This window comes from Cyprinodon tularosa, unplaced genomic scaffold (assembly GCF_016077235.1).
Source record: "Cyprinodon tularosa strain WSP-4 unplaced genomic scaffold, ASM1607723v1 ctg531, whole genome shotgun sequence".
Classification (NCBI taxonomy): domain Eukaryota; kingdom Metazoa; phylum Chordata; class Actinopteri; order Cyprinodontiformes; family Cyprinodontidae; genus Cyprinodon; species Cyprinodon tularosa.
This window is the reverse complement of record NW_024039265.1, coordinates 454,896-696,487: the sequence shown is the minus strand read 5'-3', so window position 1 is coordinate 696,487 and position 241,592 is coordinate 454,896. Positions and strand designations below refer to the sequence as shown.

At 38.3% G+C, this 241,592-nt stretch overlaps 4 protein-coding genes and 2 long non-coding RNA genes across 10 annotated transcripts; 5 read left to right on the top strand and 1 right to left on the bottom strand.

The window, feature by feature from the left end:
- Positions 1–2,788: 2,788 nt before the first annotated feature.
- On the top strand, positions 2,789–3,676 carry LOC119796033. The gene is made up of 4 exons (XR_005282408.1): positions 2,789–2,942; positions 3,147–3,200; positions 3,411–3,437; positions 3,544–3,676. It is a non-coding gene; the product is annotated as an uncharacterized LOC119796033 (long non-coding RNA).
- Positions 3,677–19,611: 15,935 nt separating this feature from the next.
- Positions 19,612–23,106, top strand: LOC119796031 (calsequestrin-2-like). Its single transcript, XM_038304355.1, has 2 exons — positions 19,612–19,720; positions 22,520–23,106. Exons 1-2 carry the CDS (start codon positions 19,672–19,674, stop codon positions 22,981–22,983), a joined length of 513 nt encoding a protein of 170 aa, XP_038160283.1. The 5' UTR covers positions 19,612–19,671; the 3' UTR covers positions 22,984–23,106.
- Positions 23,107–29,167: 6,061 nt separating this feature from the next.
- On the top strand, positions 29,168–37,096 carry adprm (ADP-ribose/CDP-alcohol diphosphatase, manganese-dependent). Its single transcript, XM_038304320.1, has 3 exons — positions 29,168–29,896; positions 35,079–35,198; positions 36,382–37,096. Exons 1-3 carry the CDS (start codon positions 29,329–29,331, stop codon positions 36,672–36,674), a joined length of 981 nt encoding a protein of 326 aa, XP_038160248.1. The 5' UTR covers positions 29,168–29,328; the 3' UTR covers positions 36,675–37,096.
- Positions 37,097–39,733: 2,637 nt separating this feature from the next.
- Positions 39,734–66,387, top strand: map2k4b (mitogen-activated protein kinase kinase 4b). Of its 3 annotated transcripts, XM_038304359.1 has the most exons (13): positions 39,734–39,923; positions 46,400–46,435; positions 51,897–51,929; positions 53,076–53,178; positions 59,365–59,539; positions 59,633–59,752; positions 59,838–59,957; positions 60,046–60,097; positions 60,176–60,303; positions 63,417–63,494; positions 63,590–63,738; positions 63,907–63,952; positions 65,132–66,387. In XM_038304359.1, the coding sequence occupies exons 1-13, from the start codon at positions 39,821–39,823 to the stop codon at positions 65,243–65,245; spliced, it is 1,257 nt and encodes a 418-aa protein (XP_038160287.1). In that variant the 5' UTR covers positions 39,734–39,820; the 3' UTR covers positions 65,246–66,387. The 3 variants fall into 3 exon arrangements, with proteins under 3 accessions (XP_038160287.1, XP_038160285.1, XP_038160286.1); XM_038304357.1 differs by lacking the exon at positions 46,400–46,435; XM_038304358.1 differs by lacking the exons at positions 46,400–46,435; positions 51,897–51,929.
- Positions 66,388–75,057: 8,670 nt separating this feature from the next.
- On the bottom strand, positions 75,058–240,781 carry myocd (myocardin). Of its 3 annotated transcripts, XM_038304361.1 has the most exons (14): positions 240,614–240,781; positions 211,119–211,176; positions 162,188–162,395; positions 101,752–101,817; positions 84,693–84,877; positions 82,506–82,610; positions 82,106–82,425; positions 81,521–81,677; positions 80,897–81,439; positions 80,277–80,768; positions 78,518–78,661; positions 78,062–78,190; positions 76,492–76,549; positions 75,058–76,293 (listed from the first exon to the last, which is right to left on the bottom strand). In XM_038304361.1, exons 3-14 carry the CDS (start codon positions 162,345–162,347, stop codon positions 75,677–75,679), a joined length of 2,976 nt encoding a protein of 991 aa, XP_038160289.1. In that variant the 5' UTR covers positions 162,348–162,395; positions 211,119–211,176; positions 240,614–240,781; the 3' UTR covers positions 75,058–75,676. The 3 variants fall into 3 exon arrangements, with proteins under 3 accessions (XP_038160289.1, XP_038160290.1, XP_038160291.1); XM_038304362.1 differs by lacking the exons at positions 162,188–162,395; positions 211,119–211,176; positions 240,614–240,781 and adding an exon at positions 109,104–109,493; XM_038304363.1 differs by lacking the exons at positions 101,752–101,817; positions 162,188–162,395; positions 211,119–211,176; positions 240,614–240,781 and adding an exon at positions 109,104–109,493.
- LOC119796037 lies at positions 160,838–197,282 on the top strand. The gene is made up of 5 exons (XR_005282410.1): positions 160,838–160,953; positions 167,986–168,063; positions 169,265–169,335; positions 196,107–196,158; positions 196,580–197,282. It is a non-coding gene; the product is annotated as an uncharacterized LOC119796037 (long non-coding RNA).
- Positions 240,782–241,592: the final 811 nt, after the last annotated feature.

Here is a 241,592-nt window from a genome sequence, read left to right as displayed (position 1 = left end):
CCCTCGAAGAATGGAGGCACTGGCTAGAGGGAGCAGTCCACCTTCTTTTGGTATGTACGGACCACAAAAACCTGTCCTACATTCAGTCTGCTAAGAGACTAAACCCACATCAATCCCGTTGGTCCCTCCTTTTCTCCTGGTTTAACCTCTCTATTTCCTACCGTCCTGGGTCTCGAAATGTAAAGCCGGATGCTTTTTCCAGACAGTAAGTCCCTGATATTTCTAAGGAGTCTACTGCACCTATTCTCCCTCCTAGCTGCTCTGTTGCCGTTGTCACTTGGGAGATTGAGGACCTAGTTTAACAGGCTCAGCAGTCTGAGCCTGACCCTGGGACTGGTCCTCCCAACAGGATTTTTGTCCCCTCTATGATTTGTGTACGAGTCATTAACTAGCTACATACCTCTAAGTTCTCTGCTCATCCAGGTATCAGTCGGTTCTCATCAATCGACGTTTTTGGTGGCCCTCCTTACAAAGGGATGTAAAGGAGTTCGTCTTAGCCTGCCCGACCTGCGCTTGGAACAAGTCCTCTCACCAGCCTCCAGCCAGATTACTACAACCCTTGACGGTCGCCCTGCCTACACTGTCCCAAGGACAGTCGATGCCCGTCGCCGTGGACGAGGATGGCAATACCTCGTCGATTGGGAGGGTTATGGTCCCAAGGACCGTTTCTGGTTCCCGGGATCTTTTTTCTCTTTGTCTCTGATCAGAGACTTTTGCTCTTCCCAGCCCTCCGGCTCTTCTGGACCGCCAGGTGGCGGTCGTTGAGGGGGGTACTGTTAGGAATCCAGTTTGTGTGGTCTGTTTGTGTGTTTCCTTCTCTACACCAGCAGGAGGTGCCCTGTCTTCGTTGGGCCCCCCTGCACACCTGCGGCTCATTGAATCATTATCTGGAGGAGTATTTGAGCAGTGGGGTGTCACTACCTCGATGCCAGAGTGTTTGCCAGTTTTGGGTACTCTTGCCAAGCTGAGATTAGCTGAGTCTAACCTGAGCTCTGTTTGAACATTGTATGAACGTTTCAGATATCTGAAATGTAATTGTTACTAGGACAAATGATGTCACTTTTCCCCATTCATCTGTATTGGGCCGTTACTTTGAGATATCCGAAATGACATTACTCCTATCTGAAAAAAAAAAACATTCTAGATGTCTAAAAATAAAATTCCAGATCTCCGTAATCCGATTGTTACTGGTCATAATTTTTATTTCAGATATAAAGAATCAGTCACTAAAAATAGCATATCTGACGTAGTTTGAGGTTTTTGGTCCTAAATTTAATACATTCAGTTTTATGAGTCTAGCTTCCTCTCTGTGGATTTGAAAGCAGTAATGGTGCCGGTGATAGTTTAATTGACAAAATGGAAGAAAATGAAATTAGCTCGTCCTCAGCAGGGGATTGGTGGAGACAGAGAGAATCTTGCAAGAGAAACTTCAACAGAAAGTCTGTCAAAAACAGAAGTTCTGTTCATGTTTGCCCCCATTTTACTCCACAGGGAAAAATATTCTGACTGTGTTATGAAGTGTGACCCAGGAAGTGAATAACGACTTCCTGGGTGTGGTGTTAAAAAATGTCAGATTCATACGTTGCATCAATAATCAGTTATGTAAAAGCAGGCATTTCTAATTTTTATAGGAAGAATGGGAATTATGGGTATCCACAACTAAATTCTTCCTAGTACGAACGAGTTGTAGCTAACTGTAAAGACAACTGCACTAGTAAAAATACATAATTAATGAAGTTAGAAATGCTCTAAAGACATTTGTAGGTGGCTTTTAAACAAGCCATTTTAAGTTAGCCCTAGAAAGACTGAAAAATCATTAATTATTATTTGTAATGAATGCAGATCAGTAAAGGGCAAAAGAAATAGTCTTGTTGGGTGCCAAGTCTGCTCCCACTGCAAACCTATCAGCAGAGAGGCTGAGATGCTGCAGGTCCTTGCGACTTACTGTAAAGCACTTTTCCACCAGCAGTGTAGCAAGACACCACATACGCTGTCATAAAAACTCAGCTTTACATGCATATGTCTGGAAAAAGTCAGCCTTTAGCCTGCATGGAGTCTGCACAGACTTTCACGGACACATGTCTGTGCAAGTATGTTGGAGCCTCCTTGATCTGTCCCCAAAGTGGGATAGTTTCAGATCCCAGACGGAAGCCAGCGGGAAATGGGCCCTGATCCATCAGTAGCTCCAATCTGGGAGCATATCTGTAGGATTTGGAGAACAGGGATGCTGGTGCTTTTTTCCGGCTTTCTGAAATAACTAATGCACCATGACTTACTCTGTAAAATCCAGGTTCAACATGCTAAAGGTGAGACTGAAAACCAGCAGATTCCATGTCGAGATCTGCAAAATATTTTCTTACACAGCTTTCATGTTGAGTGTGAATACTCCATAAAGGGTTTTGACCTGCTCTTTGTCTGGCCCGTTACTCAGAGCTGGTTTGCCTTGGGACACCCGCCCAGGAGTATTTAAATCCCTGACAATAACTTTTCTGGGATCCTTCGAGCACTGAAACCCCTCCACCATGTTAAGGTGGTGGTTCACGGAGAAGGACCTCGCTGCAGCAGGGGACGGACCTTTCCGTCAGTCCCATACCTTATTTGGAAATGAGACTATTGCATTCCGGAAATGAAGGGGGCGCTATTTTCATAATCACTAGTATAAATGCCTTAAAGACGCGGGGTTAAGAGGAAAGGAAGAAGAAAGAAAGAAGTTTGAAAAGTTTTTGCACTGGTGTTCGGCACACGATCCATAATGCAAAACCCACAAAATCCACAAAAGGTAATTTTACCTTCTTAAAATTTTTTTTCACATAGTAAATTAATACGCTTTTCTAGATTCAGTTTTTTAAGAAAACCTTCAATTTGTCCTTTTTAAAAGGTCCAGAGAAGAACTACAAAAGGAGAGAAAGCGGAAAAAAGTTGATGAGAGGGCAAAATGTGAGGTAAGCTGTAGCTAAAATTCATCACTTTGTTGTTTTAAGTCATAGAATTTGTATTATGTCCGTTCACAGTGTACTTTTGTTCTATGCTTATTTTTTTAAGTCTGAAAGAAAATCAGGATAGAAGAATTAAAAGGGTTGAAACAGTTTTGATGTTATTTGGACTTGCATTCATCTTTCACTTAGAACATATCTGTATTTTTACAGACTCTGTGTGCTGATGACCACACCTATGCCAAAGGAGCCGAGGCACAAATTGAGGTTCATTTTTTAAATTTACACATAATTAGTAATTTTGATTTGTGTATCTTTATGTGCAAATGAGACTAAAACCCTAAATGATTTTTTTTATATTTTTTTTTATTAAAATTCATTATTTGGACAACTTTTTTTTATATCATTAGAGATGAAAGGATGAGATACTGAGAGATATAAAGTATTAATTATTGTTTAATCCTCTTCACCATGCAGGTAGAAAGGATACCGCCAATCTTACAGGTAAGATTCATTCATAATCATATGTATCATCCATTCTTCCTGTATGACAGTCTTGCAATGCACCTGTTTTTTATTTTGTTTGTTTTTTTTATTTTTTTATTTTCAGATGCGGAGGAGAGGAGAGTACCCTCGTTACTACTGTGATGGCATACCTGGACTTTGCCCTGAGTGCCAACATTGAATTCAAAGAAAATATAAGTTGCTTTTCACAATCTGTCACATATTGTTAGTTTTTTTTTGTGACATGCCATTTCAAATCGTTTCTGATAAAGAATATTTACCTTTTGACTTGTGCAGTCCTCCTTTTTCATAATGTGTTCTTTCAATATTATTTACATTTTTGAAAGTTCCTTTTGTTGTAGCTCAGTTGATTTACATCATTTAGTTTTCATAGAAATGGTGTCGTTTCCACAAAGTTACATTGTGGCTGTAATTTGTTGGAGAGACAGTAGAACCAATAAAGTAGTTGTAAATATATTGTAACAGCGTTGTTTAACAATTGGAAAATTTTAAATGCAAGCAAAGCTAATAACTTGCAATATACAATGTTTCCTATACATTTTTGAACAATGATTGGAATCAATACAAATTTTCTTTACAAACCTGACATACAGACAAGTTGTTTATGTTTTGACAGTTAGAATCAACTTGTTTTATGTAATAAAAAATAAGTTGCAGAAACATATTGTTCAGATACAAACATAAGATTAAACGAGCAAAGCGAAGGTGTAATCAGGGTGGAGGTGATGGAAGCTCAGGTGAGGAGCAGTTGCACACATCAAGCTGGACTTTATGAAGGGTGAAGGACTTGAGACCGGCGCCGTTTGGCTGGGAGGGAGGCACCTGAGCAGGTGATTTGCTGAGCAGGTGAGATGAAGACAGACTTTATTCAAAAAGGTTTTCATGTAGAAAAAAGATCATTCTCTCTGGTGGTTACCAGTACAGTGTCTACTGCCGGGATCAGAAAGTTGAAGATTATTGTCAAATGAACTTTCTAAAACCTACTTTCTGTGCGAGTCTTTCCAGGTTGAAGCTACATTTAAGGTTTTAATTAATCACTTTGGGTTTTGCTACAATTGGATATTCATGTTTTTGGAGTGCAGTTTATGAATTTATTGCAATTGATAAAATTAATATGGTATTTCTAAATGGAATAGTGGGACACCAGTCAGTTTACTAATTGAGCTGGAGTCCTTATAGGAGACATTATGGTCAATAATGATAATAATTGAGCCAGGTCACCTGCAACCAAGTATATTCTAGTTACCGAATGGCACTTGTTAAAAGTTCAAAAGTCCTTTGGTTTGTTTGTAAATTATATTCACAATGAGAATAATAAGAAAAAATATTTGGCAAATAAACAACAAAAGTGCACCGTGAATTGACGTACTAAGTTGGCCAAAATTGTCGACTAAATGTTTTACAGACCAAACCTCTTTTCCATCTAGTTCTTATTAAATAAGCCAAAGGCTATTATATTTTAGATTTTAACTTATTTATTTTAAGAGTACCGTTCACAACATCAAAATATATTATTTGAACTTCAGCACCAGCATGTATTTGTTTATATCTGTTTTCTTAATCAGCGATGGACTGGGGATCTGTCCAGGGTCAGCAGCCTTCATGACCCCACTTGAGGATAATTCATAAAAATTAATGGATGGATAAATGTGCTCTTAATGTAATGTACATTTGTCTCCAAAATATTGATTTTATTTTATTTTTTATGACTTTTGTTAGAGATATATAGGGTGTAAGGATAGATAAATACATCTCCATAATGATTCCTTATTGTTGCTTATTTTAGATTGTTTGTTACTAAGATAATTTTAAATAAAGATTTCAAAATAAAAAAGGGACATACCACGTGACAGACATGCCACGTGACATATCACGTTTTGTAGCCATTTCTTTACTGTTTAATTAGTATTTTTAATGTTGAAAGTGTTCTTGGGTGTTTTGAAAGGCGTTGTCAAATAAAATACGTTATTATTATTATAATTATTATGAAACGGTCGGTACAGGAAATAGTGTCACTAGCGCCCCCGTCAGTTCCGGAATGAAATGGTCCCATTTCCATATAAGGTATGAGACTGACAGTGGTCCGTCCCCGCCCCTTTCTGTTTGCTGCAGCGAAGTGTACTTCGGTTCACGGAGTTGAAGGTGGTGGTTCAAGGAGCTGCTACCTTTTCTAATTTCTGTGTTACAGAAGGAAATGATGGTAAACTAGTTTCATAAATGGCTTTATCTAGGAGGTCTTTTATGTTGCTCCTGTGCTGCCGACCACCCGCTAAGACACAAGTGATTGTTGAGACGCCCACCTGTGTCTACTGGCTTTTTACATATAAGACTATTTACTTTGTCTAATCTTGACTTAACCCTTTATGGGGCACTTAAAGAAATACTTTGAAAATCAATATTTAAAGCCAAGAGTATTATTGGAGGAGAGGACCTTATTACTTTTGAGAATTCAAGAAAATATGTAAATTTTGATGGCAGAAATTATGGTCAATGTATTAACAAGAAACAGACAATATATTAAAGATAAAATCAAATATATTAAGAAAATAATATAAGTTTGTGTGTTTTTCTCCCTCCACCACCAGGTGGTGCCCTGCCCCCGTTGGATCATTATCTGGAGGAGTATTTGAGCAGTGGGCTGTCACTACCTCGAGGCCAGAGTGTTTGCCAGTTTTGGGTACTCTTGCCAAGCTGAGATTAGCTCAGTCTAACCTAGCTTTGTTTCTCTGAGTCTAACAAGTTTGTTGTCTTTGCTCCCCAGCAGGAAGCTTTCCTGTGTTATGTAATTCATGGACCTTCTCTCCCCTGGAAGGAAAATACCGAGTTACACTGAGCAGGGGAAATCCTCCACATGTTCCGTTCAAGTACCCATCGGAAATCCGAGTGACAGTCCACTCCATTACTCCTCCGGGTCCTACACTTGAAAAACATGTCCGCCCTCCAACGTCTGCTCTATTCTCTGGATTTGCCACACAGACTGGATTCAAGGTCGAACAAGGTCCCCCTCTAACGTGAGTCCCATTCTTGCAAATCTAAGTGCTTCCAAGATTCCCACGGTACCTGAACTGACCACTGAACCCCCTTCTCACTTCCAGTTCCGGGTTACCTGCTCACTGAGTTCCAGATCCAACTCCTGTTTAACCCACTCAATAAACCTGTTAAACTTTTTCCATGCTCTCTGAGTGGTTTCTCTGCATGTGGGTCAGATTCGTTAAACCGATCATGACAGATACAGGCATTTCCATTTTTTACTTTTTAAACTTATATTTTTAAGTTTTTTAATTTAGTTTTTAACTTTTCAATTAGCTTTTTAGCTTTTTTTTCTTAACAAGTTAACTTCATTTTCAACCTAATTTATAGTAGATAATATAAAAGGGGTATATGAAAAGAAATTTTGTTTTGTATACTCTGTGTATACAGAAAGACAAATAATGTCCAAGTCTAATGTCGTCAAAGACTCATTTAATTGGTCAAATGCCAGCATCTTAGCTGAATAGCTGTATAGAAGTCTTGTGCTTCTGCCCTATAAAAGGTAAAGGTTATTTTTATGTCCTTTGTATTTCAGGAATCCTTCTTTAGTCTGTTGTTCTTTTGAAACCCACACTGGTCGGTGTGTGTGGGTTTCCTGTAGACTTCTATCTTAAGTTGTCTGTCTTCAATGATGTTCACCGCGCAGTCCAGGAAAACATGGCTGTCATCTTTCACGTCTTCCCAGGGGAACTTGATGTTTCTGTCCACTTCGTTGATGTGGTCTGTGAGCGTGTTGATATCCTTGGTCTTTATTTTAACCCATGTGTCTCTTTGGAAGGCTTTCAGAGATTTTCTTTCCGCCTTTATCATGTTTTATTTCTATAATAGTTAGTGTTGCACCAATGGCAGTTTTTAGCCCCGATACCTGTTGCCATTGTTTGGCACCAATACCGATACCCGATACCTGGCTATTGGCCGATACCAATACCATACCAATACTATCTGTTTGAAATTGATATGTGTGTATATATGAAGAACTGCATACTACTTGGATGTAAAATAATTGCCATCATGGCTTTGTCAAGCTGCTGCCTACCTTTGGAATCAGGAAAAAGACTAAAACAAAGTGAATCCAGTAGAACTTCTTGAATAAACTTTTGGCTCTCAAAATGGTATCGGTGCCCTATTTGTTTGTACTCGCCGATACCGATACCACCATTTTAGTGCTGGATCGGGGCCTCGTCTGATACTGGTATCGGTATCATCGGTGCTACACTAATATTAGCATAGTACAATTTATTTTCCCTTCTATGTACCTTGGTTACAACTAGTGTTGCACCGATACCAATACCAGTATCGGACGGGGCGCAACACTAGTTACAACATTTCTACGTTTACACTATACTTGCTAATGTGATTTAAGTTTAGATATAATTGCTGCTTTTTTAGCTAGATCTCTCTCTTTCAGAAGATCGTTTAATTCTTGATCCAACCTCGGGTTGTAAACATTTCAAACAGGAAGATTTTTTTATTGGTGCATGATTTTCTACAGTTCTCATCAAGGTTTGATCAGAAAGCTGAAATGCCTTCTCTGGATCCTTTTGTAGAAAAACCTCTGACCGCTTTCTATGTCTTACATCATCTTCATATTGTAAAAGATTAAATCTTCTTTTCATTATTGTTTTTTGGACCCCATTTAGGAACATTTGTTTTTCTTACAATTGCAGAGATTGTGAACACTACAACCATCGGGCACTGATAAGCTATTTGAGCACACTTGTGGTATATTTATAAACATGTGTTCAAGCTGATCCAGTGCCATCCTTTTTATACATAATAAGTTTATTGATTATCTGTGATAATCCACATTTTATGTTGTGTTTACAATAAAAGTTGTCTAAGTTATTGCTGTGCTCATTATTTGGACTTTCGTAGGACAGTCAGAAGAACTCCAGTCTATGTTGAAATACACACATTGTGTCCAAATATTCACTATTTGCATTTGGAGGTCTGTAACAGCACCCTATAAGTATTGGTTTTAGATGTTTCAGACTAATTTTTTATCAAAGTACTTCAATTCCAGAATACATAAAGTCTGGCATCACTTGAACAGGTCTATGATTTTGTATATAGATAGCAACTCCTCCTCCATATGTATTCCTATCATTGCTAAAAGTGCTGTATCCAGCCATCATTTAAGTTGCATCATCAAATGTAGAGTCTGCATGGGTTTCAGACAATGCCAATATGAAAAGTATTTGGTTTTAATATGTCTGTTAATTCACTTCATTTATTTCTAAGACTGCATATATCAATATGGGCAATTGTAAGACCTTTCTTTGGTAATTTATGTAACATACTGAAGATCATGTTTTTTTTTGGATTCATACTGTTTGATTCTATTATAAAGAAAAACACCTAAATAAACCACATATATACATTTATACACAGATTGAGACAGACCTCTTTGTATTGCCAATCTAGTTGTCCAGGTTGTAATAAGTGGGCTGAACTCCTGACTTCAATGTACATCAGATAGTTCTCAGCCTTATTTATTCATAAAACTTTCCCTCCTAAAACATTCACAAATTAGGCAAAATATTAACAGTTCTTAACTATGTATCTTTTATTTTAATCTGGAGAGAAAAAAATCATTAGAAGAATTTTATTGATACAATTTGGTTTTTAACAGAGCTCAATAAACACTTTGGAAGTTGGACTTTCCTCTCTTTCCTTTACGAGCTCTGAGCCGCTGATAGCCAGAGAATCTGTTGATGCCATTTTTGTTATAGAAAATGTCAGAGGCAGAGGAATCTTGGAAGCCCCTAAACATTTCACCATTTCTTCTTGTTCTTTGTCCTCTGAACGTTTGAGGACCATGGAAATTGTTGAAGCTGCTTCTGCTGGTCCAACATTGGTCATTTGACTGGGCTACATTTCCTGTTGACTGGTTCCAGAAGGAAGCGCGTCCTCTCTGTTCCTGCTGTGGATACCATCTTTGATTCTTCCTCTGTCTTTTTCTGCGGTTGAAGTTGTTATTTTGTCGAGGGGTAAATCTTTTACCCGAATTGCTTGGGAAGGAGCCTGCAGTTTGCTGTCTGAAGTTGCATCTTGTACTTTTTGAACATATCTCAGCACTGAGCTTGTTGTTCCAAAGACATGTTCTCTCAGTCTGAGGTCTGGAAAACTTTTGTCCATTGTTGAATCTACTTTTTCTTTGATCCTGAACATTGAATGATATGATGAGAGGCTGGTTCATGTTGTTTCTTCCATGGTTGAAGCTTTTGGTGCCTCTCTGCTTTGGTGCAGCCATTGCTGACCTGTTTCTAACCATGTAATTATATTTCTTCAACCAGTGGGGCTCTTTTCTTTTCCACAAAGGGGAAGGATTCATGTCAGGGGTGGTGCCTTGATTGAAATGACACGGCAAACGTAGCAGTTTTCTGTTTCTGACTGGCATATCTTCACTGCAGTCCATGGCTTCATTTTCCTTCACTGACCTGTGAATCTTCCTGAAGTTTGCCAGTAGTTCATACCTGCGTTTTTTACACAGAGCCCACAGACCAGATGAATCCTTGCTAAGGATTGAAGCCGGGTTTCTGCGTTGACCTTTGGAGAACATTGTCCTGTTTAACTTTACTGAAGCTGGGTTAGCCACATTATTCACCTCAAATTCATCCTCGGTAATCAACTTAGTGATTCCTCTGTAACGAGCAAGGATAGCAAACCTGAGGTTTTTACGCCATGCCTTAAACTCAGATGATTTACTTGCTCTCATTTTCTGGTCTTGTCTCAGATTGTAAATATCTTTCTTGTCCATCATTTTAGCGTTCAGATTCTATCAGGGAGAAGCGATAAGTCGTCTCAGTACTCTTTCCAAACACTTAGAAGTGGTTTAGGAACGAACGAGTGATCTAGTTTTCTGAAAGCTGCTTCTGACTCTGACTTCTGACAGCACAATGAGCTAGCACTATGGAACCCCTTTATGTAGACTAGCTGTGATGTCATCAAAGCATTTAGAATGTTAGTCCTTTAAAGTCATCAGGTGGGCGGGGCATGACCATTCTTATGTTTCCTAGCAACAGAAGGTAACTGGGCCAGGGAATAACCACTGCCAACACTGAAATTATCATTATCAACATCAGTTTTATTGTAGCCTTCATTATATAAATATTTGTTTGTTAAAAAAGCTAAGAAAATGTGATGGTTTCTTAGTTAATGTTAGGTGATATAAAGATGTCATATGATATAATATTCCTGCTATGAAGTGATTTTTTCTTCATAAATGTTGGGTTATAAAACAAACCAATTGGGTTGGGTTCCGAACCCAGTGTTATTTAAGTATTAAATTCAGCTCAGTGTGCTTATATATTCAGTTCAGTTTAATCCTATAGCACCAATTCACAACACATATTAACTCAAGGCACTTGACAGTTCTCCAGGTCATTCAGTCAAATTGATTTTAAGTTTTCTGTCTAAGTAAAATCAGTTGATTGCATTGACTCATTGACTCTGCAGCAATCCCTCACACTAAGCATGCTTGTAGTGACAGTGGAGAGGAAAAACTCCTTTTTACCAGGAAGAAACCTCCAGGCTCAGTGTGAGCGGCCATCTGCCGAGGCCGACTGGGGTTCAAGGAGACTGAAGCAGAGATGCAAAAAGCAGCTGTAAAAGGAGGCCCCGTCCAGGAAACACACAGCCAGGCAGATAAGCTCAGAGCCAGCTCCCATGTCAGAGGATGAAGAGAGCACATCCAGCCAGTCGCAGTCACAGAAACAGGAGTACACTGGAAAAACAGGCCGATCTCATACATCTAGAAATAAAGGTGTTGATGGCAGCAGCACAGCTAATAATTCTCTCCAGGATGGAGTCACAGCCAAACAGGAAGAGACAAGGCAAAGCTACTATGAGAAAAAGCATCTGATATCAGATGGAGCTTGGCCATTCTAAGGCTTTATATGTGAGAAGTAGGATTTTAAATTGTGTTCTGGATTTAATAGGAAGCCAATAAAGAGCAACTAAGACAGAAGAGATATGATCTCTATTTTTAATTTTCATGAAAACTCTGGCTGCAGCAGTCCCGATCAGCTGATGGCTTTTAAGTACAGTTTGTTGACATGTTGCTAGGAATCGACTCTAGAGCAGGCACATTCAGTGGCGCCACCAGGCGGTAGCCAGGGGTGGCCACAGCCACCTGTGCAATGCCCTGGCCATCCCACTAGCCAGTGTAAATTGTAGTAGCGTCACTTTATCATTGCATCCCATTGTGCACAGCCAGCCACGTAACATTAAAAAATCACACAATAAGCTGAGATATTAGAAGGTGTGTTTCATTTTTGGAGGTGCCACTGGGCACAATTACAGTCAGACAGAGGTGAGTCTTTTCAAAGATTGTAGCAAACATGTAGTGAGTTACTCTTTCTCCTTTATTAACCCAGAGGGAGTGCTGATGGGTGGACAGTCAGGTGAGCTCTTTTAGATGGATCCAGGAGGCAGAGAGGGAAACCGACTCAAGTCAACATGACTGGAAGGAGGAAAACAAGGAAGGTAAGATTTCAACAAGAGTATCAAAAATCAGAGGAGCTGGCAGGTAGGTTACCACAGTGCGGATGTTAACCCACTGGCGTCCATCCTAGGATATCCACTCCTCTAAATACTGCCTCCTGATTGCAGCCAAGTGGCATCAGCTGGGAGCTTATTCTACCAAAACACACCCTATCTATCTATCTATCTATCTATCTATCTATCTATCTATCTATCTATCTATCTATCTATCTATCTATCTATCTATCTATCTATCTATCTATCTATCTATCTATCTATCTATCTATCTATCTATCTATCTATCTATCTATCTATCTATCTATCTATCTATCTATCTATCTATCTATCTATCTATCATCTACTCTGTGTGTGACATAAAATATGGATCTCCATCCCTGCCACAAAGGCCATCAAATAATGTTTAAAATAAAAAATACAGTGGCTTGAAAAGGCAGAGCATCCATCCATCCATCCATCCATCCATCCATCCATCCATCCATCCATCCATCCATCCATCCATCCATCCATCCATCCATCCATCCAGATTTCTCCCTTTCTCCATATAGGCTATCATTTGATCCTTCACGCTCTCCATAGTTCTCCTGTGGCGCGAGCACAGGGCGACTGTTGCGCGCCTTTAGCGAGCATGCGCGTTTCCTGTCCCTTGCGCTGTGAACCGTGCCGGCTGCGCTGTGCGGAGATGCAGGGGAAACCGTATGTGATTGGGAAACGCAGCTCGACGTAACACCGGTATTTCCATCTGGAAAACACTGTTTTGCTGATGGAGTCATCCTCACTCTCCATCTCTCTGTGTGTGCTGTACGTTAACACCCACCAGCGGAAACACCCACCTACCCAACTGACAGACGGAATCTCACTATTCATCAGCCATTCTCATCCTCCCCTCTCTCATTACAAGGCGAGTCCTATCATGAGTCCTATCATGAAAAAAGGTTCATTGTGCGACCTGAGTAACGCACAGTAACGGGGTGTCTGCAATGGTAACTGCGTTATAGTTACAGTCAAAGTAATTAGTTAGATTACTCGTTACTAAAACAAGGTAACGGTAACTGAGAGGGATTCTTATCTTGTCTGCTTTTGTTTAATCCATCTTATTGTTTATATTTTTTGTATGTTTTGTGTCTTTTTCTGCAAGTGTATTATATGGGGCGATATCATTTACTTTACACATGGTAAATTCACTGAATGTGGTAACATTTAATGTCAGAGGTTTAGGTCATCCAATCAAATGTAAGAGAGTTCTTAGATTTCTAAAAAGCAAAAAAGTAGACATCGCATTTCTACAAGAAACTCACCTTTCAAAAGAGGGACATAAAAAAGCTAGAGACTGGGTAGGACAGGTTTATTTTTCAAGCTACACAAGTAATAAAAGGTGAACAGCAGTACTTATCCATAAACACTTGCATTTTATAATCAAAGAAGAGCACTATGATCAGAATGGTAGATATATCCTAATCTGTGAACTATTATACTGTCAACAAATTCTTTTGCACAACATTTATGCACCAAATGAAGACTGCCCTAAATTAATGTCAGCTATGATAACTCTGTTTACTCAACATCATAGAGACCTGGGAATAGTTGCTGGCCATTTCAGGGGTTGACGTTAAGGATTTTTACCACTTGCCCTTTGGGCAGGTGGCTTTCACATTTTATTTGCCCAGAAACAATTTTTACTTGCCCAGTATAATGTTTGATATAGTTCCTAATATTCATTTTTGTATATATATCAATGAAACATGTTTGTTTTTTAAATGTTTTTTTGTAATTCAGTATTTTCAGTATTTTTTTAAGTTTAGTGTGTATATGCATGCGTCAGATAATGAACTGAAGCCTACATTACCGTGTTAACATGCCTTTCAATCCTTCCTGCACATTCTTTTCAAACTGAACTTTGCTTTAAACTGTTGTGAGCTTGGAAAAATATAAATTGTAATGTTAAAATTCTAAAAAAAACTTGACAGGTTAAAAACTTACACCACTACTACTCACCAATTTAACATGTCTAGCTCTATAACATTTAAATGCACTGCTCCAATGTCTTAGAGAAAAAAATTTAATGAAAATTTTTTAATGCATGACTGGCATCACTGTACACTGCCATATGATAGAAATATTTACACTGTGCGCATACAGTTATTATTATTTTCCTAATCCCTGACTGATCATTTTTAAACTAGCGTGTATTAGTATAGATTAAACTGATCATCCAGCTGCTGCTCTGCACAATTCTCTCCCCAAGAGCTGAATCACACCATCTAGTGGAAAATCACACGGCTTTTTCAAATCATGTGAGAATGTGTACAAAACAACAAACATTTTGAGATAAATACATTTTTTTCTCACTTTTCAGTTTTGCGATCATTGCACTTGCCCGACGGGCAAATGCAATCAAATTTGTACTCTCCCGACAATAAAAACTACTTGCCCTGGGCGATCGGGCGAGCCCTGCTGTAACCCTATACGGGATATAGGGTTACAGCAGGGCTCGATGTTAACCATCAGGCAGGGGTGCCCAACCAGTCGATCGCGATCTACCAGTCGATCGTGGGTGGAGTTTCAGTCGATCGCGAGAAGTTTTACAATGTAGACCTATTTATGGCTATGACAAAAAAAAAAAGTTTTAAAAAACAGTAATCAAATCATTGATGACGAGAGGCCAATGTTTATTTTCATAATAATAAATTGAAAAATAAAAAGTATGCAGGGAACCTTTTTTTATGCATGCTGATTGCTGGGCATGGTTTGCCACGGTTGCTAGGTTACCAGGGACTCTAAAGCGTGAAGAGGAATCTGCAAAGATAATGAGATAATGACATCTATCACAACTGCTGGGGCTCCATCTATGGTTGGACGCACTGCTAGATTTGTTGCTCTGTTCAAGCTGTCTGAAACTTTCCCAGATTTTTGGAGCTACCACTGCATCATTCATCAACAACAGCTGTGCGTCAATATTTTAAATATGAAGCATGTCATGGACGTTGCGATGAAGATCGCTTGCTCTGTTTGGGCCAGGAGTTTTCAGAGGCGTTTATTCCGTGCCCAGCTCAAGGAGGCAGGTGTAGACCACACTGATCTGCTGCTGCACACCGACGTCAGGTGGCTGAGTCGTGGCAGATTCTTCGAAAGATTTTTGGAACTTTTGACTGTAATTAAAGAGTTTCTGAAACAGTCAACAACCCATTCTGCTTTATGTTACATCTTCACATCTGCATAGTTTGTACTGAGTATTTTCCTATTTGTTTCTGTTTTCCAAGAATTTCCAAGAATTTTAGATCAGAAAGGAAGATTGGATATAGGTCTATAATTGACCAAGTCATCTGGGTCAAGAGACGGTTTCTTAAGCAGAGGTTTAATTCCAGCAACCTTAAAAGCCTTTGGTACATATCCCTGTAACAGAGATAGATTAATCCCATCTAAAATGGAGGAGGAGATCAAAGGGAATACCTCCTTAAATAACCTGGTTGGAACTGGATCTCTTTCATTTTAAGAATGTGGCTGCATTGTTTGACTCATAAATGTAATTAGTAATCAATCATCCTATTTGCATTTTCTTCTTAAGACTGCACATTTTATGCCATAATCAAAGAGAAAACACAGCGGACATTGCCTTTTTTTTCATGGTCTGCCAGCAAAGTACTGTCCATAACTTGAAAAGGAAAAAGCATTCTGAGCGGCGGGCGCAGCAGAGTGACGTCAGCAGCCGCTCTTCCTCAGGTCCTTGCTGACCGGGCCATCTTGTTCGGTAGGGGGCGCTGATTATAGCAGGTGGTCTGCTATAATCTGTTCCCCCCTTGTAACTTTAAGAAACAAAGGTCTGTCACCTCCAAAGTTTCAGGAGTGAGTTTTCATCATAACAGATGAGTATAAGTCAAAAATGAAAAAGCTGGGACCTTTTTTGTCTGTTTTAGACAGGGGGAAAATATTACAGCAGGTTTTATGAGTCAGATAAAGCCACATTCTTAAAATGAAAAAGCATTTCTGAAAATTTCAACTTGAATTTTGGTATGTATTTGCTGGGGTACATTTTGAAAAATAAAGCTCAAATGTCTTTTTCTTTTTCATTTTAATTAAGTGAAAGGATGAGCAGTGTTAAAGAAGAAAATTAAAATGCAAACAGGATTATTAATTACTAATTTTATTTATGATTCAAACAATGAAGCCACATTCTTAAAATGAAAAGGCATTTCTGAAAATGCTTTTTCATTTTAAATATGGTAACGATTTGCTTCCATAAGACGCTGCCTCACCTTCCAGTGATAAACCAATCATAGTCAGAGGAGTACTAATTCCCCTTTACAGGTTGATGCTTTTGTTGATTGGGTTGCTAGTTCTCTGTGTACTGCCTTTGACTGTGGCTGTGCTGCTTCCATCAACACCCTTGTTTATAGATGCTGGAGCTCAGCCTGTTTTCCAGTGTACTCCTGTTTCTCTGACCGCGACTGGCTGGATGTGCTCTCTTCATCCTCTGACATGGGAGCTGGCTCGAAGCTCGTCTGCCTGGCTGTGTGTTTCCTGGACGTGGCCGCCTTTTTCAGCTGCTTTTTGTATCTCTGCTTCTGTCTCCTTGAACCCCAGTCGGCCTCAGCAGAGGGCCGCTCACACTGAGCCTGGTTCTGCTGGAGGTTTCTACCTCTTCAAAGGGAGTTTTTCCTCTCCACTGTCGCTACAAGCGTGCTTAATGTGAGGGATTGCATTTGAGTTAATGAGTCGATGCAATCAACTGGTTTTTCTTAGATAGAAAACTTTGAATCAATCTGACTGGATGATCTGGTGAACTGTAAAGTGCCTTGAGATGACTTGTGTTGTGAATTGGCGCTATAGAAATAAACGGAATTGAATTGAAACTTGGACAACGTAGCCCCTTTGAAAATGAAAAACAAGAAGCTTTTTTATATTTCTGAAACATTATTTCAGCAGGGGTTTACTGGCGATTAATACTATGGTGAAGAGGAGGAGGAAAAGCCTCAGTTCCGTGACAATAGTGTTGATGAGCTGGACGGTGAGCCGCTGCTTTCTTTTTCAAATTTTAGTTTACTGTAGTGAATCTGCTGTGTTGTCTGTACTTTAGAAGTTCTTTTGCATTTTCAGAGCCCTGATACCCTGACACGGGAAGAAAAGCAGGGTGAATATAATGAAGAGGAGTCTCTGGACCTCACTGGGAGGGTGACGATTTCACCGTGAGTAATCACTTTTTCTTTTCCTCCCAAAGTGCTATTGCAGAAATCAGCTTTAACAATTACCTCTTTCTGCAGATGGATGCAGACTACGACCTGAACCAGCATGCTGCCTACAAGAAGAAGAAGGAGAAGGTTTCCCTACAGGCAGGTCTCCAACAATGTGAGTAACAGAGCAGAGCCTGGTTCCTACTAAAGTTTTTACGATACTAAACTTTTCAACTCGATACCGATACTAAGGAAAATATTCGATACTCAATACCATTTTCGATACCATAAGGATAAAAAAAAGACTCCAAAATTCTACAGAAATATTTTCATTAATACATAAAATACAATAAAGGTTGTATGCTGTGCACAATATTAAGCAAGCTTGATAAAAAACTTATAAATTAAAATTATTGTTCCTTCCTTGGCTATGCTTTGCACACATCACAATGACACTAGCCAAACCAGTTAAGAAACATAAATAATTCTCAGCAGCTGCACTTGTTACAAAAAAAAGTCTGAAACTGAAAATTGCACAGAATTATTCAATCACACAGTGTTCTGAAAGTGCATTGTCCTCTATTCTGCACTTTAGATGAATGACTGCTTAGGTGCCGCTGGTGGTAGCACTGTATCGATACTTTTAAAAATGAGTATTGTATCCGGATACAACATTTCAGTATCAATACTTTTTTGAGTATCGATACTTTTGACAACCCTAGTTCCTACAGTCCAGAACATGTCAGCTGGTTTAGCTGCTACCAAAGAAAGCCAAGGATTTGCCAAGGACTTTATATTAGATGTACTCTAGTATCCAAATGGAGCAAAAATATGCAGATGGTTTCATTATGATGAGATTCCATGTCCTGAATTGTTTCATTTTTTAGGAGCATCCCTGCTTCAACATAACTGAATTAACAAACATTAATGCCTCTTTCACACCGGCTCCACTCAGCTCAGCTACATTCAAAATGTTTCCATTATTCCTTTTTCAGAACTGGTACTAAAAAAGGAGCGATGGTGCATTCACACCAATGTGTCATCTTAGAAACTAGTGCACTTTGAAATGTGTGCAAGCTCATCTGACGCATTTTGTCGATCTCTACAGGCAGCGAGGGAGCAGCTTTGCTTTATTCGCTGTGATGATTGGGGGGGGGGAAATAAATTGTTTTAAGATGTATCTCAGATGCATCTGAAAACAGCAACTGTTAGGGATGGTTATCATTAAGAATTTATCAATACTCCTACTCTTATGGATACTCCTCATCATTCTGATATTTTATTGGTTCTTAATCTTTTAATCAGACAAAATGGTTGAAAATAAATAAGACTGCTTTTAAAACATTCAAAACAGCAGAACATTAAATAAAAAAGAACAGATAAAATAAAATAAGAGTGGGGTTTACCTCTGCAGATTTCTATATATTCAAAAGAAAACACAGGATAAATCCACAAATTTAGACTATATTTGGTTAAATAGGCACTGTCTTAGTTGCTGTCAGTGATGCATTAAACATTGATAAACTGCATCTAGTGTGTGCAGTGCTTATAAAATTTGTATTAATGTAGCAAGAAATGCTGCGGTTCTCTTTAAACAAAATGTGTGCTGATGCTCACATTAAGTATAAAAAAGAGCATGCATGTTTTTGCAAAGGACCATTGACATCAGAGCAATGAAACTGAAGACCAATAGTGTCCCTAACAAAGTTGAAATCAAATCTACGCCCATTAACTGCTTAATGTTATGTAAAATGGGTTCTTTCATGGTATTTTATTATATTTATTATATTTAATAAAAAAAAACCTGAAATGTTAGAACTATACATACAGTCATATGTTAATATTATATTAATATTATTATTATTTTTTACTGTTTTCAAGGCTGCACTTAAAAATTGTCTAGAAAGCTGTTCTTAAAAACATTTCTTTTTGTTTTACACTTGTGTTAACGGAATGACAAAATAAATCTGTCTAAAATGATATGCTGGTTGGTATAATGGCTTCATTTTTGTTATTTTTCAACTTTATTCTCATAATATTAGGACTTTATTCTTAAAAAAATCTCTAGCCTGGCCCTTATACTCTGTTGTTTGTATTTGGGCTATAATCATAATGGCGAACGGAAAAAAGCACTTCTCTCATTCAGAATAAAATTTATTTCCAAATTCAGATTCAGGTTTATTGTACACTATTTCAAACTATGGCAGAAAACCTTAGAAAGTGAGCAGTGAGCTTTAGAACCCGCTCTTTTGCCTCTTTAAATGCGAACTTTGACTGAACTCCCGTTTAGCTGTGGATGAAACTATAGTATTGTAAAAAAAAAACAAAAAACAAAAAAAAAACTGCTTTGTTTGGCTAATTAGCTGCTGCAATTAGCAAGCTCTCAAACACGCGCGCATGCGCAGGCCCATCGGTTGTCATGGACACGGAGCGCCTATCTCTAACCGTTCATTTCTAACTTGGACCTTGACGCTTGAACTTGCTGCAGTCTGTGGTTTGCTAACCTGCTAAAGATGAGCAACGCACCAGAGGAGAACAACTTGTCGGGACATCACCTGGAAGGTTTATGTCACTCTTTTGCTATGTTAATGAAAAAAATGTTAGGTAAAAAATGATTAATTTGATGTTTTTTTCATGGAGTTGGCTACATGCTAAGCTAGCTGCTAAGCTAGGTTAGCATGTAGCATCTTTGACATCTCAGAGATTAAATGTTTTTAGTCGACTGAATTCGTCAGGAATGTTAACAGTGATTTAATGATTTGAAAATAACTCTTATTTCTGTTTGAGAGAAACACCTTTGTTGAATTAGATGTGAAATGTTTGAAAACTAGATGGCGAAAACTATGAAAAACTATGATTTTTAAAAAATGCATTTAGCTCTATATGGATATGTTGGTAAAATTACATTCAATAAATATTCAAATATATTTGAAGGACATCTAACATAATATATTATCAAGCCAAACTGTTTCTTTTTTCCATTTAATAAAAAAGTTATCATTTTTAGTATTTTGGAAGTCGACTGAATTTAAACCTGATAAACAACTGGAAAAAAGAAGAGATGAAGATTCTCAAGTTGTTTAGTTTAGTAAATGTTTTTAGGAATTAAGTTTTTTATCAGTGTTTTAAAAAAGTTTTTAAGGGGTAATATGTATTAAATAGATGTTTTATTGGTTGGAAATAGGAGGAATGATAACAGAGATGAAATGATATAAAACAAAAACATATTTTGGTTTAAGAATATAATTTTTGATTAAGTTCATGTGGAAATGGTTAAAAAATACAAAATAAATTGTTTTAGGATAAACTAAATATTGTTACATACATTGGTACTTGAAAGGGTAGCTTTTTAAAAGATGCTGTGGTAGACATTTTGGTCTCCATGGACACATGCAAATAACAACTTTAAGGCTTTTTTAAGGTAGCATATATTTTTTAATTTAATGGAAGGCCAAAGGTGATAAAAATGTTTTTTATTTTAAAGTTTCTGGTTTCAAAGGGTCATTTTTGGTGAATTTGGTTTCCAATCCTTTAAAAACAAGGTGGCGTCTGGCCCCTTCTGTCAAAGAACAAGTATGGTCTATCGATACAACAATAAACAACTATAAGGCTTAAAATTATTGTGAAATAAAAATGAGATAATTTACATTTTTGGGCTGTAACATGTTTAGAAGTTGAGTAAGTTTATTATAAGTGCTGCCATTGCTAACTGTGTGAGGAAAAAAATAGAGAATGAATGTTTAATCAAGAGTTTAGAAAGGAGGATGATATGTTTATAGGGAGAAGGTAGAATTAAAACATCAATTTAGAACAATTTATTATTTTAACATATTTCTGAGCTATTTCTTAATTTTTAATCAATACAATTTGTTCATTGAGGACTCATTTTCTAGATCTTCAAAACATTCAACACTGGAGGGTTTCGCCTAAACCATTAAAGGTTCTGTATAGGACCCTTTCTTAGAGGTTTTAGAAAAAGAACAAAATTCTTCTGAATAGTTTGCTAATTTCCATTTCTGCTCTGGGCTTTCTATGTGTTAATAAAAGTCTTTATTTCTACTCTAGGATGCATTGAGGAAGGGGTCTGATAAGCTGAGGTTCTGATTCTGAGAAATTATAGATCTGAAATTTAAAGCCTGATGTTTTTAAGCCTTAATTTCTGTTAATTAGGACAATTTTCTGCTTATAGTTAATTAACCTCAAAGATTCATGATTATATTACCAAATCACCCAGTGAAACTTTTTTTTCCCGATAAAGAATAAAAAAAAAAATTTTTGTTTACAGTTTAAAACGTCCTTTAATCTGAACCAATCCAAATGAATAGTCTGGGTCAGCAGTAGAGACTGACACGGGAGTGGATTTTCACTCCTGTCCCGTCCCACTCCCACAGAAAAAAATGGTGTCCCGTCCCGATCCCGGGCCAGAGTAGAAATCTAAATCCTGTCCCATCCCACTCCTGGTGAAATTACTCCCATCCCGCTCCCATTCAGAATGACTCCCGCTCCTGCACCACTCCCATTCTTGTTGTTTTTGAGCGCGGGTGAAAAACTCAGAGCGGAAGTTACTATTGGTTTGCTCCTGCTCCCGTCTGCTCCCGTTAATGTTTAATCCTGTACCGTCCCAATCCCGTGATCGTTACTAATACTGACTCCCATCCCACGGGAATCCCACGGGAATCCCGTGACCCATGGGATTCCCGAAAAAATGTCAGTCTCTAGTCAGCAGTTCCCAAAGAGGGACGCGTGCCCCCTAGTGGGAGTTTAGTGTAATTGTAGAGAGCGTAATCGAAATAAAATGGACCATTTAGAGAGAATTTATTTATTGTTAACATCCTGAAATAAAAATCTAAACCCCATTAACCAGTAAATCAAAGATTTGAATTTAAAATAAATTAACAATTTAATGTTGGTCTTGTGATTTAAAGGATATTGTAGTTTCTTGTTCTTAAATTAGCCGTCAGCAAAAATAGCTGGTGAGGACGAGCAAAATGTCCTCCCTTTACAACGATCACTCCTCATTGTGACGGTGAAATCAGAAAAATGCTCCTCCCACTGATGCTGAGGATCATAAACTCAGATATATAGAAATATATAAATACTTGTGTGTATTTTTGTATGTATGTGTTTTTTTAGAACGACTTAAACTTTTCTTTTAACACTAACCAAACCACTAGCAATGATTAGATGTTTTTTTAATTAGTTTTAGCTCACAGATTGATGTTCGTATTTATTAAATCTACTTAGACCTGACTAACTCACACAGGCACAGCCAGCAACCTAAAATAAAGCATTGAGTTTTGTGATTTATTGTTCCTTAATTAATGTTCCTGGTCTAATGATTTTTTTTCCTCTTTGCTCCAGACGCCCCGCTTCCATCTGATCCTCCCCTGGAGCTCTGCATCCTGATGACGGATCAGGTTGATTTCCCTTTTCTTATCAGGATAGAACTTTCCTCCAAAGACTATGAGGAAGATTTTACCGCGGATGGTGCAGAGATTGTACCTGGGTTTTCGGTGTATGACAGGATAGGGGATTATCATGAGGTTGGTTGGCCTTTTAATGGTGAGTCTCTTGATGGGTCTAGTGAAGGCTCCATGTATGGTCTCTGCGATAGCTCTGAGACAGAAGACGATGACGACGAAGATGATGAAGACGAGGACGACGAAGACAATGACGATGAAGACGACGATGACCACCTTCCACCACAGGGCGAAGAAGACCACCAACTTCCAGGGACCGGCTCTGTCTCCAGGAGGAGGACAAGAGAGGAAGACGAAGATGAAGAGGAGCCCCCTGCGAAGATGTTTGGTCGTGGGAGGGAATAGGAATTTCATCAAGAATCTTCCTTTAACTCCTTCAGCAGCTTCTCAAAATGAAGAGAAGCTAAAGCTTAAGCAGAAGAACCAAACATTTTACCATCTTGCTTTGGATCATCTTGCAGAAGGAGTTAGATGTATATTCTTGGTGATTTGAGGTTGATTGGAGGTGGAAAGGGTGAAAGATCACATGTAGATGTTATTTATTGATTGGTTTTATATCTGGCAGGTCTATGGATATCTCAGGTAGCATCTAGCACCGTGGCTTTTCTTTACCCTGCTGCTAGATGTTAATTTAAGTTTTAGATCTTAAGAATTTTCCTTAAGCACAGACATCAGAGCAGAGACTGGAGACGTGCTACAATTTATAAAAGCTGTGAAACATGAGAGCTGGTTAAAGCAGAAATAATCTAACATGCTCTACGTCTAATGACAGAGCTGGACCATCTCCTAGGTAACAGAAGGCAAACCAAACAATCCAAGGGTTGATTTAAGAACAAGGTTTTACAAGAACTAAAACAGAATGGAGGCAAATGGAAAACATAAAGAAAAGGACAAAAACATAAATCCTGGTTGAAAACAGGCGAAGCACAAGGAGGCAAATCAAACTGAGGCAACAGCTGGACATCGCTGCTGGGGACACATCAAAACCTCTAAGGAGTGAGACATCGCTGCTGAGGACACATCAAAACCTCTAAGGAGTGAGACATCGCTGCTGGGGACACATCAAAACCTCTAAGGAGTGAGACATCGCTGCTGGGGACACATCAAAACCTCTAAGGAGTGAGACATCGCTGCTGGGGACACATCAAAACCTCTAAGGAGTGAGACATCGCTGCTGAGGACAAAAACACAGGAAGGCAAACTAAGAATCTAAAGTTCTAAAAGTGGAGATGAGGAAAACTTAATGCTGCTGGAGACCAACTGGATCTAGAATAGAACAGTGACACAGCTTGTTAAGGTCATCAGTTGAACTGTTCTCTGGGATGATGGTGAGAAGGTAAAGACGATGCTTGGAGGGACTAGTTGATTTCAGAGCAGTTTGAGGCAGAGGACAGGACTGATGTAAGGATGCGGGTTGTGAGTGACGCCGATTGTTAGAACCCGCTTTCAGCTGTGAGTTGATCTAGTTCTAGATGTTCCTCTGGTCAGTTGGTGAAAGAACCCTCTGCAGACATACTCTCCATATGATCTAGGCCAGTTCTGACCACAGTGGATCTCTTCTGTGTTTTCTGAATCCCATGTCGGACCGAGCCGCTACAAGCTTTGGGCTGTCAGAAGATGCTGATGAGATCTACGGCGACCAAACCAGAGGAGCAGTAAACAGTGAGAGCATGTTCAGTAAGGAGCAACAATGATCCATCATTTAAATATAAAGTCAACATTTCAGGTGGCCTCACTTAGTTTTTCATTTATCTTCAGACTCTGTGGACGTCCAAAAGCAGAACTCCTGTGAGGAACCGGGACCTCCAGGATGCTGAGGAGCCTCCTAGTCCCCACCTGAGGACGACACAGAGGAAAACACCTGGAGTAAGCCTTTATTAACACGACAACAGAAAACTCAACTTTAAAATTTGTGTCGAGGAAATTCTGTAGATTAATTTAGCCTCTTTTTTTTTTTTTTACAGGGAAAGCAGGTTCAATATGGAAGCAGCGTTCTAACAGTCGGATCTCCATGGAACAGACTCCATCCACATGTGTTTGAAGGTATGTTGGTTGTTAGACTAGAGAGGAATCACATGCAGACAGTTTCAGACTCTGAGGACGCTTTGCTTTCATTGATGAAGGAGCTCAAGCAGAGGATGGAGAACACAGACCACCAAGGAGGAGAAACATGGCTCCTCTGCTCGTCTCTCCAACATTCTGGAGTCCTGGAATGAAAAACGTCGACGACCCCGCAGCTAAACCATCAGTCTGCTCCACCCAGAAAGAAGGTAAAGAACCTTTATTGCTTCCAGATGTTCATCAGTATTGGTGATGACAATAAAAACAGATCCAGAACAAATAGATTCAAAAGCCAAAACCATCCCATCAAGGTGGTCTAACCTTTAATCCTTATCTTTCCATCATGAATGGATGTTCATCTAAATTTTCATCTCTTTTACCAAAACTTTACCAGAACCAGAAGTTCTGACTTTTCCATTAGACCACAGATAAACAGTTCAGAAGCAGCTTCTAATCCAATATGGGAGAATTTCCCCTGGTTGATCTCTGAAGGGTTTTTAGAACTTATTAAAGCAGAGAAACGACCCTGATGAAACCGACTGTAGACTCCAACAAATGCAGCGTTTTCAGGCATTTTCTCCAAGCATCCATTGTCTACAGTTATCACTGCTGTTAGCTTTAGCTTCTCCCTGTGTGTTTTCCTCTTCTCTTGGTTAAAGTTCCACCTCTCCCAGTGTTTCTGTGTTAAATGTCACAGACCAGCGTGTTCTCTCACTAACTCCTGTTCTTCTTTTTCAGAGATGGTCAGCTGCTCCTTGGACCGGCTCCTCTGTGTCTGTTGGACGTCTGCTGTCCTGTTAAAGACTCGCTCGGCTGCAGTAGATGGGCGCTGACATGGAGCCGGGTTCTGTTGGAGGATCCTTCCTGCTTAAAGCTAGTTTTCCTCTCTACTGTCACCACTTCATTGCTCAGGAGGAGGGACTGATGGAAGATTGGCTGAGCTTCCCTGGATTGAATATGTTTCGCCATAATACACTGAATTTGTCTTCATTATGCTGTAAATAGGATCTAACTTGATGTTTATTGTTGAATTTCATTCTGTGTTTGTGTTGAATTCTGTTACATGTTTCTGTTTTAAAGCTCTCATGTAAATTGCCTTGATATCATATTAGCTGTGACTTGTTTTTATTTTTTTTAAATTGAATTATATCAAATCCTGCCTACTGGGTCTGGTTCTGTTAAAGGATTCCTGTCATTCTATCTTCATCTGTTATTTATTATTACTATAATAAAGGTTTGATTTTTGTAAATTTTTCTTGAAATAAGTGGTTTTAAATTGGTTCTTTATAAATAAACAAACTGAAGTAAACTTGAGCAAGAGTTTTAATATTACTATAGTGCAGCTCTTTAGCATATTTGTGGTTATTATTGTTTCTCATGTAAACAGAACAATTGTTCTGGTCATCTTGCAGCATCTGAACAAATTAGGTCTATAAAGTTTGTGGTTGTTTTTCATCAGTGGCAGTTCCAGAAAATGTTGTTAGAGGCGGCCAGTTAGCTCTATAAAAAGGACAGGAAAGCATAAAACAACTCAAGTTAGTGGAGCCAAAATCAAACTCTAATTGCACTCTGTAACAAACCATACTAAACAGGTTGGGGGTCGTTGTTCATCAGTGGCCATTCCAGAAAAAATGTATAGGTTTGCACAGAGGGGAGGATGAAAATTAATAGATGTCAAAAACATTTAAAAGTAAATCTCTGCTGATCACAATAAACAAGAACATGAATTCAAACATCTTATTTTCCAAATAAATCACTAAAAACAGACCAGATTTCCATGAGGTCCTTGGGAATGAAGCTCCGCTCATATTAATACATTAGTGGAAGTTAAATAAAAAATGTTTCTAAATAATCACTTGACCTGATCTAACAACTTCTATGTCATTCAATTTTTATTTTACTTTAAATTGCATTAAAAATCCTTCCCTTGTTGGTGTATATTAGAGTTTGCAATTAGGTTTTTAAACTTCTTTGATTTTTTTAGTTGATAATGGGAATTAATTTGAATCCTTCTTTTATGTCTCTTGTAAAAGAAATGCTGTGTTAGCCTTAGTTCTAAAATTCTCTCTTGGTTTTTCCTTTGAATCCAGGAGCAGTGAAGTACCTTGAAAGCTCAGTCAGTCAAATAAAAAGTCTGAGCTTTTTGTCTTGGAGTTTATGTAGTAATGCTGAGTGGCCAGTAGATGGCAGCATTCTTTTATTTTTTTATATTGAACTAAATCCAGTCTCCTTATTTGAAACACATCCATCATAAAATACATGAAATCAGCTTAGTTCACAAAGTACTAAAAACAAACTCATTTATTTTTTTTATCTACTGACAGCAACCCCAATTTAAAGTGTGGTATAAAATATTATTGTATTCTCTATCAAATTAACAAATTGTATCCTTAAAGACAAACAGTTTATAAATTTTCATAATGTTAGACTTCTAAATATGATGAATATAAAAACAGGACATGGATTCAGTGGTTCTACTGTCATCAGATGCTGAATAAGACATTTACAGAGTGGAGCATTTATTTCTGTTTGAGGTTTTTAAGTGTTGTGGTTTTGGTGAATATTTTATCAAATGGAAATTTCTATCATAGTCAAGTTTAGAGTGATTGTAATATTTCTAAAAAAAAATATATCAAAATAAAAAAGGATCCAGTTAAGGGGATGCTTTTCCTCATTTGCTGTTTATTAAAGCTATTTAACCATTAGCAATAACCATAAGAACTCACTAGAATGAAACAGGCATAACAACTGGGCATCAACAACACCGTTATGCATTATTTGCAGCTGATGCATTGTTAGTTTTTAAAAACATAGAAAAGTCCAAAGCCAAATTATTAGAAATGATCAAGTAATTTGCATGCTGGTCCTACCATTGACTGCCTATTTACTTACCTATTCACCCAAATTAATAATAAATAACCAAAAACAAAGGAAACTGACTAAATAACCAAAAAACATAATCTCATAACAGATATCAAACAATAAAATCAAATAAACTGAGCTAGATTATGCACAAATACAAGAAACTTTGTTAATTATTAACAAAAACTAATTGGCACTTACACATAAAAATCCACAAAAACTCCACCAAGAAAGGAAAATAGGCATTCGAAATATTTTAAAAATCCATATACCTTAACCGCAGACATTTTTCACATTTAAATAATGACAAAGAATCAACAAATATTTAATTTAGTCATATCATTGGAAACAAGGAGTAATAAACCTTTTATAACAATATTCTAAATAACCAACGGTAATAAGCTCTCAAAGATATCTTCCATCCTCCTTCTAAACCATGGAGAACATTAATTCTACAAAACTGTCCGGCTCCAAGATGTGTCCATATCCTGTTTATTTTTAAAGACACGAAGGCTGTCCTGATTAGATGGCCTCCATACACACAGTGACATCCACCATGTGAAGGAAGGTCTTCTACTCTATCTATCTGGCTAACAAAGAAACAAAGCACATAAATAATAAACCTAACATATATATCTATAGTTTTCTTTTCTTAAATTACTTAAACCAGTTGCCTCTGCAGGTGTGTGTGCAGCGTTGAGTATCAATCCGACAATCCCAAAAAAAAAAAAGTTGTGCACCACTAGTTTAGTTTGCTTTACTGTATGTTAACTTGTCTGTTTTCTCTTAGAAACTGACAATTGTCCATATATTTCACAGAAAATTGCAAAGTTAAAATTGGTAAAACAGGCAAATGACAAAAAAAAAATCTCCTGCATAACCTTTCATTTTCAAGTAATACACCCAAGTTAGCTTCCAAATCTCACATTTGGTCAAAAACCCTGCATTATGTTTATCATTATTACATCCAGATAACATTGAAATGTGAAAACATCAGAAATCTTTGTTCTGTTTAGCTGTGACAACAGGGTGCAGGATAACTTAACGCCACTGGAAATCTCCCACCGGTCCACGTTTAAGGAGTGGATACAGGTTCTAAGTTCAATAGCCAGCTATGAACGGGCCCCTATAGGGTGGCTGGGGGAAAGACATATTTAATGAGGTGTGGGGCCCATTACTAGCTGGACATGTAAGGATGTTTCCTTCTACGGTACTTATATTTTATTAGATACAGGAACAGGCTTGCTATAATAGACTTTTTAGGGTGTTTTAGTGTTTTTTTGTGATTTATGTTATATGTTGTAGGTCTGGCCTGTTATTTACATTGTTGCTGGACTGCTTTTTTCTTTTTTTATATTACTGTTGTTATTATCGTCTTGTTTTGTGATTATTTGTGTAGGGAAGACACAAAAAAAGAAAAAGCTCTTCTGTATCTGTCTGACAAAAAAACAAAACAATAATAACAATAATAAAAAAAGAAATTTACATATCTACTTTCCTATTTTCTAAACAGTGCATAATAAACCAGCTTTTCTTTTCTGATTTCACCACGGTTAAATTTCCCTGCTTTTATTTTGAAGGATATGTCTACCGGAAGTAGTATTACTGTTTCCGGTTCGGTGTTACTAAAGCTGTCATAACACGCCAATGATTCGGTAACAGGACGGAATGTAAACGGTAATAAAGACGGTAGTTCCCAGGTTGGTGTTTTCTGTCCCTCGGTGGAAACGGTTCCTCCTTTCCGCTCAGTGGAAACCAAACTCAGCGATGGAGCTCAGTCCGCCGCCGCTCTTCACATTCGGGGTGATAACTGACGTTCAGTACGCGGACATTGACGATGGATTTAACTTCTCCCGCACGAGGAGGCGCTACTACCGGAGCAGCCTGCAGCTGCTGAGGAACGCTCTGAGCGGCTGGTCCTTATCGGCGGTTAAGCCTGACTTCGTCCTCCAGCTCGGTGACCTGATAGACGGCTTCAACAAACCGCGGGGCGCCTCGCAGGCGGCGCTGGACGCGGTGCTGCGGGAGTTCGCCTCCTTCCCCGCCAAGGTGCATCACGTGTGGGGAAACCATGAGTTCTATAACTTCAGCAGGAGCGAACTGATGAAGTCCCCGCTGGACAGCAGCTCCTACGCGGAGCGGAGCCCGACAGGAAGCCCGGTCCGGGAGGACATCTACGCCTACCAGTTCAGCCCCTTCCCTGGGTTCAGGTTTGTGCTCCTGGATTCCTATGATGTGAGCCTGCTGGGCAGACAGGGCTCCAGTCTGCACTATAATGCAGCCATGGACCTCATTAAGCTGCACAACAAAAACCAGGACCTCAACTGTCCTCCAGGTATTACTGCGAAAATACTCTAATGGCAATAAAAAGCCTTTTTAGATTTATTTTTTGTATAAGAAAAAAAAATAAAATTATATATATATATATATATATACAGGTGCTGGTCATAAAATTAGAATATCATGAAAAAGTAGATTGATTTCAGTAATTCCATTTAAAAAGTGAAACTTGTATATTATATTCATACATTACATACAAACTCATATATTTCAGATGTTTATTTTGTTTAATTTTGATGATTACAAATGACAACAAATGAAAATCTCAAATTCATCATATCAGAAAATTAGAATATTGTGAAAAGGTTCAAAATTGATGGCCCCTGGTGCCACACTCTAATCAGCTAATTAACTCAAACCACCTGCAAAAGCCTTTAAATGGTCTTTCAGTCTAGTTCTATAGGCTACACAATCATGGGGAAGACTGCTGACTTGACAGTTGTCCAAAAGACGACCATCGACACCTTGCACAAGGAGGGCAAGACACAAAAGGTCATCGCTAAAGAGGCTGGCTGTTCACAGAGCTCAGTGTCCAAGCACATTAATAGAGAGGCGAAGGGAAGGAAAAGATGTGGTCGAAAAAAGTGTACAAGCAAGAGAGATAACCGCACCCTGGAGAGGATTGTGAAACAAAACCCATTCAAAAATGTGGGGGAGATTCACAAAGAGTGGACTGCAGCTGGAGTGAGTGCTTCAAGAACCACCACACACAGACGTATGAAAGACATGGGTTTCTGCTGTCGCATTCCTTGTGTCAAGCCACTCTTGAACCACAGACAGCGTCAGAAGCGTCTAAAGAGAAACAGGACTGGACTGCTGGTGAGTGGTCCAAAGTCATGTTCTCTGATGAAAGTAAATTTTGCATTTCCTTTGGAAATCAAGGTCCCAGAGTCTGGAGGAAAAGAAGAGAGGCACTTCATCCACGTTGCTTGAAGTCCAGTGTAAAGTTTCCACAGTCAGTGATGGTTTGGGGTGCCATGTCATCTGCTGGTGTTGGTCCATTGTGTTTTCTGAGGTCCAGGGTCAACGCAGCCACATACCAGGAAGTTTTAGAGCACTTCATGCTTCCTGCAGCTGACCAACTTTTTGGAGATGCAGATTTCATTTTCCAACAGGACTTGGCACCTGCACACAGTGCCAAAGCTACCAGTACCTGGTTGAAGGACCATGGTATCCCTGTTCTTAATTGGCCAGCAAACTCTCCTGACCTTAACCCCATAGAAAATCTATGGGGTATTGTGAAGAAGAAGATGCAATACACCAGACCCAACAATTCAGAAGAGCTAAAAGCCACTATTAGAGCAACCTGGGCTATCATAACACCTGAGCAGTGCCACAGACTGATCGACTCCATGCCACGCCGCATTGCTGCAGTAATACAGGCCAAAGGAGGCCCAACTAAATACTGAGTGCTGTACATGCGCATACTTTTCATTTTCATACTTTTCAGTTGGCCAACATTTCTATAAATCCTTTGTTTTTATTGGTCTTCAGTAATATTCTAATTTTCTGATATGATGAATTTGAGATTTTCATTTGTTGTCATTTGTAATCATCAAAATTAAACAAAATAAACATCTGAAATATATGAGTTTGTATGTAATGTATGAATATAATATACAAGTTTCACTTTTTAAATGGAATTACTGAAATCAATCTACTTTTTCATGATATTCTAATTTTATGACCAGCACCTGTATATATATATATACTTAGACTTAGACAGATTTATTTGTCATTTGTCAAAGGAAATTTCGTTTGGAACAGCTCTCCGGATAATTTCAGCTTCTTTAAAAGTGCAGCCTTGGGAAAAAAAAAAAAAAATAAAATAAAAAAAAAAAAAAAATATATATATATATATATATATATATATATATATATATATATATATATATATATATATATATATATATATATATACACACACCGCAGAGACACAAGTGGCAGCTTGGTCTGTTAATGGAAGACAATCAATTAATGCTGATATGACTGATGTGTTATGAAGCAGTTTTTTAGCTGCTTTGGAAAAGTGTTCATGTTGTTGGTTCTCTGATGTTCTGAGGGACAGAGTTCCACTCCTGAGCTGCTGTGATTGTAAAGGCTCTTTCACTAAAAGCCGCAAACCTTTTATTAGTTATTGTTGACATTTTTGACAGAACGATTCTAGACAGGGACCAGCAGGGGCCAGCACCCCTGTAGAGCAGGTCCTGGCCCCTGTTATGGCCCCAAGAACATACACTGCAAAAAAAAATTTTTTTTTCTCGAATCAAATGTTTTGTCCCTTGGATGGAATTTAATGATTTACATTTAAAAGAAGAAGAAGAAAAATATCAACCCTGAGTACTAAGTGCCTCATAGCTAATTGTAAAATGAAAAAAAAACAAAAAACGTTTTATTTGTTTGAATTAAGAGCAAGTACGCTTATTTTAAGAACACTTTTATTTATTTCGATCTTTTTTTGCTCTGTAATACTAAAACAATACTATTGTGACAAGAGTTTCTAAAAGAGACCAGATCTATTAGTCTCTTCAACCATTATAACTTAACCTTTTGATGTATGGAATTATTCTAAAATTTCTTTTTCTATAGTTAACTACAATTGTGTGGCTATATAATTATAGTGGTCAATTATAACATGCACTGTTTGGAACCAGCTGTGATGGAAACAAGTTTTCTAGACATTGTGGAAAATAAGAAACATTTAACTTTTGTCCAAAGACATCAATAGATCCCTTGTCATTGTGTATGGCAGGCTGTTTTGACATTTATTAGTTGACTGAATCCAGATGTTTCAAATGGATTTCTCCCTAGTCATAATTAACATCTTTGATATCTGAAATAACATTCTTCCTAACTAAAATCAATATTTCATATATATTAAATGTAATTCCTACTAGTACAAATGAGGTCACGTTTCCCATTCATGTGTATTGGGCTTTTACTTACAGATATCTACAATTACATTCTTCCTATCTAAAACTGAATTCTGACGAGGATGGACTGTAATATCACCTCTCCATAATATAGTTAAGGCTAGTAATAAGGACAATTTCAGATATAAAAAATGAATAAGCATTCTACAAATCCAATTCTTCACCTCAAAAATCTATTTCTGCTTGTAGAAATGTCATTACAGATATCCACTACTTATTTTATGACTAGTTAAATAAGGATTCCAGATATCTGAATTCCAATGTCTATCCATAATGCAGTTTTAGAAACTTCTAAATAAATAATGGGGCTCCGTTTTAACATAGAGTAAGCAGGCTGACTAGTCATATTTCTATCATAGATAGCACTAAAGCATTTTACCTCGGCACAATAACAATATTCCTTATCAGTATTGTATTTAAGATATCACTAATTATATTTCTACCAGTAGAAATGCATTTGTAAGTACTCAAGAATCACATTTTTACTAGTAAGAACTAAATTTTAGATATCTACAAATATTTACTTATATTAAGTGGCCGTTTTAACATATATTTACTTGAACGGATATGTATTTCATAAATGTAATAGTATCCTTCCTATCTAAAATAAACATTTCAGATATCTAAATATAATTCTTACTAGTATAAATGACATCACTTTTCCCCATTCTTGTGTATCGGGCCATTACTTTAAGATATCTGAAATAAAAATAAATTTCAGATCTCCGTTTTGGAAGAAGAAGAATAACTTATCAGCACAAAAACACTTAGTTAGACACAACATAAATTTACCATTCACTACGATTTGACTAAAAAAATCTAAACAAGATAACAATAACAAAAAAATTTACATTAAAATTTAAAAAATTTTTGGAGATCGGAAAATGTCATTTAGGTCTTTTAAACAAAATAAAATCAAGGGCGACCCGTTTTTCCCTCCCCAAAAAGTATAATGTGTTAAAGGTTAACAATGTGTTTCCTGAGAAAATAAATGCCTTAAAATCCTTTCTGTTTTATCACTCGTCTCTGCCCGATCATCACCGGAAATGGGATCCTACGCTACTTCCGGGAGCTAACTTTTTCGGATTTGGATTTAAACATAAATATAGTGTTTTTAAGTTTTATGTTTTTCGTTTTAACCTTATGCTATATAGTGCATAATCTAAAGAAAGAAACAACAAAAATGCAGATAAACATAGTTTAACCATATTTTGCCGGACTGCTCTAATGATGATGACGTTAGAGAAGCAGTTTAATGAAGAAAATGTAAAAAAGCATAAAAATTGTCTCACAGAAGTCATAAAGCATTTGTTAAAGATGTGTATTAGTATTCTTTAGTGAGTCAAGGATAGAAATAAGTAGTTTTAGTACCATAATTACATTATGTATGGACACCCGGATGTATATCTGTTGGTGCATGCGCAGGACGGATCGTTCTTCCGGGAGTGATAACGCCGTTAAAACCTTTGTAAATAGATGGACAGTTTACCCGTAGAAAATCTGCCTTAACTATGACTTATCTCTGGCAGCGTCCAATAGGGCGCCTACATATTAATGTATATGGAGTTTATAGCCTAAATACGTTATGTTGGATCATTTCACATTAAACACTCATACAGATCCCAGCGCTGATCATTTATTTTTGCTAAGAGAGTAATATCTATCCTCTTAAAACTATTGAAACCTCAGAAATGTTCATATAGTGTCAAATTACAGTTAACGTTTTAGATTTTATTTAGTGGAAGATAAAAGATCAGTTGTTGTGCTCAACCTGCCTAAGATTACAGCTGCAAGGCTTTTTTTTTAAGGTGTGCCTCTATCAGCTTTACAAATCTAGAGCTGGAAATGCTTCTTTGCAAAATCAAGCTCTGTCAGGTCGGATGGATAGCAGCTTGTTTGTCTCAAATATGTTCTCTCTCTATTGAAGTTGGCCTTTCAGGTTTGAACAGAGCTCAGTGGCATTTTAAAAGGTTGCTTATTAGTGCATAACTTTAATCTGCTTCAAACTGCTCCACAGCTTTCTCCCTGATATGCTGTCGCTTGGTCTTAATGATGCTTCTCAAAGAAACGTCTAAATGTTCACGGAACAACTGGATTTATAACGAGGTTATTAACAAGATTCTCTGCAGAAACTTTGGGTTAAAAGTGGGTTTTTATTAACATATTAGAAGGAGCTGCACGAACGTAATTATGACAACCTTATATTAGTTCCCGTCTCTGTGAGTTTTGCTTTTCTCGTTGCAGAGTTGAAGCATCTCAGTCGCTTCACGATGTTCAACGGCGGGTTCAGTCAGGATCAGCTTGACTGGCTGGAGTCTGTTCTGTCTGTGGCCGATGAAAAGAAGGAAAGAGTCATTATTGTCAGTAAGTGAAAACCTGTTTCTAGACTGTGCACATGCCTTTTGTCCTATGGAGCACGCCTCTGACAAGCTACGCCGTTGATATCTGCACCTTTTTCAGCTCTGCCATATTGTTTGTCTGCTTTAATTCAAGTTTCAATTCAATTCAGTTTATTTCTATAGCGCCAATTCACAACACATGTCAGACTGATTCAAAGTTTTCTATCTAAGGAAAACCAGTTGATTGCTTCGACTCATTGACTCGAAGGCAATCCCTCACACTAAGCATGCTTGTAGCGACAGTGGAGAGGAAAAACTCCCTTTTAACAGGAAGAAACCTCCAGCAGAACCAGGCTCAATGTGCGGGGCCATCTGCTGAAGCCGACTGGGGTTCAAGGAGACAGGAGCAGAGATAGAAAAAGCAGCTGTAAAAGGCGGCCCCGTCCAGGAAACACACAGCCAGGCAGACGAGCTCTGAGCCAGCTCCCATGCCAGAGGACGAAGAGAGCTCATCCACTCAGTCACAGTCAGAGAGACAGGACTACACTGGAAAAACAGGCCGATCTCCAACGTCTATAAACAAAGGTGTTGATGACAGCAGCACAGCTGATATTTCTCTCCAGGATGGATTCACAGCCAAACAGGAACAGACGAAGCTACTATGAGAAAAAGCAGAGAGAGCAGAACGTTAGAGATTAAACTAACAGATTCTGCAGAGTGAGAGAATAGAGATAGAATGAAGCAGATTGATGAACAAATGCATGGACTAGTTTCTCTGCATGACCTCTGGACAGGATATTTCTAGTCCATCAGATGGATCCTGCCTTCCACGCACAGAATGGACTGAACTGTTAAACCAGGCTCAGTGACGGGTTGCGTCCCACCCCTGCAGTCGCCCCGGGATTCAGTTCTGTCTATTCGTTTTTGTTTTAAAGATGTTTTGAACTTTCTCACTGACTGTCTCACCTTGAATACTGGGTCCATCTGTCCCGAAATCAAAGTGCTATTTCTGGAGAAACCTTAGTGTGATACACAGTGGTGGCAGTGTTATCCTGGGGTTATATATTTCCACTGAGGGTTATAGCTGTAAAGGGGATCTAATCCTAGTACCAGAACTCCAACTGCTGCCACTTTTTTTTATTTAATGAGTCTGAAAAAGCTGACAGAATCAAGCTGCAGGAGCTAACAGGTTTATTTTCCGTTTAAAGGTCACCTTCCGATCCACCCCGACTCCACCGATGCCGTATGTCTGGCGTGGAACTACGATGACCTCCTGGCTGTTCTTCGCTCCCACAGCAGCGTGGTGTGTTACATGGCTGGCCACGCCCACGACGGCGGCTACTGCCTGGATAAAGACACCGGCGTTCACCACCTAACGGTGGACGGGGTGATTGAAACGCCTCCCGACAGCGACGCATACGCCATCGTCTCCGTCTACACAGACAGGATGGTGCTGACGGGGAGCGGCAGGATCGCGGATCAGGTGTTCTTGTTTTCCTGATAGCACCGTGACTCCGTGTGAAAAAAGGCAGTGGTCACATGATGAGATAAACCGTTTCGAAAGATTCTGCACGTTTTCCGCGTCACTTTATTGGGAGAAATGTATTGAAACGCACTGAAGATGACAACATGTTCATTAACAATGTGCTGCTGCTGCTCCACCGCCTAAAGGTGGTTACAGTTATTATTTTTATCATAATAATTTCAGAATTTTTAAAATTTAAATAATTATAAATTAAGTTAAAATTAAATGTGTATATTTATTTATAAAAAAAAGTTCAAAGCAATGAAAGTTTCTACGACGATTGAAACTGTTTGCTTTTATCCCAACGGTCTTATTCTGCATTTTAACTCTTTAAGATGAATAATTTAGAATAAATTGCCCTTTTTGGACTTGAATTCAAATCTCTTATAATTTACCCTTGAAAAGGCACTAATTAAAGCCTTAATATAAAGTTTGCTGTATGCACTTTTTTTAGCAAGTGTCCAGTTGAATGATGATGCATTCAGGTCATGTGGGAGATTTCCATGCACTTTAATTTATTTGTATTCACAACTCTTCTAGAGGGCTAAAACTGAATTGAACTGATTGATCATTGTTTGAAAACATCAACTAATGTAGCATTTAAATATTTGTTAACGGGAGTCAAGATTATATAACCTTTAATATACAGAATTAGTAGCTTAGAGGAGTGATTGAGCTGAAATTCTACAAAATGTGAATACTATATGTATTTAAGATTAAAAAAAAAATTAGGTCTGTAAATATATCCTAGGAAAAGCTCCTCAAAGGTTACAAACATTTCACTTCGTGACCCCAAAAATCCCAAATTAAAGGACTGTTAATCCCCTAAACACACATATAATTACGTAAATTTGTTATTAATATGAAGTATTTCTTTTTTAGGTTGAAATATATTTTTTCTTTGAAAAAGGACATTTTTTTCAGCATTTTTTTATTTTCATTGGGACATTTAACTATTTAATGGTTTATTTTACATTGTAATTGATATTTAAAGAAGCGTTTATATACCAAATAGGCATTACATCACCATAATTGTGAAAACCAGCTTGCGATCCCCCACTTGGTGTCTGGTATGGCCTCTCCTGGTTAAAAAAAAAAAAAAATAGTAAAAAGAAAAAAACTGCTGTAAGATTGAGAGTTTATTGATTGAAAAATGTGTCAACAGATTAACCGACCAGTGAACTGTACGTTAATGGTATTGAGTTGAATTGAGAGAGATTTTGTTTTGCAAGTTTCTGTCATTAACAATGCATTTAAAATTTGCAATAAATATCTGTTTTTCGTGCAAGACATTCATTGGTGTTTGTGACATTTTTTTTCTAAATTAAACTACTAATCAAAACAAATATTGCTAAATGAATGAGTTAATTAGTGGGGAGTGTGACCTAGTGGTTAGAGCAGCGAGCTTGGGCTCTGGGAAGGTTGCAAGTACCCGGTTTGACCCCCACAGCCTTCACTCTGGGTCCTGAGCAGATATATTACATCATATATAACTGGTTCTGTGTGTATGCATGGAACTACTTCCTGTTGATCGTAAAGCCGTATGTTCGGAAAAGAAGCTTGAGGTGGAGAAAAAGCTAGAGAATGGGAAAATGCAAATTTCCAAAAGTGGCTGGAAAACGAGGAATTTGGAACATAGATGCAGCCTGTCAATGGTATATATGACAAAAGATTTTGCTGTGTTTTATATACCGGTGTATATATATATATATATATATGTGGATGAGAGTCATGGGTATTTGTTGATGGCATTAAAATTAATTTCTAAGAGCAATAAAAGAGCATTAAATTAGAGTTACTAATTCCTGTATAAACCTTGAGTATGTTTCTGTATTTACCAATTTCATCCAAGGAGATGAAGATTTTTTTTGTTACATTCCAGAATAAATGGATGTGGAGACTTTCCTAAGTGATGGGGTTTAGTACTTTAATGTCTGCATCACTATGTTTTCTCGTTATTATAAATATGTAACACAGTCAGCCCATAAGTTGTGTTGTATAAAGAAGCACCATGGTGAGCGACCAGTGAGACCAACTGTCTCACTGTATAATGAAGAGGCTGCAGCGCCGCAGACTGAGAAGAGTGGTAAGAACAGCAGGGAGGATCATCGGGGCTCCTCTTCCCTCCAATAAAGACATTTCATTCCAGAGCTGCGTGTCATTATTAAACCTTTAACACCCCCAGCAATGGCCTGTTCTCCCTGCTACCCTCTGGGAAGAGGCTTTGCAGCATTCAATGCAGGACCAGCAGGTTCTGCAACAGCTTCTTCCCCACTGCCATCAGACTGCGGAACCATTGAGAAAACTCTAAATCATGTCACAAACTCTGCATCAAACTGACCACATCAATGCATTTTTTTGCCCCATGTTTTTTTCTCCCATGATGTTTACATTTGATCATTGCTGCACTTTGAGAAATGGAAATGCATACACTATCTGTATAAAAAAGGAAAACAAATGTCTAAGTTTTATCTGAACATATTTTGTAAAGCAGTAGATTTTTCTTTGGTACAAAATTTTTTATAGTTCATCCAGAACCATAAGTGGCAAAATGAATTGTTCATCAGACACTGATGTATCTGACAAAGTTTGGATTGTGAGGGAATTATGGATGTTGTTTTGTAGCTGTCTTATTACAGTTCACCGAGACTGTAAAACCTGATAAGGTCTGTCTGATAAACTATGCAAGTCTATTCTTGACTTTTAGACACCATGATTCAACTTGCACAATCTGCTGAGATGCTGATAATTCAACTTTGAGAAAAACACTGTATGAGAAATTTGTGAGAACCAAGTGTTTGTTTTTTTTAATTTTATTTTGTACAATAAACCAGAAGGTACAGAGGTAGTGAAACTTTTAAATATTAGGCTATACACTAAACTGTAAATTCATATATTAAGCTGAAATAATTTTGTTTTATTGAATGTGACCATTTTTGAACATTTGTTAAACTGTTTTTTTCGGCTGTCCGTAAAGGCAGCAGCGGCGCAGAGCAGGCGGTAAAGCAGCTGTGCTGCGTTCAGGTGACGCAGTGTCCCGTTGGAAGGAAAGGCAGGCAGGGGAGGGCCAAGTTTCACTCTGCATTGCAGCCCGAGCGCTTGCTGCTGCTGGCAACACAACAATGGCGACTCCCAGTCCGAATAGCAACTCCACGGGCTCCAGCAACTTTCTGGGGGCCACGTCGCACCACCTTCACCAACAGACTCAGAGCAGCAGCATGCAAGGTAGGAGCTGACGGCTTCCCTCTCGATCTATTACGACCTGCGGCGGAGGTATCCCGATTTGAAACATATAGCTTGTTGCTTCCCTGAAGCTAAAAAAAGAAAACATGGTCAAGTTGGCCCGACACGCATTCTGTTTCCGGTTAGAATTTTTCAGAATAAAGTGGGTATACAATAAGTTTTGTTTGGAAACCACTTGACCTTTATGAAGGACCAACTCTGCCATATTTAAAAATAAATACAGAAATAAATAAATGCTCAATAAATGTATAAGCATACAATTAATTGCCAACAAAAAAGTGAGACATAAATGTATATAACTGTTAATTAGCTTCTTTATTTATTTGCCTTTGTAATATTTACCTTATTTATTTTTCTGTCCTTTATAATCTTCAACTTTATTTTTTTATTACTTATATTTTTAAGTATTTATTTATGTGCATGTTATTATATTTTTGTCTGTTTTATTCTTCCTTTGTATTTTTTTACCTTAGTTATTTCTTCGCCGCTGTTTATTTCTCTCTGCCTTTTTACATTTCTCTATGCATTTCTATCTCATTATGCAAATGAGGAGGGGGTGTGTCCTAGAGAGTCAACTTCTGCTCATTGGTTGGCTTGGCGGCCCATCTTCTTAACTCACAGAGCTCAGAGTACTGAGTTAAATGTTCTCTTTTCTGTTGCTGTTGTTCAATAAAAGTACGTTTTAAGATAATTTGAGGCGAGAACCTTATACTTTTAAGCATCACCATATGACCCATTCACAGATTTAATGCGTAATTTAAAAGAAAATGTGACGAACTTGAGAGGACCGTGGCAACCAGCGGAGCTCCGAAGCTGACGGCAGCCAGGTCTATAGCCAGGCTATGATGGCGATTTTTTGTTGTATTTGGCAAAGTTTGGCAAAGTCCCTACTCAAGTTCTAATGACTTCAGACTCGACATCAGACTCTCCTCCTGTAGATTCGACCGATGTAGTAAAATGCTAACCAACATGCTTCACACACGGCTATGCCGAGAGAGGGCCGCTGCAGATGGGCTGTGGTCGGACCTGGCTGCCGTCAGCTTCGGAGCTCCGCTGGTGCCGCTGTCCTCTCAAGTTCGTCACATTTTCTTTTAAATTACGCATTAAATCTGTGAATGGGCCATATGGTGATGCTTAAAAGTATAAGGTTCTCGCCTCAAATGATCTTAAAACGTACTTTTATTGAACAACAGCAACAGAAAAGAGAACATTTAACTTAGTACTCTGAGCTCTGTGAGTTAAGAAGATGGGCCGCCAAGCCAACCAATGAGCAGAAGTTGACTCTCTAGGACACACCCCCTCCTCATTTGCATAATGAGATAGAAATGCATACAGAAATGTAAAAAGGGCATAGAGAAATGTAAAAAGGGCAGAGAGAAATAAACAGCGGCGAAGAAATAACTAAGGTAAAAAAATACAAAGGAAGAATAAAACAGACAAAAATATAATAACATGCACATAAATAAATACTTAAAAATATAAGTAATTAAAAAATAAAGTTGAAGATTATAAAGGACAGAAAAATAAATAAGGTAAATATTACAAAGGCAAATAAATAAAGAAGCTAATTAACAGTTATATACATTTATGTCTCACTTTTTTGTTGGCAATTAATTGTATGCTTATACATTTATTGAGCATTTATTTATTTCTGTATTTATTTTTAAATATGGCAGAGTTGGTCCTTCATAGACCTTTGGTTGCAGGCTACAGCAAATTTAATAAAAAATACACTAGGAGGATTTTAATACGTATGCTTTTTTCTCTTTAATTTACTTTAAGTAATTTATTTAGTAATATATCTTACATTATATTAAGGTGCAATATATCTCCCAAAATTACATAAGAGAATTAGGGCCACCGAAGAAATAATAAAAAAAAAGTTAAATGATTTTAAAATTTTATTTTAGTTTAAAATGGGAAAAAAGTCAGAATTCTGAGAAAAGTCAGAATTCTTAGAAAAAAAAGACAGTTAACCTATTTAAAATTTTTTCAGTGGCCCTAATCCTCTTCCGTACAAGATAAGTCTATTTCATTGTGGAGATAGATTAGGCCAGAGCTGATTAAAAGGGTTTGAAACAACTTGTAATGTTTCTACATTTTAATATCCTTTAAAGAAGATGTTAGAGAAATGGCTGTAGTGATTTTTGCTCTGTTTAAATGTGTAAGGCACACTAAAGCAGAACTTCCCTCTTTCTGATATAAGGGCTTTGGACTTTTTTCTTATAAAAAGATACCTTTAATTCTGTACTTTTTAAAATATATATATATATATATATATATATATATATATATTATTTTTATATATATTATTTTTTTTTTTACATTAGGATCATGAGTAGGGTGAGACGGGGAGACAGGAAACTCAATTTTGAATACTTTTATAATGCAGTTCTTAAAAATTGTTCTGCCATAATTAATGGGATGTATTATTTTAGCAGCCATAGAAAACAAAAAATTGCATTCTGCTAGAAATAAAATAAAAACATTGCGCAGCATTTTACATTTTTGTGATTTTGTGATGTTGCAGAGAGACTTGCTTTACCAGTTAAAAAAGGAAAGTAAACCTTGTTGAACCATACAGATTATTCTGTTTAATTATAGAAGTTTAGTAGCACTAATGTGTGCTATCAGCTTGGGACTTTTATTCTGAAGGTCAGTTTCTTAGTTCCGGTTGACGGACCGTTGTAGTGACCGAGCTGGAAGTAGCTTAATGACTACAAGGCTACAGTTTTAGCAATAGATTCTTACTGTTTAGCTGAGTTTCTAAAGAAAACAGGCCCCAAAAGCCATGTCAAATGACCCAACACTACAATTTTAATAGTTTAATTTTAATACGTGTCCGTTTAAAGATAAAGTTTACTTGGTTGTGAAGTTAGTTAATGTTAAACACACGGTTGCTACAAAAAGCACAAGGCCCTACTGTGAATTGAATTTCAGTGAATTTGTGAGCCAGGCCAGCCTGACATTACAGCCCAGACAGTCTTACACAGGTGGTGGGCAAACATTTAACCTACAGCTCTTGGTTATTTTCGCTGAGTCACTTGTCATGTTTACATGCCGCTTATTAGAGTCGACACGAAAATACTTCAGCTTTTCTGTGTTGCTAACGCTAGCCGGGTTATCGATATTAAAACGCGGTAACATTATTTACATATTTGAATTATCTCCTAACACGATGTGTACACTTTTTTTGTTTGTTTAGCGTGAATTTTTACTATTTCGTCAAATGTTGAACGCTCTTAGACCCAGGTTAGCCCATTAGCTGACACCAGTAAGCTAGCAAGCTCCATTATCGGACAGGAAGCAACACGCAGGTTAATAAACGCTCAAACTAGCTATTTATTTCTTTATATATGTTTAATGTGTCAACTTTGGCACTTGTTTTGGTAAAATATATAAGTTAGGTGTAGATTTCGAATCAGAAGTTGAAAAAATCAAGTATTGGCCAAGCTGTATTAATCTTAAATTGAAGTTAGATATATTTTGGATTTCCGGATCTAGAAAGGATTAGGGTTTAGGATTAGGATTAGGATTAGGGCCACAAAAAAAAAAGTTAGTTTCAGTTCAATATTGCCTTTTTCCCTCAAAATACTGTCTTTAATCTCAGAATTTTGATTTTTTTTTTTTAGTATTCTGAGTTTTTTTTCTCAGAATTTTGGATCTTAATGTAAATGGGCACCATGAAGGAAGAGCTGTGGGAGCACTCAGCTTCACTGACAAAGATGTGAGTTGTTTGAGAGGGCCAGTAACACAATGGTGGAAAATGATGGAATTAGGCAACGTTTTACGTGCCCCCTTTGATGCTATTTCATTGATGGAAGAGCAGAAGGTGATTAAAACAAGAGAGCTAGTATCTAAAACAGATATGGCTACGGCTTGATGCTAACATGTTTGTTAGCTGTGAGAATTCAGTCAGATTTCTGAGATTAAAGTCAGAATACTGAGATTAAACTATGACACGAGATTAAACTACGAATACTGAGATTAAACTACGAATACTGAGATTAAAGTCATAATACTGAGATTAAAGTCAAAATACTGAGACTAAACTACAAATACTGAGATTAAACTACGAATACCGAGATTAAATTACGAAGGTTGAGATTAAATTACGAAGGTTGAGATTAAATTACGAAGGCTGAGACTAAACTACAAATACTGAGATCAAAGTCAGAATACTGAGATTAAATTACGAATAATGAGATTAAAGTCAGAACTCTGAGATTAAAGTCCGAATACTGAGATTAAAGTCCGAATACTGAGATTAAATTACGAATAATGAGATTAAAGTCAGAACTCTGAGATTAAAGTCCGAATACTGAGATTAAAGTCCGAATACTGAGATTAAAGTCTGAATACTGAGATTAAAGTCTGAATACTGAGATTAAAGTCTGAATACTGAGATTAAAGTCTGAATACTGAGATTAAAGTCAGAACTCTGAGATTAAAGTCAGAACTCTGAGATTAAAGTCAGAACTCTGAGATTAAAGTCAGAACTCTGAGATTAAAGTACGAATACTGAGATTAAAGTCAGAATACTGAGATTAAAGTCAGAATACTGAGATTAAACTATGACACGAGATTAAAGTATGAATACTGAGATTAAACTACGAATACTGAGATTAAAGTCATAATACTGAGACTAAACTACAAATACTGAGATTAAACTACGAATACCGAGATTAAATTACGAAGGTTGAGATTAAATTACGAAGGCTGAGATTAAATTACGAATACTGAGATCAAAGTCAGAATACTGAGATTAAATTACGAATAATGAGATTAAAGTCAGAACTCTGAGATTAAAGTCCGAATACTGAGATTAAAGTCCGAATACTGAGATTAAAGTCCGAATACTGAGATTAAAGTCTGAATACCGAGATTAAAGTCAGAACTCTAAGATTAAAGTCAGAACTCTGAGATTAAAGTCAGAACTCTGAGATTAAAGTACGAATACTGAGATTAAAGTCAGAATACTGAGATTAAAGTCAGAATACTGAGATTAAAGTCAGAACTCTGAGATTAAAGTCAGAACTCTGAGATTAAAGTCAGAACTCTGAGATTAAAGTCAGAACTCTGAGATTAAAGTCAGAACTCTGAGATTAAAGTCAGAACTCTGAGATTAAAGTCAGAACTCTGAGATTAAAGTATGAATTCTGAGATTAAAGTACGAATACTGAGATTAAAGTATGAATTCTGAGATTAAAGTACGAATACTGAGATTAAAGTCAGAACTCTGAGATTAAAGTATGAATTCTGAGATTAAAGTACGAATACTGAGATTAAAGTATGAATTCTGAGATTAAAGTACGATTACTGAGATTAAAGTCAGAACTCTGAGATTAAAGTCAGAACTCTGAGATTAAAGTACGAATACTGAGATTAAAGTACGAATACTGAGATTAAAGTACGAATACTGAGATTAAAGTCAGAACTCTGAGATTAAAGTATGAATTCTGAGATTAAAGTACGAATACTGAGATTAAAGTATGAATTCTGAGATTAAAGTACGAATACTGAGATTAAAGTCAGAACTCTGAGATTAAAGTACGAATACTGAGATTAAAGTACGAATACTGAGATTAAAGTACGAATACTGAGATTAAAGTACGAATACTGAGATTAAAGTACGAATACTGAGATTAAAGTACGAATACTGAGATTAAAGTCAGAACTCTGAGATTAAAGTCAGAACTCTGAGATTAAAGTCAGAACTCTGAGATTAAAGTATGAATTCTGAGATTAAAGTACGAATACTGAGATTAAAGTATGAATTCTGAGATTAAAGTACGAATACTGAGATTAAAGTACGAATACTGAGATTAAAGTCAGAATTCTGAGAAAAAAAAATCAGAATTCTGACCTTTTTCTCGTATTATTCTGAAATAAAATGTAACTTTTTTCTTTTTTTCAGTGGCCCTAATCCTCTTCCCTAGGATACAGATCCATAAAACCCCACAAATTAGTGGATAAATGTCTCTGAACAGTTTTACCTAGATCTCACAAATTTTCATTGGAATTGGTAAGCTTTTGGCCTTAATCTGGGGGGATATTTGTTCATAAATTAGGTAGTTTCCTTGTTTTACGTACAATATGGTCCACTAATGTTTTTCCTTTTTTATGTAAAACTTAGTCACCAATGCAAAGTTAAAGAGTTTTAGCATACCTTACCTGTAGGAAATTTCTACTTTAAGGATCAGTAATTAATGAATAAATAAATAACAAATAGCGGAAATGAATATTACATTGTTGCTCTTGGTGAGTTGGTGCAAACTTTTGACCAAAAGTGTAATTATATGAACGTACTCCTGCTGAGCCTGTCAGACCGATCTCTGTCACATAACTTCTGATCAGCTCATGTATGCAGTCCTGTGTTAGTGATGAACAGATCTAAGTTGCATGTCCTTTCTCTGTTACAAATGCTTAGTATGAAATGTTTTATCTAAACCTTGCAGAAACCAACACCTGCTGGAGATGTCAAAATGAACCAGGTATTCAATTTTATTTTTCAAGGATATCGTCCTTTTTTTTTTTTTTAAAGATGATCTGTGTTTGGGTTCTGTTTGTCTTGGCCATTTCATGGCCAACACATTCCTTCAGCTTTTCCTGATCCTCCGTCTGTCATTGATTTGTATTTTATCCTTTTTTTTTTTTGTTTGAGAATCTTTTAATTTCATTTGTGAAAAATCCACCTGCCTTTGATCTTTTTGTCTGCATGTCACTGATGCACTTTAAAGAAAAACTTTTTTTGGCTTCCCATATCTGGGAGTGTGTTATTCAGAGATCTAAGATCTCTTTGTTTTTGGAAGAGACATTCTGCATCAGTCTGGTTTCTTTCTGACTTATCACACCATACAGAACATACAGACTCTGCTCAAAGATAATAAACAGGGTTCTACCACTAACGGGAAAAGTCTGGAATTTAATTGTTTTCCAGTACAAGAGAAGTATGGGAGGGGAAAAACAGTGTATGGGGAAAAAAAGTTGTGTTTCCAGGCTTTCTTCTCTTTCCTTCCTTTTATCATTTCTTCCTCTCTTTCTTTGTTGTATATTTTCTTCTTTTTTATTATTTCATTCAGATTGTCAAAAGAATGCCAACATAACCTGAAACCCTGATGGCCCAAAACTAGGGCTGTGTAAAAAAAAAAAAAAAAAAAGTATTGATTCTCATATTATTTCCTAAATATGAATTCCTATAACCAATGATCAATAAAAAAACAACAACAACTATGTCATGCTTTTCCTGCTGTCCTAACTAGGATGGAGTGTTAAGGCCAGGCTAGAGATTTTTTTCTCTTATATTATGAGAATAAAGTCGTAACATTACGAGAATAAAGTCGTAACATCACGTGAATAACGTCGTAACATCACGTGAATAACGTCGTAACATCACGAGAATAACGTCGTAACATTACAATAATAAAGTCATAACATTACGAGAATAAAGTCATAACATTAGGAGAATAACGTCGTAACATTACGAGAATAACGTCGTAACATTACGAGAATAACGTCGTAACATTACAATAATAAAGTCATAACATTACGAGAATAAAGTCGTAACATTAGGAGAATAAAGTCATAACATTAGGAGAATAAAGTTGTAACATTAGGAGAATAAAGTCATAATATTACGAGAATAACGTCGTAACATTACGAGAATAACGTCGTAACATTACGAGAATAAAGTCGTAACATTACGAGAATAAAGTCGTAACATTACGAGAATAACATCGTAACATTACAAGAATAAAGTCGCAACATTACGTGAAAAAAGTCACAACGAGAATAATCATAAAATTACGAGAATAAAGTCGCAATATTAAGAGAATAAAGTCCTAAAACTACGAGAAACAAGTTGTATTTTATGAAAATTCTTACAAGAAGCATTTTCTGCTCTAAAATGAGGAATGTCAAGCATAATGTGAAGTTATACTTTGGCTCTGGTTTGACAAATGAGGAAATCAGCATCAAATTGGGCAGCATGTCAAAGTGGACTCGGTTTGCTGTTTGGTGGAGCTGGTTGGTCGTCATCTGCTGGTCGGAGCACGAAGCTTTCTGAAACGGGTTGTTGTATGATGAATTCATTCGCGTAATATTACAACTTTATTCTTGTAATGTTACAGCTTTATTCTCGTAATATTACAACTTTGTTCACATAATTTTACAACTTTATTCTCGTAATGTTACAACTTTATTCTCGAAATATAAGAAAAAAAAAATCTCTAGCCTGGCCCAATACTTTATTAAATTGCTGATAAATGCTAGCGTAGTACTAGTATCAACAAGTTTTATAACTGCACTGTCATGTAGTTTAGGTTAGAGCTTAAGAAATCGAATCAGATAAAAAAGAATTGCTTCTAAATCATAAGATTTGGAATCTATCGATTCTTAAAATTTGAATGGATACCCCGCCCTTGCAGAAACTACAGATTTCAGAAAGGTAAAAACACAAACTTTGTTCTTATGAATTCAGCGTCCTGGTGTTTGGTGCATTCGTCCCTTCATCAGAGGTGTCAAGTAACAAATACATTAACTTACTTAATTAGAAATTTCAGCTACCAATGCTTTACTGATGTAATTACTTTTTTGACAACTTTATACTTCTACTTCTTGATTGTATATTTCATTGTTTTGCAGTTATCTCTACTTTCTACACCTTACATTTTTAAAATAGGCTTGTTATTTTCTGTCTTCATTTGAGCTAATTTTCCTTATGGCCTGTTGGTATTTGAAAAAATTAAAACTATCAAAATAATTTGTTTCAACCAGACAATTTCTTTGTTATGCTGACCAAAATAAATTTTTTTTCAAGATGATGTAAAGTTAAATTGGACACTGTTGCCATTAGTTATAAAACTAAGAAAATTAAGTGTAAGGAAGTTATCATGCAGAATTGTAGAAAAATGTTCCTTTAATAGACACTCTTACTTGAGTAAAAAGCTAAAGTTGATACTCTAACCGCTACAAAAGTGTTTTTAAACAGTAGGATTTCTACTTGAGTAATGAAGATTGATACTTTTGACACCTCTTCCCTTGATCAGTGACTAAACATTCCCAACATACAGCATAAGATGACATTCTGTAGCAGGCAGCTCCTTTCCAAGCATGGATAGCAGGTCGGTAAAATATATAGTAATGGAATAGCAGACCTGCCTCTGTTCTCCAGCTTCTGGCATCATCACCATCACCTCTTACTGAACAAAGCCAGCGAAGTCTTCCTCCTGCAACCAAAATCACTTTAATACCAACAAATGTTGCTGCAACAACATTCTCCCAATTGTCCGGAAGAAACGTGTTTCTCCGGACAAGTGGAAGTGGAAAGTGTTGGGGTTTTTTCTCCAATTTTTCCCTTTCTTCCGGAAGAAACTGGAAGAAAGTTCTCATAATATTTTTGGAGAACTGGGATAGTTCGATTGAAAAACCAACTTACTATATCCACCGGGCTACATAAGGATGAATCTTCATGAGAATAGATATAGTGAAACAAATTAAGAATTTATATAATTTATTTATTGTATGTATAAAAATATAGATAAATGCATAATTGTTGGTTACAAAACTTTTAAAGTAATAACTGTGTTTAAGCACTGCATTTGCACAAACAGAGTTGCAGCAATAAAGTAGCAAAATACAGTTGAATAGTCCAGCTCATTCTTGCCAGAAGTGATTATTTTCTAATAGACTCTAAATGGTAGGAAAATGCTTTCCTGTATAATCGGATTACACCAGCTGCTGGCTTTCTTTTCCTTTAATTTCTTCTGCTATACATGCCCCCACCCTGGTTTATAGATATTGAACCCCACATCAAGGTTATTACTGCATTTGGGCTGCTTAAGGCAAAATATTCACCAAAAGAAACAACATTTTCCAGTAAATTTGATCTTCTTTCTTACGGCCAAAAAAAAAAAAACATGGAAAAATCCTGGAAAAAAAACGCCATCCGGAAGAAACTTTCAACCCTGTTGCAAATCCAGCTGTTTGTCAGGGGTGATGTGTTTATTGATCAAGTGAAAAAAATGGATTATTGGGTTTCTGGGCTCAGTTAGAGCTGGTGAAGCTCAGATCTGGAGCTGCTGTTAGATCATCAGTGGGGATCTCTTGTTGTCGCTCAGGTCATCTGCTAGCAGAACACTTATTGTTTATCCATTTAGCAGACAATTTTACCCAAAGAGACTTACAAAATAGACACAATGTTACAGTTATCAATGCGACAATAAGTTCTCTAAAAAAATAGAAAATTCCAATAAAGTTAAAAAAACAAACAAACACTGGACTTTGTTTCCAAGTTTGAAGATGTTTCGCTTCCCATCCAGGAAGCCTTTTCAATTCTAAATGTCAGAAATGGCTATGGGTTTGAGGCTTTATGCAGTGGACCAAAAACAAAGCCTTGTTTTGGCTTAGAAAACATGCAAATCTAACCGGACAGATAGGTATGCCCCTTAGGAATGGGGTTCGGTTGGATTCTTTGTTAGCCTGCAATACCCAATACCATGTCTATGTGTGTGAAAGGTGGGAATTGTTGGTCTGGCTGAACAGCCAAGGTTTTCTTTAAAGGAAAATCCCTAGTTTGAATCAGTGGTGACAACAAAGAGAGAGAGAGAGGGAAGTCCAGAAAGAGTAGTAGAGGGGTACAGAATTATGAGTAAGGGTTACGATAAGGGTGCTCTTTCAAGAAGTCGTTCTTTAAGAGTTTCCCAAAGATTGAAAGGGACACTGCTGTTCTTTTAGCTCTTGGTAGGTCATTCCACAATCTTGAAACAACACATGAAAACAGTCTGGATTTTCCTAAGGGTGGTTTAGGCACTGCTAGACGACCATCCATTGCTGACCAGAGTGACCGAGTTGTAGACGGGAGCTGTACCCTTAAGCACTTTTTAGGCTCGCATCAGGGACTTGAATTTGATGAGGGCAGCCAGGGGTAACCATTGTAGTTCAATGAACAGAGGGGTGATTGAAAACCAGACACGCCGCCGCGTTCTGGATCATATGTAACGGTTTTACAAATGTTCCAGGAGACCAGTCAGGAGTGCGTTACAAAACTTGACTCAAAAGGCTGATTTATACTCAGAAAGCAGGTCGTCTGCGGGTGTGTCGCAGTTAACGCAGATATGCCCCCGCCCCTTCTGCTGACACTCTGCTGCACCTCTCCAAAATTGTAGGTGACCGCAGACAAGGAGTAGCCTGACGTAGTCCTACTCAATTTTAGTCAGAATATGAGTCTGATACTGCTCCATAGAGCTGTGATTATGGGGCGTGTTTCGAACGAACCAGGAAAAAAATGCCTCTGCACTCAATTGGATAGACCTACAACCAATAAGAGCAAAAGGAGTGCGTGACGTATGTTAAGCGAGGCGTAGTTGTTGTCAACAAAAATCAAAGCGTGCAGTTGCACGCCTAGAATAAGAAGATGAGCCTTGATCGCTTTTCTCTGTTCCTCTTTTAAAATTAATTTGCTATCGATATCTTCTAGAACAGACCTAATAGCAGAATCTACACACCTCAACTTTCCAGCGGCAGCCATTGTTGTTGTCACCCATGCGCGCTTTGGTGACGTGGTTGATTACGTTACTGTTGATCATCTGTCCATCATCGTATAAAGCCCGCCCTGACAATTTGATTGGCCCGCCAGATATTGTGCGAGCATACTCGCGCTACTATTGAGCAATGCCAGACCGAACTTACCGACCTCAAACGTCAGCAGAGTGATATTAAAACCAATTCATCTGGAATCAATAGTATTTGTCTAAAGCTAAAAAAAAAAGAAATCATCGAACCAGTACTTGGTCCTTTCCTGTCCGCTGCGCAGGTCTGTAGTACAATAAGAGCCGATGGGAATTGGTAAATTCTTCCACTTCCATCACCAACCTCTACCCAGACGTAACTTGTTAAAAAAAAACCCAAATAGACTCTGAGAAATTGTAGTAAAAACTGCTTTTCTCTTTACTTCAGGGTTTCAAATAAGCCTGTCTGGAGTTCCTACAAGTAAGCGTTAGACTTTCACTCAAAACACTCTACTCTTTGTTGGAACACGTCAGTAGTCTAAAGTGGTTTCTTTCCCTCAACAAAAGCCGACCATTAGATACTACTGGCTGCAGCCTAGCCATTGGTCTGTGCTAACATCCGGTTGGATGGGTCAAACAGGTTTAGATGGGACCACTGTACACTACTGAAAGAGTCTGTGTGGTGTTCTGGTAGTTTGGGAGTCTGTCCGCTATTCCCTGCCTAACTCTGACACCATTCAGCCATAGCCACCACACATTTTCCTTGCACTGGGACTCTAAAGGTAAAGGGATGGTTTGCACTCTAGCTGGTTGGACAAGGCATGGCAATAAGGACCCAGCACTTAACTTCAGCACCTTAAAGTAATACACTCCCACCGGTGGCTTTAAAGTCGCCTGAATCCATTCAAACCCAAATGTTTGCTCCTTGAATGGGACCAAAGTGCTGTTTGAGTGGTGGGAACCCTTCATATCTACATGGAGCTGTTGGGGTTCTTGCATATTTTAATCAAACAGGGATTTCCAATGTGGGCAACTATTTCATTGCATTCCAGTCTTTCCTAATAACACAAACACACACTGCATGCTTTTTTTGTTTGGAAGCAACAAGCTTTTTCGCTTTAGTTTTTGAACATTGGGAAACTCTGTGGAAACGGACTCTTTGCTTCTGTTCAGAGACTCATTCCATTCTTCTTTTGCTCTTCAGATGACTTTAAATCTTTCTCATACCGTTATCTCCTATTGGACATATTGTTTGAGCTTATCTAAAGTGGGTTAACAAATTGAGACTCATTTTTTGGTGCCCTGTTTACAGGTACATCTTAGTACATTAGAAGATCCCCGAAAAGTACATTTATTTTAATATAGTGTATTTCACTTTATTGTTTGTAGTTTATGAAGAGCAACCTTTTTGTTTCTGAGAAAGTTACAAACACCTATAAAACATGGATTAGATTTGATTTTATTGAGTTTTCACTACCTGTAATAAACCCTCATTCATTCTCTGAGCAATGAAGAGTCTGTATTCTAATGTACTGGGCTGTACCTGTGTAGCTTGCATCTGTCCCCCACCCCCCCGAAGGTGTGCATGTTGTGGCAATCTGGACGTGTTTCTCCCTCTGCCCACCAGGTAAACGCAAAGCTCTGAAGTTGAATTTCGCCAACCCTCTGGTGAAACCGGCCTCCAGGCTCCCGCTTCATCCCTCGGCTCCTTCCTTCCAGAATCCCCACATGTGAGTAAAGACAGTCAGGGTAGGAAGTCATGGGTCACTTTATTTATTTATTTTTTCCCCTTTCTTTCACTGATTGAACAGCTTCTTATAACGTGACTAAGAAGGATAAAAGAAAAGCAAATGTAAAGTTGTAACATTACGAGAATAAAGTCGTAACATTATGAGAATAAAGTCGTAACATTACGGAAATAAGGTAATAAAATTCCGAGAATAAAGTCGTAAAATTCCGAGAATAAAGTCGTAAAATTACGAAAATAAGGTAATAAAATTACGAAAATAAGGTAATAAAATTACGAGAATAAAGTCGTAAAATTACGAGAATAAAGTCGTAAAATTACGAGAATAAAGTCGTAAAATTACGAGAATAAAGTCGTGAAATTACGAGAATAAAGTCGTGAAATTACGAGAATAAAGTAGTGAAATTACGAGAATAAAAGTCGTATCATTACAGGAATATAAGTCGTATCATTACAGGAATAAAGTCGTAACATTACGAGAATAAAGTCGTAACATTATGAGAAAAAAGTCGTAAAATTACGAGAAAAAAGTTGTATTTTATTACAACTCTCACAAGAAGCACTGTGTTCACTAAAATGAGGAATCAAGTATAATGTGAAGTACTTTGGCTCTGGTTTGACAAATAAGGAAATCTTTTAGCACCATCATCAAATTGGGCAGCACGTTAAAGTGAGTTGCTCCTTGGTGGAGCTGGTCGGCCGTCATCTGCTGGTCTAAGCTCTAAGCTTTTTATCTGAAACAGGTTGTTGCATGATGACTTCATTCTCGTAATATTACGACTTTATTCAAAAAAATAAAAATAAATAAAATCTCTAACCTGGGCCTAAAACTCTGTCGTATCTCAAGGACATATTGAATCGTTTTTATCTTTCCCCTTGTTTTTTTACCCAACTAGTTTGAATTTTAAATGATAGAGTTAATAACTGCTTCCTGTTTCCACTACCATAGCACTTATTTCAGGCCATAAAAGGGAACCTGTTGTCTTTTAGCTCAGCCAGAATAATAGAATAAAGAACGTACACTATATTGCCAAAAGTATTTGCTCACCCATCCAAATTATTGGAATCAGGTGTTCCAATCACTTCCATGGCCACAGGTGTATAAATTCAAGCACCTAGGCATGCAGACTGTTCTTACAAACATTTGTGAAAGAATGGGTCGCTCTCAGGAGCTCAGTGAATTCCAGCGTGGAACTGTGATAGGATGCCACCTGTGCAACAAATCCAGTCGTGAAATTTCCTCGCTCCTAAATATTCCACAGTCAACTGTCAGCTGTATTATAAGAAAATGGAAGTGTTTGGGAACGACAGCAACTCAGCCACGAAGTGGTAGGCCACGTAAACTGACGGAGCGGGGTCAGCGGATGCTGACGCGCATAGTGCGAAGAGGTCGCCAACTTTCTGCAGAGTCAATCACTACAGACCTCCAAACTTCATGTGGCCTTCAGATTAGCTCAAGAACAGTGCGCAGAGAGCTTTATGGAATGGGTTTCCATGGTCGAGCAGCTGCATCCAAACCATACATCACCAAGTGCAATGCAAAGCGTCGGATGCGGTGGTGTAAAGCACGCCGCCACTGGACTCTAGAGCAGTGGAGACGCGTTCTCTGGAGTGACGAATCGCGCTTCTCCATCTGGCAATCTGATGTACGGGTCTGGGTTTGGCGGTTGCCAGGAGAACGGTACTTGTCTGACTGCATTGTGCCAAGTGTAAAGTTTGGTGGAGGGGGGATTATGGTGTGAGGTTGTTTTTCAGGAGCTGGGCTTGGCCCCTTAGTTCCAGTGAAAGGAACTCTGAATGCTTCAGCATCCCAAGACATTTTGGACAATTCCATGCTCCCAACTTTGTGGGAACAGTTTGGAGCTGGCCCCTTCCTCTTCCAACATGACTGTGCACCAGTGCACAAAGCAAGGTCCATAAAGACATGGATGACAGAGTCTGGTGTGGATGAACTTGACTGGCCTGCACAGAGTCCTGACCTCAACCCGATAGAACACCTTTGGGATGAATTAGAGCGGAGACTGAGAGCCAGGCCTTCTCGTCCAACATCAGTGTGCAACCTCACAAATGCGCTTCTGGAAGAATGGTCAAAAATTCCCATAAACACACTCCTAAACCTTGTGGACAGCCTTCCCAGAAGAGTTGAAGCTGTTCTAGCTGCAAAGGGTGGACCGACGTCATATTGAACCCTATGGATTAGGAACGGGATGTCACTTAAGCTCATATGTGAGTCAAGGCAGGTGAGCAAATACTTTTGGCAATATAGTGTATGTCATCAGGTGAAAATAAAAAAAAAACTGATTTAGCTGGTTTTGCTTTTATACCTTTAGTTAATGAAAAGAAAACTGGCTGGTCTTTCAACTCCACCTAGTGTTTATACATTCAGGTTAAACTGCTTTATTTGAAGTAGTATTTATAAATACAAGTTTGTAATGGTTAAAAGCTAATTCTTTAATTAACGTTGGTGACTTTACAATAAAGCAAACGTTTTCATTTGTGTAGATAAACTGTCTCTATGAACAAAGTTCCCCAAAGGGAACTCAAAGTTATTTACATACAATGATATGGCTTTAAGCTGCCTCTTGCTGTTTAAACTAAACTTTTTGTTTTGTTTTAAAAACTATGATAGCACTGAAGCGAGGGTACAGTTTATGCACTTGAACCATATTGATGGTTATTAAAATCATGAGTACTACATAATTAACCACTAGCAGACTTATAAACATGCAACAGTACAGGTGTTTAGCTGTAATCTGTCAGTTCTATTTAGATTAATCAGTCAATATTCGGATAGCTTAAGGTTCGTTAAAGAAGATTTTTTTCTTTTACAGAATTAAACCGGGTGAAACTAAAACTTGAGGATTTTTTTTGACAATTTCGGTATAAGTTTGTTGCTCTTTCAGCTAAAGACATGTTTTAGAGTCTATATACTCCAGTTACTATTCATCAATACCTAAATTAGTTGTAAAAAAGGCCTCTGAAGCCATCAAGGCCTTGGAGCCTCCCTTCTAGTTCTTTTCCTGGGGGGAATCTACTAAGTTTAACCACTTTTATTTTAAGGCTTTGAAAATCTATAAGAAGCAGGAGTGAATAGTTAACAGAATTTATTCCAGATTAAATCAGTTCAGAACAGAGAAATTACAGCGAGTCAGCACAGCTACGAGCGCCAGTCATCAGCAAGCAATGGCGTCCAAAAATGTGCCCCAAACCAGGTCACCTCCTGCTTCCTATGCTTCATGAGTCTATGTTGCATCAGGTGGATGCTTAGCTATGCGTGTCAGTTCCTGACTCACCGTCGGATCCGGACCTCGTTCCCTGCTGCATCTACTCCTCAGGATTACAGACGTGTTCTTCTTTATCACTCTGACCTCTGGAATGTTCCGTTATTTTTGTTTATTGTTCAGACAGAAAGCCTGTCATTAGATAGCCTCTGTAATCACACAGTGTTACACTATGTAAAGGAAGACTATGTAATTTATCTCCTCTGCTTAACAGATAGGTAATATAGCAAACACATATAGAGTAAGAATAATCCTAACATAGTTAACAGTTATTTTGATAGTAGATTTATTGCATTTTCTCCAATTATTGTTACCTTAAAGCAACACTAGCACCCCAATATTAGCTGAAACTGGGATATAGGCCGTTTCTCAATATGTGTATTTGTGCGTTCTCATGTGCTCGTGAAACGTCATCATCCTCAGCCCTAGCACTGTTCCAATTCACAAGAACAGCAGACCGAGAACGGACAAAGTCCCAGGATGTTGTTCTCGCCCCTCCCTATTTACCCAGTATGCATCAGAGCAGACTTGTCCGTTCTTGAGATTAATAGCTGTCCCAGCATGCTCTGCGGCAGCAGCAGCTTTCCATGGAGCGCTCCACTGAAAGTTAAAAGTTCTCTTTTCTGTTGCTGTTGTTCAATAAAAGCATGTTTTAAGATAATTTGAGGCGAGAATATTATACTTTAAAGCGTCACTATATGGTCCATTTACCGATTTAATAAAAAAAAAAAGGGAAGTTGAGAGGACCACGGCAACCAGTTGACCTTCGAGGCTAACGGCAGCCAGGGCTAACTGCATCCCGTCTTCAGCAGCCCTCTCTCTGCATAGCTGTGTGTGAAGGACCGCTGGCTCTGATGACAATTTTTTTGTTTTATTTGACAAAATGTTCATTTGATTTGTATTTATCTGACTAAATGAAAAAAGTATTTAGTATTATCTAGAGACTATTAATAACAGGAGGTGAAATGCAGCTCTAGACAAACCGAGCGTGTGGTGACGTCACAAGTACGCTCTGTTCCAGTTGAACCATATTTATGCTGCATGTTCCCGTTCTCGCCGAGTCCATACTTTCCTGTGTTATTCTCAAGAACGTACGTGGCGAGGACACGAGACCGTACTCGCGTTCTAGTGAATTGAGAAATGACCATAGTAAATCCTTTTTCATTTCCGTGTACGTCATTTGGTGCGTATTGATGCTCTCTGCATGCCCTCTCTGCTCAAAAACTCAGCTTAGAGGTCTGATCCATCACTGAATGAGTCATGTGATCCAGTGCGCCGCTTTGTGCTCGTCTGAGGTCCTCTTAAACGTGAAAGCGAACTAAGCTATAAGTGGTTGTTGCCCAACAAAACTACAACAAAATATCAGAAAACTTCCCTGATCATTATAAGATTTAATCTAGAGGGATGAAAAACTAACCTAAACCTGGAAGTTACAGAAAAGTGAAAGTGTTGCTTTAAAAAAAACTATTTGGTTTTCCTGTGGTGTTTTTTTTTTTTTTTTTTTGCTCCACAATTTTCCTCGGCAAAAAAACCCAAACTGCTTTACTTCTGTTTCTAAAGAAGCTGCGTCTGCTTCTGTCTCCTTGAACCCCAGTCAGCCTCAGCAGATGGCCGCTCACACTGAGCCTGGTTCTGCTGGAGGTTTCTTCCTGTTAAAGGGGAGTTTTTCCTCTCCACTGTCGCAACAAGCATGCTTTGTGTGAGGGATTGCCTTTGAGTCAATGAGTCGATGCAATCAGCTGATTTTCCTTAGATAGAAAACTTTAAACCCTTCTGGCTGTATGATCTTGTTGAATTGTCTCTGTAAAATGCCTTAACCCATTTAGGCCTAAAACGCCTGGAAAAAACACCTTAAAAACCTATGGCCGATTTTAAAAAATACCCCTAAAACCTGAAGTTTTTCCTGTAAATTCAGCAACTGTGTCAACGCCTAGTAAATTATTGATATCTCAGCTTCTGTAGCAGATAGAACTCAAAATATATTTTATCTTTGAAATTCTTCCAAAAAAAAAAAAGTGAAAAGCAGTAATCAAAAAAAAAAAAAAATTCAACCTTTTATTTTTTCCATATGTGATCAAGTCTTCATTGAGAATGTGCAATATAAAACGTTTTTAAAATAAAGAACAAACATTACATAAATAACTATCTGATGATTACTTATTAACAGTATTATTATGCATAATAATGCATATGTCTGTGTTATAAATTGCATACAACTTACCTCCAGATGGCCACAAATCTGTCCCGGGACATATTTTGGGGGAACTGCGTCCTGAAGAGAGGTTTACTCTGTCGCCAATAATCTCTTCATACTGGCAACACAAGAAGTCCTATGCCTATACACAGCCCAATAAATGTCTTCATCTCCGTCACAGTCACGGGTGACCACTTTGCCATCTTTGCTCTTGTTGGAGTTTGGTTTGTTTGGTCACTGTACCTATTCGTCTCGGTAACAAGATGCATCCAAAGTTCTTCATTAAAAATATGCTCAAATGCCTGCAGCGGTGTGGCGTCTGCAGGCAAATAAACTTTCACTCCAGGTGTGCGGTTGAAAACACTCCGTGCATTGCGGTGGTAGTTCGATTGGTTCAGCGCGTTCAAAGTCATCATTTTCATCTATACCGTCATCAAAGCCGACACACTCCTCAAAATCACTGCCTTCCGACAACTCTTCTCTGTCAAACTCCTCCATGTTTGCTTGAAAAAAACTTCTTTCTTCTTGCTAGACTTATGCTCTCCCGGCGTCAATGGTAGAATTACGCAACAGCGCCCCCGGCTTGAATGGTAGAAATGCGGTAATGCTTTCCCGGCCTAAATGGGTTAAGATGACACATGTTGTGAATAGGTCCTATATAAATAAACTGAATTGAATTGTGGGGTATCTGTAGAGAGCGTCTGCGGACACACAGCATCGAGTCCTCCGGAAAGCTGAAGATCTCCCCAGAGCAGCACTGCGACTTCACCGCAGAAGACCTGAGGGACCTCGGGGAGATCGGCCGCGGGGCCTACGGCTCCGTCAACAAGATGGTCCATAAACCTACAGGCCAGATTATGGCAGTCAAGGTGACAACATTTCCAAAGAATGTGAAGAAGATCCCAAGTGATGTGATCTGGTATGACTGACCGTGGGAGGAATATTTCCCTGTTGTTCCTCAGAGGATTCGCTCCACTGTGGATGAGAAGGAGCAGAAGCAGCTGCTGATGGATCTGGACGTGGTGATGAGGAGTAGCGACTGTCCCTACATCGTCCAGTTCTATGGCGCCCTCTTCAGAGAGGTCTAGAAAACCCACCTAGATCTCCGTCAAATAGACTCCAATGTGTTTCTGTTTCCTACTAATTGAATTTCTCTTTTTGTTTCAGGGGGACTGTTGGATCTGTATGGAGCTAATGTCTACCTCATTAGACAAATTCTACAAATATGTATATTGCGTATTAGATGATGTCATTCCAGAGGAAATATTAGGCAATATAACATTAGCTGTAAGCAAACATTTTCTCCTACCTTAAATGACGATTTATGAAGCGCCTCTAAACGACCTGAAGGTTTAATTTAGCGTCTTTCTTGCAGACGGTTAAAGCACTGAATCACTTAAAGGAAAACTTGAAAATAATTCACAGAGGTAAGAGTTTTATTAATTTTTTTTTTTTTTTTTTTTTTTTTTGTATGTAATTGTTACCTTTTTATGGTCTCTTTCCAGACATCAAACCTTCCAACATTCTGATGGACAGAAGGGGAAACATCAAACTATGTGACTTCGGCATCAGCGGCCAGCTGGTGGATTCCATAGCCAAGACTAGAGACGCAGGCTGCAGGCCTTACATGGCAGTAAGTGTTCATTAGCTGTTTTCATTCAATCTGTTTATTCTGCATCCCTTTTCTTTTTTAAAGGAAAAATGCGGTCACGAAGGAAGGATCAATGGATCTTTATTCATACCTAAGGCGTTAATAAAATGCACTATCATAGTACTGGTTCATCAGTAGGTCTCGGCGTCGTTCAGTTCTTGCTCGCTTCTCAGACAGTAAAGAGAGCATGAGCAGATCTTGTCATCCCCTTACAGTCAGCCTCCGTAATGAGGAAATTTCAGACTTTCATAAAAATATTAGCTTCCCTACTGTGCCACACGATTTCCAGTGATGATTCTGCTTAGCAGTGTGATGAGCCTCAATTACTGTCGTTTCCTGCGTCTGTAATCCCTGATTAAGTGCTGGTTATCTTCCCGCAGCAGTGTGTCGCAGTGAGCTTGTTACAGATATTTTTAGATTTATGCCCAGTATTGAAGCTTGGTCTGTGCTATGTTATTCCCTGCCACAACGCAAGAGGGACAATCATGATCTAGCGGTGGGTCTAGATACGGCTGAGGCGGTGAGGAAGGCGGTGTTGAAGACCTACGCTTTAGACTATCCATCTCCCAAAAACCGAATCCACCAAAGGCTGCCTTCTTCGCCTTACTCTCCGCAAACAAGGAAATATCACAAAAAACAGCCAAACTTCCTGAATGTTACAGGCGCCGCCATGTTGATTTGAGCAGTACTACCGTAGATCTACTAGGAGGCGAGGAATTCTAGGGCGTGAATGGTTGTTGGAAACTGAGCTCGGCAAGGTTAACTGATCCAAGCTCGGCATGGATCGGTTTTCAGAGGGTAGTGTAAATAGCCTACACTACATTAATCTCAGTGCTCCCCACCACTAGTTAGAGCTGAAGAAGCCCCTTGGATGAGAGGCGAAACATCTTCTAGAAAACTTCACACTAAGTTGCCTAGACTGAACTTTTTCAAGCTTATTCACACTTTTATTTCACCCACTTCTTCTAAAATCACTTAAATCTTTCAAGATGGAAAAACTTGCATCGATGCATTAAACGCATAAAGTGACACCAGTGTAAACAACTCGTAATTTTGCAAAAACAAGGAGAAATTAAATTCCCTGTTCTGATTAATCTGAAAATGGCAGGTTTGGATGCTGCTTCAAGCATTACGGATAGGATAGAACAACTTCTACTCATTGCATGTTTAACATTTAGCCTACTGTAAAGCACGGTGGTGGTTATCATAATGCTGCAGGAGGTGAGCAACTCGTTTGCATTCAAGATAATGTCATAAAAATATAGAGGGATGCTTTGAGACTTCTATGAAAACTCAGGCCTCAGGCAAACAAGGTAACAACTAGTCCCTACAGGAGCAACGTGTTAACCGACGAGCCAAAGCCTGAGGACTTCAATCCACTAAAACTGACACTGGCTGAGCTTCCACAAACAATCAAGAAGTCTGTGGCTACTGTCAAAATAGGATTCAACAAAATATTAAGCCATGTCTGTAAATAGATGCCTTTGCTGTGTTTCGTTTTGTTTTTTAAAAGGGAAAAAACATCCGAAGCCTGTTTTCACTTCCTTATTGTGAGTTAGTGTGTTCAGAGATGTTTACAGTCGAATTCATGTTGAACAAAATGGAGATTTTTGCTCTGTGATGGAAATGAAAAGGTGGGAATACTCTGTGTTTTCACATAATAAAAGAAATATCAGTGTCTCTTTTGGCTTCATTATCTCTTGGAATTTATTTCTCAAGCAAATGATTTTTGTAAAAGAACAAGTTCTGCTGCAAGCCGCCAGAATTGAAAGAGTTTTTTTGATCGGTTTTGAAACAAAAAAACTGACGAAAATCCAGTTGCCTTCTAGTCTGAGCCTGTTCTGTGGTGATATGACTGCAGATTTGAATTCTGCCTGTTTTGGTCAACAGAAACCAGAAGCTGAACTCAGAACTGGACTATAGTTCATTGATTAAAAAAACAAAAAACAAAAAAAAACAACACAAATTTTCCCCCAAAAAACTATGGAAGAGGATTAGAGCCACTGAAAAAATAAAAAAGTTAACTGATTTTGAAATTTTATATCAGGATAATATGAGAAAAAAAAAAATCATAATTCTGAGAAAAGCGTCTCAGAATTCTGACTTTAATCTCAGAATTCTAACTTTAAACTCTGAAATCTCTGTAAAAAGTCATTAAATTCCATCATTTTCCACCAATGTATTACTTTATAATTATTATTATTATTTGGGAACTGATGGTTTTAGAGTCTTACAGAAGAAGGAGAAATAAAAAGAAAATGCATTAAAGCTACAGTGTGTAATTTTTAGCGACATCTAACGTCCAGACTGCAGACCGCAGCAACATGAACATCTCCCCCCCACCGCTTCTCCCCTCCAACAGTACGGCGAGCGTTATGGGACAAAATGTCTTTCACGACGTCCGCATCACCTACCTTCTCAAGTGATGAGGTTTGTTTACATAGATAATTTTACAGATAGTATTCTCAGGCATAATACTGCCATCTATTGTTCAGTACCGTCTCAGTTCATCTCTCTCAACTTGCCGTAGTTACTTTTGAGCGTAATGGGCGATCTCGTACTCGCTAGTTTGTTGGCTCTGCGCTGCCGCAGCGCAAAGATGTCTGCCTCCGTGGCTGCGAGACCCGCTCCTATGTAATTATAAATAACGAATTCTAAGGCAATGCAAATATTAAGGTTAAGAGGCTGAGCTCGTAGATGATGATAAATAACATAGTTATGTATAATATATTACATTTCTGACTGTATATCCCTGTAATTATTACACACTGTAGCTTTAAAAATTGTTCTTTTTCAGAGTTTTTATGATCAGAATTATAAAAAATAAAAGGTTTTCTTTACTAAAAAACTCTGAAATCCAGGATAAAGGATCAAATCTGCACATTTTTAAATAAAAACGCTCTTTCTGTGAGGAAAACCCAGATTGTTTGTGGTCAGTATTTACAATTGTAGAAAATTTTTTTAAAGTTTAGGATCAACCTGCTATTAATTAATTTGGGGTAAAAAAAAAAATATGACAATTAGCAAAGAAAACGGCACCGTCTAATTTATAGTTTGGGGAATATAGTGGAATAATTTTTTGGTTTTATTTTCAGCCTGAAAGGATAGACCCCAGTGCTTCCAGGCAGGGATACGACGTTCGCTCTGACGTTTGGAGCTTGGGAATCACCCTGGTAACCAATAAAACCTCCAGATTCAATGATTTTTATTCTACTATTGAGGAAGTAATGGTTGTCGATAAGTAAAACTTGTTTGTTTGTGTTCCCAGTATGAGCTAGCTACAGGAAGATTTCCTTACCCCAAGTGGAACAGTGTTTTTGATCAGCTGACACAGGTGGTGAAAGGAGAGCCTCCACAGCTCAGCAACTCAGAGGAGAGGCAGTTCTCCCCAAAGTTCATCAACTTTGTTAACCTATGGTAGGTGTCGCTATAGGAAAGTAGATGCTGATGATTCCAGGAACAGATTTTCACCCTAAACTTCCTCACATTTCCTTTCTCACTCTTGTTTTTTGTATCTAAAATACATCCTGAGATTTGTTTACTGAGATATGTAATCAGCTCTGTTTTTTTTCTTTTCTTATGCAGCCTTACAAAAGATGAATCAAAGAGGCCAAAGTACAGAGAGCTTCTGGTAAGACACCTCTCATAAGGTCTGTTTGTTCAAGGGCTCAATAAGAAAGCAATTTTATCTCTGCAAAAAACAAATCTGTCTCAGCATTTTGCTTATAAAGTTTAGCTAAATATCTCATAAATATCTACATATATGTGAAAGCACATCAGATCTGTTCAGAGAAAAGGTAAAAATACTAAAAAGATTATGTAAAATTTTAGGAGGAAGCAGAAATCGTTTCAGTCTGAAATTGAAGCAAAAGTGTCTTTATCGGTTTATTCGATTTGAAATGCATCAAAAGAGCATAATTACTACCCTTATTCTGGTAAACATTTAAACATACTGGCTGTCTTTTTTTCGTGGAGCCGCCAGCCTGTAAAACAGCAGCTCAACACAACCGCCTGGATAACTATCTGCTTAGATAATGCTTTTTGAAATTATGTATTCCAATCACAAACAAACCTACGACCTCTGAAATCACCTGCTAATGCTAACATTTTATCCAAACTCCAACATAACCTTAAAAAAACAGTGGGGGATGTTTTGTTTTGTTGGTGGATCATCAAAATAAGTGGTCCTTCTAATTTTCAATCATTCAGGTGATATGTTTACGTAAAAAAAAATTGCAAATATTATTTTTGGAAAGTAAGCTTGTATGAGCGATGCAAACAGCAACTTTTAAACAGAGTGTGCCGTGCACGAGGAGAAATGGGCTCGTGCACGCTCTCGTACATTTTTAAAAGGCGTTCCCTTTCGGCAACAGGTACAGGATTGGGCATGTGCATTATTTTTTTTTTTATTCACCATAATCCTCCACTATACCATTAATGACAACCCACACCATAGTCCACTTTTTTAAATAAAAATGGAAATGTAGAAAATCAGACTAGTTTATTTTTATTTTTATGTACCTCTAATACAAATTTAAAATGTATTCTTGATCAAAATCTTTATTGGAAATAAAATAAAGATGCCTTTTTTTTGTCTCTTCTTGTTGATTCTAAGCTTATCTTTACCACCACCTGCTGGTACAACATAAGTACTACATAATTTCTAATTGGAATCCCACAGTGCAGAAAGGATATTTTATTTAGTTTCCTTTTAAAATCTGATGTAGCTGTATATTAGATTCAATTTAAATAGCATTTTAAAATTGATGGTACAAAATTTAACTTAAAGCTTCCTCCATCTTCTCCCCAGAAACACCCGTTTATCCTGATGTACGAGGAGCGCTTCGTGGATGTTGCCAGCTATGTGTGTCGCATCCTGGATCAGATCCCGGCTTCGCCCATCTCTCCTATGTACGTTGACTGATGCCAAGAAGGGTCTGCCAGTGTTGGCCCCCTTAACGGGCAGCGGGTGGTACACTAAGCTTTGTGATGCGACGTTTCTCATCTTAGCCTTCAGTTACGTAGGATCACCTGTTTGTTCACATATTCCCAAAGAAGAGAGGAATTAAATCCAAACTTCCCAGAGCAAAGAGATGAACATCAAAAGAGAAAACTTCCAGACTTATTTTAAGATCCCAAAATATATCATCTTAAAGCAGAAAAACTTGAAGCGGTAACTTTGTCTTAGTAAAGCGCAATGCATCTTTTTATGTGACACAAAGAATAGAGTATACATACATACATGGAATATATATAAATATATATATACTTGAACTTGTTCACAAAAGTCTACCAAATGAAATTATGTGGAGTTTATGATGTATGACAGTAGAACCTAATGGGTTGTATATTGTATGCATATTTGTCTTTGCCTCTAAAATGATGACTTGTTTAGATTATTGCTGATAGACCTACTGTCTAAAATCATTTACACTTTCACACGGGTTGCTGTGAGCGCCTTCACACGCAGTAAATGAATGGGTATGCAATTTCTTTTTCAGAAAGCTTCTGGTAGCCTGTCTTAACTGTTTCCTTTTTTTTTGTTATACTTCCTAATATGCAATCCCTGACGGTTTGTCGCAGTACATCATCTAATCCCAGCTACTGCAGTGCGGCCCTTAGCTTCTGGGCTTTGACCCGTTTTGAGTCGCATAACTATGTACACACTTTCCATTAGGTCATTTTTTGTCTGTTGATGCTAATCGTTCAAAACCAATTCTGCACAATGAGCTAAGCTGTTAGCTTTTAGCAAAGAAATGCCAAAAATAATATTGTTTTCCAAAAAAACAAAAAAACAAAAAGCTAATGATGAAGTCCTTTGTTAATCGACACACCTAAACTTGTTGCTAAAAACTATATTTTTATTTTTAACTCCCCCCAACTAAGCGTTGACCAGACATGAATTTCTGAGGTTTGTTACATAATAAACTTTTTTTGGGGTATTTTGGTTTATATGATTTTTTTTTGTTTTGTTTAGTTTGTTCTACCCTGTGGTTTTTATTTTAACCAAAGCTTAAATTTGACCCTCCAGCATATTGAAAACTAAATGTATTACGGTACCAAATATGTAAAAAAGGGGTTAATTTGATTTGTTTCTACCATTTGGACATAAATGGATAATAACTAAACCTAGTATAAACCAAGTATATTGGCTTTCCAATTAGGGATGCAAATGATGATTATTTTTCTAATCAGTTATCTTTTGATTATTTTTAAGATAATTTGAACAATAATCTGATAGCAAATCCTAAAGATTATTTAAAAAAAAATATAATTAAACCAGATTAAACCAAATCTTTTCCACCTGAGGAGTTCTGAGAAAAAAAGTTTTTTTTTTTTTTTTTTATATTGAGGGCTAGATATTTACGGTATATAAATATATATATATATATATATATATATATATATATATATATATATATATATATATATATATATATATATATATATATATATATATTGGTATAATTACTGCTCTAAGTGGGTCTCTCTGTCAGCTAAAAGCATCTTTTAGAGTCTAATCTCCAGTTAACAATTAATAGATTATTAAATAATTTGATGATTATTTCAATAACCTATTAATGCAATAAATTGTTTCAGTGCTATTTCCAGTGTTTTATTACACAATTTATTTCTTAAACAAACAACATTTTTGATTTAATGTGGACTGGCTATTACAAACATATTTGATCTAAGGAACTTCAATTCATTAAGAAATTCTGACATCAGATAAATACCCAACAAAGAAGAAAAATTGGTTTATTGAGTTCTTCTACATTACATAATTTAAATTAAAATGTAAAATAATCAGTACTAAGAAGACTTTTCTTTATTTTGTTGCCGCCAGCTAACGGACAAATTTGCAAGAGTCTGTTTGCAGACCTGCACTATCAGGGCCTAGATCTGCAAAATGGGGTCTCCTGCACTGTTGGTTCCAGAAGTTTACTCCGGAAGTTGAATTCGAAGCCTTTGGGAATTAGGGTTTATGGCAGTGTTAACCTGAGCATAGCAGCAGTTTAAATTACACAGTAAGAAAAATTCTCAGAGGACCGCCAACCTGCATTGTTGTTTAGAAAATATCTTATAGACCAAATGCTCTTTTCAATCCAGCAATCCAAATACAGAGACTTATTTCTATGTAGCACATATCTATTATTTCAGATAAAATTTTAATGGGGGTGTAAAATTGTGCGAGTACGTAAGTTTCCAGCATAACAAAATTTGTTACTAGTATTGCGCCGATGCCATTTTTTGGCCCCGATACCGATACCCAATACCTGGCTGTGCAGTGTTGGCAGATACCGATGCCATCTGTCTGAAATTGATGTGTAAGTGTATATATGAAGAACTGCATATACTTGGATGTAAAATAATTGCCATCATGGATTTGTGAAGCAGGAAAAAGACTTATACAAAGTGAATCCAGTAGAACTTTTTATTGCCTACCTGGAATGGGTGACAATAGTTGAATAAACTTTTGGCTCTCAAAATGGTATCGGTGCCCTATTTGTTGGTACTCACCAATATCGATACCACCATTTTAGTGCTGGATCGGGGCCCCATCCGGTACTGGTATCGGTGCAACATTACTTGTTAGCGAAAGAAAGCTAGCTTCATGTGGAGTTTATCAATGCAAGCTTTTACTTTAGAAAGGCTTCAAATCAACTTTGCTTTTACTTTGAAAGTCATCGAATTCTGTCAGAGCAGGATACCTCACAGTTCAGCTCTGCAGCCAGGGTCCCGCCAGTGCGGCTCTGGGTCCCACCAGTGCGGCCCTGGGTCCCGCCAGTGCGGCCCTGGGTCCTGACAGTGCAGCCCTGGGTCCTGACAGTGCAGCCCTGGGTCCCGCCAGTGCGGCCCTGGGTCCCGCCAGTGCGGCCATGGGTCCCGCCAGTGCGGCCCTGGGTCCCGCCAGTGCGGCCCTGGGGCCCGACAGTGCGGCCCTGGGTCCTGACAGTGCGGCCCTGGGTCCTGACAGTGCGGCTCTGGGTCCTGACAGTGCGGCTCTGGGTCCTGACAGTGCGGCTCTGGGTCCCGCCAGTGCGGCCCTGGGTCCCGCCAGTGCGGCCCTGGGTCCCGACAGTGCGGCCCTGGGTCCCGCCAGTGCGGCCCTGGGTCCCGCCAGTGCGGCCCTGGGGCCCGACAGTGCGGCCCTGGGGCCCGACAGTGCGGCCCTGGGTCCCGACAGTGCAGCTCTGGGTCCCGACAGTGAAGCTCTGGGTCCTGACAGTGCGGCTCTGGGTCCTGACAGTGCGGCTCTGGGTCCCGCCAGTGCGGCTCTGGGTCCCGCCAGTGCGGCTCTGGGTCCCGCCAGTGCGGCTCTGGGTCCCGACAGTGCAGCCCTGGGTCCCGACAGTGCAGCTCTGCAGCCAGACCCCTTTCCAAATTTGAGTTAACGGTGAGTTAGCTACAGCTGCCAAAAATGACATTATGTTCTCTGTTGTTGGGCCTCATGTTATGTTTAGCACACACTAAGATCATAGTAGAATGTAGATCTAGCTAACAGTACATCTTTACTTGGTTGCAGATAAAGCTTAGCAAAGCTGCTAATAAAATAGTTTTGCTATCCCAGGAAGACCTGACAGATTTTAACAGTTATAGGTCAACATTAGAGTCTTGCTTTAATGTCTTCATGACTTTAAATCTTTTTAAACATCAACAGCTCATTTCTGACAGGAAGGTGTTTAGTTCTGTGACTGAAAAACAAATAAAAAATGGTGGCACACAATCAAACTAAAGGTGATCCAACTCTACGTTGCCTGATGTAAAGTTACTTTCAGATTTTATTTTCACAGATGTAAATAGATATGTATATAGGCCTCCTAACTTGCTTTTCTTGGCAGGTTTTGTTCAGACATTAATGCTTGATCCTAAAGATGTTTATTGTGTCAGACAGGAGAGGAAATGTGGGTTCATATTGAAAGAAGGTGTGTTTTCTTGTTTTTCTTCTCCACAGCATCCTGTCTTAGCACTGTACAGTCAAACTCAGCCATAATGATCACAGATCCTCAATGCTGCCACATACTGGCATCCAGTTGTAACTACATTTTTACATGACAGCTTTTTGACAAGAAAAAAAAATGCTGCTAATCACATGCTATCAACGTAAATAGCACGACTGTCTGGAGGAGGAAAATCCCTCCTTGTTCAGTCTCCTTCTCTTCGACCTCTCAGGTCACCCTGGAGTCTGCTTGTTCTCCTGTGATTCCTCATTGGTTTGGGCGGTATTGATCATATATTTCCTCACTAATTGATCCGATTGACCCAATTGTTAAACTTTATTCCAGAACATGTTTAACTATAAGCAAACTATTAGGCAGATTGAAGGGATTCCCCAATTTTGAGAATATTGGGGCTGTTTCTGATGAGCTCCTAGTTTATAAAATAGAGAAAACCAGTCAATGTTTGCTGCTCAATCAAAATGTTCTTTTTCATAAAACACTGTAGAGACCCATCATGCAATAAATGTAAATCTAAACGAGCAAAACTGCTTTTTTTTCCCTCACTGTGTCTCAAACGTATAGAAACCAGTGGTTTTATTACTAGAGGTACTACTGGTTTTGGGAAAATAATTGATGCAATTTATAAGGTCTATTAATTGATCCTTTCAGCTAAATCTCATTTTATTTGATGGTATAGTTTATATGGGACTGAGCCTAAAGAAATGCTGCAAATGAAACAAGGATGTAGAGAATAAACCAAAACCAGCACCTATCGTCTATATCACAAGAAAGGGCATTCTGTTTGGTACATTTATTTTAAGAGCAAAAGTTATTTATCTACAGCAATAAAAGGTCACAGGGTTACTTATATGCCATTTGGAAAAGTCTATGATCATCTCCATCTTTTTTTTTTTTTTTTTAAGATCATCTTCATCTTAATTTTGATCTTTTCAGTCCATCTTATTTAATGTTGCACTGACTATGAAAGGACGTTTGGTTTATGGGTCTCTACAGCCGTTTGCTGTGTCATGTGGATCTACATTGGGTCCTTTTGTTCTTAGCAAAAGTGAAAGGTCAACTTTTTGGCTTGTTCGGATGAGTAAAACATCACAGCCATCAACCAGAGTTCTGTTTCAAAGGAGTTTCCATCATCCCTATGCTTTTCCTCTCCATCTGAAATTAAACTAATGGTGCAAGCCTAACAGTGAGCCAGCAGATGGTGCTGTCTATGCAGACCACATCTGCTTTATGCGGTGTTTGGTGAATATGAATCTCCAGGGTACATGTTGTATAAATTGCTATCTACTAGAGATCATATTAGAATATAAGATCATATCAAGGGCAATGAATATTATAATGTATGTTTATCAAGGGTTACAATAAAAGTTTCCATAGAAAAGACTGAAAATGCGTGGTGTGGTGCTTGGGAGCATGAATAAAGACAACTCAAATCACTAATTTTATTGTTCATATTTAATCTGTAGACACAAAATTCATCCAGAATAACTTCTTTTTTTTTTTAAGTAAAAGGCAATTTGGTGGCCAAGCAACATGGAAGCTCCTGTCAGACATTTTCAGTTATTGTAATTAAGGACAGGCATATTTAAACACAAGACAAAGTGAAATGCGTTTTGATATGATGGATTCACACCAAGTAACCAATAAAAAATGGTTCAGTTAACAGAATAAAGCATAAGATGGTAAGTCAAACCTTTGTTTATGGATTAGATAGAAGGTGCACTATTAGAGAAACAGATAAGTGAATGTTTCCTACCTGCTTTGTACATGTGTTAAGTATTGGTGACAGTGACAGTCAATATCTGGCATGAGAATTCAAATATTTTTCACTTCGTAGTTTGGATCTCAGAGTGATATCACACCCAATTTAACAGCTTTCCATCTGCAAGTGGAAAAATATCAAAGATTTTCTTCTTGTGTTTGATGATTAGGTTGCCAATAATATCTGTCATGTTGCTCAGAATGTCATGCATTCAGGCAATAATGTTCATAAGTAGATTAAGGACTGAGTTACTGAAATTTAAACCATCTGAAAGACAAACTATCAGATACTGAAACTGTTTACTTTTTTTGTCCAAAGCAGCAATATTGGATATGATCTTGGGTTCCTTCTATAAAATAATATTAAACTTATAGGATTTTCCAGCTTTTTTTTTCTTTCTTTTTTACGTGGAGGACAAATAATCAGATTTCCAGATGCGCCATCTAAATGATCAGCTACAAAACCAGTTGGTGGCATCGTGATCCAATCTTTTGTTTCTATAGTGGAGATAATTCCAACATGTTTCTTCATCCATTCAACAAGATTCAGATAAGAACTCTTGGCTCATTTTCATCCTGAATCATATCAATAAAAGACGCAGCAATGACTTCACTTTAGGGTAGGAGGATGCTGCTGATAAAAAAGGGAGACTGTTTTCACTAAAACACCCCAAAATCAAGCTCGTTAACAAATTTTTTCCAAAGTTGAAATTTAATATAGAGTCAGACTCTATAAAAGCCTTAATCACATCCTATGACCAGGAATTTCTGCACGGCTGGCTCAATCTGGTTGCATTCAATGGCTTATTCATAAGATAAAAGTGCCCTGTTTGTCTAAATTACACTTTTTACTCCTTGCTTTTGCTCCATTTTTTAACTACACTTAAGAATTTTGTTTATTTACTTTACAAAACGATGTCACTGGAAATATGAGGTGAATCAGTAAAAAAGGAAGCAATGGAGCCAAGCCAGCAACACCTCAGTATAGGTGTGAAAAGCAAAAATGTTTTGGGTGCCCACAGGGATAAGGCACTAGTTGCACTCGTGTAAAGATAAAAAAATGTATGTGATGGATTCGTCAATAAGCGCTGCAAGCAAATGGCGATTGCCTACAGCAATTGCTGCTGATGCAGGAGTCCTTTTATTTTCAAACGAGACCCAGTGTACACTATTAAGACCATACTAGGCTTATGGAGCCTTGCTTGAAAAGGATGTTTGTTTTTTTGTTTAGCATTGTATGTGACTAGGGTACAAAAGATGTTTCTGCCTAGAACTGATTTTGACGAAATTTCAGTTTCACCAAATAACTATTTTAGAAAAAACATTATACAAAAATAGTTCTTCTTACTGGTTTACTTACAGCCTTCCTGTTATGTTAGATTTAACTCCAATAATAAAGAGCGTGTTAAAAAAAGAGCATCGTGGACAAGCTGGTACTGCAGAACTATAGGCCTATCTCAAACCTCCCAGTGTTTCAACAGTAACACCATCCCAACAATAACCATCCGCTTTGATGTCTTCCACTGGACCTTAGTGCATCATTCAACACTGTCGATCACTCCTTTTTAATACAGAACCTGGAGAACTGGGTTTACCTTTCTGCTACAGGACCTGACTGGTTTAAATCTTACTTGAAGAAAAGGGCCTTTAACTTTACATCAGATACCAGAAAAAAATAATGTGAGCTTCTTCAGGCTCCATGTTGGGGCCCCTACTTTCCAGTATCTACATGTTTCCCCTAACTCAGATTTTAATAAAGCCGCAACATAACTATACAGAAGACACAGCTGTACATTACAATGTCACCAGGCGACTATGAACCAATTCCAGCACAGGGTAAATGTATGGAAGAAATCAATGCATGGATGGGCAAAGAAGTTTTCAGCTCAATCAAAATAAAACTGAAGTTAAAACTGAGTTTCTGGGGAAATGGAAGAGTGTTTAAAGGTTAGCACATAGCTTCAGGTAATACAACAAGAACAACACCATTTAGGCTGTAAATCTGGATGTAGTGATGACTCAGACCGGAACCTTAAGAGGCTCAAAAAGACAGAAAAAAGTCAGCCTTCTGTCACCTAAAGAACTTCTCTAGGATTAAAGGACTAAAGTCTCAGAAGAACCTTGAAATAACTAATTTATGCATGTATCCTTAGTAGAAATTATCACAGCAGTGATGCAATCACAGGTCGGTCTAAAAAGTCACTCAGACAGCTGCAGTTGATCCAGAATGCTGCCGCCCGGATGCTCTCTAAAACTTAATAAGCCCAGTTGCTAAGTCCTCCCCCTGGCTTACAGGTCTTTGTTGTGCTCTCTAGAGGTCTTCATTGGGATGGGATATAAAGTTTAAACAAGATATTTGCATATATTCTGTAAAAAGAGACAATCTTTCTATTCTCTCCAAGTCCTAAGAACATATCAGAATAAACCTTTATTGTTTTATGTAAGTTAGAGATACCATAATTGTTTATATTTACCAAATGCCTGAATGCTGAGAAGCATTTTCTAAAATCATGGTTACAATTTTAATCAAATTCAGAGGTTTGCCTTTAAATAAGACCAGATATTATAGTCATGAAAAAAAAAATCAAAGGACTTTATCAGAGGTTTGGAAGCAAATCATGGACCTCCACAAGTCGGGTTCATTCTTGGGTACCACTTCCAGATGTATGAAGTTGCCGAACCTATATTTTACAATGTACATACACGTACAAACACCATAGTAATGGTATATGTAGGTCCTTTAAAAATCAGTGTAATGTTTTAGAAATAAGACAAAAGATCATCTGAGGCAACCGTCAATAAGGACATAAAAGAAATCCCTGTATTGAAAAGCACAAAGGAAGACTTTAATTCCTGGAGATGTGCTTGGATGAAACAAAGTGTTTTTTCCACAATTACCATTTTTACATTTAGAGGAAGAATATTGAATCTAACAAGTAGTAATGTCATGTTGTACAGGTGTTTTGCTGTAGCCAGGACTAATGCACTAGCCTAAATTGGTACCATCATGATGAAATAACACCAGTGTCTCTACTGGTCCTCCATAAGGGGCTATAAGGGTCCAAAACTGTCCTCAAAGAGGAAAAGCTATTTGAACAAGGGAGCGTACAGTTCTGGCAGGAAGAATGGGACAGATCCCAAAAATATTGAATCCAATAAAGAAATATAATAAACTTCAGACTTTGAAGAAAGTTATAAACAGCCTGATTTAATGTCAGACAAACGGGAGATACTATAAAAGTAAGATACTATAGAAATTCAAACAACTGACTTGGAAAAAAGGATTACTGAACTGAGCCATATTGAACTGAGCATTGTGAATGCTGGCTTTAGGGGAAGTCTCTCTGCCTTTATATAAAGTATTCACAGTTAAGATTTGAATATATTACATTTTTCTTATTCACAAGTGCTTATAATGGACTGTTCACACAACCGGTAACTGTTGTTTGAGATAACACGGTGTTTTTCAATCGGCTCCTTCATTTTGCCTCACATTTTTAAGCTTTCTGTTTAGCCTAAAAACATCAGTGGTCTAAAACAAAACAAAAAATCTTATTTCTGGTTACATCAAAGAAATAACAAAGGAATGTCATCATAAATACAACACCAAGTATAAATACAAAATCACAAAATAAATAACTGTGATTGGTTTGAAATAGAGATGTTGCAATTTAAAGAGGGGAAAATTAGATATAATAATCTTTTTTTTGTACATAATGTTTATGAAAATTCGAAAATGTCTTGTGAATATATATATATATATATATATATATATATATATATATATATATATATATATATATATATATATATATATATATATATATATATATATATATAAATAATCTTTTTCAAATAAGGCACAGTTGGTCTGCTGGTTTAAATGTGTAAGACCAAAGATTTATCAGACATTGCTTAGTCTTTATGTCTTCATGTACATAAATCTGTCAGATACTGTAAATAGTTGTATAAAAACAAAACAACAATCGTTCCTATAATAATGAAAACTCAAGCAAACTGTGACAAATGTGTATTAAGCAAGAGGTGCTCTGTGAGTTTTTCGTGTCATATTTACATCATATGGTTACATTAAACAGTAAATTTTTGGGATGGACTCTGTCTCACACCTTTAAAAAGACATTGCAGATGTGAGATTTTCTTAACAGGTTCTGATATTTACAATTTGGCCGCACGTTAGCAATCCAGATCTGTTTATACTCTGTTCTGTTTTAGATATTTTCTTTTTCCAGTAACACAAACATATGCTATGTAGGTATGCAGTGATTGGCACATTCCGTCTTCAAGTCTCGGTGGTGTAACACATGGTACGTGGTACATACAGAAAGTCCTGCGTGTGTCCACTGTCAGTCTCCAGCTCAATGACAGTTGTGCGCATCAATGTCCAAAATGGACATAGATCATGTCAAAAAGCACCTGTTTTTTTGGTTACAACAACACTGGTGGAAATTAAGTTCAGTAAAGCTTAGATTCACAATTAAAATTTGTCTGCATAGTAAACTATGAATAACTACATAAAATAATCTTCCACTGTATGATAACTTCTCACACTTGGACTTAAAGCAGTCATGGTGGAACTGAATAGTTCTTTGGTATTGCTGTTGGCATTATTGCTTTCACCAGTGCTCCAGTTGGAGGTCCATGGCAGAGTTCAAGTTTATGTCTGTCACATCTAGGAACTCTGTGTTGAAGATGCTGGGTGCACTGGGTTGAGTAGCGCTGAAGGCATTAGCGGAGCTAGGAGGCGTCAGGTCCAGCCACTCCATCGTTTCCCATGGCGTCTCACTGAAGGCCATGCTGACCATCCCCTGAACCTCAGGAGCAGTGAACACCTTGTTGCTAACAGGTGACAGAGGCATGTCTATCCGATCTCTGTTGTTCGGAAGTTTGTCCTGTTGGGAATGCTGAGGTCGGCAGTGGCGGCTGTGGAGGCTGCCATACTCTTCGGCATCTCTGTTCCCTTCGTCTTCCTGTTGTCCATCTTCGCCAGCCATCTTAAGAAGTGCCATCTCCCCTCCCCGTCCCATGGGACTGCCCAGCAAAGTCTGGAGGTGGCTCTCGTTGGTGTGACTGGCTGCATGGTCGTACGGGGGGTGGTTGGGGGGCAGGTGCTCGTAATGCCAGTGGAACCTTGGGATGAGGAGGCCAGGACACCCTGGGGACACAGTAATGGGAGGCACAACTTGTGTTACAGAGGAGCTCTCCCTTTCTTCTCTTGCGTTAGCTGGCATCTCTTAAGGAGAAAGGAGAGGAATGAATGTCTTAGCATTCTGAGGAAGTGGATGCCAACATTTCAAATGAAACTCGAATTGTTACCTTTTGTTAGCTGATGTTTTACATCAAACGTACTCCCAATTTTTACTCTAAGGTGCGATATGGAGAGTGACCTTAATTTCTAAGAACCAATAAATCAAACGGACATTTTGCTTACCTCCACTTTCTATGAGCACATCCAACAGTTCATCCATCTGCTGACTGCGGGTCAGTTGCTGTAAGTGCAATAGAGACATATTCCTTATCAATCAATTGTTTAAACAATCATTGATTCTCTGTACAGCTCTTAAACCTGCAGAGACAGAGCATGACTATAGTTCTAATTTGTAATTTGTAATTAGTATGAGGCAAATTCTAGAAAACCAAGAACCAGGTTCTGAAATTTCCTCTGTAGATACTGGCATTACATAATGCCATTTTGTGACGAAAATGGCTGGTGGCCCATTTTCCACCATGTTGAATGTCTGGAACTGCCTTTATTGTTCAGCAAATTTAATGCTTTCAGTTCATCTAAAATCTAATCTGATATGAATTTATTGAATGTTATTTTAAAGAGATCATACATTTCCACATATTTAAATACCCCTAAAAAAACATGCGTAGGATACACGCGGAAATATAGGTTTTCTGTAGAATCTTGGCCCAGGGACTAACACTGTGCACAAAGAGGCGCTGATTAACGCGTCTGCGAGGTTTATGCGGCCGATTTATCTCATTTTGGCTCTGGCTCGAACCAAATTTCCACACCATGCACCAAAGAAAATTTCTAGCTGCTTGGTTATCACTTGGAAAACCATGAAGGACGAGTGACAGCTCTTGCCGACGAGTTTTCCCACATATAAAAATCTAGAGACAGCTTGTGATTTAACCCATAAATATCTCTAAAATATCTCTGGTTTGTACTCGACATGCCCGTCTTAAGCTGCCGAGAATGTTACGTACAAGTGGAAAAGCCCCACGAAGTATAAAACTTGCAGACATCAAGTGCGCGTCCATTTTTCGTTTGAAATGTATGTCCGTAAAGCATAAATGTCATTTTAGGGAGGTTTTAAGTCTTTTTTATGTACCGCATTTTCTGGGCTATAGAGCGCACCTCTCTATAAGCTGCCCCCAGTAAGTAAAAACAAAAAAACAAACAAAACGGAAACATACATATATAAGCTGCACTGGGTCACAAGCCGCTGATATCTACTGAACTGTCCCCACCAAACCTGTAGGGGGAGCTCTACATATATCCCCTCCATCGTGCCTGCTGCTAGCATGCTGGCAAATGAAAATAAGCACTTTTATTTTCAACTTTGACGTCCTTCTCTGGGGATTACAACAAATCCCCAGAAAAGCTGCACCTTCTTATAAGCCACATGGTTCAAAGCGGGAAAAATAGTAGCGGCTTATAGTCCGGAAAATACGATAGTTCCCACCCTATCATGTATAGTACATCTTAAATTTTTCACAAAAATGTTGGTAATCTTAGCAATAAAAACATGCATTTTTTCTACTTAGACCTAACTCAAATATCAGTAAGTCTGTTTCAGACTTTGCAGAAGGTTTTAGAGCTCATGCAGTGATACAAGCAATGATTGTGACCAACAGGTGAGACACAAGTGATGTATGTGTGAGGCACAAAACAAAAGGAGAGAAAAGGATATTGAATTAGAACTGCACAAGTTCAACTTAAACCCCTGGCCAGCAAACTCCACTAAATTTTAGCATGGAATTGAGTTTACCTGCTTGACTGCATCCTCATAGCATGGGGGCTGTCTTAAGTCAGATGCATCTGAATCTGAGCTACTGAAGGCTGGGGGAGAGACCTGGCACTTTTGGCCAACATGCCGGGAAGATGGCAATGCTGACATCTATATGAGAAATAAGTGAAAAGTGTCATTATCAAATTGTAGGGGAGCTTACGAAATTAGAGATGCAGAAGAAATACCAGATATTAGGGCTTCAAGTTTGAGTGACCTCGTCACATTTGTTATGTCAAGATAGATTGGTGTTTCAAATAAGTTTAGCCGGGTAAAAAAGTGTGATAACATAGAACCAAAGGGAGCGATTCAAGAAACGGGTCAGAAATGAACAAGGAAGAAGAGGAAAAAGTATGGATAGGAGGTGACTGTTAGGGAACACTACCTGACTAATGTCACCACAAGGACAAACATTCTGGACCTTTACAGGACATTTACCTTTGGTTGCATATTCTGGCTCTCAGCCTTAACAGGGCCACTGTGGTTAAGGCCGCAGTCAGATGAGTTTGGAAATACAGCCTGAAGGCCTCTTTGGTCCGAAGGATAAGGGCAGTTTAACTGCTGGCCACTCCTCTGCTGCACCTGCAAGAGGCAGGATGTAACACCAATCAGTCAGATCATCAACAAAGATTCGGGACGCATAAAAGAGGGTCACATACAGGCAACCATAAAAAAAAAATTCACACCACTTCACCCTGTTTAAATTCTGTCAGGTTTCAACAAAACCCCTGAATTTTGGATGAGCTTTGAGAAATTGGGGATGTGTTGGCTGGGAGGGATAGGGGGGATGGTTTGTTGTACTTCATGTGGGGCCTACCCAGATCAGATAATGTTGCCTACGGGCCTATTGTTGTGTCGTTACGCCATTGGATGCAGAACGTCTTTACATCCCAATGCAGACTGGACTTTGAAGTGACCATTTTGATACATGAATGTGCTTTGATTGAACCCAATCCATTAGCTCTAATTACATGTGTACAGCATTTATTCTGCTGGTGGGTCAGATGAATCACAAATCTTTGGCAGTTTCTAACATATTATTTTCTTGGATTGTCCTGCCTTTAGCTCCATCCATCTGCCCATCAGCTCAAGCATCTGCACAGCAGGATTTGTGCCACACACAGCATTTTGAATCAAGGCCAAAAAACAGTTTTGGTTTTGCCTTTACTAAAAAGGTTTTGTAAGCTACAAAAAGGACTGCAGATTGTCATGATCTTGGCACTGATGACTGGCTTGATTGCTCATGCAGTTCACCTATCTAGCCTTGCCCAGTTTCTCATCACGGTTCATCTGTGTCACCTGTTTCCATTTAAAGTGCCTGCTCCCAGTCATCTGTGCCAGATTATTCAAGCCTTTGGTGTGAGTTCTCTAGTTTACCTGATTAAGTTCTGATTGCCTGATCCTGACCCATTCTGCCTCTGGACTTCTGAGCTTGCCTGTTCCAGTTTTGATCTGTTTTGCCAGATCTGTCTTCGGACTCCACTGGATTCTGCCTGATGATCGAACCTGGAACTACTTCCTGACACTGCCCTCGATTTCTCTTCAGTACCTCTTCAGATCTCTGATCTTCTGGCTCAAACTCCTGTGAACCCCTTTGACACCGGCTTTGGTTTGGCCTTCTGGATAGTCCTGCCTTTCTTCGTCTGCTTGGATATGATCTCCCGCCTGTTCTGCAGTCCATCAGATTTATGTAGTCACTAACCAGAGTTTTCCCCTTGCAGGGTTTCCTGACTTAGATGTCCTTGTAGTCACTGCAGATCCACCGTTTTTTAATTAACGCCTTTTTGAGAAGTCTGTCTGTCTGCTTTGACTACTATGTCCTCTGTTCTGAGCCTTGACACTGATGGGTTTTTTAAATCTAAGAATGTTGAGTACACGCCTACTGAATAACTAGATTCTCCGTCCTGAACTGAGAACCTCTGCAGCTTTTCAAATTACTGTTAGCAAGCTGTTTGCAACTGGAATTAATGCTCTCATTTGTCAATTTGATGTAGAGATTTGATCATATCAACATAGCAAATTGGTTTGTTTATTGAATATGTTGATGGATGTTTGTTCTTTCCTTTGTCTGTTAATTTTCTATAGGTCCCAGCATTTAACTCATAAACACAAAACTTACCATTACTTAAAAACAGTTGCATTTTTGACCCTTGAATTAAGTGCATATACTTCTGAAATGAGTTGATCTGCTTTATACCTGCATATTGTGACCTCTGCTTTGCCCTTGTTTGTGTCCACAGCTATCTCTTCCCAGCAGAGGAGACAGCAGGCAGGGGCTATTAGGCGATGAAGGCTGGGAATTGCTGGTGGGTTTCCTTGTGGGAGAATCTTGCGGGGAACACTCAGGACTTAGAAATGCTGACATGGTAGATGGGTTGGTAGAGGAAGGGTCTGTGTCCATGCATTGCGTTCCAACAGGTCCACCCACATTTGGTACGGTGTTGTTGCAGCATCCTATATCCTCCATGCAGCTGCCAGGAGGACTCTTGAGCTGCTTTGAGGAGGATAGCGGGCAGCTAGTGGACAAAGATGTAGGCTCTTGCTTGATTGTCACTCCCATAAAATGCTGACCCATCATAGAATGCTGCTGCTGGTGGAGCACTGGGGGGTGGGACTGATTAGGTACGATGTCCTCACTTGCTCCATAGCAGCGTTTTCTCTTGTGAAGTTGCATCTTAAGTTCTTCCACCTAGCAATCACAGTCAGGGATCAATTGGTCAAAGTACGAAAAACTTGGCATATATCCATACATTAAGATGCTGTCACTATTGTTTATAGTTTGCATTGGTAGAACACAGTAGTACGGTTGTTTCTCACCTGTCTCTGCTCCTGGTGCAATTTCCACGTCAGCTCTTCAATAACCCTCTGCTTTTCCACCAGCATCTTATCTTTTTCTGCTTCCAGACCATCACTGGCTTCACCTTCCCCCACTGCTTGGTTTCCCCCACAGACCCCAGCAATTCCTCCTGCTCCAAGGCCATCCTCTATGCCAATCTGGGTCGGGGAAGGCTGCAGGTTAAACTGATTCGAAGTGGACATTGGAACATCGCTGAAGCTGTCTGGGAGGGAGCCACAGAGAGACAGATCTGAGGAAGCCGGGGAGATGGGAGGAGTGGAGGAGGTGCTGGGAAAGGGGTAGTATCCTCCTTGTGATAAATTGCTGGAAGAGGATGGGGATTGGTAGGAAGATAGGGAGCCTGTGGGTGTAACAGGAAAGGTCAGCGTGGTGATATCAGAAGATCCTGATGGCGAAGAATCAGCATTGGAGTCCTTAAAGGGCCGCAGTCTCTCGATGAGGGCCATTTTGGTCCCTGAAACAGGCATGCCGCGAATGCGTAAGTGCTGCCTAAGTTCAGACACCTGAAGAACAAAATATAAAAGCAAGTAAAATACTAATAAATTCGCTGGATACCACTGGATTTCATTTCTGATAAAACCTACTTTAAGGTCATCCAGATTAGTAGGTAGTGGACCAACTTTCACAGACGGGACATTGTTTTGGTTGGAAAATGTGTTCTTGACTGGAGAAGAGGAGTTGCTGTTAGAGTTGCTGGATGTGCCATTGGAAGTGCAAGCTGGTAATTGCTTGCTGTTTCCCCTGAAATAACATCAACATAGATTAGTCTCTGTGAAAAACATAAAGCTATCTTTTTTGCAACAAAATAGCTAAACCTCTGTTGCTAGTTTCCATCCAGTCATCCTACCTAACCATTTTCAAGCCAGAGGAAAATTCTTTACTAAAAAAGTGCCCAGTAATGTGTCTGTTTATTTTTAACAGCAGTTTTTTAGTATTTCTTATCAAAGCACATAATGCCATGCATTCCCTTAAACTATCAGTGCAGTTAGCCTGGGTTTAGGCTGGTTTAAGGGGTTAAGTTGACCTTTACATTCAATATAGTTACCGTAGACAACATGGTGTAGAGAAATGGCTATGCCAATATGACTAGACTTTTTGGTTGGCGGTACATTTTTATGTAACTAATGATCTTGGTGTGACTGTTTAGAGACTCTTTTAGGGTGACTTACTTTTGGGCATTGGCTGGCAGCTGAGGCTGGTAGCTGAAGGTAGACTGCCTCTGCTGGGCATGAGCCTGCATGGAGTGTGTGTGCTGCTGTTGTGGCTGCTGCATCTGTGACTGTGTGTGAGTATGTTTCTGCTGGCTTAGGATCTGAAGCTGCAGAAAGAGCTGCTGCTGTTGCAGGAGTCTGGCATAGGCTGAGTCCATGGGTGGAGGGGACTTCTCCACCTTTTGGTCTGGAGGAATGTACTGGTGATACTTGAGCTTCTTTACTTTTGGTTTCACATCTTTGGGCTTCTTGTGTCGGTTCTTGTCTGACGTCTTGGACTGTTAATACATAGGAAGGATAAATTAGTCTGTTGATACGTGAAAAGGAAATATTAAAAAATGTTTTGAGACAGGCTAACCTTGACTATTAAAGGACCAGGTATTGGATTGGCTGTCTTATTGGTGTTAGGAGCAGACAGCCCTTCCTCCTGGGTTTGGTCTGTAGGGTCTCTCGTTGCTCTACCCTGTGTAGATTAAAGAAAAAAAATATATATTTATTAAAACCATTAAGCAGCCAAAACAACAAAACTCACAGCAATACTGTTCAGTTTGGAAACAGTCTCTGGCAAGCACCATTTTTTTTCTCAGTTTATTTAAAACTACATTTACCCTCCTGCTCTACACTATGACATTGATCTTAAAGGAAATTGTCCAATTTTGCAGCTAACCTTTAATATCAGTCAAAGTGATTGGCTCATTGACAAATGAAACACTAACGTAAACACAACATGAACTGTTAGATGCCATCGGACTGGATTACATCTGTGTATTACTTCCACACATCAGTGAAAGTCATTGGTAGTTTAAATAGGATAAATCAGGATTTAGACTTTCCTTTTTTGGGTATAGACAGCCTTTACATCATGGTGAGCTGGCAGCTGGCGAGGCAAGCTGGCTGCAACAGCGACAATAATAGACATCTTTGAAAACATAAGGGCCATTTGGGAATTAAGCGATATCTTGCAATACCAAGCAGATATTTGAGTTTTACACAGCTGCATTCTTTCTTAAAGTCATCAGGAACATTTATTTTGTGTCACAGAAAGTGCAAATAATTAAAATTAATTTTTCCCCCCAGAGTTTTTATTGTTATTTCACTGTCACAGAGCTACAAAATTCAATCTCCGCATTTAACCTATCCCCTTTGGGAGCAGTGGGCTGCCATTTTTCAGTGCCCAGGGAGTGGGTTTTGAATTAACAACCTCAGGAAGCCAAGCTCTATGCCCTAACCACTTGGCCACCACTTGTATTTTTCTTCCGGTATTGTTGCTTCTGTCTGACCTATCAACTTTACAACTTCAATGCAACATAGGTTCCACCAACGATAATTGCGCAACACATAACCCTTCCCCTCAATCGCACTGAAAGTCCTATCCCCAGACCAGAAGCATTATACTGCTCAGGGTTTACCCATTAAAGGAAAGCCTCCGTACCATCACCTCAATCTTTATGCTCCCTCTGTGAGTTTTCTCTCAGATTCAAGTCTGGACTCTGGCTTTGTCACTTCTAAACCCTCAATATTACCTATAGTCGAAGGAAACTTGATGATTTAGAAACTACTGGAGTCTAAATAATTTGGGGCTCTAAATAAAACTGAGAATATTTGGGGTCACCAGTTCCAGACAGTGGATGAAGTCATCTTCACCATTTGGAGCAACATTCCCTCTAGTCTTAAGAAAACATCAGCAAGCAATTTTTATTAGGGGATTAACAAGAATGGTCCAGTTACTCCTTACTGAGTCCATTATTAAGAAATATGTTTCTTATCAAGGGATTATTTTTCAAGATATGTTCTTTAACTTTTGATCAGCTTCTGAAAAGCCAATTTTAGGTTAACAGTTATTGCATTTGGAAGTGCTACTTGAAACCTTCTTAAGATTAAGCAGTGCAAAATGTGTATTATTGCCATTTACAACAAGTTTTAAATTTCAAATCAAGGGTGTAGCTGCAGATGAAAAATATACGATTAAGTAGATAGCCCAGAGCAATAAAATGAGTACTTAAAAATGTTATTGTACATTCTTTCTTTTACTCGACAAACACTTACTGTTGGATTTTGGAAAAAAATTTTAAATGTTCTCCACATCTGCTATGAAAGTATTCATATCTCTTGAAGAATATGCTTTATAAAGGTAGGAGAGCAATTAAAATCCTCACTCTTTTTAATATGTATAATTTTTTTTTTCTCTTTATCTGTGCCCCCCCCCCCCCCCCCCCCCCCCCCCCCAAAAAAAAAAAAAAAAAAAAAACAGGCTGTAGTGGAGTTTAAATATTTGAGAGCTTTTAACTGATCGAAATGTAGTTCCTCAGACCTTTGCTGAAGCTGATATGGTCAACATCATCTTGGTAAAACGAAGGCAGTTACAATATAGAGACAGTGTTCAGGAATGTGACTCTTGCAGAGTTAAACTTCCTCCATAGTTCAACACCTAGGATAGTGGATCTAATTGTTTTTCCACATGAGGGCAGCAGAGGAATGTCTAAAATGGGTACCAGCATGAGATGAACAGAGGAGCTGAAAAGCTGGCTGAAGCATTGGCTTCTACCTGTCGTTGGCTGGTGAGGGAAGGTGAAGAGGAAGAAGAGGCCGTGCTGCCAACAGCATCAGACGAAGGGCAGGCTGAGCCCTGGGACTCGTCACTGTGGGGCTGCTCCGGAGACAGACTTTCACTGCTGCTGTCCTCCTCAAATGCATATGAGTCCTCCTGCTTGGGGAATTTGCCATGGTTTACTGTAAGAAGAAGAAGAAAAAAAAGAGCGATCATTTAACAGATGAAGATTACATTTCCATCAGGAAAAAAAAAATCAACAATGTTAATTCTAACTTGCCAGGAATGAAATATACAGGAAATATATTGTGGATTTAACTTATTTCAAACAAACAGTATTTTGATGAGTTAAAGGAACCACAGCTTTGCTTCATAGCCATTAAAATCTTACCCTTAAAATCCATCTAACACTTAGTTTCTTTTATCCTTCAAGTGCAAAATACTGCTTTCTTGCTAAAGCAGTATTGGCTACAGCTACAAAAATGAGACCCAATAAATCTTAGTTAAACTCAGAACATTGAAGAATCAACAACCCTGCAGGTGTTGAGGGGGCAGCGGTAAACTAATTCTATGTCGAGTTGTTATTTGTTCTTTAGGCTGCTACAGAACACAATAAATACAAATTTATCCAAAGTCAACTACATCTCAACTGATTTCCTTACTGTAAACTATGCATCTAAAGCAAACTTAAAGCAGAATGCATTTTTCAGAAAGGTAAAAATCACATTACGCTGTTATATTGTAACTGGCTTAAAAAAAATCTAATTAAAAAGCAATTTTTTTTACTATATAATTTAAAATGCAATAAGTAAACACAGCTGGCTTTGATTCCTGTTCTCCTGTACTGTTCTTACATTATCACCATTTTTTTTCTAAGGTGAAAGAAAAATTAAGGTAATAAGGAGCCTTATTGTTTTTTGCCAATTCGAATCATATAACAACCTCATCAGACTTTACAGATAACATGACGACCTCTAATAAGACAAAAGATCATTCTGATATATTCCATTCTATATGCTCTTACATAAAGTAATTATTGGTAAGAGGAAAAAAATTGTGTAAAGGCCTAATAATTTAATTTAATGTCACTTCAGTGACAAATTTTTACCTGCTAATTATAAACTACTGCAAAAATGTTCAAAATGAACATTTTGAGCAGCTATTTCGTCAAAAAGTCAATTTAAACATGCTAAATTTATGTCATGTTGTGATATGGTATGTATTTTTTAGTTGCATCAGTTGTCACTAATGGGGCATTTTGTTACAGTGTAAATTTTGCAGTGTTAAAGTAACACTTTAAGAGTGCATTTGGTCCCACTCAGAATTAGTGTTAAATTAGAACCCTACATAGTGTATATTTTCTAAGACTATAGCAATGGAGAAGCTATATATGCCGTAATACTGTCGACGAACCAATGCCTACTGCTGAACTGTGCAGGGTGAAGCCCACTTCTGGAGACAGGCACCAGCTCCCTGATAAAGCAGAAACTGGATGAATGGTTAGATTTATTTTTGGGTTGAAAATGGGACCTAGATTACCTCAAAGTCTTACTCCAACCCTGCTATGTCAAATTAATGCAGAATATTATCAGTCATAGCAGCTTGCAGAATGATGCTATATATGTGTTTTAGGCACAAAAAAAATTTTGCTGTCGGATTCTAATAATCCTACATTACTCACAGCCTATCTAGCCTGAAGTATTCACACGCTGCCTGTCTGTCACTGACACCTACTACAACACTCAGACACAAGGTGTTACGCTACCCGGGTGTGGGATCACGCAGCCCACTTTAGTTCTGTTGCAATGTTTATTGGCTGTTCTGATAGTAAGCAGAGCTTTGATTGGAGCTGGCCTCAACTATCTGACAGAAGAGAAGGCACATAGCCACAGGGGAGGGAAGTGGTACAGGTTGTCCTATGTGTGTCTATGTGGATCGGGGTACAAGATTGTCTTTTTGTATCCAAACATGTGACAAGCTGGAACAGACGCTGGTTTCAGTCAAAGTACCAGGCCCAGTCTGTGCAACTCAATGACCTTGTAGTAGACACACACCCATACACACAAAACTGTGTGCTCAAGGCTATTTCCTCCCACCTGTTCACATTTAACTCTCTGCACTCACACATACAGACACACTGTGTCTCTGTGACTCTTTAACATCGTTTTCATAATTTGTCACTAGGAGATTGAGTTGGCAGAATTGCAGGAAACCGGCATGCTGCGTACACTTCCGCTTTTCAAGTGACTGGCTTTAGAGTTCATGCTGCTTTTAAAACTGTTATAAAGAGGTCGAACCAATCAGTGGGAGTGTTTGTTATGCAGATAGGGAGCTTTAAGGTGAGGGGTTAATGCTTTGGGCGCAACAGCTCGCCTCTGTCATGTGGCTTTGTACAAGCTTTTCTGGAACCAGAGAAAACAGATGTTTGGCTGAAGCTGAGCATAAACATAGGCACAGGTATGTCCGCACAAGGACGCACTCAAGTTTGAGGACACCTCTTGAGAAAAAGTTTCGAAGAAAATACAGCTGCTGGACATCTCATTAAAGGCAGATCTCCTCCTCCACTATCCTCCAACTGCCTCAAGCACTCTGGCTCATTTACTTAACATGCTGTGGTGTCAGAAGACCAACATTGGGAAGTCAGGGCTAAGCAATGTGATGACTAAGACCAAAGGCTCTGAACAAAGCTCATATGTGGACACTTTTAAAGCTTACAGATGGGGCCATTCCTTAAATTAACCTCGATCATAATGAAAGGACTCTTTAAACATTTCAGTTCACAAGGTAGAGTTTATATACAATGATGCTCAAGCTGCTCTTACTGAAAAATATGGCACTCACATTACCATTGGGGTGTGAGCTTGACCACTGACCAAATCTTGGAAAACTTTTGGTATTGTTGAAAACATCCTGTCTCAACAATAAATAATACAATTACAAATTTCAGTGTATTTGAATGTCATGTAATAGACCAACCCAGAATCTTTGATTTCTTTTGCAAATTTAAAATGTATGCAAAACCCCTCAAAGTCTCTCATATCAAGCATGCATGCTTGATATGAGAGATTGCTGACAAATCAACGACAAAATGCAAGCAAAAATCACAGCCACAAGATTATTGCGGAGAAGCATGTCTTGCAAGTCAATGGCTGGATGCAATCACTTGTTTTTTCAAGACAGAAACTTTTAACCAATCTGACTGTATTACATCTGTAAAATGCCTTGTAAAGTAAATTGGCGCTATATCCGAATCCTTTCCTCCATCTTATGGATACTGGGACTATCTGAACTTCTATAATTATATAGGAACTTCTGGATGATCAGTGTCATATCCTAGATCAACTGAGGGGAAATTTGGAATATCCTTCTTCATAGAATAGATACAGACCATGTTTAGTCTCATTAAAAGAAGAAGGAACAGATTAATGCTGAATTTAAACCTTTCTGAACCCTTGAGTGTTTCAAATGGCTGTATCTGTGTTGTAGTCCACATTTAACTGAGAGTAAACAGCTATTGTGCCAAAGTCCTGTAGAGCTTTTCATTTAGTTTCAGGGCAGGTTTATGGTTTTTACACCATATGAAGGTAAAGTAACAAACACAAAATTAAATGAAGGTCAGGAAAGCGTATAATATAGCCCATGTGTTTGGATCCCACATCAGTACCTTTCTATAAAGCCTGTGTTGGAGTGTAAAGGTTTAATATTTATTTGTGCCAGCTGTGAGGGCTCCTGCCCAAGGCCCAACTTTTTGTTGAAATCTTCAGCAGACGTAAATCATGTTAGCTTGACGAGAGTTTTTTTCAGAGAAGCTGTCATTGGGGAGGATGAGTATGACCACAATATCCAGAACTCCTTATTTTGTGGGAACCCAAACTGTTGGAACATTTGAGGATTTGGAAGATAATGAGTTTCTTGTACAGCCAAAGAAGGAGCTGAGTCTCTTGGCACAAAGTCCAACTTATTCCTGATGCACCAATTTCTCTCCAATCCCGCTTGGTTTGGCCTTTATGGATAACTGGATTTCTGGTTTAGGAAACTCATTGTTTCCTCCTCCTCAGTTCTGGTGTATAATGTAGAAACTGGAGTTTTCTATAAACGCAAGGAAAGCAAAACAAACTGCCAAGAGGTTGACACCAACACTGAAGAAGCTGCCAGAATTTCTGCCAATTGATGGTTATATTCTACACGTCTCTGGATGAGTCATTATGAGTCTAAAGCGGGATTAAAAAAATCTTTTACAATTAGTTTTAGCATGATAAACTAAAATTTGGGTGAAAAAACTTTCTTACATAAGTAAATTTGATGAAAACACCCAACATTGATGAAAGAACACTGCCCCCAATGGAACACAGCGGTAGCAGCATCATGATCTGCAGTTTCTCTATTATAAAAAGCAAATATTGACATATAATTCACTCGTTCTTTGCAGCTGTGCTGCCCAAGCTTCAGTGCGGTAAGTTTTAGCATCAACTAAGTGCCCATGATAGTCCCTTTCTGGATAACCTTTACCCTGCAGAAGCTGTTTAAACAAATGTCTCGGACTTTAGAGTCTGATAAAGAACAAAAAAAGGTAGAAATTGCTGTCTTAAAGCAACAACTGGTATCACATCTTAAAGTTACAGTCAAGAGCTGAGTGACGCCCTTAAATAAGAGGACAGAGCAGGCGTGTCCTTACTGACAGGGAGCCTCCTGTGACATTATGGAATGCATTAGTTCATTGATTATTTTTTTTTATGATTGAATAGGAGCGACAGTGGCGTCGGATGTAGGAGTTCGCCCTGAAATCGAAGGATTGACTCCGACTTTCAGTGTCGTTGTTTCCTTGGGCAATACACTTCACCTGCATTGTCTACTGATGGTGGTCAGAGGGCCCGGTGGTGCCAGTGTACGGCACCACCGCTTCTGTCAGTGAGGCCCAGGGCAGCTGTGGCTACAATGTAGTTTGCCACCATTAGTGTGTGTGTGAATGGGTGAATGACTGAATGTAGTGTAAAGTGCTTTGGTCAAGTCTCCTGACTTGAAAAAGCGCTATATAAGTACAGGCCATGTACCATGATTGAATAGATTTTTGCTGTTAAAGGTTTGGTTCTTGCTAGGAAACATTACAAGTGTTGTCAAAGCCTGCTGTGCCCAGGTAGCAAAAACCCAAATATGGTTGGGATCTGGTTTGTTTTTACTAACAATTAGAAGTGCATATTAAACAAAACTTTTATCATTGAAAAATTAAAACAAGAACATTAACATCAAGATTACAGTAGGGCAGTATGGATGAGAGACGGGGGGAAAATGTAACAGGATGAGTAAAAAAAACAAACAAAATACAACTAAAATTTTAAGGTGTGGCATACACTGAGATATTTTCAACTGTTGCTTGCAGCCCCGACTCAAATTGTGCGAATTAACCAGAGTTCAAAAGTTCACAATTTGCGGTGTATGTCCTGAGACTTTACGATGCGACGCTCAGATGCAATCTGACTACTCACAATGTCCCTATTCAAAGACAGGTCAGGGCCTTGAATAATCCTGACATGCAAAGCAATAAATAGAGGTAGCATTAGAAGAAAAATCATGTCACCGCTTCAGTTACGAGCCAAGACCAAAATATCAAACAGGTTTGATTTTTTTGAGACCCACGAGTTGTGATCTGGAGCTTGTCGTGAGGTGCCAGTCACCTCTGCCCCCCTTCTATACCGCATGACTCAGAATTTGGACAGGAGTCGGCCTGTTCCCTAAACTTTTTTTTGCACGACTGGAAAATCGTGTCAAAAATGACTAAAAATAGCATAGTGTTTGCCAAGCTTTAGGGTTTATCAAAGTTACATTCAGGAATCAACTGGGGACCTTAAATCTGTGTTTTCAAAGCCAGTTATTAGCTGGTTTGCTAATTTATTATAGTGATTAGTGAACACAGTCTTTCAGGCTTAGGTGTGTATTTCTTCTTAAACAACTGACAGACAATCACGAAAAAAGGAGGCAATCAGATATCAGACATACTTACTCAAAGAGGCAAGAAGCCTTTAAGAAAAATGAGGAGAGATGGTCCCCTGATTAGATAGGCATTTTATCTGTAGAGCTTTTACCTCAAAAAAAGTAATTTCCAAACATCCATCCATCCATTATCTGACACGCTTCTCCCAATTGGGGTGCTGGTGCCTATCTCCAGCAGTCAATGGGCGAGAGGCGGGGTTACTTTCAAGCAATGATTTCTAAAATGTTACATTTGAAAAGTTTATTGGAATATTAATATTTATTGTTAATTTTTCTGGTGCTTTTATATTGTTTATATCAGTGCTGAAATTATATGGTATCTACCAAAATGGGGCCATATTCTCCAGCCCTATTTCACCCAAACTGAATCCTATTTTTTAACATTCCAGTGAGATCAAGAATATATGTAAATCAAGATTAGAATGGATTTTTGACAGGACATTGATGGTTTTTAATGATCTGACCAAAATTCAAAAATAAATCTGACAAAATGTCAGTAGGGTATCCTCAGACGTGCTGTGGACAGGAGATTCCCATGCAATCTAATAGAATTTGAGAACCTTTCCATACAGAATGCACCAATATTGCAAATCTAGGATGTAAAATGCTGACAGACTATTATCAAAGACTAAATGCTGGAATAATTAATAACATGCATTACCAAAGTTTTACTTCAAAGGTATGAAAACATCCCGATCATTGATATTGTTTCCCCCCCAACATATTATGACCCAATTATATTCTAGTCAGTCTCTATGAAATAAAAATGTTTTTAATATACCATGTTCTGTCTTTTTTTTGTTCTGTCACAATTTTGTATTTTGATTTGTTTTACTGTTTTTAGCACATATTTTATTCCTTGTACTGAATCTTGATTAGCATTATGAATAAAAAATATATATTCTATGAAATATTGAATTAAGAAAATATATTACATTTATATTACATGTCCAACCCTAAAAAAATGAATTGCTTTTAACCCAATTTCTTAATTGTTTATTCCACATCCAGTTCTTGCACTTATTTCTGGATGTTTAAACTACAGCTGAAGCACTACACATGCAGGCTTCTTTGATTCGCCTAATATTTAACATTGCTGGGCAGGTTTGGTTCTAATGTGTGCCCATCAAAGATTCAAAGTGTTAGAATAATAAGCAGAGAGACGTGGTTGGTTAGGACTTTTAACCTTCCACAGTCTGTTTCTCTCTGTTAAATCCAGAATAAATAATCAGGGTCGGGGGGAACCCTGCATGTATCTAAAGCATTCTGTGGGCTGAGTCAATTCCCAGCAGAGAACTGTGGAACTGTGAAACTAAATCAGGTTGATTATCTGAGCGTATGAAAAATACAAACACACTTATTTAGGCAAATATGATTTTAGTTGGAGATTTCAAAGAGATGGCATGGGATTGAGGTTGACTTAAAAAATAAAGATATCAAGCCTGGTCCTGGACATCTGAGTTGGAATAATACTGTTTAATGGGAACTTAATCAGATATTAAACAATTTATTTAAAAGTAAAAAAATTTTTTCCATTACAAAGAAAAGAGATATTTAATATTAAGTCTCAGATAAAGCAAATACTGTTCTTCATATCTCACTGAGATCAGTCCGATGTCATTTCCACGATATCAGCTCTTCAAGCTTTTCTTTGCATGGTGCTTGCTTTCTTAGCATCTGTGTATTTTGATAGTTGCTCCTAGTGAGCAGAGTGTGAAGTGGCCACAGCTTGGCTCCCTCATGGTTCCAGCAATTCAAGTTTTCAATACATTATACCTTTTGATGGCAGCTGAGTTTAGCTGAAGATTCATGAGTCATTTAGAAAAGCATAGCTAAGTTTATTTAGACAACCAGTCCTTTAAAATGTAGTCTATAGGCTATTTCTATCAAACTTTAGTGACCATAACAAAGAAGAGAGTAGTAGGATCAGCCTCAGTAAAATAGAGTTATATTAGCTAATGCCCTTCTTGTCAATGGAGATTTCCTACCCCAGTCCTTGCATCAATTCCCATGTGTTTGGTGTTCTTAAAAGAATGTTGAGGTTCCCCAAAGCTCCAATCTTGGACTACTTTCTTTTCTCTTTACTTTTTCATAAAGGTTAATAAACAACCTGTTTCAACATGAGTCTCCTCAATCAGATTATGAAAGATTACACTTGTGTGATGTAACTATGCTTATTAGGTGTCATAAAGTAAAAAACATTTAATAATTCCTCTAAGCTTCCTCTAATATATTTTTGATGGATATTTTTAGAATTCACAATTTTTAAAAGGTAAAGCAACATAAAGGCAAGAGGTAACAATATTTTCTGAATTAGTTGGTTGTTTTAATTGACAAGTTAAAGGTATGAAAGAGGATTTTTCTCAGAAATTAAGTGTCTAGATTAATCTAAAATGACTTAATTGATGGCTGGCATTCTTGCACTTATTGTCCCCCCCCCCCAAGAAAAATTAAATCCATAAACTCTGGCCACGTGATGGGGCCTACAAAACATTGGCTTACAAAACATGTACTTATGCAGGCTGCAAGCGTAACTCATACGCTTTTTGGCTGTTTTTAGCTATTTGTTCGCTCTTTTGTGTAAACTGGAGCATCAACGGCCAAAAAGAATCCTGACAAACCAAACCTTTTTTTCTATGCAATTGAATAGAGGAGAGAAATTGGGAGAGAACGGAGGCGGCTAACTGTGGGTTTAGGAGATTCTTTTCAGTGATGGTGACCCCTAGTGAGCAAAGGGGTCGGAAAATGGATGCTTTGGTTGCAAAAGCTCTACTGAACAGGTAAATTATATTTAATTCTGCAGTAAGTTGTAGCAGCAGCAGCGAGAACACACCAACATATTGTAAATATAACTTGCAGTGATAACGCCGGCAGAGATCTCTTCTTTTTATGGGGATTTCCTGCTGATTAGGTGCATCCCGACACTTTGCTGCTTCTCTAGGTGAAATACAAACGTACCGGCAGAGGGGTTTCCAGCGTAGAGATATGTTGTGAAGGAGGGGGCGCTGTCGCATGTGCATGATTCAAAAATACACAAACAGCCGTTGGACATATCTTCTACTACAAAATCATCTTTCCTGAGTTTATAACAACAAAGTATGAAGAACTTAGCAACCAACAAATTTTTACAGAATCTATACAATGTAATTCCTAATTTCACAAAATTAAGAAAAACAACAAAAAGAAGTTGAATAAAGGAGAAATAAACTGCACAAATGGGTCTTCTGGGTGGACAAAATCATTAAGGCTGATGTTACTAGAAAGCTGTGAAAGCACAGCTTCTAGATGTGGTAACATTGTGCCTGGGTATGGGTTTATGGCTGCAATGTCTGTGCAAAATGAAATGTTTTTAATGTGTTGACACAATTTACATTAAAAAAAGTATGTATGGGATTTATTAGCTTCCTACAACACAATGAAATGTTTGCCTATGATCAAAAATATTTGAATATTAGACAAAATGGTGGTAGTGTGATAGTTTGAACCCTGACGGATTGCCGTAGATTCAAATAACTCAAAATTTCTCAAAAAGTAGATAATCTCAAATCGGACCAGCTCCCCAGTTTGTGACCTTAAGCTTAGAAATCTTAAAGTACATCATTGGCTTAATAAACTATCATCCATAGGAGAAGGTGGTGGCAAAGTCTGGTCAAGTCCTGATTAAAATAAAAAAAAAGATACCATGGCATCCATTCATGATAGCTGAAAAGTGCCTGGATGGTCTTGAGATTTTCTTCCTGTATGAAATTAATTTTTTTCTGGTGTTTTAAAAAGTATAGAAGGGACAAACAAAACTTTAAAGAAGAGTTTTCGAAAGGGAAAAACATTTCCTCCCAGCACTCTAATAGCACTTCCAATAGTCCCTATTGGAAGCAGTGACCATAATCTGATTATAGTAGAAAAAAACAATAAGGTAGATAGGCAAGGACCAACAATAATTTTTAAGAGATCATATGCATCTTTCAATCCTTATTCTTTTGTTGACAATGTGAGAGAAATATGTTGGTCTAAAGTGTTGACTGAAAGAAATCCTGAGCTTGCACTGTCAAAGTTTGATGATTTATTTCTACCTGTGATTGAGAAACATGCACCTTTGAGAAGGTTTACCCTCAGATCATCGAAAACACCCTGGCTGGACAAAGAAATGAAAGAAGCTATGAAAATGAGAGACCAAATGAAAAAAACTGCAATTATAACTGGGAATAAGGGAGACTGGTGCCTATATAGGAAAACAAGAAACGCTGTGACAGAGCTAAATAAAAAGAAAAAAAAGAATTATTATGAAGATAGAGTAAAGAAGGCGGGGAATGATTGCAAAAAAATGTGGAAGATAGTTAATGATTTGACAGATAGGAAAAATAGAACGCATCCATTATTTCTTGAGACAAACGATGGCTTCATAACTGGACCTAGAGAAATTGCTAATTATTTAAATAATTATTTCATTAGTAAAATAGCAAAACTAAGAGAAAATATGCCTAACCTAAGTAATGAAATATCTCACTTATTAATAAGAAACGAAATAATGAAAGGGTAAAGGATTGCCTGAAAAAGTGCAAAGATAAACCACCGGGTGTTGATGAACTGGATGTCAGACTTCTCAAATTGGTTGCTGATGAAATCGCTCCTGTAATTACTCACATTATTAATTTAAGTTTTATGTCTTCAGTGTGTCCACAAGCCTGGAAAACAGCAAAAATAATCCCATTACAGAAAAATAAGAAACTGCCCTTTTCCAGCTCAAATAGTCGTCCGATAAGTCTACTACCTGTGTTAGGAAAAATAACAGAGACCATAGTATATGAACAAATTAATAATTATCTGTCGATTAATAACATAATTTGTCACTCTCAACATGCTTATAGAAAGGCCCATTCTACAGCAACAGCACTAATTAGTATGTCTGATGACTGGCTTAGGAGTATTGAAATGAAAGATATGGTGGGAGTTGTGTTTCTAGATTTTTCAGCTGCTTTTGATTTAATTGATTTTCTGAAAAACAAACTGTAACATGTGGTGTACCTCAAGGGAGCTGCCTGGGTCCTTTATTATTTTCAATATTTACAAATGACTTACCATACATACTCGAAAGAACTAAAATAATTACGTATGCAGATGATTCCACTATATATACATCAGCAAGAACAAATAATGATTTAGAAATTATTATGAATAACGAACTAGTGGGAGTGGATAAATGGGTGAAAGCAAATAAGCTGGTATTGAATACAGCAAAAACTAACAGCATGATTGTGAGGTCAAATTACAACATAAGCAGTAATCATATATTGAATATTAATATCAATAACGTCTCGATAAGGAATGTACATGAGTCCAAGCTTCTGGGAGTGACGGTGGATAACACGTTATTATGGAGAAAACATATTAATAACATGATTGCAAAGATGGGTAGAGGAATCACAGTCATAAGAAGACATGCAACCTTTATGTCCCCACATATTCTTAAAATAATAATCCAATCATTGATTTTTTCTCAAATGGATTACTGCCCAGTCGTTTGGTCAAATGCCCCTGGAGAGATGCTAAATAAACTACAACGTGTACAAAATAGAGCTGCCCGAATAATATTGAAGTGTGATTTAAGGACAAATATCATAACAATGCATAAAAAGTTAAACTGGTTGTTGGTTAAAGACAGACTTTCATACTCATTGACTGTTATGATTAGAAATGTATCTGTATTAAAAACACCTTATATGTTATTTACAAACCTTACTTTTAGTTCAGAAAATCACGAATACATGACTAGGCATGCAACTGAAGGAAACTTTAGGTCGCCTAAAGTAAAGTCAAATGCCTTAAAAAGAACTGTTATGTATAGAGGTATGAAAGCATGGAATTTACTGCCGAATTACATTAAACTGATAACTGATTTAAGGAAATTTAAAAAATCATTGAAAGAACATTTATTAAATATAGAGGTAAAATACGATTAGGACTGTCTTCTTCACTTGCTGTGCTTTGTAGTTTGTTTTGATTAGTTTGGATTGTTTCTGTTTATGTATATGGGTATATATGTATATGTATATATGTATGTGTATATGTGTGTATGTATATATGTATATGTATAGATTATGGGAGATGTTGTTTTAATCTCAACATAATTTTATTTCATTTGTAATTTTTTTATTTCATGTTTTGTTGTTGGACCCCAGGAAGAATAGCTGTAGCTTGCTACAGCTAATGGGGATCCTAAATAAACTAAACTAAACTAAACTAAACTCTATGCTTGCTGAATGACAGTAAGAGGGAAGCTGGACGGGATATCACTGTTCCCATCCAGGTTTTAAGCATCTCTGCCCCGAAGACGAGGGTTTTGAAAGCATAAGCAGGAAAAAGCACTGTAAACCTGCAGCCAGCTATGGCTCTATTATCTTTATGAGGAAATATTAGATTGGATGTGTGTGTGGAGTCAGACCTGAGGCCAGCAGGGAGACAGTGAGCTTCTATGCGGGCCACACGCCGGTCAGGCCTGAGAGGCTGGGGTGGATTCTTGAATAGTCTAATAAACACCAGATGTTCCCTGGGTAATGTATACACAGACCCTGTGCCGTGTCCATCTCCCCAGCAGGAATAACACAGCAAGGCAGAGGCAGCCAGCGTTTGAAGATTCACATCTACAGAAGCAGCAGCAGGAGGAGCACAGTACTGTGTTGCCTTTGGAAATGTCTTATTTTTGGTGCTGTTGACAGAGTTCTGAACGTGAAAGTGTGATAAGAAATCTGTGGCATGGGTGAAAGAAACATCCAAACAAACAGTTCAAGCTTAATTCTCTTGCATCTGTGCCACTGCTTGCATCCGAGAGATAAACAGCCAATTGAAATTTCTTTTTTGAAAGCAAGCTTGGGTTCCCGTCCACCAATTGTGTTTCCCCTTGTTGCCTTATCTGTGACAGACTCCTAGAAACTGATAGGGTCTAGCCGGACCTCTGGATTCCTTTCCCCCGCACACTTACTAGGGCTTTATCTGGAGGCTGGAGCCTCTGTGAAATGGCAAACGGTGCCAGAGATATCATTCAGCAAATCCCTGCAACCCATGTGCCACATATTTACTGCTCTGATTCTGCAGGGGGAAAAGATGCACTGACCTTCCTAAATGCTAGTGCCACGACCACATTGCTTTTAGGGAAAATTTGTTCAATAAAATTCCTTCTAACTCAGGGCGTAACTCAGCTAACCCCTTATTATGTGAAAGAACAGACAGAAAATAATGCATAACTTGGATGTCAATGATGCATGAATCTCAGTTTCTATAAAGCAAAAACCTAAAAAGTTTGGAATTCATTTTTTTTCCGCCACTCCTGCCTTAATTCTTAAGGAATCACCTTTTTGCTCTGCAAATTCAAAACTGGAGCTTTCACTCAATTTTCTTAGCAAAGAGATCATTATAAACCACTTTATGTTGCCGTACAGAGAAAAAAAACATAATGTTCATTATGTAATACACTAAAAGGCTAGAAGTTAATTGTTATCTCCCTTGTAATGATTTATGCTGCTTCCCATATATGTGTGTGTGTGTCATTTCGGCTGCTCCCATTTGCAGAGATCACCACAGCAAGTCACTACAGCTTGTTTGACTTGGCAGAGTTTTTATGCAGGATGCCCTTCCTAAAGGAAAAGGCATTTAAACCCAGGTTCCCTCATTATAGTCACAGTTAAACCACTTTTAAATGGGGATTCTTTCCCATGAATATTCAAAAGAATATATTTTTATGCTGGGTTTCGTTGCAGTTACAGTTGAACAGAATTCCTTCAAGAGCTGCAGTGCTTTGCTGATCTAAGTATTACGAAGCCCCATAAATCGCAGGAACAACGAAGATTTAGGAGAATACTCTGTGAGCATAGGCCTGCATGTCATCCTAGCTGTGACTTATGTGACATTAAAAGAACAAAGCTTTCGTCTTGTAAATGGCAGTTCTCTCTGCACGTTGTCGTCCTCGGGTGTGCCTTCACTTTGATTGAGCGCGGTCCTGTAAACAGGTCCTCTCTCTGAATCCTGCCCAAATGCTTGCAGCCTCCTCTGAGGCAGAGAGCCTCTTCCATCAGGAGAACATTCCTGAGCGGTCACTCACCAACCTGACCGCCTTCTTGCTATTTGAAGCTACCAACTGTCTCCCGTTGCTTTCTGGCTGGATACATCCACCTGCTTCAACTTTAGATCGGCCTTTTGACCAGAGTCTGAGTTCATTTTTATTTAAATCTATTTGTAACATCAATTCTTTACCTGCCCTAGTTTCATAGTTATATTTTATTCAACGTCAGCTTCACTGATGGTAGATCATGCTGCTTGCTCTTTTTTTAAGGAAAATCAATCCCTAAAAAGTAACAGAAATCTACCAATGCTGTTCTTTAACCAGAAAATATAGAGGTAGAAGTCTCCTCCAGATCAATAAAACACTTGTATACTTGCCAACAAAACCCAATGACCTTCTTAGTAATTCGGTAAAGATTAAGATCAACTTTGAAACGTCTTCAAACTTGGAAAAAAAGTCCAGTGGTTTTGGGTTTTTTTTACCCTTTTTTTGTAGAATGACTATGACCTGGATGCTGAGAATCTTCACCAGCATCACATTTCCTAACCAGGATGAAAAGTTCATCTCAGAATCTAAGGTTCAGAAATCAGTCTGGACCTGGTTTCCAACACCCTAAAGCAAACTTTACTAGAATTGCTGATAAATATTTGATCCCTTGATTCTATTCTATCTTGATTATTAAAAGCCGTTATTGGACCCCTATCTCTCGACCACCACGCCATAGGTGTTGTCACAGTTTTGCCACAGGTAAGTCACCTTCAATGTACAAGTAATGTCCATTGCCTTAAGTGTTGAATCTTTGTCATTTACCCACTGGCCCTTACCAATGACTGAAAGATCAGAGAAGCAAATGGCCATGTCTTAGAAATAAGGTAAGAAACTCCATAGTCTCCGTTTTGAAGAACCTCCGTTACATCATGCTAGAAGGAGACTGAAGGGCAGACCCAGAACACATTGGAAGGATTATATATGCCCTCTGTCCAGGGAATTTCTTGGAATCTCTCAGAACATTCTGGAAAGAGGTGAAGGTATAGGGATGTTGGAAGTTCAGATGAATGAGGTATTAGAGAAGCAGCCACATTTGACAGTTTATGTCAGCCAAGTATATCCATCCATCCATTTTCTGTCACACTTATCCTAAGCTGGGTCGCGAGGGGTGCTGGTGCCTATCTCTAGGCATGGTACTCCCGGGACAGGTCGTCAATCCATCGCAGGACAACACAAACATTTATTTAAAGAAACCAATGAACCTAACAGTCATGTTTTTGGACTGTGGGAGGAAGCCATAGTACCCAGAGAGAACCCACACATGCTCAGGGAGAACATACAAACTCCATGAAGAAAAACCAGGAATCGAACCCAGATCTTCTTGCTGCAAGGCGGCAGTGCTACCCACTGCAGCACTGAGCAGCCCTAACCAAGTATAATACTTTGTAAATTAATAATCACTCCCCTTGGCAGTTTTTAATTTTTGTTACCTCACAGTATAGTATACTTGATAATAAGGGGTATTGTGTTCCTAAAAACAGATATTACAGTCTTGTCAAATGTTGCAACTTCTTTGCGGTTACTTTTGGCCTATAAATAGAGGTGCAGTAGTTGACTTAAAAAAAACAAAACCTGACAGTACAATACGAGACAGATAGTTAAAAAAAAAGCTGCACTGGCTTCTATTGGTCCTATTTCAAATTACAAAAATTTACAAAAATAAAACACAGCTGTTAAGAAACAAACAATCAGTGGCAGTGGGAATGTTTTAGGAGTGTCAATCACACTCCTGTACATGCTGCTCACGCCTCTCAAAGCATACAGCTGATACTAGTGTTCAATATCAAGACTACCGGTATGCTGCAGCTGTGCTTCAATGGAAAGCATATCCTACCAGTGAATATGTCACAGCTGTTTATTGGCTATTATCAGGGGTTTTGCTGATTAGCCTGCGCCTTCATAGCAGTCTCTGCTGTAGGGGGTGGGGGGGTGGGGGGGGGGGTGTAGGAAGGGGTTGTAAGCGCAGTGATTGCCATGGGGAGGGACCTCTTATGCTTAACTATTCAAACAGAACTCACTGAAATAATGCCCTTTTTCCCCATGTTCTTTTCATTTAAGGATAATAGATTTGATGGCACTCTTTGGGAACATCAAATATGATACTTTTTTAAACCCTGCCTTGACTTGTACAATTCAATTCAATTCAGTTTATTTATATAGTGGAAATTCACAACACATGTCATCTCAATTCACTTTACAATTCACCAGATCATACAGTCAAATTGATTCAAAGTTTTCTATCTAAGGAAAACCAGTTGATTGCATCAACTCATTGACTCAAATGCAATCCCTCACACTAAGCATGCTTGGAGCGACAGTGGAGAGGCAAAATTCCCTTTAACAGGAAGAAACCTCTAGCAGAACCAGGCTCAGTGTGAGCGGCCATACAACTAGATAACTTTGTTCCTGGCTTGTTTGGAAAGCTCCTTGGTTATCTTGGTGTTATACCTCATGCTTAGTAGCATTGAGGCCCCTGGGGCCTTTCACAAAAGTTCTGATTATTATGAGAGATAATGTGACACTTTGACTGCACAGAGATGGGCTAATTCAGCATACTATTTCCCTTTTGAAGGTAATTGGTGGCGCCAGAACCTTTAAAGGACTTCATAGACCAGGGGTTGGATAGATATGCAAATTTATTCTTTAGTTATTCTTTTGCATATTTTTTTTCTTATTTAATTTCACAAACCTAAACTGCTTAGTGCAGATACATCAAATAGTTGTGATTAAAAGATATTTAAATTATGGAATGTTAAAAGAAAAAAACTGAATGAGGGTGAATAATTTTTTTAAAGGCTTTATATTCCCTGGGAAAAAAACAGCAAATTTTTGCTGCTGATCAAATCCACATACATATAAAGGTTACAGTGAGTCCTGCTCTTTCTGCTGTGGACAAAAAGTGTGAGGGAGGAAAGGTACGTGTGTTCATGAAGGTGAGGCATTTCAGTGCTGGAAGACGTTACTCACGAGGCATGATGCCCTGGTTTGCCAGCTGCTCTCGTGTCCTCCTCTGCTGAAGTCTTAACTGTAGCACTGATGGAAAGAGAACAGAAGGAGCACAGGAAAGAGGAAAGGAGGTGTGAGGAGGCAGGTGAGGGAAAGAGGAAAATAAAAAAAAGAAGCTGTTTCAGAATCATCTGAGTTTAATCAACCTGCATGATGAAGCTCCTTATAAGAGCCGGGGTGTACAAATCAAGAAATAAATACTTTAAAAATCACTTTCAAATATAGCTCACATGAATGTTTCAAACCCCCCTTTGCAAAATGAACGTGCACACACCATCGACATAGAAAGAAAATAAGAGATTGAAAGCTATTTGATTTATTTTGTCTGTAAATATTTTGTCCCTCTAAGGAGGAGCATCAACTGCCTTGTTTTCTATATTACAAAAGCCCCCACACCCGTCATGATTTAAGCCATTAGAATGCAATGTATGCCTGAAAGGAGGAAATTCTCATATTCAAATTTATCATGTTTCTTTAACCAACACATAATGAAAGCAGTATTTCATTTTCCTTTTCAAAGCTAAATAAACCTGTGCTCTATTCCCTCTCTCATAGTTTTCCAACCAACACTGAAAAAATTATGCAAACACTTTTGGTTTATACATATTCATATTTAGTTACTTTAACTTTTGCTTAAATAGTTTTATGTCCTACCTTGCTAACATGAAAAAAAAATGTGTTAAAGTAACTAAATATGATTAAGTATATTCCAAAAAAAGGTGCATTATTTTTTTCAGTGAAGGAAACTCTACATTAAAGACTTTGTGTGACTTTTTTTTAAATTGTACAACTCTTTAAGTGGGTTGAGATATTTAGGACCGATATCAGAGAAAAGATTAATGGTATGTTTTGTAATATAGATGCCCTTTTCTTTATGACCAATGGAAGGATCAAAGCTTGATGCATAATGGCACCAGGAAAAAATTACAATCTATGGCTGTGTTAATGATAAAGCTGTTTTATTTTCCTTCAACCTGGGTGCATCTTGAAAGCATTTTTCAAAAACTAAAGCTTTGTCAACCAATATTTAGATTTTTCTTAACTGAAAAAAAATAATGCAACCACTTTTGACATTTATTTAATCATATCAAGTTACTTTAACACAATCATTTTATGTCCTATGCTGCTAATATCAACAGTTGTGTTAAACTAACTAAATATGATTAAGTAAGTGCAAAAACGGTTGCATTATTTTTATAGTATTTATCATAAGCATGTCGATGTTTCATTCCAGGGATTCAGCTTTTTATGACCTTGAAAGCTTGCTTGCCCAGAGTTCATTGCTGCAGGACACTTTGCATGAATAGGTTGTTACTTCTACTATCATGCATGGACCTGCATGCTAGCTGAAAACTCACTTACAATGATTTACTGCCCCCCAAAGGCCTGGAGGGTGAAATTTACTGTCTTGGTCTTGTTAAAAGTAGCAGAACTAAATTGAGCCCCTCTGCGTTTTGCTAAATTGCGATAAAATTCCAAGTGCAATTAATTGTCCAACCTTAATCACTGCCTTTAGTTGCTTCAAAATAAATAGGAATAATAACAGCAAACTTGGTTTGAACTAGCTACACTGTTAAGTTCATCCAAGTCAAGACAATAAGACTATCCTTATTTTCTTGACTCATAATTTGCTCAATAAATTCTGATATTATGTAAATAGTATTTTAACATAACATACTGTATTATGACATATACTTGTTAGACCAACACCCAAAAAATCTACAAAAACTGTTACATTTTTCATTATCAAGTTGGAAACTATTATAAAACAGCCTTTTCCTGTGACAGAAATATTTATTAAAGCAAGATTAAAGAAAAAAAACAAAAACAAATTTGAATTCATGAACTGAAAGTATGGGATAAATATTGTCTGAATTACATTGTTTACAGAATGCACTCAAAAAGATATCTCTAAATACCATAGTTGCCGACAAAGCAAGGACTGAGTCCAATCAGGTGCTCTCTTTCACAGCACACCGTTTCTCTTGCACCATCAGTACCATGCATGTCCACATATGCATAAAGAAAACATACATACACTCACACACATGCAAAACAAAACTGCTTTCTGACAAATATTTCTGCGAACAGGATGTAGGGAAAGATAAACACAGCTCCTGGCTTTTAAACAGATCTGCAAGGCAGTGTGTGGTCCACGGCATGTGTGTACAACTCTCCCTGCTGTGTCTGCGTGTGCGTGTGCAGAAGTGGCCTAGGTGGGAGCTGGAGGTCGTAAACAAGAGCCTCCTCTGTGTCTGTTGGTCTGCTTGCGTCCGTTCCTTTCGTCTCTTTTGTCTCCGTGTGCTTTTCCTCCTGGCCGTTATCTGGAGGTCTCCTGGTCTGATCCTGGTGTCTGGGACACAAGTATGAAATGTTCCCGCTCCGCCTGATCACGCTCTGTTCGTCTCCTCTATTGTTAATCATCTCACTCAGGTGGTTTCAATTCCTGCTCTTCTGGCTGCACATGTCAGGAAAAAGCTCCAGCTTTTTTAACGGTTCCAGTTTGACGTGGAGCGGAGCTCGTTCACCACAGCGCGGCTCTATCACTGAAGAGCACCTCAATTATGTAACACCATACCCGTCCCTTCTTCATCTGACATCTGCTTTAGTTTACAGCAAGAGAGGGGTCACGACCTGTAGCTCGCTACATCACAGAGAGCAAACACAGGCATTAGTCGCTGACTGGAAGCTGACCAAAACATGCAACTGATACAGCCACTGTCAAGGACGTTTTTCTGTTGACTGCTGTTGACCAGCCTCCTCGGTGTACATTTGTTTCTTGGAGAAAATGCTAGCTGAGAACTACAATATGATTAATAATGGAAGCTAATTTGTTTCTTTTCCCTTTACTTTTTATTTCTTGAAGGGAAAGTGTGGATTTTTAAAAACTATCACAGTTTATTCACTAACTCAGACTTATAAAAACACTTCTTGTCAATGTATCTCATGATCCTACTATTATGTTAGTTGCCCTGTTGAATGGGGGCACCCCATTGGCTGCAGTAGCAAATGTCTGTGCTTTATGATTTAGAATAGAATTCAACTATATTGTCATTACACTGTCACAAGTACAAAGTAAAGAAATTCACTCTTTGCATGTAACCCATCCCCTTTGGAGAGCAGTGGGCTGCCATTGTGTGGCACCTGGGGGTTAAAAGTCTCTCTCAGGGATCCAGAGTGACAATCCGTAGGAGTGGGGCTTGAACTCACCACCTCTCAGACTCAAGCGCACTGCCCCAACCACACGGCCACCACTGCCCTGCCAATTTATACTAAAGGAAGAAAGCAAGAGAGCTTCAGGTAAGAAGTTTATTGTTTATGCCTTAAAGTCAGAAGAAAATCTAAGGCATAACACTTTAAAAAGCTTAACTCGAGTCTCACTTAGTTCATTTGTTTCATATCTGCAAACCAAATCCTAAAAAATAAACCCTGAAGCATTCTTTCTGAACACCTAAGGTACTGCCTTCAAGCCGTTTTAACAAGTATGTATGTCGGTCAGCCTTAATCTCCTTGACACATGCAGGTTTTATGTCTTATTTTCTTTGAGAAAGCAACACTGAAAAATTATCCCGCTCTACATAGTGCTTACTGACAGGTTATCAATAACTGTGCCTAAGAAAGCACAGCAGCTGCCATACAGTCTGTTCTTTCTCCAAAGTGTTGCCTTGTTTCGTACTGCAGAGCGCACGGAGAGCCGAGCCGGGCCGAGCCGTGTAATCAGAGATAGCTGAAACATACTGTTGATTTTGAAACCCCAGTCATTTGTTTCAGCCTAGGATGTCTTGATAACAAAGGCCATAAAAATCGACGGTTGATTTATTGTCCATTTCTGTGCCTCCCTCAGAACAACCAGCCCTGACATCACACTTTTACGCCAGAACTCAGACAAACTTAGAAGAACGGCCGCATTTGTTAACCACATGCCCCTAAGCTTTCCCTGACACAGACAGGAATGTGTCGCTGACAGATGTATGAGCATTGCTGTCTACAATCTCATAAACAGGTGTTTCCAAATGAAGCATAAGGTTTATTTTGCTCTAATACCTCCGTATGAACTCAAAATCCACCTTAAAACACTGTGAGCGTATCTTACCACAATGCTTTGGCCATTTAAGAGTCAGACTTATGAACAAGAGCCAGAGTCTGACTGTAGGGGAGAAAGCACTCCACTATAAAAGTGGAAGAAAGAAAAAAAAAAGACAGGAACAGTTAAGGTTTTTCTTTATGTGCAGCCAGAATGCCATTCACTGTCAGAACACTGTAGTACATGTTGCCTGGTTGTACAAGCTATTTAAATGTGCTTAGTGTAAAACTATTGAAGCTTAATCAAAGTAATACAATATAGTTTACTGACACAATAATGTGCATTATTTGTAACAGCCTCCTAAACCTCACTAAATGAGTGGCAAACATAACATTAAAGTAAACCACATTTATATAAAAGGGTATTCTGAGTCATTTTATGTCTTTACTTTTAGTTTTTATTAACATTTTTAGAGATTCCTCAGAGATGAACTAGTGATATGTTACTGATTAAAAGAGTAATGTTTCCATAAGTATGTAGATGATTTACAAGGAGGTGGTATATTCACACAATCACCAGGGGGAATAGCCAGTGGCATCATGAAACATTTCAAAGTGTTGGCAGGCAGTAACCAAACCACCAAACGGTCAGTTGTAACACAAAGTGAAGGTTACCAGTCACATAGAATTCTTCTAGATTAACACAGAGAATCACCCATAGTTGTTTTATGTTGAGGAATCTTATATAAGCTTTACATAAACGTTAGAGGATCCAGTGTGATATTTTTAGATGGGGAATGCCCATTGGGTTCAAATCTGTAAATAGCTAATTCTGCTGCATCTACCAGGTTTCCTCTGTTTGTTAACTAAATGCTGATTTATACTCAGAAACCATTATCTGTGTGGGTCGCAGTTAACACAGATTTGCCCCGCCCCTTCTGCAGACTCTCTGCTGCACCTTTCCAAAACTGTAGGTGACCGCAGACAGGAGGCCTCTGATTGGTCAGCCCTACATCCACTCTACACTATGCGTATTTCCTGTAGTGTACCTTACAGGTTTGTTTTGTTTTTATGACCACCATTTTGGAAAACAACTCGTGAAGATGGACCAGCTAGAAGAGCGAGGTGCGCAAGAAAGCTGGGACCCTTTTTCCACCTGGATTCCCACTATTTTTCGCCTTCATGTCCCTCTGTTGTCGAACAAACTTGCCACCACTTCCTCACCGCCTCGGCCGTATCTAGACCCACACCACTTCATGATTGTCCCTCTTGCGTTGTGGCGTGGAATAACATAGCGCAGACCAGGCTTCAATGCAACAAGCTCACTGCGACACACTGCCGTTTAGTGTCCAGATGCAACTGCTTGGTTTGTTGGACTCATTAATCAACCTCTTATATCACCTATGCCAGTTTTGGGCGTACCAGCTCCTTATCAATCAAATCATTCACACAACCTAAAACTGGTCTGCAAAAGAAACAAATTATGTCCAAATTGGTAATTTTTTATTGTATTTGTGTATCTTAAGTAAATCCTACACTGCAGTACTAAAAGTTTTTTTGATCGGGTTTGGGTCCTTAAAAAAGTACAACTTAAGAGGACATGTTTTAATGTCCCTGCATGTATATTAAGAACATCGGCCACTACTGTTTGGGCTGTTAATCAATTCAGTATGAGCAATAGCCAGTGACATACTTAAAGAAAACCGTACGCACCATGGGAGCTTATAAATGAGATCTTTATCCCTCCTTTAAGCTTCCACAAAGCAGAGGCAGTTCCCATGGCTTCAGTAACACAGCCAAAGTGTGGTGCATGCAGAGGCAGTGGAGATAGTCAGTTTTCACATAGAGAGCTAAACGTTCCCTTAGGCGACAGGCAAGTAGCGGCGGTTCCCATGGCTGGGATCATGTAGTTCAAGCGTGGTGGAAAAGTATCAACAATTGCTGGTTTTCACAGGGCACTGAATGTCACTCAGAGTGCTGCAGCTTAAAGAAAACTGTAAATTCTCCACAGGCTGATTGTGTCAGACTCCCTCCTGTCTTCAGCAGTTAGCACATAGAGATTTACAGGCCGTCTTTCTTCTGTTAGCTCACTCATGCACTCATAAATCAGCTCGAACGGTCACGTCGGTTGTTATATGTATCACCCGGTATTAACTCCTCTGACTGTAACATCAAGCAGACTTTAGTTTAGAGTTGTTATCTCTACATCTGTGCTGCATTAGCCCTTCAGAGCATTTGGGTTAGAGCAACACAGCCTCTCTAGCAGCTTTGAGAGAAAGGATTTGTAACAGGAGTATTCTTTTTTTTAAGAAATATCCCACAGCACAGACTGTTCATTTCCATCAAGCTTCTGTACATCAGATGCCTCAAAGGAAAAGGGACATTTGGCCTACAATCTCTGGAATGCAGTAACCACTGACCGACAAGAGTGGAAGCTTGAAGAAGAAAACTGCTCTCCACACCCACTTACTCTCCTTGCATTGTTTAATTTGGAGCCACAGCACTGATGCTCACTACCATCAGTTACATTTTCCTCAGGGAGGTGGCAGTGTTGAACAGAGTACACACACTACAGTCATATAGCAGAAACACACACAAAGGATCACAAATTGTGCTTTTAAATATAAACCAAAGAACAAGAAATCCATTGGAATTGCCTGCCAAGAGTATATCCAACCTCTCACCTACTGGCCTCAGGACTACCAGAACGGGTAGAGTACCCTCTACCCATTCCTGCCAGGATTAGTCGGGCACTGAAAATGAATGGATGGGCAGATATTGTTGCAATGTCTATACACAGAGAAGGGAGACTAAAAGGTACACACGGTCTTTTGTGCCAAAAGCCATATTTAGTTGACCTCTGACCCCTCTCCAAATCTTATCAGTCAGTCATTGGACAGGGGAAATCTGGACAATCTCCCGCTGCAGCAGCATCAGCTGAGAACAAGTGCAACAACCTCTTGAGGCTTTGCAAGCATTGGGTTACATCTACAAGGAGGCAGGTGGACTTTGAGGGATCCTACTAGCTGTAAATCCATCACGGTATGACAAGGCATGCCGTTAGTCACGGCTCTCTGAAGACTTACTCTAGTGTGAACTGTAGCTGGACACACCTGTTACAATGCATCCACAGAGATGGTACATAAATGCAATGATGCTTTGTAAGAGATTTCACGCGAGTCTCAAGTGTTGGCTGGAAAAGTGTTGCATGATCAACAAGGTAGAAAACAAAAACAATTTGCTGATAAATGGAGAATGCACACTCGGGAGCAATCAGAAAGTGAACTTACCTGATCTAAACTTGCTTCGTATCAGTACGGAGTGCTCAGAGCTCAGAAGAGTCATAATGATTTCAGTAAAGTCCCAGCGTTCAAAGATTTCAAAAACAAGCCGCACACATTCAAGAAGTCATACACACTTCTAGCCCTCAGGCCACCTCTGGACCACAGACTCATGGGAGAAAAAGTTGACCCTGGATGCCTCATCAAAAGCTTGATAAGAACCTTAACTTGTAAAACTGTATGAAGCCAAAATAGTTTCTTTCTAGTTCTGCGGCTCTCAGCTGGGGTGGAATCTAGCACTCCTCCGTCTGCTTCAGCTCTACTCGCCTCTGCTCTCACCCCACAGCAGCTGATGTGGGAGTGTGATTTTGTGGGCCGGCGAGGTTTTGGTCCCTTCTGGCTGAGAGCTCTGAGCTGGGGCCGGGGACAACACACAGAGATATGCCCTTCTCAGGGAGGGGCCAGGGTTTCCTCCAAGCCCCGCCTGCTGCAACCCAGAGGCACAGCAGGGTTTGGCTGATGACTTCTTCCTCCCTTGCCACCAGTGTAAATATATCTGCCTATCAGCTAAGCCGACTGTCATTAGTGAGGAAAAAGGCAGATCTAGATAGAGCTCATAGGAAGATAGGGGAGCGCAGATACAAGCAGAACAGATGATGATGAGTTTCACTTCCTTGGTGTAGAAGTAAAATCAAAGTTTTTCACTTTAGTTGACATTGTACTCACAGAACAAGGTTTTAGAGGAGAAGCTGCTTTTATGAAAGCTTGCATAATCTAATAGATTTAAGCTTGCTAATATGCTTATTTAGAAAGGAAAATCCAAGCCTTTGTCTTATGCCAAAAGACCATCAGGATAGATGGCGGTGTTTCGCTCTAGTCTGTCACAACAAACAACAATTAAGGCCTTATACAGTATATGCCATCATAAAGCTGGGATCTTGAAATATTTGGCCTGTTTTTTGGCAACTAACTCATCAATGTAAAGCAAAGAAGGTCCAGAACATAAAATCCGTCTGAATGGAGAATAAGCTTCTTTGGACGATTGTATTAGACCAACACAAAGAAATGCCTACGTGTGTGATGAAATGTAAAATGACTTAACAGCTCTGAGAAGGTTGCAAGCACCCGGTTTGATCCCCACAGCCTCCACTCTGGGTCCCTGAGCAAAACCCTTAACCCCACACTTCTCCCCGGGTGTCACACAATGGCAGCCCTCTGCTCCCCAAAGGGACGGGTCAAGAGGAATTTCCCCATTGTGGGACAATTAAGGGATTTACATTAAAGTTTCTTTTAAGGGCAAACACACACAAGAACACTTTGTAGTAAATAAATATGACTTTTTGCTCTACATGTAAAAGTCTTTATGTTTCCCAAAACCATTACAGATAATCTCTCTGAAAATGTCTATCCCATACTGCTTTAAGCTGGGGGCTGATGCTGTTGGGACAAAGAAGCAAGTTTGGATTTGATGGTATTAAACACAGGCCAATCCTGATACCTGGTTAGACCAATTGAAGGCTGAGGTGGAGCTTTAAGGGCCCACATATCTGATTAGATTGATTTCCTACGGTGCGCTGTCTGCACAGACTGTTCGTGAACATTTCACTCTTCTTACTTAAGCATCACTATTCTTACATTTTCCTTTCTATCATGTCATCAGCATTTGAGGAGGATGAGCTAATTTTCCTGCCAGCTTTAACTAAAGTAAAGAGACAAAGATGGTTTGTGATACTATTAAACCATTGATGGGACAAAGAAGGGGATGCTAATATGCTGGTTAGGGATCACTTCTATTACTTCAGGATGAATAGTGTCAAGTGTAATGAGCTTATCGAGTGCCTAGCCCTGTCTCTTCCCCACCACTCACCTTTCAGTACAGGGTAGCTGTGACCCTTTGCACTATTGCCCCTGGCTGCTTTGCACAGTGTGTCATTGTCAGCTATTGCCTGGGACATCCCCACAAACTAAGTTGACACACCTTCAGGAGACTGCCAGGTGATTAAACACAACCATAGATTGCAGAATATAAAATCAAACCAAAAATTTTTTTACTTCTGTATAACTTCATAACAGTTATAAGTGGCCATGGATTAAGATACCCTGTATTTAACATGTTACATGATTGTACATTAAAGTTCCATTGTATAGCTATAATGGCTGCAAAGTCTGATAATTTTGCTGGTTTAAATATTTTTGCTTCATGTTAAATAGTAGCTCATGCAAACAGAATTGTCCCAGATATCTCAGGCCTGAGGGTAATCTTTGTAACATGTCAGTCATTGTAGATACAAAAAGTACCTCCATTTTTATGGTTCTTTCTGCTCAATGTTGGTCTAAGACTTCCAGCCGTTCAATTAGTTCATCACTTAAATTGAAATTAAATTGAACTTTATTGATCTCACAATGGAGAAATTAACTCTCTGCATTTAACCCATACCCTTTGGGGAACAGTAGGCTGCCACTGTATATCGCCTGGGGAGCAATCAGGGGTTAAGGGTCTTGCTCTTGTCCTCCTTTTCTTCTTTCTTCTCTGTTCTGTTGTGGTGGAGACTGCTAACAGGTGAAGATGGCGTTTTTGGGGTAGAGTACTCACTAAATCAGGATGAGTCCTCTAAGGTGGAATACTCAGTACTCAAGTTGACGGGGGATGAGGGGGGATGGCATCCTCCTTCTTTAAAATATCTTAAAAATCATTCCCCTACTTAAATTACCATCCCCCTATACCATCCCCTGTGACATTTTATTACTGAAAGTGTAAAATTTCCACTATATATTAACAATAATAGCAATAATACTGCCCATTCAACATTCGGCGGGCTGTGGGCTATTAGTATTTTTCGAGACTACTGAGAATACTCATTGGATGGGCTGTGGAGAAGCATCCCTAGGGATCCCTAAATATTATGTTCACTATCTAGATGTGCTTTAGATATCTATAATAAAACTCTATGCAGGACACAATGGTTTAAATGCTTTAGTGGAGATATTCAATTGAAAATTATTAAATTAAGTATACACTTTAGCGAGGGAAATTGTATCAGTCTCACAATATTAAAAATCTACAACCAAGACACCCTTAAATAAATAGGGGCACGCCTCCCAACTCTTCCCCCTAATCTATCCTTGACTTCACAAAAATGTCACTCAGATACCACCACTTAGCTCAACACACTGCCTTAAACTTACCCAGGGTCCGTCTTTTGAAGTCCTTATATTCGCTCACTGATGTGTCAAAAAGGAGTTTGTATTTTCTAACCTCTTCGAACTTTGACTTCACTTTGGCCACTGATTGGTCCCTGAGCTACATTATTCTCACTTTCACATATAAAGTTGTTCAAACGTCGTAAACATTTAGCTTTGCACAGATATGTTCATTGGGTCTGCAATGAGTTCACATGGAGTCCAAAACAACACATGTCAGCACAATAATGTGAAGACCTTTGCTTTCTAGCGGGATAACCACCCTAACCATTCAACCAGAGAAAATATATGGATTTAAATCAAACCAAATTCTTATATTGAAAGTCCAGACTTCATTCCAACTAGAATTAGAATGAAGAACATCCTTTGTGACAGAATCAAGGCTCTATTTGAGGGTGAACAACCTTTTAAGAATTATACTATATTTTCCCTTAACTATACAATCACCTACTATGTCTTGTTGGTTTCTCACATCTCAACCAAATATTTTGAAGTTTCTTCTTGCAACATGTCAAAATGGGGAAACATTTTTGTCTTGTACTGTGTCCCAGGACTTAGTCTCAAACCTCCAATCTTAACCTGTACAAAGACCAAAGGCAGTGAATCTAATTACTGTAAAAAAAAAAAAATCACCTACTGTAGAGACAAACAGCAAAAATCAAAACTTTGCCAAAGTTATAATTGTCGCATTTTGCAACATATTTTTGTGATAATGTTAAAAATCAAATGCACCTAAGCTATTAATTTTCACTCTTTGCTTGTCATCAAGTGTTAGACTGGATAATCAACCAATCGCACTATAAAAGAAACATGAACAACAGATCCAGCAAACACTGATTCCCGTATAAAACAAAATTTTTCAGACTTCCTGTGAGCAGACCGGGCTCTTTTTGGCTTGAATACTCAACATTTCATAAAATAACTGATTAAATATGCAATAATTGAAATCTTCACAGCCATAGCTCATGTCTGTCACTATTTAGACTTCAATGATTAAGATTCACTATAACATTGTGGAGCTATTTTAGTGATCAAATTTTTATATGCTAACTTTTGTACCCTAATACATGTTAAATGAGAGGAACAAAGCATAGAACAATGTAGAAATTAACCAAACAGTACACAGCCATTTTCTCTGCACTGCAAAAGATTACCGTTTGCTCACTCAACTTCATTGGTGTAGCTCTGACAAAGCATTCTGGGATATATCTGCTCGTCTATTGATGGATGATCACTACTTTTCAAGGTGCATTGTGGGAAATTTTTAAATCGACTACTTTTTCATCCACTAGCCTTTCGGACAGTCATCTAAAATGGCATAACCACTATAGAGTGCCCTACAGTATGTAATGATTAGGGTGGACCTTTGGACACAGTAATTGCCATTCTATATATGTTAGCTGAACTTCAAACCCAGTACCCATCATATAAAAACTGGTCCATCACAAAGACAGAACGTTCTAACTACAGCTGTGCAGCATGGTGAATATGGTCATATTGCACAGCACAGGAGAGCCAGCAGCTTGGAGCAAGACTTGGCTGTGTACTTGCATCCCAAAAGCAAAGGACACATCTTTGATGACCACAATGTTTAGATGTTGGACAGAGAGGACAGAAAGACTAAAAGAGGGGTGAAGAAAACCATCTTTGTCAAAAGAGAAAGCTAATCCTGAACTGAGGAAACGATCACAGTTTCAGCTCCAAACATCTACAAAGATGTCTTGAAACTCATCCTAAGCAAATTACATAAGAAGTATCATGATTCAGAAGGCCAAACACAAACCTTGTACCAAACTATAGACTCTTAATGACCTGGGTGTGTCACTGATTTGCATTTGAATTGGAACATGCCTCTGTGTGCTACAGTCGCACTCAAAATAAAGAAACTGACAAGACTCCTGGATAGGTCTTGAAGAGTCTTATGAGTATGAATATCTCTTACTTTTTCAACAAACGAACATTTAAAGGTGTAGTGGAGGATGTTCTTTTTATGGCTGGATCATCAAAGGTGGTCCTCCTAATTGTCAATCATTCTGGTGATATGTTTAAGTAAGGCCGTCCTACGTGCTTGTCCAAATTTTCATGTAATGGTTGTAAGACTGACATAGTGGAAAAATTGCAAATCTTCTTTTGGAAAGAGAGCTTGTATGAGCGATGCAAACAGCAACTTTTAAACAGACCGTGCACATGGAGAAATGGGCTCGTTTAATAGGTGCATTTCTTTTTAAATAGAGAGGGTAGGTCAATTTAATCTTTAATCTAAAAGAAAAGGGCCTTTATTCACAGTTTCGAAGTTTGCCGTTTGGTAGTTGTTTAGAGTTCTTGATGAAAGGTAGACATCAGCATAAGTTTCAAGACTTTTGTAGCCTCTAACAAGTGTTATTCATGTATAGCTCAAACCTGGTTGTAATGTGATGTAATGTGGAGTATTATTGTACCATTATTGTAAGTGTTTGTTGGGTTTTCACAAGGATTTTTATGGTGTTTTTCCTCTGTTTGTCAACAGAAACGTAGAGATTTAATCACATTTAAAAATTTAGTGTTTACTTTGATTTATATTGTTATAGATTTTTTTTTCCATTTTGAAAGCACTTATAGGGTCAAAGTTTTGAATATTATGAAAATACAATCTAGCTCTACATAATGTGAAAACAATGGGTCCCTACGAGCTTGTTCAGCAGCAATTCACTGCTCCAACCCTGGTCGTCTTTATCTTTTCACACCATAAACACTCCTTCACTTTTGTTGCAGAGGAGCACGCGCCGCTGAGATGCTCCCACTGAAACATGTAATACTTTAATGTAATAAATGACACGCCTTATCTGTTTGCCGTAAGTCTGTGCTGAGTCTGACGTGCGCTGGAATGAGCTCCAAGAAGCCGCACAATACTCCAGTCAAATATTTACATTAAAGCTTCTTGGTTTGCAAATCTATCCTTGACATTTGCAAGTGAATTTGTCTCTGTGAATAAACACGCACACACACACAAATCACACAGGTGCACATCTGCACACGCACCCATTCTCACATGCGCACACACACACACACGCCTACAAATGGCGGTCCAGTGTCTTAATTAGCAGGTGAAAGTGCTTAAAGGGAAGGTTTGACAATGTACACAGAGTGTCTCGGACAGATTCCTGAAGAGGTCACCCAGCCCTGGCTTAATCCTCCCCTTTAATTGGGCCCCATGTCAACGAATGTGACAAGTCTCATCTGAACTGTCTGGAGCCACTTGTGCATGTGTGTCTTTTAGCGTGTGTGTGATAAAACCACAAAGAGAGGCGAAGATCCCTCTCATATACCAATTAGACAGATCTGACTGCACATTTTTAAACACCATATTTACAGTTAGCACACAGATGTTTGACCTGCCATGGTCAGACCCTTTTGGATTAGACAATGATGCAAATAGCTTAATCGTTTTCGTCTAGACCGTGTTCAAACCTCACATTGCGTAATGCAACCCTACAAGTTTATTGGCAAACTGTTCAGACTTGTAAATCAAAATACGACTGTTAGCGTTTTGTATAATTTCTTTTGTTTTACATGGAGCAGATGTGCGTGGCTAAACTTTACAAATTAAAAAAAAATATTTTTTATACCAAGCAGAAAAATTACAAATAATCATACAGTATTTCCTGGGGAAGGATTTTTGTTCAGTATCCTATTTTTTGGGAAGATTAGCACATTATCAATGCTAAATGATGGCTCAGCAGTGCATAGTAACCTTTTCTGCTGACAGGAACAGTTACATTTTTTAAATACCTTAAATACCAAAAGCCATTTGTGAAATCCAGCTGTCCTTTAACCATTTGATTAAGAGTCCCTGCGGGAAGTTTTCCTGGCAGTAAGTCATACCGCAGGGTGTTGAAGTAAGCGTTCATTTCCTGGACCCCGCTTCATCCAACCAGATGATAATGATAAGCTTCACAATAAAGTAAAACCCATACAGTACATGCATGTTTATGTTTCCTGCCTAAGCTTCTCTGAAAACCAAGTAATATTCTTCTGGTTCTTGGATAATATGGAAATGTGCTTTTATTCAAGCTATACAAGAGACTTGCTATATCTGCAGGAAAAAGTTGCAACCAATGCTAAAACCCTAATTAGGATTAATATTATGACCATTGACAGGGTATCATTTCTTCTTCCAGGCCCATTTTAACGGATGGGATCTATTATTCACCAAGTGATCTTTTTACCTTCAAGGTTGATGTAAACTGTACAAGAGCATCTGAAAAAATTTAAAAGGGGCTAATATGTTCATTGTTCCTAGAATGCGGTGGTCAACAATACTCTTACGAAAGAGAAGAGCCTAAATGATGCAGACGAGGAACAAAGACTGACCCTTTTGCTCAGTTTCACAGAATTATAATGCTTTAAGAACCTATTGCTGGTTCTGAAATAAATCAGGGTCTTAGAACATTAAAGGCTGATTTATACTCGGAAACCAGGTTGTCTACGTGTGTCGCAGTGAATGCAAATGGGCCCCCACCCCTTCCGCAGACACTCTGCTGCACCTCTCCTAAATTGTAGGTGACCGAGGACAGGAGGCCTCTGATTGGTCAAATCTACATCCACTCTACACTATGCGTCTTTTCTGTTTGGTACCTTACCGGCTTGTTTTGTTTGTATGAAGCGATTGTGGAAAACGACTCGTGAAGATGGACCAGCTAGAAGAGCGAGGTGCGCGAGAACACTGGGACCCTTTTTCGACCTGGATCCCCGCTCTTTTACGCCCTCATCTCCCTCCATTGTCGCACAAAATTGCCCCTTGCATTTTTCCACTTCCTCACCGCCTCGATCGTATCTACACACACTGCTAGTTCGTGATTATCTCTCTTGCGTTGTGGCGTGGAATAACATAGCACAGACCACGCTTCAATATTGGGTATAAATAAAAAATATCTGCAACAAGCTCACTGCGACGCACTGCTGCGGGAATATAACCGGCGCTTTAGCCTGCTATAGATTACTGAACATGGGGCTTCATAATCACAGAACAATGACTGCCATGACTACAGAAATTAATAAAAGATTGGCAGCAGATCTGGACCACAGAGTAATTAAATAAGCTGACCTTGTGTGTTCATTAGATTTTCTATGACATCACTGGTTGAGCATGGTGCTTTGCATACATAGGGAACACATTGCACCAGGATGCTTTTGGAAATGAGTGGAAGCTGATGGAGGCGGGGAAATGTTCTGATGGGAAAATTTGAAAGTGCACAAACTACCTAAGCGCTTTTTAAGACAATGTATACTTATTTATTGCAGTGCTATAGCCTGATGGTTTGGCTTCTTTCAGCAAAACAATGTGCCCTACAATAGGGGAAATAAAGTTCTACAATGATTTGAGAATCACAGCATGAATTTGAGGTGTCTTCATGGGCTCCAAATTCCCCTGATCTCAAGCCACTTGAACATCTGTGGGATGGGATGTGAAAACAAGTGGAGGCCCTCTGCTGCTAACAAGCTGGTGCTAGTTAGAGTTCTAGTTGCGTTTACAAATCATTGGGTCAGGAATGTTTTGAAAGTAAAAGGCAGACCAAAAGAACTATAATAAACTGTTTTGTTATGTCAGATGATTCAGGACTCTACTGATATAGCAACATTTTCTATTTTGAACAACAATAGTAAATCTTTATTAAAAAAAAAAAAAAAAAACAGTTAAAACGCAAACCACCACTGCCAAACGTCTATTTTAAACTTAGTTTCATCATAATTTCCCTCTAAGGTCTGTTTGACATAGTCTTAATTTAGTTACCTGTAGCTTATCTTTATGCCCTAGTTATTCTGCAGCTATTCTGACGTAAATTATGTATGTTTTGGCTTCAAAGTTTGAAATATCAAAGCTGCCTTCTTTATCAAGATGACTCTGATCTAAGTTCTTAACTCAATAGTAAAATCACGTTTGTGGTTTTACATCTAACCAGTGTTTAAAAATATTTTTCACTTCCAGACTCAGAAATCTTATCTCCAGTAATAACGAGAAGTGTTGACAATTTTATTAATAGTGAGGTGATCAATTCCAAACGATCACTCATGCGCTGGATCACTCTCAACCTATTTCTTACGTCGACTTCAGCCTTTGGATGCACCCAAGATTCTTGCTAGATAATTATTTTTCTTTTTGGTCTCAATGTAGTATTTAGTGATAATAAATTAACAAAACTGGATATATGTTTATCTAATAGCTACAATATTTTAGGCTTAGCTTCAGTCTGATCCACTTTTGAAACTTGTCAGAAACCTAGGGAACATTTACATGTTTGTTCCAGACCTAAAAAAACTCCTTCAATATTTGACCATCCTTCATTTAAAACAACCCAAATTGGAAAATACAAGTGCTGATTGTTTAAGTCACTGAAAAATAAATAAGAACAACCTTTATTTGGGGGGAAAATTATGTTTAATTTGCATTTTAAACTGAACAATAATACTAAAATACTCTCACCAAAGTCCTACTGAAAGCAAACCATTTTAAAATCCAAAACCAAAATAAAAAAATATATGCAATATATATGTATTTAATTATTTTAGAAAAACACTAATAAGGTTTTTTACATTACATAAAAAGTTTTTAACAGCTCATCACCAATTTTTTATTTTACTTATACAATAACATTAAACTAAGTGCTAAAAAGTAGATGCACTTAGGTCTAATGGATGGATCTTGGACTCAGCATGGTTTCAATTGCTGAACTTATTTGGACTAAAGAATTTGGACCTACAGTACCATCACTAACCATATGCAATGTGATTTGCTTTGCATGTGAAACTTGTAATCACAACTACTAATAATTCAAATTAAGAGTTTATCGAAGGATCTAAAACAGGGTAGGTTGCAACCCTTGCAGAACACCAAAAGGACAAATTAACTCAACCATCTATTGGATCTACAAGTTGAAGTTAGGTTGGGAGTAGCTGTCTAAATAATGTGTCATGAGGACTTTTTGACCTGTAAATCACTTTTGATTTTGCAGGCCCTGCTGTCAGACCTTACCCTGATTTATGGTCAGTGCTTTCTAGTGCACTGACTGAAAGTTAGCGGCTGGCTAGCTCAAATGATAAGGCTTGGGGTTTTATCCCAGCTGGGGGGGATTGAGCTACCAATGTGGGTCATTGGGCAAGACCCTTCACAGTAATCCCTACTTTGGTGAGTTAGGGCATTGCGCTTGGAATCCTGAAGTTCTGAGTTTGTGCCCCACTGCGACTGAGCAAAAGGCACTTAGGCTATGTTCACACTGCAGCCTGAAGTGACCCAAATCCGATTTTTTTTGTCTCATATGCAACCTGGATCTACCGGTAACCTTTTCATGGCAGTCTGAACGACACAGATCTGATTTTTTCCAATGCGACCAAGGCCACTTGGCTATGTGGTCCTGAATCCGATATGAATCTGATCTTTTCAAATGTGACCTGTGTGTGAATGGCCAGGTCGCATTTATCAGACCTGAATGTCATTAATACCCGACAGTGGTCACTCTTCTGCTTCTTGCTACACAGAAGTGGCAAGAAAAACAACAACAATGGTGGACGATAATGCGGTGAGTATAACCATCTTGGAAAGATTGAGTTTTTAAGGTTGGGAAAGATCGCTAGATGTTATTCAGCACTACCATCCATGTTTACTTCCATAAACAAAGAACATGCTTGCTTGTGAGGTCATTGTGTCCTCTAATACGCATGCGGGACATTTAGGTTGTATGAATGCAGTTCACACAGGAGATCACATACAAGGCGCATATATTTGGAAATGTAAACAGCAACGCAAAAAAAATCGGCTTTCACAAAAAAATCTTAATTGAGCATCAAGGCCTGCAGTGTGAACGTAGCCTTAACCACACCCTGCTCCCCAGGCGCTGAACAATGGCAGCCCACTGCTCACCAAGAGGATGTGTTGAATGCAGAGAGTTCATTTTGTTTTTCTGTACTTGTGACAGTGTAATGACAATAAAATGCTGGGAAAAAAAAAAAAGAAAGTTGTCTTTAAAAGTTTTCTGTGTCTTCCTGGCAATACCTAAAAGGACAGACTCCCTTACCTATCCAAAGATACCAGTACATAAAGATGCTCCAATAAAGAGGCTGTGAATAGTTTGTGCGACTACCAGAGATGAGTCCGTCAGGTCAGCAGTAGACAGGATATGGGTGGGTGCGTGTAGGAGGGTACACTGTCTCTGTGTGTGGAAGTTTAAGGCAGCTGACGTGGTGGCCTCTATGGCCCCAACTGAAGCAGCTGTGTCCTATCAGTCTAAGTGGCGTACTGCTGCTCTGTCTCAGATAGTCACTCTAGTTTGGCCATTGTCTCTCAGGTAAACAGTGACTTTTAAATAATCAGTTGCTTTTGTGGGCTAGAGCCAATGTTACATTTAACTGAATGTTTTTATCTTACATTTCTCCAATGGATGAGAATTAGAATATGTTTGTTTTTTTATCTGAATGAAACTCAAGATAGGTTAAAGGAAATTAGTTGACATGAGGTCAGATAATGGCCTTTGGATTAAGAGAGAACTTTTTATCAACACCCAATCAGCCTTATCAGAAAACTAGAGGGTTTCTCATGACACAAGTTGGCCAAAGGCAAAAAAAATGTCAGAGAAAAGTGGAGGTTGTGGAATGCAAACAAAGTGAGAAAATTCTGAGGAGCAAAAACTAAGAAAGAGGGCATGATAAAACAAAAAGACTGGAGGGGTCATATTTGTTTTGTTGGAGAGGAAAGAGAGGTAAGGGATGGTGGGAAATGAAAAATGAGAAGCGTTCAGAGCCAGACGTGGAGTCAGGTTCAGCTTTTCTCCCTCAAATTTCCTAACTGAAGCGTTATAATAAAGAGGTTCCAATGGAAGCATGCTGAATCCAAACCAGAAGTGACAGAAAGACGAGCCTCAGCCAGCAGCCCCATCCTCTTGTTTCCCCCCTACGTCCGTTTTTCTGCTCACAGTCCATCTGTGTCTGCTCTGAGGCTCGGTCACCTCCACTCTGCATCCCCCTCCTCAGACCCCGGCGGCGTCCGCGCTGTGCATGTCTGCCGCCAGGTTGGAAATGTCAACATGTTTGGGAGACACTAGTGCTGGAATCAATCTGGGAAAAATCCCAAAGCACAACAAGGGTACACGGAAGCTTCGGAGTCTCTATAAAATGTGAAAACATGAAATGCCAGAGGGAGATACTATTTAGTGTTTCTGTGGTTGTTTGGATGATCAGCTTTGCCTGTGGTGTAGTCTGCAGTCGCTGGCGGGTGGCCACAATAGACTAGGGAGGGAGGAGGGCCGTATATCTCTAAGGCCTGAGTTCAGAGCACAGGCCGCATCACCACAGCTTAACTCTAACTCCAGCCTTTTAACGGGAGCTATACGCCGGCTTATGTGGTATTTCTTAACCCTCACTATCAGAAATTTAATAACTCAGAATCTACTTTGTTTTGGATAATGTCTGTCTTTGCACAGAATGGTTAAAAGGAGATATCACAATGAAACCACCACCGTGTCAAGATTCATCTTACTTTTAAAAGTTCAGAACAGACCAAACAGACAAGGTTTTATCATTTAAATCCCTGATTCAAGACATAATGGTAGAAATGTATCCTCAACCCTCATGCTATTTACTGCTAAATTCATTTAAGTTGGATTTACAGAGGATATTATGTCTTTTAATATATAAAAAGACATAACCTTTTATAATGAACCACCTAAACCCTCAACTGAGCCTGAATAAAACAGAGGGATTCGATCTCTGCAAGATACATGTGATTTGGTGTAAAGATTAAATATCAGTCCCAGAAAAAAGCAACAGCCCCCTCATAGAGATAGTGGCTGAAGCTTTTAATCATGGGCGAATGTGAAGCACATCCTATACAGTCATTTACAGGCTGTGCCGTTACATTTTTGAGAATCATAACATGGACCACAAAATAAAAAACAAGACCATGGTTCACAAAGCCAATCATGGAGTAAGACCTTGATTTTGGAGAAATATCATTAAGTCTGAAGATTCGAATTTCAAGTATTTGCTACTATTGTTGAATTTGAAGGATTAAAGGGGAACTCAAACGCCTTAAAAAAAATCCCTCCCCTATGGAGTATAGGGCTGGCAGCATCATACTTTAGGTGTTTTACTCCAATTTAAAAAAACAATGCACATGCACAACCCTGTACCCAATCCCCAGAGGGAACGCCTATTAAAACGCGTGTGAGAGAGTGCACAAGCCCATTTCTCCTCGTGCGCACACTGTTGTAAAGTTGCTGGTTGCATCGCTCATACAAGCTTACTTTCCAAAAGATGATTTGCTAATTGTTCACTATGCCAGACTCACCACAGTTAAGTGAAAATGGGGACTAGCCCGTAGGACGGACTCACGTAAACATATCACCAAAATGATCGACAATTAGGATGAACACCTATTTTGATGATCCACCCAGAAGAAGAATATCCTCCACTATGCCATTAAATCCAAAAATATTGACAAGGTTTAACATAAAAGGAGGACAAATCTCTGGCTGTGGTTATTGCACATTTGTTTGTTTAAAATTCAAAAACTCTGAAAATACAATAATGATGTGGTCACAGGATGCCATTCAAGGTTGATTTGAGGCTACAGACTGGGATGCACTGATATGATCACCACTGATATGAATAAATTACTTAGCAAAAAAAAAAAAGCCACCAGGAAGGGAGACAGGGAGTTATTGAGGAGTATGCAGAAGCAACTTAACATCTAGATAAGAGAAAGCAAGGAGTCATACAGGAAGAGGCTGGAAAGCAGGCTCCAGCAGAACACTATCAAAAATGTGTGGTCAGGGATGAGGAAGATCACAGGCTTCAAGCAGGAGGAGGACCAGACAGATAGAGGTCTGATGAGAGCCAATGAACTGAACACATCCTTAAATGAGTTCACATCAGGAACAAGCATAGGATAGCCCAATTGGCTATGTGGTCTTGAATTTGATACGTATCTGATCTTTTTCAAAGGCGACCTGTGTTTGAGCGGCCAGGTCGCATTTTTCTGACCTGTATGCCATTAATACTCGACAAAGGTCACTATTTTGCATCTTGCTACACAGAAGCGGCAAGAAAAACGAAAACCATAGCGGATGATATTACGGAGAAAAGTTTTTAATCTTCAACCATCTTGAAACGATTGTGTTGCCAATGTGCTTGCTGAGGTCGGGAGAGATCACTAGATGTGCTCCAGCACTATCATCCATCTTTACCTGCATAAACATAGAGCACACCATGGGCGTAGGTTTGCATAGGGACCATAGGGACATGTCCCTACCAAAAATGTTGGCCGGCCTTACTTGTCCCTACCAATGATTCTATGTGAATAACATATTCATTGTTTACAATACAGTGTTGTTGCAGCAGTCGCTTCTTTTCTCACAACTTGTTAATTCAAATTAATATTTTAAATGCTCAGTGTAGGTTCCTCTTATAGTTCCCACGCCCATGTAAATACAATAAATCTATTTACAGTCCCTTGAATGTATTACCGTATTTTCACGACTATAAGGCGCACTTAAACGTCTTTTTTTTCCCTCAAAATGTGCGGTGCGCCCTATGGTGCGGTGCGCCTTATGTGTGTTGTAACTGCGACTTTTGAGACCACCTCATTGAGGAGATGATGAAAGAGTGGCTGAATGTAAGGAGACCAGGTGTTTTTTTTCCACCCCTCACCATCGCTGTTAATATGTAACTCCATGCGTGCCCATCTCACAGCTGATGTGAAAAACATGGGGAAACAAATTAACGCTGCTCGACATCGGTGTGAACCGGACCCAGCAGGTGCAGCAGAAGCAGCGAGTTTACATGCAAAGTCAATGGTTGACGCGCATATAGGTGCAGCAAAAGGTCTCGCAGCGCATTTTGGTGCAGCACGTCGGGAGCGTTTAAGCATCTGAAGCGCCGCGCTTCTGCTGCTCGAGATGGAAAAATTGAAGTTTTGCTGCTGGACGCGCCGCATCAACCAATCAGAGAAGCTGATCTGGGAGCTGCCAGCGAGACAGACAGCGCTCTGATGACATATGATATTAACGCAAATGGAAAAGGCTGGATGGATGCGTGGCTGAGGCAGGTGTATGTGAGAAGACTAGGTGGTTTTTTCCACGCATCACCATCGCTGCGTGCCCATCTCACAGCCGATGTGAAAAAAAGGTGAATCAAATGAACGCTGTGCTCGCCGTTATCCCGGGGGTCTGACAAAGGAACTTCAACCGCTCGACATCGGTGTGAAGCAGCCGTTCGAAGTAAGGCTGCGAGCGGCGTGGGAGCGATGGATGACCGACGGAGACCACAGTTTCAGGATAAAGGCCCATTCATACCTCACGTTTTGCCTGCACGTCCGTATTTCTGTCCGTACGTTCTATCCGTTGACTCCTTCATACCTCCGTCCGTTGAGGTGCGCAATAACCCGTATTTCCTCTAGGTGGCAGTGCTGGGCGCCAATGATTTGTCATTGATCAAAACACGGCGATGGTCCAAGACCTGATTCTGTTGACATTTTGTACTAAAAACTCAATAGCGCCCCCACCGTTTCCGGGAGTATTGCTCCGTATTGATCCGTTTCGTCCGTAAGCGTAAGCTCCCAATTTTCGTGTCAAAGTACGGACGAAATCGACGGTTAGAACGTATGAAACACTCCACACGTATCCATATCCGTCTTTTACGTGAGGTATGAATGGGCCTTAAGAAGGCAGCGCCGGGCAGATTACGCCACAGTTTGCGGATGGATTGTAGATGCTTGGACTAAAGTGTCTGCTGGCTCTGTTGTTCAAGCTTTCGCAAAAGCCGGCATTATTTCTGAGGAGCCGCGCTGCACGGAAAGTGACTGACAGCGAAGAAGGGGAAACTGGCATGTCTGATTTAGCGCAGCTGTTTTATTCAGAAACAGAGGATGATGACTTTGATGGGTTTGATTAATACTTTGTAATAAATACATGAATAAAGCACAATCATACTCAGTTTTGCTCCCGCTGTATTTTTCTCCCTGAAAACTTAATTCAACAGCATCCCCGGCGCGTCTCCTCCTCTTCATCGCGGTGGCTGGCAGGTGTTTTTTCTAAATAATCTAAATCTTGCAGCTATATTTGCTGTGATCAGTGGGAATAAAGTAGTTTTAATATGTTTTTAAGTGAGAAAGTCCACCTGAAAACTTAATAATTGCAGTCAGTTCATCCAGATTATCTATTTCTGTCGGAGGCGCTCAGACCCCCACATACCAGCGGTGCGCCGACAGGAGAAATCCTTTCGTTCACCGCGGCTGCTTGCAGGTGTTTTTCATCTAAATAATCTAAATCTTGCAGCTATATTTGCTGTGATCAGTGGGAATAAAGTAGTTTTAATATGTTTTTAAGTGAGAAAGTCCACCTGAAAACTTAATAATTGCAGTCAGTTCATCCAGATTATCTATTTCTGTCGGAGGCGCTCAGACCCCCACATACCAGCGGTGCGCTGACAGCAGAAATCTCTTCATCAGCAGCCTGTAGGCTGGGCAGCCTGGGGTTCACCGCGGCTGCTGGCAGGTGTTTTTCATCTAAATAATTTTAGCTGCAGGCACCAGGATACCGGCAATAAAAGCGAACATATTCCCTCAGCAGGTTTCAGGATTTTAAGTTAATTTAGGAGTGACCACAGCGCTGTGTCATCTGCGATGTCTCTGTCTCACGGCCAGCTGCCAGGTTTGATTAATACTTTGTAATAAATACATGAATAAAGCACAATCATACTCAGTTTTGCCCCCGCTGTATTTTTAAATACGCAGTAGAGGTATTTAAAGGTAGTAGAGGACTTGTACCTGTATATAAAAAACGCGCCCTATAGTCCGGTGCGCCTTATGTGTGTGTTAAATACAGAAATGGGACACATAACTGAGAGTGCGCCTTTTAGTCCGGTGCGGCTTATGGTCGTGAAAATACGGTACTTTGCTTTGTTTTACAATACAGAGAATATCAGCATATCAGATACAAAAAAAATAAGAGTGGGTTTTACCTCTGTTTGCCTCTGCACAATACTATTTCTTTAAAAGAAAACACCTGATAAATACACATACAACAGACATATTTAGACTATATTTGTTTAAAAAGGCCTTTCGGTCTTAGTCACTGGTAAGTTCAAATGTTAAGTTCCCCCAATTTTACATTATTCGGAGCCACTGATGCTTAAAACATTGATAAACAGCATATTGTGTGTAGTGCTTATAAAATTTGTATAAATGTAGCAAAAAATGCTGCTTTCTCTTTAAACCAAATGCGCCCTGATGCATGCATAAAAAAAATAAAAGTAGGAGCATGCATAATGAGTAGGACCAATGACGTCAGACCAATTCAATTTAAGACCAATCTTGTCCCTACCAAAGTTGAGATCAAACCTACGTCCTTGGAGCACGCTTGATTGTGAAGTCTTTGCATCCTCTACTGCTCATGCGGGACACTTAAGTTGTATGAATGCAGTTCATACAGGAGATCACATACAAGTCGTATATATTTGGAAATGTAAATTTTGTGAGCATGCAAAAGAATTGCATTACACAAAAAAAATGAAATTGAACATTAAGGCCTGTAGTGTGAACTTAGCCTATAAGTCAAGAGAAAAGGCAACTGGTGAAACTGAATCCCAACAAGGGATCCTGTCCAGATAGTGTCAGCTCCAGAGTCCTAAATGCTCTGTGGGATTCTACACCAACTCATAAACCAGGGGTCGGCAACCTGCTGCTGCGGAGACACATGTGGCTCTTTAGCGCCCTTGCGGCACCCTGGAGCTTTTTCAAAAATGTATGAAAATTGATTTTTTGTTTGTTTTAATATGGTGTGCAGTAGGTCAAACAAAAAATAATTATTTAATCATTATTTCCAATGCTGTAAATATTTGTATAATAAATAAATTTAATCAATAATTTATATTTTTGCCACTCCAGACAGATTAATTTTTTGGTCCAATATGGCTCTTTGAGCAGTTTGGGTTGCCGACCCCTGTCATAAACCCATAAATACACTGGCGATCACCTGGACAAAAGAATCAGCTGGAGATGCTACTGTGAGGCTGTCTACAAGAAGGGTTAAAGGGGAATGCACTTTTCCTTCAGCAGCAAAACATTCAGGTTAAAGATGACCATGTTATTTCCAAATTATTCTTAATTAATATAGTTAGAGAGAGCTATGATGTCCTATGAATTTGTTGAATTGATTATATACTGATTTTATAAGTTTGCATTACTCTTGACATTTATTTTCCAGGGTTCATAATTGTTATATGTTGCAAAGGAAAGATTAGGTTTTATCTATTTTAAGATAATAGCATCTATAAGTTGACAAATGTACAAACCATTCAAATTTATAACACTAATTAACTTTAATATTAGTCATCTAAGTCTTTTTTTTAAATAAAAACCCTTCTCTATTAGTGTTTTCTCCCTTAGTCACAGCTATATTAAATATTCCATCGATATACTGTACTATGTTGTTTTTAAGCAACATAACAAACCATGTATGGGCCATTCAAGCAGCTTAATAAGCAAGCGTATAATAACCTAAAATCCACAAACTCCCATGAGAGTGTTTAGGGCCAAGTGGTACCAGGAGATTCAGATCTACATGATCCGATCCAAACTTTTCTGTTGTCCCCAGAACCCTGCCAGCCATCATTTGCCCTTCTGACGTCTGTTTGACAACGTAAAAGATGTTTGCAAACATACCGGCACAAGGTCATATTTGGGTTCTCATACAAAAAATAAGTACAACAAACAAGAAATTTAAGATGCTTTGTGAGCTGATTTGGGCATTTGGCTGACAGAAAGTGAGCAGAAACTTGCTGCCACAGACTGTTCTATGGACACAGAGCTGGTATCTGCTGGTCTGCACTCCACTTGACCCTTCCGAATTCAAGTATATTTTTAGAACTACAATGTGTGTAGTGGTGTTAGAGTAAGTGTGTATATTTATCTGCCTTGGTGTGCGTTCGTCATGTGTGCATGTTCTCTCGAAAGGGAGCACGTCTTATCTTTGCTATGGAGCATTCATCATGAGTGACATTTTCTGACACTCTACGTTCAAAGCAAACACATGGCTGCATGTTCTAACTTTCCTCTGCAGGGTGCTGAGAAGCCTGACTTATGTAGGTTGTCACTGAGACATTAGGCTATTGTCACTCTGCTACATTGATTTGGTGCTTTACCCATTATTTTTCCTGTGATAGGTTATTCTTTTGGACAAATGCTCCTTTCTTCCTAGCCCAAGCCCAAAAGCTGAATCAACAAAGGGTACAAGAAACTATGTGGTTCTGCTTGCTTTTAAAACTCCAGGAAACCTCAATGGGTCATGATCAAATGTTTTTCTAGGGAACCAAAAGACTATACGTGCCTTTGTTGTCCTTTTCCTATCTTGAGTCTCTGGTCTGTGTGTCCTTTAACACCACTGCAAATCTTAAGCTTTGCCATGCCTGGAGATTGCCATGCTTGGTAGATTTATCGTATAAAGCAGAGCTGATGCTTTTGGTCCATTTTACATTCCTGTGAACTGTGGAACACCATTGGCTTGACGTCATTGGTTATGGCAATTTTTCATGTTGTGGAAGCAGCCTTAGCAGAAAATACGATGGGTGGTCTTCAATGGGGGACGGTCAGTAAATGGAAAGTGCAACTAAAACACTGTGATGGTAGATAAAACAATAACTGACATACCCATTACCCGTTATGAACTGAATGTAGAATTACCTCATAAACATCCACCATGCAGGTTCAGATCTAGCTCCTTCCAGTAAAAGGTTTTTACTATGTCATTTGAAGTAAAGCCTAATCCCCAAAACTATACCCTGTCTGCATCCTTTAGGTGGCGTTATGGGTAGCTCATGGCAAAGGGTTAAAGAGGGAACAAAAGTAATTTTATTGAAAAGGCAGAGTGGTTGATTTGAAAGAAAATCACGCTTTGATTTTCTTTGTCTTTATGGTTGAACTCACCTTTAAAAACCATTTGCTCTTCCCACCTTAATCAAAATGACTTGACTGATATTAAATGCAGGTCGCTGGCAGACAGACTCTGCCAGATTATTTGACAACCCTGAGTAGTGAGTAAAAGTCCTGTGTTTAGCCTACCTGATGTCAACGCTGGTTCTGCCTTCTGTATAATCCTGCCCTGCCATGCCTCTAATAAATATCTTAATCCACTTTGGTTTCTCGTCACTGACTCTGCTTTTGTGCCTTGGTTTCTGTCTTCTGGTATTTCCCTGGATTGGACTTATTCCCCTGCTCTGACTCTGGCCCAGCTTCCAGGTTACAGTGTATGGATCTCTGTTCTAGTTATAACATTCCAATTCTGCCTCTCTGGTTCTGACCCCTTTCTGCCACTAGACCATTGATCCTTTTGAAAATATCAGAAACCTCTGTTTGAGGTTAGTGGCATTCAATCTGAGTATGTCTAATTCCCTGAGTTGCTTAACTGCCTCTAACCTTATCATTTTTTCCATAGTGGATTCTACTGACCTGCTGCAGTTTGAATTTTAATAAACTGTTTAAATACCTTTCTGTGCGTTGTTCATGGCTGAATTTTGGATCTCTAGAGACAGTTCTTTATGGATACACCCTGCTCTTCATTCTCATTAACGCTTTAGATAGACACTATTATTTCCCCATTCCATCCTCACCTCGACTAGCAATCATTTTAGCACAGATACCTATTATGTTTTTAATGAACTTCCTTGATTCCAATTCTTTAATATAATGCTAAAGATTATACAATCAAACGTCTTTATTGTTAGACACCAGTATAACCTCTTTTTCACTGAAAATACAGTGTTTTTCAAACATGGGTCGACCAGCTAACAATCAGCATTTGGCTCCCTTCCCACTGGCAAAAAAAGCTGGGTCCAACCCCTCAGTGGCAAGCTGTATGACCTCTGTCCTTCCGCGGCTGCATGTCTGGTGCACCATCACACTGGGTTAGCATTGATGTCAACAGTGCAACAAAATCCAGGAAAGTAAACAATGGAGAGGAACGTGTAAGGAAGCCAGGGTGCAGTAAGTGTGCTTTATTGTTTTGTGCTTTTATTTGTCTGAATCCCTCTTACCAGTGCTGCTGCATGTTTATCGAATGTAAACAGTTTTTTCAGCTTGTTAAGTCAGACCCGACTGGCGCGGTGTGTTGATGTTCGTACGTTGTGCTCAATGGTTTCATGTAAGTTAGCGGGTCAACCCAGCTGGGGTGTTCCCGCAGCATGCCGATCAGAGCTGAGGCGATATTGACGTGGGTCGCTGACTGAGCCGTTTCAACCTGATCCATTTCAGTTGCTGACTGAGCCGTTTCAACCGAGTAGTCACGCATCACTTAGCTGTTCCTACTGCCACTAAAGCCCAATTGTTCCCGTGTTTAAACAAGTAAGGTACCTTACCAGCTTGTTTTGTTTGTAGGACTACCATTGTGGAAAACGACTCGTGAAGATGGACCAGCTAGAAGACCGAGGTGCAAAAGAACGCTGGGACCCTTTTTTCACCTGGATCCCTGCTCTTTTTTGCCCTCATGTCCCTCAGTTGTCGTACAAACTTGCCTCTTGCGTTTTTCCACTTTCTCACCGCCTCGGCCACATCTTGACCCACAGCTAGTTAGTGATTGTCCCTCTTGCATTGTGGCATGGAATAACATAGCGCAGTCCATGCCTTAAAATTGGGCATAAATCAAAAATATCTGCATCATACCTGTGACAACCTCATTGCGACACTCTGCTGCAGCAATATAACCAGCCCTTATAGTTTGGGAAAACTTGTCTTTCAATCTAAAACCTACTGGCCAAAGCTTATACATAAGAATCCTGTGCTCAAAGAATCCAGAGGAAAAAATCTTATAACTACAATTATTGCTATGATGTATTATGTATGTGAATATCTGGGCGGTTATAGTGGGAGCCTGAATACAACCAGAAGAACAGCTACTGAAGAGTCATGAGAAAGAAGGGGTACCCAAAGAAAACCTACACAATAAAAGAAATACCTCAGGACATATAGATATTTATACTAGATTGTTGCTAAACATCTCATAAATCTTTGATTATTCTATAAAATCAGAATCTACCAAAACCCAAACCAATTTTGACTGTTGCTGAAATAAGGCCCTTTTATTACAGTGAAATCTGAACGACAGTTGTTTGACAGGTGTAATAAAAGTAACAAACTTCCTTGGAAGAGAAACAGAGAACCCAATCTTCTCTAATAAATTAGTGGTGTTACCATGAACAGCAAGAGCACCGGCTGCACCTTGCTTTGGCAGGTAATTTTATGAGATCAAAAATTATTGTTTGAGATTGTTGCTCTGACACATTTCAAATAAATAATGCTCCCTCGTGTCATTATGATCACAGGGTGTTCGGTCAAAGCGTCCCTGGTGATTATTTATGAATTATTTGCAAAAAGAAAGTAGGGTTGTTTACTGTAATTTTATTATGTAGACTCAATGAAAGGTTAAAAGATAACATTTGAATAAAAAAAATGGTTTTGCATAAAGGAACATTAGAAACATTTCCTAACACTGTGACAGTGTAAAACAAAAACTGAATTCCTTCACATGGGTTCTAGAGTAATCACCTCCAGCTTTTGCAGAGTGAGTCTATATCTTGAAAAATTGGGTTGAAAGTCATGGGAACCCCAAAGGTCTTGTTGAGATGTCTGCAGTACCAGCAGAAGACACACTTAGGACTACAATTAGATCTGAGTCAGAGTGTGAACTGAGTGGGCGAGACAGATATTGTGTCACAGCGACCAGAGGTGTCACTTTCTGACTCCAATATATCCAAGATGAAGCATGATGTCATTGGCTGGCTGTCCGCTAACTTGTAGATCAGGGCCACAAGCTCAGACCCGAAGACTCAATGGCTCCACTGGAGGCGGAAGAAAGCCTGGGACGTGAGGTTGAAGGAGGGGGAGTAAACAGTAGAAAAAGGAGGAAAAAGTCTCCCTTGTCATCACTGCCAGCAATTTATTGCTAACATGCAGCTGGATATCATGACCAGACTTTGTATCTCTGAAATATGTATACAAAGTAAATTGCCAGAAAATAAAAATATTTTATTAAGACAATGTGTGGGTCTTCTAAATTAACTCATAAGAACATTTCTTTCTGAGTTAGACCAGAAAAGAAAACTGATTGAAAATGTAGTGCATCACAATGCATACATATTAAGATGGTTCAGTTCATATAAACAGTCTGAATGTTGTTAAAGGTAATAAAAAAATAGACTATTTAAGACATACTTCATTAAATAATATGAAATGAGAATCAATTTATACAGAAAAAAACGTATAAAATTGTTGTTTATCCGACCTTTTTTTTTTTTAAACCAAGCAGCTGAAAAGCGTTTTTATATGTACATATTTCACAAATTTAGCTTTTCTTATGAGTTTAAGCTTTTTGGCCTTGAAAGGCCTCCTTACCACCATCCCAACCTTTAGTTGCCTTATCTCAATTAGGTCAGGAAACTTGTTGTACCATGAACAGAAGATGTTAGGTTATGGTTTTTAGCATTTTCCATATTTTTTGTTATCATGTATAGTTTTTGCCATTTTCTGTTTTTTTGTTTTTGTATTCTGCCTTTGTGGGTTCCCATATTAGTTTGCTTCCTAAAAATCAACCCTTTTTAGTTCATTTTTTTTCTGTTTTTTTCTTATTTAATTTTTATGTGTTAATAGAAAGATTATATTAATTGCTTCATTTTGTTTTTCTATATTTTTATGTAGTTAATCCTGGTTCCTCAGCAAAAGCCATCAGCTAATTGGTTGACTCCATTCACCTGTGTCTCATCATTTCTACCTATGATTCCCCATTATTTAGTCACAGATTTTTTTATTTTTTTTGTTTCTTATTCGCGTTCAGTCTTCATGCCCTTTTTCTACCTGTTAATTTTACTAATATCTCCATTTAATCCTTTATTCTCCTTGCTGCTTTCATGTGCACACTGGTCCAAAATATTAACCTTTAAGAAGTTGGGCCAAGCCAGAATTTTGACATAGGTTATTAAAAAGAACCATCTTTATACAATAAATATTTTGAATGTTTGAATAATAACAAACTTGACTAATTGAAAGCATAAGAACTTTGAAATAAATAAATTAACCTTTATAAATCTAGAACAAGACAGTAAAGCTAAAGGATGCAAAACAAATACATTTTAAGACACTAGATACATTTCCATTACAAATGGACGCAAAACTATGTTAATATTTTTCTCATAAAAAAAAAAGGCAAATTTAACAATGGCAGAATTTCCCTTCAGTAAAAAATAAGTTTAAGATTGAACGTAAATATGTTGTGTCACCCGATAACTCTTGAAAACAACATGGCAGCGGCAGATGCAAACGCAAAAGATATATCCAAGTTTCAGCTCTAGTGGGCGCAATTATCTTTCAACGATTTCCTTTCTTCTTCTTCGTCATTTTTTTACAAGGCCAGCTGCAGATGACATGACTAATGCAATGCGAAAAAAGATACAAATTTTGATACAACCAAAACAAATGACAAATTGGAGTTTTTTTAATTAAATTAAAGTGTTTCCATTTAGCCGTTTTATATGCGTAATAATAATTTGCACAATTTGACAGTTAATGGAAATGCAGCTACTGAGCAGGTCATTTTGAAGAAAAACTTTTTGGGGAAAAAAAATGCAAAAAACAAAAATTAATGCGGTGAAAAATAATTGATAGCATTTTCTGTTGTTTTCAGAAACTAAATTACTCCCATTTGATGCTTTGGGTCGCACTGAAATTTAAGGTTAAACTTAGGTTAAACAACTTCATAAAATTTTCAGGGTGCTTTTAAAGGAAAAGTCTTTTAGTGGTTCTGTTTAAGAGAATCACACAAAAGTTAGAAAATCTCAGTTGTTCAAATTCAATGCATAGAAACCTTTAATTAGCCAGTCTAAATGGACCTAATGAGTAGACGTGTGCTCTCGTCTGCCATGTGGCTCTTTTCTTTTCACTCTCTGATGGTTTGGAAATCTGTCAAAGAAACAGACACTAAAGGACATTTCCAGGATTTTCTGAAGGTGTTTTTACAGTTACCCCATAAACACTAATTTAAATAATTCGAACATTTTTACTGTTAAAAACCGCGCAGCTTATCCGGTTTCCTGATTGAGAAGCTCTGAATAACAGTTGGTAAAAGAGCCTTCATGAGAAACATAAACCTATGTCCCATGAAACCATCACAAAAACACAAGCGTTTTCCTGCAGTACACTCACACACGGACAAACTACCAGACGTACTAATCATCATGGGACAGGAGACACCTTGCTGCCCTGCTGACAAAGAAGACTTTCACTCTGTGTACTTCACACAGGCCTGTAAACTGTCCACTTAAAGCTACAGTGTGTAATTTTCAGCGACATCTAGCGGTCAGACTACAGACCGCAGCAACATGAACATCTCCCCCCCACCGCTTCTCCCCCCCAACAGTACGGCGAGCGTTACGGGACAAAATTTCTTCTACGACGTCCACATCACCTACCCTCTCAAGTGATGAGGTTTGTTTACATAGATAATTTTACAGATAGTATTTCATTAGTCTGTGTAGGGTATAGATTTCATGTAGACTTAAGATAATAAATATACCCGTTATTTTTTCTACATCGTTGTGACGTCTTGGTGAGCTGCTTTGCATGGTGATATAAACAGACGAAGTAATTGTAGTCATTAGTTTAACAGCGAGATTGTGTTCGCTGGAAGAATATATATCCCCCGTTTACAGAGTCCAAGTCATTTTGGTGGCACGGGGGTTACAACGCGAGGGAGAGGGAGAGGACGAGGGCGAAGGCAGGGAGGCTGTGCAGCTAGGGCCAGGCGAGAGAGGGGAGCCAGCGGGTCGAGAGCAGAGGAAGAAAGGCTTGAAGATCTCCAAAGGAGCCGGAGAGAAGTAACCGAGGTATATATCCAGAAAATTATTTTACAGAAAATTACTGAATCATTACCTGTGAAACGTCAGGGACGTTGCTGAATAAGTATACTGGAGAGTAACAGCATCATCACGCAGCATGTTATTGTTTTAGACAGGTCTGAGCATCCTGTACTCCAAAAACTGCAGTGATATTAGACAATTGTGTGTGTAGGATTAATTACCTGTCCAAGAGAAAACTGGCATCTTGAGCGTCACTTTGAAAACCTTTTTCCTCCATCAGTGACTTCCATCGTGTAAATGCCGTGCCAATGTTGATCCGTGTTTTTTGCCGTTTCTTGTCACGCTTGCGTTTATTCTCGTCGTGTTTCCGCTTCTTAGATGACGGGGGTTCGGTGTCCGCCGCTTTTCGTTGTGATACAGAGTAGGCATGATCCTCCATTCGTCTGATGTTTGGCCACACAGTGCCAAACAGTTTGCAAAGTCACTCACGCCTGCCGCCTTGTTCACCTTTCTTGTTACTGAGGCGCAGTATACCTGCTTCTTCTTCTTCTTTGGTTTCAGGCAGACTAAACGCTTCTCAGGCATAATACTGCCATCTACTGTTCAGTACCGTCTCAGTTAATCTCTCTCAACTTGCCGTAGTTATTTTTGAGCGTCATGGGAGATCTCGCAATCGCTAGTTTGTTGCCTCTGCGCTTGCCGTAGCGCAAAGATGTCAGCCTCCATGGCTGCGAGACCCGCTCCTATGTAATTATAAATAACGAATTCTAAGGCAACGCAAATATTATGGTTAAAAGGCTGAGCTCATAGGTGATGATAAACAACATAGTTATGTATAATATATTAAATTTCTGACTTTATATGCCTGTAATTATTACACACTGTAGCTTTAAGTCTTCATCGAGTTGACTGACAGCTAGGAAATGTTTTGGCTTCTTGACATGTCCAAGGGTGTGATTTGTCAAATAAACATCCTCTCAGAACCAGACAGCAGCAGGCTTGTTGAGCAACAAGGAAACACACTAAAAGAGATGGGTTGTGTGTTTCTTCTCTCACAGACACGATAAAGTAAAAATGTCTTAATTTAAGTGTATTTCCCCCTAATTTGAGCAGGTAAATAAGATAGTTTGCCCCTGAAATTAGTATTTTTACTTTCAAAATAAGATCATAAGTGACGCGTTGTGTTTTTTTTATTTTAAGTGTAAATTGTCTTGTTCCATTGACCTTCTTAATCCAAGAACAAATGCACTTAGATGAAGAATGAAAAATGACTTGAATGAAAATGAAAAAAATGAATTTCAATTTTTTCCAGTGCACTGAGTCGATCTCATTAACAAGGGTGACCATAATAAGTTTATCTTTGCAACTTTAATTTGCAATGAGTGGGCTACAGAAATAGAAGCTGCCTCAAATATAGTAGGTTTTAAAGCTTGACAGTTCATCTTTGAGGAAATGTGCTGTACTGTATGTGTTCTGCTGTAAAGACAGGAAGAGTCTGAATATTAAAAAAAAGTCTCACCTTGTATTGTGCTTTGAGAACGCCCTGCTCGGATGCCTCCTATCATTGCAACATGTCAAAGACAAAGTCGCTCTTAACCTTTGGGGATGGCAGTTTGAAATTCCCTTGAGGGATTCCTCTGTTAGCTGCGACTCTGCAGGTCAGAGATCACACAGGTCACTGCTATAGCACCTCTCAGAGACAGGAGCTGTGACGGCAGAGCTTTTAGAACAACTGCTAGTGTGTCTGGGTGGGATATGACAAAGCAGTGGCTGTTTAGAGAAGAAGGAGGCTGAATGTTTTACCAATTTTGCATCAGTTATGTATGATAGTAAAAGTAGTTCAAACTTGATTTTTTTTGTGTTTAATGAACTGCAAAGAATTCTAATGTAAATAGTTTTTTTTTTCTTAAAATAAGTGATTTTTTTTCTTGAATTGAGGAAGGAAGTAAGATGCATTGACAATGGAACAAGACCATTTACATTTAAAATAAAAAAAAAACAATTGCATTGTCTTATTTCAACTGCATATTATGTAATTATGTTTTAAGAGTAAAAATACTAATTCTATTTGCAAATCATCTTATTAACCTACGGAAAGAGGACAGATGGTTTAAAACTGTTTTACAACTGCCATCTTTGATAAAGTCGTAGGGAAGTGGCTGTTACAACCGTTGTATTTCTGAATACTCCAGAGTGGTGCACAACTTTACACAAGTGAATAAAGTGAATGTGATTGGTCGTTTATCAAGGGGGCGGAATTGTTGTGGCGGGAGGTTCACAAGCAAGTTTGGTTGTGGCCGGTTTATCGGAAGCATCTTGCTAACCAGTTAGCAACTTAGTGCTAGTAGGTTCCCAAGGGGAAATTACATTGGGACCAAGTAGCACTTACACAGTAACACTGCCAAGGAACGCTATGGATGGCGCAAACATGCAAGAGAAGGACATTTTTTTGCCGAAGGTCGTGGTCGGAGTCTCCTCCTTCATTCTTTTGTTATTTTGAAGAGGACAGCGGGGACGAAGTTGTTGTGGAAGAGGACGCAAGGGCCTTGCAACGCTGTGTCTTCGCCAGCTCTACGCCTGCCGAAGACACAGACGTCCATCCCCGTGAACACTGGGACGGAACTCTATGGCAAAGTAAATTATTCTTATTTCAACCATTGCATATCTAAGCTGCGACATATGAATCAAGATGCTAGGACCGAAAATATTTGATTGACAGATGACCTTTGATATATGATTGGCTGAATTTAGGTGTACAAGCTGACGTATAACTAACTGGCCTGCATAAAAAGCGAAAAAAAAAAAAGATATATAAAAAAAAGCACAGATTTTAAGACAGGGTTTTTTTTTTTTTTTAATAGAACTTGTCTAACTTTTGGGGCAATATTGTCTGATAAATAGTACATTTCTATACATGTTTAAGCCAGAATGGTTTGACATTTAAATATGATTTCCCTACAACTTTAAAAGCAAAAAGACGTTTCAGAATAAAGAAGGAGGATTTTTTAGCACTCAGATATCAGGTCCAGATTATTCTTGTTCTCTCTAGCCAGTGGAGAGAGAGTGTTTTTAGAGTTCCTTGGCGTTTCTGATTTCCTGATCCTGACCTGTTCTGCCTCTCAATTACTGAGTCTGCCTGTTCCCTTCTGATCTCAGTGGTGAGAGTGTTTTTACCATTACCTTAATGTTTCTGATAACCTGATTCTGTTCTGCCTTTCAACCACTGAAGCTGCTATTTCCAGTCTGAACGGTGTGCCTGAACTGTCTTTGGACTCCTGGACCTCTGAGCCTGCCTGTTCCTGTTCTGAACTGTGTGTCTGACCTGTCTTCAGAGTCCTGCTTGTTCTCCAGGGCTGCAGCATCTGGGACTCTCTGGGCAGCGTCTGCCGCATCTTGTTTGCAGCTCACTAGCTGGATCCTACCTTGTTCTCTGGCTACGGACTGAACTTGTAAACCAGAGTTTCCTGCCTCGGACACCCGCGGCCAGTTTTTAATAAATGCTTTTTGGGTAATCCCACTGTCTGTCTTGCCTCGAATACTGGGTCATCTGCTCTGAGCCATGACACTAGATGACATTCCTGAGTCCTGCAGATATAGTGGTCGGATAACTCCTAATTACCCAAACTCTCGATTGCTATCAAAATGTTTGGATGTTTTTTTGCAAGGTAGAGATTGAAACTTTAAGTCTGCATTTGTCTTTACAGTTATGATTAGAGAGGAAAAGGCTATCTTCCCTCAACAGATGCCATAAAAAGGCATACTTGGTATGGATTGTATTTTAAAAGGAAAACCTATAATTTCACATATTTCCAAGATAAAGCTAAACAGATTCCATTCAACTCTGCTATTTTAATCAGATGCAAAGTCTCTTGCAGGTCATAGTTTCACAGTAAACCCAACTACCACCAGCCTTACAACTGTTCCAAAGGCCTCTCTATTAAACTAAAGTAAACAGTGGGTCAAAGGCCTGATCCCTCTCCATTTTAATGAATTTTCTATGGTGTTCTAAAACTGAGGCTCAATTTCCACAATCCTAGAGCGATTAAATGGGATTGAACTGTAAAGAACAAATTCTTTACCATGACTGGATCTCACATATCTGTCCATCCCATATTTTATAGCGATCTCCATAAAAAAGCAGGCATCTGGCAAAATTCTACAGTGGAGATTTACATATTTTCTTACAATAAATACATTAAATGAAAAACTTGACTACAGGCTTCAGAGACCATGAGAACCTGTGTGTGAACACGGTTCCAAATTCAGGTTCCTATTTCTGTTTCTCTAATAAGTAAAGCATTAAACTTTTTAACTATAAGAACAACAGTTGGTTACAAATACTGGATTATCCTGGATAATCTAGGGACGGTTTCATACACATTTTTAACATAATATTATAAGCCAACATGGAGCCATTACTCAACAGACTCCAAATTTTTGAAAGTTGTAACAAAACCTGAAACTCTTTCCATTGTGTTTTGCACCATTAGAAATTGTTTCTCCTTTAAGCATGTTTGACACGGGAGGAGAGATTTTTTCATCTGTGGCCCTTTCTTATTGGAGAGAAACTAACATAGTTAACTCTTTCCTAGAACATTTTCTAAACACACTTCTCTTCAAAAGCTAGTTAGGAAGTTGAACTGAAAAAAAAAAAATGGTTGTAATCTTAAACTTGTAGGTAAGGTGCAGCCAGATTGCTTATTGGAGCTGAATGATGTTTCTCTGTGCTTGCAGTCACTACCCTTAAGTATTTGAACAAATACTAGCTGAAACTCTTTGTAGAGAGTTCAAAAGCTATTAAAACTACAATTGGTAATCTTTTTTGTTATATTGAGAGAAATGGTCTTTCCATCCTGAGAGCAGTCAATAACTTATGTATTCAGAAAAAGGAAAGAAAAAAAAGAGACGTCTGTGAGAGCTGCAAGCCTCTAACCAATAAACTTACCAATCCCTGCCTTTCAGTTTGAATTAAACAAAACAATCAGATTCCTTCATCTCTTTACCTTCTCCTAGGCATGCACTCTCATCAGGTTTGGCATTGCTTGAATTATTCACAACACTGCTTCACAAAACTCATGAGGTAAGTATTAATAAAAATATGTTATGGAACACAATTTGTTATGGAAAGCTCTGTGTTTACACTTTGAAGCTTTACCCTCCGGTTCTTTTCCTGAAAAGAGATCACTTGGGACAAAAATCTTTAAATAACACTTCACAAATATATGTATTAAATAACCATGAGACATGGAAACAGATTTTGATAGAAATTGTAATCTTACACAGGTCAGAGAAGTTGCTTAGGGTTAGAGAAGGCAGCGCTTACCAACCGGTTTCACATCCTGTGAAGTGGCCATGATTCAAAGAAGAAGCATTTTATACAACTCCAGTCTGCCACATCGTCACATCATTACATCATACATGTTTGCAGATGAGGAGACAACCATGGCTCCAGCCTTATCAAAATATTACACTTTGTTTTGAGCTCAAGGACACCGCTCTCATTCCATTGCCAAATCTTTGCCACGAACAGAATGAAGATGATAACTGTATAGAGGAACCGTCCTAATTAAATAAACTTCTTGGGGAAACATTAATTTTGAAACACAACAGGCAGGCTGGACTATGAACAGCACCTCACTGGTACAAAGGGGCTCAGAAGCGCTTTACTTCCTGCAGAGGTTGAGGAGAGCCCACCTTCCCCCTCCCGTCATCACACCTTCTACAGAGGCACCCTAGAGAGCATTCTGACAAGCTCACTGTGTGATGGGGAGGCTGCAGCGCCTTAGACTGGAAGAATGTGAGAAAAGTGGTGAGAACAACAGAGGGGATCATCTGGGGTCTGCTTCCCTGCATAGAAGATATTTAATGCCAGCGCTGCGTGTCCCCATCCCGTAACATCATCAATGACCCATCACACCCTCTGGGAAGAGGCTTCACAGCAACATTACAATAGATTAGAATAGAAGATGCAGGCCTGCAGGTTCTGCAACAGCTTTTTCCCCGCTGCCATCAGTCTGTTGAAACTCTAATCAGGTATTTTATTATAGATTTTATAGTTCTGATTTTAATTTTGTCTTTTATGCTTGTATGATTTTTTGAGTCTGTGTAATAGTGTTATATTGTTTCACTGAACAGCACTTTGGTCCTTTGAGAAATTTTAAAGCGCTTTATAAATAAAGTTGGATTGGATTGGAAAGTCTTAGATTTAAATATATTGATCAGGTACCATTTTCTAAGCAAGCCTCCTTTGATGTTTATTATACTAAGAAAGTAGGTTTACTTGATCACGTGGATAATCATTGTCATTCATATTTACTAATAATCTTTTATTTAACCTTTTATTCCATTTTTCAACCTTAATTTATTCTAATCTTTTTCCTTGCTGTGCTTTTCCATGCTTTGTTTAGACTCACAAAGTAATTCTTAGCAGAGAGAGCTGACGACAACAAAGCTTTTCTTCAGGTTTGATTTCTAACACCTGTTCAAGGTTTGGCTCCGAAGCAAAACGAATTCTTACAAACGCAACAACACAACACCTCAGAGTTGGAAAAAAAAGAAGAACTGCGTTCAAATCAGGCCACATACTGAGAGGGAAGCAGTAAAGAAAATTACAGACTAATTTATGGAAGATGAGATTTTTATGTAGACCTTCTAAGACGTGAACACAGCTTTACATGTTCTCAGTGAGACTGTCAGTCAGGCAATTTCCAAAGAAACCTTCAGATCTTTTAGATGTTTTTCCTTTCATTTGAATGGACTCACTGTTATGGAGTTTGCTGTGTTCCCCAAGAATGCAGCTCATTGTGTGTTTCTATCATTCCCTGCAAGGTCCTAATCACAACCAGGTGCCTACTATTCAAATTAACATATGGTTCTAACTTTCCTCCCACTTTGACAAATGCATACCTGGGTTGCTGACTAGTAAACCCATAAAATGAATTCTATTTTTTTTGTAATTATTTACAACACATGACGATGGAGGGGAGGGCAAGATGGGGCAGAGCTGAAAATGATTTCACCTTGCATGCAACCCTCCTCTTGCTTGTGTTTTGTACCTTGATACATGACTGCGATCACAGTTATTAGAAGCAGGACCTGTTGTACTTGGCTGGCCCAGTTTCTCTCTGTTCCTGTGTTCATTATTTTAGGCATTGCTGCATTTGTGGAGGGTAGTAAAACAAGAGAAGAAATGCTTTAATGTGATATTTTCATGATCTGGCATTTTAAATCAGCAGACAGGTGCCTGAAAGAAAGACAAATGCACTCATGCACTGCATGTTTGCATATTTACATCTAGAAACATTACTAGGGGATAAAAAATGTTTCATGCAAACAAAGAAAAGTAATACGAGTTCACAGCAATGCCTCTAGAATGATCCCTTTTAACAATCTTTGATGTTTAATAACTCAATATGTTAGAGTAATGAGGAGACATTTAAACCTTTAGTTTTTTTAAGCCCAGCTAAAGCCGTCCATTTGACTTTTATTTCTATTCAACTGAAAAATGTGTGTAACTTCAATTCTTAGATTTAAAATTCTAAAAATATACATCTGTGCAAATGAGGAGTGATTCTAAGGTCCCATTCAGACTGTGGTCATCTGCCTAGACTGCAATGACTGCGCCCCCGCAGTAATATCCCTACCAGCAGAAGAGTAGCAGAAAACAACATGGTTGCAGACCATGCAAACACTTGTCAAAAACCAAGGGAAGATCTGGGATCCTATATGAAAAATGCTTTTATGGGACTTTTTATCTTTATGCATTCATCTATGCAAAATAAGAGTCCTATAGTTGGAGGTTTCCTTTATGCAGGTTCGAAACCCCTGCAGAGAAGTCTTTATGCATGCAGAGGACAGACTGTCAGTATTTGTGAAGAGTTAGGGTAAAACCTTAAAGGTGGAAGATATCTTCCTGAAACGACTCAATAGACAGTATGCATGATCTTAATGGTCTTCACCAGCTCAATGGATGCATGGATGCTCCAACAGGCTTATTCCACTGATCCTCTCATAAAGAAGCTATTACACTATGGTGCAATACCTGTACATGTTTCATAAAACAATAAAATTTTATTAGCTTGATTTATAGACATTTATTTTTTGTTGAGGTAAAAAAAATCTGAGTTTTATTAATTAGTATTGAGTGATAAACCTGTGAATGATCTGGCTGTGCGTATTAGGTTGTTTTGCTGGGATAGTATTTAAAGGAATATTTAATAATTATTTGAGAATGGCAGCTGGGGACGTATCCTCTGTGTCTTCTAAGATAATCTTAGGACGCCTGTCACTACCTGATCCGTCCTGGAAGCATGATCCGTCCTGCGCATGCGCCATCAGCTCATGTGCGCATGTGAATCCAGATATACATCTGGGTTGCCCTCAATTTTGTTTTTTTTTTAAGTCTTAAAAGACGTTTTTCCCTTCCCAAAATAGCAAATTTACTAAAATATAATCTTTTTAAAGGTTAATAATGTATTTCCTGACAAAAAAAAAAAAAGCCTTAAAATCCTTTCTGTTTTATCACTCGTCTCTTCCTGATCATCACCGGAAATAAGATTCTACGCTACTTCCGGGAGCTAACTTTTTCAGCTTTGGATTTAAACATAAATCTAGTCTTTTTGAGTTTTATGTTTTCATTTCGCTTTAACCTTATGGTATAGTGCGTAATCTAGAAAAATGCAGATAGACATGGTTTACCCGACTGCTCTGAGCATGACTGATGAAGACCTCAGAGAAGCAGTTTAACCAAGAAAATGTAAAAAGCATCAAAATTGTCTCGTAAAAGTCATAAAACATATTTTAACGATGTGTATTAGCATTCTTTAGAGTTAAGGATACAAATAAGTAATTTTAATACCATAATTACATTATTTATGAACACCCGGATATACGTATATCTGTTTGCGTATGCGCAGGAGGCATCGTGCTTTTGGGAAAACCTTTGTAAATAGATGGAGGGTTTACCCGTAGAGATGAAAATCTGCCTTAACTTTGACTTCATCTCTGATTTTTAAGAACATTGATTGCATGGATGGATCGCTGACATACTACTGATTTTGTGAGAAACCTTTGACTTTCTGCTCATGCTGTTGGTAAGACTTTGATTTACTCGTCTCTTTAAGTTGTCTTCTATAGTTGGTGGGATAAAAAGAGTAGACAAGGAAGGAAGGAAGGAAGGAAGGAAGGAAGGAAGGAAGGAAGGAAGGAAGGAAGGAAGGAAGGATGTTCATATACTGTAAATATAACTTCTTGTAAAAACACTTGCAATACTCTAAATGTTAAAGGTATTTTGTTACAGGATGTTCTTCCGTACTCTTATATTGTATTTGGTTAGGTGGTAAAAACAGAAAAGTAACAGAATAAGGTTTTAAAAGCATTTCAGAGGACAAATGGACCTGTAAAGTCATACTTTAAGACTTTATGAATACTTAAAAAAAAAAATCCAAAGTTCTTTGTCAAATATTATTAAATGTAGTTTTAGTTTAAATGCTGTGTTAAGACAGCTAAAGAGAAAGTTCAGTCTCAAATTGAAAATACAGCTATTTGTCTGGCCAGACTTGTTCTTTAGCCATAACTACTTTGGTTTGAGTTACCAAGGTTTGGAAATCTGGGCCTTAAATGTCTAACGTCTCCCAAAAATAACATACCAAGCCACCACTTATGTTTTCAACCTTCTTAAGCTAAGCAGTAATGTTAAGCTTAAGTACAAAGAATATGACACATCCATTAACATTGCTATTTTCCACTACTGTTTGAGATTATGGGACATTTTCTTCTCTTTTGTTGATCTTGTTTTCACACCACAGGTACACCAAGTGGTTCCTTTATTTGATACCATCATGTTTCACCGTAAGCCTAACCCTAATGGCCTACTGTTTTCGAATCATTATGACTGAACTAATGCCTACGGGATTTTTTACTTGCACTTCTTTTATCTAACATTAACTCCAACGTACCTTCCCATTCAGATACCATGTTATTTGTGACTGTACTTTGGAGTCCCCCTGACTTTAAAGGCCCTATAGGCAATTCAACCTGAATTAATGTTCTGCTCACAACTACTATACATGTAGATTAAAAAAAGCTACATTAATCTATGATCAATCTTATACTTAATTACAATGAAACTGTGTTATTTTCTGGCTCCATCTAAAATCAAAATAGATCTTTACCCTTTTTAACCATCTGCAAAGCTTCCATTTCCCCCCTTTGATTTAGTTCTTGGAGGAGTGGCCCAATATATCTGGTCATAGTATAAGGTTTGCTTCTTGACCAAGTAGGTGTTCTTTTGGTCCTGATTACCATAAGGATTCCTGGGATTTGGAATATTAGCTATTTACCTACTGGTATGCCAGTTTTAATAGTCACTAGTTATTATCTTGCATAACCAAATGTATTCACGCTGTAGGACAATGTTCGTGCATGGGCAAGAGTTTAACCCACATGCCTTTATTTATTTTGTACTTCTTGAAAACATCCATCCATCCATTCCGCTTATCCGTGGTCGGGTCGAGGGGGTAGCAGCTTCCGTAGGGAGGCCCAGACGTCCTTCTCCAAGGCCACTTAGGCCAGCTCCTCCGAGGGAATCCCAAGGAGTTCCAAGGCCAGCAGAGAAACATAGTCCCTCCAGCGTGTCCTGGGTCTCCCTCTGGTTCTCCTCCCGGAGGGATGTGCCCAGAACCCTTCACCAGGGAGGAGTCCAGGAGGCATCCTAACCAGATGTCTGAGCCACCTCAACTGGCTCCTCTCGACGTGGAGGAGCAGCAGCTCTACTCCTAGTCCTCTTGGGATGACTGAGCTTGAGCAGCCGAAATGAGTTTCTTTAACACAAATCAAAGTGAAAATGTTCATATCCACACGCATATCATCATATTTGCAAGAATGAACTGTTCTTGAAATAGATGTGAGGGCTGTTCAGTGTTGCAGTGGGTAGCACTGATGCGTTGCAGCAAGAAGGTTCCGGGTCGAAGCCTGGCCCCGGGTCTTTCTGCATGGAGTTTGAATGTTCTCCCTGAGCATGCGTGGGTTCTCTCCGGGTACTCCGGCTTCCTCCCACAGTCCAAAAACATGACTGTTACAGTCGGTTAATTGGCTTCTCTAGATTCTCCTTAGGTGTGTGTGTGAATGGTTGTTTGTCCTGTTTTTCTCTATGTTTACCCTGCGATGGACTGGCGACTTGTCCAGGGTGGACCCCGCCTCTCTCCCATTGAAAGCTGGAGATAAGTACCAGCACCCTTCGCGACCCTGCTTGGGATTAAGCGTGTAAGAAAATAGATGGATGGATGGAAAAAGACGTGAAATAAGAAATTGAGATTTTTGCTGGTTGGATCACTTTACTATATTAGTGACTTCAAAACTGAAACATTTAGAAGACATGGGTGATTTTGCAAAAGCAGATGCCATTTACTTTATTTTAATGTTGAAAAAACAGCAGAAATATGTATCTAAAGATCCTGATCCAAGTCAGTAAAATAAATATGTCATTTTGGTAATGAAAGGATGTCAGTTGCTAAAATAACAAGCAATAAACAAGCTTGATTATACATGTGTAAATATAACCAACTGACTATTGTTTTGATAGTGCAGCATCAACACTGCTTTTGTCGGTTTTGTGTGATCACTTCTAGATCCTTTGAGGCATAACAATGTTTTGAATAGCATTTTTTACATAAAAAGTTTAACATTGTTGGGTGCCATTATTGCCTCAGTGAACTCAAGAATCAACACTCCTGTAAAAAAAATTATCTGTAAGCAAGAATCTTTATTGTCATTATGGACTCATACCAGGACTTTAACTAACGATAATTTTGCAAATCAATTAATCTGTTGAGTATTTTTTTGATTAATCGATTAATCGGATAGCCAAAGGTTTCTTAAAGAAGGTTTCTTAAAGAAGATTTTAACTAAATTAATCCGGATGCATTTAATGCTTTTTAATTAAATTCAGTTTATCTATATAGCGCCAATTCACAACACATGTCATCTAAATGCACTTTACAGTTCACAGGATCATACAGTCAAATTGATTCAAACTTTTCTATCTAAGGAAAACCAGTTGATTGCATTGACTCATTGACTCAAATACAATCCCTCACACTAAGCATGCCTGCAGCGACAGTGGAGAGGAAAAACTCCCTTTTAACAGGAAGAAACCTCCAGCAGAACCAGGCTCAGTGAGTGGCCATATATTTTAAATGGTATCTAAGATGCATTTTGTGTCAAAATATTGTCAGAATAACATTACTTTGAATTGAAAGAGCTGATTAAAAAAATGAGTAAAAGGAACATCTGAGCAACTAAAAGCTAAATATAACAAAAAACATTGAAGCATAAGAGCAATATAAATAAGAGGGCCATTGATATTTCTTTTATTTATGTTTATTATTGTTATGATGTCAAATGGTGGTGTTAAAAGGTTGAAAAGGGATATAAAAACTTCTAAATGCCCCCCTGCTTTTCTCCCCACTAACAATCATGACATAAGTGTCGAACACATGATTGATATCTGAGAATGTTTCTGAGCTTTTCCCCACTTTTCTTCTTGGTCTTGAATGTCCTCACATCTAAGCCACAAGTTGGATCAGTTCTTATAATATTTCTAGTGTGAGAGAAAAAAAAAATCCTGCTGCCCAAAGCTCTTGTATCCACAATAAAACACCTGGAAAAAGAACCTTTCATTAATCCCGGCAGCCCCTGAAAATCTGTGGCTTTAAGCGCCGCTCTCTCTAAACCACATGTGAGGCGGCACAGTGGCTGCTCGGCAGAGCCTTTGTTTTAGAATAACTCTGGGTTATTGTCAGGTCACTGTGGCTGAGTGGTTTCCTAATTGAATTTCAAAGCGTTTTGTTTAATATGCCACCCCTCAACCTCCTAAAAATAGTGGATTTTTAATAGTGGATGCAATGACCTAATCTTTTCCGGAGATTTGGAGAAAGATAATCTTACTTGGTCTTTATCACTCTGACTAACAACTGATGAATGAATAATTACAGACAACCACAGATAATGAGCTGGCGTGTAACTTAAGGGTGCTAAACCACATGACTATGACCTGATTCCTGATTTCTCTGATACGCATATCTTTCTCTGACACTTAATTTCGGATTATCCTGTTCATATATATACAGCACCATACAAAGCATTCAAATCCCCTCTAATCTCTTTATATCTTTTCTAATTGTATCAAAATAATTAATTTATTTGGGGGACAAGTGATGACCTTAAAGGGTTGTTGGAAAATCATAGACCAAGAAACCCAACAAATGGGTCAGGATTAAACTGTAAACAAGGTATGGCAATAAATGCTACATTTAGTCCCCTATGCTGTTTCCTGGCAGCCAAAGGGATCAAGCACAGGAAGATAACATCAATAACATCGATGTTATATACTATTCTATAATACCACTTTTTTCTGTTTCCTGAATCAGACAGTTATTGCATCATGTGGAGGGGCTAAAATATATATAAACATAAAATCACATTTCCATCAGTCGTTATGCAGTAATTTATATCCCAAATTTAAGAGCTGTTTTACTGGTTTTTGTTTATCGTGAACGAAATAACAATAAACTTTTATATAACAAATTTTTTAGTGTACGATTTGTTTTATGTCTGTTCTGGGATGCTTTAAATCGGGGCTAATTTGTTGCTTTTTGAGTTTTTTTTACTTCATGATGTCTTCCCGATTATATTCATGTACCGTATTTTCTGGACTTTAAGCCGCTACTTTTTTCCCAGGCTTTGAAGCATGCAGCTTATATGACAAAGATTATCTTTTTTGTGGATTTTTCCTAACCACAAGAGGGGGAAGTCAAAGTTAGAAATAAAGGAAAAAGGGACTAATTTTCATTTAGCACAAGAGCATGCTAGCAGCAGGCAAATTGGAGGAAAAATTTCTCAAATTCACACATTTTGACATTTATTTTCTGCGTTAAAGTTGCTGAAGCAATGAACAAATTTGCACCAACTCCTGCAGAGCTGAGATAAAGAATTGACAAAGCCCCATCTTTCATTAGAAGCTCTTACTGCTGCGAGTTAACAAGCTTCTTCATCCTTACTCTAGGGGCGATAGGTAGAGCTCCCCCTACAGGTTTGGTGGGAGACAGCCCGGTTTATATATGTACATTTCCAGTTTTTTCTTTTTTTTTTTTTTTATGTAGTGGGTGTGGCTCATAGTGAGGTGCACACTATAGTCCGGAAAATACGGTAAATATTTGGTTTAAATGGTAAAACTGAACAGTTTTTCCAAAAAACCACAGTGAAATAAAATTACAAAGGTCGGAATTTTTCCTTTTGATACAGGGCCATGTTACTTTGGGTTGCATTTTTTTAATATATCAAAAATGCTCCTTTTAAAACTATTTTTATTTATCCTCTCAGATTATCCTGGATTATATTAAAATCATTTGTAAGTGCAATGAGAAAGTAAAATAAAAGAAAAATGTAAGGGGGAAAATATTTTCACAGAGTTTTTTAAACAATGTGTACAGCATATAAGAATTAAGCTACAAATCCTGTGAAATCCTTGTATGTCCTAAAATGTCAGGATCCTTAGTTAGTTTAGTTGATAATACAGCTGCATAAACTACATGGTTTTGTAGGTGTAGTTCTGCATAAAGCCGAGGATCTGCTTGCAGCAATGAAATGTAAGATAGGTAACTAATGGTATGTAGTATAAGTATTAGAACTACTGCTGCTGCCCTTATAAAAAAGGAAAAAAAAAACGTTATTTAAAAATGTTTGGTAATAGAATAACCTTTTCTTTTTAGTTAAAAATATTGATTATACCGATTTACTTGATTTATTTTCTTCTTAAACCTGATTTTCAGGCTTTTTACTTAGGGACATTAAGAGAACATTTTCTATTCTATTCTATTCTGTTCTATTCTTTTTTATTCCCTTATTTCTTCTACAATGAGCATTTTAAAGTTAGGGGTACACGTGCCATCACTGATGATGATGTATTCAAATGGGAGCCTTTATCTTTTTAACCACTCGTCAGTAATGGAGGACACTACCACAACAGGCTCACCAAGAAATGTATCAACACAACACAAGTGTGTTTTATTCCCTGCAAGAAGCGGTGACTAACACTTGCTCTCCTGCCATCTCTCTGCAGCCGCAACAGCCGTGCTCTGTATTTATATTAACTGCAAAGCTTTTCTCTAACTGTACATTCCAGTTTGGTGAATGACTCTTGGCCCGTGCACACAGATTATTATAAAGCTTTAAGAGAAAAAAGTAAAAGGATCACAAAAAGTGGTTATGCAGTTGGTTGGCAGGAGCAGATGTTATGCATTTTTGCAACAAAGGTAACAGATTGATGTATTTGTCTGACTCTGTGGAGCGCTGGTATAGCTGTCAGTAGGTTTGTACTGTTGCGCGACTAAATATGAAACCAATTACATACTTGAGTCGGCGCTCCCAACGTTGCCCGTTTGTTTTCTTTTAACCTCTCTTTTGGAATACAAGCAACTTTGAATGCAATCCCCTTTTAGAGTTTTCATCACTTTACGCAGTGTGGTTTGATAAATAATGAATCTGTTTACCGCTCGTGCACGCTCAGGTAACACGCCTACAGAAACCTCCTATCTATCAACTAAATCTGCTCTTGGCTTTGCTCGAGTGATGAATGAACATCTGAGTAATTTCATGGATGAATTAGGAACTAAAAACAACAGCAGGAAAAAAATGCATCGGCAGATAGTCCACCTGTTCCCTAAGACTAATAGAACACTTTGATTATTTCCCCTTGTTATGGCATTGATGCTTCAGGCAGATAGTGGTTCAGACAGAACTCCTGGCAGCCCCGCTGAAAATGCCTTTGGTCATTTAGACAGCAAAGCAAACACTTAAACACACAGCACTTATCATATCTGAAGTAATATCTGTTCATTACATTCATTTCAAGCCTTTTTCATGCTGTTATTAAAGACTGAATTTTTAACCACAGCCATAAAGATAAAGCCATTACACTGCACACACAATCGCTAATAAGCGTTAATTTAGTCTGAGGAGATATCAGTCAGTTTAAGGACACAGCGATACGTGAACAAGAAAGCTGCAGAGCTGATGTTAAACTAAACAGATCAAGATCATGTCCATCACCCTCACTAGCTAATCTCCTCCAGATGAGAGTAATCTCCCCCAACTCTTTACATTCATCCAAGCAGCACGGAATCCGAGCAACAGGGTAAATTTGGGGTGGTGAAGAAGCCAGGATGCGAGTTGTCAGCTGCCAAACAGGCTCCTATCTTATTAATGTATGAGTGATGCTTATGTCAGGTGCATATGGGTTAGAAAGAGGAGTTCAGTAAAAGGTCATTTTAAACTTTTTGAACTGAAACATGCCAGACAGTCAGTCGGTGAGGATGATGGATTTCAGGTACTGTTAAGAACAGACCTCAAGTTATGATCACGGCAGAGAAAAGAAATAAATATCGGTAAAATAAATTTTCTTTTCTTGGGAATATGTGAACACATCATGGAAGATTGCCTAAAAACAAACAAAAAAAACAATGTTGAAAAAGTTCATAGTTCATACATTAAGTCTATACAAGAAAGGAAAACAAAAACAATATAAATGTCTTTGTTATATTTAATTCTGGGTGAGTTGATAAACTAAACTAAAGTGACCCAAACACTTTATCTTAAGTAAACCTCTAAATACACTGAACAAAGTGCTCAGATTCATATTTTGCCTTTGTTTTCTGTTTCTTTGGTTTCATACAACACTAAAAGCTGAAAACCAGACACTGTCTGGATAGCTCTACCCATTAGGCTATTATGATGATTTTCCAAAGCAGGAATAGGAAAACTGGTTAGAGTTCACAGTGAGATAAATCGAGCTAAATATGACAACTTTATTGTGTGTATGAAATTAATGTTAGAAGATCCTTGAATCTACCACCTGAGAGGATTGGTTTAGGTTATTGCAATATATATTTGTGTGTATAAGAATGACAGTCCATACATTAATTTAAAGGTCCCATACTGTAAAATCATACATTTGAAATAAAAAAAGATACTAACAATGAGTCCCCCAGAGTATGTTTTTGGTGTTTGTGCATGAAAAATCCTTTCAGATTAAGAGGATGGCTTTTACCAAAAATACCCGTATTCAGCCCTCCTCTAGATGAGTAGTTTTGGCTTTTCATGCACCTGTCCTTCCAAAGGCCATGCCTCCACAACCTGCAACCATGGCAACTAGTCAAATTTCATAAAGATTAGCCTAGGACCATGGACTTAACATTATGGCTGTAGTTTGACCAATGGGCTGCTACAGACAGCTCTGGCAAGCTTATTTCCCCTCATGACATCATTAGGGGAATGCTTTTCAAACAGAGCATTCTGAGCTCACAACTGCTATGAGGTGGAGAAAGGCAGTGAGAGGTGAAAGGTTGTCAACATCATACAAAGGACACAAATTGCTGTAAGAAAATGTTTATAAAGGGAATTTTGCATAATAAGGACCTTTAAGTGATGACTTTTGGTAGGGCTTTAAGAGAACTAGTTGCAGGAATTGTGATAGAATACACATGCATGTCCAGTGTTTTAATGGTAAAGGTTGAGGAAGCGTTAAGAACCAAAACCAATTAGCCAACTAATGCATCTGTCCATTGTCTTGAATAAGCTCTGTGCTGCAATTTGGGGGGCCGAATTTCTCTCACAGTCCTATGGATGTGACGTCAATTGGCACTGCATGTGCACCACCAACAGCTTTGATACAGGGAGTCGTGGTACTTTAAGATAATTAGTAGACTTGATGGATTTGTTGTTTTTTACTGTCATAAAATATGTCCTGTAGTAAACGGTCACATAGTGAACAGTGTTACAGCATCATTAGTGCCTTGGTGTGAGTACAGTGTTTCTACAGGCTCCTGTGATGACTTGCCTAGTGGCTGCAGTTACTGTACCAGCAGCTCCATTTATATCACTTGTTACTTAATCCTACCTCTAATTTCTTGAAGATTAAAAGTCATATTTTCATAGATTTTCCTCTAACCTTACTGAATTTTTTGCTATTTTGCATAGAGTGGATAAAGGATCAGTATTTAAATGACTGGTAGAAACAATATATTCAAAACCTTCCTATGAGTGATCAAATCTTATTTGATCTATTAAATAAAAATCACTTGAAATACACAGAAAAATGTGACGGATTTTTTTCAAGCTGTTGAAACATTTCACGGGGTATGAATACTTTAGAAGGTGTTGTACAAGGAAGAACAGAATGAACGCTGCAATGCTAAAATTCATTGCTTGAGGAAAATCTGAACACTCCTATAAGGCTCATCAATATGAAACCATAAATTAAAAAGAATTAATTGAACCCTTTCCACTCCTACAAAAGGCAACCTCCGGGGATGGACGGCAGCTCAACAGTAACATCTCTGATGGCAAAATTGTGTTGATGATGCCATCATGTGGTCTCTGTCATTGGAGACGCTTTGTTTGTAATGGGGAATTGGCATAATGGAAAAGAGATAAATAATTGTTTTCCATTTTATACAGAATGGTTTATAGAAAATGAATTACCCTAGTGTTAACCACAAAGCTATCTTAAGAACTAGTGAGAGAAATCATCATGTCAATAGTAATGTCAGCAGGCATTGGTCCAAACAAGCCACTCCTCTGCATTGCCCAGACTGTAAACCAGTCTTAGATAAATTATGATCTTAAATGTCTCAACCTGAACACTGATACAAACACTACAGGTTCTGCTGTGGACATAAATATATACCTTGACACTTTTGAAAACCACAGTTTATCGTGGCACTAACAAATGCGGCATAAAACTTTTCCAAATAAAGAAACAACTGACAAGTGTCCAGCAGCTTTACAAATCAAATCTCGAAACCCATCTTGCAAATCATCTACCTTAGCTAAGTACAGGGAACCATGTGCAACCTTTTATTTGCAGGACTTTGAGCAAGAAACAGTGAAAATCTGATTATTTTTTTAAGTTCATTCAGGACTCAAATCCAAACCTGTTTAGAAAAAGGTTAGGAAGTGCCTTTGGTTGACATCTAAACTGCTTGGTCCGTGATTATATTTACTGACAAAACATTTACAGTTTATTCCATCCAGTCCCTGGATCCTCCTGCTCACTCTTGAACTATTCCTTTCTTTATTGTTTATTAGCAAGGGGACAAGTGTTGAGTATAAACAAACTCTGGACACAGTAACATTCATTGCTCTGGGCCTAGTCAGAGCTAAATATACCGGGTATGCAACTCCATTCACGCCTGGTTCAAAGAAAATCCTTGTATTTGAAATAAGGAGAAATATTGAAACACTATCTCAGTAAACATAATATTGCTCTATCTTATAGATTAACATAAAACCCTGTGTATCAACATTGGCATTTAATACACCTATTGTTGAAAACAGAAGAAACGTGTCCTTATGATAATAAATCAAAGGAATTTTCCTTATTGACAATATAGATATTATCAAATGAGCAATTATGCTTTCTAAAGATTCTAACTGAATGAAATGGGCACAGTGAATAGAATGGATTTCTCCTCATTGACTTGAAACACTTATCTTTGGGATCCTTTCCTATTATGTTTTTTTTTTTTTTTTATGATAAACCTTGCTCTATAATCCAAGACTGAGGAATAAGGGCATTTCACACAAGGCCAACTACTGCAGCTAAACTAGAGTCAGCAGACAGACCAAAAAGGTGTAACTGTGGTGTATTTGCGAGTGTAGAGTTTCTCAGATATGAAAATGTGTTTTCATAGCTTGGTTTACATCTTCAATTATATCTTTAATACATAAAATAAGATATCTCTGGACTGTCTTGGTTCCTAAATATGTATGTTTTTCTGTGGTGTTTTACAAATAATGAATAGCTGCAGAAGACCAAATGCAAGATAGGTCTAGTAAAAAACAAACAAACAAACATACATTCTTTTAGTAGTATATGAATAGACATAACTATTTCTTCTACTTATCCGATAGTAGATTTATTCCTGTGTTATATAAGTTAGAGGTTTTAAAATGGTGTTTTTACTTAATGGTAGTATCATGGAAGATAATTTTTAAGAATTTATTTTTAAAATCACCTTTTCTATTATTAATACCTATTACTATTTACAATAAAAATACTATACTTTAGGGTTAAGGTTTAACTTCATAGTTAAATGTGATATTTACATCTGCTCCAGCCAATAATCTTTAACAAATAAAGCTGTTCTGGTGGATGGAAAATGTGGTGCATGCAGACTAGTGTATTTGATAGGTCTCATAGCTGAGCTCAGCAAACATTTCTACCAATAGTTAACCCGGGAGGGTGGGTGGGGCCTACAATGAAGGGGGGGTGTACATTTATAGCTTTCTGCTATTTGCAACCATACAATATTGATGCAATTCAATTAGCAACTCTGCAATTAGTATTATTTAATTTCAATACACTAATCTAATACAATTATTAACATTTATTTAAACCCATAAAAGTGTTCAAGTAAGTCAGATGTATGCTGATAGTTTTTCATTGTTTATTTTTAACGTCCTTTCACAGGAAATAAGGTGACAGAAGGTGGTATGTGTAAAATAAGCAATGGCTGCAAAAGATAAAAAGTTTGCTTTAAAGAAAACATATATTTTAGATTTTTTTTTCAATTGCTTTATTTAGATTAAAGTGTTAAAGTCTATTTTAGTGTAAAAGTCTTCCTTTTAGAGGATGCTTTTATCCCCTCAGGGGTAAAAAAAAAAAAAAGAGGAGGAGAGGAAGAAAGACAGTGGTTCCTTCAACACTTTGTTAAGTCTGTTAAAAAAAGAACCATTCATAAGCTGAATTTCAAATTGTATGGATACTAGAAGCTCAAAGATCTTAATATTTTTCATTCAAAATTGTACAGATTAAAAACACAGCTTCTTGGGGAGTTTAACTTTTTTGATTAAAGACCTGCTAAAATATAAAATCAGTCAGGCTTCAGTAGACACCTGTGAGATGAGGACATTTAAATGGGTTAATCACCATTAGGTTTGTGAAAAAAAAACACGACTTCTGCAATTAATGAGGAGGAGTTCACTATGTCAGTAAGAACTGTATCGTTTACTGCTCTTTGGAGGCTGTCATCTTGCTTCTTGCTGGAAAATAAGAAACTAAATGGGCTCCTCTCAAGTTCTTTTCTCTTGTAGCCCCCCCACATCCACACATTTGCTGGGAGAATATAAGAATAAAGTGAATGGATGAGTTTGAGGAGATTCCAGTTTATGCTCATCTCCGTCTTCTGTTACCCTCACTCCCGCACCATACATGACATCATGGAAAACTTTGTAAGAGCTTTAGCAGCAGAACAGAAACACTCGGTTGTTCCCTCTGTTTTGAGAGTCTGTGCGGATACATAAGGCTAAAAATATCGATTCAAAACACAGGATTCCATAAATGTTTCCACCTTCAGCGAGTCATGCGAGTGGCATTTGAGTCAGGTTAAATTGGGCTGTGATGCTGAAAAGGAGATATTTCACCATGGACTAATCTTCAGAGGGATTCAATAAAAGGTTCAAACAGCTATGTGGTTACTAGGTGCACGAATGAAACCGACAAACAAGTGTGATTTAGATCTTTTCCATCACTGAATGCCATTTCTGACTAAATGTTATACATACTCAAAGAAAAACAAACATATGTTAAGATATACTGTCTCCTCAAATTAAGAAATTATGTTTTGTCTAGTCTAGTAAAGCAATTGTATAGAATTTAGACTTAAAGCTTTGATTTAATGTTTTACATTTACTCAGACTGTGCTGTCCACTAGCAAAGATCAGAGTAATTTGGTTGGTCACTTAATAAAAAAGGAAAAAGAATGAAGCTCAATTTGGTCCAAGTTTTTTACATTATGGCGCTGTCACAAATTGATGATTTAGACAGCATATGCAGACGTCCAAGAATCTTCTGGCATATGCTAGAACTTATGTCCAACAACAGCCTAACCTATGCTTAACACACGGCCGTATAATGCCCATGATATGTCACAAGCCAGTGTCCTGAGGAGGGCAGTAATGGGCAGTCGCTGTATTAATTAACCTAGCTGCTGTGTACCGCCTGCCAAAATCAAAGAAAAAGAAAGAAAGAAGGTTTGCAGTCGCAGCAGATGCAGTGTCATGTCTGCTAATAAGATTGTTGGTTGTGGCCGTGGGCATGAACGCAGGTAGGATCCATCCCACTCAACTTCACGCTCAACCAACCACTGGAAAAGAGTCAAATTGAAGAGATCATGCTGATGTTGAAGGACAGCCAGTATGGCTATTCCCTTATCAGCCTTGCCGGATCCTCCATCTGTTTTGAAAAGTCTGCTCACTATGAAGTCTGGAGGGGTACTGACAGTTTTCTCCTGTGAACCCCTTTTATCCAAAAGGTATAAAAGGGATAATGCCAATACGCCATTATACAGTAGCAGTAACTTATGGCCCAAGTATGGCATAAGCTGGCATAATTGCCATATGTCGTGTACGTGTGCCAGCGGGCTTCATCATGCTAGCAACTGACACAAAACTTATCCATAACTTTTGACAGATGTTTTCGTACGTCAGCATAGGCTGGGTGGGCCCCATATGAAGTACAACACCCCATCCAGTCCACAATTGCATAGGAGGCACACCAGGAGTCCGTGACGAGCCCCCTGTAAGGTCGGGGGCCCCTAAGCAACTGCAGTCTCTGCTTACCGATAATTACGCCATTGGCTGGCCATATCGTCAAGGTGTGACAGTGCCATTAAAATAAACTTCTTTTATTTTTTTAAAGAAACTTAAGTAAAGAAGTCATATCAGGTGAGTTTCAAAACAAGTCAGGTGAGCTAGCTTAGACTAGCTTAGGCTAGCTCCCCTGGCTAGATTTGATGTGTTATACATTTACTCCCCCCAAAAAATGTAGTTATTAGATTACACTGATTAGACACCTTGTGAAAAAAGTGCATTTGATATTAAGATCCGAATATTTTGCAACAGACATTATAGTTGTGTCTAGCTGTTAACATAAATTATGCATAAAGATCAGTAGATCCCTTTACATACCAATATCTTTTTTTTTTTATGGCGGAATCGTCATGACGTCATGCTTCTGAAGCACATCTATATCAAACACTTTCAACATTACCTATTCCCCATTGTACAATTCAGACTAATAACAAGTTAGTTATCTCACAGCATGAGAGGAAATCTGCCTTGATGAAATGTCCCAAAAGATGGAAGAACTCCTAAATCATCGCTGAGAGAATCGCCTCTACATTATTTTTTTTCAGCTCTGAGAGAAAAAAAGTTTGGGGTTCTTCTAGATTTTCTACAGGCCTTTAAAACAATGTTATAATGCAACCAAACTTCCTTTAACAATTGTGCAACACTTTCTATTTCCTATCCTCAAAATGAAATTCGTAAAAACTGCTTCATCTTTAACAGACAATAAATGGTTGGAAGCTGCACTGTTGTCTTGCAGCAACCGGGTCAAACCCAGGCCCAGGGTCTTTCCGCATTAAATTTGCAGGTCGTCCCTAAGAATTGGTTATTTTTAGGTAGTTTGGCCTCGACCCAAAGTCCAAAATCATAATTGTTTACTTGACAATGGTCTCCTAATTGCCTTAAGGTGAGAGTGTGTGTGCACATGGTTCTGTCCTATCTGTCTTTGTGTCGCCCTGGGATGGACTGTGCAGGGTGTACACTGAAATAGCCCCCCCCCCCCCAGTGTCCACGGTTACAGTGTGTATAGGAAACAAATGGAAGCTATAGTCTGTTCTAAAGTCTCCATCAGATCTCTACTATTCTACTATCAGCATTCTTCAATCTGATAGTAGAATCTGTAAGGATCCCAACAGCAGTGAATTACATTTTCATGTGTTGTTAAAACTTGCCTGCTTGCTTTATAAGGGTTCTTTTGTTATATAAATATCAGTCATTTTATGAGACTATAACATCAACAGGTGAATGCCAGTAGTTATGGCATATACTGCCAGTGACATCAGTGATGTAGATTTGTTGTTTTATGGGCTGCTACATATATATTTTTTTTTTTGCTGCTGCTTGTCGCAACAGAAAGAAAACTGTAAAATAAGTTGTCCAGATACATAGATGCAGCGATATAGTTGGAGCTTTTGAATGATGTGTTTGCAATAGAACGATGACCAGTCATAAACATTTTAGTTGAGTTTTCTATTGGAAATCATACAGACACAAAGCAGTTGAATTTGAGTAGATGTTAGGATTATTGATTGAATTACTTGAGGTACATTTTTAAAATGCAAACTATTGTTTCAGATGAAAAGACGAATTGACAAACTTCAGTGAGTACACCGGAAAAATTGCATATTCTTATATCAGTGTATATTATCTAATTATCTTATTTTAGGAGTAAAAACACTAATTTCATTGGCAAAATATCTCATTTACCTACTCGAATTAAGGGTAAATGCACTTAATTGAAGAAATATTGACTTATTTCTAGATAATTTTTCCAGTGTATTGATATTGGTCGTTGTTTGTTTGCGTGTGTGTCAATTAGAGACTGACATTTTTTCGGGAATCCCATGGGATTCCCGTGGGATGGGAGTCAGTATTAGTAACAATCACGGGATTGGGACGGTACAGGATTAAACATTAACGGGAGCAGGCGGGAGCGGGAGCAAACCAATAGTAACTTCCGCTCTGAGTTTTTCACCCGCGCTCAAAAACAACAAGAATGGGAGTGGTGCAGGAGCGGGAGTCATTCTGAATGGGAGCGGGATGGGAGTGGGAGTAATTTCACCAGCAGTGGGACGGGACAGGATTTAGATTTCTACTCTGGCCCGGGATCGGGACGGGACACCATTTTTTTCTGTGGGAGTGGGACGGGACAGGAGTGAAAATTCACTCCCGTGTCAGTCTCTAAGTGTCAATGCAGGAATAAAACAAATCAAAGCACAAATGTACTTAGGTAAAGCCTGGCATACACTGTACGATATTGTCAATCGTTGCACGCAGCCACAGCTCAAACTGTACAATGAAGTTACAGGGTTTAAAAGTTCAAAGCTCAAGATGTATGTTCACACACTGTATGGCCCAATGCTCTTATGGCAGGGGTCTTCAACGTTTTCCAGGCCAAGGACCCCAAACTGATGGCGAGATAAAGCAGGGACCCCCTAATTATATATATTGTATAAAATAGTGTTCTATCAAACTGATCCTATAGTCACTCTATTACAGATGGAGTAATGTAACTAAAGTAATTTCTCCCTGGGATAATTAAAGTATTTCTGATTCCTGGCTGATGGGACAGGTGTTGTGAATGAAACGGTGCCCAGCTTGAAAGAGCTCCTGTGTGTCGCTGAATGTGTGGATTGATGACTGAAAGACATCTTCTGCCTCCATTTATCTGTTTACTACAGTCTCTTCAATTCATGTTAATGAGGATTTAAATGCATTTCAATTAGTGGGAAAAAATGCAGGAGGGAATATAAAAAAAAGTCTAATCAACCAAAACTTTCGCGACCCCCATGCAGTACCAACAGGGGGTCCGCGACCTCCTAGGGGTCGCGGACCCCCTGTTGAAGGCCTCCGTCTTTTGGGATCTAACTGCTATCACTGTAGGTCCAAAAACCACACGTCTGCTCAGCGCAGAGAGATGGTGCTGGTCTGATTCCTCAATCTGGAAGAAGAAGAACTCCCTTGTTTGCACATGCCCAGGGCTTGAGGTTCTGATAAATCGGCTCGTAGCTCTGCTCCTGCTTCGACAGAATGATTTGGCCTCGAACACCTTATGACGGACAACTGAATTTCAAACATGTTTGAATTCTCCCAACCTTACAATTCCTGAACGGTAGGTGGTTGTCAGAGGCTGATCGCCCCTCGTTACCTCCTCTACACTACACGACGTACGATGAGGCTGAAAAGGGCAAAAAATCCCACAGGATATGTCCAGCTTAAGTAGAATTTTCTCAGCTTTGTTCTCATCTGCTTTATTTTATGATGATTTTATCTTCCGGTACAGATTTTAGATGATTCCTTATTCCTATAATCTTCAAAGATACAGACCCCCAAACACCAGATGTAATTTGGATGTTTGTTTTTAGGCTTAATCTGGTCGGTGTGTTATAGTCTTGATTTAGTCCCAAAATAGTTGTTGAAAATTGGGCTGTTTGGTTGGTCTGATTCTGTCCCACTTTAGTTCAATAATTGACGGTGAAATGATCTGATCAACGACCTGAAAATTACGTTTTTTCACCTTTCTATTTTCAACCAAATGTAGTCATTGTTTGGACATAAATCATGTCATCTTTTCAATGTCTTTTCAACCAATTTTTGCTTGGTGGGAAGAAACGCTGTCTAAACATCTACTAAGATTTTCTGGCGCGAATCATAAATGTTTAAAAGTATGCTAGGAGCAAAGTAGATGTCACACTGCATGTGTGAGACAGTATGGTTTTACAGTTTTTATGATGTTATGATGTTTTCTTAAGTCATTTCTAATCAGTTTGCACAGTGAGCATCCCCATATAATTAATAAAAATTGTTAAAACAGCTTCTGTGCTACATGCTCAGCCTTCCTGTTATCAGCTGAATATGTTTCTCTCTCACAGTCCAAATGCTGCAGACATGTCTCACCAAGTGGTAGAAATGTTTCCATTTTAACTTCTTTTTATATTTCTGTGCTCCTATCTTGACTTGGTTACAATATTCTCACCAACAGTTGTTGTTTCTGAAAACTGACAACACCTCAGAAATGTAGGTTTATTTTGTGCAATTCTGCTCTTCAGATGATTTATTTTAGTATTTTAATGGCATGCTTTCCTAAGTTGACAGTAGAACAATATTTTTTTATGAAACAAAAATACAGGGAGGCTTGAAATTATGTATTCAAATACTTCATGTTTTTTGTAAACTAGAGTAAAATTTAACAGCTGGAAGAACAAAGCTAGTCAAAGGAGAGTTATAATTTACAATACCTGACCTCATAGTAAACCATCTGAGAGGCTACTGGCTGTTTGAAAGAAATTGTCACAAAAAGCATAGACTGTGGCTATTAGGAAAATTAGAAATAATATTGAACTCACCGTTTTTGCCTTTACTTGTCTGTTTCCTTAGTTTGTGATTTGGCCTGTCTGTCTGCTCTCCAGCTTCTCTACCAGCATGTGTGGCCCTCAGTGGGAGACCAGGGTGCTGCCTGTCCTGTGGAGCGTTATTGCAGATCTCTGAGCATTTCACAGCATTCATGCCCCCCCTCACTCCCCACTGGATGACATTTCTTCTTGGGTCACCTCCCTTTAGGAGAGAGAAGGATAGCATGAAGGAAATTGTTGGCCAGACTCTGATCACAGTCTCAATTACAGTAAAACAGCCACTGTTAACTGAGTTCAAAAACAAAACCGCAAAAAAGCACATCTGGATGTCTGAAAAATCTTCTTGATGCTAGAAGCTGGAGAAAAGCCAAGTCATTGTTTACAGAACACAATATATGTCCAGATTTAAGATCGTTTCTTTTCAGAGGCCCATCTCAGCTCAGGCAGACGGCCGGCGTGTTGCTGTTTGTTTATGATCCTTTAAGCTAGCCTTCAGCCAGATGGAGGCATCTCTAAACCAGCTGAAGTTACTCCAGTCATTTGCTGAAGAAAAAGATATATTTGCAAAATTTCAAACAGCACAAAATTGTTAGGAATCGTTTACAAAAGTTAATCCTCCACTTTCTGTTCTCTTAGAATTGGTCAAAGTTAACAAATAACATGTTTCATTTTAAATGCAGCAAAATCTAAATTAAGTTTTGTCCATTTGTCAAAGTTTAATTGTTCAGATTACAAAATATTTCCTCATATAAGAGAAAATAAGCAGAGTAAATACAAAAATCTGCTAATTATGGTTTCCTTCATTATGCAATCCCAGCAAACCTGGCCCTGTGCTGAAATACATTTGTTTCATTGAGAAAACAGTGAAAAACAGTAAAGATCCCAAATCAAGTCAACAATTTAATAAAATATACCTAACAATATTACGTGAATTAGTGAGCTTAGGTTCCCAAACTTTTCAGATTCTTACCCAAAAAAACAAAATCAGAGTTGAATTGTGACCAAAACTAGAGAATACAAAGATTTTAAATGTCTATAATTGGACTTTAGTTGGGAAAAATAAGACCGACCAAACACAGCCCAATTTTCAACAACTATTTCTGGACTAAATCCAGACTATGACAGACCGACCACATTAAGCCTAAAAACAAACATTTAAATTATGTTTAGTGTTTGGGGGTTTGGGACTTAAATTAACCACAGAATGAAGGTACTTCCATGTATAGTGGAATGGGTTGAGAGCCGTAATTGTATATATTTTTTTCATTTTGAAAGAATCCTTAACGTCCATCTTGTTACTGGAGCTGATGGGTGACCTGATGGCCACCCTTTTGGTTTAAAACAGTTCAAACAATCATAGAAATCAAAGTTCTGTACTGATAAACAAGGGCGTAGCTAGGTGGGGGGCCACCCCTACCATTTTTCCTCTAATACAAGATGGTGGCAGCAGTAATACTCTAAGGTGGGATATTTGAAACATTTTCTTTCTTTGTGGTTAATTATACAAATCAATATACTAACATTAAAGATGATAAATACAGAATTCCTGCTCTTTTCAGAACTAGATTTTGTGTTCAATCGGGTTAAGAGAAAATTATGTGTCTCTGCAAGTCCTCTAGGAGTCTTCAGTGAAATAAAAAATAAATAACAACTTACTTAGCAAATAATCAATCTATGTAGATATAAGTGCTTGTAAATGTAGGTTTTATGCATAATATTTATTGATACAAGTAGGTAAGTAATAACAATGATGATTGATTTATGCCCCAGAACTCAAAACTATATCTTTTATCTAGAAATTACGGATGTTTAAATATATGCGTCTATTTGTTAGCAAAGGAAAGTATAGTTAGTCTTAATTTAGAAAATATGGATGTTTTGCTCGTTCATTTTCCTGTTGGAACAGTGTAGATTGACTGTGAGGTTCTGGCGCCTATCAACTTTTGGCCACTCCTCAGTGTAAATTGGTTATTGCCTGGCCACACTTATAAAAAAAATTCTGGCTACGCCTCTGCTGATAAAAGAAAGATAATGCCAGTGGAACCAACTTCTAACACGGAGTCAGAAGTCAGAGAGATAAATATGTCTTTTTTAAAGAGTTTTTTAAAATCATTGGCTGATTTATAAAAACAGGCTGGCAAATATAGCTTTAATTGCTCAAAGATATAAGCCGGGTGAGGCCTTTTGAACGCTTAGTAACCAAAAGAAAATAATCTTAAAATAGATGGGAACAGTGAAGTGAAGTCGGGTTTACCTGTATTTCTATTTACTATTCTTAATTCTTTAATCTCTCTTTGTGAAATCATACAGTATCTTTGCAGAATAATAATAATAATAATTTTGTCCAACCCTGCTAGTCCAACAGTGCTGGATTTCCATATCTGTGAATAATCATCATTGTTAATTTTTAAATAAACAATTTGCCTTTTCTATTTATAATCCTATATCATTCTGAATGTGGATTAAAAAAGCCATAACAAGTACATTTATTGCACCACCAGTTTTCCTACATTTCTTCTTCTAAAGAATGAATCCGACCAAAAATCAAGGGTGGTCTTACAACGTCAATGAGTGTATATTTAATCAGCTTTGACATAGTAACCTAAAGTTATTTATGAGTCCTAAAAAAAGACATATTAAAAGATTAAACCAGACCTGCTAGATGAGGTTTCTCAGAAGATCACCTCCTGGCAGTTATCTGGGATTTGACTCACATTTTCAGGGAAACCGCCCCTAATACACTGCATCTACTCAGGCGATATCTTGACAGATAGATTACATGCTGTGTATCTGAAAGAACAAAAACGGGTTGCACGGCATACTGTACATAAACATTTGCCTGAGTGAGAAATAACAAACCAATGCATTTAGCCTCTGAATTCAGACGACAGTTAATTCAGCCTGTTAAAAGGCCAGAAAGGACTGGGACTCTTCCTCGCAGCATCAGGAGGAACCTCTTTACTGGAGTCTTAACTGATGGGCCTGCTTTGAAAGCCCACCCAGAGACAGATAGGGTCCACTCCGACAATTTATACCACAGGGGACTTAAAATAGGCAGAGATAGGTAAAGGAAAACATTGCCTCAAAGACACCCAAGTCCAGCTTGGTGTTTCATATTAGCTGAGAGCACAACAAGTTATCAGGGAATCTCCTTTTTATGTGACACTAGACTGACCGAAGAAAAATGTTTGGTTGCTGCGTGGCTTCAAGGCAGAAGGGCTCATCTGAAAAAAAAAAAAAAAGCAGGAAAAAGTAACCTGGTCTGTCTTCAAAGAGTCAGGTTTATAATCAGATGCTATCTGGTGAATGGTGCTCTGTATTACAGAGTCAACACAATGAGAGCCAAGACACGTGGACACGTGGCATTAGGAGCTCCATCAAGATGAGCTGATAGCAGATACCTATTAAGAGTTGTCCTCCCATTGATTCGCTCTGATTGGGGGACTTTTTTCTGTTTATCTCCCTGCCTCACTAATGAGTCACAGATTAAGGGGTGGCTGAAAGAACAGGCAGTCACTTATCTGTCGAAGTTCACGGCCCGTCCCATATTTTCTTCATGATGGGGAGGTTAATCTTTATTACATGGCAAGTTTAAATAATTGCTCCCAGACCTTACTTGTGAAAAGTCACAAAAACCTTTTGCAAATGCAGCCATGTTATTCAAATAATTACTTTTGAAATATAGTGATATAATTTCTTTTTGATTCATTTGCTCCTCACTTTGCTGCTTTACATTTTATACAGAAAACTGAGGTTGAATATCGATAAAGTTATTGTTTTACTTTTGTGTGCATCTTCGAGTTTGACATTTTCAAATAGAAAAGGAAACCTATTATATAACTCAAAGCCTGATATTACTGTGACAGGAAATGTGACAGGAAATGACCTAATATTTTAGTATAAAACAAAATTAGCATGAATTTTAAGCATAAATTGTTCTTTTCTCCACAGTCTTGTTGTGTAATTTATTTCTACGATGCATTATTAGGGCCAGGCTAGAGATTTTTTATTTATTTATTATGAGAATAAAGTAATAAAATTACAAGAAAAATTCTTGACATTACGAGAATAAAGTTGAAAACTTACGAGAAAGAATTCATCATATCACAAACCGTTTCAGAAAGAAAGCTTTGAGCTCCGACCAGTAGATGACGGCCGACCAGCTCCACCAATCAGTATATTATGAGGACTTTATTCTCTTAATATTAAAACTTTATTCTTGTAATTTTACGACTTCACTCTCGTAATTTTATGACTATTCTCGTTGTGACTTTATTCTCGCAATTTTATGACTTTATTCTCGTAATGACTTTATTCTTGTAATATTAAGACTTTATTCTTGTAATTTTAGGATATTATTCTCCTATTTTTATAAATTTATTCTCATAATATTACGACTTTATTCACGTAATTTTATGACTATTCTCTTTCCGACTTTATTCTTGTAATTTTAAACTTTATTCTCATAATATTACGACTTTATTCTTCGAAATAAAAACAAATAAAAACTCTAGCCTGACCGTAATACTCTGTTGTATATTTCAATCAAAATCCAAAACAGTTTTTCAATGTTCTGATTTTGATTTATGATTTTATGGCTATTCTCATTACAACTTTCCTCTCATAACATTACAATGTTATTATCATAATTTTACAACTTTATAATATTACGACTTTATTGTAAGTTTATGACTTTATTTTGGTAATTTTATGAGTATTCTCATTGCAACTTTATTCTCGTAATTTTAAGACTTTATTCTCATAATATTATGACTTTATTCTCTAAATAAAAGCAAAAATTGTCTAGCCTGACCATAATACTCCGTCGTGTATTTCTGATTAAATTCCAAAACAACTTTTCAATGTACTGTATTGTCCGGAATATAGAGCGCACCTCACTATAAGCCGTGCCCACTGTTTTTTGAAAACACTGGAAACATACCGGGCTATAAACCGCTGATATCTGCTGAACTGTCTCCCACCAACCAGTAGGGGGAGCTCTACATATCACCAGACTAGAGTAGAGACAAAGACGAATGCTAGCTCCCGTTAGCTTGTTGGCTTGCAGCAGTAAGAGCTTCTAATAAAAGATGGAGTTTTATCAGCTCTTTATTTTAGCTCTGGAGAATTTGAGCCAAATTTCATCATTGTTTTGGCAGCTTTAATGCAGGAAATAAATATTAAAATGTGTGAATTCGGGACATTTGTTCTCTACCGTGCCTACTACTAACATGTTCTTGTGTAAAATGAAAATTAAACCCTTATTTTCTCATTTCCAACTTTTAGTTCCCCCTCTGATGGTTATGAAAAATCCACAGAAAAGCCACACTTTCTTATAAGCCGTTGTGTCAAGCCATGGTTCAAAAAGTAGCGGCTTACAGTCTGGAAACTTTCGTAAAAACAGCTAGATTGTTTTCCCTAGTTTCTCTTGACAAATGTTTGTCCCTAACACCATATGACTGTGGAGAAATGACTCTGCTGCTGCATAATTGTAGTATAAAAGCAGATAAAAAAAACAAAACAAAAACTTTTTTGGAGCTATAAACTCAGATTTTATCTCACAGTAATGTTATGACAGTTACATACTGGTTGAAATATTCAAGAACTGCTTTTTAATTACTTAGGCCTAGAGGCAGGCTACAGAAGTCTACTTCCTATTATAGAATACTTGCGTGTTAACAGTGGCGTTACATAATTCATAAGCAGCCTTGCTTTAATCTAGCTTTTGTTTAATGTCAAGACAAGAGATATCTATGTTTCACACTGAATAACAACGCACTTTCTGTTCGTAGGTTCACACAATAGCTGATCTCCTCATCTGCCCTGCTCTCTCCCTGTGACAAATTATTCATTCAAGCAGTCACCGTCTGGTATGTTTTCTTTCCGTTTTGTGTTCGCCCCCACACTCCTCAGCTGGTGTTTTTTTTTTTTTTTTTGTGAGCGGCCACCAGCTGAGCTGACGCCGAGCCAGATGTAAATGTACAAGGCTTGTAATATTTAACTTGGCATTTGTCCAGGATTTCCAACGGAAGGATCTGAATTTCTACGGCAATCAGTATTTTAATTTTCTGCATAATTAACATTTGTTTTTACTTATTTTAATAAGAGTGTAAAACTTGGTTGTCTTAACACGTACTGTACATTAAGTATTTCCTCCACCTTAATGTTTTTATATTTTTTGTCAAATAACAATCACAAACCTCATAATTTTATAGGGAATTTATAAGACAAATGCAAAGCACTGTACTAATCTAAGGTAGACAGGAATGGAATATTTCATAGGTTTTAAACCATACAAAACTGGAAAGTGTAGCTTGCAAATACATTAAATTATTAGGCCATGAAACCATATCTCAAGCAATGAAATCATAAACTACTGCTCATTCCAAAATAAGACCTAACCATCCACCTAAAATATAAAGTCAGAAAATATGAGCATTGTTCAAGGATCCTTGTCAACTGCAAAGATCTCTAGCTCATGTGAAAAAAACAAAAAAAAACCAAAAAAAAAAAAACATTTAAAATAAGTTGCTTTGGTTAATCTAATGGGGCCAAAATGGGACAAAATCTATAGGAATGCACCTAGAACTACCTGGTTGGTTATCACCCGCTTTTATTGTAAACATACTGCAGGTGTAGTTGAGGTGCATTCACCACAGAGCAGAATCTGTGGTAAATTATGAATAAAATCAGCATGAAAGATATCAAAGCTGAAAATCTCCAATAAAGTCTAAAATAAAAAAAAAAACACCACAGGTTTTTTGCTAACATCAATATCGCACAATTGAGGATACATGAATGAACTCCCAGATGTATTGGTTTGTAGACGTAGCATCAGATTGAAAACAATGTTTTCAGAACAAATGTTCCCTTCATAATGCAAGAACTATCCAAATGTGAGCCAGCCTCTATGAGCTACTCCAACCCTTACAGTATTGTTATTAAACTGTAGTGAAGCAGATTTTACAGAAAAAAATTTAGTATATTACCAAAAAAAAGTGACGATTGTGACTTATAAGTATGTAAACCTTCTGAGACATGAACATTAACATAAACTAACTGCCTTGGCAGGGACAGCTTTAATCAGAATGGAAGCCAGGAGGCTGGAGGAAACTGAAGATCTGCAGGGATCCATAGCTCAGGTGGGAATAATCTGTCAACAAGCCTGCTTGTACACTTTACAATTCTGCTTTTGTGCAGAAATCAACTGCTTTAATTGCCTTTAAACATATCAGTAGCTACTTCAATGGTCTGTTGCATAAAATCCTCCTCAAGATGATTAAACTTAGTTGATTTTATGTGATATAATATGAAAAATGTTGGAATTCACAAAGTCTTTACTGTTCATTATGCTGTTCTAATGTTTGACTTCTTGAGGTTTAACTGACCAATGCTTTTTTTCTGGAATGCTTTTATCTCTGAGGCTTTTCCCCAAGAATGAACCCATCTTCACACCATTATTCGGGCACATGGTAATCTCCAGTAATATCAGCATCCAACAGGGGCTTTTGCATCCTCGCATCTCATGCTGCTATAATCCAATAGCATGATAATACTTAGCAGAGTGGAATGCTGGTTACAGGTGACATGGTGTATTTCAAAAAAGACAATGCGGCTCTGACGGCCAGAAAAATGCCTTTATCCTCCTGTGACTTTGGGAAGCTCAGCTTCAAGTGAAGCCTTTACTCAAGCTGCTGTTGTCTCTGGATCACTTTAAAAAGAAACATGAAAAGCAAAGAACACTGTCTACTTTAGAGCAATCTGTCATTATAGAATGGCAATTTCTTGGTAGAATCGTCTGTTCAAAACGAAAGGCATAAATCAAATGCATTATACAACATGACTTATGTATTCAGTTCAGTTAGCTGTTTTGAATTTTCAAAAACAATGGCCAATTGCAACCCAGCTAATGAATTGCTTGTAAACTTCTGCATAATTTGGTGATTTTGTTTCAGTTTCATTTGACGAACCAAAGAATGTTTATTGTTGCTTCAAAACTGTGGCACTAAGATCAATCAGAGGGGTTACTGAGTTGGTTTTAAACAGCAAATTAAGTAAAACATGGGGCATCCCGGAAGAAAACATGTAAGGCCATGTTCACACTATAAGTCAATCCCGATTTTTTTGTGAGATACAATTTTTTTGTGTGGCTGTTCACATGACCATTTCAAATTGTGGACCTGAAAGGACCTGAATGTTAAAAAAATAATTTAAAAAAGTCACATCAAACCACGGTGGGAGAAGTGACCTTACATTGCAAGCGAGATGAATTGTCGAGGGAATTGTGAATTCAAAAACTCCTAAAATTACATCCTGTCAGAAGCCAACCGATCATTTATCGATGCTACTTTTGCAGCAACAGAGATTTGGATTTCAACCGGCTACCAAGGAGACATGACGCTCCCCAAGTACTGTGGCGTTTGGAGCGGGGTGACAAAAAGCCTTTGCGAAAGCAACCGTAATAAATGAAAATGGAAACAAAAACTATGGTGCACAATTAACATGTATGAATACACCTTTAGAGGCAAAGGTTTACCTTCAAAAACACTGCACTGGACATACACTATGTAAGGTTGTGTGAAGGTATTTAGAGGACTCTAATGCAGAGATGGAACCTGAGGTGGATACTTAAAGATTTAATACAGTTCTAAAGGGCAACAGAAGCAAAAATCAAATGCAGGAGAAAATCCAGGAGACGTCAGGGAAAACACACATGAAGGGCAAAGAAATGACGAAGAACAGACAGGATGAGTATAAATGGTAGACTGAACAAAGGCTACGTTCACACTGCAGCATTAAGTGACCCAAATCCGATTTTTTTTGCCCATATGCGACCTGGATCTGATCTTTTCATGGCAGTCTGAACAACATAGATCGGATTTTTTCCAGTCCGACCCAGGCCACTTGCTTATGTGGTCCTGAATCCGATACGAATCTGATCTTTTCAAATGCGACCTGTGAGTGAATGGCCAGGTCAGATTCATCTGACCTGAACGTCATTAATACCCGACAAAGGTCACTATTCTGGGTCTTGCTACGCAAAAGCGGCAAGAAAAACAACAACCATGGCAGATGACGATGCAGAGAGCAGTATTTATGTTTAACCATATTAAAAAGATTGTGTTTTTATGGTTGGAAAAGACTGCAAGATGAGCGCCGCCACTACCATCCATGTTTACTTCTGGAAAAGAAAAGAGCACGCTGGCCTGTGACGTGATGACGTCCTCTACTGCGCATGCGGGACACTTGCGTTGTATTACTGCAGTCCACACAGGAGATCACATACAAATGGCAGATATTTGGAAATATGAACTGCAACGCAAAAAAATCGGATTTCACAAAAAAATCGGAATTGAGCATTAAGGCCTGCAGTGTGAACGTAGCCAAAGATTAGGCTGATCAGCATATTGGGAACAGGTGTGAACAGAAGAATTTAGAAGGGAGCTAGGAGAAGGAGGCTGACACCACAGGGCAAAAGAGGGTAAACAAGGAATACATAAGAACTCAAGTACAACCAAAACAACTAGAATAGCACAAAATGGAAATAAAACCAATGAAAATCTAAAACGAAAACTAAAACAGAACCAAAAGCATGACACACTCTATGTACACATTATATTCATGTTAGACCAGCCCAGTCATCATACAGGTCACAATCTGTGGCAGGATTCTTTGTCCTGAAACTGCAGCAAAATGTGGCTCAGATAAGTATTTACTCAAAGGGTCCACATATAACACTTTTTAAGTGTATTGTGAAAATATTTAGACTTTGTATTAGTTCCCTTTCACTTTAAAATATCACTCTTCTTTGTGTTGGTTTAGAAAATCCCACCAAAATTCATTGCAGCTTACAATCTTAAGGTGACAAAATGTGGAACAATGTGGATCTGTTTGAATAATTATGCATGGTCTCGCACTCTCTGTCCTCTCCCTAGAGTTTTTATAATTTTTCTTTTTTAAACAAGGATTTGGCAATATGTCAAACATTTGCCATTTTAAAATAAACAATGGCAAGACTATCAGGAAAATATTTACTTCAATCTTTAAAGTGACGGATGGCAACGTTGGTCGCTAAACAGAGTGTCATGAGTGTTTTGGCGTCAGGTGGCACAGTCAGTATAAATACTCTCTATGCACATGTTTATAGGAAATCCCCCATCTGGTTTCAGGGAAAAACAGTCCGACACACTGGTGACCCCTGGATGTTTTGTTTTTTTCTAATGGAAAATATAACAGAGCTGGAATAACTGCTTTGCAGTTAAGGCTCAAGTGACAGACAAGACAACAATTTAAAAGAGTGCAGGCTCCACATCCACGAGTCCAGCCCTTTCCCAACCTGTAAACACAGAGCCTTGCTTTTGAAGAACTATCCAGAAAAGCCTAGTGGCCTTTATGTCATTCTGCTTTTATGGGATATAAAGGATAACACCGTTGTCATGCAGTGCAAACTTCAAAGCACAAATGAAGAGTTTAGCAAATATATCTGCAAAAATTATACAGCAACTGTGAAGATGTGATAAAACACTTCACCAGAATCCTTAAGAATATAAACAAATCCATTTGGAACAAACTGGATGATACGCATAGTACACCTTTCAAGGTTCATCTCATTCTGGGATTTATTATGAACTATGTTATGCTGTAACTGCCTGAAACATAGATTTTTTTACCTGTTTTATGGCCAATTTGGTTTAGTCTAGAAGGCCCCTAAAAGCAGCGGGTGATGGCTGATGCTTACACAAAGCTGCCGTGACGTATGGCAGAAAGAGCATTTAACAAAGTCAAAAGGTCAGTTGTTTCAAACATATGATACGTTACAACAACTGGATTTGTGAAGATCTACATGAAAAAAACAACTCCATGAAAGTTTGTTTGGATTAGGCTTAGGTTAATCTAGTTTTTGTGACTGAAAAGCTGGGATGAAGCAACAGATTGAAATTTGTAAGGAAGCTCATCAGTGCCAGTATTTCACGGTATCAAAAAATGTATTTTTGTAAAATATTTATTTTAGTTATAATCAGAATAAAGGAATAAAACCCAAATTCATTCATTTCTGATTGAATTTTTTTTATGTATATATATTTTCTGCAATGGATGTGGAAAATAAAGAGAACTTATAAGGTGCTCCATAAGATAAGATCTAAATAGAATTGTTTTGTCCAACTTGGGAAATGCTTTATGTAGGGGAGCGTATCCCACAGCATAATTCTGGCTAGTTAATGTGGTGAAAAGGGTTAGGTGCAGGCAATCATGAATAAAGAGCTGTTATGGGCTGCAAAAAAAGCATAAGACTGGAGAAAGATTATACTAACCAAGAGGAAAGCAGCAAAAAATATATATATGTCCAAAGCTACAAAGGAATGGTTTAGGTTAGAGCTCTTGAATTCTAATACTCAAGCTCAGCATTCTGCACCTTTAACGGTTAAGTGACCAAAACTCATTCTGGGCATCAGAGCATCTGACTTACACACCAAGTCTATGGTGGACGGCATTAAGCAATGTTGAGAGGTCAGAGCATCCTAGCATATTGGAGTTGGGGTGTCTGAGCTTTTGATGCTGGAGTTCAGAAATCTGAACTTTTGCAGCTTGAGTGTCAAGCAATCATAAAAAGGAATCCAAGACTTTTCCTGTGAATTTGACACTAAATGCAAGCTGGGATCACCCCTGCAGAGCTGTCAGCATATAAAATGTGTTAAATATCACAGGGTTAAACTCCACAGATTTTAAAAAGCCAGGAAAAAGTACAAAGAAAAGACAGAGAGCTCTGATCATTATTAGCTACTCTTTTTGAACTCTAGCAAAAACAGTAAAAATACCTACAGTACATTAACTAAAAAAGTTTAAACCTACTGGCAAAAAATATTTGATTTAATATTCCATATTTACAGGTTTTACCACAAAAACAACAGCAAAAAAACACAAAAACAACGCTTTATATTCACTTTGAGCCGAAGAGCAGTGGAAACTCCCCAACAGCCTCCCCGGCTTCAAAGAGCTTTAACTGGGGACTCCCAGCACTTTTGCCTCCCTGAATGTAGGGGTCTACAGCTCTTATTGTTTTCCAACTCATCAGAAAGAAATCAAGATACTCTTAATTGGAGAAGAGAAAAGCTGCTCAACAATAGGAGCACCAAGTGTTGAATTTTGAAGCTTAAAAGTATCTTTTAACAGTGTTTGACCAAGAAAACCGACAAGGACTCTTATAGTAAAAAGTGGAAGTGTATCAGCAGTCACCATGATAAGTGGTGTCTGAATAGTTCTGGAAGTAAGGAAGGAGGTAGAAGAGGAAGCAGGATGCTTCCTATCACTAGTTCATTTATTAGGGACCTTCTTATGTGCCATAGTACAGGAGTTATACGGAAGCAGACAATCATTTGCATTACAATAAGTAGTAGAGTTTAAATAAATACATTGTTTTGTTAAATGTAAAAAGCATCACACAGGCAAATGTATGCATCTTTAAATGGTTTTGCATTTTTATAATGAGAAGCTTCTGTTGTTCTTAAAATGTGTGTAACTTCTGTTTTTGTAACTCTTATTCAAAATGCTGTAGTCCCATTTTGACAGACATTTGTATCCATGTCTGCGGTCTGTAAGGTTAATTTAGCAGAGCCGTCTGGATTTTCTTAATACCAGAATAGTGTTCCTACTGTTAAACCCATGAATCTAGCATACAGTGTAATACTTGAATCATATAATTAAAGTTCAGACTAAAGGTTAACCTGGTTGCAAAGGTTATTATAAATCTTGCAAGTTGCACATGCGATCTACCTGCTGATGCTGTACGTCTAAAAACCACGTTGGATAGTGAGATGGCGCTACTCGGACTCATCTAGCCGGAAGCCAAATGAATAGAAGAGGAATATGAAGCTCACTAGAGAGAAACACACTGCCTTTGCAATTTTTGCAATTATGTGTGCTGAAAGCGCTAAAAAGATAAGGCGACAAGGTATTTGGACAAAGACATGGCTGAGCAAACGTCTGTGAATTTTATAGAAAGAACTCCATTTCACTCGCACCCCCGCCATGCTTCTATGTTTTTATCTGAGAGAAAGAAGAAGAAAAAAATGGCAAATAATGGCACAGTGTATAAGTTAACTTAAGTTGACATTATTGCATTGGAAGAGTGTTCTTCGAGCAATCTTAAATGAAATGTGATGTTCACACTCTCACATTGACAGAGCTTGGGGAAGAAGGCCCCCCTTTGCATGACACTGCATATGTCTTTTTCTTAATAAATATTAAGCTTGCACATTAAACATCGTTCAAACTTGTATCAGACGGTAAGGAAAGGGATAAGATGTCGGTGAAACACAAGGAAAGTGTTAGCAATGCAGCTGGTCTTCTAGTATTCTCCCACTTCAAACTGTTTAGGTCTATGGGCTTTAGCCACATTACTCATATAAGGATGCCTTGGGCGTCTCATCAACAGTTTGCACAGGGAAACCGTGGAAGATGTCCCAAGCCCACTTATGAACACATACAATGGAAATTAAAGGGAATGGTGAGCAGAGGCTTAAGTTGTTTTGTGTCTGCTTACCCGTGCCAAGAAACAGTAAGATCTTCCAGAGAAGCAAATCTGCTAATTCTTTCTGATTCACCAGATGGTTATAGTGTGTTATGGCTAAGATATTCTTAAGAAAATATGATCATGCAAGCGTTTCTGGACTTTGAAAGTTGACAAATTTGTCAACACAGTGGCACTTGCTGGTTTTTATGATAACATGAAACAATCTACATAAGTGTCTGCTTTCTCTATTGTTCCATTCACACCAACTTACGGAGCAGCTGAAGAAAGCATCTAGAATTGAGTTGTATGAACTGACAGTTTTAAGCAGGCACTGAAACAAACATCCAGGGAAGCTAAAGTGCACGGTGTCAGGTCTCTGCTGCCGTGTGCAGTAATTTTAATGGTTTTCTACAGCCTGACAACCCTCAGGTCTCGTCTTGCTTCCCATCTTAAGAGAATTTACTACCAAAAGGAATGAGAGTTCACATTTTTTATGGCACCATTAAAAACGTTGAAGGAAATAAAGATTACATTTGAAACATTCTCCATCACAAATGAACGATAATTGAAGGCCACACAATGAAAAATATTGAGATAGACGCTTGGGGGGGGAGTGACCATGACTTCTAACCCTGGCTAAAATGTATCCAACTTACTGGAACATGAAGGCCCAATTTAAAGAGCTTTGGAGGAAGTAAACTCATGAACAAAATGAAAGCTTCTTAGCCAGACGTAGCAAGTATTCAAGGTCATTGCAATGTTGATATTCAATCAATGTCAAGTTAATATGGTGGTCTGCTGTCTGGACACCTTGATCTGAACATTTTTGATTTTGTAGATACTCATGCTTACTACAAAATGGGCTGATTCATATTGTAACTTAAAGGATAGAACATAAAAATATACTCTATTTCTTTGGGGTTTCTTGATATGCAAATGAAAACACAGTAAAAATGCTTATATGATATTCTATGGCTCATTGCTTTAAAGGTTTGTGGTCTTGGGTTATTTTTTTTCTATGAGTAGAATGACAAGATTCTGCCCGATTTAAGGTTACCATTAAGGTTTTGAGTAGTTTTTACTTTGTATGAATATTCAATTAAATTTCAATTAAATTCAGTTTATTTATATAGTACCAATTCACAACACGTCATCTCAAGATACTTTACAGTTCACCAGATCATACAGTCAAATTTATTCAAAGATTTCTATCTAAGGAAAACCAGTTGATTGCATCGACTCATTGACTCGAAGGCAATCCCTCACACTAGGCATGCGTGTAGCGACAGTGGAGAGGAAAAACTCCCTCTTAACAGAAAAAAAAACTCCAGCAGAAGCAGGCTCAGTGTGAGCGGCCATCTGCCGAGGCTGACTGGGGTTCAAGGAGTCAGAAGCACAGATACAAAGGCAACTGTAAAAGGCGGCCCCGTTCAGGAAACACACAGCCAGGAAGACGAGCTCTGAGCCAGCTCCCATGTCAGAGGATGAAGAGAGCACATCCATCCAGTCACAGTCAGAAAAACAGGGCTACACTGAAAAACAGGCAGATCTCCAACATCTATAAACTAAGGCGTTGATGGTAGCAGCACAGCTGATATTTCTCTCCAGGATGGTGTCACAGCCAAAAGGGAACAAACGAAGCAAAGCTAGTATGAAAAAAAGCAGAGAGAGCAGAATGTTACAGATTGAACTAACAGATGCTGTGGAGTGGAAGAATGTAGTTATAATGAAGCAGAATGATGAAACAGGGGTCCCTATGTCCTCCAGAAGTCTAAGCCTATAGCAGCATAACTATAGAGATAGCTCAGGATAACCTGAGCCACTCTAACTATCGTGCTTAACATCCATCCATCCATCCATCCATCCATCCATCCATCCATCCATCCATCCATCCATCCATCCATCCATCCATCCATCCATCCATCCATCCATCCATCCATCCATCCATCCATCCATCCATCCATCCATCCATCCATCCATCCATCCATCCATCCATCACTCGCTTAGTCCTTGTCATTGTCGCAGCCTATCTCCGGCAGTCTATGGGCATGGGGTGCACCCATCTGCAATTTAGGGAATGAAATAACTTTGGGAACTCTAACTTGAAACAAGATACATATTTAATGATTTCATTTCAGACTGTGGAATCGATTATCTTTTCGTAAAGAATTTGTAATAACAGGTTTCACTTGTTTTAACTTGTGCGGGTGAAAGAAGGTTAATTTGTTTCTTTATCCACACGTCTTTGAATTAGCGGTGCGAATGGAAGTTGTGGGGATTGTTATCCCTTCTACAGATAAGTCTGCCACTATTTAACCTGTCCTGCACTAACCCCACTGGCATCACAGCTCTTTAGCCCAACAGCTTTTGTGCATCAAGACTGACTTCTCACTGGCAACAAGAATGATGACTTGTGTGTTTAACTTGTTCAATACAAAGAAGCCATGTAATCTAAATACATAAGGTAATGTAAATACAAAGGTACCATACAATGTCATCCATTGTGGTCACAGCTTCTGAGTGTGTGTGGATTGGGACATCTTGGCTGTACCTCCTGCTTCGGCTCTGGTTAGGTAGGCTGGCACCCTTTGTGTTTAAAAAACTCCCGGAAAGTTTACAGTGAGTGTACTTCTGCTGCGCTTTGTGTGACAAGTTTTAACGCACCATACCCATCAGCAGCGAAACAGCCACAGACCTCCCTGGAATCCACTCTGCCACTTTCCATTCATGCATTTCCATGCATTCCCCGGCTTCTTTCACTGTCCCATCGCAGCAAACCTCTGTTGACTATTAATATTGACTCTTTTGTCAGGCTGCAACCTTAGAGGCTACTGTGTGTTTACTGCACTTTTGTTCTGTCATGTGTCAGCCTTTAGAGCATTCCAAGTTCGAGAACGCAATTTCCAATACATCTGCATGAGAAAGGCACTCTGGACCCAATGCTGTTTTGTATCCTACATCAAGGCTCAATCCAACTTTCACATTTTAACTCACATTCTCTTAATACACAAAAAAATAAAATCACACAATCTCTGAGCAAACTAAAAACAAACAAACGGATGTTTATGACACTTTTTTATTTACATTTTGTTATGTTTCAGACTTGCAAGCAAAAAAATTGCCATAATGTGGAACTACAAACAAATTCCCCGAAGTATCTGTCAAGATTAAAAACATGCAAAAAACAACAGGTATGTACTGTAAATTTCCACACTCATAGCTTGATATTGCATTGAAGGATATTTCATAGTATTAAGGTGCATTCACCCCGAACACGAAACCTGTGAACATTTCGCTAGTTTCATCTTCTTTTGCTGCCCTTTAAATTTGCTTTCACGTGGAAAATGGAAAATTTGCCCAGCAGGCAAACGTCTCCTACATCACGGATTCTTTTGGTTGTTGATTTCACCTCATCATGGCGGAAATGGATTTACAAAGCGACTTGTAGTGTTTTTCACTGTAGAAAGCCAAACACAGCTATCAGCATTCCTAGGTTCACTTCATTCACAGAGACGGAACCAGTAAGAAAACCACCACCTCCTTCGGAGGCTACGTCTGGATGATGGTCGCTTTGGGGGGTCAATTTATCTGTGACCCAGTTTGGGGCCCTGCTGTCCCACATTGGGGGGCGACTCACCCAGACAACAAAAGGTTAGGTGAAACAGCATTCTGGAGCTCAGACAGTAGCATCAGGAAATCTGTGCTAGACCACCAGCAGGTTAAAAGATACACAACTCAGACCAGGCTGCCTGCTGTCACCCTCTGGAAGGAACCACAGCACGAGATTGAAGGCTACCTGCGGAGAATCAGCACACCAGAGTGGGGGGAAAAGGCAGAGCAGAGAAGCACGCTGGGGAAAACAGCGCCAGCTGAGAGAGGGTACAGCGGGCTGAGGATAACCTTAGAAGCTAACTGCTGAGGAACACACGAGCAAGGTGGCAGATCAGATAAGTCCACATGGAAGACACAACACTAAAGGCAGGGTAGAGACAATGGCCGGGAATATTAGAGACTAACTGTGGGAGATGAAAGGTGTACAGGGGAGGATCAGCAAAGCTTGCCCAGGCAGACACCAGCATCCATCTACGCTGGAAGTAAGACTACAACACAGTCCTTGTAGGGCTAATTTAAAACACAAAAGGCCAACTTATATCTTCTTTGGAGCATTCCCACTTCATACTTTGTCAACATTATTTTTCTATCCTCCATTTTAAATGAAAAAAAAGCTCTTCTCCACTGCGCTCCTTCTCTTGCGCTCACACCCACATTTAGTTCCCGACTAGATTTCATGACGCCATTTGCTAGGCAGCTTTCAAATGTCACCAGCGTCACCCAAAGTGTGCAGCTCCTCTCTCTAAAATTGTCACCTTCACCTGCAAAGCGTCACTCCGCTTTGATTCACTATAGATCTGCCCTCTACATATAGATAACATGGTAATCCTTCCCTCCGGCTGTGAAATCCTCTGATGCATCATCAGGACACATTCATAACTGGGTCTTTGCAGAGAAATTCAGTTTGATTTAGGTTAAACTCTGCCTGAGTCAATCAAGACATAGAAAGACTGAAGACACTTCTTTTGTTCCTCTGTCCATGGGCTTTTAGTCATTACAGTACAACACTAAATTACAAAAGTGTAATTTCCATTTGTCTAAGATAACCAGAGGTGGGTAGTAACTAGTTACATTTTCCTGAGTAACATTTTGAAAGAAAATGACTTTAAGGTGTAGTTTTACTGTGCCATACTTCTTAAATTTAAATAATCAATATTCTTAAGAATATCTGCATCTACTTGAGTACATTTTCTGAGTCCTCTGTCCTCTTTGAGTAATTTGAAATATTTCAAGATCAGGTGAACATGCAGTAAACAGTAGATATCGTCAGTGGAAGTTTTAAACCCTGTCCTAACATATACAGTTCTCACTGTAAGGAATGGTTTTCTATGTCTTATGTAGAGAAAAAATGGATTCAATATTTATTTTATATTTGACATTTATTTGAGCCTTTAAAATACCTGAACTTGAACCTAAAGTATGTTTGTCTCCATCACCTCTAAACATTAAATCAGATGTTCAGTATACAAACATGGATCAGTACTTGGTAAGCCTATTTATCATTTTACTTTTACTTATTTTTTCCTTTGCTTGGTGTAGAAACACGTTGGCGTAGTGCAACTTTTTCTTTAGTAAAATTTGGGGAGGGGGCTCTCTCCACCTCTGAATATAACATGGGATTGACTGGTGGAGTGCATTACTAGCAGTTAACCTTTTGGATGCTACTTTAATCTCCATAAAACAAACAAACAAAAAAAACATTGGCGCACCCCAGCTACATGACCACTCGTTTCTTGCTCACCTTTCTACCCAAAGCCCTTCCTGCCAGATCACTCAATTTGGCTTTGGGTGGCCACACATAGGGAGGTTTCTGGTGTTTGTTCTTTAATCAATAATGGAGACAGCAATGGATTAAGGTACATCGAATGCTATCTTTTTTTGTATATTTTCAATACATTTGGGATTTGAGACACTTCAACAGTAGACATCTAGAAACAAGCTCTTTAAAATCACTGCTTAGTTTCTGTTCTCACTTTTACTGGCCCCTGTGAAACTGTGTAAGTATGATACACTCTAAATCATGCCAAATGAACAAAATCTACCATAGGTTGACTCAAATCAGTGAAAACCGGCTGATATCATACAAATTCAAGCAACATTTTTGACATTAAATCAAAGAGTGTGAATACCTGTGTATGGGTCACACATTCATGAAAATATCTTGTTAACTAGTAAGATAACTTTTGAAAGCAATATGTTGCACAGGAGTTTATTACTGGCTATTAGAGTGAAGTTGGCTTAATGCAAATGCGCAGCAAGTATTTCTGATATTTGTACTTATAGGCAAACAAGTATAATCTTCTTCTTGAAAAGGACTACAGTTTTTTAGGACAGTAACTTAAACGCGTTTTTTAAAGCAAACGTGGAGCAGTGGATCAGCAGTGGCTGGAGTGGGGCGGGGAACCAACCATCATTGAAAACTCTATTGGAGAGAAAAACATGTAAGTAAACATAATAATCGGACAGGATGATTATCAATGGGAGTCACTTAGCTGGTTTATCAGTTCAGTCCATCTCCATTTAATGCATTAGGATTCAGCCAGATGCTGCAGTCCGAGGGCAAGCAGGAGTCCGACTCAGAACAGGGAAACGGATCAGAACAGGAAGGCTAAGAGCTCCATTAGTCTGAAGCCCAGTCAGAGATACTGATGAGAACAGGCACAGGCTGGTCCAGGGCTCCAGGAGTTCAGGCAGAACGTTCAAATGGAAACCGGCAAGATCAGTGGTTAAGAGGCAGAACATGGCAGGATATCAGGAACACTACGGTATGCTAAAACCACTCCCTCCACTGAGCCAAGACAGGAACAGGTCACGCTCGGTGGATAAGAGGCAGAACATGATCAGGGAAAACAGGAACACTACGAAATACTAAAAAAGCTCTCTCACCACTGGCCACCGAGAACGAGAACATGAAGTAAAAGCAAGAGCAGCAACATCAGTAATCTCAAACTCAATGATCTGATCTAGATACCTGGACTCAGCCGTGTATAAAAAAGCTGGAGCAGGTGGATGAGTGGTAATAGGAAACTGGGCAGAGTTAGGCAGGTGAACGAAAAGAGCAATTAGGCCAGCTTCCAGAGCCATGATCATGACACAGTTGGCTAATGTGGTCAAGCACATCAAACTTGAATGTAAAACATCTCAGACTGTTGTACTAACATGCGTTTTTTAAAGTGTGGGATACTTTTATTCTGAAACCACATCAATGCCTGGTCCCTGTTCTATGTAAATGGTTTACCTTAGCTGCTTCCTTAACATAGCTGTGTTATCTGATTCTTTATCTACGTGACGCAATTGAAATAGTAAATAGAAAATTAAAGTGCCTAAAAAGACTAAATGGTTTCTTTTGCACAACCAAGAAGACTCTTGTCCGTCTTCAGTGTGTGTGTGGTGTTGTGTGTAATAGAAATGTGAGAAAGAGAAATGTTCCAACCATGAGATATGGAAAGACAAGATGGAACATCTATGAACTGTTAATCTTACTTAGGAGATATTGCTAATAATAAGAAGTCTCCATGATGTCAGTACTAGGAGGCCACATCCTGCAGAGTAAAATTTACACTGTTTTTTGCTTAGCAGTCAAACAGTAGTCCGGGTAATGCTGGCAGCTGTGTCACGACAGAAATAATCAGGAGAAACATGGAAATCTCACAATATGAATTTATATCTATACCAGTATATTCAGGCATTACTAAGGTTTAATCCATTAAACTTGCACATTATACAGATAAAATGACATGTGCAACTACCCCTACCCCAGGAGAACCGTTATCAGTCAGAAACGACTTAATCGTCTACTTTGTGTTTTTCCCTTTGATTCAGATTTTTGACTGAAAAACAGAACTTCAGAAGAACGAAGGCTGACCTCTTTTATGATAAGCTCAAATGCAGCCTTTACGCATAGAAAGGAATGAAAAAACGTAAAATCCCAGACATAATGTAAACATCTGCTTTATTTCAGCCATACTCTTTAACAGACACTCCTCTACATGTGCATACCGGTCATGACAGCAGGGGGGTTATGAGAAAGACTGATCCTCTCTTCCCTGATGACTGCTGAAATCCTTATAAATATAAATTGTCACCCTGGCCTTTCTGCTTTATTTATTTGTTTTTTTTTCACCAAATCATATATATAAAAAAAACATATGTGAATTATTTTAAATAGTAGACTGGGGCACTATAATGAAGTGTTTTTATTAGAGTGAATAAATTAAAGTACGGCAAAACACAGCATCAGGAGTCAGCAGGGTGAATGTGATCATGAGTGGCAGCAGGAATACTAAATGCCCCCTCAGATTACCTCAAATTAGGACCTGGCTCTGCTGAAAGCTTGAGAATCAGACTTGGCAACTTAATGGAAGCTTCCCTAGTATTACCTCTCTGCTCTCTAATGTCCCAGTGAGGACAATCATTGGAAACGTATCCAAAAAGGTACTAAAAATAATACTGTTACAATTTTTTCTAAAAGTGAGAGGACACATGCTAAAAGGGTTATTAGTGGAAAAGGTCTGCAGTAGTATGTGATAAAAGAAAAAAACAAGAGATTGTTAATTGTTTTCAAAATCTTATGCAGCAGACAGGAGGCATCTGATTGGTGAACTCTACTTCCGCTCTACACTAGTACGTATATTTCCTGTATACTGGTTAGGCTTGCTTTTTTTTTTTATGACCGCCATTGCAGAAAACGACTCAGAAGTTGGACCAGCTAGAAGAGCGAGGTGCATGAGAATGCTGGGATCCTTTTTCCACCTGGATCCCCACTCTTTTGGGCCCTCATGTCCCTCCGTTGTTGCACAAACTTGCCCCCACTTCCTCACCGCCTCGGCCGTATCTAGACCCACGGCTAATGCGCGATTGTCCCTCTTGTGTTGTGGCATGGAATAACATAGCGCAGACCACAATTTTGTGCATAAATCAAAAATATCTGTGACAAGCTCACTGCGACACACTGCTGCAGGAATATAGCCAGCCCTTAAACTTGCGCTGCAAGCTGGATTGTCACGAGATTTGAGTTTTTAGTCTCACAACAAATCTATCTTGGAAGATTCCTGCTAATACGTCCGTCTAGTAACCACCAGCGGGTCGGAACGATGACATACCAGCAGTGTTTTTTGGGGCGGGACATTGTTACGGTCACTGACCTCTAGGAGCTCTCTTCATGAGAGAGCTCTCTCTTTGTGTTTCAGGTCTACCTGGCTGTTACAGGTGCAATGTGTTGAAGCTCGTCAGCCACCTTATAAAGAGCTTGAACCTTGAGATGCCTTGTTCTGAAGGAATCTTGTCTGTGAGCTGAGTGTTACTGTGTGTACATGTTGAACAATTGGCTAACTAAAGTTTTGTTCGTGGTTAGCCAGGGAGTACAGGTATTGTATGTTCTTTTCATTTCTGTGTTAGAAATTGTTTTGTTTTATAAGTAGGGGAGGGGGGTTGTTTTGGCCTTGGAGACCCTGAGGCTTTAAGCTTCCCTGTTTTGCTGTTTGCTGTTTTTTTTTTTGTGACCCCTGCAAATTGTGAATACATTTTATTTTTCTACTGAGATCATCTTTAAGTTTACTGACTTTTGTGTTAAACCCAGTGCCAGAATTTTCCCTAAGTGGTCTTAGGGGTGGGGGTTGTAACAGACATGTAGGAATGAAGACAGTCAGAAAGGCCTAGGGCATTACAAACATGGCTACGCTAGAAGACTCCCCTGTCAATACTGCAATTAAATCGGTTTTGCTAAAATAACGACTATTTTTTGTTTAGAAAAAAGAGCAAATAGAAGCACTTTGTGTATCTATAGATGGGAAAGATGTCTTTGCTTTTCTTACGACGGGATTTGGGAAAAGTTTTATTTTATCAGCTTACTCCGCTAGTTGTGAAAAAACTCAATGTCAAGATTCGCTGCTATGATTGGCTAAAAGTGTATTATGGAAGGCGGGTACACTCTGAAGTATTGTAGTAAACGTCCCTCCTTTTCATGGTAGTACTGAAAGGCAGCCATCCCAGATTGACTCAGTTCTACACATATCAACATGGCTACTGCCAGGTTACTGGGGGACTGGTGCAAGTTAGAATTAGGATAAACAAACCTAAAAATATGTAATTAATCAATGGCCAAAATAAAAAAATATTTTAAAAATTATGAAAAACTATATACTTAGTGTTTTCATATTAATCCTTTGCAGTGTTATACGAACTGATATACATTGTTTTTATGGTTTTTCCAAATCATCAGTAAATAGGTGCTGTTTGTTTATATACAGCCTTCTTTTATTTTTGGTGATGCCCCAGAATTAAATGCAGAGCCATCAACTGCTACCACAAGTTTTATATAGGCTTTCTTACAGCTTGTAGGAGTTATTGCTTAACTGCAAATGGCCTGAGACAAGGCGAAAGGGCTTTAATCAGATAATTAGCCAAGAGACCCAGGGTAACTCTATTCAGAGGATCTGCAAAGATCAATATATCCAAATGGATAATTGCCTCACAAAGCCATTGCTGTAAGGAAGTTAGGATATTGTTTCTTTTTGTTTTTTTTATATATTTATTTATTTTCACAAGCCCTATGGGATGCAAACATGTGGAAGATGTTTTAGTCAGATGAAATTAAAATAACTTTTTGACCACATAAAAAAAAAATACAAGGGAAGAAATAAAATTGTACATCACCCTTAAAACATTTTAAAATAGTGGTGGCAATATCAAGCTTGTCAGTATTATTTTCTGAAACAAGAGTGTGGTTTCACTTCAGCCTGCCTGGGAAAAAATAAAAGAAAACCCGACACTGGTTATATTCCCGCAGCAGTGTGTTGCAGTGAGCTTGTCGCAGATATTTTTTATTTATTCCCAATATTGAAGTGTGGTCTGCGCTATGTTATTCCACACCACAATGCAAGAGGGACAATCACGAACTAGCTGTGGGTCTAGATACAGCCGAGGCGGTGAGGAAGTGGGGGTGTTTGTGTGATAATGGAAGGACATGAGGGCGAAAAAGAGCGGAGATCCAGGTGGAAAATCGTCCCAGAATTCTTGCTCACCTTGCTCTTCTAGCTGGTCCATCTTCACGTGTCATTTTCCACAATGGCGGTCAAACAAACAAAACAAGCCAGTAAGGTAACAAACAGGAAATACACATAGTGTAGAGCGGATGTAGATTTGACCAATCAGAGGCCTCCTGTCTGCGGTCACCTACAATTTCGGAGCGGTGCAGCAGAATGTCTGCAGATGGGGCTGGGGCATATCTGCGTTAACGGCGACACACATGCAGACAACCTGGTTTCTGAGTATAAATCAGCCTTTAGCATCACATTTATTGGAGCAAAGATCTGGGCCTAAAGATTTCCCTTTAAAATGTTGAGTGATTTTTAAAGGTCAGTTTATGAATATTAGGGCCCAGACTAAAGGTCTGAGCCAGCTTAGCGAGGGTCATTTAAGATTTCATGAGTTTTGTACTGAGACTTTAATGGGTGACTTAAACTTGAGCGTTGATCACTCCAACATTGTTCATTCAAAATATGAAAAAAGACTTTTGGAGTGAGCAGGAGAATACAGCCAGGATCCTTGATGCTACTTCTAAGTTGTAAGCTAAGCTGGGACTGGCTGTACGGATTTCTGTCTGAACAAGAGCTCCTATGACAGCTTGACCTACAGAAACCACTCAATGACTTTTACGTTCTCTAGACAGAGAGATTCTTATCTTGGGATCTGATCCTGGGACTATGCAAGTGTTGTGACCACTATTTGAAGAGCCAACCAAAAAAGTTCTGATCCATCATCTACAGCTACATGTTCAGCTGTACTAAAACACCCCATTAAATGACATATCTCCTCATCAGTAAATCGGTAGACAGAAGACTAGAGACATATAACAGCGCCTCCCTCCACCCAAACATCAGAAAGTGAGATGCTGCAGGTGCGTCTTGCTCTGACACGGCATCAAGACAAGGTCCATGTGTGGAATTTTTTCCTTTTTTTCTGCCAAGTGTCCATTTTTTCCAGAAGGCTATGAATAGCTGTATATCTGCAGAAGGTAAAGAATTGATGGGTGTGTTTGTTTCCAGCGAGCAGCACGTCTCGGAGATCTGAGCTTATGCCGGCTTCTTAAGACACCGAGAGCGGTGTAGATATTTGCAAGATGCTCCTCTTGTTTAATAAATGTCGAAACATCTTTTAAAGCACTAAAAGCAGACATTGAAAAGTTTTATTTTTCCATTCCTGAGGGTTCAGATCAATGCGGTCTGTGTACCTTCACAGTTTTATAAAGGCGCACTGAAAAAAGACAGTGTCTTCAGTTAAAGATGAGGCGTTCAAGTGTTTCTAATTCCCTGATTATTTTGTTTTCACTGAATGTGCTTAATGATCCAAGAAAACTTTCAGTCTCTCAGACTCTCTTTGTCTCTATTTATTCACACCAATTTATATTTAAGAGTGAGAACGATATTTTTGAGTGTTTAGAGAAATATGCTTAAGTTACATGCAAAAAAGAGTGATATCGTCTAAATTGGAGCTTGCTGCATTTAATTGTGATAAATAAAAAATGTTTGAACAGAAAATTATTAATACATTACATTTAAATGAATGCAGATGTTAAAGGAGTCATCTATTATGTGTCTAACTGGCAGTTTTGTATATATTTTTTTTATTTCACTATATTGGTCTGCTTTGCTGACCCCTGAAAAAATGTATTGCATTTATCAAAAACAAATGAAAGAAATATACCGGTACTGATAAGCTAGAATAACAAAAAGTTCAGATTTTATAAAATAATTAAAAACAAGGGAAAGTGCAGCATGTTTCCAAAAAACAACGCAGCATGAAGAACGATTTGCCCTCACCGATTATTAAGTTTCTTCTTCCCTTTTACATATTTAAATGTTTAAATCTAAATTAATTGTAAAAAAAAAATGGAAATGAAAAATATAATTATGATAATAATAATGAAAAATAAAACAATAATAGCTCCCCTCCATGGTAAAACTTTAAATAACTAAGTTAATTTCCATTGCCACACTCAAGATTGATGATTCATTGATTTAATGTTCCAAAATCTGCTGCCTCAATTTGCAGAAATAGATAAGAGTAAATGTTAATTACATCTTTTAAGGCTTCAATAAACTTGGGTGTTCTGTATTGGTTTGAAATTTAAAGTAGTCGGCATCATCAGAAAAAAAGGAAGAGCTAAAAATAATAAAAGAAAGCAGTACAAACCCATGACACAGGTATCTGTGTTGTCTTGAGCAAATAAACAGTTTCCCAAATAACGGTAATTTTTTGACATAAAACAAGTTGGCTAAATTCCTCCACAGCAATAATGAAATCAAGGTGGGTACAAAGATTATTTAGATAGTGGGGGCAATTTAGCTTTTCAAATGGGAAAGAAAACATTTAAAAGAGAAGTTTTAGCCTACCATTCTTTGATACTGAGTGCTTTTGATTACCCGAACATTTAAACGAAACAAAAAAAAAAGCAAAAACAGAGTAAATCTGTAAGGTCATTGTATGTACAGCAGAGCTTTTTTATATGCTGAACCTGTCCAGATGCATGTTCTGTAACATGTTCTCCCCTTTGCATTTTTTTCACGTCGTATTGCTTTTCCAAGACAAGCAAAGTAATTTGCAAAGACAAAGGAGAAGAAAGGAAGGGAGTAGTGATGAAATGTGGAGATGATATTTAAGTATTGAAACATGTAACTTTCCTGTAGTCTATTGCTCTGAAAGAAAAGGCTTTGAAAAAAAAATTTTTTTCCCCCTACTTTTCACTTAAAAAAATGAAGCTATGACTTAAAAGAAACTCTCTTTTTACAGTCTAGGGTGCAAAAGGAGCAACTCCCTTCTGGAAATATTCTATTTTTTTTATTAACTATAGATGCACAATAAACATTTATATATTGAATTTCATAGTACATATTGCATTTTCTTTGCACCTGCGTGTTTCATCAGGTTTATAAAAAAAAGACAAAGATCCTATGTGTGACTTGACAAAAAAGCATGCTTTTATAACACTTCCTTGACATTAATGTTAATTAGATAGAAAACTTTGAATCACTTTGACTGTATGATCTGGTTGAATTGTGAATTACCTATAGATTACAAGTGTTGTTAATTGGCGCTATAGAAATAAACTGAATTGAATTAAAATATAGGCTGAGACTAGGGTTGTCAAAAGTATCGATACTCAAAAAAGTATCAATACTAAAACGTTGTATCCGGATACAATACTCATTTTTAAAAGTATCGATACAGTGCTACCACCAGTGGCACTTAAACAGTCATTCATCTAAAGTGCAGAATAGAGGATAATGCACTTTCTGAACACTGTGTGATTAAATAATTCTGTGCACTTTTCAGTTTCAGACTTTTTTTTTTTTTGTAATAGGTGCAGCTGCTGAGAATTATTTTTGTTTCTTAACTGGTTTGGCTAGGGTCATTGTTATGTGTGCAAAGCATAGCCAAGGAAGGAACACTGAATTTTAATTTTATAATTTTTTTATCAAGCTTGCTTAATATTGTGCACAGCATACAACCTCAAAATATTGTTCGTATTGTTTATTGTATTTATTTATTGTATTTTATTTATTAATGAAAATATTTCTGTTGAATTTTGGAGTCTTTGTTTTTATCCTTGTGGTATCGAAAATGGTATTGAGTATCGAATATTTTCCTTAGTATCGGTATCGAGTTGAAAAGTTTAGTATCGTGACAACCCTAGCTGAGACTCACAATCTGATCATCTGATTAGACAAAATGCAGCTCCAATGAGAAGTAACTAAATTGTTAATGACAGAACAAAAAGAAAACTATGCTTTCCTGCTGGATTACTATCTGAGCTCCCTTTCATGCTTAGTATAGCTTAATGTACTAATGGGCATAGTAAGTACATTAACCACTTCTTGTGTTAATGTGTGTGTGAGTGAACTTGAGTGTGTGTGTGTGTCATGTGAAGGCTGTGTGTGTTTACAGGGTCAGTAAGCAGCGATCCGCATCATGACCACAGAGACTGTCACAGGGTCAGATCTGTGCCGCACTCTCCTCAGTGGGAAACAAACACTAGAGCTTCATGCTGAAACCTCAACTTTCTAATTGGCTGCTAATTGGAAATAAGCGTGACCCAAAGGTTTTTATTAAGCTCTTACAGCTCTTACAGATCAGAGTGAAGGAAGGTGGTAAAGCCTGCAAAAACAGCAGGGCATTTATGATAATTGAGGTTAAAAATGCTTAATAATATTTTGTGACACAGTCATCTAGAAATCAAAGGATCTCAATCATTGGTATACAGTAGGTCCATCCATCCATTTTCCATCACGCTTATCCCAGCTGGTGGCTGGGTATACAGTAGGTTATAAGTAAAAAAAAAACAATATCAGGATAAGGCCAAACCCGGGGGTGTACAATGCAATACAACACAGATAGATGTTTGTTTTTGTTGTATGAGATAGAAAAAGAAACAAAGATACATACAATAACTCCTTGAAATCTGCTATCACAACTTTGTGAGTTGAGAGGGACAAAAAACAGAGAACATGACAAAAGCAAGAACTAGACAACGGACAAGCAAAATAAACGTCAAAAAGCTTTAAGAGCAGCAGGTATCCATCAGATATCCATCGAAGGTGAAACCTATGGTGATTACACAATATTATTCAGAGTGGTAAATATCTGTAGCTGCTGCTGTGAGTGTGTATACATGATCACCTGGAACCAGACTTTCGTGGTACTGTATGTACGCATGGGCATGCTCATGTATGAAGGATTTACAACAGCACCCGGGGTCCCGAGGGGCCCGAACCCCAAATGGAGCAAGTCCCTGAGGGGTCCGACCTTCGAAGCCTTAGGTCCGAGGTTCCACCCATAGGCTCCGCAGGTCACACATGAGGTGGACCCGGATGAGAGCCCAGGGCTCCAAGGATCAGAACCACCAGACGGGAACCCCACAGGCCCAGGAGGCCCAGCCATCACCAGGAATGAGAAAGCGCCCACCGACCCAACCCCATAGACCTGCCAGCAGAAACAGGCATCGGCGGAGAGCGTAAGAAGGGGGAGGAGACAGGCCTGCTCTGCTGGGGACAATGCTGATCCAGTAGGTGAAAATAATAGACTTCTCCAGCTTTTTAGATCAAGCAGGGATTGTTTTTTTTTTTTTTATAAAAGAAAAAGAACATGCTTCTAAAAAGAACATGCTTCTTATATCAGTGTGTAACCAACTATGCAGCCGCATTATCTGCTGTAGGTTCTGGGACAGTGGAAGTAAAAAGAAACGCTGCTGTCTTTGATTAATGTGCTATTCAAATGTTTATTTTCTCTTTTTCTTTGCTGCATGAGAACCATGTTCTCTTAATCCAAAAAATAAACTGGGTCTTTACAAACAATCAGACTTAATTTTGTGAGTGTGTTGGTTACAGATTACCAGACTTCATAGCTGATCGCATATCAAATGTCTTTAGATAGATAGATAGATAGATAGATAGATAGATAGATAGATAGATAGATAGATAATGGAAAAATACGAGAAAAAGAGAAATTGCAGGTAGAAAATGGGAAGAATTTTTATAGGCACTTAATTTTATACTGTGTGTTATTATTTACTTCAGTCTCTTCTACAAAAAGGTTTTACAGCACAAAGAATGGAGTTTTTACTTCAAATATGACTAAGATCTTTAAAGTTTGCTATATCAACCCCTAGTGTATAATTTGAATTTTAGAAGTATTATGCCATTTTAAACAACTCTTATATATCTATAAATAAATATATTTCAAACCATATAAACCGTAGTAAATGAGTGCCTTTCAGACATTGCAAAACATTTCTGTGTTTGTGTTGTGTTTTTATTTCATGCAGACGTTTACAGTCTTTCTGTCCCTCTCTTAAAAATAATTGTGGGACATTTGTGTTTTGACGAAGTACACTAAAACCTGCTGCCTCTATAATCCCACACTTCCTACAACACAGCTCCCAGCTTAGCAGAGGGCTTCACTAATAACTTTCTTTTCAAATGATCGCTTTGCTACACGACTTCAGAAGAAGGCAGCAAGCATGAAATTCAATTATGGTGCGCACGCTCTGGAGCTCTATCCAGAGCTGTCTGCTCTAATCTCTTCTTTGCCCTCAGAGATTCGTTGAGTCTTTTAGCTAGACCTCTGCTTTCTGCTGTCTCTTGGTCTCCAGGATTTGTGTCGTGTGACTATTTGCCAGGCTTATTGAAATGTTGCAAGTGTTGACACTGTGTTATATGCAATCAATCTGACACTTTTTCTTCTACAAATAAGTAATAACTCTGCAAAGACGACATCAAAAGCAGTGTGGTGCATGTTTTATCTATGCTTTCTTACAGCATGCTGCCACTGATGAGTTACGGCTATGATGGAGGCATTTAACAGCTGGTTTGACGTCCAACTGGGCTGACTCTCCCCTACAGACTGATGGCGAATCGGCTTTAAAACTACAGTTGCCAGCTTAACAGAGTAAAGTCAAATAACTTCAAACTTTTTATATTTTTAAATGATGGTATAGATTAATTCGTAAAAGTAATCACACCCCTTGAACCCTATTAGTTATTGGTCTCATTACATAAATAAACAATATTTCACATAATTTGAAAATAGAACATATTTGTTAAGCGTAAGGAAAATAATAACACCTTAAAAAAGCTTTAGTTTTAAACAGATGTAGGGTTTCCCTGAAATCACAGCTACAAGTCTTTTGGGTTCATTGCCATTTCTGAACATCTTAATTCTAATATTACTTTTTTTTTCAGTTTTTAACTGCAACAAAAATGTTCTCTTAAGGTATATTCTTTATTTTGTTTTGTTTTTTATGGATTATCAATTGCTACTTCACGCTACACTTTTCTATGCACTGTGTACTATTGAAAGCATGTCAGATGTACTTTTCATGTTGAGATATTTCCAAAGGTTTGAACGTATTACCTTCCGCTGATGTTTGGTGTATACCATACATCAGGGATGCCCAGTTGGCCCTTGAGTTCAGCAAAAACATGTTAATCAGCCATAAGTGGAGATCAGCTGTGCTGAAGCAGGGAAACCTGCCGGACAGTGGCCCTAGAGGGCCAACTTTGGCCAGATCTGCCTTATACTTCCCTTTCCTCTAGCTTAAATGTTATAGATCAGATATGTGTGTTGGATTATATGGTCCCCTGAATCAGATTATGGATCTATGGATGTAAGTATAGAGAGCTTTACAATGCAAAAAAAACTGAAATATAAATATGTAATTTCTTCTTAAAATAAGTGCATTTTGTCTGGAATTGAGGAGGTGAGACACTTTGCCAATGGAATAAGACATTTTACTTCTAGATTAAGAAAAAAAAACTATTATATTGCCTAATTTTAAGTGCATATTGTCTTATTATCTTATTTTAAGAGTAAAAATAGTAATTCCATTGGCAAATCATTTTAGTTACCTACTCAAATTAAGAGTAAATACACTTTATTTAGGCTATTGACTTATTTATAGATGGGTTTTGCAGTGCAAAGCTGCCATAAATGTCTTGCCTTTATTTGCGTATAATACTCTCCTGTTACTTCAGGCAGACATCCCTGTCTTGCTAGCTTGTTGCCATACTCTCAAAATATAGTTTTATAAGTTGAATCTTGCTTCAACCATCTGTATAGCTTCATCCTGCTGTCTTCTTCATGATTGTCTTTTGTCACTAAATTTCTTGAACAGTCATCTGAGGCCTTGGCATAAACACTGGACTGACAGTGAGATTAAAGGACACACTGGCGTGTTGTATTGTCTAGTGACATTAAATCACCAAAAAATACACAGCGGTTTATTTTTCCCACAGCTTTCTTTGCCTTCAAAGCTTCTTTGAATTATTTGGGCTCATTAGATCACATCAAACTGGTCCATGTATGGATGGGGGCAATGAAATAAACATGCTTTCCTTGACCTTTCGCACTAGATAAACACAACAAAATGCAAACAACCCTTTCTCAAGAAATCTCGCATCAAATTCTCATCTCAATAATTTATCTTGTAAAACTACCAGAAAAGGTCTTTAACAAATAAAATGGGTCAAGCTATGGTATTATGGTCTGGGGACTGGGTGGGTGGGTTGTGGTTCCAAGGAACACCAATTACAGACTCACTCGCTGTGTAGCGGCGAGAACCGCCAAGAAATGCAGGGGAGGTTTCCTGCCCCGGATCCTGGGGTGGGAACATAGTATGCTATAACCCACTCCCACTCCCATCCCCAGACCCCCTAGAGGTCCAAAGACAGAGGGGAGAATCACGTCCTGTTCCTATACTAAAAATACCTCCTATTGACTCTGCTGGCACCCTTTCTGAACCTCATGGCTCCAGGATTTTATGTCTTATTCTTGTTTTGGCTCATTCTCAGTCACTGCCTTGGACCTTCACTCTTAACTTCAGTTCCTACTTCTGCCTCATCCTCATTCCTTTCTGTAGCCGTGAGTTCATTTCTATGGTTCTCTGTGTGTGTGGTTGTGAGAAAGTGAATCCCAGGGGGGTCGACTGGAAGCAGAGCTGTGGTCTGGCCTGTGGTCACACACTGCTTCACAGGTTTGCAGATCTTTATGAGACTGTGTTATGATTTCCTTTACAAATTGTTAAATGGTCATATTGCTTTCTTGAGAGGTTTTAATTCTGATATATGCTTCATTATGAGATCCAGAGCAATCACACAATAACTTTTACCCATAACCAAGCCTTACCACAGAAAGAGGCTAAAGCATGTTTGCAGAGGAGTCTGTTAGTAGTCTGATAAGATGAATTAGAAACAGCATTCACAGTCCTTTGCAAATGTAGCTGTACAACCCGGACTTGTCCACATACAGTGTCATACCTGTATTAAAGCAACAACCTTGAACGAGTTTTTTTTAAATATGGGTCTGTATGTCATAGACAGAAAAAATGACTGCATACAGTGTTACTTTGGAATAAAAGTGAAACATGGGTTTTAAAATAAATAAAAAAATCTGAAAGTTGTGTGGAATATATTTATTAGCTCCTCTTGTATCAACGCTATGAATTATCGCTACAAGGAGGAAGCGTTTTACTTTGCACATCTATGACGTGAACCTGATTTTGATTCTCCATTGCAAAATAGCTCAAACTCAGACAGATTACAGTTGATGTAATCTTCAAGTCATGCCCCCTGGATTTAATATATGTCATATTTATGTAACAAATGAATATGCTTTGATCTAAACCACTCAATTGTAGCTCTGGTTGTATTTTTAGGGTTACTGCTCTGGTTAAAGGTGGGTCTCTGTGCCAGTATTAAATATATATTGGAGCCTCAATCCAATTTTTACCTCAAGATTATTACTCTGCTTCAATCTGATGTCACCACAGCCCTCTTTTCTATGTTTTTTTATTTCAAATTTTCTAAAACGCTGTTTGTCACTCTTGTAGCAAGGCCAGATTTGTGAAGTACAATTAATAACAAATAAGATCAAGTCTGAACACATTTGGTTGCACTGGATTTTATTTAACCAAAGCGTAAAGAGGACTGAAAACAGATGCATTAAACACCTCTAATTGTCTTTGGTGAAACAAAGGAAAAGCTATGCATCTTTTTCCTTGACTTTTACAATTAGTTACTACTTTCAGCATTTCTTCTGTTACATACAAAGGAAAGAAGGAAATAACTTGTGAAAATGTAAGCAGTGTAAATATGTTTGCAATGTACTGTGATATATTATATGCTTTACTAGGCCTTTTAATACAAAAGGATAAAAACTAATCCTGGGATCAAAAATGTGATCTGCTGCTAACATAGCTAACAACAAATCTATGGGAAATCCCTTGTTTTCATTCTTCAGACAGTGATTGTGTCAAGGGGCCAAGAGGCTGGGGACCCACAAAAAACAGTTGGTGAGTATCACACTTCTAAATCTATTATAATATTCAGCAGCTCCAAGTAACCTACTGCACTGTCTGTTTACTTGGCTCTGGAAGTACTGCACTCATCCAATTATCTTGCTGAAGACTCTTCTACAGCCAGCAATGACTTTAAAAAAAAGGAGGAACCTTAACAAAATAGCTTTGGGCTTGTGCCAAGACAAGAGGACTCCCAGGGGGCTGCTAGTGTGGCGTTTTGAGGAGAGTCGATGAAAATAGTCCCCTGGATTGCAGGGAAAGCCCCTGCAAATTCTGGGATAGTGACCGCAGGACTGCCTGCTGGACAGCCAGCTGTAGTCCCAGCAGTTGTTGTTAAGGAGCGATGTTAAGTGATGGTCCTTTCTGGCAGCATCTCTCAACATATTTTGTCTGGTTCTGTTTGTGTCCCTTGCAGATGGGAAACAAGCTGAGTCCGTGTTCTCGAGAGTTCCTGGGGGAGCACGGGACTAAACGAAAGACTTTTGTGCCAAAATTCCATGTCCATTTGGCATTACCATGGTGACGACACTAAACATCAAGCTACGCTTTCGAGAATTGCTGTTAGAGGGAAATGAATGGTTAAGTGTTACATACTATGGAACTGTTCACACAATTAGGCACTTTTGAACTAACAGTTTAAATAAACAACCTGTTCTTAATGGAACATGCACTACACATCCCCCAAACCATATCTTACATCATCCATTATTTGCACAGTGAATGTTTTGGTGAAAGGTCTTAAAGCTACAACAGTTTACGTAATTAAATGGCTTATTTACTCTGACATTTAAATCTCACCCCAGACAACTCAAGATTTCTTTCTGCATGATGGTATCAGCTGTAGGTGTTTACAACATTTCTGTTTGTCTCGGCTGTGGTAACATTTTGAGCAAGTCTCACACAATGTATGCAAAGTAAAACCGTCTGGTTTTCACGGACAAGTTAAGGGAACTTGTAGTTTCTTGTTTAACATGTTTGCAATTGAAGGAAAATGGGAATTAAAATGCATTTCCAGGGATTGAAATCAAACTGCAGTCAAGATGGGATCAGAAGAGGGAACATCTTGCACCCAAGGTTTTTCAAAATAGTACTGACCGTATTTTCTGCAATGTATAATAAGGTGCACCGTTAATGAATGGTCTGTTTTCAATCTTTTTTTCATATATAAGGTTTAGTGTACCTGACTATAAGGTTCAGATTCTCTTCATGCTTCTTCCAATTCTGACAATAGATTAATTAATGTGGTATTCTTTCACAGCTACTCTAGTCCTAAGTTCTAGTATGTGATTGATAGCCTTGAGTTTAAAAATCCACATGGAAAGCTTGTCTCTTGACAGATGCCATTTTTGGGCCATTATACTTACAGTGTAATATTATGATGAAGCACACTGCCATGGCATCCTCCTCAATACAGTTACCATAATACTGAAAGCGTTGTGGCCTTGTAGTTTACCCAAGTCATGCAAAAACCATATATTTTATTTAAAAAAACGACACTGTGCCTTATAATCTCAAGTGCCTTATATGTGTGGTACATGACACTCGAGATTATAAGGTGCACTGTTGTTTCTTGATGAAATATAAATAAAATACAGTGCGGAAAATCTGGTATTTTCCAAACATCATAAACTCTTACTCACTTGTTTTCATCCAGTGAACTCTAAGTGCGAAACAGCTAGACAGCAAAACTAGAAAAGTCTTGAGCACATCCTACACATTAATGTTGTTTGTATTTCAAAGCGGAAAAGTTACCTGCTTCGCTGAAAAAAAAAAAAAAGTTACATAGAAAATTTGATGGATTAGGTTATAGACAGTAATCCAATAAGTTGTGCCCTTACGAAGGACTCACACTGACTACAATGCGGCTGCAGCTAACGCTGGCATTGAGGTCAGGCTGACTCCTGCAGCTGAAATGGCCCCCCAAACACCAGACGTCATTTAGACATTGGATTTTAGGCTAAATCTGGTCGATCTGTCATAGTCCTGATTTTGTCCCATTTTAGCCCAATAATAGATGTTGCAAACCAAGTTTTCAATGTCTTTTCAACGATCTGAAAGTTACGGCTTTTTACTTTTTACTTTTCAATGAAATGTAGATGTTGTTTCGACATAAACCATGTCCTCTTTACAATGTTTTTTTCAACCAGTCTTTGCTCACCGTGGCAGCTGGCAAGACAGACATTTGTTTTGTTTAGTTTCCAGTGGTCAATTAGTGTAAACTAGAGGGTTAAGTTTTTTTCTGAAGTAAAACCAAACCCTTTTTTTTTGTCTGAAACCAGATTTTCTTCAGAAGTATGATCTGTGGGCCGACTTGGCATCGGACTTAATTTTCTTTTGTTAAGGTTCTCCCCTTTTGGACTTGTTTGATTTTCTTTTTGAGTTATCAATTGTTTATGTCATCCTGTTTTGTTGATCTTTGATTTCTTTTCCACTTTGTGTTATATTTACCTGTGACAGTTACTCTCTGTTGCCCCCTTGTGCCAGTCTCCTTTCCCCTAGCTCCCTTCTAGTTACTTCTATCCACACCTGATCCATATCAGCTGTTTAGCCCATTCTTTGATCAGTACCCCATATATGCACCTCCTTTGCAGTTTCTCATTGTTGGTTTCTTGTCGTTATTTGGCTCCTTTTGTGATTTTTTACCTGGTTTTTGGTTTCCTGTATTTTGTTTCTGGGCTGCTCAGTGGAGCTTCCGGTAGCACAGGAAGAACGTTCCGGGTTCGATTCCCAGCCCAGGGTCTTTCTGCATGGAGTTTGCATGTTCTCCCTGAGCATGCGTGGGTTCTCTCCGGGTACTCCGGCTTTCTTCCACAGTCCAAAAACATGACTGTTAGGTTAATTGGCTTCTCTAAATTCTCCTTAGGTGTGTGTGTGAATGTTTGTTTGTCTCTGTGTTGCCCTGCAATGGACTCGCGACCTGTCCAGGGTGTGCCCCCCTCTCGCCCATAGACAGCTGGAGATAGGCACCAGTCTTGCAACCCCACTTGGGATTGTGTCAGAATGGATTTTGATTTTGTTGATGGATTTTGTTTCTGTTGATTTTTTTGATTTAATTAAATCTGCAAGTACTTATCTCTGCCTCCCTCATCTCTGCATTTGGGTCCTCAACCAACCTCCACCCACCTTGACAACTTTATAAAAAATCTTTTCTTTAAGCCTGAAAGTCTCACCTACTACCAGCCACTGCTTTGTCTTGTAATTTCTTTACATTCTTGTCAGTTTTATTTTACCTCTTCACAGTGAATACTGGTTCAGTACTAAGGAGTCTCTATTTTTTATAAATTTTCTAGTAAAATTCCTCACCTCAATGCATTTGCTGCATTTGCTGTTTCCACTGTAACATCATTTAAAAAGGGTATTCTTCTTCTATATTATCAGATTATTACCCCAGTTTCTCATCCACTGGCTTTAGACAGCACATACTGTATAGAACGGAGGTCCTCAACAGGGGGTCCATGACCCATAGGGGGTCCACAGAGGTACTGCATGGGGGTTGCGAAAGTTTTGGTTGATTAGACTTTTTTTTATATTCCCCCCTGCAATTTTTCTGCTAATTAAAATGTCTTTAATTTAACACACTGTAGTAAACACAGAAATGGAGGCAGAAGATGTCTTTCAGTCATCAATGCACACATTCAGCGACACACAGGAGCTCTTTCAAACTGGGCACCGTTTCATCCACAACACCTGTCCCATCAACCAGGAATCAGAATTAGAAAAACTTTAATAATCTAAGGGCGGTACTTTCATTACATTACTCCATCTGTAATAGAGTAACTATAAGACCAGTTAGATATAACACAATTTCATACAATATATATAATTAGGGGGTCCCTGCTCCATCTCGTCATCAGTTTGGGGATCCTTGGTCTGGAAAATGTTGAAGACCCCTGGTATAGAACATAAGAGGAACAGAACAATAAAAAGTATCAAGACTGGATAGATGGAACATATGCTTAAGGATGGAGTACCGAATGGAAGATAAAATACCACTATCATTTTGAGAAGGCTAGGATTCTCTTTGACCTTCTGTGATTGGGAAAAACGAAAAGCCTTATGTTCGGTGTAAGCAGCCGTTATGGTAAATATCACTTAGCAGCACCATAAGCAAACATGGTGCCCTTCATGGGGCTACGAATCATAAGCAGGGGGAAGTTCACAGACAGTGGCCCTTGTGAATGTGATGGTGTGGATATAGCTCCGCTCATGTCAGACTGTGTGGGAAACACAAAGAGGGGCAGACTGAGTCGCATGGGTCGCCGTGCTCCCAAAGACACAACTCTCTCTCCGTCCCTCCCTGTCCTTTCAGCTCCTCATTCATTCCTTCTCCGTATCACAGACTAAGCCCAACTTAATGTTTCTCTGACTTTGTCTACATTTTATATGTATCTCATCTGCTCACATTGGTGGAGTGGCGTGGAATTTTATTTTCATTTTTGTAGGTGTGAAAAAAGTCAGAATAGTCACTTTTAGTAAGTCAGATACAAATGCATTCATTAGGAAGCATTTTCCATTACATTTTATAGTTGGATTATGGATTCATCTCTGAAACCACAGTCTTTCAATTGTTTCTTTCAGGAGCTAGCCTTAAACTTATAGTCTGAAACAAATAGCAGGCTGAGGCAACTAAGCAAGGCTACACATACACAAAACCTTTTGATGTTTTCTCTTAAATTCCTATATCTCAGCTTTTTAAGGGTTAAGGATCCCACTTTATGAGCACCACCTTCAACAATGTTTTCACCAGAAGCACCAATTATAAAGACTGCTGTGCACATTCACAACAATGGATATCAGTCGATAAGGTTGTCAGACAAAAATAACAAATAAATGAACAAATAAAACCATGCTACCAATAGTCCAGTGAAATTCTTCTGTTTCTAAGAAATACTTTGTTACGGTTCTGAAATTCTGTTTTCTAACCTCCTCTAGATGCCATATAGGCTACAGTACCACCTCTCCATATTCTATCATGTTTCAACCATAATGTATTTATTTGCAAATTATGTGGAAAAAAAACAATACAAAGTACTGCACATTGATTAAATAGATGTAAAAAAGGTTTATATTTCCTTTTTAATCAAAAGAATCTCAAAAAAGTAATTGAGTGCTGAATGACTGGTAATCTTAACCAATGTTTCAATATAAAAACAATTTTATATATATTTATATGCATTTTAAAAATTTGCACTAATTAAGCAAAAGACAGGAAGATCAACCATACATTAATACTCTCGTTAAAGAAGGCAATTAAGACGACTGGTTAACCTAAAATGCAATTTTTTGGACTGTGAGCACAAACCAGCCTCTTGCACAACTGACAGAGACATATATTGAAATATAAAGATTGACCTTATTAATGCACTTCCCAGTCCAGCACTAAAACTACATGCGAATAAATTTTCCATTGAGAAAACGAAGGAACCGCCATCCTCACTCCTACACACACCATTAAAAATACAAACAAACATGATTATATTAAGCTTCTGGGTAAAAACAAAGCTATTTTAAAAACGCTGCGAGCCACATTGCACCTGTTAACAAACTGCTGCCACTGTTTATTGAGGGTAACAGAAAAACGACTGGAAATAACTTTCCCATGAGCCCCTGGTCCAAAATAAAATAAAGGGGGCTGGCAGGAACCGCCCATTGATCTGCTGCAACCCAGTCATGGGAACCATGCAAAGCTGTCTGTGGAGATTTGAGCAGAATAAATGAGTAAAACAGCCGTCACAGAATGTGTCCCTATTTGAATCTTGGATTCATCTCTTCATTTTTCATCTACAAATCTCTATATACCGTAATAAATTTGAGTACAATTTACATGTGTCTGCCTGTCTGCCAGCAGCAACACACTGATTTGGCACCTGTCATTGCTGACATAGAAGTCTTACTGACATGCAAAAAACACAATGAGCTGGATGAATAATAAGTTAATGTCAGCTGAAGTATGGGAGTAAAGAGCCAATAATACTTGTAAACAAAAAAGACCATGCTAGCCACTATGGCCAAAGTAAACACACTCACACGCAGCACTCCTCAGTGAAAACATTTACATTCAACATCTCACAAAAGACTGTTTATTAAAAGAAAACATTAATGCTTCACAACTTGCAAAGCTGAAGCATCTCTTAGAGCCCAAACTGGCTTTATCTGATGTGAGGATTTGGCTGAAATGAATCACTATTTTGAGGGGCATGGATGCAGAAACGGCTTAACCGTAGCACACCAAGCGGCACGGTTCACCTTTCTGTGCTCCATTCTCAGACTGCTCTGCTATTTTAGGGACTTCTGATGACTTCGTCTTGGCCACATCTCACTTTTTCCACTTAAGAAAAAACGTATTCATAATCCTCCCAATAACTCAACAATGTTTGTCCAGTGCGATAAAGCAAAGGGAGCTCTTATAATCTACATTTGCATTCTTTAAAAGCGAATGGCTTTGTCGGTGAAAGCGACAGTCTGCTGCCCGCGCCTCCTCCTGCTGCAGGGAGGCTGTTTACATGGGGGACACTGCAGAGATCCAGTGGGGAGACAAGAGACAATGAAAGGCCTCTGTGGGTGGGCAACGGTTCCCTCACTGATACTCAGAGATCATCAAGATGCACAAAACTCTTAAAGACATTAACATATTTTGAGTCAAACCGTTCCTTTTATGACACATTTATCGCTGCAACATAATCTGGAATTTAAAGCCTGTCACTTTAAAGCTAAGGGCAAAGAAGTAACCAAAGATTGTTGTCAAAATACAAACGAAAAAATGGAACTGAAGTTTGTTGGTCCAGAAAATCCCCTAAATCTAAGCTTTGCAGTTTTAGGGAACCTTAGGATGCAGGTGGGAAGCAGAGGTCAGAGGTGAGCAGAAGGTGATGACCTTAAACCATAAAGTCTTCACAGCTTTTGTGAGCCACAGAGTTCCTCAACAGTCTTCAGAAGTCCAGTGCTCTTAATATAATGTCTGGAGAACATCAAATAACATGTTTATAAAAAAAAAAAGTGATTGATTTAAATTAGAATCTTGTATTTTTAATTGTTTCATCTCAGTTATTTTTTGCTTAGCTTATAGACTTAATGATCATTTTGCTTCAATTGTGTAAGGAACAGATAAAGCAAAGATTCAAGATAAAAAGGCAACTGAAACTTTACTCAATAGCCACCACTGATAAAAATGGTGATTCAAGTCAATATGTTATCTACAGTGAAACAGATTATCCAGTTCAGATAATGCAACTAATATATAAAGTGACAATGTACCACACTGAGCCAAGTAAATGCACAGATAAATTTAGCTTAAAACTAATGAAAAAAATAAAAGCCATTAATGTGGCAAATATTAGCATCTCCACTTCGGAATGAGGAATAGAGTAAGTGAGCTTGTGGTGACTTGTGTTTTATGTGAATATGGACGACATATTTGGTGAAAGAGATTTTTTGTTTTCCTAAAGAACAGAAAAAGTGAATGAAATTTTTGAGGGAAATTATTTGTATCTCTGCTTCTGTCTCCTTAAACCCCAGTCGGCCTCAGCAGATGGCCGCTCACACTGAGCCTGGTTCTGCTGGAGGTTTCTTCCTGTTTAAAGGTAGTTTTTCCTTTCTACTGTCGCTACAAGCATGTTGAGTGTGAGGAATTGCATTTGAGTCAATGAGTCGAAGCAATCAACTGGTTTCCCTTAGATATAAAACTTTAAATCAATTTGACTGTATGATCTGGTGAACTGTAAAGTGCCCTGAGATGACATGTGTTGTGAATGGGCGATGTGTTGGAAAAACAACCAACCTAGTTGGTTTAACCAATTTTGGTTAGATTAGCTAATATATTGGTCAGAAACTGACCAATGTTGGTTTCAGATCAGCCAATTTAATTAGTTAGCCAAACCACCAATAAAAATGGTAACCAGTGGTTTACTATTCTGACTGTATTCAAGTGTACTGTGTAATAGTTAAAAACTCAGATGACAATAACAGTAATGTGTACATTTACAGTATGCAAACATTGGCTTCAACCTTGGTTGTAAAGTTAGTATTTAAGTAAATTCCAAGGGGCATTTCATTGGACAGTGGGATTGGATGTGGGAATTGCCTTCCAACCAATAAGTTTGTGGTTCAAACCTTGGTCCTAGCTTTCAATGTTCTAATACTAATTAATCAATATTTTGGTCAAAGCGATAAATTTGTATTGATTTTCTCTTTTTGAAATATATATTGGGTAAAAACACATCCAAATTAGATTGGTTGTTAACTACCAAAAACATTGGTTAAATTCAACCAATTTATATTAACCATCATGTAGTATTCCGGTCCCTGTACAGTAAAAATAAATTTGAACTTTAACTCCTACATAGTTAAGTATATCTGTGATTTAGATAACGGTTTGTCTGTCTAACCACTATATTAGTGTGAAATTTGTTATGTATAGTTAATTTCACTCATTTCAGTCAATGAAAAAAAAAAGGCTGGAAAAAAAAAAAAAAAAAAAAAAAAAATATATATATATATATATATATATATATATATATATATATATATATATATATATATATATATATATATATATATATATATATATAAATATATATATATATATAGATATATAGATATATTAAAAGTTACACTGCATGGCTGTCAAGTTTTTCATTTTGTATTTACTCCAATACTAAACTCACACTCAGTATAGTTGGAAATACTATTTAGAGTAAAATATTTTGACTGAATTTTTGCACCCAATCGTGTGGAACAAAATTTAATTGGATAACATAAAAAATATTTATATACAATGAGAAACCTTTATATAGAGAGAAAACTCAGAAAAATTTCAGGTTGGACTAGCTGCAATACAGAGACACAAAAACTCATGTGAATTGTTTTATGATGTTGTCAAAGTTCTTGTTTTTGCAACATAAGTGCTGAGATGGTTGATTTCTGGCTTCCCCTGGCATTAATACATAGCAATAGAACCTGAACAGTCTGGATGCTAAGAGGAGCCAACCTGACAAAGCAGCATCTTCTCAGCTTCGACCATCTTGCTCCAAATAAGCAAAGCTTCCTCAAACTGCTTTCTTTCAACAGGAAATTTATGGGCCTCCAACTGAAACACTTTGTTCCACATGTAGCTTTCCATTTGTTTTCTCCAACAGACATGCAGCAGTACTAGAAGGAAAAACTTATCTCCCCACCTGCATTTCATTAGTCTGTCAGTATACGGATGGATGCAGATTTTTTTTTTTTTTTTTTTTTGCTCCTGTCTTTTCTTTTGAAATAATTCATGGATCAGACAGCAGAGTTGGACATAAAATCCATCCAAACATTTGATTGCCACTGACTGGTTCTGGTCTACTTATCATACACAATGCAGCATTAAACTGTTTTTAAGAGTACTTGCTGTGTCTTGTCCTTCACGCTTGTCAATAAAAAAGAAGTAATAAAAATATCTTAACAGCTTTCATTTATAAATCTATAATCTCCAGTACTATTATACAGTCTATCTCAATGCTTTAAAGGACTTTACATAAAGTGCAGTGCAGTTTTGATTTTTTTTACAGCCTTTACTCATTTTATCAAGTCACAAACATAAAACGTCAATTGTTTAACACCAACACCCTGTGATGAAAGGGCCAGAATTACTGCTACCTTCTAAGGAGATAAATCTCTGTCAGAATGCATACTATAGGCAAAAGGTCACGGATTAGCGGACTGGGATCCGGATCCAGACCCACCTGCTGACTAATCCGAACCCAACCTGATTTAAAACATTTATAAATTACTGCTTGTTTTCCGCCGACAGTGTCTAAATGTCACTTGCACCGCTTCTCCTGTTAATACGGTAAAGCCCTCCTGAGCGTCCGGCTCCAGGCTGCACATGATACAAATGATCCAATGAGCTGCTGTCAGTCTGGGTTGCTGCTGCTGCTACTTTTAGAAACAGCAGGCAAACCTGTGGCAGGCCGGGCGATGGGAAAGAAGGAGAAGATGATGAAAAAAAGAGAGCAGAGAAAATGTGGACTGCTGGAAGAACTGCGGTGAACTAGTGAAAGAAAAGTGAAATGGTGTGCTCAAAGATGACCCTGCACATTTTAAGTATGTTTGGCTCAACCTGCTGCTGTGAAGCAGGATTCTCCACCACGAACAGAACCAAAAATAAATATGGATCCAGGCTTAAAATGAGCACCTTGATATGTGCCTTAGAATGGCTTTGTCACCATATAAAACTCAGGTTTAAAGCCTTGCAGGGCAGAATAAGGCCCACTGCTCTCATTAAGCAATAGAAAGGAAAAATAAACTGTCAGTTCAGTTGCTTTATTAAAAAAAAAAGTGAGTCAGGAGATTGTCTCTAGACTAAACTGAAAGTTTGTTGTTCTCTACTTCAAAAACAATTTAGATTTTAAAATGGAAAAACTTATTTTCTTAATTTTTTATTTAAAAATTCAATCTATATTTTTCCCAATTTCTCATTTTATTTCAATGTTCAATGCTGTTTGATGTAACAGATTATAATTAAAAATGTCTCCGGACCTTTACTGGTTGTTGATTTTCTTTATGCGGACCCCAATAATTTTTAATTGCTATAGGCAGGGGTAACTATCTACCGCTCTGTAGTAGCCTCTACTGACCCTCACCCTGATGTCTGCTGGGCCTCAGGCAGAGAAGCAGAAAAAGGCTAAACAGGCTGTTTATAAGGAAAGGCTCTCCTGGGCTGACTATCGGACTGAGTGGAGTTGTTGGGTGAGAAGAGGGTGTTAGCCAGGCTTACATCCATCATGGACAACACCTATCACCCACAGTGGCGTGCAGAGAAGCTGAGCAGCTTCTTTAGTGATCGGCTAAGACATCATTAGTGCAGGATGAAACTTTACTGCGGTAACTCATCCACAGTGCTGTACAGCATCTGCAAATACCTGCCAATATTTTAACTTTAGCACCATCACCTCCATTAACACTGCAAAAATTTAAATCTAAATAAGTCATTTTTTCTTAGAATAAGTGCATTTTCCTTGAATTGAGGAGGTAAGTTAGACACTTTGCCAGTGCAACAAGATAATTTACCTTAAAATAAGGTAAAAAAAATAGGAAAAAAAAGGAGTAAAACTACTCATTCCATTGGCAAATTATCTTATTTACCCATTCAAATTAAGAGTAAATACAATCAATTCAAGAAATTTTTACTGATTTCTAGATCATTTTTGCAGTGAATATCTACACTCCATTGCATTGCACTGGCAGGGATATTGATAAGATTGTTTTAGGGTTTTAAATTTAACCTTTTTTCTTTTTTTAGGTGCAACTCTTTATTCATATCTATATGTTTTTTATCCTTTTCATGAAGTTTATTTTTTGTGCATTCCTTAACTATCTGCACCCTATCCAGATTCGATAACTAAAAAATGTTCAGAAGAAAAAACAAGTTTACTATTAACAACACATTAGGGGTATACAATATTTATAATATTTATAGAGCACTGCAATAAAGGAAAATTTTTATTCAGATTTTATGTCATTTGTTTAATTTAGCTAAAATGATCATAAAACAGTTAAAAAAGAGTCCTATTTAGTTACTTTAACACCATTGTTTCATTTCCTCTCCCTCTAACATGAGTAAAATGTGTTAAAGTAACTCAATATGATTAAGTAAATCATAAGTAAATGCTTTTTTTTCACTTTACTTGTGTGTTACTCAGAACTACTGACCAAAATTAAAGTTTGGACACCTTTGAAAATGCTGTTTAGCACAATTCATACTACCCTTTTCCACAGTCAAACATAGTGGTGATAGATTAATTCTGCTGCCATGTTTTCCTGCAGAAGGTATAGGGAAGCTAATCAAAGTTCTTTTGGGAAATTGATATTGTAATTTAGGAAATACAGATGTGAAAAAAGAAAACTGTAAAAGCTGCAAAAGAGTTTAGACTGGAATGGAATCTTTTTTTTCCCAGCCAGTTATTTACATATCCTTCTAGGTCTGTTGAACAATGGTTTAGAAATCTTTTTACTACTGTCTTCTTTTAATTGTTTTATGGATTTTTAGACAATTAATGTCTAAAATGTAATTTTAAGCGAAAGTATATAAAGTTAAATACAGATTTTACTATAAATTCTACATATATTTCATAACTTATAACCCAGACTTTGCACCTAACAACTTTTCATATCCCTAGGAATTTTTAACAATGCCCAAATAAAACCACTGTAAACATGGTTACCAGTGACAAAACTTTCATTCTCTGTTCTTCAAATAATCTCAGGCAGAGGAACTAAAGAAAATAAAAAAAATGAAGCTCTTAAAAACAAACACCTGGCCTGTTTTTGATCACTGTCTTCACCTTTGACTTCAGGGGGAAGTGGTAAAAAAAAAGAACAAGCTGCTGTCAATAAAGAACATTAACTCATCTAGTTAAAGATCATAAAAAGATGCTGGCATGAGATTGAGAGCAAATTTAACAGACAACATCAAGGTGCTGGTAGGTGAGATAAGACTGGGTGGGTCATAAAGCATACCTCATACATCTGTGTATGGGCTCTTACTTTGATCATTTATCTGTGTGGCTACAAACACTACAAATAGAAAAAATATGGGAATGTTTTAGTGACGCTTGATGTTCCACGGGAAAGCTGTTTGGAAAAAGGCCGCCCTCGGCTGAGGCGTGACCGTAAAGGGGCCTCATGTGCTTTTTGCTGACAAGCTCTAATAAATGTCACAGCCATAGTCTCTTTTTTACGTTGACAAAAGGCACACCATCGCACAGGTGAGGTGCACAGTAGGCCTGCAGAACTGCTACTAGGAATAAAACGTAAACAAAACTGCTGGTTCATATTTATATGCACTGTATATGTATATTCTTGGAACCTGAGTTCATGCAAAGGAAAAATAGAAAAGTCAGTTTTTCTTAATGCCAGAAATGTTTATACTAATGTTAAAGTATCAATCAGCGACATGTTAGGACTTTCTTGGCGTTAGACTTACTGGATCTTGAACTAATAATTTAAATAAGAACCTTATATAGATCTAAGGATGAAGATCCAGCCACATACGAATGATTATGGTAGCTTTGAGTATCTGTGTGTTTGTGTGTGCAGATGGGTGAGTATATTTTATACTGACTGGATGAATGTTTGTTCTAGTTTTTTAATGGAGATGCACATTTATTAATGGGGCAGGCACCATAGAAGTCCCACAGTAAGAGGCATGTAAGATCAGCAATGGTCAAATAGACTGCAATGCAGCTGTAGTAAAATTTCGACAGAGATGTAGTGGAGGTTCAGCTTTCAGAGTGGAACAGAATAAAATGCTGGGCACCCAACCTGCCCTACTGTCCACCGGAAGTAGCCTGGTCAGCCATAGTGATATGACGTAAATAATGCGTATTACTCTGGAAAAAGAGCTGGTAGAGCTCAATTCAAAGGCGGGACTACCAGGGTGAGTGTCATCAGGTTAGATCCAATCAGTTAACTACGGATGTGAACCTAAAATGCCAAATGATGCACTCTGTTTTTTGTACCTTTGTAGTCTGAGAAACATGTCAAGCCATCAAAGAAATTATTTCTGCTGCTTTGGCCATAAAAATCTGAGGATATAAGGTGTGGTGTTCACATTTTTAAGTTTCACTGCAGCATTGCTCTGTTGTGGTCGCCATCTTGTTGCCAACAGAAAAGCGCTGCTTCATTATGGGTAACTTTCCCACCAAAGGGCAGGTTATACTCCTGCAGCTGTGTGTCGCAGTGAGCTTGTTGGAGGTATGATGCAGATATTTTTGAGCTATGCATAATTTTGAAGCGTGGTCTGCGCTATGTTATTCCACGCCACAAAAGGGACAATCATGAACTATCTGTGGGTGAAAAAGTGCGGGGTTCCAGGTGGACAAAGGTTCCCAGCGTTCTCGCGCACCTCGCTCTACTAGTTGGTCCAACTTCACGAGTCGTTTTCCATAATTACAGTCATACAAACAAAACAAGCCGGTAAGGTACCAAACAGGAAATTCGGATAGTCTAGAGCGGGTGTAGATTTGACCAACCAGAGGCCTCCTGTCTGCGGTTAGCTACAATTTGGGAGAGGTGCTGCAGAGAGTCTGCGGAGGGTGTGGGGACACATTTGCAATTACTGCGAGACACACGCAGACGACCTGGTTTCTGAGTATAAACCAGCCGTAACAGTCTCACATCGTAAAGTCCCACCTGTGATTCGTGCTGTGATTAGTCTGGCCAGATCTGGCTGGAGTTAGCAGCAGTTTATCAGAATGCCATCTGGGTGTGCCAGGCTACACCTGAGGAGGAGATGGACATTAACTCAATGCTCTTGAATTCCCTCCACAATTCAACACAGAATCTACAGCACAGCTCCCAGCCAGCCCAGCACACCGCGGGAAGCCATAGGCCAGCAGAAGGGAGCCCACCACGCTAGGATGTGGCCTGGGGACCCACACAAATAACTACCCATGCAGGTCAGCCCTCCCCAGAAGTTGTTTAAGACCCCCATGGCCAAGCCCACTGCGCCATTCCCCATGAGTCGGCACAGGCTCCATATCTAGAACCAGGAGACCACGCCTTCTCTTCAAGCTCTGTCGCTCCCTGTTTTTGTGGGGATGTTTGGGTAATGTGAAGATAGATGAGTATCTCTAAAGTGCATTAAACAGAAGTGGCTTGGATGCTAACAAAAACATGTGAATTTATAATGCATTTTATAGGCATTTTAAGTTTAACTATGTCTGAATCCTACCATAGAAAATCATTGCATACTGTAAATCATATTGATTTTACTTCTCTTTATAATTAGATCAAGGATGTAATAGATTTTCATCACTCTTATATATAAGGCATTGATCGTTCTCCCTTTTCAAAACATTAGTCAAAAATATCTATTTATGCATTCAATTTCCAGTCTAGAAGTACGTACTTATTCTATAATCATACAGAGACATAATGTAAACGCACAGCTACTGTGAAGCTGAACGTTTCAGGATGCTCACCTATTTTATGCTATGTTTGAATCGCTCCTGTTTCAAGTCACAGCTTAATATCTCCACTCTGTGAATGAGAAAAATACAACAAAATCTGATGAGTGCATTTTAAGGCAAGTTTTCCTGCAGCACTTTTATTTATTGTTGGTGTTGTAATGTTTGTCCTTTTTCCACTAATTGGAAGTCATTTAACAGTCTATCAATCAATTCCACCAATTTACGAATAGCTAACTTTATTGGAATGAATATTGTTTTTCTTCAACATTTACACTGATTCTCTGAAAATATCATATCTGTAAAACTCAATGAACAATTACAAAAAAACACACAATATTCAAAATTCCACAATTTTCCTGCAAGATCCCACTTAAAATATTAAATTCTTGTCAGAAAGCTGTTTTGTTTGCAAATGCCACATAAACCATCAAATTAATAAACATTTATAAGAACCACTGGAACTAGAAATAAGTAAAAAAAAAAAGTCTTAAAATAAGAGTGTTTACCCTTAATTTCAGTTGGTTGATATGACTTGCGAATGGAATGAGTGTTTTTACTCCTAAAATAAGATAATTAGATAATATGCACTTGAAATAAAACAAGGCTATTGTTTTTTTCTTGTTTTAAATTTAAATGTTCTGGTTCCATTGGCAGAGTGTCTCACTTGCCTCCTCAATTTAAGTAAAAATGCACTTAATTAGATTTCCATTTCTTTTACAGTGTGCAGATACGCTTTGCTACTGTGAGGCCTCATCTTCAAGGAGCTGGAGTAGGCATTGTGAGAATTATCCCAGAGTAGGGTGAAAACGATGACCTTAGAAGTTAGAAATGTGCCGTCTGCGTGGTGACAGTGCACATGAAAGCAAATAAAGTTGTTTGAAAAATCCCCAATAAACAGAATAGCTTCTGATTCACATCCCCCAACTCTGATGCATGAAATTGTTATTTTTTGTCTGTTATTGTTTATCTGTTATGTTTTGTGTGCATGTTAACATAAAATCTGAAAAAGTTAGCTCTAACTTGCCAGCTTGTTGCTTGTTTAGTGGTTTGTGCAGGGGCAGATGGGGGGGAAAGTTAGGACAATTCTAACGAGCCCTTGACTGCGGGGAGGGGGGCTGAAAAGAAGAAGAAAAGATTTGTCCTGCTATATTTTTCAAATATAGCAAGAAAATCCAGCAGTAAAATAAATAATCTTCATGTTCTCCCTCATTTTTCAGCAGTAAACAGTGAAACAAAGCATGGATATAATGACACCCCCCCCACCCCCATGAAATTGTAATAAATAGTTTGGTCCTCAGGTCCTGCGTCACATCAGGTCTCCCCCGTCTGTCACCAGCATTTTGCTTGAACCGGGTCTTAAATGCCATACATTGGATATAGTGATCAGAAAGAAACAAATTAACAAGAAAATTTGTGAATAAGCAGCAGTGTGGTAAAAAGGTCTGTGGTTTAAAAATGCATCGCCCCAAAGTCTGAGTGTCAAAAAGGAACAGAGAAGAGGGAGAGAGAGGAGAGAGGGAGAAGGCGTCCAATACCGGGACCCAGTTTTTCCCCCACTCGTTTTTTTCCAGAAAGGTTTCCTAGCTAAATAGTTTAAATCTCAGTAAGTATAGATAATTAACCTGTTCAGTTAAATAAGACACCTATCTGATGGGTACCACTACTTAGTAATTCTTTGTCAATATCGGAGGGGAATCACATCATCAATGATGCCGCCCAGCTGGGTTCTGTCTGAATTGGTGCATGATTGCAAGTTTTTTATTATTTTGTTCTGTTTTGTTTTTGGTTTTCAAGAAAAAACAAGCCAGGAATAATTCAGCATTTAATGAGCCTATTGTGTGTCTGTAAATAATGCAGAGGCCAAACAAATAAGCCAGAGAGTTCACAGAGCTGAGAATTGACCTTTATCAACCAGACTAGGCAACAGGAAAACACCATCAGAGGGTTAGCATGAGCTAAACGCTAGTAGATGTTTAGCAGGATATTTACATTAAATGTTTTTGTCCCTCCTTCATCATGGAAACAGATGATCCACCAGCATCCCCGTTTCTTACACCCAGTGAGGTGTGTGACAGGTGAGCAATATAACATTGTGATTAGGGACAGATCAGTTTGCATCAGTACATTCTGTTAGAATTTCCCTCTTTTTACAATTTTATATATATATATATATATATATATATATATATATATATATATATATATATATATATATATATATGTACACATTGAAAAACATATTTTTTTAAAGTAATGATAACTATAAAATGAAATGGCCTCCAGTTATATATACTTTATCCTGGACAGCTGAGGTGCATTGGGTTGCCTCCAGCAGCCTGGATTAACATCTGTGTCCTTATTAAAACAGTTTAAATAGTTAAATTTTTATATTCAGATTGTATTACGGCCATTAAAAGACATCTATAAACTTTCATTATTCTTGAAGCAGCCACATAGAAAACAATTTTTTCTTCATTACATGTACAGATTAATGAAAAATAAGTTCTCAGGGCAAACATAAAAACACTCTGACCTTTATTAAAGTTGTAGTGAAACCTAATAGGAACATATTTTTACAATCCTAAACCTATTTTCGAATCATGTGTATCACCTTTTAAATAAGCTGTTATCAATTTTGATAGGATTTAAAAAGTTTAAAGCTAATGTTTATTTAACTTTTTCATGTTCCGATAATTTTCCTTTTCATTTTAGAAACATTACAATAAAATTACATTGACATTGTACATGATACTCTTCAGTGCATCTTTATAGTCATTTTAAAGCCTCATTTTTCTAGAAAATAGATCAAATTATTAAATAATGAAATCATGAATTCTTCACACTGTAGTTTATGGCCGTATGCTTTAACACAATTGGTTTATCCAGCAGGATGATGATCCAAAGAACACCAAGATCACAACCTGGAGTGACATAAAGTTCTGTTTATATATACATGTGGGTGAGTGTATGTGTATTTGTAAGTTGCATGAACCCCAATAAGGTCTTCATGGTTGAAATAATCCCATTTAGATAAGATGAAAACAATTCTATAAAGATAAGCTGGTTGAACTTTCTCAACACATTTATTATTGGTCAGTTATCACTAATGCTAGATAACAGCTGTTGTATCCAAGAATGGCACAACCACCCGGTTGGTTTGGAAAGGTTTTTTCCTTAACAATTGAAAAGAAAAAGTATTATTTACTCGTCTGATATACTAATTTGTTAGATAATTCTTTATGTTGTGTTCTACGTTTAAGTTTGTGACAAAAAAAAAATGAACAAAAACCTTGAAGGGAAACTTTTCAACAGCAATATAAGATAAAACTTGGGATCGAACTACAACTCATAACATACTAATAAACATTCTTTAATCCTTCAGCATCATTAGGATAAGATAAGATAGACTTAATTGATCTCACAGTGGAGAAATTCACTTTTCACATCAGCGCAATAGTCAGAAAAAGGTGCCAAAAGGAGGTAAAGGTGCATTGGGTATATACAGTATATACAGTGCGTCCAGATGTAATAGATATATAACAGCTGAAGTCTCTTATTTAACAGGTTATTGCACAGGGTATTAAATAGCTATTTATATAAATAGGTATTTATATAAACTGGTATATATATATATATATATATATATATATATATATATATATATATATATATATATATATATATATATATATATATATATATATATATATAGTTATTGCACTGGGTTTTAAATACAAAGAGGTTATTACACAGGTTATTGCACAGGGTATTAAATAGTTATTTATATAAATAGGTATTTATATAAATAGGTATTTATATATATAGTTATTGCACTGGGTTTTAAATACAAACAGGTTATTGCACAGGGTATTAAATAGTTGTTTATATAAATAGGTATTTATATAAATTGGTATTTATATATATAGTTATTGCACTGGGTTTTAGATACAAACAGGTTATTACACAGGTTATTACGCAGGTTATTGCACAGGGTATTAAATAGGTATTTATATAAATAGGTGTTTATATACATAGTTATTACACTGGGTTTTGAATACAAACAGGTTATTGCACAGGTTATTAAATAGGTATTTTATTTATATAGTTATTGCAGGGGAGAGTGACCTGCAGTAGCGCTCCTTTTTACAAACAGGGTGTATAAGTCTATCCCTTATGGAGCTGCTCAGCTCCTCTACAGTCTGGTGCACTGGGTGGAAGGTGTTGTCCATGACGGATGTAAGCTTGGACAGCTCCCTTCTCTCAGCCACTTCCTCCACCGAATCTAGAGTGCAGCCCAGGACAGAAACGGTCTTTCTCACCAGTTTGTTCAGTCTCTTTCTGTCCTGCTCTGCGCTGCCAGGGGCCCGACAGAGAACAGCGTAGAGGAGGGCTGATGCCACCACAGAGTCATAGAAGGTTTTAAACAGGGGCCTGCGCACTCCAAAGGACCTCAGCCTTCTCAGGAGGTGGAGGCAGCTCTGGCCTTTCTTGTTCCCCTCAGCCCACAATGGCCGAGTCATCGGAGAACTTCTGGAGATGGCAGCTCTCCGTATTGTAGGTGAAGTCCAAGGTGTAAGAGAAACGAGACAGAACAGTGCCATGGGGGGGCCCCAGTGCTGCAGACTTCCAACTTTGACTGGCAGCAGTGCAGCCGCACATGCTGACGGCCTTCGGTGAAGCAGTTGATGGTCAAGCAGCAAGACGTTTGTCTACTCAAGCATCCTCCAGCTTCCCCTTCAGCTGTCATATTATTTCATAGCAAATCAAAATCACCAACCAAAGAAGCTCCAATGATCCTTGTGGAACTCAATGTTTGGACTATTTCTCTTATCATTCTCCAGGGGGTCAGCAAGTCTCTCAAGTAAACACTAATCTTATCAAGCAGCCAATAAATGGAGTAGGGCAGAATGTTCACACAGTCAAAGCGGATCTCATTGTGCGCCACTAGTTCTGCCAGGCCCAGCAGGGGTCTGAAGGAAGGTGTAACAGGGAAATGGGCTTGTTCCAGGTGATTGAAAAATACTTTTTTATTATGCTTCTCGAAGCCAAAGAATTCTAAAGTTATTATGCAACAACTCTTGGAATTTTTTTTTTTGTATTAAACAAAATTGCTTGGCAGCTTTTTTGAGATATCTGATTTTACTGTCTTGCATAAGCAACAATGAAAGAACAGAACAGACACTCATTCACTGTCACACAACATGCATCCTTTTACGTATCTTGGAAGAAAGATTAATAGCTCATCAGATTACAATCTTTTAATAAGCTGAAAGACTGAGATTAACTTGGATCTGTTAGTCATCCTCTTTACACTGGGTTCAAACCAAAACACACTGAGATCTGCATTTCAGATCCATATACAGTACTCATTTTGAACTTAAAATTTGTGTATTTTGTATTACTGTTGAGAATAAACCATCATATTAAGTCATTATACACAGTAAATATTTCAGGCCACTATTTCTCATAGTTTGAATATTTATGGATTGCATATAATAAAAACAAACACAAATGTAGCGTAACAGAAAACAATAATATTGTGAAAAAAATGAATATAGGATAATTAAGTTGACACACCTTTATCAGTTGGTTAACTCAAAACACCTGGAAAGGTTTGCTAATCCTCAAATGGTCTCAGAGGCGTAGCCAGAACCTTTTTATAAGGGTGGCCAGGCAATAACCAATGTACACTGAGGGGTGGCTGATAGTGGATAGATGCCAGAATCTCATGGTCAATCTACACTGTTCCAACAGGAAAATGAATGAGCAAAACATCCATATTTTTCTAAATAAAGACAAACTATCCTTTCGTACAGCCTTTCCAAACAAATAGACACATATATTTAAACATCTGTGCTTTCTAGATAGAAGATATAATTGTTTCAGGGTTAAGTTCTACAGCGAACATCTTTTCCATTGTCATTACTTACCTACTTTTATCAATAATCATTATGCATAAAATTTATATTAGATTATATTAAAATTTATAAGTACTAATATCTACACATTAACCACAGTGTTTTTGTTGTCAAGTAATTGTTAATATATGAAGATTTTTATTATTTTGACTATTCCACTTGAGAGTATTACTGCTGCCACCATCTGTATTAGATCGGAAAACAATAGTACGGGTGGCCACAGGGGTGGCAAATGATTGGATAAGGGTGGCCATGGCCACCCCTGGCCCCCCATCTAGCTCCGCCCCTGAATGGTCTGTCATTGTTGGTTAGTAGGTTACACAATTATGTGTACAGTAATTGCAACCCTCCACAGCGAGGGTAAGCCACAAAAAGTCATCACTAAGGCAAATTTTTTAGAGTGCCGTTTTTAAGAATATTGGGGGGAAGGAAAATTACTTACATGAAAAGGTTTATCAACAAGAGGGATGTCGATAAACTGACAAAAAAATCTTATTTTTTTTCAGCCTTTATTGTCATTGCACTGTCACAAGTACAGAGCAACAAAATTTAATCTTTTAACCCATCTCCTTGGGGAGCAGTGGGCTGCCATTGTGTGGCGCCTGGGGAGCAGTGTGGGATTAAGGGTCTTTTGCTCAAGGACCAAAAGTGGCAGTCTGTGGGAGTGGGGCTAGAACTCAGAGGCTCTGGATTCCAAGTGCAGTGCCCTAACCACTAGACCACACTCCCCTTAAATGTATGTATACAGTAAGTGATTTCTCAGTGTTCATACAAATATTGTATTATTGAGGTTCTGATCCATTCAGAGATTTATGGACAAAGGTACAGGGAGTCATTGGAAGGACTTCAGTACCTGGTTGATGTGCTCTACTTTTTTAGTTCTAGTGAGAACACGGGTAGCAGAGTTTTGGATCAGCTGCAGCTGACTAATGGACTTTTTAGGCAAACCTATAAAGACACTGTTGCAGTAATCAATTCTACTAAAGATAAATGCAGGAATGAGATAGTAGGATTTGTTAACCTGTCGACTGTGGCAAATAAGATGTGAGCATTGTTGATGTTCTATTTTTCCAGATGTTTGTTGCAAAAAAAACCCCACCAAGGCTTTAAACAAAAAAGGCAGGAAAAAAAATTTGATTTATCTAACATTTGATTTGAATCAATATTGAACTTGACATGGAAATAGTGTGGCAATTCTATAAATGTCATGTGTTTTTAGCAGGTTAAATCTAGAGTGGGGATGTTCAACACACATTTCATGTAACACTATAGATAAATTCTTAGTGGCAAAAAAAAAATCATTTGCTTCCTTAAAGCCTGCTTATTTTACTTTAAAGATTCTGTGTGTAAAACATTGCTGAGTTTATAATTTATAAATGGTCAGTCATCACTTGGCTAGTAGCTTATAACCTTCTAACAGAGCTGTTTGTGGATATATACATAGTGGCATATATTTAGTAGATTTCGCCAGTTGTTATATGTTATTTTCTCTTACTTTGCTAAATACTCCCAGCACCTACTACTTTACTTACTCTAACATCTGAGACATAAATGCTCAGTTGTATGTTGAGAGTTTTTGTAGAATTTTTTAACCAACCTTATTTAATACATTACAATAACAAATACATTACTAACCTCAATTTTGTGATATGACTAAGGTCCTATTTTAAGGATGGGTTGAAGTTTTAAAACTACTATGTCTCAGGAGTGTGAGCTAGTGTACCTCATTAAGCTGCTGAATCACTGAGGCAAGAATTCAAGCTGTTGTGTTCAGTGAGATCCTACGCACATAATTCTTTCCCATGTGATAAGAGAACTAGAAAACCTTTCCAAGGAAATGATGCTGACATTAAGTCATGGCATTTCTCTCGGCTTCTCTGATGACAACACCAAGTTCTCTTGTGGGGGAAATGGCCAACAACAACAGAGTTGGCCATAACTTCTACTTTTTATTATCTCTTGAAATTTAGAGTTTGCCATGAGAGCATTGATTGCAAATGTCAGTACAAAACAATTCTCCTTTTATTGTCATTCCTCACAGAAAGGAACATAAACGTATTGGCGAGAATAGATAAGCCCTTGTTGGAGCTACACCGATTGTTTTCAGTTTGAGGGATGCATTCTGTGAAAAGATCTGTCGGAACAAGGCAACAAACCCATAACCCAGGGGAAGAATTTATAGCCCCGACCATTCATCCAGACCAATGCCCATTCCTGACAGTTTTACTTTGGTCTCTTTCAGCCCTGTTATTTTGATCTACAGTATGTATCAGCACTGCTTAAGTAACAGACTAAGACGACTAAAACTAGATGAAATTCAACCTTTTGTTCATAGATTAATACAAGCACATCATGTACCCAAATATCATAACTCTCCCATTTCATCAGAGCAATCTTTTTCTGGCACTTTGACTCAGGGGATTTATGGAATGGTACTTATCTGAGCGGAGGACATGTCACTTTCACATCACATTGGACTTTATTTATCTTGACAGTGCTGAGTTTTACGTAAAAAGTGGAGGATTATGTCATCGCTTAGATTGACCAAACATCCTATGTTGCCTGGACTTGTTCACTTTTCTCTCTTTAGAGCATCCAGGACAGATTCATAGAATAATAAAAATGTCCGGTTGTCACAGGACCAGTAGGCATGTGCTTGTATTTGAAATATGCAATTGGGATTGACAGGATGCATGGAAAAGAAGAGCCTTCCTTTATTGTGACATCATTTTTAAAATGGTGCTATGTGTTTGTTGTGTGATGCTGCTCTGGTAAACCTACTGTTTTCAAAGCCAAATTTAAAGGAATATTCCCGAATATAATGCTGTTACTGGGGCAAATACCTGCAAAGCTGGCATATAATATGTGTTTCTGAGTGGAATAAAGGTACCACACTCATTGCACTGAGTTTCTTGTTACGCCCCAGTAAACAGTTGGATTGCACTAGAAGTGGACCAAATACATTATATGGAGAAGGCCTAAATAATTACCTTTGCACTTTCCTAATAGGAAGGACATTCTCTGAGAGTTTTATCTTTGACAGAGAGCCAGGGGACTAATGAACTAGCTGTCTAGTAAAATAGCCATATTTTTCCTGAAGGTTATACATTTTTAAGTAAGCTATTACATTACATGGATGTGCTCTCTTCATCCTCTGACATGGCAGCTGGCTCGGATCTCATCTGCCTGGCTGTGTGTTTCCTGGACGGACCCGCCTTTTACATTTGCCTTCAGTATCTCTGCTTCTGTCTCCTTGAACCCCAGTCGGCCTCTGCAGACGGCCGCTCACACTGAGCCCGGTTCTGCAGGAGGTTTCTTCCTGTTAAAAGGGAGTTTTTCCTCTCCACTGTCGCTACAACCATGCTTAGTGTGAGGGATTGCATTTAGGTCAATGAGGTGATGCAATCAACTGGTTTTCCTTAGATGGAAAACTTTGAATCAATTTGACCTTTGATCTGGTTAACTGTAAAGTGCCTTAAGTTGAAGTGTTGTGAATTGGCGCTATAGAAATAAATTTAATTGAATTACAAATTTTTTCTCATCTTAAAAAAAATCTTCCTTTGTTTAATACAATCCCTGTTATTCCCTCCACTGTAATATGGAGGGCATATCATTTCCTTGAAAGGGTTCATGAAACATGTCATAAAGTTGCTCCTCAATTACCAGTGATCATAGTAACGCAAGTGCCCAACCATGGAGGTGTCCACAAAAGGCCCTAGTCACACTGAAGAGGAAACATCTCTTCAGCCAATTACCTATGAGCTTATATGTTGCCAAAACAGCCAATAATCCGAGCAGTGAGCACACAGAAAGCTAGAAACGCTTCTGAAAGACTGCAATGACTAACGAGGTAGAGATAAAAGGTGAATTGTATGGTATTAAAAACAGGTGAATCATGTGTTTTTATGGAATTAGAAGTCATTCTTGAAACTTAGACATGTTAAAAATGAAATACACTTTTTAAACTTTTAGTAGACTTTACAGGAACCCCCCCCTCCCATCAAGTCTGTCTGTGAGCAGTTGTCAAATTAAGACCCGAGTAATATAAAACAGTTACCTGTGCAGCGTATGACATTTCACATAGCTCATACTCTGCAAACTAGCTAAAGGTATGTGAGAGATGATATACAATGAAGCCCTACCCATAAAAACCAACAGTATACACAAGTGAAACCAGACTCGGACCTCTCTTGAGTACACACAGCACATGAACCATAAAAACACCAGCTGGGTTGCAAATCTCCCAAGAGACACGTGTCCTGTCAACACAGATGTCACATCTCCAAAGGTCAACTGGGGAACCGGCAGAGCAGAGATCAAGATTATTAGCCAGTCGAGAATTAATAGCCAGTTGGGTAAATTGATGTTGACGAAGGATTTGAAATAAGGCACATTTGTTTGACATCAATACATTTTTCTTGCGTTTGCAGAAAATGTGCAGCACCTAATGTCTCAAGTGAAACTTGCCTGGTTTACCTTGGTGCTGAACTATTTGCTACTAAATCCTACGGCTGCAAAAGGATTTGCTATGACTTTCAATAAGGGTAACAGTTGATGTTTGACTAAAGGGCATGGTTTTTGCTCGGCTACACATTATCCTTTTCAAACTCCACATTTTTTGCTAGATTAAGAATAAATGAGCACGGGAGCCACTGCACATAAATTGGCATCAACCTTTCTCAATCCAGGAAAAAACAAGTTATCATTGATACTGTGTAGTAAAATGGTTCCCTTTTAATGTTTATGTTCGATGCAAAGATAATGTGTATTTTAGATCATTGTCCTGCTTCAAGTCACATATGACCTGCAACCAAGACCATGCTTTCTGACACTGGGCAGCACATTTCTCTTTAGAATCCCTTGATAGTCTTTATATTTCATTGTGCCATGTAGATATACAAGACACCCTGTGCCAGATGAAGCAAAGCAGCCTCAGAACATACAGTAACAGAGCCTTCACTATAATTCACAGTAGGGACAGTGTTCTTTTATTGATATGCTTCAATTTTCCATCTTGGCAAAAGGTTCTTTTTTATCTCAGCTGTCTTTTACAAAATCCAATCTGGCTTTATTAAAGATTTTTTTCAACGTTAATGTTTTCCATGGTCATCTCCCCCTTAAGTCCACTCTGGCACAAGCAATGACAGATGGTGTGGTCTTAAACTGATCTTCCTTGAGCTTGAATTTAACCTTTAATCTCCTTGTAAATTTCCTGGGCTTTTTTGTTGCCATTACCATTACTGGTCTCTTAGATTTCTCATTAATTTTCGTCCTGCGGCCACTTCAACATAGGTTGGCTACAGTCCCATGGATCTTACATTTCTGGTTAATATGTAAAACTGTAGATGGTCTTACTGTATAGTCATTATCTTTAAGATGCTTGTCTAAAATATGTTTTTTAAGAAGCTCTTTCCTTTGCTTCCTCTGGTACAAGTTGAGTGTGACTCATACCATGACACCAAACAGCACAGTGAGTACCTGTGGTATTTAGTACCTATATAGAGGCCTATAAAAAAAGTTTGATTACAAGATTACAGCCACCTGTGATGCTAATTAGTGGAAACACATTGACTTAACATTTACTTTTATTTAAATTTTTTTCAGTCTTTCTAGGGATACCATCATTTTTGTCCATGTCTTTTTCATTACCGGTAGTTATTTTTTGTTCCATTTGTTACAGCATGGTTCAAAAGCATTGTCTGACATTAAATTGTTCCTTTTGATAGAAATGTTAATTATTAAAAACGTCAGATTTAAGTCCCTCCTGCCAGATATCTATTTGCATTTACCGATCAGTGTATTTGTGTACCAATGCGTGAATTTTTGTGAGCACAGTTGGATGATTGTGGCTATAGTGAAAAGCCCTTTTAGGTAATGATAGGCACATTCAAATTTAGAGTAGATTACGTATTCCAGTGGGTACCACTTGTTAAAGGATAACTAAACACCATTGATCTTTTGCTGTCATTAGAGTAACTCAGAATATAACTTGCTGATATTACCTGGCCAGTTAGTTAGTCTTTTTATAACCAGCTGACCAATACTGTAGAGCAACAAATTGCAAAAACGATTTAGAAATAAGTAAAAATTTCCTAAATGAAGTGTATTCACCCTTAATTTGAGAAGGTAAATGAGATAGTTTGCCAATGGAATGAGTAATTTTACTCTTAAAATAAGATAATTAGATAATATGTACTTGAAATAAGACAATGCAATTGTGTTTTCTTATTTTAAGTGTAAATTGTCTTGTTCCATTGACAGAATGTCTCTTTTACCTCCTCAATTCAAGACCAAATGCACTTATTTTAAGAAAAATCTGACTAGTCTAAATTTAGATTTTTTGCAGTGAGGAGGATTAGTTCTAAGGTACTTTGTGCTTAATACGCTGAAAAGAAGTGTTACTAAAGCTCTTCATTTGGCATCTCATAAAATGACTATAAAAAATATTGCCTGATCAGATAAATAAAAATTTTATCCAGCTTTGACTTCTGATAGCTATGTCCTACAGGCAAATTTACTCTTTCATGCTTTTATCATCACAAACTGCCACCTTAAGTTCACTAGACTCCACTGACCTCCAAAGTCAACCCAACAAGGAATGTGGTAGAACTGGATGTTGACTGGATCATAAATATGGGCCAAATGAATATGCAGATTTGTGTGATGGGCCATGAAGGGCCCATAATCTTAAAAGCGCAGAGGACGAGACTTGAACAACTCAGTTCTTAAAGGAATAGTACACCCAAAACATGATTAGCCTTCATTTTCTACTCACCCCCATGCTGAACAACACTCTGGAGTACTTTTTTGATATCTCAAATGCATCTGGAGATCTGGGAGGCTTCTTGCTGTCTGCTGACATTCAAGTAATGGAGGTCCATGGCGCCCGAGACAGAAAGGTCCACAAAAGTCCACAAAAACGTGTCAATATTCCTCCATACTGCTCGTCCAATGTAATCCAAGTGTCCTGAGTGGGTAGCATCCAGAATTTACTCGAAACGAAGTCATTTAGAACGTTTTAGAGCCTAAACAGTAGTGTATAGGATTTCCTAATAGCGCCCCCATGCGCGCTCACGATTCTACGGAAGCCGGCAGACCAAACCGGAAGAAAGTGCGCATTCAGCGTCTGCTCTGCCGATAATGCAAGCGTAGAAGAAGAAATGTGCTGTTTACCTGTGCAAAGAAAGAAAGAAACAACGAAAGAAAAATGTCTGAGGACTTCAGTGTTGAGGAAGAGCATGAGTTCTTTGCCGAGCTGAATGCGCTGGTTTGGTCTGCCGGCTTCCGTAGAATCGTGAGCGCGCATGGGGGCGCTATAAGGAAATCCTATACACTACTGTTTAGGCTCTAAAACGTTCTAAATGACTTCGTTTCGAGTAAATTCTGGATGCTACCCACTCAGGACACTTGGATTACATTGGACGAGCAGTATGGAGGAATACTGACACGTTTTTGTGGACTTTTGTGGACCTTTCTGTCTCGGGCACCATAGACCTCCATTATTTGAATGTCAGCAGACAGCAAGAAGCCTCCCAGATCTCCAGATGCATTTGAGATATCAAAAAAGTACTCCAGAGTTTTGTTCAGCATGGGGGTGAGTAGAAAATGAAGGCTAATCATGTTTTGGGTGTACTATTCCTTTAAGGCTCATTATTTTCAACTAAATGCATTGTGGAATAGCACAAAAGCACTGCGTCAAGCAAGACACAGGTGCATCGCAAGGGAAGTTCGACTATGTGTTGACTCCTGATAAATAGAGAACCTTTGTTAGGCAGTAGACCAGAGACAAAATGGAAGAGAAACTAGTATTGTGTTTGAATGATTAGTCTCCAACTGCAACACACTGAGAAAAAAATAACTTGGAAACAGCCAGAATTTCCCACATGGCTTCTCCTAACTAGCAGGGTTAGTGCTACTTTTTGCTTCTTAGCATGCAACTTATGCATTTCCTGCTGAAAAAACTGAAGTGACCACTAACTTAGCCAGCACAGTGCCAAAAAGCCAGCCCAGTAGCCACCAAGGTGGCTTGGCACAGCACTGAACCGTGTCCTCCCTGAATGCCCGTAATGTTATGATGTTATTAACCGTAATTATGATGAAGTTGCAGCTTTTTTTAAATCTATGCATAAACAACAATAGATAGTGGCATTTGTCTCAGCAATGCATAGATTGTAACTCTAAATAGCAGGTTGAAATAAGATGTTATATTCCCACTATCTGTCCCGATCAGTTCTCTTCCATTAGCTTGTGTAGGAATAGCAGTTTATTAATATGAAATTGGTAATAATCCTTTAAACCAAGTCACCAATATCTACTAATATCTACAGTGGAATATATTGTTTTACAGAATAGAGTACCTGACTCTAGGTCTCCACAACACATACAGCCATTTTGGAATAAAATATATGCTGCTATTTCAACATTAATTTGTTTTTTTGGCTCTTAATAAAAGCCAGCCAAACCACAAGAATTCTAATACTCTAAACTGTGAGTACCTATGTGTTGGGAATGAGAAAAATCCTTTTAAAATGTCCACACGATCGCTCTTTTTAAACACAGTTCAATAGCCTGTTTACATCAAGTAAGGCTATCAACCAAACAAGCGGCAATGCCGCACTTTTGCTTTGTCAGTGAAGCAGATAAATGTTTGTTTACTGTGGGATAGTCACCAATGTGGAATGCAAGATGTTTAAGGTGGGACGCTGGTGATATTTTGTTTGCACACGTATATCTGGCTTTGAGCACAGTATGCGATTGGCTTTATAAGTGTGTGTCCATGTTGTTACATCTGCCAAACAGTAATCAAAGCAACCATGTGCAAACACTTGAGGGCCACTGTAGATAAACTTCTGTGTAAAAACCAATTTAGTGTAGTAAATATGAAATGCTGAAATGTTTATGCAAATGCAATTAGAAAACTAATGGGATTTCACATCAACAAATATTGATTGAGAACAGCTGCCTGACTTGTGAGCTCATAACATTCTTTAGAAAAGGTTGCATGAAAACACCGAGAGTCTAATCAAGCATGTTGAGCAATGTTCTGCCAAGGCAGAAAAAAGATTTATAGAAAAAAAAAAAACGTGTAGCTGTTGTCCTCGTAAGTTTTCTAATCTGATCTGAATACCAGATCCAATTGTAAACTGTATATATATATATTTGTAGCATATGTGATAGTGATCATTGCAAGTCACTTAACTGTGGCCAGATGGCTGGGCACATTCCCATGACAGCATGTTGGAACTGAACACACGAACAAGTGCCTTAGAGTGAAACATCAATGAAATCACATTGATTTACTGTAATGTGGAGACAAAAGCAATGTTGGGGCCATTTAATCATTACGCTAAATATGCTTTTAGTTAGATAAATCAGCCTCACTGTCGGATTCTACATTGCTGAGAGACACAGTACAAATTGAAAAAGTGGTTAAACTGTAAGATCAAAGAAATACAGCACTGATCATTTTGTTAGGATTACAGGAGGAACACAGAAGAAGATGTGAATGAAATCCAGGAGACTGACGGTAAATATCTATGGCAGAAAGTGTTGTTATTGCTGGTGCTTTAATACTAAGCAGCTTACTCCCCATGCCATCAGGGAGATGGTTTGGGGATGATTCTTTCCGAACACCAGGGGGAGATGCAAATCATTCAGGGTCATTTCAAACTGAAAATGCCTTCAAAGATTACACAACAGATTGCATTTTGCCCCAATGCTGCCACTAAAAAACACAAAAAAGCCACTAAGGAAGGGAACCATGGCGCTTTGACATTATGTATTTAGTACTTACCAATTAAAAGGCCTCTATATTCTCTCCTAACTAAAAATGTATTACATTTCTGCAAGAAAAGTACATAAATTCAAGGAAAACAATACTAGGCTAAATATAACCCCCATAATCTGGCCCCAATCTAACAACACTCCCACCAATGCTGGGAGGAATAAACACGCTAAAACAAGAAGTCTTCCAGAATGACGATATCACTGTTGTGAGAGTGGCATTGCCTAGGCTATTACAAAGTCTCCCCCAGCATCTTGATAATAAATTTACTTCATCATTAATCACGGGTAGTCTTCTATTGCATTCACAGCCATTATCTGTACACACTGCCACCCTGACATAGCAGTAATCCTGTTTCAGTCCTTTGTTCTCATACAGTGTAAAGACACAATTACTAATGATAAATGTTGCCTCTTTCCCAGAGGTTCAAGCAATGTGGAGTCATTCGTAACACATACAAATCAACGCAGCCCATTATTTTCCATATGGCTCCCAACTTAAATTCCTTACCTTGTCACTATCAATACAGGTTTCATTTATTCTCCCTTTTCCTCCTTAAGGTACCTTATCAAATTTTTGAGTTGTTTAAATCAGCAGAGTCAAGCGTTTTCTGTCAGGTCTGTCTCATACTGGGTGTTACTACATCATTCAATCAATAATCAATGTTGTGCCAGTTCATAGTTAAAAAGAACAAGCTCAACCAGCTCAAAGTTCAGGTCACAACTAAAAATTAACTAGTACACCTTCATGTTTTGCATTTTCAAACATGAATTAAGCAAATCTATGTATTGTAAACAAACCTATACATTAACCAGTTTAAGTTTATTTGGTAGATTAAGCCACAATCCTACACATTAGAACCTTAAAATTTCACCCTTTAAATGTGTGATGATAATAAATAGAAAGAAAAGGAAAATACAGTCAAGGTATACTTTATGTGCAGTGAAGCCTTTATTCAATTCAGTTCAGTTTATTTATATAGCGCCAATTCACAACATGTCATCTCAAGTCACTTTACAGTTCACCACACCATACAGTCATATTGAGTCAAAGTTTTCTAAGGAACATCAGTTGATTGCATCGAGTCATTGAATTGAAGGCAATCTCTCACACTAAGCATGCTTGTAGTGACAGTGGAGAGGAAAAACTCCCTTTTAACAGGAAGAAACCTCCAGCAGAACCAGACTCAGTGTGAGCGGTCATCTGCCAAGACCCACTGGCCTTCAAGGAGACAGAAGCAGCGATACTGTAGAGAAAGAATCCAAATTACACAGAACTTCAGAAACATACAAAAAAAGTCCAGACTCTGTTCAAAAGATCTGATTCAAAAATAAAATCTTATATTTATCTTTCAGTTGCAGATATTTCAGAAGATATCTTGGATGCTTATGTTGCTTTAAATTTTAAGTGGACGTGGCCAACATACTCTATGGACTTGATGGGCACAGTTTGCACAAAATGCGCGTTTTCTGTCCAACTCTTCCTTTGTTAGCTCATAAAACTCAGCCAAGCGATCTGCAAAACTGGCAGACTTAAACAACAGTAGAGATGCTGGTCTGTCCTGCAGTTGGCCAGAATAAGTGCCATAAAACCTGACGTCATCTAATGAAAAGTGTTGTTATCAACTGAACGCGAACGTGAGCTGTGTGTGTCACTTCTTCTCAGAGTAAACGTTCATTACTTCAAATCAGTTCAGTTCACTGTTCACTAAAAATATAAGGGTTACTTTTAGAGATGTATATTGAAACTGGCTGACAGAACTAAAAAATTGTTCTACTTGACAAATAAGAAGTTGGCTAGAAACTGAGGGTTTCGTTATACCCTCCACAATTGTCTCCTTGTAACTGAGAATAGTTTATTTTACCTCCTTGATCCAACACTTTTGTTCAGGTGGGAATAAAGACAAGCAAACTCTGGTGTTGGCCAAATTACCGGGCCGAGGTTCACTATTTGAGGTGGTCTTGGGGGGACTCTGGGAGAGTTTGCTTTAGGTATGAACGCAAAGTGCCCTCAGTCAAACCCAAAAGCAGAAAGCATAGAACAGAAATCATAGCTGTTCTATTGTATGTTGCCCATAAACATTGCTGCCAGCAAGCAATGGCTCTTACTTGACCTGATGTATATAAACACCCTTACAAAGAAAGAGCTGCTCTCCACGCTCTCAATAATTTTGCAGCTGAAATACCATAATAAATATGCAAAACAAGGGTGCCGCATGCAATCTTCCCATTGTAGTTTTCCTCCATTTTCAGTTCTTTGCTCTGTACTGCTGTAGTAATTTTTGACCAGTGGGAACAACGACTGACGATGTGTGGCTTTGCTTTGAGGTAAAGCCTACTTGCAAAAAGTACAGCTTGAATACAAACCACACAAAAAAAATATAAATACACACCCACAAACCAGTCCAAAGGACTTTCATTGTGTAAATAAACCCTCAAAGATCCAATATGATTTCCTTAAATACTGTTGGGATCTGGAGGCTTTGTCCACTTTCTCCACCAGAGGGCGCACGATATCTCCTGGGGGCATGAGCTGACTGCAACACCTGTCTTCCATCTGCTCATCAGGAGGCCCTATTTAAGGAGGAGGAGGCTAACACTTCCCTGCCAGAGTGTTTGCCAGTAATGGTAGAGCTAGACCTCAGCCAAACAACCAGATCTGAATCTCTGATTCTTTGTGAACCTGCCTGACCCTGTTTCTCTCTGCCTCACAGATTGAGTCCTGTCTGAAGACCTGAATTCCTGGAAAATTATCTCTGTCTGGAATCTGCCTGCCTGCACTCAGTTAAGCCTCTGCCTCTCTGCCTGCCTGCACTCAGTAAAGCCTCTGCCTCTGCCCTCAGTCCTCTGCCTGCCGACTAGCCTCTGGACCCTCAAGGTTCCCCCCCTGCAGCTCCGCTCCGCCGTTGAGCAGGTATTTACTCCAACAACTGAAAACCTGCAGTTTACCTAGATCAAACACTAACCCCTCTGTCCTCCTCAGTGGTGATCCCCTCGTGACCTGTCTGCCGAGTCAAGAACCAGTTCATTCTCATTGTACATTTGTAAATAAACCTTTGAACTTTTTCCCTGTCTCACGAGTGTTTCTGCATGTGGGTTAGACGCCTTGAACCCAACATGACAAATACTTGGGCATGGCCGACAACAATCTTCTGCGAGAATGCAGTTACTGAGTGTTCTGGGTGACAAATTCAGTCATAGAATCAAAGAGAATTAAACACTTTTACACAGGAACCGTATTTTTCTCAAAAAAACAGGAAATATTTATTTACAGTAGTTTCCAAACTGATCCCTAATAGAAGGGGCTGAAATTTGCTTTTTTCCCCCTAAAAATGGCTAGTTAAAAACACTTCCTACCAGCCAGGTTTCGCAAATATAAACACCTAGACAGATCATTTGAATTAGCCTATCAATATGACCACTATCGACAGATTGAGGAAACATTCCTAGAAAAAAATGACTGTCGCTCTTGGACGGCGTAAAGAGGCTTTGGAAAAAGGTGTAAATGGCTGTGTTATCTCTTTTCTCGTGTAGTGGGATGTTGTCAGCTTGCTGTTCGTGCTGAACATGGCCCCTCTGGAGCACGCCGGAGTATAAATGCTCTAGATAGGGTGACGGGCAGAAACATTTTCCATACGGATTGTATGCATGTCAAGAATGAGTTCCTAACACCAGGTTCATGAACTGCACTTAATATGAAAACCTGTTAAATATACCATCCTTAAAACAATGTTGTTTGAAAATATTTGTGAAATCTCATGGTACAGCAACCAATCCCTTACACAACATTTTTCACCCCTGCTTCTTAAAGGAAATTAACACCAGTGTTGTGCACAAACCAACATTACTTCGAGATCTTATCAAATCTTTTTCATACTAGAAGGCTTACATCTCCAAGATGATGTTGGTGGAAGGATTTATAATTCTAAACACACAAACTAATGACAATGGGTTTATTTAAAATTGACCAAAAAACTTCTACTTAACTCTACTTAACTGTGGCAGAAGTATTTTGTTTCCAATGCACTTAACATATCACTCATGTAAAGCACAAATTCACAGATCATTTCCTTAGTAAATGCCCCATCTTGCCTAGCGAGCATTTGACTAATAACCTCTACAGTACTGCTACTGTTTATCACTCCTTCCAGCCACTGCCTGCTTTACATTTGACAATACATTTTCATTTCACTTTGAATTTACAATATGTATGGAAGAAGGAAAAGAAATATCGCTCTATGTAATTGCAAGTGCTCTCAAAGTCCAACATTTACATGAAAGATATGCACTAGCTCCATAACAGCTCTTTTAAAATACCATGCAAAGCAAGAAAAGCAAAACGGAAAGATCAGAGCACATGTTCTGCATCTGGATGGATTTTGACTCATTTAAAGACATTACTTATTATTGTAATTACCTTTGTCTTACATTGTAATTAAAGATCATAAGAAGCCCATATGCTACATTTCAGCTGCACAAATGAAGTAGGATGAATGTGTGCCAACTCACTCAGCTGGAAGTCTAATTGGACACATGTGGGAACTAATAATAGATTAACAGATTAGAGACACGCAGTGAGTACTGTATGTGTGGCATGCTGTCACTGAGAGGGGAAATAAAGGGCGGGAAACCCACTGAGGCCCACTGCCTCTGTTTAACTGAGAAAAATACCTCATGCTACATTAATCTTGGGTAATTGACATGGCAGGTTTTTTAATTGATTAATGCACAATATTTAGTTTATTGCAAAGTCACTGTTAGGTTCTTTAATTAATGGAGCACATTCTGGTTCTCCATTTAGAACCAGAATGTCTCTACAATACGTTAAATGGCATATATGGCTAACTTCTGTGAGGTTGGTCACTATTTCCAGGTCGCAAGCAATGGTAAAGCTATCTAAAATTTCGTACTTTCCAACTTGTTGACAGTTTAAACTGAAAAACAGGATTATGTTGGAAAAAAAAAAAATAGAAATGTATTCAGTGTATTAGAGCAATGCTGAAAAATATCAATACAAATGTCACAGCATTTTCTATGAGCAAAAATAAATGTTTTTTAATGACTCTCATCTATAAGACACTTCTTAATTCTTTTTATTGTTTTTTGAACACAATGTTTAATGCAAGAGAAAAAAAATGGTGAGAGGGTTTAAGCAGTTGGAAGCAAGCACCATATGTATAGAAAATTGCGAAGGACAGAAAGTCCATGTTTTTGATTGCCTAGCGAAGAATTTCTTGAGTAAATAAAAATAGACATTTGGTTTGGGACCAAGTCAAACTTTCTGTTTACCTGCTAGCACTGACGGCTGGCCAACAGAGGGTGCAAGGGCGCTGCCCCACTCACTCAGTGACCTTGATTAAAACACAAAAAACTAATACTAATTTTACTATAGAATCAGTTATGACTGATTAAATGCACTTTTCAGAAAATTTTATACTTTTTTTTTGTGGCATTCATGTAAATATACTGGTGTGATAGGTTTTTGGTATACGTCTATTATGAAGTTATAACACCCCCCTGGAGAAAACTTTACCAGCCACCACTGGCTGCTAGCATCAAGTGATATCTTGCTGTACACACAGCTGAATACAATGCTAAAACTTTATCATTTGATAAGAGAGTTTATTTGTCTTTTTTCTGTTTGTGCAAAATCCTTTGAACTAAAATATGACAACGTAGCTCGGTATGTACAGTATGTTTATGGTTAATTTAACAAAGCTCTTCATTCCTCCTGCTTGATGTCTCTCCTACATGGCTTTTGGCAAACTAGCACCTTTTACTGAGAAATGGCTCTCCATACCTTCTTCAGAGAAACAATTGGTGTCCTACTTGCTTCTCTGCAACTATACGGTTTAGCATGGGGCTGCTCAGTGGCGCAGAAGGTTTGGAGTTCGATTCCCGGCCCGGGGACTTTCTGCATGAAGTTTGCATGTTCTCCCTGAGCATGCATGGGTTCTCTCCGGGTACTCCGACTTCCTCCCACAGTCCAAAAACATGTCTGTTAGGTTAATTGGCTTCTCTGAATTCTCCTTAGGTCTAAGTGTGTGTGAATGGTTGTTTGTACTATGTGTCTCTGTGTTGCCCTGTGATGGACTGGCGACCTGTCCAGGGTGTACCCCGCCTCTCGCTAGTAGACAGCTGGAGATAGGCACCAGCCTCGTGACCCCCACTTGGGATTAAGTGTGTCAGAATGGATTTTGATTTTGTGGATGGATTTTGTTTCTGTTGCTTTTTTTGATTTCATTAAACCTGCAAGTACTTATCTCTGCCTCCCTCATCTCTGCATTTGGGTCCTCAACCAACCTCCACCCACCTTGACAACTTTATAAAAAATCTTTCCTTCAAGCCGGAAAGTCTCACCTACTACCAGCCTCTGCTTTGTCTTGTCATTTCTTTACATTGTCAGTTTTCTTTTACTCTTTTACTTGTTGTTATTGCATCGGATTAATCCAAATATCATTGAGAGCTCCTGTTGGACGAACGGATTGGACCGGACCAGCTGAAGAATCAAACCAAGGCAAACGGTAATTCCTCTCCACTGAGCTAAGCAGTAACATCCATCCTTCCCCCTATCTCCCTGCTGCTTAATAAGTGCTCTGCTTGGGTAAACAAGGTAGAATAGAAAATCATGTTTGTGTTTAATCGACATAAGCTTTCTGAATCACCTGCCGATGGCTTTAAGAGTTAAATGCTAATGCTCATTGGACAGACTGAACAAGCAAACGGGGTCTGAAGACACTGGTTAACATCCTTAGCTCCAGCTACCTCATGCTGTAAACATGAACATATCCCAGAGACTTTTGAATGGACTCTTAAACCTCTCTTCCCCTTTTATTTGTTTATGTGTGGTTATTTTGAGTAGTGTTTAGTATCTGAATAGTTATTAGATATAGAAATACTGTGTGATTATTAGCTAATAAAGGGAACCCTTGTATTTTAAAACGTGGTCTTTTGTATTTATTTTACATAGTGAATGATTTATCACTCAGGCTGGATTTAATCTTCTTTCAGTAACATCCAAATAGAGACAGATTTGTTTGGTTGCTGAATAATAACTTTGCTGATAGCCATAGTCTAAATTTGTCATGATCTTGGCGCTGATGACTGGCTTAATTCCTCATTTCATTCACCTGCCCAACTCTGTCTGGTTTGTTATTCCTGCTAATCTGATTCGCCTCCTCCTGCCTCTATTTAAGCTGCTTGCTACCACTGGTCAGCACCAGATTATTCTTGAGCCTTTGGTGTGAGAGTTTTCTGGCATTATTTTATAGCCTGATCCTGAACTCTTACTGTATTTGGCATTTTGAGCCTGCCTGCACCTGTCTGATCTGTTTGCCTGACCTGTCTTTGGTCTCCTGTTGGATTTGACTGTGGTCTGAACCTGGAACTGCCTCTTCACTTCGCCCTCTGAGTTATCATGTTTTCCTTCACCCGCTTGGATCTGATCTCCTGCCAGTTCTGCAGTCTTCTAGCCTTCAGCATCTGGAACACTCTGGCAGCGTCCGCTGCGTCTTGTCAGTTGACTGGCTGGAATCATCCTCGTTCTCTGGGCATTGAGTGAATTGAAAAACCAGGTTAGTGACTCACGCAATCATAATCATCCTCTGTCAGATTATCATGGTCACTAACCTGTGTTTTTCTCCTGTAGAGGTTCTTACCTTAGATGCCCTAGCCGCTGCTACTACAGATCCTGTTTATTTTAATAAACAATAACTAAGGGTAAAAAGCTTGACCGATGTTCATAATTTCTCAACTCTATATCTGAATTACTAGAATCTCCAAATGAATAAGCTCCATCGTACGTGACTTTAATTTTCCCATTGGTGAAGAATCTTCTCATGTCGATCTTGGCATTATAACCAGAAGTAAATATCTATGTATTTTGGTCCCTTTAACAATTATAAAATAGCTATTAATACACTACATATTTTAATACTTTATAGTGCACTTCATATGGATATTCTTTCTCAAAGTGCTATGAACCAAAGTTTAAAAAATAATGAATAAAAGAAAGTTACATATCAAAAAAGTTAGTAAAACATGAGAGTTGCACATGAGTTGGCTTTGTCTACTGTTTATCCAGCCGTATTTAGACTTCCTGCAGATCATGCTCATGACAGTTGGATTAACCTCTAGCAACTTCTCTCAATTGCAGTTTGACCCAATTTACTCCAAATCAAGGTAGACCCATAATAATTTGATAAAACTGTTTCATGCTGAGCCCTAAAAGAACATTCAGAGAGAGGGAGAGACATTTTCAAGATGAACATGAATTGTTTTAAAGGGAAGGTGGTACTGTTATAACCTGTAGATATTGTATTTAAGAAAGGTTTACTCATCCAATTTTCCACAAAAATGGAAAAGTATCTAGTTTAATGCAGATGCTATTTTTGTTCTGTACAGTTTTCGTGTTGATAGGTTTGCGGTTGTTCTTTTCCCTTTTTGCATTTTCAGATATGCTCTGTGCGATATTTAGACTTCAGATATCAGCTTAAAACTTAAATGCGCTTTTAACTCCTCCACATCGTTTCCCTGATATGTCTTCTGTGTTCCTCGGTCTTAATGATGCTGTTTATCCACTAATGTTCCCCGAAACCTCTGATGCCTTCACAGAACAGCTGGATTTGTTCTGAGATTAAATTAAACACAGGTGGACTCTTTACACTGATCAAATATTTTTTTTGAGGGTAGTTGATTGCATTGGAGTTTATCTTGGGGTATGCTTGAATTTACTTCAAATTCACATTCATCCACTACTTTGTGTTTAACACATAAAATGAGAAACTGTTTGAACCTGGAATGTGACCAAACTTGAAAAAATGTAAAGAATATAAATCTTTAAAAGTTTTCACCAAAAAGTCCTCTCACAATTACCAAGTTGGTACAAAGGTCCATTATTACTGTTATTTACCAGCTTATTATTGAGTGACTATGATACGCTCACCATGAACCAAGTGGATAAGTTACACTAAAGTACTTCTTTGTCATGCTTAGTTTAACAGCCTTTTCTGCTTGAACCCAATATTAGATCAACATTTAGTAAAACAATTAGTGTACTAACATGCTGTTAAAAAAGTTTCGAAGAATTATTGAAAAATGCCCCATTACAGAATAAAGGTAAAATATATTTTTATGGGTAAGTTTTATATTGTCTATCTCTTTAAAATCTCCCTTTTTGTTTGAACTTTGCTGGATAAATGGTCAGTTTTGCATGTGTCAATGGCCTCACAATCTCCTTTGTATTACAGTCTGCAGTTGATAAGAACCTCCATAAAGTACAGTATGTCGTTGCCATGTTGCTTGCATGCCGTGTCGGACAAGTTATCTTATGCTTATCTTAGGAATACTAAACATGCTGCTGCCTTCCAAAAGCTGAGAGGAAACACCGGCATGGGTGAGAGTTGAAAGGATAGAAGAAACCAAAGTGCTCACTTAGTGGGAGATAACAAAACACTCCAAAAGGCCTTTTACAAAACAGGAACCAAATGTTGATTCTTAATATTACTCAACAACCAAGCTACGTTGTTAGAGTTAAAGATCCATGAAAGAGTCAGCACCGCAATAAATAAGATGCTGATGTTAGGTTAGTTAGCAGGTTAAGGTGACCAACAAGCCACATAGACAATGACCAAAGGGACTCTTTGTAATATGAGCATAGCACTCAGCCTATACCCTAAATTCTGACAGTATCCAAGTCTTTTTAAGTGACTTGTCTGGTGCTATGTGAATGATCCACCTCCTAGTGAAACTCAACACTATAATGCGTTCATCGGTGCTGTTTCCCCACTGATTTGGAAAAATAGGCACAAAACAGGCTTTTTTTTAACTAGAAGTTTTTCACAGAAATTTGATTTTACTGGATATAAAACCTTATCACCTCTTTAACACGAAGCATAAAAAGTGAAAATAGAAAAACAAAAAGGTTGCTGACATTGGATCTTATTGAAATCAGATAAGAGAAATGTGAAAACAATGGTGTACAATTCAGTCTAAGACGAATTGGACACAGCTGAACTTTGATGCATACTTTACATGTTTATGGAATAGCCTATTAAAGTACAGAAGAGCTTTAAAGGTACACTATGCAACCGGTGTTGATTTTCCAGTGAGGCTCCCTCCAGAGGGCGAAAGTAAAAGTGCACTGTCGTAAATATGCTCAGCTGTTCTCCTGGTTTCTCCGTCAAGCCAGGCGCGGTTGTTTTGAGCTTAGCAGCGAATGACTAACGCTGCGTTCACACTGGACGTAGCTGGCGCGACAGAAGCAGCGAGTTTACATGCAAAGTCAATGGTTGACGCGCGTCAAGGCGCAGCAAAAGGTCCCGCGGCGCGTTTTGAGCACCAGGCGCAGCACGTCTGAGCAGCTGAAGCAGCGCGTCGGGTGCGTTTAACGCAGGGAGAGAGACACAGCGCTGATGATCACTCCTCTTAAACAGTTTATTGACGCCTAAATTAACTTAAAATGCAGAAATCTGCCGGCAGAATATGCAGTTTGGATTATTTAGATGAAAACCACCTACCAGCTGCCGCGGTGAACCGCTGCTGATGAAGGGATCCATACTGTCGGCGCCCCGCTGGTATGTGGGGGTCTGAGCGGCTCCGACAGAAAAAATATGGAAGGCAGGATAATAATCTGAATGAACTGACGGCACTGATTACGTTTTCAGGTGGATTTTCTCACTTAAACACATATTAAAACTACTTTATTCCCACTGATCACAGCAAATATAGCTGCAAGGCAGAGAAAGGATAGTGAAGCTCCGCCCAACGCGCCTCAGACACACTTTTGCACCGCGCAGCCAGAGCAGCAAAGCTGCTTCAGCCACGCGTCAGAACTAACTGGTACAAGCAGCAAAAAGGAAGCAGCAGACGCGATTTTGCTGCTTTTGCTGCGTGAACGTAGCATAACTGCACAAAGATTGCCACTGTGCTAGCAACGAGAATGCTTTTAACTGGGGGCGTGTAGCAGTTCTCGCCGTAAAGCAAGACTGACTCTCGCGAGACTTCTGAGCCTGTGGGTGCGGGTCGGTGCTCCTGCAATTGCAAGTGCAGTATTTCCCCCACAGACCACCAGGGCGGCCGAGAATACCTTTGTTCAACCTGAAATGACTCATTTAGTCATCCATAACGTTATGGAACACATTAATTAACTGAAAAATGTTGCATAGTGTCCCTTTAAACACTTTTCCATGTGCAACATAAAAAGACATGTAATTTGTATCCAAACCAAATGTTTGGACTTTGACAGTTTTTTTCTCTCTGAAATTTTCTGGCAATAATTTACCCTTATTTTTAGATTGTTGTACAGGCTTAGCATATAATTTAAAATGGAAATAAAATAATTTAAAAGCAAACTTGAAGGCAACTTCACCTCATATAAATGTCTGTCCTTTAAACAGTTTAGCAACAGTATTCATTTCACTTAAAATTTTAAGTGACAAACAACATTCATTTGCAATGGGATTTTAGGTGACAGTTAACTATAAAGTATTGTGTTTTTATAAAGTCGAAGAAAAATTATAAAAAAAGCACCAAGCAATCTGAATCCAAATTCCTCCAGCTGCTTATTATTTAATAGAATGCACCTGTGAAATTATTTTTGTCAGTATAAATGCAGCTTGACTGGGTTTATCAAAAATAGCAGTGGTGTCAAAAGGTTCTACTCATATAGAAGTATAATTCCTAGTGTTTAAAAACCCTTTTGTAGAAGTTTCAACTCAAGCTTTTCAGTTAAGTAAAAAGGGTATAGTACCATTTTTAAAACTACTTAAAGTATAAAAGTAAAAGTACTTCAGTAAAAAATGTTAAGATCTGATGCCACACTGCACTACCCAATTGAAGGAACATCTTTCTACAATTCTTGATGATATTTACCTTAGACTTAATTTTCTTAGTTTTAAAACTAGTGGAAACAGTGTTAAATTTATCTTTGCATTATCTTGAAAATAAATTTATTTTGGTATGTGGGGAAGAACAAGTTGCTGCAGCACCGAGTCAACCATGAAAAAGTTAATAAATACAAGCAGGCCATGATAAAAATGAGCTTAAATGAAAACAAGCGAAAGTATACCTTTTTAAGATATAAGGAGTAGAAAGGAGAGATAATTGCAGAAAAAAATCTAAAGAGTATAAGTAAAAAAGTTGTCTAAAAAATAATTACTAAACTAAAGTAAAGGTAACAAAGTATTTGTACTTTGTTGATTGACACCAGTGGAAAATATTAATAAAAAAAAAAAACAGCAGACACAGGAGAGCTATGAAGAAGAGAATGCAGAGTTCAAGCAAACTTATAAACAACAAAACAATATTGTTCACCCCACAATCTGAAAATGGAAAGTGTAGGGCAGAACTGCACACCTACCGAACGTAGATAATGGATAACGAATGCAGTCAGTCACATGTTAAGTACGGGTATTTGTATGCATGAATATGTTACTGAGTTTTAAAGAAGACACTGCCAAATAATGGTGCAAAAATAAAAAAATTTTTTTTTCAGCTTTTCTATTAGTGTCTCCTGTGCAAAGATTGCTATTCATATGTAATTTAGATGCAGCAACAGAAACAGAAAAAACTGTTTTAATGTATCGTTGGCCTGAGCAAACGGCCTGAAATCAAACTTTTGGGCCTCCATACAAAATGCTATGTTGTAAAAACCGAACACTGCACTTCATTCTGATCACCATCCCCTAAGTACCATGCCATAAAATAATGAGGAGATTGATGGAGCTAGATACAGTGAAGTTGCAGAACAAAACCTGTAAGCAGGAAACTTGAGAGACTTTGTGGAAGTTTAACTTGTAGAAGAACATAATACTAAATATACAAGTTGTTTAAGTCACTCTGATGAAAGCAAAAAGATTTCCACTCAATCTAATTTTAAATTTGTAGAACAACTTGGAAGTTCATGTTAACATATGCTTTTCATAAAATCGGAATGAGGTTAAGGTGTTTTGCAAAATGGAACAGAGAAAAACAGTCAGTCTCTAGGAGTGAAAAAGTGGTAGGCACAAACAAAGCCACAACTTCAAGTACGTTAAGCAAAGAAATGATCATAACTTCAAAGTAGCTATGGAGAATAAGAGAAACACTTCTCCAAGTATGCTCCAAATGACTCCAGTAAGCTTTATTAATAGAACATCTGAATCTCTAGTGCTTATCTGCAAAGCAACACCCTGCCTTGGTCCAATGTTTCCTCAATATACAGGATTATAGTTATCAGGGACACAATAAGCTCCATCCAGTTTCCTTTTCCAAATTTCGACCAAGCTGTCATGCAGAGGAGGAAAAACAAAAATGGATACTTTTCTCCTGAACAAGTCAAAGAAGTATTATTTGTGTATTTAGGTGTAATCCTTCAGGCTGTGGATCCAGTCATTACTCTACATTAGTTTTTGCCCAATGCCCATAATAGTAAGTGCATGAGTACCAAATTCGTGAAACTATATAAAAAAATGCTGCAATGCTGCAATAGCTACGATGCTGCAATAATGTTATTAATGGAAGAAAGCAGATTGTTTGGATATCATATCCCCATGATAATTAAATCCAAATGTTTTGAGAAGAAAGCTTATCCAGTACATGACTGCTGGCTGTAATACGGATGGATTGATTCAGTGCATGTAAATAAACACGGATAACAGGGTTTGTACACGATTGAAAGCAAACACTAGTTTTTTTTTCGTATTAGAACACAAAGGGAAAATTTGTAAACTATGGAGGAAAAAGCAACATGTTTTTCACTGACCTCAGTTTATGCCGTGTTATAAGCAGAGCTTTAAATTTGTACGTAAGCCTCAGAGTTGCACTCACCAGCACATGGAGTTCAGACAGCTGCGTTCCATAAACAGTAATTGGAATCACTCGCTGCAATTTGCTTCACTACTGTCGGCTCCATCTACACTTTAGATCCATGATTATTCAAAGATTTCATGTCTAATTTCCTGCACAATGATTACCCATAGGGAAACACAGAGCGTCCTCACACTTGCCTTCATTTCCAACTACTGGAAAGGATGCAAAGCACACGGCTCGCTGCCACCACGCTGGTTTGCATAATGCAGATCTGACAGTCTGTTCCTTCCTGCTGCAATCATCAGTGTCAGTGGCAATAACTGCATGACTCCCAAATTACAGATAATGACATACTGAGAGGCTGGAGCATTTCTATGTGGAGTGTGGATTTGCTCCAGGTAATCAGCTTCCTCCATGGCTAAGGTTGATTGGTGACTCTGAAATGCATGGCTGTCTGTAACCCTTTTAAGATACACTTCAAACACATGGCTTTTTCTGTGACATCATGGGGAATTCAGAAGAAATTAGCCATCAGACATCTCCTGAAAAGTGCCAAGTCCAGCCATAATGCTGTTCATGAATGGTATGATGCCAGAGCCTCATACCATAGAGCAGCTTAGATTGAGCAGCTTATATTGCTAATAGGTATAATAGATGTGAAATGTGTTCCTACTCCTCAGGATAGACTGATTAAGCCTCAAAATGAAATGATCATGCCTTTAGAAGAACCATGTTTTCAAAGTACTAAATTAGGGATGTACCAAAAATTCTGAATTTGACAGAAAAGAACATTTTGGTTCGTTGGCGGAGAGACATTTAACATCCAAACACCACAGCCAGTATGCAGAAACATTGTCTAGCATGCAACAAAAAGGACTGAAGCAATAGTGCGTAGGCGACCGAGCAAAGTTTCAGAGTTTAGACAAGATTTGGCAGTGTGTGACTTTAAACGCTGGACATTCGTCTCACTTTCAGGTCAGTGGCACAAAAATAAAGT

Coding starts and splice junctions, on each gene's coding strand:
- adprm (XM_038304320.1), top strand. CDS start 29,329: ATGGAGCTCAGTCCGCCGCCGCTCTTCACATTCGGGGTGATAACTGAC. Junction 29,897..35,078: donor GGACCTCAACTGTCCTCCAG/GTATTACTGCGA, acceptor TTCTCGTTGCAG/AGTTGAAGCATCTCAGTCGC. Junction 35,199..36,381: donor GGAAAGAGTCATTATTGTCA/GTAAGTGAAAAC, acceptor TTCCGTTTAAAG/GTCACCTTCCGATCCACCCC.
- map2k4b (XM_038304359.1), top strand. CDS start 39,821: ATGGCGACTCCCAGTCCGAATAGCAACTCCACGGGCTCCAGCAACTTT. Junction 53,179..59,364: donor TCCTTCCAGAATCCCCACAT/GTGAGTAAAGAC, acceptor GGGTATCTGTAG/AGAGCGTCTGCGGACACACA. Junction 59,958..60,045: donor TAGGCAATATAACATTAGCT/GTAAGCAAACAT, acceptor TCTTTCTTGCAG/ACGGTTAAAGCACTGAATCA.
- myocd (XM_038304361.1), bottom strand. CDS start 162,347: ATGAATGCTGTGAAATGCTCAGAGATCTGCAATAACGCTCCACAGGAC. Junction 82,426..82,505: donor CTGGTCCTTTAATAGTCAAG/GTTAGCCTGTCT, acceptor ATGTATTAACAG/TCCAAGACGTCAGACAAGAA. Junction 81,440..81,520: donor CTAATCTGGATGACCTTAAA/GTAGGTTTTATC, acceptor TTTGTTCTTCAG/GTGTCTGAACTTAGGCAGCA.
- LOC119796031 (XM_038304355.1), top strand. CDS start 19,672: ATGAGCAACGCACCAGAGGAGAACAACTTGTCGGGACATCACCTGGAA. Junction 19,721..22,519: donor GTCGGGACATCACCTGGAAG/GTTTATGTCACT, acceptor TCTTTGCTCCAG/ACGCCCCGCTTCCATCTGAT.